At 36.3% G+C, this 271,397-nt stretch overlaps 1 protein-coding gene and 2 pseudogenes across 20 annotated transcripts; all 3 read right to left on the reverse strand.

The window, feature by feature from the left end:
- Nucleotides 1–31,003: 31,003 nt before the first annotated feature.
- On the reverse strand, nucleotides 31,004–31,401 carry LOC101136774 (NEDD8-like; annotated as a pseudogene).
- A 5,674-nt stretch (nucleotides 31,402–37,075) lies between these two features.
- Nucleotides 37,076–199,397, reverse strand: PRKACB (protein kinase cAMP-activated catalytic subunit beta). 20 transcript variants are annotated; one of them, XM_004026036.4, is made up of 12 exons: nucleotides 111,587–111,749; nucleotides 102,668–102,691; nucleotides 100,963–100,986; nucleotides 96,774–96,835; nucleotides 93,677–93,805; nucleotides 91,869–91,967; nucleotides 90,811–90,893; nucleotides 79,279–79,405; nucleotides 78,200–78,295; nucleotides 73,148–73,270; nucleotides 61,625–61,789; nucleotides 37,076–40,390 (listed from the first exon to the last, which is right to left on the reverse strand). In XM_004026036.4, the coding sequence occupies exons 1-12, from the start codon at nucleotides 111,594–111,596 to the stop codon at nucleotides 40,265–40,267; spliced, it is 1,068 nt and encodes a 355-aa protein (XP_004026085.1). In that variant the 5' UTR covers nucleotides 111,597–111,749; the 3' UTR covers nucleotides 37,076–40,264. The 20 variants fall into 20 exon arrangements, 19 of the variants coding, with proteins under 19 accessions (XP_004026085.1, XP_018877489.1, XP_018877613.1 ...); XM_019021944.3 differs by lacking the exon at nucleotides 111,587–111,749 and adding an exon at nucleotides 110,996–111,326; XM_055351317.2 differs by lacking the exons at nucleotides 37,076–40,390; nucleotides 61,625–61,789 and adding an exon at nucleotides 70,513–71,473 and having other exon boundaries at nucleotides 111,587–111,765.
- On the reverse strand, nucleotides 185,069–191,668 carry LOC129524714 (thioredoxin, mitochondrial-like; annotated as a pseudogene).
- Nucleotides 199,398–271,397: the final 72,000 nt, after the last annotated feature.

A 271,397-nucleotide genomic window follows, 5' to 3' on the forward strand; every position in this document is an offset into this window, starting at 1 on the left:
CAGATTGGGAGGGAAATAACAAAACTGTCTTTGTTTGCAGATGACATGATTGTCTATGAAGAAAACCTGAAAAAAATTGGCAGAAAAGTCTCCTGGAGCTAATAAGTAATTATGGGAAGGTTGAGGAATACTAGGTTAATATACAAAAGTCAATTGTTCTCCAATATACCAGTGTCTTAGTCTGTTTTATGCTTCTACAACAGAATACCCAAGACTAGGTAATTTATAAAGAACAGAAATTTATTTCTTACAGTTCTGGAGGCTGAGAAGTCCAAGGTTGAGGGGCTTACATCTGGTGAGGTCCTTCATGTTGTGTCATCCCATGGTTGAAGGCAGAAGGGCAAGAGAGCATGTATATAGAAGGAAAAGGAAGGAGAGGGCAGGGGGGAGGGAAGGAGGAGGAGGTGGGAGGGAAGGAGGAGGGAGGGGGAGGGAAAGGGAGGGGAGGGGAGCCAAATTCATTGTTTTATTAGGAACCCTCTCCCACAATAAGCATGAATCCATTCATTAGAACAGAGCCCTTCATGTCCTAATCACTTCTTATAGATCCCACCTCTCAGCACTGTTGCAATGGGGATTAAATTTCTCTTCATGATATATTCAATCCATGACAACCAGCAATGAACAAATGAAATTTGAAATAAAAAAAAGTATTTCCCCAAAATAAAATATGTATAAATCTACCAAAATATATACAAGATCCATGTGAGAAACACTGAAAAACTTTAATGAAAGATATCAAAGAGGAACTAAACAAATGGAAAAATACTACGTGTTCGTGGATGGGAAGATTCAATATTGTCAAGATGTCAGCTGTTGCCAACTTGATCTATAGATTCAATGTAATCAAAATTAAAATCCCAGCGAGCCATTTTGTGGAGATTAACAGGTTGATTCTAAAGTTCATCTGCAGAGACAAAAGACCCAGAAGTGCCAACACAACATTGAAGAAGAATTAAGTTGGAGGACTGACACTATCTGACTTCAATAATTAATATAAAGCTACAGTCATCTAGACAGTGTGGTATTGGTAAAAGAATAGACAAATAGATCAGTGGAACAGAATAGAGAGCTCAGAGATAAACCCTGCAGATAGTGTATGTCAAAGGAGCAAAGGCAATACAATGGAACAAGGAGTCTTCAACAAATGATCCCAGAACAACTGGACATCACATACACACAAAAAATGAGTAAGACACGACCCTTACTTTCTTCACAGAAATTAACTCAAAATGGATCGCAGACCTAAATGTAAAATGTAAAACTGTAACACTCCTAGAATGTAATAACACAGGAGAAAATCTAGATGAGTATGGGTATAGTGATGACTCTTTAGATACAACACCAAAGACATAATCCATGAAAGAAATAATCCATGAAAGAAATAATTGATAAACCAGACTTCACTAAAATTAAAAAACTTCTGCTTTACAAAAGACAATGTCAAGATAATGAGAAGATAATCCAAAGACTGGGAGAAAATATTTGCAAAAGACACTTCTGATAATGGACTGTTTTCCAAAATACAAAAAAAAAAAAAAAAACAAAAACAAAAGAAAACCTCTTAAAACTCAGCAATAAGAAAACAAACAACCCAATTAAAAAAATGGGCCAAAGATCTTAACAGACACCTTACTAAAGAAGATATGCACATGGCAAATAAGCATATGAAGAGATGTTCCATATCATATGTCATCAGGGAAATGCAAATTAAAGCAACAATGAAGTACCACTACATACATATTAGACTGGTCCAAATCTGGAACACTGACAACACCAATTGGTGGTAAGGATGTGGAGCAACAGCAACTCTCATTCATTGCTGGTGGGAATGCAAATTATACAGCCACTTTGGAAGACAGTTTTGTAGTTCCTTACAAAATAAACATTCTCTTACTATATAATCCAGCAATCATGCTCTTTTGGTATTATGTCCACACATAAACATGCATATGGATGTTTATGGCAGCTTTATTCAAAATTGCCAACACTTGGAAGCAACTGAGATGTCCTTCGGTAGGTGAATGGATAAATAAACTGTGGTACATCCAGACAAGGGAATATTATTCAGCACTAAAGAGAAATGAGCTATCACATCATGAAAAGACATGGAGGAAACTTACATGTATATTATGAAGTGAAAGAAGCCAGTCTGAAAAGGCTACATACTGTAGGGTTCCAAGTATCTGAGATCCCGAAAAAGGTATAACTACTGAGACAGTAAAATGATCAGTGGTTGCCAGGGCTAAAGAGGAAAAGGGAGATGAATAGGTGGAGCACAGAGGATTTTTAGAGCAGTAAAACTATTCTATATGATACTATAATGGTGGATACAGGTCATTATGAATTTGTTCAGACTCAGAGAATGTACAACACAAAGTGAACCCTAATGCAAACTATAGTCTTTGGGTGATAATACTGTGTCAATATAGTTTCGTCAATTGTAACAAATGTACCACTGTGGTGAAGATGTTAAAATTGGGGGATGTTGAAAATGCCTGTGTCAGCACTGGGAATATATGAGAAATCTCTACCTTCTGCTCAGTTTTGTTGCAAACCTAAAACTGCTCTAAAAAAATAAAATCTACTTTTTTTAAAAAAGCAGCACACCTGATTTTATAACTAACCAGGTTGGGAAGGGCAAACATATAAATCTTCTGGATAGTCCTCTTTGTTTAACTTCACTTTTCTAAAGAGCAGCAGCTGGGTAGGTGTTGGCTGCTTTTCCTGCTATGTAAATGACAGGCCCTGGCCAGGAATGCTTAACAGACAGGTGTGTCCCAGCCTCTCCCCTACTTTTACCCGTCAGTTGTTTTTATTCCTAGGCTAGGTCTAAGGTGGAAAGCTTTTCCTAAGTAGGGGGTTGTGTTGGTCTTAAGGCTTATCTAACTTGGACATAGCCTCTTTAAGGAAAAAAAAAATCAATGTATGAATATAAAATTAAGTACAAAGGCCCTCAGAAGAGGTCTGTAAAAATGAGGATTCTAAAGCTTAAGCTTTATTACTTTCACAGCAGATTTTCCTCTGTACAACTTTCTCATTTTGGAGCAAATCAAAAGACTCTGTTTTACAAATTGTCTATGTTTTCAATATATATTAGTTAAACTGAATTTTTGAAATAAAAAGAAGAAAAAACCCCCATAGAAATGGATCATTTTGGCTGAGAACTGCAAAAACTCTGGGCACAAACATGTTATTCACCCTCTCTTGAGAGACTTAGCCATACTTTAGCATGACTTTCAGCAGCCTGAGCCTTGTCTCTGGGAAGACTCAAAACACTTTTTGAGTTCCTCTCTGGAAGAGTTCAGTCCCTAACCTCCCTTTCTTGCAGCATTTACTAAAAAGGGCTGGCAATTGTGAATCTTTCCTCTGTCCCTTCCAGATGTGTATGCATCTCCTGCAACTCAGGAGTGTCTTTCTCAAGGACTTGAAAGCCATTCCTTTGAAATATAATCCTCAGGAAGGATAGGGCCTCTGTCTCAGTCTCTGTGGGAGGATAGCAGCCTAACTTCAATAACTGCCAGCAAGCATTCACAGTTGGCTTAACTGTATTTGCATTGACCAACCTTTTGTAATTTTTCACTTCCCTGATTCCACTGAGCCTCCGCTCACGCCTCTCCTACTCTCTCACTCTCCTTTAAAAACACCCAGTCACCTCTGTGCAAATCTGAACGGAGCTCAGCCTTTTCCCTTGTTGTCAGTAGCTACTGAACAAAATCAGTTTTCACTGTTTTAACTAACATCTGGGTTTGTTTATCTTTTACATGCCCCAGAAGAGTCTGAGGCTGAGTTCTTAACCACAGCCCAGTGGCACAGGCTTCTTTTGTGGGTGACTTTACTCATTATCCCCTGTATACTCTGAAATTGTAGAAAGAGCAACATAATCCCTTTATAAACACCTTCCCATCACCTTTCTGACCCTGTCTCCTACCACTTTCCTCCTTGCTTGCTCCTCTGCAACTATGCTGGCTTCCTTGTCCTTCCTGGAACAGACCTGGCACGTTCTTGCCTCTGCATTTTGCAGAGAAGTATATATGGGCTTGGAAAATTTAAATGTTGTGACCAAGTGATTAAAACTTGAGAAACGCTTCATAATGTTTTTTTCCCACTGGCTTCATTCTCAACACCCACTTCCTCTCATGATCTATTCAGTCAGTCAGGAGACCCTGTTGGCTCCACCTTTGAAATGTGTTCTGAGTTCCACCACTTGTCCCACCTCCACTGTTGCAATGAAGGTGGGACCACTACCACTTCTTGCCTGCATGACTACTGGAGCCTCCCATCTTGTCTCCCTGCTTCTTCCCTTGTCCCTGTAGTCTATCTCAACACAGCAACCAACGTGGTCCTTTTAAAATACAAGTTAGGGCCGGGCGCGGTGGCTCACGCCTGTAATCCCAGCACTTTGGGAGGCTGAGACGGGCGGATCACGAGGTCAGGAGATCGAGACCATCCTGGCTAACACGGTGAAACCCCGTCTCTACTAAAAATACAAAAAAATTAGCCGGGCGTGGTGGCTGGGACTCCTGAGTAGTCCCAGCTACTCAGGAGGCTGAGGCAGGAGAATGGCGTGAACCTGGGAGGCGGAGCTTGCAGTGAGCCGAGATCGCGCCACTGCACTCCAGCCTGGGCGACAGAGCGAGACTCCATCTCAAAAAAGAAACAAGTTAGATCATGTTGCTACTCTGCTCAAAACCCTCTGATTGCTTTGTGTTTCCTCCAAGGTAAAAAACTTTGAAAGGCCTTACAAAAGCCTATCAAGCTCTACAGTAATGCTGTCCAAGGCAGTCACAACAGGCCACATGTGGCTATAGAGCACATGAGATGGGGCCAGTTGGAACTGAGATGCAAAATACTCACCGGACTTTGAAAACTTAGTCTGAAATAATGTAAAATAAGTAAGAATGTAAAATATCTCATTAATAATTATCATAGTAATTATATATGGAAATTATAATATTTTTGATACATTGGATAAATAAAATATATTATTAAAATCAATTTTACTTGTTTCTTTTTACTTTTTTACTGTGGCTACTAGAAAATTAAAAGTTACATATCTGGTTCATGTTTGTGGCTTGAATTATATTTCCATTGGACAGAGCTGGTCTATAGTAACTGATCCCTCCCTAAAACCGCTCCTGATCTTATCTCCTGCTCACTTCTGTTGCTATTGGCCTCCTTGCCATTCCTTGAGCATCCAAGCACACGAGACATGCTCCTACCTCAGGGCCTTCACACTTGCTATTTCCACTCCTAGAAAACCTTCCTCTGTTATCTGGATATTTCTTCATCTTCCCTAGACTTTATTCAAACTTTACCTTCTCAGTGATACCTTCCTGAGAGCCTACTGAAAACTGAATTCCTCACCCACCTCCACTCTCATATCCACTACCCCTTTCCCTGTTTTACTTTTCTCCATAGCATTGTCACCATGTAACATACTGTATATCTTTCTTATTTATTTTATTTATTGTCTAACTTCCCCTGTAGAATCCACCAGGCAGGGAGTTTTGTTTAAAGTTGTGCTCCCGAAATCTAGAACTGTACCTGGTATGTAGTAGATGTTCAATAACTTTGTGGAATGAATTACTGAATGAATCTTAATCAACCACTTCATTATACAGGTGAAGGAACTGAGAATAAGTGGCTTTCCCAGGGTCTCACAGCTTTTTTAGGGGCAGAGTGGATGTACCCTCAGTAAGATCAGATGCCACCATCTAGAACCCAGCCCTTTACCTATATTTGAATTTCTTTACTGGACTCTGTGCACATTTTTATGTCTCTTTTAAACTTTGCACTCAAGGAAATAGACTTACTCTAGAAATAATCTACTCAGTCACACCCAGGGGATGACCTCCAACATTCTTTCTTGCTCCAAGGATATGCCTTTGGCATTTTTTTTCCCTAGGCAGGAATTCTGGGTCTGTCTGGATCACAGGAAACTAATTATTTCACCAGGGAAAAAAATTTGCTTGAAGGAAGCCATTACATTTGATTGTATAATAAATAAAATATTTAAACTATAGCCTGAAGGATTTAAATAGTTCATTTATTCGACAAAAAGACACATTTTTATTGAGCACTTTGGCATGTTGATATATGCCAGGCATTGCTTTAGGTGCTGGGAATAAACAGAGAGATGTGACAGTCTCTCAGGAGCGAACAGTCTAGTGTGTATGTGTGGGGAAGGAGGGTAAGCAAACAATTACAGGGTGCATTAGTTTCCTATTGCTGCTGTGACAAATTACCACAAGCTTAGTGGCTTAAAACAATGCATATCTATTCTCTTACAGTTCTGGAAGTTAGAAGTCCAAAATGGATCTTATTCTGCTGAAAATCAAGGTGTCAGGAGTCTGTCCCTTACGGAAGCATTATGGGAGCATCTGTTTTCTTGTCCTTTTCAGCTTCTAGAGGCCGCCTGTATTCTTGGCTCATAGCCCTTCCTCCATCATTAAAGGACATCTCTTCAATCTCTGCTTCCATCCTCACTGACCTTCCGCTCTCACTTTGACTCCTCCTGGGTCACTCAAGATCTTTGACTTAAATATATATAGCTATATATTTTTAAATATATTTATTTATATTTAATATATTTTCATGATCTATATTTTAATTGACAGAAAATAATTATCTATATTTCTGAGGTACAGTGTGATGTTTTGATATATGAATACATTGTGGAATGATTGTATCAAGCTAATTAACATATCCATCATTGCACACATAATCATGCATTGCTTAACAAGTGGGATACATTCTGAGAAATGGTATGGCCTATTGCTCCTAGGCTACAAACCTGTTCAGCTGGTTACTGTACTGAATATTGCAGGCAGTTGTAACACAAGCTAGGTATTTATATGTCTAAACATATGTAAACATAGGAAAGGTATAGTAAAAATACAGTACTATAATCTTATGGGACCACAGTCATCCATCGTGGGCTGAAACATTGTGTGTGTGGATGACTGTGCTTATTCTTTTTGTGTAATGAGAACATTTAAAATCTATTCTTTTAGCAATTTTGAAATATACAACTTATGATTATTAACCATAGCCACACTGCTGTGCAATAAATTCAAGATCCTTAACTTAATCACATCTACAAATTCCCTTTTGTCACTTAAAGGAACTTTACCATTCACAGGTTTGGGGATTAGCATGTGGATATTTTGGTGGGGGTAGGGGGGTGGGTGGGCGGCATTACTCCATCACAAGACAATGTGACAAGTGCTACAGTTGAGGTAAATATTAGATGCTATGTAAACAAAAATGACAGATCAGAGAGGATATTGAGGAGAAGCAAGGTAGTTTTGTAGAGCAAGTGGCTGCTCAGCTGAGGCTTGCATGGTGCAGTGAATGGTACCATTCTTAAAGGAATACACGAGAAAAATGAAGTGTAAATGAAGATGAGATTTGCATTCATTGTCTATTGCTAGGTCACAGATTACTGCCCAAACTTAGCAGCTTAAAACAATAAATGTTTAAGAGTTCATCATTTCTGAGGGTCATCAATCTTAACCATCTGATCCTGCCCTATGGTCAATCATGAGATTGCAGCCAAGTTGTTGGCTGGGGCTGCAGTCATCTGAAGGGGCTGAAGAAGCAGTATCTAAGCTCACTCATGTGACTGCTGCAGAAGGCTTCAGTGCCTCACCACATGGGCCTCTCCATAAAGTTGCTTATAGGACACAGCATGGCATTTGGCTTCCCAGAGAGTGAGTAATTGAAGAGAAAGAATCAAAGACAGAAGCTACAGTTATTTATAACCTAATCTCAGAACTGACATATCCTCACTTCTGCCATGCTGTTGGTCATACAGACCAACCCTGGTACAATATGGAGGTGGGAGAGGACCACAAAAAGGGTGAACTCCAGGAGCAGGGATCACTAGGGCCATCTTGGAGTCTGGCTACCACAGTATTCTTGGGATTACAAACAGTTTCCCATTATTGACATGTAGGCAACCAGGAAAGATTGGTGGGGGTGAGGTTGGTGGGGGTGAGGTTGGTAGGGGTGAGGTTGGCATGGGAAGGAAGGGCTAGAGCATGTGGAGCCTGTACACTTGCCCAAGAGTTTGTAGATAATTATTTTCTTGATAGGGAGGGATTGCAGGGGCTTAGTCACGGTAGTAACATGACCAAGTTGCTTTTTAGAATGATCACTGCAGTAAGAGTGTATGGAAGGAGGTGGTGCAGAAGGCAAAGAGATTAGAGAGAAAGAACCACTAAGAAGCTATTGCAATAGCGCAGGAGAGAGAAGAAGAGAGGCTTGATATAAGGCAGTAGTGGTCAAGGAGTGGTGAGGATGATGGCTTTAGGGTACGTTCAGGAGGTGGAATGGTTCACGGTTCAGGAGGGAGAGTTAGGGAGGCCATAGGGCGCTCTTAAGTTGCTTGTTTGCAGGAGGGATTGGTAACATTAAATGAATATAGAAAGAAGGGCAAGGTCCACATGAGGTGAACAAAAGTTAGGATGCCTAATTTGAATACATTGTGCCTATAGGGCATTCAGGAATAGAGATAAATAATGAGTAGTTTGAGTGGAATAAATTTAGTTTAGACTAATGACAGCAAGAGCTTCTCAGCATTTGTCAAGAGACTGTGCACTCGGGCCAGAGAAGAGCTCTTCTCGCTGTGTTAGTGTGATATTGGAGCCTAAGCTGAACAGCATTTTCTAGACACCATCTTTATGTTTTTATCATCCTTGTAACTACCATTGATTAAGTGTCTGCTGCATAGCACACTCTGTGCTTCACACATTGCATGCCCTTTCATTTCATTTCATCTTCCCACTAACCCAGTGAGTCGTGTAATGTTGTTTCTTTTTTACAGGGGAAGAAACTGAAGAAGGTTCTACTGCTAGCCCCATTTTACAGATGAGAAAGCAGGCTTACTTCATGTCAATAACATTGCTCAGGGCTATACAGGGAATCAGTATGTAGCTCTCAGGTCTAGATCTTCCTACTCTAGACCAAGCTTGTCCAACCTGCAGCCTGTGGGCCACATGCAGCCCAGGACAGCTTTGAATGTGGCCCAGCACACATTTGTAAACTTTCTTAAAATGTTATATTTTTTGCAATTTGTTTTCTTAGCTCATCAGCTATCGTTAGTGTTAGTGTATTTTACGTGTGGCCCAAGACAATTTTTCTTCCACTGTGGCCCAAGGAAGCCAAAAGATTGGAAACGCCTGCCTAGACCCTATTCCTTTAATTGAGCAGCCACCTATCGTATGCTTTATAGAATTAGAGACACTTTCCAGCATGGTTTGGGTGGAGTGATGGTTTATGATCTGATGTGTGAGAGATAGCAAATAGAAAGCAGGAACAAGGTCATGAATCCACATATGCAGTGGTGTGAAAAAAGGGTCAAACGCCCTCTTGCTGGTAGATATAGATGTCTACATATTGGCAATGTTTTCAATCTTTTTCCTAAAACTCTCTTCTTGTTTTTGCTATTTCTGAAGAAATGTGAGGAAATGCTTTCATTCACTTAAAAAAATAGCAAATTGTTCATTTTCTTGTCACAGAAAAATGCCAGCATCTTGCATTAGCAAGATGGCTTTTGAAGTTTAAGATTGATGCAAAGGGAGTTTCACCACAGCAGCATTTTTCATTAGAAGGGATAAAAGGGAGGGGAAAGATGAAAGATGTCGACAGATCCTGTCTTTTTTTTTAGGGAAGATTCCCACAACAGCAGATAGACTGGTCTAGAAATAGCTACCCGTCATTACTTTATATATATATATATATACACCTCTATTTCTTAAAAAAGTTCCCATATCCGAGGTTCTACTGTGGAATTTAAGAGATGATAAAGGGAATAATAGTCATGCACGCTTCATAAATGGCTCCCAGATTATTCACTGTCCTAAAGAAGATGCAGGCTCTGGACTGCAGACTTCCTGTAGGTCAGAGTATGAAAGCACAGGGTCCCACTGAGGCAAGAGCAGCTTTACAGCTTCTCTGCAGTTGTCTAGAATTTCCCAGAGAAAGCAAAAGATGAGGCTAAATGTAGACTTTCACCTTGAAAAGCTGTAAAGGTAATAAAAACAGGGCATAGTGGGTTGGTTTGCAAGACTCCCACTTCACATTTTATGTGCGTTTCCAAGCAACAGAGCTTCCTAAAACTAGAGAAGTGAGGACGTGAGTGATGAGCACAGTAGGCTCAGCCACTGGCTGCACCAGATAACTTTGGACACAAGAGAACTGCTTGCTTCATCTCTGTCCATTGTGGAGTCAGCTCCATCCCTGACTCACTCCTCCTGCCCACCATCCTTCCTCCTCGTCTCCACCCCACTATCCTCAGAGCCTTGGGAATCCCTGCACATATTAGCTGTCTAATCAGTACTCATTTTGTTTCTTTCTTTTATTTTTTTTAGACAGAGTCTCACTCTGTCGCCCAGGCTGGAGTGCAGTGGCGCGACCTCGGCTCACTTGAATCCAGGTTCAAGTGATTCTCCTCCTGAGTAGCTGGGATTACAAGCACGCACCACCATGCCCAGCTGTTTTTGTATTTTTAGTAGAGGCAGGGTTTCACCATGTTGGCCAGGCTGGTCTCGAACTCTTGACCTCGGGTGATCCACCCACCTCCGTCTCCCAAAGTGCTTTACAGGCGTGAGCCACCGCGCCTGGCCCAATCAGTATTCATTTTCTGGCTTTCACTGATATCTTTCTATGTTGATTTATCCAGGAACCATCTAATGTTTCCTTAGGTATTTGTTGGTTAGGTAAACGAAGCAGCTCAGTATTTGGGGGAGTCCTAAGTTTGGGATGAGGCGTTATTAAACTTTTGGGACACAACTCTTCCTATTGCATGTATCCTGCGGGCCATAACAGAATTTCTGGTTCTGGCTTTACGTTTCAAGGCATTAGCTCTTCATTAAAGTTAACTTAAAAAATGCATCGACTGAGTTTTCTTTCTCAACTAATTTTAACATATAATGTTTTTTTTTCTTTAACTTTTCCATTCAGTGAAATGCACATTAAATGAAATAAATAAAATTATGAAACTTCTGTAGTCTAGGCTCATAATTAATAAGATGCTTAGGTGCCTGTCAATATACTTGTTTGTAGTAACATCACAAAAACATACTATACAACTTCCTGCAAATGGGCTAAGGATAGCAAAGACTGTGGAAAAACTGCCTAACTGGAAATGAATCTTCGTCGCAGGAGGCCCACAATAATAAAGTCAAATGCTGAATATATGAAGATTTATATGACATGCCAACACATTATTACCACATATTCTATTAATTACTAGTTAGCCATAAGAAATCAGCTCAGGGGTAGGAGGAAGTCAGTTCGTGGACAAATTCAGCCTTCAGTCTGAAATTCTTCCACTGCCATAATCACTGAAACCTTCAAGGTTCTGAATGGCCAGCACTTACTAAACATTAGGATTAGCTCCTTAGCAAATATTGGTTTGACAAGACCTTCGGAATAATTTTCTATTTGCACAACTTGTCCAACTTTTCTGTAATTGTCTTTTTAATTCTACTATTTTTAACTTTGCTTGTGAAGAAGTCATTTTATGATATTAGTGAAATGGATATTGTCTGAGAGGTTTTCAGATAACTGAATTTCCTAAGTGTATTTCAGAGTGGAATCTGTGATGTGTCTGGAATTCGCCCCCTTGTTAGGGACATCTCTGGCCCAGGGAGAGGAAGCACCCCACACCCATGGATGGCAGGATACTCAGGCTGGTGCTCTGTGATTCTGAGGTCCACGTAGAAGCAGCCATAGGAACCCCAGCACCTCATTTGGACTCTACTTCCTCTAGTTTAACTCTTATCTTCTCCCTCCAATTTATCATTTCATTAGTTCTTCCCATTTAGTAACTCTATTCCAACTAATAGACTTCCTCCTTCTTCCTTATCCTTTTACCTTCTTCCATATCCCTTGACTGTTTGTCTCCTATTCTTTTATCTGATGCTTCTTTCAGACACCATTCTTGGTAACCGACGTGTCCTGCTTAGGCCAAGACCGCTCCTGCAATATGCCCCTGCGAGCACTGCTGCAGTGGGCTCCTGGCCCTGTTGCTGTGAGGCCCACCCCTGTGTTTCAGGGAGATCTCAGCCAGCTCCTGGGTTTCTTGTGCTGGTTGGAGGAATTTCTGGCTCTCCAGGTGACCTGGGTCCCAAGTGAGACATAGCAGGTATGATAAGTGGAGTTCTACCTGAGCAGCGAGGCCCAAACAAAGCACCCCCATGGAGGAGGGTGTTCCCTGCTAAGAAAATATGAGGTCTTACCTGTCTATATCTGTGTGCTATACCTGTGATCCAGATGTTATGATGTACCGCATGGATGCGAGGATATACAGTGTGGTCCAGATGTGCACCCGGCCAGTTACCAGTCCTCTGAGCCTTGGTGGGGAGCCCACATCCCCAGAAATAACATTGAAGTCTCAAGCTTTGTCATGTGTATTCCCCTTTACTGCACAGGTCTTTTCTTTTTCCTTTTTTTGGCAGAGTCTCACTCTGTCGCCCAGGCTGCAGTGCAGTGGCATGATCTCAGCTCACTGCAACCTCTGCCTCCCAGGTTCAAGTGATTCTCCCGCCTCAGCCTCCGGAGTAGCTGGGATTACAGGCGTGTGTCACAATACCCGGCTAATTTTTGTATTTTAGTAGAGATGGTGTTCTCCATGTTGAACTCCTGAGCTCAGGTGATCCACCCACATTGGTCTCCCAAAGTGCTGGGATTACAGGCATGAGCCACTGTCTCTGGCCTGCACAGGTCCTTTTAATCCTTCTGGGATTTGACTGCTTATGGGTGGAATCGTAATCTATTCTTGGATAACATAGTAATCTACTGCTTAGATGTGGGCTCATGTGAGCCCTTGTTCGTATGCCTCCTTTGTTGTCATGGACACAACATTGTCAAACCCAATGTCACTGCATAGTCCTATTCTATCTTTTTCAAGAAAAAAAAGGGAAAGTCAATTATTTATTTATTATTATAAAATATACGTCACATAAAATTTACCATTTTCACCATTTTTAAGTATACATTTCACATTATTGTGCAACCATCACCACCATCCACCTCCAGAACTTTTTCGTCTTCCCAAACTGAAACTCCGAGACCACTAAACAACAACTCTTCATGCTCCCCTCCTACCCCAGAGCAAACACCATTCCACTTTCTGTCTCTATGATTTTCACCTCATATAAGTGGAATCACATAAGATTTGCCTCTTATAATTGGCTCATTTCATTTGGTATAATGTCTTCAAGGTTCATGCACGATGTGACATGTATCAGAATTTTCTTCTTTTTTAAGGCTGGATAATATCCATTGTATGCATGTATCATATTTTGTCTATCCATTTATCTGTCAGTGGACACTTGTGTTGCTTACATCTTTTGGTTATTACGAATAATGCTGCTATGAGCCTGGGTGTATAAATACCTGCTTTCAATTATTTTGAGTATATACTCAGAAGTGAAATTGTTGCATCATATGTAATTATATTTTTAATTTTTTCATGGAAATATCATGCTGTTTTTCACAAGGGCTGCACCATTTTACATTCTCACCAGCAATGTACAAGGGTTCTAGTTTCTCCAGGTCCTCAGCAATACTTGTTATTTTCTGTTTGGTTTGTTTATTTTGTATAGTAGCCATCTTCATGGGTGTAAAGTGGTATCTCATTGTGGTTTTGATTAATATTTCCCTAATGATTAGTGATGTTGAGCATCTTTTCATGTGCTTGTCGGCATATCTTCTTTGGAGAAATGTCTATTCATGTCCTTTGCCCATTTTTTAAATCAGGTTGTTGTTTTGTTGTTAAATTGAGTAGAAAATCTGATTTTTTAATGATCTTTCCCAGATGTTAAATATTGACATTAAGATTTCCAAATGTTAAATGTTGGGGAAAAAAAAACAAAACAAAAAACCAACTGTGGAGATCAAACAAATCACATCAGCCAGGTGACTCTGGCCTAAGGGCTGCTGGTTGGTTCACCACCTCTTTCTCAGACAGGCACTGAGGAGTGTTGTCTAGAAAACAAAGAGCAGTGGGAAGGACTGAATGATGGGCACCTGCATTGTGGGCCTTCTGCTGAACACATTTAGTGCTTTCCAAAGTCCCATTTTCCCTCCTTTGTTACAAAAGCCAAAATCCATGTGCCTGACCTGTGTTTACCTTGGCAATGAAAGCAAATGATATATTTGGCTTTATTTAAGGGAGGGCCTCACCTGGTGGTGGGGCGGTCAGAGAAAATTTCCCATCATCTGAATGAGAGACAATGAGCCCTTTGCCCTACTCTACAACTTTTCACCAGCAAATATTCCTTTGTAAGGCATCTGTTGACTCACTCTGTTTACAGAAGGGGAAAATGGCACGTTGATATGGAAGTATATTAACTAGATAACTCAAGAAGACAGCAACTGACCTCCACACTGGTCTCTCCAGTTCTGCTGGGAAATGTGCTTTGAGTGGGCTCAGTGATAACGTCCTGAACTGGGAGTCCTAAGATTGATTTCTGTGGCTGCTACTAGATTGCTGTGTAAACTTACTGCTCTGAGCTCAGTTTCTGCTCCCATAAAATAGGCTTAATAATGCCTTTCCAGAGGGGCTTTTGCTAAGAGAAAATAAGATTTTTTAAAGGTATAAATTGTTTTTCAACGTCATATTTTTCTCAGCCCTGGTTAATTCTCATTTTTCCAGGTAGTCCTAGTCCTGGGGACAAGTAGAGGAGTGGGTAATGCTTGTAATGGTATTTGGTCTGAGCCTCTTGAGTGTTATACTAAAATTCTGAGACCTCTCAACCTTGCTTTTTTAGGGCCAATCATGGTTTTTTTTCTGCCGTAACCATGATTGTCCTTGACATTCTCCACTTGGCAGCCTGCATGCTTCTCCTGGCTCCCCAGCCTGCCCCTGGCAAAGGTATTGCTGCCATTAGCCAGGGTGGCCCCTGTCCTTTGTGATCCACACCACAGCAAGCTCAGCACTCATGCCTGAAGCTCCTGTGCACACCTGCTCAGGGCTGAGTGTGGGCATCTCCCCACAGGCAAGCACTGTTTTCCAGGATAAGGTCTCTGGAACTCAACTACAGACTCTTTTTTTTTTTTTTTTTTTTGAGACGGAGTCTCGCTCTGTCGCCCAGGCTGGAGTGCAGTGGCGCGATCTCGGCTCACTGCAAGCTCCACCTCCTGGGTTCACGCCATTCTCCTGCCTCAGCCTCCCAGTAGCTGGGATTACAGGCGCCCGCCACCACGCCCAGCTAATTTTTTGTGTTTTTAGTAGAGACGGGGTTTCACCGTGTTAGCCAGGATGGTCTTGATCTCCTGACCTCGTGATCCACCCGCCTCGGCCTCCCAAAGTGCTGGGATTACAGGCGTGAGCCACCGCGCCCGGCCTACAGACTCTTTAAAGGAGGAAAACATTCTCACAAACCTTGAAGATATTTTTGAGGACCTCCAGGAATATTTGGATCCCAATTTAGGGAATGCTGTTCATTCTAGAACACCGTTCTAGGATGTTCCAGTTATGGGAAGCAGGAGGGGAAGTGACAGACAAAGGCCTGTCTCTGCACACACCTCAGCCTCTCTCCTTGCTAGCTGTGTCACCTTGGGCAAGTTTATCAGCATCGTGGGCTTCAATGTCCTCTTCTGCAAAATTAGGCTAATAAGACCCATCTTATCAATGTGATGAGAGGGCTAAATGAGATGTCAAATTTAATGTGCCCTATATTCAGTAGGAACATCACAAAAGACAATTGACAGCTAACAGGGACAAAAGTACAAGGGACAGGGCCATGAAGCATTTGCCAGGCGCCAGCCAAAGGTGCAGCTTGCACAGTCGTCATCTCTAATGTGCCAGGGAACAGAATAGTCCAAGCACTGGGCACTGTGAGGCCACTCAATGAGTTTCCTGTCTATAGTGGGGGTTTCCTGAGATGTGGTGGGTCATGTCACCTCAACCCTGTGTCACAGAGCTCACCTGCTGTTCCTCTTCATCTTTTCTCTTGGGAGGCTTGAGAGCCCTTGTACAAATACAACTCCTGGGGATCTGCCTGATAGCCTAATTGCTCCAGAATGGGTAGGAAGATTGGGCTCCCCACTGTGCCCTTTCTACACAAATGGCCATAGCTATCATTATTCAGGACTGAGCCTGTGGAGAAAATTGTACAATTGCGCAGATTATGGCTATGACAAATTCATGGTTTTCAAAGTCAGTTAACTCGTAACAATCTTTTTGTAACTATCAGCTCCTTCTCCTATTCCCTCTGCTGCTCTTCTAAACCTTAACTCTTTCCCACCAGTCTCCCAACTGACCACCACTCCCACCCTCTCTGCACAGGCACCGGCCTCCACTTCTGTGGAGAAACCCAGTGTGCTAGGGCTCATTGTCATGCCTGCATCTTCAAAGTTGTCTACTTTGGCACCAGCTCTTCCCTCCTCCCCTCTAGCCTGAGGAGATAAGAGGCACTTCTTTCTGTTCAAGAGCAATCCTTCTTTAGTAGACTCATATTCTTTCTGCCTTTCTGGTGTCCCTTCTCTGGCCAAGAAGCCCAAACTGCCATTTGGAACCACCCTCTTCTGTTCTCAGCCCATGTGGTTGAGTTGGCATAGACCCCACTCCTCCTCCTGCCCCAGAGGTGGACATGTGACCATTCAGGGCCAATCAAGACACTGTTTCCCCCTGGGCAGAGTTTTTGGGTCAGAAGAGATATATACATAAGCCTGGGTCAACCAGAGTCCACCCAGTCTTGACAGAGCCATTGAAAGGCAGGCTACTTATTTTACTGAAACAGTGGGCCTTAAGGACCATATAATGATGGACATAGTGAGCACCATTTTTCTACCACATGGATGCAGACTGCCTGAGAATGAAGTCAATAGAGAGGAAAGTGAAGCCGAGAGAGAGGAAAGAAGCGGGAAGGGGAGGGGGAAGATGTAGAGAAGAGACAGAGGGAGAGAGAGAGTCCTGAGGACATTTTGCTGAGTCTTCAGAGGCAGCGCTTCCTGAGTTTTTTCACTTACATGGGTTAGTCAGTTCTCCTTTTCTCTTAAGCTGGTAGAGTTTCTTTTACTTGCAACTAAAGAGAACTGGAAATATACTTTATCTGGACTGTAAATGTCACTAGGAAAGGACTATGTCTGTCTGTGTTGTTTATTCCCAGACTTAAGACTGTGTCTGGCACACAGTAAGTGCTCAATAACTAGTTATTGACTAACCCCATCTACGACTAGTGTTGATCCCATCTCTTCACCTTACCTTCATCTTTGTTGCTTTCATTTTATTTCCTATGTTTAAGACTCTCCGTTCCTCAGATAATATATTTGCTCAAGTCTCTAATCCTAAAAATAAAAACCAAGTATTCAACTAAACAAACAAAACAGAAATCTTCCTTCCTTATGGCATTTCTTCCTAGCACCCTGACCTACTTTCCCATCTTGTCTGAGACTTTCTGAAGCATATTCTTAACCCACAGCCACCTGGTTTCTGTCTCAACTCTTTCACCATTGTTACAGTTTTCTCTGACATCACTGACATGAACGCATATAGCTCTCCCTTTCACCCACTCATTCAATCCACGCAGTCGTTGAGCCCCCCTTCCTCATAGAAGGCAGGATGTCCCTCATTTTCCCAGACTCTACCCTCTGGATCTCAGTTCATGGGGCTTCCTTTTGCTAAAAGTGTGGCTTGGAATTCTAACCTTCTATTCACAGACTATTTGGAATTCTTCTCTTGCAGTGGGACTGTGGCAGCACAGCACAGATTCTCCTTAGCCTTGGCAACTTGTCCCATGCGGCAAAGTAGATCAGGCTTTCATCATCTAGCATGTCCGGGGCCCACATGATGTCATGTTTTGACGTTTATAAGTAGGCCAAGCCTCCAAGGAGGATGGCTATTGTGCCTCAGCCTTCTCCCCTTGACCACAAGACTGCTTCTTTTAGCTCAGCAAGTATCAGAGGCCAGTCTCTAATGTTAGCTCTTTAGGTGTTGAACTGGGAATATGCTCTGCAACATCCAGGATTAGGATAGAGATGGATTTCACCTTATATGGGCTAGCATATTATTATTAAAGACCATTTCAGGAGTGGGACTGTGAAAGGAGGTGCTCTGTTATCTGGTCCAAGAGCTCCTCTGGGAATTAATCCTGGCTGGTTCTGATGAGCTGGCAAGGAGCAGAGGATTGCAGTCTTTAAGTAGAAAATTAGAACCCCATCCATATAACAAGTGAATGTGCATTAAATAGCTTGAATTATTTAATTTATAGGAGCTTACGAGAGAAATGATCTCTGCTCATTCTGCTAGCTTTAGAAAACAATAGAGTCCTTGAATGGTTACATTCATTTATCTATTCAACAAATATTTAGCAAGCGCCTACAACCTGCAAGTTTATTATCTACATAAGGACAAAAAGTTCAGATAAATGGCTTTAATAGAATGTGCTATTAAATTTTAAATGGGTTTTCTTCTGTTAAAAGGCCACAAGGAGCCTTACAAGTGGGCATTATTAAGTCAACAGTGTGAAGTGCTCATTTAGCTAATAAAACACCAGCCCATCTCACTGGCTGTATATCAGAGTCTAGAGCAGTAGCCTGCAGTGAACCTGGGAATTGGTCTTTCTGACAATGTCCTTGGGTGATTCTGATGTGCCTCTAGGTTTGATCATTGATACTGTTCATCATTTGCCATCATAACTGGACTTGACATCTCAGTGTCATTTGATGGTATCTCATTCTTGAAAATGGGCCATGTCTTGATTCTCTAACTGCATTCCTGGTTCTCTCCTCTCTTTCTGGTTTTTTGTCAATCTCTTCCCCTGGCTTCTGCTTTCCCACCAGCCATGCATTAGTTTTCTAGGGTTGCTAAACTACCTCAAACTTAGTGGCTTGAAGTAACACAAAGTTGCTATCTTATAATTTGGTAGGTTAGAAGTTCCACCCAGGGCTGACTGGGCTAAAACCTAGGTGTTGGCTGGGCTGCATTCCTTCTGGAGCCTCTAGAGGAGAATGTTTCCTTCCCTTTCCCAGCTTCTAGAGGCTGCCCACATTCTCAGTTCGTGGTCCTCTTCCATCTTCAAAACCCGTAATGGCTGGTCAAGTCTTTCTTGCATCGCACTGCTCTGACTGCGCTTCTGTACTCACAACTCTTTCTCTGCCTGCTCTTCTTCCTCCCTTCTTCATTTTTAAGGTTCTTCTATTCTTCCATCTTCAAAGCCAGCAACATCTGGGCCAAGTCCTCCTTAAAGATTTTTGTGATGATATTGGGCCTACTTGGGGAAGCCAGAATACTCTCCCTGTTTTAAGGTCAGCTGATGAACAGCCTTAATCTCATCTGCTGTCTTCATTTCCCCTTTGCCGTGCCTCATAAGCTATTCACAGATTCTGGGGATTTGGCCATGGACATTTTTGTGGGGGGCCTTCTATTGCTAAAGCCTCTTTATTATTGTTGTTCTGTAGCCCTCTCTTTGCAAACTCAGACCTACAGGGGCCAACAGGCAGTGTAAGTGAGTGAAGCTGGATAGGGAAACACAAGTGTTGAACTGGATGCTCATTTTTGCTATGTGAGAATGTGGGCCCAGCATTGCCAGATCTGATTTTTTTGGAAGAGCTAAAACTTTAGATTTTGTTTAATATGTCCCCCAACTTTTAAATGTTGGCAATGAATTTAAATATTTCAAGGCATTATGCAAGCCAAACCAAACATATCTGCTGCTGTATTTGGCCTTGGGTTGTCCATTTGTAACCTCTGCTCTTTTTGCTCCTCTTGGAAATGATCACATTATGTCTAAGGATAATGTAGTGTGCACAATGACTTGTAAGCCTATCAGTCCAGCCAGACCTCTATGATAAGCTGAGAACAACATCTCCAACTACATGCTGGACAGCCACACTGACTTATTATCTCCCTATACAAACCTGCTGCTCAAGCCTAAAACCTGAGAGTCTCTTGCTTGCTAATCCAATGGTCTCCAAGTCCTGCAATCCATTCCCTCCTTTGCACATTACCTAGGGCCTTGATTACCTCTTTACTGGATTATAACAACACTCTTTTAATTCATCTGTTAGGATCCATCCTTCTTTCTGATTCCAGCCTGCCTTAGTCAGTCAGCTTCAGCTGCTATAATAAGACACTGTAGACTGGGTGGCTTATAAACAAGACATTTATTTCTCACAGTTCTAGAGGCTGGACATCTGAGATCAGAGTGTCCTCACAGTCAGATTCTGGTGAGGGGTCTCTTCCAGGTTACAGACTTGAAGACATGACTATTACTATTTTCACATGGCAGAAGGAAAGCCAATTAGCTCTCAAGCCTCTTATTATAAGGGCAATGATCCCATTTATGAGGGCTCCACTCTCATGACCTAATCACCTCCCAAAGGACCCACCTCCAAATACCATCACATTGGGGATTCAATTTCAACCTATGAATTTTTGGGGAAGACATTCAGTTCATAACACAACCTAATCTCTAAAAGGCAGCTCAGATCACATCATGTCTCTCCTCTACTTAACATCCTTCAGTGGTTTCCAACAATGTATAGGATGAAGTCCAAAGTCCTTAGTATGGCATTCCACGCCTCTTATGATATGACTCTGCGTCACCCTCCAACCTAATTTCTGACCAGTTTCTCATTGCTATCTGGTGTTCCAGTATTACAGAACATTAGTTGCAGCTCCCTATACACATAAGGGTATAAGAGAACGCTTTCTGTTCTCTCTGACTGGTATGCCCTTCCTCATTGATATGCATGGAGACCTACTCATCCTTAAACCAAAGGCCAGCTCTTTGTGAACTGTTCCCCGACTCTTTCCTTGATGCAACTTCCACAGCCCTTTCTCCAGGCTATCACTGTGTTTCGATTATGAGTTTTTATTGCACCCATCTCATGTGACTTTAATTTTTTGTTCACATGCATGTCTCCCATCTTTGTGTCTTAGCGTCTTTGTATTATGAGTACTTAGCACAGGGCCCTCACAATGGACATGCCTAGTAATGTTTCTGAATGAACAAGTGAATGAATGAAGTCATACTAGACAGATGGCATCTGTCCTGTTTATGATCAAAATTACCCCCAAGGAGGTGTAATTCTTTGATGAGTTTCTCGTTCCTCTCTTTGAACAAGTTGCTATATTCCACCAGCCGCAGAAGTGCTTTGAGTGATTTCAAATGCAGAATTCAAAATTGGCTGCCAAGAGATGCCACTTCATTTCCTTTCTAGAATAACATGATTTTCCCCATAACCCAGACAAAATAACAACCCTTGGCTAATGTTTCATATAAGGGGATTTTTCAGAAGGGATAAAAGGGTTAACAGGAGTGGAATTTGGCTTTGCTTATTTCCTCCGTGTTTCCTTGGTGTTCCCAGGTGTTCCTTTCCAGGTATGAAGCCTCCTGTGTAGAGTGTACAGGGGAAGGCCACTCCAGGTCAGGCTTTTAATCCCATGGTGATGCCATCTCAGGAAGTGCCAGCACCCTGTGAACCTTGCAGGATTCTGCAATACAGTCATAGATCTGGGCAAGGACCATAGTTTACACAGCATTGCTCTCTCAGACGGAGACAGGATTAGTCATCCGTCTAAAAATGGAAGGAACAGGCACAAAGGGGCACATGTCTTCACAGGGAGCCCAGCCAGCAAAGCCTGTAGACCGACTAGAAGAGCTGGGCCGAAGATCAGCCTCAAGGGTGCTCCCCCAGTCACTCAGTCTGTCCAACTGTAGGGCAGATGCCAGGTGCAGAAAAGAAAAACCAGATCCTGGACGTACATAGTTACTAAACGCCATATTTCTGATTTTGAAGTTTTATCTTCCCTGTGTCCCTGAGCATATTATCTACCTGTCTTCCTTGAGGGAAAGAGAAAAGAATGAATGTCCACTGGATACCTACTATGAACCAAGACACGTTCTAGATGGTTTTCCTTTCTAAATGTATTTTAATTGTATTAGCATTTTAATCTCCATTTTACAAATGAGGAGAGTGGGGATCAGAGAGGCTAAGTCACTAGCTCAATTTTACACAACCAGTAGATGATAGAGCCAAGATATGGTTCTAGGGAGATGCTATCTTAAAGTCCATGGTTGTTCCATTTTTGCTACTGCTGATATAGTTGTAAAAATCAAATTTTGGGGTTTGTGTACCAGAATCAACAGCTAATATTACCCACCCACTTATAACCTTATTGGGCCAATGGGTTCAGAGTATTCTCAGCCCAACATCTGGGCAATCAGTCAATATATATTATGTGAAGAAACTGCAGGTTGATCCAAAGAGGCCTAAGACACAGCCCCTGCCTGCCAGGTTCACACTACCTGATGTGATACAGACAGTGAGGAAAAGGCAATGTGATAATACAGGAGCTGTCTCAAAAAAGCATGTCAGCAATTCCACACATATCTACAATCACGCACACAGTGATGGTGATCTCATGTGTGATACACTCCCCTGGGTATTTGTGGGGCCATAGCTATCACTCTTTTTTTGCCCATGCAGGAAAGTGTGTTATACTAGAATGCAAGTAACTAGGAAAATGCTGTTAAAGGGATTACTCAAATCTGCTTTAATGTTAAATCACAATAAATCAATGAGGATCTTTGGTGTTTTAGTTATTAGTAACTAAATACCAACTGCTATCTCACAACAGATGACAGTACATTCATGTGCTCAGAGCCATTGTACCTGAGAACAACTGCAGCGGTCAGCCAAATGTCTAGTCTGGACAAAACATGCTGTAAGCTGAGAGGAAGGGGAACTCAAGGGGCCTGAAGCAGACTGGGATAACTTATGGGAAAGTGCAATGACTTAGACCAGTGCCTAGCATAGTGCCTGGCATGTGGAAGAGCTTAACAAAGGAAATGAAAAATGCAGGGCATACATGGGTCTCATGCCAAACAGCTGCAGATGCTGGCCAGTCACTCCCAAAGTCCAGCACAAGGCAAGGCCCCTTTTTCCCCATGCAATGAGGATATACAGATAAACCCTGCCCTCTCCCTACCTGCAAACATGTCATCTTAGTTGAAGAGTCAGGTGGAAGAGGTGTTCTCTGAGAGACTATTTTCTAAGAAAATGCTTGATTTATCAGACTGGATTATGCTTGAAAATGAATAGTATAAACACTAATTATTTCCTCCCTTAGCCAGCTGGTGGGGGCTTGGGAGAAAAGCCAGACTGATAAGGGATAAAGTAAAGGAGCTACATTTTCTCTGCCCTGAGTGAAATGTGAAATAAACTTTGTGACTCAATTACATTTATATTGCTATTTGCTGATTTTTACTTTCTAGATATTATCTTATATCCCCATGTCCCCCTCTCCTTCTTCATCCTAATTATTTTTAATAGTTAACACCAATATCTTTAGTTCTTTTGTGGATACGTTTGTGTAACTTCACACCTACTTAAATATCTCTTTCTTGTTCTATTAATGTTCAGTGATGTCTCTGAGCTCTAATTTTGTAAGACAGAGGCACTCTTCCATCTGTTACCCCTTCCACCTTGTAATTTCTGTCATTTGGATCATTAATGTTTATCTTCTGTTCTGTAACCATATTTTAGTCTTATTTTACATTACATGTAGGTTGATTCTAAAAGGTTGGGAACCAAAAATAAATTTATGCAATTTTAAGTGTGGAAATATTTTTTTACGGCATGGCTACACGTCAATATCATAACTCCGCTTCTCTCAGACTGCAGGTAGTACACAGCTGCTACTATAAGAACTACTAGAGACTTAGTGGCCTAAAACAACACAGATCTACTATAGTTCTTAAGTCATAAATCTGCCATGGGTCTCATTGGGCTAAAAGCAAGGTGTCAGTAGGACTGGTTCTTTTTGGAGGCCCTAGGGAGGAATTCTTTTATTTGCCCTTTCCAGCTATTAGAGACCACCTGCTCTCTTTGTTTTATGGTCCCCTTCCACCATCTTGAAAACCAACAAACACCAAATTTCTCTATATCTTCTTCCAGCATCACATCTATCTCTGACCATAGCCTGGAAAGGTTCTCTGTTATTAAGAACTCATAGGATTCAACTGGGCCTACCTGGAAAATCCAGGATAATCTCCCCATCTAAAATTTCATAATCAGGCTATTATCCTAAGTGAATTAAGACAGGAGAAGAAAACCAAATATGGCATGTTCACACTTATAAGCGGGAGCTAAGCACTGGGTAAACGTGACATAAATATGGGAACAATAGACACTGGGGACTACTAGAGGGAGCAGAGGAGAAGAGCAAGGGATGAAAAACTACCTATTGGGTACTGTGCTCACTACCTGAGTGATGGGATCATTCACCCCTAAACCTCAGCATTACACAATATAGCCATGTAACAAACCTACGTGCATATTCCTTAATCTAAAATAAATGTTGAAATTATAAAATAAAATTTCCTAACTTTAATCACATATGCAAATTCCTTTTTGCCATGTAAAGCAATATATTCACAGATTTCAAGGATTAGGACATGGGCATATTTGAGGAACCATTGTTCTGCTTATAATACAAAACAAAATGTTTCTAGTGTTAAAAAAAAAAATGAGTTCTCCTTCTTATGTACCATCAATTCAACCCAAGGAAGAGTTCAGTGAGAGATGTTATAATCAAACTACCAAAATTCAAAGACAAAGAAAGAATTCTGAATGCAGCAAGAGAAAAGAAACATACTACATACAAGGGAGCCCTAGTTCAATTATTATGGGATTCCTCAGCAGAAATCTTGCAGGCCAGAAGAGAATAAGATGATATATTCAAAGTGTTGAGGAAAAAACCTGCCAACCAAGAATTCTTTACCTGGCAAACCTGTTCTTCAGAAATGACAGAAAAATAAAGGCTTTTGCAGATAAACAAAAGCTAAAAGCATTCATCACCACTAGATCTGTCTTAAACCATAAATTTAAAATTTATGAAGCAAAATGCTCCACTAACAAATTTTAAAAATAAATAATATTCTGGAAAAAATGTTGCAATATGTACTACAAAAGATTAATCTCTGGTATACATAAAATAGCTCTTGCGAAAGACAACCCAAACACAAATTAGAACAAAGAACATAAACAATTAGTAGAAAAAATGTAAATGGCAAATAAAACCATATTAGGAATCTGAATCAAGGAAAGGCAAGTGAATAGAAGGTGAAACAATGTAAAAAAAATGAGAGAGGTAACTTTTCACACAGTTGCTTGGAGATTTGAGGAAAACAACCAATATAAATATGTGAAAGATGTAGAATGTAAGAAATAGTGGGTTTGAAACAGGAGTTCAAGGACAAGAAATTCAGGTGAAAACATAACAGCAGGACTAGAAAGTATTTTATCCTACAAGTCTCTTAAACTATTATATTTTACACACTTTTAACCTCTCTATGCTGCATTTGAGTTGTTTATTCATTTCTTTCCAGTTTGCAAGATCTGTCTTCATTTGTGTATAGGTAGCTATGCAATAGTCTTCTGTTTTACTTCCCAATGGTTATGTTTTGTTTCTAGAATTTCCATTTGGTTCTTTTCCCAGTCTTCCATCCTTTAAAAATTTAGTAAGATAAATTACTTTGTTTTTTGTTTTATTACCTCAAAGTTTTGGAGTGCTGATTTCCTGTTTTTTTTAATATTTGCCAACTTTCCCTTATGATAGTTGATTTCCTTATGTGATTTGCAATTTTTTTAACATCAGTTTTTAGGTTTATTTTTTCAGGCGAAATATTGGGTTACGAAAGCATGACCATCATAAGAATTTGCATTTGTATCTGACAAAGGGGTTTAACTAGCCAGACAAGTGTCTATATCAATTGCTCTGCTTGAAGTCTCACATTGTACATTTGATCCCATATTTCTGTAAGTTCCAGGCTTGGAGATGTGATTTCTCGAACTTTTTTTTTTTTCCTACATTTACCACCAAATGACAAACTTCTTTTCTGCCATTGGCCAAGGATGAAGGTTGGATACTTCTAGTACCCTTTTCATTGATATTCAGTTTTTAGACTGCAAGTTTAATGCACAAGTATCCATCACCGTTACTCTTTTTGTGTGTGCCTAAGGCAACATCTTTTGACCTAGTGGGCAATAAAACTCCAATGGCCAGTTCCTAGAGCTTCTAGCCAGCTCACTATTTCCATGAACCACAAGAGTATCAGCTTTGGCTTGCACCATGGCTTTGAGCACCCCTTTCACTTATAGCACCTGGAAATTTTTTTTTTTTTTTTGAAAATTTCTGAGCATTTGAGCTGTTGTTCTGTTTTGCCCAGCATTTCTATGTTTTTATTTATTGATAGAAGCATTTCCACATTGTCTCAGTCCAGAAGTGTCATTTTTTAGATTTAATATGTACATTTGGTTAAGATTTTCCCAGAAATCTCATAGTCCTTGTTGTTTTCAATAATTATTATGAAATATTTAAGGCACACAGAAATGTACACAAATACAATTAACATCCTTATATGTGTCATCCGGGTTAAGAAAGGAAACACTAATAATAAAATAAAATAGAATAATACACAGGATAATTCCTGTGCCCCCAGCTCCTGAGTTTCATCTCCATTTCTTTTCTTTTCTCCACCCTATAGGTAACCATTACCCTTCATTTGGTGTTTATCATTTCCATGCACTTCTTTTAATTTTTCAATTTACAATATTAGCCAAAGGAGCACTTTAATGTTCCAGGCACTCTTGCAAGGGCTTTAAAAATGCTAACTTCTCGTATCTTCTATGAGATAGGTATAATTATTATTATTATTATTATTCCCTTTTTTTTTTCTTTTGAGACGGAGTTCACTCTCTTCGCCCAGGCTGGAGTGCAATGGTGCGATCTCGGCTCACTGCAACCTCCGCCTCCCGGGTTCAAGTGATTCTCCTGTCTCAGCCTCCTAAGTAGCTGGGATTACAGGCATCCATCCCCAGGCCCAGCTAATTTTTGTGGTTTTAGTAGAGACGGAGTTTCACCATGTTGGTTAGGCTGGTCCATTTTGCTGGTGAGAAGAGTCCATAGAGATTAAGTAACTCTTCCATAGACACACAGTTGGTGTTCGTGTACAATTTGAACCCAGTTAGTTTGGCTTCATAATCTTTGCAATTAATTAACCACTATGCAGCTACATATATGTATATCCTTAAATATTATAGTAATAATAATAGTCTTATTTCATAAGAAATTAAACTTTACATAAACTGTATATTTAGAAAATTTTCTGCAATTATCTTTCTTCCACTCAGCATTATACTTCTGAAGTTTATCCACATTGATGTTTGTAGGTCTAATTCATTATTTTCTCACCTGTATATAATTCAATCATGTAAATTTACCTCTACTTATTTATTCATTTTCATTTCCATGGCTACTTAGATTGCTTCCAATTTTTTGCTACTACAAATAATTTTGCAAAGAACATTTTAAATACCTATCTCCTAGTAGACAAATGAGTTTTCCTAGGCTATATTCCTATAAGTGAAACATGTGGTCACAGGACATGTGCTTAGGCAATGTTATTAATACTAGATTTTGCCAAGTTTTCCTTTTAAAATGGTTGACCAATTTATGTTTCCAATGCAGCGTATGAGAGCTTTTTTTGATTGCTCCACGTCTTTGCTATAGTTATATCATTAGGCTGTTCAGTTTTTGCCCAGCTGATGTGTACACAACAGAATTTTACTGGCATTTTACCCATTACATGCTTAACAGTTCGGCATATCTGTTCCACTTACTATTGCTGCCTAGCAAATTACTCTAAACTTTAGGCTCTTAAAACACTCAGTTTTTGATGTTTAGAAATTTCATGGATCGCAAATTTAAACAGGTAACAAAAGAAATGGCTTATCTCTGTCCCAGGATGCCTGAGGCCTCAGCTGGGATCACTGACCACTGGGGGTGACTCAATGGATGGGGCTGGTATCATCTGGAGGAATCTTTACATATGCTGGCCATTGGTTCAGATTTCACATGAAGATACTGCTGTGAATACTATGTACGGCTTCTACGTTTGGCCTGGGCTTTCTCACAGCATTGTGCTTCACGATAGTTGAACTTCTTTCAGTTTTAGTATATGTGCTGCTGACGTAAGCACGATAGTTGAACTTCTTGTATGGTGACTCAGATCTCCGAATTAGAGTATCTCAGTAAACAAGGTTGAAGCTGTATTATTCTTTTATGACCCAGCTTTTATAAGTCACACACTATTGCTTCTCCTGCACTATATGGGTTAGAAGTAAGTCAACAAGGTAAGCACACGTTCAAAGGGAGGGAAAATAGGAGAAATGTCCCCTCTTCTCAATAGGAGGAATGTCAAAGAATCTGCAAACAAGTTTAGAACTGCCATAATGTCCCACAAGTGTTTAGTCATTTTCCCTAAAATAACATTCACTTAACAAAGTATAGTTTGTTTTGAATAATATTTCACATTAATTACGTTATTGTTAAATGTCTTATTGTTAAAGTCTTCAAAATTTTTATTAAAAGATAAAAGTGGTGATGAATATAATGAAATTGATACTTTAACTCATAATAATTTTTAAATCCTAAATTGTGAAGCTGATTCTATTGAGAATATTAATTTTGAATCTATGTATTAGGAGAAACAAATCTTTGAGTTTCATGATTTCTCACAAGTGGTAGAAAAATAAAAGTGGGAGGAGGAGGAAAAAGTCATAAATATTTGAGAGCAAGATTTTGTAGGATTGGGCAATTATTTGCTTCTCATCCATCATGTTGTTTATTAGGATAATTTCTTAACAAGTGGTACGGTATCAGTGAAATGTTACATCTATCACCCTCATCAACCCATAAAGTTTTCCCAAAACAACAGGAAATAATTATTTTATTTTAAAATAATTATTTTCTATACAAAATTATTGGGTTTTATTTTTAAAGGTGAAGAAGAGATTTTAGTGAACATCGGCTATTTTCTTGTCTGACCAGCACATCTTTCTTTGGAGGACTACCCCTCTCCCAATGCACATAATTCTGATGAGGCTTTCAATCATGTATTTCTCCTTGTCCAGCCACAGAAGCAGGCTCTGACCCAGGCTGGACAATCAGAGTCCCTTTTCGGGCTTGATATAGTGCAGGAGACTTCCTTCTCCTTTAACTGGGACCAAAACTCTTTTGAAAGTGTGAGTCTGGAGTAGCTGGTGGTTTCATTTTCTGCCCCATGGAGAGTGCTTATTGAGGATGAAGTCAATTCTGAGGAAAGCGTGGCCCAGAGGTGGAGAGAGAAAGGCAGAGTTCTCATTATATCTTCTGATCTTTTAGATCTTATTGGACAGAAGTCCCTCCTCAGCCTTCCTGGTTATGAGAGTCAGCTGCTGTTCTGTTTTTGCAAAAAACGACTTTTCACTGTGTGGTCCGCCACTTGCTAGGGAGAGTGTGTTTGATCACTATCAATTCCAGAAGTACAAAAGCACGATTCAAAGTCTAACTCCTTAGCAAAAATCAGTACTGGACACACTATTATTAGGAAATCTGTAAAACCAGTCCCAAATAACTGACAAGTGATATCTATGGAGGGAAAGCAAAATTAGAAAAAGCTTATCAGTGGCATATGATCTAGAGCAATGTATTTTTACCTTAAAGCTAGGTAAGATGGCTGATGAGTAGATTCTGAATTGGATTTTAGGAGTTGGTGATATATGAAGGAAAAACACTCAGCAGCTTTTTATCACATGGAAAAAAACTTCTGTTTGGTTAGTGATTATTTTCTGAACCATGGTATAAACAGGAATAAGGTTATCAACAGATAAGTAAGTGACAAAGAAGGACATTGCTACTTGAATAAAAGAGGCTTTTTTTTTGGATGTCCAATTAACCACGATTTATTGACAGAAAACAGTCCAACTCAGCCATGTGCTTCCTGACTTTGACTCACTATTTAAAAAATAGTAAAAACTTTAAAAAAAAGTTGGTTGTGTTGATTACGTGTTTTTAGCATATTGTGGTGAAGAAATTGGCAGTGAAGATAAGAGGGTTTTTTTTCCCCTCACATGACGGTGGTCTGGCTGTTAAAAGAAAGGGTTCTCACGAGTTTGAGATATGAAGAATGAGAGGAAACATTTCTTCATGGCAATAATAATGCTAGAGAAGCCATTTTAGTGACATCTGGTGGCTTGCACAAAAGCATATTGATGATGTAGTATCACATTTTCCATCTTGAAATTAAAGGATCAGGCTGGGTGCGGTGGCTCACGCTTGCAACCTTAGCATTTAGGGACGCTGAGGAGGATGGATCACCTGAGGTCAGGAGTTCGAAACCAGCCTGGCCAACATGGTGAAACCCCATCTCTATTAAAAATACAAAAAAATTAGCCAGGAGTGTTGGCATATGCCTGTAATCCCAGCTACTTGGGAGGCTGAGGCAGGAGAATCAATTGATCCTGGGAGTACGAGGTTGCAGTGAGCCGAAATTGTACCACTGCACTCCAGCCTGGGTGACAGAGCGAGACTCTGTCTCAAAAAAAAAAAAAAAAAAAAAAAAAAGAAATTAAAGAATCAAGGTTTCTTAAGACTGAACTCTGGTAAAAATGGCTTGTTAAGAGTAGGACTCTTACAAGATTGATGATTTAAAAAAATGTATTAAGAAATCAATGCTCTGTTATTGGGCATGTTTATTTTTATCTTTGATTAATTACTTTATCATTACAAAGAATGCAAACAACTCAACAAGGTATAAGGGAAGAATTAGGAAATAACCTCAAATCTCATACCATTGATAACATTATTACACTATTCTCGGTGCACATATTGAGACAGAAGGGTAGAGAGGTAGAGAGGTACCTAACTAGATAGCACTAATTTTTTTTTTTCCAGGAGGCCAGGAAATATTTTATTGACAACCAGGGACACAGCCATAAGAGAGAGAAGCACACAGGACTGCAAACTAACATCCAATAGTCAGCAAGGGCCCTCTGGGCCAGGAATACTGAATCCTGGTGTCCTCACAGTCTCCCACCAGTAGACATACATTACTGGGCATCCAAGGGAGGGGGCGGTGGCTCTGGTGTCCCAGAGAGTGAGAGGATATATGATGCCTCATTATGAGCGACAGGGTAGGAAGGTAAAATGGAGGGTCCATCACTGCCTAAGACCACCTCCTCCTCTCAGAGCCAACACCAGGTGAAGGACTGAACCACCTAAAATCTTGTAATCAGCTGCTGTCTTCTCATCATTCATGTTTGCCACTGTAGATGAGCCTCTGCTGTTGTGGGGGGATTCCCTCTTTCTCCTCCACATGCTCCTTGATTCACTCCACCTTGTCTGTAGGTTCAATATCAATCTCAGTCTCCTTTCCAGTTAGCGTCTTCACTTTAATTAGCATCTTCTTTCCAGTTTGGGGCTGCACACGGATAAATTGCTGCTCCTACCGCTCCGGTCGCCGCTGCTGCTCTTCCAGATAGCACTGATTTTATAAAATTGTATTATACTTTTTTTTTTTGAGACAGAGTCTCACACTGTTGCCCAGGCTGGAGTGCAGTGGTGTGGTCTCAGCTCACTGCAACATCCACTTCCCAGGTACAAGTGATTCTCCTGCCTCAGCCTCTTGAGTAGCTGGGACTACAGGTGCACACCACCAAGCCCAGCTAATTTTTGTATTTTTAGTAGAGACAGGGTTTCACAGTGTTGGCCAGGATGGTCTCGATCTCTTGGCCTTGTGATCCACCCGCCTTGGCTTCCCAACCTGCTGGGATTACAGGCGTGAGCCACTGGCGCCTGGCTTATACTTTTTAATATAAAGTGTTCAGTTTAATTTTGTCTATATTACAAAATCTAATTCACTAGAAAAAACTGAAATGAAAATAAATTTAATGCAAGGAAAAGAAGTTGAAGGGAAAATGAAAACTGTTTATATATGTTTCTTCCTCACAAAAAATTATAAAACCATAAAGAAAAAATTGAGAGGTTAGAGTCATTATCTTATTTAACCAACTTCAATTTTAGACTCCATTAATTGACATCCTGCTATAAAATGTATGGACGTTAGAAGTTTTCTACCTTCTCTCACTTCTTTCTTTCTCTACCTTCCAACTTTGTTAGTTATATTATTCTAAGTTTGCCAAGGTTTAAAACATTTACATTCAGTTCTATGATTGTAATCATCATAGGTGCTTATAATTAGAACTACATTAAGACAGATTCAGAGTTTACCACAAGCTTTACATCACTGCTTCTATATTACTACATTCTTCATTTGGTTTTCTATAATTTTTCTTTTTGATATTTAAAGCTGTCTGCTTTGTGCCTTTAAATTAAATGCAACTTGGCTGGGTATAATATTCTTGGCTTATACTTTCTTTTCCCTAGAACTTTATAGCCATTATGTAATTATCTTTTGGCATGGAATATTATTGTGGAGACTTCTGAGGCCAGCCTGGTTCCCTCCCCACCCCCACCCCCAGTCTTGGGGGTTGATTTTTATGCATAATATTTTAATTGTTAAAATGCAAAACCTTCACCAGAATATGGTTTGGTGTTGAAAGCAGTATGTCAATTTTTCCTGAAAAACAGGTGTTCTTTCAGCATGTAAATTTAGTTCTTCTTTCATTTTGGAGATGAACTTTCTGTATGATATATTTGAATAATTTTTCTATTGTATTTATTAGCTTCTTATACTAACTGTGGATCATCTTTGTTTTCAATATCCATTACCATCTCTGAATTTTCTTTAATCTTTTTATTTTGCATTTGCTGAAATTATCTCACTATAATAAAAGCCTTTTCTGTATATTAGTGTCTGTGGCTTCAGCCACCACTTAACACCATTTCCATTCTGCGTCTGGTGTCTGGAGACGTTTATCTTGTTCTGAGTGCAATGTATGTCATTAAAGATATTTTAAAACATGCTCTATCATTGTATCAGCGTGTTTGGGGAGGGAGAGTGGAGGGAGGAAAGGATGGGTTTGTGTTTTTAAAGTTTTAACCTGACCACAATTCTCTTCTAAGTTTTACAAGCTATTCTGTAGCTAAATTCTTATTCCTAATGATGTTTATTTGGGGGGTTTGTTTCTCTTTTTTTATTTCTTTCCTTCAGATTTCCCTGAGGCTGTTTCTTCTTTGTGGGACCATTTTCCTAAAGTACAATTTTGGAATTCCTTAATGAGAATCTATTGGTAGTAAATATTCTCTTTCATTTGGAATGGTCTTCATTTTACCATTGTTGTTTCTTTTCATAGAGTGATGGCTAGGATTATTCAGTACAACGTAGAAGGGAGTGGTAACAATGGAAATGTCAATTGGTTGTCCAGTCAGGAAAATAAAAACCATTCTTGGTATTTCAACTGAGAAAATGTATTAATAGAATAATTTTGTTACAGAGGTAATGACGAATAGAGAGCCAAACAAATATACTTCAGATTAAAAAAAATCAGTACCAGTCATATTATTATTAAGAAGTTTATAAAACCAGTACCAACATGGTAGTGGTATAAAAATAAGCACATAGACCAAGGGAAGAGAATAGAGAACGCAGAAATAAAGCCAAGCATTTACACCCAACTGATCTTCGACAAAGCAAAACAAAAACATGAAGTGAGAGAAAGACACCCTATTTAACAAATGGTGCTGGGATAATTGACAAGCCACACGTAGAAGAATGAAACTGGATCCTCATCTCTCACCTTATACAAAAATCAATTCAAGATGGATCAAAAACTTAAATCTCAGACTTGAAACCATAAAGATTCCAGAAGATAACATCAGTAAAACTCTTCTAGACACTGGCGTAGGCAAAGACTTCATGACCAAGAACCCAAAAGCAAATGTAACAAAAACAAAGATAAGTAGATGGGACTTAATTAAACTAAAAAGCTTCTGCACAGCAAAGGAAATAATCAGCAGAGTTAACAGGCAGCCCACAGAGTGGGAGAAAATCTTCATAACCTATACATCCGACAAAGGACTAATATCCAGAATCTACAAAGAACTCAACTCAGCAAGTAAAAAACAAACAATCCCAGCCAGGCATGGTGGCTCACGCCTGTAATCCCAGCACTTTGGGAGGCTGAGGCAGGTGGATCACTTGAGGTCAGGAGTTCAAGACTAGCCTGGCCAATATGGTGAAATCCCATCTCTACTAAAAATACAAAAAATTAGCCGGGCGTGCTGGTGCATGCCTGTAATCCCAGCTACTTGGGAGGCTGAAGCAGAAAAATCACTTGAACCTAGAAGGCAGAGGTTGCAGTGAGCCAAGATCGTGCCATTGTACTCCAGCCTGGGAGACAGAGCGAGACTCTGTCTCAAAACAAAACAAAACAAAACAAAATCCCACCAAAAAGTAGCCTAAGGACACATTCAAAAGAATATGTACAAATGGCCAACAAGCATATGGAAAAATGCTCAACATCATTAATTATCAGGGAAATCAAATCAAAACCACAATGCAATGCCATCTCACTCCTGCAAGAATGGCCATAATGGAAAAAAAAAAAAAAATAGACGTTGGCGTGGATGCGGTGAAAAGGGAACACTTTTACACTGTTGGTGGGAATGTAAACTAGTACAACCACTATGAAAAACAGTGCGGAGATTCCTTAAAGAACTGAAAGTAGATCTACCATTTGATCCAGCAATCCCATTCCTGGGTATCTACCCAGAGGAAAAGAAGTCATATGAAAAAGATACTTGTACATGCATGTTTACAGCAGCACAATTCGCAATTGCAAAAACACAGAACCAGCCCAAATGCCCAACAATGAATGAGTAGATAAAGAAAATGTGGTTTATATACACCATGGAATACTGCTCAGTCATAAAAAAGAATGAATTAATGGCATTTGCAGCAACCTGTATGGGATTGGAGACTATTATTCTAAGTGAAGTAACTCAGGAATAGAAAACCAAACATCATATGTTCTCATTCACAATTGGGAGCTAAGCTATGAGGACACAAAGGCATAAGAGTGATACAATAGATTTTGGGGACTCGGGGAAAAGGGTGGGGGGGTGTGAAGGATAAAAGACTACACACTGGGTACAGTGTACACTGCTTGGGTGATGAGGGCACCAAAATCTCAGAAATCACCACTAAAGAACTTATTCGTGTAACTAAACACCACCTGTTCCCCAAAAACCTATTGAAATAAAAAATAAATTTTTTAAAATAATAAATAGATAAAATAGGGAGATTAACTTGGATTACTGAGGTGGGTCTAACATAATCACAAGGGTCTTTAAAAGTGAAACAGGGAGGCAGAAGAGAAAGTGAGAGTGATGCGGCATGAGAAGGACTTGGCCCAATGTTTCTGGCTTTGAAGATGGAGGAATGGCATCATGAGTCAAGGAAAGCAGGTGGCCTCTAGAAGGTGGAAGAGATGTGGAAATGGCTTCTTCCCTAGAGCCTCCAGAAAGAAATGCATGCTTGCCAACACCCTGATTTTAACCCAGTGTGGCTCATTTTGGTTGTTAGAACTCCTGAACTATAAGAAAATAAATTTATGTTGTTTTAAGCTACTAAGTTTGTGGAGACTTGTTAGAGCAGCAGTAGAAAACTAATACATTAAGGTCATCATTTGCTGTGAGCATTACTAACCTCTGATAATCAGGAGAGGAAGAACCAGCTGGGGTATTCTCATTAACCCTTTATTTGCACTCCCACTTTCCTTTTGGCCATTTCATTGTTAGTATCACCACTAAAAGATGAGCAGAGACTGTAAACTCAATGAATCTGGTGTGCTTAATTTTATGTTATATTAGCACTGATTTGAGAGAAGGGCTATCCTTCCATGGGTAAGTCTGGCCTGGAGTTAGTAGTGGTTTGAGTTACTCATGCTTTCCCTTACTCCCAGTATCTCAGTGGCTACTGTTTTCTACTTCCTGCTTGTATTCCAGGAAGAATAGAAACAAGATAGCAGGTGCACTGAGGTTTGTGACCACACTGATTTTTTTTTTTTTGCCTTTGGTAAATTCAGTTTTGCCCACGTATAAAGCATACGAAGGGAAATCAATGCAAGTCTTTCACCATGAGAATACTTAGCACAGAGGGTGTATTATAGTTTGTTATGGCTGCCATGATGAAGTATCACAGACTGGGCAGCTTAAACAACTGAAATTTATTTTTCACAATTCTTGAGTCTAGAAATCCCAAGTCAAGATGTTGGCAAAGTCAGTTTCTTCGGAGGCCTCTGTCCTTGCCCTATAGATGGTCATCTTCTTCCTATGTCTTTATGTGGTCCTCCCTTTGTCTGTGTGCTTCTTATGAGGACATCAATCATCTTGGATGAAGTCTTCCCATATGACCTCATTTTACTTTAATTACCTCTTCAAAGGCCTTACCTCCTAAAACAATCACATGCTGAGGTACTAGTGGTTAGAATTTCAGTATGAATTTTGTTCACAGTTCACAATCCAGGTCATAACAACGGCATAAAGGCTATTAAATAAGCATATGGAAAATCGTCAGGAAAGCTTAAATGAAAATAAGTACTTAACTTCATATCCAGTATTTGTGCACAAGAGAAAATTTACAGCTAAACAGATTTCAAATGATGATAGTTCTTCAGTAAAGACACACCTAGATTTTTGTAATTAGTTTTACAAGGAAATGAGAAAACTGAATTTATATTAAGCCCTGATAATGATAAAATGAAGTGAGCACTGGTATAAAAATAGTAAGCTCCATGTTATAAAATGCATAAATAGAAATGTTTGCAAGAACAATCATACAAAATGGCAAGCCATTAAAATAATTATCTAAAGAAATGACTATTTCTTGAGGTAAAAGACAACTATGGAAATACACACTAACTAACCTGTCTAAAATGAAAAGAGGTAATGTGAAGCTCAAAAACACTCCTGAAGAAAAAATTAGAAATTAATAGTTCATTGTTACAATAGAAGGATGAGTGCTCTTGAAGTATCAAATCCTTTAAATATGAATATTTAGAACACTATGTTAGCAGTAATCTGAACCAATATGAGAAATGAGAAGAAAGTAGAAACACTTTTGAGAAACTATTAAATGAATCTAGCAGTTTCTTAGTAAACATCCAGTGTGAGTAGACTGGTGGATATATTCCTCCCCAATGTGCTCTGCTCCCACCACCCAGAAATCAACCCAAACACATAAAAACTAGGAATCTATAAGCATCTCTTGTATCAGCGGAAAATAAATCAGGAGATGAGGGCACCAAGTAGAATTCACGACTCAATCAATTGTCTTATCCATTGAAGGTACTTTAATTTTGCAGTTATTGATTAATTAAAAAACACAGTTGTTTTCAGCATTTCCTAGCTACAGTAGTGCATAGGAAATTCCATTCTAAACAAAGAAGTAATTAATGAAATAACAACACACCTTAACATTTTACATTGATAGGTTACAGTTTACAAGGTGCTTTCACATACATTATTTCATTTGATTCTTACAACAAGCAGAAAAAACAGTGGGAAAGTTTTTTTTTTTCAGGCTTACAATGAGTATTTTCAGGCCAATGGGCAGTTAACACAAGAATATACCAAGAATGAGACAGCAATACCCATAAGCCACAATATTGTTTTTGGTAGGTTGACAGTTTGATTCAACTGGGTATTCAGCATCGGTGAGTGAGAAAGGAATTAGGACAGACACCAAGGCTCTTATGATATTCAAATAATTTTAAGAACACTGTCAGAGATAAGAAGATGCCCTAAAATATATCGCCTTATTGAGACTTACTTCAAAGCAATATACCCTTCAAAATATCAGATAAAAAGACAATCTTGTCATCGACTGTGAAAGTTAGGAGGAATCTTACAAACTGCCTAATCCAGTTCTTCCATTTTACAGACAAGAGAACTGAGACTGAGATCATACTGATAGTTTTCCAGCCTGAAATTCAGATGTCTTGACTTTCAGTCTAGGGCTCCTTCTTACACAATGCCATCTCTTCATTATTTACTGAGCATAACATAATATCTTCTGTTTCAAATATGTAATTTTAGGTTAAATACTGATTTATGCTACTTACTTCTTATTCAAGTTTTTATCTTATTCTTGGCTAAATTGTGGCTGAAACTGGGAATGTTACATACTTTAAAAATATTCTAATTTAGTGTACTTGATTGGTCAGAAATTGACTCCCTTGACATATTTGCTCATGACAAGCTTGCTCACGGCCTTTAAATAGAGAGTAAAATGGAATGGCTAAATAGCCCTCAAAACCAACGTATGTCTAGGGGTCATCTACCTAAGGTAGATTCTACAGCTGGGCACTAGTAATTTCATAGAAAAAAATATTTTTTAGAATTCATAGAAATCTTTTTGATTACTGAAAACTAAATTGTAATAATCAAATTGTCATCCCCATGACTTATTAAAATAATTTTACAATAATATACAACAAAGCTACCATAGAATTTGTAGTTTACATATAGAATACATTGGTCAGCATGTTCTTGGGTCTAAATGAAATACAAGAAAATCAAAATATTTTATATGAATGATGTTTTAAATTTATTAACATGACGATATGCCTTTGTTACATAAAACTTGCTAGAGCAGAGTATTTTATTTTTTTCTTGCACGTTTTAAATATAGATGGACCAGTGAAATCAATATCAGCATTTACATGACATTACCATGCAGAAACACTTGATAACCGAAAGACATATAGATTGGTAGAAAGAACATCTCAGACAGGATTTTTTTATGTCTTCAAAGGTTTCACCAGGGTGTGGTACAGATGTAAAGAAGTGGTGTTAATGACCTACCTGCACCAATAATAAAGCAAATAGAATGATTATATACATTAAGATCAGCTTGATTAAAAATAAATTTTATATGCAGGTAAACTGATCATTAAAATGAACCCAGTTTAACTCTTCTCGTGTGTTGTTTTAAGGTAGGTCACTGAAACGCAGAGATAAAATCAGATGGGGAAAATTAAAAGCAAAGAAAAAAATAGCAAAACAAGTGGGTTAAGCCATGGATTCTCAACAAACACTGAACTAAATGTGCAAAAGTGCTTGAAATTTCCACCTGACAGCAATGTTGTTAAGTCAGTTGGCAAAAAAAAGTGTAGGAAAAAAACTAACCTCTCAAATACCAACATTGTATCCGCACGATTGATCAGACATTCTGTTTACTGAGAGAAAAGAGGTTAGAAATTATGAAACATCTGAAAATATCATACCTCAAAATTAAAATACGATTGTGGCAGTTTTATACACTTTGTTCCCTTTCCTCATTGATGAGGCATGGGATGAAAGCAGAAGTTGCAGCAGTGCCCCTACCCTAGGCTCACAAATATAGTACACCAGGATAATTAGCTGGAAACAACTTCTTTTTAACGGTTACAAAACAAAGCAAACATAAACCCTCATTTAAATATGAATACCTCTATACTGTTTCCAAAAATCAAGCCATTTTTGACTTTGCAAAGTGTAAGTATTTATCTAAACCAATGTTCTTTTTAGTTTGCTTATTTTCCTTTAAAAAGTTTATGATCAGGACTATTAGAGAAACTTTAAAATTTGTCACTTTCATTAATCATGTTCTATTAAAATACTGGCTAAAATCCTTAAGGAACAGTTAAGGTTTAGAAAACTTAGAACTCTTCTCTAATACCTACAGAAATGCTGGTACCAAGTGAGAGAATCTGGGTGATGATCCATATCATTAGTTTTTCCTGCTGAATGAGACACGTTTGTCACACTACACAGGCTGGTCACTTCATTACTCAAGTAGAGGAGGATATAAAAGGAGGGAAAGGGAACTAGAACCTCTGATCTACAGCCTTCCAAATTTCTGGGTCTAGCTGTACTGTATTAGTCTACCAAAATTTATTGCCAGAATAGTGAATTCCAAGAAAGTTAGTCTTAATTTGTATAAATTTCCTTGGTGATAAGACAGTCTATCTTCAAAAATTACCAAGAGTTTTGGCAAAACCAAGTCTGAGCTACTCAAAGTAAAAATAATTGTTAGAAAGTTTATCTTCAAGCCATTGACCAACAACAATATTGGCAATAACTACTGAAAGCAACACTTATCCTTCCCTTCAAATATCACGTAGCCATAACACTGCCCATCTGAAACACCAACAAAATAAAATGGAGCACTGTTTAGAGAAAACCAATGAAATTGGAAAAGGAAGAAATGGATGTAGGAGAGGAGAAAGACAACCCAAAGAGAAGTAAGAAAGTGGTCTAGTACTGTGTTATGGCACAGACAATGCTTGCTTAGCGGTGCCTTGTTACATAGGTGGATGCAGAGTGCGCACACGGGATGATGGCAATAAAGACCTCACTCAGTCGTTGGAACGAAGGAACTAGGTAACTGCTTCAACAAGGACGGTCTCAGCTCTACCTTATCTCTCAACAGAGTGCAAACACTGAGTGTGAGCTCGGATGTCATCTTGTTCCTCTTTAAAATTCACCAAATTCTTTTGCACATTTTTCTGTTATAGAGACACGGATATCTTCTTCTTCATAGTCATCAAAGTTGCTGGTATCTCCAGAGCCTCTAAACTTTGGTATGAATGGAGCTTCAACCTATAATTGAGAGGGAGAGAAAAATAAGAAAAAGGAAAAAAAATTCCTGAGAGTTTCCAAACACCAAGAAAAATAAATTCCCACTGTTATTACACGGTGAAATCTTTAGATGCCACTAGGTTCCTAAAATATAATAGTGCTAGAAGAAGCAGCAAGCAGTAGGTTAGCTATTAACCTCAACATTTTGATTCAAGGAAGTATGCAGGTCAACAAAATACTTAAGAAATTTCTGGGATAAGAGAGGAGCCAAGATGGCCGAATAGGAACAGGTCCGGTCTACAGCTCCCAGCGTGAGAGACGCAGAAGATGGGTGATTTCTGCATTTCCATCTGAGGTACCGGGTTCATCTCACTAGGGAGTGCCAGACAGTGGGCGCAGGTCAGTGGGTGCGCGTACCGTGCGCAAGCTGAAGCAGGGCAAGGCATTGCCTCACTCGGGAAGCACAAGGGGTCAGGGAGTTCCCTTTCCTAGTCAAATAAAGGGGTGACAGATGGCACTTGGAAAATCAGGTCACTCCCACCCAAATACTGCACTTTTCCCATGGGCTTAAAAAACGGCGCACCAGGAGATTATATCCCGCACCTGGCTTGGAGGGTCCTACGCCCACAGAGTCTCGCTGATTGCTAGCACAGCAGTCTGAGATCAAACTGCAAGGCGGCAGTGAGGCTGGGGGAGGGGCGCCCGCCATTGCCCAGGCTTGCTTAGGTAAACAAAGCAGCTGGGAAGCTCGAACTAGGTGGACACGCCCACCACAGCTCAAGGAGGCCTGTCTGCCTCTGTAGGCTCCACCTCTGGGGGCAGGGCACAGACAAACAAAAAGACAGCAGTAACCTCTGCAGACTTAAATGTCCCTGTCTGGCAGCTTTGAAGAGAGCAGTGGTTCTCCCAGCACGCAGCTGGAGATCTGAGAACGGGCAGACTGCCTCCTCAAGTGGGTCCCTGACCCCTGACCCCCAAGCAGCCTAACTGGGAGGCACCCCCCAGCAGGGGCAGACTGACACCTCACAGGGCCAGGTACTCCAACAGACCTGCAGCTGAGGGTCCTGTCTGTTAGAAGGAAAACTAACAAACAGAAAGGACATCCACACCAAAAACTCATCTGTACATCACCATCATCAAAGACCAAAAGTAGATAAAACCACAAAGATGGGGAAAAAACAGAGCAGAAAAACTGGAAACTCTAAAAAGCAGAGCGCCTCTCCTCCTCCAAAGGAACGCAGTTCCTCACCAGCAACGGAACAAAGCTGGACGGAGAATGACTTTGATGAGCTGAGAGAAGAAGGCTTCAGACAATCAAATTACTCCGAGCTACGGGAGGACATTCAAACCAAAGGCAAAGAAGTTGAAAACTTTGAAAAAAATTTAGAAGACTGTATAACTAGAATAACCAATACAGAGAAGTGCTTAAAGGAGCTGATGGGGCTGAAAACCAAGGCTCGAGAACTACGTGAAGAATGCAGAAGCCTCAGGAGCCGATGCGATCAACTGGAAGAAAGGGTATCAGCGATGGAAGATGAAATGAATGAAATGAAGCGAGAAGGGAAGTTTAGAGAAAAAAGAATAAAAAGAAACAAGCAAAGCCTCCAAGAAATATGGGACTATGTGAAAAGACCAAATCTACATCTGATTGGTGTACCTGAAAGTGATGGGGAGAATGGAACCAAGTTGGAAAACACTCTGCAGGATATTATCCAGGAGAACTTCCCCAATCTAGCAAGGCAGGCCAACATTCAGATTCAGGAAATACAGAGAACGCCACAAAGATACTCCTCAAGAAGAGCAACTCCAAGACACATAATTGTCAGATTCACCAAAGTTGAAATGAAGGAAAAAATGTTAAGGGCAGCCAGAGAGAAAGGTCGGGTTACCCTCATAGGGAAGCCCATCAGACTAACAGCGGATCTCTCGGCAGAAACTCTACAAGCCAGAAGAGAGTGGGGGCCAATATTCAACATTCTTAAAGAAAAGAATTTTCAACCCAGAATCTCATATCCAGCCAAACTAAGCTTCATAAGTGAAGGAGAAATAAAATACTTTACAGAAAAGCAAATGTTGAGAGATTTTGTCACCACCAGGCCTGCCCTAAAAGAGCTCCTGAAGGAAGCGCTAAACATGGAAAGGAACAACTGGTACCAGCCGCTGAAAAATCATGCCAAAATGTAAAGACCATCGAGACTAGGAAGAAACTGCATCAACTAACGAGGAAAATAACCAGCTAACATCATAATGACAGGATCAAATTCACACATAACAATATTAACTTTAAATGTAAATGGACTAAATGCTCCAATTAAAAGACACAGACTGGCAAATTGGATAAAGAGTCAAGACCCATCAGTGTGCTCTATTCAGGAAACCCATCTCACATGCAGAGACACACATAGGCTCAAAATAAAAAGATGGAGGAAGATCTACCAAGCAAATGGAAAACAAAAAAGGCAGGGGTTGCAATCCTAGTCTCTGATAAAACAGACTTTAAACCAACAAAGATCAAAAGAGACAAAGAAGGCCATTACATAATGGTAAAGGGATCAATTCAACAAGAAGAGCTAACTATCCTAAATATATATGCACCCAATACAGGAGCACCCAGATTCATAAAGCAAGTCCTGAGTGACCTACAAAAAGACTTAGACTCCCACACAATAATAATGGGAGACTTTAACACCCCAATGTCAACATTAGACAGATCAATGAGACAGAAAGTCAACAAGGAATTGAACTCAGCTCTGCGCCAAGCGGACCTAATAGACATCTACAGAACTCTCTACCCCAAATCAACAGAATATACATTTTTTTCAGCACCACACCACACCTATTCCAATATTGACCACATAGTTGGAAGTAAAGCTCTCCTCAGCAAATGTAAAAGAACAGAAATTATAACAAACTATCTCTCAGACCACAGTGCAATCAAACTAGAACTCAGGATTAAGAATCTCACTCAAAACCGCTCAACTACATGGAAACTGAACAACCTGCTCCTGAATGACTACTGGGTACATAAGGAAATGAAGGCAGAAATAAAGATGTTCTTTGAAACCAACGAGAGCAAAGACACAACATACCAGAATCTCTGGGACGCATTCAAAGCAGTGTGTAGAGGGAAATTTATAGCACTAAATGCCCACAAGAGAAAGCAGGAAAGATCCAAAATTGACATCCTAACATCACAATTAAAAGAACTAGAAAAGCAAGAGCAAACACATTCAAAAGCTAGCAGAAGGCAAGAAATAACTAAAATCAGAGCAGAACTGAAAGAAATAGAGACACAAAAAACCCTTCAAAAAATTAATGAATCCAGGAGCTGGTTTTTTGAAAAGATCAACAAAATTGATAGACCATTAGCAAGACTAATAAAGAAAAAAAGAGAGAAGAATCAAATAGACGCAATAAAAAATGATAAAGGGGATATCACCACCGATCTCACAGAAATACAAACTACCATCAGAGAATACTACAAACACCTCTACACAAATAAACTAGAAAATCTAGAAGAAATGGATAAATTCCTTGACACATACACTCTCCCAAGACTAAACCAGGAAGAAGTTGAATCTCTGAATAGACCAATAACAGGATCTGAAATTGTGGCAATAATCAATAGCTTACCAACCAAAAAGAATCCAGGACCAGATGGATTCACAGCCGAATTCTACCAGAGGTACAAGGACGAATTGGTACCATTCCTTCTGAAACTATTCCAATCAATAGAAAAAGAGGGAATCCTCCCTAACTCATTTTATGAGGCCAGCATCATCCTGATACCAAAGCCGGGCAGAGACAACCAAAAAAGAGAATTTTAGACCAATATCCTTGATGAACATTGATGCAAAAATCCTCAATAAAATACTGGCAAAATGAATCCAGCAGCACATCAAAAAGCTTATCCACCATGATCCAGTGGGCTTCGTCCCTGGGATGCAAGGCTGGTTCAATATATGCAAATCAATAAATGTAATCCAGCATATAAACAGAACCAAAGACAAAAACCACATGATTATCTCAGTAGATGCAGAAAAGGCCTTTGACAAAATTCAACATGCTAAAAACTCTCAATAAATTAGGTATTGATGGGATGTATTTCAAAATAATAAGAGCTATCTATGACAAACCCACAGCCAATATCATACTGAATGGGCAAAAACTGGAAGCATTCCCTTTGAAAACTGGCACAAGACAGGGATGCCCTCTCTCACCTGTCCTATTCAACATAGTGTTGGAAGTTCTGGCCAGGGCAATTAGGCAGGAGAAGGAAATAAAGGGTATTCAATTAGGAAAACAGGAAGTCAAATTGTCCCTCTTTGCAGACGACATGATTGTATATCTAGAAAACCCCATTGTCTCAGCCCAAAATCTCCTTAAGCTGATAAGCAACTTCAGCAAAGTCTCAGGATACAAAATCAATGTACAAAAATCACAAGCATTCTTATACACCAACAACAGACAAACAGAGAGCCAAATCATGAGTGAACTCCCATTCACAATTGCTTCAAAGAGAATAAAATACCTAGGAATCCAACTTACAAGGGATGTGAAGGATCTCTTCAAGGAGAACTACAAACCACTGCTCAAGGAAATAAAAGAAGATACAAACAAATGGAAGAACATTCCATGCTCATGGGTAGGAAGAATCAATATCATGAAAATGGCCATACTGCCCAAGGTAATTTATAGATTCAATGCCATCCCCATCAAGCTACCAATGACTTTCTTCACAGAATTGGAAAAACTACTTTAAAGTTCCTATGGAATCAAAAAAGAGCCCGCATCACCAAGTCAATCCTAAACCAAAAGAACAAAGCTGGAGGCATCACGCTACCTGACTTCATTCAAACTATACTACAAGGCTACAGTAATCAAAACAGCATGGTACTGGTAGCAAAACAGAGATATAGATCAATGGAACAGAACAGAGCCCTCAGAAATAATGCCGCATATCTACAACTATCTGATCTTTGACAAACCTGAGAAAAACAAGCAATGGGGAAAGGATTCCCTATTTAATAAATGGTGCTGGGAAAACTGGCTAGCCATATGTAGAAAGCTGAAACTGGATCCCTTCCTTACACCTTATACAAAAATCAATTCAAGATGGATTAAAGACTTAAACGTTAGACCTAAAACCATAAAAACCCTAGAAGAAAACCTAGGCATTACCATTCAGGACATAGGCATGGGCAAGGACTTCATGTCTAAGACACCAAAAGCAATAGCAACAAAAGCCAAAATTGACAAATGGGATCTAATTAAACTAAAGAGCTTCTGCACAGCAAAAGAAACTACCATCAGAGTGAACAGGCAACCTACAAAATGGGAGAAAATTTTTGCAACCTACTCATCTGACAAAGGGCTAATATCCAGAATCTACAATGAACTCAAACAAATTTACAAGAAAAAAAACAAACAACCCCATCAAAAAGTGGGCAAAGGACATGAATAGACACTTCTCAAAAGAAGACATTTATGCAGCCAAAAAACACATGAAAAAATGCTCACCATCACTGGCCATCAGAGAAATGCAAATCAAAACCACAATGAGATATCATCTCACACCAGTTAGAATGGCAAACATTAAAAAGTCAGGAAACAACAGGTGCTGGAGAGGATGTGGAGAAATAGGAACGCTTTCACACTGTTGGTGGGACTGTAAACTAGTTCAACCATTGTGGAAGTCAGTGTGGCGATTCCTCAGGGATCTAGAACTAGAAATACCATTTGACCCAGCCATCCCATTACTGGGTATATACCCAAAGGACTATAAATCATGCTGCTATAAAGACACATGCACACATATGTTTATTGCGGCATTATTCACAATAGCAAAGACTTGGAACCAACCCAAATGTCCAACAATGATAGACTGGATTAAGAAAATGTGGCACATGTACACCATGGAATACTATGCAGCCATAAAAAATGATGAGTTCATGTCCTTCGTAGGGACATGGATGAAATTGGAAATCATCATTCTCAGTAAACTATCGCAAGAACAAAAAACCAAACACTGCATATTCTCACTCATAGGTGGGAATTGAACAATGAGAACACATGGACACAGGAAGGGGAACATCATACTCTGGGGACTGTTACGGGGTGGGGGGAGGGGGGAGGGATAGCATTGGGAGATATACCTAATGCTAGATGACGAGTTAGTGGGTGCAGCGCACCAGCATGGCACATGTATACATATGTAACTAACCTGCACATTGTGCACATGTACCCTAAAATGTAAAGTATAATAATAATAATAAAAAAAGAAATTTCTGGGATAATTAACTGTTGGCATCAAAATCCTGGCTCCTAAGGTTACAAAACTTCAGTCTTAATTTTTAGTTCCTTGTTTTTAAGACCTTATCTTTTCGTATACCTTTTGTAAAAATTCTTTTCTCCTCAAGTTACAGCTAAATCTCAGACTTACTTTTAATTGGTTTCCTTTTTTAATTCCCAAGTTTATTTTGTTTAAAATATCTGGCCATCAAAACTTTCTGAGAGGTTGGAAAGAAATATAACTCTTTTAGAATTAAAGAATTGTTAAACCTTAAACATTTTTCTCCTTTGATCCTAAAAGTAAAAATGTCTTCCCACTACTTCGAATATGGTCTTCTATAAAGATTAAATGTGGGTACTGAATACATTTGAGGAAAAGATTTTAAAAGCTAAAAAAAAAAATCATAATCTGCACAGCCTTTATAGAATTTACAAACAATTACAGTTGCTTTATTCTGTTCTCAGTACAACACTGTGAGGAAGGAAGGACTGGTGTTCTTACTCCCATTTTACAGATTATAAAAGAGTCGATTGACCAAATTCACATGACTGATAAGCGGCTAAAGCAGGTTTCATATTCATGATTCTCCACTTCTGGCCCAGAGCTCTCCAAGGGTTTTTAATTTATATCCCTTTCATTAAAACATTTTCTAGTACACATAATCAACATATATATAGTTATTTACTTACAAATTATGTAGATGTATGACTATTCTATTATAAGATATACACACAAATAAGGTATTGAAAAAGAATAAGGTAAAAATAAGTAGGAATGGGACTTTTAATATTATCTTTTTGTTTGAGAGCTGGTTGCCTTGCGCGCCCTGCTTTGGGGACTGCTGTTTTGCACTACCCAGAAGAATGAGCTAAGCAGACAGTTGCTTCACGTCTAGCCAGCCAGCAATTTAGAATAACAAACCTATTGGGGCAATCACGTGTAGAAAATGATTGTACAGTTTGAGTTGTTCAGGCCACTTCTTTCTTCTGCCTTTTTTTTTTCCTTGATCATTTGGAGATGCATCAGAGAATAAAGAAGACAATTAAAACTATTCATATTTACTATGATTTTTGCACTGCTGTGCATAGTTATAATACTTGAGAAGATATTAAAACAAATGGTTAAAGTACTCTACTATTTTTATTTGTAAATTGTCCATGGATCCTTACATCTGTTTCATTGATAATCAAGATTTGGCTGTCAATCAATTTGTCCATTACTACAACCTGTATGTTACAGTGTGCCACTTGTTGGTAGGTTACCTGTTTACTACCTGGGATAAGTCAAGCCCTCTGAAAAGCACATACACTTTAAATGAGTAGTGGCCATCCTGTTCTATCCCCTTTTAGGAATAATTATTAAAAATTAAACACATAATAGAAATAGATAAGTAAATGACTGCTATTTGGCAGAAGATTTTATTTCTAAATATAAATATGAAAAGATTCAAATACATCATAAATCTTTAGCATACTAATAAAGTTGACAAGCCTCAGGGCAATCTAAAGAATATACCTCGAAATAACATTAATTAACAATAAATACAACAATAAAGACAATATAAGCAATGATAATTAGAAAGGGAAATGGATGATTTTATTGGAAATATAAATTTCTTAAATTGACTCAAAAAGTAAAAACTTGAAGAGACCAATACCCAAGAATTAATCTGTTAAAATTTATAAGGAATAGATATAAGATGACTCTATGTTCCTAAATTTTCTGCAGAATAAAAGCCTGGAAACTTTCTAAACTCATTTTATGAATCCCATATAATCCCAACTTCAGAAAAACAGAAACTGTAGATTAATAAAACTTATGACTACAGAAGTAAAAACCCTAAATAAAATTTTGGCAAATAGATTTCAGGCAAATATTAAAATCTTAATACCCCATGATTAAATGGTATTCATTCCAGGAAAGTGAGGATGTCTCCCTCATATAATTCATCACACTAACATGTCAAAAAAGATAAAATACAGTGTATTAGAAATCAACAATGTTTTGTTAACGTCATAAAGAATACCTATCTCAGCCAAATGGCCAACTTTATATTTGGTGGTAAAACATGAAAGGCAACAAATTATAGAAATAATCCCTGAAAGTATATTCTTGGGCACTTCCATTCAAAGCAGGAACAAGACAAGAAAGCTCAAGGGCCCTACTGCATTAAAATATTGTTTTAGACATTCTAATATATATACTAAAACAAAAACGGAAATGAGATGGAAATACTGAAAAGGAACAGACAAAATGATATGCCAATCTCCTGTGATTGTCAATAAAAATCCAAAGGAATCACTGAAAAATGTGGAAATCAATAACAGAATTTAGTAACATGGTCAATTATAATATAAACATAAAAATGATGTTTTGCCCATATCCTACTATAACGGGAAAGCAAACACATTAATAATAGCAACCAAAATATAAATTTAAGCAATAATTTTAAGACATAAATTCCTTCCTATATGGAGGAAGGGGGGGTCTCTAAAACTTTACTGAATGACGAAAGATATTTGAGTAAATGCAGAAGCAACATGTTCATAATGGTAAATTCTCAAGATTCAGGTTCTCTCCTAATATGCAACTTTACTGTTAATCCCCAAATTCAATAAATCTTTAGAGAGACCAAAAAAAAAAAACAAACCCACAAACCATTGGCAAGTCTAATCAAAAAAGAAAGAGAAAACATACAGGAGATAAGGATGATTTTCTAGGAAATATAAATTACCTAACTTGACTCTAAAATAATGCATATGGGGCAAGAGAACAGAACATTTGGAAAGGGTAAACAAGGGTGAAGAAACTGGACCCATCTAATATTAAAATATTTTAAAGCTACATAAAGCAGTGATATATACAGTACAAGAACAGACAAAAAGAACTCCTAAAAAATAAAGGTCAGGGCTTCAAGATGGCTGACTCAGAACTCTCCTCCACAAAGAAGGACCAAAACAGTGAGTAGATAATCACATGTTGAATAAAGCCTCTAAGAGAGAACACTGAAATTTAGCAGGGAAGTGACAGGGAACATCTGAGGCAGATAAGCAAAAGGAAGTGAAGCAGCTGGCCTAGCTGGGACCAGCTGGCAGCCACAAGAGGTTCTCCAGTATGGGGAAAGGGTAACTGAGAGATCCCCAGTGGTCCACATTTCCACCACAGACTCTGCAATCCTAGCCATGTAAGATCCCCACAACCCTCGTGAATTCTGAGACAAGTATAGGGACCCGCCTGGAGTTCACACAATAGCATTGTTCCAGAGAGGGAGTTTGTTCCAGGTCCCACACCCACCCCCAGGACCCAAGAAGCTGAAGCACAGTGCCATTTTGAGAAGCCAACTACCATTAGAGAGTATGCATCTCTATACACCTGGAGCCCAACTGACAGTGCCCCATGTCTATCAAAGGGGCTCCAGTGGTACAGTGCTGGCTGGACCCAATGGTGCGGCTGGGTCCCCAGCACTCGAGCCCACACAGTGTCCTATACTCCAAAGAACAAGCAGGGCAGCACACTAGGGAAGGCTGTTTCTGGGGCCGGAAGCCAAAGCATACACTCCCCAGAGTCTGAGGACCTCCTGCCTGGGGCCACTGCCACTGACAGCAATGCCCAGACCCCACAACAGGACTGCCAGGTACTTGCAGCACCTTCAGTGGACCTGAGAACTGGCCCAACTGGATGCTATTTGGGGGCATGAGGACAGACTCACTCTGCCTACCACCTCTCGAGTATTTTATCCAGGGGCCTAGGAATAGTCCTTCCCTGCCTACCAGAGTCTGTATCTGTGTGCACCAATAGGGGCCTGAGGACAGGCCTGTCCCTTTAAGTGCCACCCCTCCTAGTGCCCTAGCACACCACCTGGGAGGCCTGGGGAGTGCCCCCCTCTGTCTATCACTCTGGGTACACATACATGTGATCAGGAAGCATGACGAAAGACTCAGGCTATCAGCCACTGGCATCAAAACATGCTGTCCAGTGGCCCAAAGACTGCCCTGTTCACCACAGCCTGCACCCACAGGTACAACAGAGGAGCCTGGGGACAGGCCTTCCCTGCCTGGTGGCACCTCCCACAGTGATTGAGTGCACTGTCTGGAGGCTTAGGGATCCGTCCACCCTGCTTGCTGCTTCTGGCATGCACATGCACCATCAGGGGGTCTAACAACAGACCCAAACCACTGACTGCCTGCACTCAAACACATTGTTTGAGGGCCTGGGGATTGCCTCACGTGGTCCAACACAGCCTGTGCCCATGTGCACCATTGAGGGGCCTGAGTAAATGCCTGCACTGCCTGGCACTGTAACCCCAATGCTCAAGCATGCCATCTGAGGGCCTGGGGATTGCCCTGCCCCACCCACTACTGGCCTGAGGCTGGGCCTGCCCAGTCTGCCACCACTACCACTGCTGGCGCTTACCCACATATGCCACCTGAGGGTTTAGGGCCTGGCTTGCCCAATCTGTTGCTACCATCACTAGCAGCAGTGTGTACTGCCTGGGAGCCTGAGGGTTGGCCTGCCATCACTATTACAATCGCTTATGCCACACATGCTGCACAGGAGACTAAGGTCTCATCCATATGCCCAGCCTACCACTGCCACTGCTGGTACCTGAGCAAGCCACATGGAGGCCTAAGAATTGGCCCTTGCAGACCTGCTAAAATTGATGCCAGTGCATGGCCACCAGGGGATCAAAGGCAGGTATGCTTGGCCTGCTGCTACCACCACTGGGGCCTGAGGTTCAGGATGCCTGGTGTCCCTGTCCCCAGCAAAGCCTCACCACAGGCTACACCAATAATGCGGCCTAAGCCACTGAGGAAATCGCAGACACCCACTGAGGCTAATTACAGCTGAAGAAATCATAGAGACTACACTACTGCATGCACCCAGAATAAAAGCTAAACTGCCCAACAAACCAACATGATGATACATCCACAGAAAAAAGTCTTACCCTACAAAAGCCAATCCTAAAAACTGGAGGAAATGACTGTTACACCAGATGTGGAGATGTCAACGTAAGTATACAAGAAACATGAAAAAGCAAAGAAACATGACACCTCCAAAAGAACATAATTCTCCACCAACAGATTCCAATTAAACAAAAAATGATGAAATGTCTGAAAAAGAATTCAAACTAATGATATTAAAGAAGCTCAGTGAGATATAAGAGAACACAGACAAACAATACAAAGACATCAGGAAAACATTCAGGATATGAGTAAGAAATTCAACAAAGAGAGATAGCATAAAAAAGAACCAAACAGGCCGGGCATGGTGGCTCACGCTTGTAATCCCAGCACTTTGGGAGGCCGAGGTGGGTGGATCATGAGGTCAGGAGATCGAGACCATCCTGGCTAACATGGTGAAACCCTGTCTCTACTAAAAATACAAAAACTTAGCCGGGGCATGGTGGCGGGTGCCTGTGGTCCCAGCTACTCAGGAGGCTGAGGCAGGAGAATGGCGTGAACCCAGGAGGTGGAGCTTACAGTGAGTCGAGATCACGCCACTGCACTCTAGCCTGGGCGACAGAGCGAGACACCATTTCAAAAAAAAAACAAAAAAACAAAAAAACAAAAAAAACACAACCAAACAGATCCATCCCAGAACTGAAGAATTCAATGAATGAAATGAAAAATACAACTGAGAGCTTTGACAATAGACTATATCAGGGAGAAGAATTGAGGACAGGTCTTCTGAAATAATTCAGACAGACCCACCAAAAAAAGAATAAAAAATAAAAATGAATGAACAAAGCATACATGACATAGGGGACACCTTAAAGCAACGAAATATTCAAATTTGGGGTTTTCCAGAAGGTAAAGTGATGGGTAATGACATAGAAAAATTCATTTAATTTAATAATAGTTGAAAACTTCCTAGTTCTTTTAAGAGATTTAGAAATCCAGATACAGGAAGCTCAAAGATCAAATAGATACAATCCAAAAAGGTCTTTTCCAAGACACACTTTACTGAAACTGTCAAAAGTCAAAGACAAGACAGAAATCTAAAAACAGCAAGAGAAAAGCATCAAGTCACATATAAGGGAACCTCCATCAGACTAACGTGGATTTCTCAGGGGAGACCCTGCAGTCCAGGAGAGAATGGGATGATATATTCAAAGTGCTAAAAGGAAAAAAACAAACCCTGCCACCAACGATAAACTACTAGACTAACCAAGAAACCTTTCCTCAAAAATGAAGGAGAAAAAAAGTCTTTCCCAGATAAGCAAAAACTGAGGGAATTATCACTCTTACAGCAGCCCTACAGGAAATGCTTAAGGTAGTCCTACATCTGGAAGTGAAACAATGATATTTACCATCATGAAAACAAGAAAGTGTAAAAGTCACTGGTAGGGAAGACACATAAATGAGAAAGAGAAAGGACTCAAATATTACCATTACAGAAAACCACCAAACTATAATGATAAACAATTAGAGAGAAAGAAAGGAATGAAGGATATACAAAGCAACCAGAAAACAATTTTTAAATGACAGGAATAAGTCCTCACCTATCAATAATAACTTTAAATGTAAATAAATCAGATATCTACTTAAAAGATATGGACTGTCTGAATATATAAACATAACATGATCTAACTATATGCTGCTTACAAAAAAACTCACTTCACCTGTAAACACACAGATAGACTGAAAGTGAAGAGACAGAAAAAGATTTCATACAAATGGAAAACAAAAACAAGCAGGAGTATCTAAATTTATATCAGATAAAGGAAACTTTAAGTCAAAACAGTAAAATGAGACAAAGAAGGTCATAACATAATGATAAAGGGATGAATTCAGCAAAAGGATATAACAGATATATATGCATCCAATACTAGAGCACACAGATATAGAAAGCAAATATTATTAGATCTAAAGAGAGAGACAGACTCCAATACAATAATAGTTGAGGACTTCAACACTCCATTCTCAGCATTGTACAGATTATTGAGAGAGAGAATCAACCAAAAAATTGGACATAAACTGCACTGTAGACAAAATGTACCTAGGAGACATTTACACAACATTTTATCCAATAGTTGCAGAATACACATTCTTCTAATAAGCACATGGAACATTCTCCAGGATAGACCATTTATGTTAGGCCACAAAACAAGCCTCAACAAATTTTAAAAACTTGAAATCATATCAAGATTTTCTCAGATCCTGATGGGAAAAACTAGAAATCAGTAACAAGAAGCACTTTGGAAACTGTACAAATAGATGGAAATGAAACAATATGCTCCCGAATGACTATTGGGCTAATGAAGAAATTAAGAAAGAAATAAAAAAAATCTTAAAGCAAAGAAAAATGAAAACACAATATACCAAAACCTATGGAATATAAGAAAAGCAGTGCTAAGGGGAGGTTTATTGCAATAAACACCAAAAAGTATAAAGATTTCAAATAACCTAATAACGTACCTCAAGGAACTAGAAAAGCAAGAACAAACCAAACAAAATTAGTAGAAGGAAAAAAATAATAAAAATCAGAGTACAACTAAATGAAATAGAGAAAATTCATACAAAGGATCCTCAAAATGAAAGGTTTTTTTTTTTAAAAAATAACCAAAATTGATAAACTGCTAGCTAGACTGACGAAGAAAAAAAGAGAGAAGACCCAAGTTAACAAAATCAGAAACGAAAAATATTTTACAACTGACACCACAGAAATACAGGAGATCACTGGACACTATCATGAACAACTATATGCTAACTAACTGGAAAACCTAGAGGAAATAGATAAATTCTTGGACACATACAACCTACAAAGACTGAACCAGATAGAAATAGAAAATCTGAACAGACCAATAATGGGGAACAGATTGAATATGTAATAAAAAGATTCCCATCAAACATTAAAGAAAAGCCCAGGGCTGCATGGCTTTACTGCTCAATTCTATCAACCTTATAAAGAAGAACTAGCATCAATTCATCTCAAACTATTCCACAAAATTAAAGAAGAGAGAATTCTTCCTAACTTATTCTATGAGGCCAGCAGTACTCTGATACAAAACCAGACAAGCACACAACAAAAAAAGAACACTACAGACCAACATCTCTGAGAAATACAGACACAAAAATTTTTAACAAAACACTAGCTAACAAAAATCCAATAACACAACAAATATATAATACAACATGATCAAGTGGGATTTATCCCAGGGATGCAAGGATGGGTCAATATATGCAAATCAATTAACACGATACATCACTTTAGTAGAATGAACAACAAAAATCATATGATCATCTCAATAGATGCAGAAAAAAGCATTAGATAAAAGCCAACATCCCCTCCTGACAAAAACTCTCAACAAATTAGGCATAGAAGAGGCATTACTCAACATAATAAAGGTCATATATGACAAACTCACAGCTAACATACTGAATGAGGAAAAGTTGAAAGCCTTTCCTCTAAGAATTGGACCAAGACAAGGATGTCCACTTTCACCACTCCTATTCAACATAGTAATGGAAGTCCTAGCCAGATTAATCAGCGAAGAGAAAGAAATACAAGGCATCTAAATGCAAGGCATCTAAATACAATGCCCCTCCTTTCAGATGACATAATCTTACATATAGACTCCACCAGAATATTCTTAGAACTCATCAAAAATTAAGTAAAGGTGCAGAATACAAAATGAACATAAAAAATCAGTGACATTTCGATACACCAATAATGATCTAGCTAAGAAAGAAATCAGTAATATAATTCCATTTATAATAGCTACAAAAAAATAATAAATAAAATACCTAGGAATAAATTTGACCAAGAAGGTGAAAGACCTCTACAAGAAAAACTACAAAACACTGATGAAAGAAATTAAAAAGGACAGAAACAAATGGAAAGACATCCCATGATCATGGTCATGAATCAGAAAAATAAATATATTAAAATGATCAACTAGGCAAAGAAATTTACAGATTCAATGCAATTCCTATCAAAATACCAATGATAGTCTTCACAGAAATAGAAAAAAAAAATCCTAAAATTTGTATGGAACCACAAAAGAGCCTGAATAGCCAAAGGAATCCAGAGCAAAAAGAGCAATGCTGGAGGCATCACACTACCTGACTTCAAAATATACTATAAAGCTATAGCAACTAAAACAGCATGGTAGTGGTATAAAAACAGACACAGAGGTCCGGGCGCGGTGGCTCACACCTGTAATCCCAGCACTTTGGGAGGCCGAGGCGGGCGGATCACGAGGTCAGGAGATCGAGACCATCCTGGCTAACACAGTGAAACCCCGTCTCTACTAAAAATATAAAAAAATTAGCCGGGCATGGTAGTGGGCGCCTGTAGTCCCAGCTACTCGGGAGGCTGAGGCAGGAGAATGGCGTGAACCCGGGAGGTGGAGCTTGCAGTGAGCCAAGATCGCGCCACTGCACTCCAGCCTGGGCGACAAAGCAAGACTCCGTCTCAAAAAAAAAAAAAAAAAAAAGACACAGAGACCCATGGAACAGAATAGAGAACCCATAAATAAATCCACATATTACACCTAAGTGATTTTTGACAAAGGCATCAAGAACATACAGTGGGGAAAGGACACTCTCTTCAATACATGGTGCGGAAAAACTGGATATCCATATGCAGAAGACTGAAACTAGATCCCTCTCTCTCACCATATCCCCAAATCACTCAAAATGAATTAAGTACTTAAAAATAAGGCCCCAAACCATAACAATACTAGAAGAAAACATACGGGAAATTCTCTAGAACATTGGTCTAGTCAAAGATTTTATGGGTGGGGCATGGTGGCTCATGCCTGTAATCCCAGCATTTTGGGAGGCTGAGGCAGGTCAGGAGTTCGAGACCAGTCTGACCAACATGGTGAAACTCTGTCTCTACTAAAAATACAAAAATTAGCTGGGCGTGGTTGTGGTCACCTGTAATCCCAGCTACTCGGGAGGCTGAGGCAGAAGAATCACTTGAACCTGGGAGGTGTAGGGTGCAGCGAGCCGAGATTGTACCGTTGCACTCTAGCCTGGGCAACAAGAGCGAAACTCCAACTCAAAAAAAAAAAAACCTAATAAACAAACAAAAAAGATTTTATGGCTAAGTCCTGAAAAGTACAAGCAACAAAAACAAAAAAAGGCACATTGGGCTATATTAAATTAAAAGCTTTTGCAGAGCAAAGGAGACATTCAAAAGTGTAAAGAGACAACCTGTTGAATGGGAGAAAAAAATATTTGCAAACTATTCATCCAAGAAGGGACTAATATCCAGAATATACAAGGAACTCCAATAATTCAGTAGCCAAAAATAAACAATCTAATTAAAATGGGTAAAGGATATGTGTACACATTTCTCAAAACCAGACTTACAATGGCCAACAGGTACATGAAAAAATGCTCAACACCATTAATCATCAGGGAAATGCAAATCAAAACCACAGTGAGATATCATCGTACCCAGGTGGAATGGCTATTATCAAAAAGGCAAAAAACACCAAGTGCTGGAGGGGATGTGGAGAAAAGGGAATTCTTATACACTGTTGGTAAAAATGTAAGTTAGTACAGCTACTATGGAAAACAGTACAGAGATTTTTCAAAAATCTAAAAATAGAACTATCATACAATTTAGCAATTCCATTAATCCAAAGGAAATCAGTATATCAATGCAATACCTGAATCCTCATGTTTATTGCAGCACTATGCATAATAGCAAAGATATGGAATCAACCTAAGTGTCCTTCAACAGATGAATGGGTACAGAAAATGTAATATATATAGGAATACTATTTGGCTGTAAAAAAAGAATGAAATCTTGTCATTTGTGGCAACATGGATAGAAACAGATCATTCTGTAAAGTGAAATCAGCCAGGCACAGAAAGACAATATCACATGTTCTTACTTACATGTGGAACCTAAAAAAGTTGATCTCTTAGAGGTAACGTATAGAATGACAGCTACCAGAGGCTGAGAAGGATGTGTGTGTGTGGGGGGGAAGGGATGAAGAGAACTAAGGTACTGAGAACAAACATACAGTTAGACAGAAGGAATAAGTTCTAGCATTTCATAGCACAGCAGGCTGGTTATATTGTATATTTCACAACAATATATTATATATTTCAAAGTAACTGGAACAGAAAATTTGAAATGTTCCCAACACAAAGAAACGATAAACGATCAAGGTAGTGGATATGCTAAATACCCAGCTTTGATCACTACACATACTACGCATGTATTAAAATATAACATGTACTTCATGAATATATAAAAATAGTATGCAGCAATAAAAATTTAAAAAGTTCAGAAATAGACAGATGTATATATTAATTTAATATTAGTAAAGGTAGAATTTCAAATAAGAGGCCAAATAAGAATTATTCAATAAATATGGAGGGGACAACTGGTTAATTATTATACAACAACAAAAAATAAGTTAGAGTTCAGAAAGCACTAAAAGAAAATAGAAGTTCAATAGATACACTTATTGTGGAGTAGGATTTTTTTTCTTCTTTCAGAGACAGGGTCTCAGCTCTGTAGCCCAGGCTGGAGTGCAGTGGCATGATCATGGCTCACTGCAGCCTTGACCTCTTGGGCTTAAGTGATCCTCCTGCCTCAGCCTCCAGGGTAGCTGGGACCAAGTGTGTGTTACCACACCTGGCTAATTCTTTTTTATTTTCTGAAGAGATGATGTCTCACTATGTTGCCCATCTAGTCTTGAACTCTTGGCTCAAGTGATCCTCCCACTGTGGACTCCTAAATTGATGGGATTACAGGTGTGAGCCACTGCACCTGGCCTGTTTTAAAACAATTGTATAATATGGCAGTAAGTCACTCAGATGTAATTATGTAGTATGTAGCAACTGTGAGATAAGAGACTGAAGGAAATGGTAAAGTGCAAGGTTGGAGGAGGTAGATCTTAACTGGCTACTGAGATCATAGGACTGAACTGCAGTGATGAAGAGCACAGGGAAAAAAAAAGTAAAAAGACATATATCAAATACTAGGTTCTATTTGGATGGTGGAATTATGATAATTTCAAATTCATTTGCTTAATAAATTACCTGGTTATAAGTATATGAAACATATCTCAACCAGAAAGGAAAATGGAGCCTGGGCCAATCCATCTAATCTTTCTCACCAAACTGCTCTTCCTTTTGTATTCTCTATTCAAATTCAAATTTTAAGGGTGATAAAACTGATGCTTTAGAGAGGTTAAATCGTTTGTTCACGATCATACTGCTAATGATTGGTTGATCAGGGATTCAGATCAATGTCTACCTAACACCACAGTTCATTCTCTTTTTTTGCTGCCTTTTGAGACAGAGGCTTCCTACTCCCAAAATGCTCAAAGCATACAAGTTAAGAAGATGATACACGTAAAATTCATGAAAATCTTGTGAAACAATTTATTGTTTAGTGGTTTGGAGTTTCATTTTAAGAATCATGTCAAAAGGACTTTAAAGGGATAATGTGACCTGGAATTGAGAATCTGAAGAACCTGGGATCAAATATAGGTATTATTTAGCAGCTGCATGATTATGTTTAAATTAATTAACCTCTCTGAGCTGATTTCCACATCAGTAAAATGGGGAAAATGGTATCACTTATTTCACAGGATTATTTTGAAGACTGAAAAGAGAAGTTATAGGGAGTTGCTTTTATTAATTATACAGTATTGCATTGGTGTTAGCAAATTTAGAAAAAATATAAAAAATAAAGTTTTTTATGAGATCTAAATCTATTTTAAAGTGCTATCAATCTTGTTATTGACTATATAACATATCTATTTGCGATAATAATGCTAACAGCCATGATTCATGAACTTAACAGAGAGTTTCTGGATCCCTCTAGTGAGATAGGCTGTATTGCATTCACATTGTTTTGGTCTGGCTATATTTTCTTTTTGCTGCATTTTAAAATTCTTTAATTGTTTTGTTTTTGTAATCTTTATTTATTTATTTCTTTCTTTGAGACAGGGTCTTGTTCTGTCACCCAGGCTGGAGTGCAGTGGCATAATCACAGCTCACTGTAGCCCCAATCTCCTAGGCTCAAGTGATCCTCCTGCCTCAGCCTCCCAAGTAGCTCGGATTACAGGGATGAACCATCATACCCAGATAATTTTTGTATTTTTTGTAGAGACGGGGTTTTGCCATGTTGGCCAGGCTGGTCTCAAACTCTTGAGTGAGACTCAAGCAATCCACCCACCTTGGCCTCCCAAAGTGTTAGGATTTCAGGTGTGAGCCAGGGCACCCAGCTTGTTACTGTAATCGTTTGTAAAATATATAAATTAGAAAAACTGTGCTTTTAATACTTAATTAGAGCATTAATTTTTTTTTCCTTAAGGAAACTCAATCATGTAGTTGCACAGCATTATTAAAGATGACATGTCTCTAAAACATTAGAAGTTTTGGTTTTATGAAAAAAAAGAAGAAAAAAATTAAATATATTCAAAATGAAAACACTTTATTCATGCAAATTATCTTTAAGCATGTAAGAAGCAAAATGAGAGATAAAGGTAATTCAGTGCAGCAAAATCTTTTCTTAAATGTCTCAAATTATTACAAAAGTGAAATGATAACTGCTATCAATTAATATACTACTGTTACCACAACTGTCATACTGGCAACTTGTGTAGCAAAAAACAAAACAAAACAAAATACTAGTTTCTTTTAAATATGCTATAGTTTAGCTGGAGTTTCTTCTCTATTTTATTATGGTGGTATAATAATGCCAGCGATTAACTTGATCTATACTTATATTCAAGTCTTCAAGTTGCCTGAATTTCTAACACTAAGAATCCCTTTAGCGAGCAAAGAGTCAAACAAAAGACCAAACAAAACAAATCTCAAAAACTCAGGTGCAAAGTTATTCTGAATTTCCACATTTCTCACAGTATATACTTTTACATTTATTTATACGACCATCTGACTAATCTCCCTGTCCCCTGGAAGTATAAGCTTCATATGGGCAGGAATAAAGGTTGGTTTTGCTCATCATTGTGTTCTCAGCACCTTGCAGAATACCTAACATACAAGCAGGGACCTGATAACTATTTGGAAAAAATCTTACATGAATAAATAATTGTTAAAAGGAAAAAAGTAGTAACTTCAGATAATTTGCTTTGACCTTCCAAAAAAGCATGAATTAAAACCCCTAATTTGTATGAATTATGTTCAAATTAGCTTTGAACATAAATGGATAAATCCTTTATCAAATGGATAAAGGAAAGCTGTATCTCTAAAGAGAGACCAATATGCCACCAGAAGGTGAAAATGAAGACTAACAAGGGATGAAACTAGCAATTTAATGTTATTATATATCTGGCACATGCCAATTCTGGATGGGCAACTACATTTATTTATATATCTTCCTAATGTGGCTTCACATCAGTTTTGAAAACCCTTAGGACATTGTCTAATATATAATTTCCACAGTTTTGTGAAGCGTAACAAGCATAGATAGGAAAAATTTAACAAAGGAAACATTTCAGGTTGATGGTCAAAATAGCATATATGCTTTCTTTTTAAGCTAGGTAAGGCCAGGTGTGGTGACTCATGCCTGTAATCCCAGCTCTTTGGGAGGCCGAGGTGGGCAGATCACTTGAGGTCAGGAGTTCAAGACCAGCCTAGCCAACATAGTGAAACCCTGTCTCTACTAAAAATACAAAAAAAATCATCCAGATGTGATGGCATGCACCCGTAGTCCCAGCTACTCGAGAGGCTGAAGCAGGAGAATCACTTGAACTGAGGTGGCGGAGGTTGCAGTGAGCCGAGATTGTGCCACTGCACTCCAGCGTGGACTACAGAGTGAGACTCCACCTCAAAAAAAAAAAAAAAAATTCTAGGGGGAAACTCATTTTTAAGTTATGGGCTGTAAAGTACTTTAGATCCTGCACAAGATTAATTCAAAAGGTAAAAAAATTAAAACTATGTGTTAAGTTGAAAATATCTCCACCACATATAATTTAAACACCAACTTTAAAAAAGCTTTTAAATTAAAAAAGAAAGTCTCACCTTCCTCTGGTAAATAGCAATCCAATCTGTCGTGGCAAACCACTTGTGAGTTTTTATATCACTGACACCATTCTTTAGATTTCCAAATCTCTTGGTCAAATCCACCTGCAGCAGGTTCCGTAGAAGGTCCTTGAGATCTGAACTGAAGTGGGATGGGAATCGGACCTACACAAACACACCATTTGGTAAAACACACATTCTAAGACTCATGATATTTCTGTTTTGATTTCATAAAGTTTTTTTTTCAAGGCAACAAGCCATTATATAAACAAAAATATGGAGCGATGACCTTCACATACTTTTAACTACATGTTACAGTCCCCACAGTAGCCATAAAGAAGTGAATTACTTGGGTGAATGAACTAAACCTGTTCTCTTAGGGCCTTGCTTTGGTTATGATGTCTTTAAGAACATGGAGCAGTCTCCAGAAAAATGTGCACACCTACAGAACTTTTGCAAAATATCAGAAAGTTCACCTATCTTTAAGAGCAATCTCTTTGGATCATACATTACAAACCTGTGTCCCAAAGATATATAAATTTAACTTTGTAATATAAATAGAAGAACCAGCATATGAAGGAAATCAGTATGTACATTTTGAAGAGAGATCTATCAAAAAGGAAGTCTAAAAATGGTTGTAAAAACCCACACTGCCTTTCACAGTATAGGAAAACATTTTTCATTTATCAGAAGTTGGCTTTTAAAAATAATTCTCCTATTATGCAACAGTATAAAAATGATTTAGACTGGTTTAAAAGCATTTTTCTACCTACTAAATTGTGAAGACTTTACAATTACTAGACTGGCCTCTGGCCTTAAAAACAAATGGAAAACCCCCAAATAAGTGAAGATTTTTGGCACTCGATAAGGTTAAAGTAACATTTATAGGAGACCTAAGTCTATTTTTCATTTTGTTTTGTTTAAACACATTCTTCTCCTCTATACCAATCTAACTTCTGGTTATTACTGTTTCATTGATATGGGTACCTAAAAAATTAAAATGGGTACCACCAAAGGATGAAGGAATAGCTGCATCTATGCCTCCTTATTCTTTTTTGTCATCACTACCACCTCTCCACTATCCTTTCCAGCTTGTGTTCAATCCCTTTCATTACCCTCTTCCCTGTCATACATACATATGTATGCACACATGTATGTGTATACATATCTGGATTATTACAGCCTCAACTACAAATTGATCATAGCACTTTGTAGAAAACACTTTAAAGGGTTAAGAGGCGCATCCCTAAACTCTCTGCATTCTTATTTTGTTTCTCTACAAGTGCTACCACTACAAGTACTACCACCACTTCATAACTTACATAGTGCATCATTACATTACCTCAGTTGCTCTTTATAATACATTTATTTATTCAACTATGCTATAGTATTTGTGCATATTTCTGTCTCCCCCAGGCTCTGAGCTTCTGAGGGAAGGTATTGTGCCATTTTTATTCTCAGTATTTATTAGACTATTTCAAATACTGTAGTTCATCCATTTTACAATTATTTATTGAATACCTACTATATGCCAGGCACTATTTTAGGTGCTGCATATATAGCAGTGAGCAAAACCAGGCAAGTCTCTGATTTCATGTAACTTACATTCTAGTTGGATAGGACAAATTCAGTGAATATGGTATTAACTCCATTTTAAAGATGGAGAAACTAAGATTCAGCAATGTTACTGGGTATAGCTTCCCCAGTCATCAGGCCATAAAGTGGCAGAGTTGGGACCAGAAATCTACTCATGATTTATAGCTTCATGAATTTTGCTCTTTATTACGCTGTCTTCAAATATATAGACTCCTTAATTTATATTCTAACTTTCTAAAAGCTCAACCTAGACATACATTCTCATGTTCTCAAAGTAGAAGTTAAATCATCAGCATGCAAAGACAGGTTTTATAGTAAAGTTAAATTCATAACCATAGCTTTTGACTGCCACTTTTGTGCTAGTCTATAAGTAAATTTTTTCAAAATCTGGTCCTAGGACCCATGCACATCAGAATAAACTGGGAAAAGGATAAAAATGTAGATTCCTGTGGCTTGCCTCAGATGATGGGGGCATTGGGCCTGAAAATCTGAGCTTTTATCTCCAAGGGATTCATATGTACATAAAAGCTTGAAAAGCACTATTCTCAACTCTGTTCACTACTTTATGCAGAGGTTTTATTTTCTATGCTAGTAAAAGATCATAACATTTTAAATGTAAATAATACAGTACTGTAAATTGAAATCATTATCATACCAGAGGAAAACTAATATTCTATCAACAACTAAAGACTATTTAAAGGGTTAATAGTTAATAAATGACCAGGATTTAGGCTCAACTCATATAAATTAGCAACTCAAAATCTCATTTTTGCAAGGCCCTTTATTATCCTAGATTATGAGCAGTTTTATGTTCTAAAATAATAAGATATGTGAACTTCTACCTTCTCTAGTTTTATTCTTGACACAATGGTTTACTAGAAGCTAGGCATTATGCTAAACACTTTCTGTAATGGCTCATAAAATCCAAAACATAGGTATGATTATTATCCAAATTTCATAGGTAGGGGTGAAGCAATTGAGACCTACAGAAATTATTTTGCCTAAGATTACAGAGCTAATAAATAGTAAAGGTGTAATTCCAAACTGGGTACACTGACTTCAGGGTACTTATTTTTAATTATCTATTCTCCTTCCATGATTCAATAACCTAAAAATAGTCATTATCAGGAACCTTCTAAAAGACTGAAATTTTCATCTTAAAAATATTTTGCTGCACATTTCCTCATTTACCTAGATGAAGTAATAACTAGAGAATAAGGGGTTTTCAAAAGGCACACTGTCTACTTTAAAAATAACATGACATTTTTCCAGTGGGTATGTTAGCTCAGATTTTTCCAGTGATAAATCTAAACTTTATTTAGATTCCAAAGAAATAATTTATTTGAAGTACATCTATATTTGTTTAAGATTAAATTTGTGTGAACTGTTCCATGGTAATGTACCAGTTATCTCTTTCATTACGTTCAGATGGCAGACAGTAATGTACTACATATAAATTATCTTTGGAATTCAGGTAATATGCAGTGGAATGCATGAAAAATAAAATCATCTAAATAATGTAATTTTTTATTTTGGAATGCAAATAAAGTGATGGTCTTGAATGTGTGTGTGTGTGTGTGTGTGTGTGTGTGTGTGTGACAGTGGAGTGGTGGTGGGTTGTGACAGCAGATATCAGAACGATTTGGGAACCTTTTCAAATCATAAACATATCCTCCTCACCTCCATATCACACCCTCTTCCCCAGAGATTCTCATAGGTAGCCCACACTCTCATAGTGGTTCATGTTAATAATGGGAATCCATCACATATTTAAAGTATTTTGGGGGAGAAATAATGAAAGTCATTGTGAAAGTATTTTTTCCCATGATTATTCTGAAATTTAACCTGAAATGTAATTTCCTTGTTGACTGAACTTTTCAAAGAGCCATGTTGATTTATCAAACTGGAATTAGTGAAAAACAGAAAATAACTTCAACAAAATTGTTTTAAGTGTACAACCTTTATTTGTAATACATCAACCTGGAGACACTAAAGATTTCTATGATGGGAAGAGTGACTATCTAATTTTTCCTTTAAAACTACACCAAAGGGTATTACTTTTATCATTATCAATTATAACTACTATAGAAAGTGAAATCAGAATCTTCTAATATTGGAGCTACAGGGAGCTTAGTTTAATTGAGTCTAAACTCTCATTTTAAAGATAAGGAATCTGAGCTCCTGTGAGGCTACCAACTCCGTTAGTAGAATTATTGGGAAAATAACCTAATCTTCCTGACATATACCTATGAGCTTTCTGCCAGTCCAAGATAGGCAAATAATGTGAAAGTAAATGTAAAGAGTCAGATATTGAAAAGAGAAAGTCTAAAATCATTAAGCCATTAGGTCTGAGAGATAAGGTTATGGGAAACTGGCATCATTTAACATGGAAGAGGTGTTTGTACAACATAAAAGAGGTGTTTGTGATATATACACTTCCCAACGTGTTTTCTTTAATATTTTTTCTTCAATATTATTTATTGTTTAGGATTGTTTTCCAACCATTAGAGACCATATTACTTCTGATTTTTCTAATTATATTTTCTTGAGAATAAATCTAATTCCCCAGTGAGGTACAGATACACAAAACAAGCTCTCAAAACACGGTGTTTATCAGAATCACTTGTGATACTTAAAAAAAGTTTTGAATCCACAGAAGGCCTCTTGAGTCAGTATGTCTCTGGAGAGATACCAAAGATAGAGTACACTTCATGAAAGCTTCATGAAGGCAGAGACCACAACTGACTTGCTGTATCCAGCATGTAGAACTGGTCTGGCACATACTATAAGCTTCATAAATATTTAATGAATTCATGAATTGAAATTCAACAAATATTGACTGAACCTCTACTATGTGTTATGCTTGAATTAAGCAAGTACTATGTGCTTACTAATATATCTCAGGAATTTGTGCTTGGATTATATAAGTAAACAAAATAAGACGAAGATTTCTGCCTTCATGGAGTTTACATTCTAGTGAGGAAGACAATTAAAACTTAGCAACCGAGTGATCCTTTAACAATGTTATCCTATCTTTTTCATGAAACTTTGCATAGTAAGGTCTTTGACTTTTACTCTGAAGAAAATGGGGAATCCTTGCAAGGTTTTGAAAAGAATAATAGGATATGATTTAACATTTTTAAGGAACCACTCTAGTGACTCACTTAAGAGTGACAGCAGTGGATGTGGTAAGAAGTGGCTGAATTCTGTAAATTCTAAAGACAAAGCAAAAATGGTTTCCCTGTGCATTAGATATGAAGTGAGGACTCCAAGGTGTCTTGGCCTGACCAACTGAAAGGGTGGAGTTGCCATCAGTTTAGATGGGGAAGGCTTCGTGGAGGGGGGTGGGTGGAGTGTAGGAAAGAGGACAAAAACTTGTCAGTTTTAGATAAGTTGAATTTGAGGTATCAGATATCCAAGTGAAGATTTCAAGTTAGAAACTAGATACAAGAGTATGGAATTTGGGAATCAGGTATGGACTAGAAAAATGAGTTTGGGAATTGTCCTGAGTCATGAGACTGGATGAAACCACCCATTGAGGAAGTGCATAGAAAGAAGAGAAGGGGATCAAGCCAAGGAGATTGAGAGGGAATGATTAGTGATACAAAGTCACTGAAGCCAAGTGAAGGAATAACAAATGAATCACTGAACTAGATTCTTTTATTTCCTGCTTTGCCACAAACTACCTTTTGTCTTTGGGTAATTCTGAGTTTTGATTTACCTACATATAGGACTAGAGAGTTAAACGAAATAAAAGTGAACATCCTTGCCACCTAAAAAATTCTACCAAGCTATTTCTTTAGTAGAAAGAATTCCTGGGTTCCAATCCCAACTCTACTTACACACATGCTCTGCAATCTAGGGAAAACTTTTCTGAGTCTCAGTTTCCTCATTTATAAAACAATGAGAGTATATCTCATCTGGCAGGTATGAAAAGAAATTATGTGACTTAACATGAAACTGCCTTGTATTATGCCTAGTATTCTGTAGACATTAATTCAACACAGTTTTTATTTTTTAAGTCTTCCCATTAGAATACTATTTTAATGATCTGAAACTGAATTTTTGAATTAAAGAAAGAACGTAGAAGACAGCCATATCTATCATTATTTTTACAGATGCGCCAAGGACAGTCTGTGCTAGAAAAGTCATCGGGAAAGTATAGGAAGTTCCTCCTTTCATCTTGTCTCAGGCTCCACCTGTTAATTTATAGAATAAACACTTTCATCTTTTCTTAAGGTCCTAAGTTTGATAAAGTGAGGGAGAAAATGTCTTACTATAAATTTGTTTTATAAAGACACCATTGTCAATATGGCTGATATCCTAAACTACTGTCAAATTACATTATGTAATATGTTAAACGAACTATAAAATTCACTCTGAATTGAGCAAACTCAACAGAATATTTTTTCTGCTTTCAGCACTGATTATAAAGTCTTCTACATTTGAGTTTTAGGAATAACTATTATCTTCTAAAAGTTCAAGATGAAGTTACAACCAAAAAGTAAATCCATTCATGTTGTTCATGGTATCCATATTGAGTGATTTAAACTCACTATCTAGTTTGCTGACTTCAAATTACTACTCCCAGTAATTTGAGAGGCCAAGACAGGTGGATCACTTGAGGTCAGGATTTCAAAACCAGCCTGGCCAACATGGTGAAACCTTGTCCCTACTAAAAACACAAAAATTAGCCGGGCGTGGTGGCACATGCCTGTAGTCCCAGCTACTCAGGAGGCTGAGGCAGGAGAATCACTTGAACCCAGGAGGCAGAGGCTGCAGCGGGCCAAGATTGTGCCACTGCACTTCAGCCTGGGCAACAGAGCAAGATTCCATCTCAAAAAAATAAAAAATAAAAATAATAAGAAGAAAATGAAATAAAATAAGGCCAAATCAAATTTGTTTACACTAAGCTTAATCACAGAAATTACAAAGTTGATATTCGAAAGAAGGGAAAAATCTTACTGCTATTCTGCAATTATTGGCAGGAGAAATGATCATTTAACTAATAACATTATCTTTTATGAATCAGGATAAAATTATTAGGCTTACATGACTCAAAAGAGTTTGTATACATCCAAGAAGCAATAATCTACTAACTACTGGCTACGAGCATGCTGAGATAAATTTTAACAAATTATTTATAAATTAGGTACAGTAAGTTCTCAAAATATCTGCAATCCCAGTAAAGAATTGATTGATCAAAAATGAACATACACATTAGACAATTTTTCAACAGGCATAATAACTTTTCATACACTAGGCATGTTATAGATATGGTGCCGAGTTCCACACTACCTCATAAGACCTGGGCATCTTTAATCAGCCTGGATTCTATATGTGAAAAGAAAGAGCTAAGACATTAAAAATATTTATAAATATTGGTACTGCATCTGTGGGCTCTCTAATCTGTTCCCTTACCTATGCAGAAACAGTGGTAGATATAATGAGTCTACAAGGTTGCAGAGGATTATGATCCACCCCATTCTCCCTCCCCCTGCTCTCACATAAGAAGCCAGTTTTGCAATTATTTGCTCATAGGACCACAAGAGCTGTCACAACGAAGGTATTAATAAGAATTTTAAATAGCCACAGTGAAGTGTTTAAAACTGGCCCTGGGTTTTATGAAAAGAGTAAAACTGCTTTTGTGTTTTATGAAAATGATTTCTGAATACTTCTAAGTCTCTTTAACTATGGCCATAGCAAAATAGTAAATGACATTGTAATTTCCCCAAAAGCATTAACAATAGTATCTTAGAAAAAGTATAGTGGAATATCTGCATATGTGTATGTTATTTAGGAAACTGAATGTGTGCAGAAAAGAGTTAACATAGTAGGCCTGAGACTGCTACCCTTAGAAAGAACTGCTTACAAGTTTGGCCCTTGAGAGATGTCTGGCAACTTGAATAGTACCAGTGCCCTTATACCAACATGAAACTTTCCCTAAAGGATTAGAGTGGCTCACTGTGCCTAGACTGTTGGTACAAACAACATAGTTTATTCTGAACATCTACTTTTGTTCTGGGAGGCTGGGATTTTGGCATGTGCTAGGCAGAGGGTGCATATGTGACCAACCCCCAGTGAAAACTTTGGGCATTGAGTATTTAATGAGTATTGCTGGTAGATAAAATTTCACGCTTGTCACAGCTTGTTGCTGAAGGAATTATGTGCATCCCTTGTGAATGCCCTGGGAGAGGACTCTCGAAAGCTTGTGCCTGGTGTCTTCTGGACTTTTGCTATCTTCACTTTGTACCCTTTTGTTGTAATAAATCTTAGCCTCAAGTACCACTGTATGCTGAATCTTGTTGAGTCCTCCTGGTGAATCATCAAACCTGGAGACAGTCTTGGGGACTCCTGAGACAGAAAGGAATAGCAATTGGGCTGATAATCAATTACACTTCATGTAAATATTGAATTTCCCTTCAGGAAAAATTAACCAACTCTTTGATCATTCAGCATATACTTATGTTTATACTTCTCTATGTTGCATGTCTCCTTACATATTGTTACTCATTAGGAGTGGAACAATATTTACATTAGATATGTTGAAGCTAAGAATTTTTTTTAAATTACATAAGCCAAGGGCTCTAAAGTTATGGTTTCCATAGTAGCTGTTACTTGAGTACCTTATTTGCAAGTATAATTTTTGACTGCAATATAAACTTTCTATATTTCCATGGGTAATGCAGCCAGACAAAGGTGCTATAGAGACCATAACTGATTCTTGTCATGGAGTACATGACACTGAGACATGAAATTTAAAGACTACATACAGAAACTCAGCATATGTATTGTTAGGATGAGGCATAGTTAATGCAGGAATCATAAATCTTTTCTTTCAACTATGAATTTGTAGACTCAAACCTTAACATTGCATGAATAATGTGACATTTAAATACCACCTCCTCTGTTTTTTTAAAGGCAAAATATGTGTAGGAGAGAATCTAACAAGTTGATTGATCATCTTTGTGTGCATTTAAAAATACCAGCTTGAGTTAAAATATTGTAATAGAGAAAGTATTTTACAATCTAATATTCATATATATGTACTTTAGTGAATTTATCACTTAATTAATAAATTTAACTTTAACTTTGATAAGTAATTGATACCTATAATCTTTATAACGTGACTTCAGAATGGTGGATATAATCAATATAAGATGCTGTTGCATAAAACAATATGCTTCTAAAATCAACAAAAACAATTCTGAATGAAAAGCATATTCTTAAATGATATATCATTAAAACCATTAAAAGTTCAAATGCAAATATAAATATAAGGATCCACAAATATAAGACCAAATTGGATTTTTAATAATTTGCACAACTTAAAAAATTTAAAAAACTAGTTAGTTTCCAATTTGGCTTTTAGCCACTTACCAGAGAGACAATAATATTTTTGCAATGTGAATAGAGACACATTCTAGTTTGAATTTGAGTTTTGAAACAGATGATTTATTGGGAAATGGTTAATACAATCTAACTTCACATAATACAGAGCCTTTTAATGGCAAAAATTCCACTTTCATGACTTCTACTTTAGATGAGTAAAGTGAGTAAGAGATGGGGATAATTTTATATCCCACATGGGGAGAGATAATCTGGTACTTTTAGTTAAAAAACAAAAGTACACCAAATATCCTGTCATATTTCTAAATAAATGAAGGAGAAAACAGAATATTGTGATATAATAAGGTTTTATGGTGTCATTCTTCTAAGGTGCCCAGGATTTAGACTGTTATGATTTTAGAATATATGCTGATTATTAGATACAAAATTTTAAAGTTTGATATAAAATGAATATATATTCATAAACAGCTGAATATAAATTTTAACCAATAGAGAATGATTGGCAAATCGAGGCCAATGCATAAAAATGAAGACACATTAATTTTAACTAAAGCAGTTTTTCTTAATAAATGTAAATTTAATTATGACAGTATCCTTGTTAGAAAATTGGATTTCTTATATGAAGCATAAATAAAAGTAATATAGTAAAGATTCAAGAACTTTATAATTACTGTCAATTAAATGATTTGAAACAATTATTATAATATTTACATTCTTAGTTTTTGTATTAGTAAAATATTCTTCTTCCATTTGTGATTTTAATGTATTTTGGTTCTCTCATCATTCTTCATATGACCTTTAGTCCTCTTGAGAGTCTACACTTCTCAAATTCTTCAAAAATAAATCACTGCCTTGTCTGTTAATTTTTCTCAAAGTTTTGTTTTGTTCATATCAAAAGTTCTGCTGGGGGAAAACAATTACAAAGATAAGAAGTCTGAAGCCAGACATCTACAAATGTAAGAAGAACAGCAGTGATACTGATACTTGTTTAAATAAGTACTGCATTCTGCTTTTCTGTATTGCCTTTATCAGTGCACAGCATTCAACACCTAGCTAGGTTTATTTATCTGTAAGAGGTATTTATTTTTTTACCTTTGACATAGTTGGGGTATAAATTCTTTAGTCAGTCTCCTAATTTGTGAATACTGATAATACATAAAACTTTCTACATAAAACGTGGCAAAATACAAGGGAAAATCTCGTGACCCAGGTAGAGTGCATAGGTACTATGAGATAGGGAACAATACTGTGCTGAAATGTATGTTCTAGGTGATTGGATAGACTAATTCTATTGGCAAATGTCTTGTTGCTACAGCCCAGCTGTGCAGCATCTATGATTTAAATTTGAGTGTTGGCAAAAAAAAATAAATTACCACATTAGAGACATTCAGGGTACCTTGTGAATAGTTAACAATGGAAATTGTAAGTTGATAGATGCCAAGGGTAAGCTTTCACACTAAATGTAAAGCTTGAATATGGCTGAGATACAAAGAAATAAAGACTTTCCCTCTACTATCTCCTTCCAGCTTATCTCTGCCTAAGAAGGTCATAAAATACAAAGCAAACAAATAAAAAATAAAACAAAAAAACCTCAACTCTATAACATCTCAGGCTAATGTGATAAAGATTGATGCTCTATTTCCTGATCATATTCTAAATGGGACTATGTGGGAAAGAAAAGAAAAGACAAAGCAGTACCACATGTAGAAATAGAAAGAAGGGAAAATAAGCAAAATATCCCTTCCCATATATTTTGTCATTAATGTATAGAAGGTCTCCTTCTGGGAATGTTTAAAAGCCTATTCTTTCATTGCTGCATGGTAGGAAATTCAAGCTCATTTCTGTTGAATTGACTATGGTCTTTTAAAAAAAGATCTGAGGTCTGAGCTAAGGCAACAGCAAATGACTGACCCTAAACAAAACACTCTTGAAAGCAAATTAGAGGTTATAAGTGAAAAAGAAGGAAGGTTTATGAAGAAATTTACAAAATGTAAAATACTACAACACAGTAAGTCTACTCATGTTGAAGAAAAATTAATGTTATTTCCATGTTTGCTAAAAACCAATGACAAGTATAATCACAATCTATATGAACAATTCTGTTAAAATCAATTCTATAAATTTCCATCTTAAAAAGGCTTATTCATTTTATATTTACTTTTACTTCCAATGTTATAGTATTGGACATAATTAAAACAAGAAGTCTCTCCTGAAAATGGAAGGGCATATAAAACAGCCCCTAAAACTTTTCTCCATGAAGATAGACACATGAAATAATAAACTATTTTTATTTATTTGAAGGAATATCAAGAATTATGGCTATGATCCTGTTCTTTGTGATAAAAATACTGAATACAGAAATTGCTTTACTGTTTTGTTAATTTCTTTATAAAACTGCCCTTTTTTTCTTAAGAGACTGAAATGATTCAATTCTTATGCTAGTAAGAGCAGCAACTATAGATTTTTCTATATTTTTCCCAATGTAGAATAATAATTATGACACAATATAGTTTCAATTCATGAAGCTTAAAATTCGTATACAGTAATAAGAGAGGAATAATAAAATGTTTTACTTACCTTTCCAGAAACAATCTTTTCATAAATCTGAATTGGTTGGTCTGCAAAGAATGGGGGATAGCCAGCTGCCATTTCATAGATTAGCACTCCTAATGCCCACCAATCCACTGCCTTATTGTAGCCCTGAGATAAACCAACACCAATGTCAATTGTTACTTAACTTACTCAAAAGAGAACGAAGTCAAAGGTAATTTCAAAATGATCTGGAAGCATATAAAAAATTTTTTAAAGCAATTGCTGAGCAGCTATTCAGGACAGAATTTAAAAATGAACCAAATGTATCAGGTCAGATTTAAATTAAACAAAGGAGAGGATTTCCAGATACTGAAATCGGATATTAGGAAAGAGTATTAAATCTTCTTCCTAAAATTATTAAGAATATTATAGACAATGAAATTTGCTTTATTTCACTGGTATAATTTAGTTCTTGCTCAATAACAGGAAGGCAGTTAGACCACATTACTAGGCCCACTCTAGGTCCATAATCTTATGAAACAGATTTTCCACAGCATGCCTAGAAAGATCAAAAGTTTTCAAAGAAAATAATAGAAACTGGACTACATAGTAAATAATGAAGCTGACTTCAAAATACTCTATATTTTTGGAGTTAGGAGGGTGAATGTGCTAGGGATAATCCCATCTGCTTCATAGGATTTTGTGAAAGCAAAAAGTTTAATGTAGAATTCAATTAATGTAAATATTTAAGTATACTTTACTTCTGCTATCTACTGTCTTGCTTCCTATATCTAAAAGATATGCAGGAAAAAAATGAATTCACAGAGTTTTGTGAGGACTGTATCAAATGAAAGGGAGTAACGTGTGTAAAAAGTGCTTTGCAAACCAAATGTAAAAATCAAAGGTTATGTTTTTTTTCATATTAAGCTTACTAAAATTAAAATCTGTAAGTATTCATAAGAAAATAAATAAGAATAACATCTTCATATTAACATGCTAATACAGTTTATTAACTATGGTCAGTATCAACTGACACAAGAGATTTTTTAACAACCCCAACAACCTGTCATGAAGAGAAATAAGCTGAATTCTACCCAGATCTATTGTTCTGCCCTCAGAGGTACCCTCTACCATCACGACTCACCACATTCCACCCTTTTGTCAAAATTTTAGCTTTACAAACTACTTAGTTTTCAAAATTCTAGCAAAAATATAATACTTTAGCGCTATAGAGATTTTCTTTTTCTCTTTTTTTTCCTGATACTGTGTATATCTTTTTAAGGGAAGGAGTGGTATAATAGGAATAGCACTTTGTTTTCTAATAGAAATAGGCATTAACTCTCTTTAACTTTTTGATTCATATGTTTAAATTGTGTGCTAATGTTTATAGTAAATATGTCAGACACAAGTTAATACCCAAGGTATAGAAATCAAAACACATCAATAAGAAAAATGTTAAATTACAATAGATAAATGGGCAAAGGAAATGAACTAATAATTTACAGACACACAAAGAAATACCAAATGGCTATTAACCATTTGAAAAGTAAATAAAAAACATGAGAATTAAAACAATGAGATACAATTTATTGCCTATGAAATCAGTAAATATTTTAAAAATGAGTATACCCAGTGATAGTGTTATGAAATAGGCACTATAATACACTAATGGTAGAAGTGTAAAATGGCATAATAACTTTGGAAAGCAATTTGGCAATATGTATCAAAAGCCTTAAAAATGTTCCTACTCCTTGACCCAGTAATTCTACTTCTGGGAATATATGCTAAGGAAATAATGTAAAATAAGGAAAAAACTTTTATGTATAAGGATGTTTATCATAGTTATTTATAATGATAAAAAAATCAAAAATAAAACCTGAACACTCAACGATAGAAGAGTGGCTACATATTTTATGGTACATTTACAAACAAGCCATTAGAATGATGTTTGCATGCTTGTTATTATAAAAGTGAAAAAAGTCAGAGACAAGACTATATATATTTACTATGATTTCAACTATGACAACCCAGAAATAAGGCCACACACCTACAACCACCTGATCTTTGACAAAGCTGACAAAACCAAGCAATGGTGAAAAGTTTCCCTACTCAATAAATGGTGCTGGGATAACTGGCTAGCCACATGCAAAAGACTGAAGATAGATCCCTTCCTTATACCATGTACAAAAATCAACTCAAGATGGATTAAAGACTTAAATGCAAAACTCCGAAGTATAAAAACCTTGGAAGACAACCTAGGCAATGCCACCCTGGACATAAGAATGGACAAAGGTTTCATGACAAAGACACCAAAAGCAATTCCAACAAAAGCAAACACTGTCAAGTGGGATCTAATTAAACTGAAGAGATTCTGCACAGCAAAAGAAACTATCAACGGTAAACAGACAACGTACAGAATGGGAGAAAATATTTGCAAACCATATGCATCTGCCAAAGGTCTAATATCCAGCATCTATGAGAAACTTAAACAAATTTACAAGAAACAAACAACCCCATGAAAAGGTGGGCAAAGGACATGAACTGACAGTTTCTAAAAGAAGACATACATGCGGCCAACAAAGATATGAAAAAATGCTCAATATCACCGATCATTAGAGAAATGCAAGCAAGTCAAAACCACAATGAGATACCATTCCACACCAGTCAGAATGGCTATTACTAAAAAGTAAAAAAATGGAAGGGCATAGTGGCTCACCCCTGTAATCCCAGCACTTTGAGAGGCCAAGGAGGGTGGACCACTTGAGGTCGGGAGTTCAAGACCAGCCTGACCAATACGGTGAAACCCTGTCTCTACTAAAAAATACAAAAATTAGCCAGGTGTTGTAGTGCATGCCTGTAGTCCCAGCTACTTGGGAGCCTGAAGCACAAGAATCGCTTGAACTCAGGAGGCAGAGGTTGCAGTGAACCGAGATCACGCCACTGCACTGCAGCCTGGGCGACAGAGCAAGACTCCATCTCCAGAAAATAAATAAATAAATAAATAGATAGATAAATAAATAAATAAATAGTCAAAAAATAACAGATGCTGGCAAGGTTGCAGAGAAAAGTGAACACTTAGATGCTGTTGGTAGGAGTGTAAATTAGTTCAACCATTGTGGAAAGCAGTATGGAGATTCCTCAAAGAGCTAAAAGCAGAACTACCATTCGACCCAGCAATCCCACTACTGGGTATACACCCAGAGGATTATAAATCATTTCATCATAAAGACACATGCATTTGTTTATTCACTGTGGCATTATTCACAAAAGCAAAGACACGGAATCAACCTACATGTCCACCAATTGTAGACTAGACAAAGAAAATGTGGTACATATACACTACGGAATACTATGCAGCTATAAAAAGGAATGAGATCATGTCTTTTGCATGAACATGGATGGAGCTGGAGGCTATCATCCTCAGCAAACTAATGCAGAACAGAAAACCAAATACCACGTTTTCACTTGTAAGTGGGAGCTAAATGATGAGAATTTATGAAGACAAAGAAGGAAAAAACAGATACTGGATTCTACTTGAGGGTGGAGGTAGGGAGGAGGGAGAGGATAAGAAAAGATAACTATGGGTACTGGGCTTAATTCCTGAGTGATGAAATAATCTGTATAACAAACCCCCATGACATGAGTTTACGTCTGTAACCAACCTTCACACGTATCCCTGAACCTAAAATGAAAGCTAAAATAAAGCTAAAATGTGTGTGTGTATATATATATATACGTATATATATATATACGCGTATATACGTATATACGCGTATATATGCATATATACGTATATATGTATATATATACGCATATATACGTATATACGCGTATATACGTATATATACGCGTATATATGTATATATACGCGTATATATGTATATGTACACATATACATATATACATATATGCGTATACACATATATATGCATATATATGTGTATATACACATATACATATATATACACACACCACATATATGTGTATATATATACACACACCACATATATGTATATATATACACATATATATACATATATGTGGTGTGTGTATATATATACACATATACACATATATACATATATGTACATATATATATATATGAATGTTTTTAAAAAGGCTGCCTCTAGGTTGATGGGATTACATATAGGTTTTTTTTTGGTTGTTTGTTTATGTTTTTCTGTATTTTCTAAATTTTGTATAATGAGTATTACTTTTACAATATATACACATTTGTAAAAGTTTTAGTGCTCATTTTGTTGTCCCATTATTTGTTAACTGTATTTAAAGAAATGTGTTAACTACAATGATATTTAGATTATAAAATATCAAGAAGTTACATATTATTTGAATTATGAAAGATAATGAGAGAAAAGTTGAAAGAAATCTTTTATTTTAACACTTCTATAAGTTAGCCATATTTCAATGATTCCATTTGGGAACAAATGAGGCATGTGTCTTATCCCCTTCCTTTTCCTCTCTCCTATTTGTGCCTGGTTATTGTTAGGTTCTCCTTTCTAGATTTCTCCACCAAGTGATGGCAGAGGAAAAGTTAACCATTCTTTTGGATATAGGTACAGTTTCTCTCACCACATTTCACTATTTAGAAAAGTAGAGCTGTCTTCAATAAGACTAAAACTATTCAATTGCTGTTAATAGTCCTATTTAAAATTTAAAAACACTTCTCATACATTCCTTTTATTTAACTGGTAAATCTGAAACAAAGAAAGAATGGACAACTAGTACATATCATCTCTAGATTTACCTCTTGGTATAATCCAGAGCAAGTCTTCTCTACCCTTCCGTTACTAGGAATAATTAAGAAAAGACTATGTTTTTGGTTGCAAAACATGGATCTACAGGTCATATTTATTCATATTATATCTCTAAGACCCAGAGTTAAAATTGACAGAGGTTACAGGATTGGTGGTAGATGCTAAATAATAATTCTTTAGTAATCATGCACAAATAGATTTAAATTCATAACTTAGATCAAATTAAAAATGTAAAATTAGATCAATAAACTGTTTTTACAAAAGTCCATAGGGATGCATGTCTCATATTTCTACTTCTTATGTGTTGATATTATGAATATACCTTGCTGAGAATTATTTCTGGAGCCAAATACTCTGGAGTTCCACATAATGTCCAAGTTCTGCCTTTAACTCTTTTGGCAAACCCAAAGTCTGTGACCTATAAAAGAAAAAAAGAATACTAGTGAAAATGTATTACCTCACAATAAATGTATTTATTGCACCTACATTGAAAGTTTAAAATTCAAATTGAAACTATGAAAGAAATGGAAAAAAAATTAAGTCCACGTAATTGAAATTAATTCATGAATATTTAGTGAATGAAAGTTTAAACAATCCAAGTTGGAAATCCTTCCTCAACTCAAAGAAAAGGAACAAATTAATAACAACAAAACTCTTTTCAGTCATTATTATAAGATCCTAGACCCAAGGAATAAAAAAGTGAAAATAAAAGGTAAAAATAAATAGCATTAATAAATGAAACAATGCTAAATGTCTGCCTTACCCCAATGTGTCCTCTGTCATTAGTTGCACCATCAGAAGTGTAAAAACGTCAATGGGAGAATCTATCAATAATTGTGTAAAAAGAAATGCTCCCACTTTATTAGTAGTAGAAGTGGAAAGAAAATGTTGCTACGAGTTCAGTATTGGTAGTCAGGGATTCTTTGGCAGTTATATTGTAGTCGTAAAGGGCATGGACTCTGGGATCAGACTGCCTAGATTCAAATTCTGACTCTACCATTTATTGGCTAAATGACCTTGCTATGTCTTAGTTTTGTTAATCTTAAAATGAAGATAACAATGGTATTTCCACTTCATAGGTTTATCAGGATTAAAGAAATAATACATGTAAAACACGTGGAATATGCCTGGCACTAATAACTGCTCACAGATTTAGCTATTAATATCTCCTTATGCAAGAGGCTATACTCAGTTCACAACTATAGATTAATGGAGATATAAACAAGTTCCTTTCATAACAGGATTTTTGCTTCTCTGTAATAGCAGCAAAACTCTGAGCTCTACTTAAACTATTAGGAGAAAGTGTCTTCTTAAAAAAAATTCCAAGTAGGGGTTATATACATACAATGTCTTGCCTAGTATTTTCTCATATACAGTACACATAATGTGTTAAAGTCATACCTGGATATAGCCTTGATGGTCAATTAAGAGATTTTCAGGTTTTAGATCTCTGTAGATGAGGTCTAGTGAATGGAGGTACTCGAATGTTAGCACTATCTGAGCTGCATAGAACCGTGCATGGGGCTCACTGCAAAGAAATAAAACCATTGATTTTCTGTAAAAATGAGTTAATACATTCTAATTAGTAGATTATGCATAAAAACTAATATGAAGTAGAGGTACTTTGGGAACAAAAAGTATTTTTAAAAAAAGTATGTAAAGAACCTTGTTACTTTTCAAATATTTATTAAATCTCTATATTTTGTTCAAATAACGCTCTGGTAAATTTATGGGGAAGCATATGTTGAGGAAAAATATAAACCTAAAATAGTTAGCTCATTGTGAATCATTATTGCTCATATTTAAATATATTGATGTCTTTCTAATTATGTCTGATCTTGAGAATAATTGGAAAGCAAATGTGCCAAATGGAGTGTCTATCGGGGCCACTGCTATAGTTAACAGGCTCCATCTACTTTTCTCACAAATTTCAAGTGTTTATAGAATTTCCCTACGTAGAAGCTCTTTAGCTGCATTTATCTGCAGATTAATGCCATTTTACCCATTTTGTAATAGTTCCTGTTACAAAAATGACATGCTCGTTATGGAAAAATATCATAAAATATTGATGAAGAATAATGAATACTCATAATCCTATTCAGAAACCATAGATACAATCTTGGCATCAGAATTTCCAAATCTTCTACTATGCTTGTTTACATAGATTCACAGACATAAGTATAATCTCTATGTTAGTGTAAATACGTACAGTTCTTTTTTTTTTTTTGAGACACAGTCTTGCTCTGTTGCCCAGGCTGGAGTGCAGTGGCACAATCTTGGCTCACTGCAAACTCCGCCTCCTGGGTTCAAGCGATTCTTCTGCCTCAGCTTCCTGAGTAGCTGGGATTACAAGCGCCCACCACCATGCCCGGCTAATTTTTGTATTTTCAGTAGAGACGGGGTTTCACCATGTTGGCCAGGCTGGTCTCGAATACCTGACCTCAAATGATCCACCCGCCTCAGCCTCCCAAAGTGCTGGGATTACAGGAGTCAGCCACCACACCCAGCTAGTTCTTTTATGTATATATTAGATTAATAGATCAGTGTAATTTTGATGTCAGAATCTGAAAAATCCAAAAGGATGTACCAATTTTCTGAGTTTCTAATTTATCTTCTAATGTATTACTTGAATTCTACTAATCTGCCTGATAAATTGCAATGACTTTCAGATTTGTTTCCTCAGTGAACAACCTTAACTATGAATAGGATTTCCCTCACGATGGTTGGTATGAATTTGATCTGGTAGCAAGAGGAATACAAATTCCAACAAAAGATTTTATGTGCTGCCTTTTTTTGCTTGTCACTGCATTTCCCAAGTGCTCAGTAAATATTTGTTGAAAGAATGCATATGTAAAGAAAAATGCTTTTGGGGAGCAAAATTTTATAATACCCTTCCAGTTTCAGCTTCATCCCAACACTGTCAATCCACATTGTATGCCAAATGACAAGGAATGAGGAGAACATTGTAAGCAGAGATTAAAATAATCATTCTGGTCATTGCAACATTTATGCTTAAACTGGGAAACATCTGACCTGGGAGGTCCCCTCTTACTTTATCCATGCATCTGTAAACATAAAATGCACGTTTACATGCATCTGTAAATGTAAAATGTCATTAATATTATTACTTTTTACTTATAAAATATTAATTTCCATATGCTGGTGTTTAATTGGAGGAACACATACATTACATAGATCTATAATAAAATTCTTTTTTTTTCTTACTCTGTCACCAGGCTGGAGTGCTGTAGCATGATCACTGCAGCCTCAAACTCTTGGGCTCATGCAATCTTCCCACCTCAGTCTACCGAGTAGCTGGGACTACAGTTGCACACCACAATGCCCAGCTAATTTTTTGTATTTGTATGTGTGTGTGTGGAGGGTTTGGTTTGCCATGTTGCCCAGGCTGGTTTTGAATTCCTGAGCTCAAGTGATCCACCTGCCTGAGCCTCCCAAAGTCCTGGGATTACAGGCTTACATGAGCCACTGTGCTCAACCTATAATCGAATTCTTGAAAGGTGAAAGTAAAATGTTCCAAGTGCAAAGTGTTATTGGGTATTTCTACTTAATATTTAATTGAATGTAGGAAGACAATGGTAAGGGCTAATGCTGTAGCAGTTTTAAGTCCAGACAGCTTTAAGTAGAGAATTATAATGCCTCATTTGATTCTGATTAAAGCCATGCTAAACAATAACTCATATTCCTATTGCCTCAAAACTTCTAAGATGGACACTGGCAATCGTTCAAGTGTATATGTAGTACTTGTGAAAGATGAGATAAGGCAAGTGTCTCAGTGTGAATTCCTTCAATCAACTTGCTATCCTTTTAGTACCAAGTCAAGTATTAAAGAGTCAATATCAAAGAGTACTAAGACTGTGAGGAGTTGCAAAGAAAAGAAGTTACCAATTATATAAAGTTAACAAAAACTTTTTTGAGAACAGGTTCAGGTGTGGTACTTTAGTGTAAACTTTAAATAACCATAAGGCAATATGAGGATTCTGCTTGAACAAGGGGCAGTAGGAGAGAGAGGACGATAGGAGAGGAAAGAAAATTCTCAAAGATAAGCAGAAGCTACTTTGCACAGTGCCTGACACTATATTAATTATATTAGTTGTCCTGTACATAGTAAGTCAATAAATGAATCTTGGCTTAGGCCTCGGGTAATTAAAATGACCCCAATGTTTGCTCATTACTTGATATCATCTTGTGATATTCTGAGTCTGCCACCATCATTTTATGAATCAAATGACCATCATCAGTCCTGTTTCAGTTAATACTTGTGTTTTAGTTATGCCAGTATTTAATTATGAAAGTTAATTGTGTAAGTTGGGTCATTTCTGTCATACCCAACTAAATCAGAGTTGATGGGCCAGGGCAATAAAGCACTCAGAACACCCAGCACCTGCTCCAAGAATTAAATTTTCCATATGCCTAGCTGCTAAAGCTTCCTGCTGTAACCTGAAGCCAGTTTTATCTAATAGCTACTGAAACAATCTGCTGTGACTCTAAGACTAGTTTGAACCCACCACCACCACTCACCAATCACAGCTTGCCAGCTCCCCAAAACTTTGCTAGTGCCGATGAACTTTGTCCCAAAACGTAAAACTTCTCCTTTTTATAAAACTTTCAACCTTCTTTTTATTCTTCAGTCACACCAAAGACCACCTAGTCTGTGTGGATGTCTTGCATTGTAATTCTTGCTTCCCAAATAAAATATCAAATCTAGAGATTCATCTCTATATTTTTATTTTGACTTTGATATACTTGGTGTCAGAAGTGGGATCCTAAAGCTGACATACTTCAGGGAGAATCACTGGCCCTGGGAACTACAGCATGAAGTACCCCCACTGGAGCCCTTTCAGTCCCACTGCTTCTGGGGAGTCCCCTCTTTTCCCCTTAGTGAGTCTCTTTTGGACTAAACTCTTAATTTTGGTTGAGTTCTGTTTTAATTGGGATTTGGCTGGGAAGGGGTCTTTCTCTTTCCCACTCCTGTTTGAGAGGGGTCTTTTGCCTCCCGGTTAACTGATCTCCTGTTGGGGAGGGTTATTTTCCCCCTGTTGACTTCAAGTGTAAGGTTTAGACCTCAGTTTTGAGGTTTGGATGAGGAGACTTTCCCCTTCATTTGGAGAAGGCTTATTGTTCTTCCTGGTAAGGACATACTTTATTTTCTGTTGGCACTTGTGTTTATTTGGCCTTGTGTATTCAGCACTTGTGTTTAATTGGCTCTTACGTATTTGGCATTAAACCGAATCACCTAAATACATTTAGTTAAAAATAGGCTCTCAAAGTTTGAAGGCATGCCAAGATATTTTCTGAGACTCCAGCTGGTAACATGTTCAAATGTTATAGGAATCATTCAAACAGTCTGTTGTTCTTACAACAAAACTAAAAGACCATGGTGACAAAATCATATACTCCAAATAAGACTCATATCTCAACTGATATCTTAAGGCTAATAAAAATTTCAGGACTCAGAGATTGCCTTGCTACAAAATACTGTCTCAAAGCTAGCGGAGACAAGTTCCCTTCTGGAGCTTTTCCCTCCACGTTTACAATTCCTCTTCTTTATCCTAATCTAGACTAAACTCTTTTTTCCCAAAAATCCTCAGCTATTTTGGCATATTATTTAAGTAAAAACACTTGAAAATCATCAGATAAAAAAGAAAATCATTGTGATTTTCATGCTGTTTTGTTTTTAAGATAAAATTGCAATGTAAAGGACACTGTCCCTATACTAAAAGAAATGGCAACAATCTTACCTTCAGGGACAAAGAATTGAGACAAGAAAATATTGTACAGACCTAGTTAGAATAACTCCTATCATTTGGGTCTCCTCACATAATTCATTCACATTTTCTCAGTTAACAATTCTTTGTCTATTCCAGTATATTGCTAACTGACTCAAACTACTCTACCTATAATTTAGTTCACATACTTCATAACAGTACCTATTAAAAGAAGCTTAAAGTTTAGCCTCATCCCATTTTGTTAGAAAAATAATTTGGATCTAATTCTTTTTATAAACTGATGGGCTTATTGTTTTACTATCTCATGATTAAAGTTCTAAAATAAAAGCTGTAATATTTTTATTTATACATTAGTATAGGTGTTTAGATGCTTTTATGCAAATGTACATATATTGTATGCTGTGTCTATATAATAAAATCTGACATAGTTGTCTAGAAATCCCTTAAAGAATTCTATTTGGATAAATGGGTGCTTATATAAAATATTTTAGTTCACATGACTTAAGTACATCTTTGATAAATTAATTGGTTTTTAAATTATTTATTTTTTAAAATTTATATTTTAGATTCAGAGAGTACATGTGCAGGTTTGTTACATGGGCATATTGGATGATCCTGAGGTTTGGGGTATGAATGTTCCTATCATCCAGGTGGTGAGCATAGCACCCACTGGGTAATTTTTCAGCCCATATTCTCCTCCCTTCCTCTCCTCTCTAGTAGTCCCTAGTGTCTACTGTTTCCATCTTTATGTCCACGTACACTCAACGTTTAGCTCCCACTTAAAAGTAAAAACATGAAGTATTTGGATTTTTGTTCCTGTGTTAATTCACTTAGGATAATGACCTCCAGCAGCTTCTATGTTGCTGCAAAGGACATGATTTCATTCTTTTTATGGATGCATACTATTCCATGGTGTATATATACCACATTTAACTTGAAGGCAGCTGCAGAGAAATGTCAGGTCACTTACAGAGGGAATTCCATCAGGTGCATCAGCAGGGGACCTCTCAGCTTATACCTTACAATCCAAAAGAGATTGGGGTCTATTTTCAGCATCCTCAAAGAAAAAAAATTCCATCTAAGAATTTAATATCCCACTAAATTAAGCTGCACAAGTGAAGGAGAAATAAAATCTTTCTCAGACACCAAGCAAACACTAAGGGAATTTCATTATCACCAGATCAGCCTTAGAAGTGGTCCTTAAGGGAGTCCTAAACATGGAAATGAAAGATCAATATCTGCTACCACAAAAACACACTTAAGCTCATAGCCCACAGACAATATAAAGCAATTACACAATCAAGTCTGCAAAGCAATCAGCTGGTAACATAATAACAGGATCAAAATCTCACATATCACTACTAACCCTGAATGTAAATGGTCTAAATGACCCACTTAAAAGGCAGCTGGATAAAAAGAAAAGTCCCAACTGTCTGCTATCTTCAAGAGACCCATCTCACCTATAAAGACATTCACAAGCTCAAAGTAAAGGGATGGAGAAAGAACTACCATGGAAATGGAAAACAAAAAAGAATAGGAGTCTATTCTTACATACAATAAAACAGAACTTAAATGATCAGGAAAGACAAAGAAGGGCATTACATAAAGATCAAGGGTTCAATTCAACAAGACTTAACTATACTAAAAAGTTATTAACAAAATAAAATGAGAAATGTCTTCAAAATTGTCAACACAGATTTTTGCCTAGATTTCCTGGTCAGAGAGTTTTATATTTGCCTCTGATAAATTTCTTAAGGTCATGAAGCTATAAACCCAGACTAAAACAAAATGATCTTTGTATATGCAATTATTTGATAAATAAGATTAATTTAATATTACTGATTTAATAAACATGTGTATTTTCTGAGTTATTGACAGAATATTCATGTATCTAACTTTAAGTTCTTATTTAGGTAAACATTTGATATTAACAGGCTATAAAATAGGCTAATAAAAGTAACTTAAAATAACGACTCTGCCTAATATCTCAATTTTCATAAGTAATCCAGGGATAATTAATAAAAATGAATAAATTAGGTGAATGTTAAATAAACATTTATAAATCAGTCTCATGTAATTTAAAGTCTTACAGTTATGTTATATTAAATTAAATAATAAGATACTTATTAGATGTCTGGGCCATAACAAAATAAGTTTAAAAACTAAAACAAATTGCTAAATAAATATAAATCCCTTATTGGGTTTTTAAGTTCTATAAAAAGTTTAAGTATATTGAGGTCTAGTAGTCAAAATATGAATGTAAGAAAAAAATATGTTGTATGAAAAGTATATTAGGTGGTAAATATTTTTCCTAAAGTAAAATGATTGGCTGTTCCAAAAACGGAGGAAGAAGAAAAGAAAAATTATAAGATTAAGACTGGGGGTTTGGAAAAATGAAAGGATGGACCTTATGAAAAAAGTTTTATGTGTAAATAGTTAGGGAAAGAAATTGGAAAGGAAAATTGTTTACATATTTTTCTAAAAATTAATGATTGGTGTCAAGGGTGCACTGACACAGGACCAGAATCTTGCTCTCTATATTTAAACAAAACTTTCTTGAAGTATTGATCTGCTCTCAATAATACTGCAAAAGGTTGTGATTTTTAATTATAAAATCTGTTTCTTTGACAGCCATCTTCCAAAGTGCAGTTTCTATTTCTGCCACATTTCTTCCTGAGATCTAATTAATTTCCCTAGTTTTAGGTTTGAAATGCTGTCCTCGTCATTAAAAATAGTAATTCCATTTCTTGAGGTAAAGTTTTCCTTTTGACATTTATATTTCAGAAGTTCGACTTTTGCTGTGTCACACTACACATGATTTGAAGGTCATACATCCCCTTCTTTTTCTTGAAAGGTATATCTTTTTGCTTGGCTGGGTTGATAACTCCCTCCTTCAACCTTTTTCCTCAACTCCTAGAACTTTTTTTTTTTTTTTTCAGTTTGAACTTTGTTATGGCCTGATGCAGAAATGTTTATCTTAAAGGCCTAGAAAAACGATGTTTTCTTCCAGTATAATTTGAATCTGTATTCTTGGCTCTTCTTGATATGTCTGTATTATTTCATGTAACCAGGAAATTTCTCATGCTGTTACTGAGAGCCATGTATTTCCCTGCTCAAGATAGTCCTCTTCTTGTTCATATTTTTCTATAACACAGTGTACACTCAATAACCCTGGACACATTCTTCCTGTGTCTGATTAAATTCAAGTACTCAGTCAACTTTCAGGTGACTGGTAATTTTTTTAATGGAAAGCTCTAAATGGGAAAAAGAAATAATGAGCATACTGCAGAAGATTTTTCTTTACCAATTTGGTGATTTGTCTAAAAAACTAGATTTTATATTTTATCAAGATAATATCCTATGTTGTCTTTATCAGGTTTTTCATTACTCAGAAAAACTGAGCTTTAAAAATAATAAAAGTTTTCACATTCATATAACTTTCTGTATTACATCTGATGTCTTTTGATTATCACTCTGGTTAAATAAATGACTATTATTTTACAGTGACCTGTTACTCCGTTTTGACCAAGGGTTTTAAGTCTTTTAAGATGTTTAACAAACTTCCCAAAAATCAAATCCTAAATTAAATGTTCTTAATCTAGAATTAGCTTTGGGATTTTCCAGCTGGGCCCTTGGAAAACATTTGAAGACACAGATCTCATCTTGTAGACATATTAAATAATTAGATTTATTTTTAAATTATATAAGAGATTGTATAAATGATGTGATACTAGATCTTTTAGTTGCATTTATGGCTATGTTGTTCATACGAATGTTTCAAAAATTATATAAATTCATAGAAATTAACGTTATTCATAATTCTGGTTATTGTCTTAAAATGCTAGATAAAATAGAAATAACTAATTTTACTTGTTAATTGTAAACTTTCATCAGATTTTTACCCATGGCTATTCTAGATTTTTGTCATCCAGAGTTATTATTTTGAATTCTCAAAATTATTTACAATCAGATTCATAGAAAAGACCCCAACAAGTACCCTTAAATACAGGTTTTTAATAACTTTAAGATCAATAGACTAAATAAAAATTTCCAGAACCCTAATAAAAAAAGATGAGTATATGAAAATAATAATTAAGATCAAGCAGAACAAAAATTACATGAAATTAAATAATTGATAAAAATAATGTTTTCATAACTTTCATTTAAAACACTGTTAGTTCTTAAATATTTTGGTTTCCAGATTTAAAAAAACTTATCTCTTAAGCTATTTATAATTTATAGCAATTTGGTAAAGTATATTTTTGTAAAAAAAAGATAAAAGCATTTGCTTTTTTTCTCCTTAATTCAAAAATTAGTTGTAAGTACTTTTATGGGAATATGACTATTTGCATAGGTCCAGTAAAAATCTGCTCTCTCTTTATAGCAGAATATGAAAACACTGATTATATTACTAAGGCTCTAACTGAACTGTCATATCTAAAAAGTGCATAAAATGCCTGACTTCAAGGGTTTCTCAGCATTACAATGAGTAAATAAAAACTGTTACTTCCTGGGAGGACCAGGAACCTCAAGACTGTAAGGAAAATCTAAGACTGCCTTGGTTCGGCTTCCTTGCCTCAAGAGGTTTTTAAATCCAAGATTCGTATGTAATCAATGCAGAGAAAAAAGTTGTTTCTAAAGAATAACTATAATATACCTGTTATTAGACTGTAAGTCTGTATATTATTTTTGAGTCTTGTTATCTACCTATAGACTAGATAAGGTCCTAAATTCTTCTAGGTTCCTCCAATTGAACTTTCTTCCATAAAATTACTAAAATGAGAACTGCTCTGTTCCTGAAGTCCTGTTAGCTGAAACTATATAAATTTTAAGAAACAAGTCTCATGCCTGATGTATGGGCCACACAGAAAGTTCATCAAACTGCCCAAAGCCATAGCCAGAGACATTTACACTGTAAACAAAGCCAAGAAAGTTGATGTTTTCCATGGTGTGAACAGCTTTTCTCAAAACACTAGAACAAGACTCCATATTGTAATGAAACTCTTACCCCTCTTAATGCCTGCTTTTTCGCTTAACCAAATAATATTGTAATTTAAAATTCACAATCAGTAACTGCTATAGGTACTGGTGAGACCTGCTATAGCCATTGACAAAGCCTGACTTAAGAAATTCTTTCAGTTCATCTAGTCACAACATCGACAATATCCTTAACACAATTTTTTGTTTAATTTGTGCTGGTGGTCCCTCTTGCAAAGTTTGGCATTCTCTGCTTTAGTTCAAGCCAGTCATAAAATGTTAGTCAATGGCTATAGCAGGTCTCACCAGTTTCCCCTGGTCCTTTGATTTCTTTAGTTTTTTGCCCTTAGGCCTGGGCTTTAGTTCAAAAGCACTGCACAAATACATTTTACTATATTGTTAATTTTTTTGTACTATCATTTGTAAGCTTTGTTCTTAGTGCCTATCTAATCTTTGTAAAGGCAGCTGTCCCAACAGAATAACGTTAGCCCAACACTTAAAGATGACTGCTAATACCTATGGAAGTGATAAGTGGGAACTCGATGCTGGCTGGACTCCAGACAAAAATCTACTTTGAGAAATATTTTCCTTCTGGCCTCTTCGTTACTTGAATGTGGCCCAGGTCCCTACATAGACACCTCCCAACAGATAACTTCTCTCATATGTGGGACAGAGACAACCAGAACAAGTCCATCCGAGCACCAAGGAATAATTAAGCCTAACTTCAAGATGCTTTCAGAGAAAGATCTTGATCAAAAGGGAAAAATGTGAAAGCTGATTATACAAATTAGTCATTCTCATCATACCTAACTAAATCAGAGTCGAGGGGCCAGGGAATAACGCACTCAGGGCATACAGCACCTGCTCCAAGAATTAAGGCCAGGTGTGGTAGCTCACACCTGTAATCCCAGCACTTTGGGAGGCCAAGGAGGGTGGATCACTTGAGATCAGGAGTTCGAGACCAGCCGGGCCAACACGGTGAAAACCCGTGTCTACCAAAAATAGAAAAATTAGCCGGATGTGGTGGCGGACACCTCTAGTCCCAGCTACTCGGGTGGCTGAGGCAAGAGAATCACTGGAACCCAGGAGGCAGAGGTTGCAGTTAAGTCGAAATGGTGCCGCTGTACTCCAGCCTGGGCAACAGAGGGAGACTCAGTCTCAAAAAAAACCAAAAACAAACAAAAAAATTATATTTTCCACAAGCCTAGTTGCTGAAACTGCCTATTGTAACCTGAAACCAGTTTTCTCTAACAGCTACTGAGACAACCTACTGCAACTCTTAGATGAGTTTGACCCACCACCATCACTCACCAATCAGAGCTTGCCAGCTCCCCAAAACTTAACTAGTGCTAGTAAACTTTGTTTCAAAACAAATAAACATAAAATTTCTTTTTATAAAACTTACAACCTTTTCTTTGTTTTCTAGACACATTGAAGACCACCTAGTCTGTGTATATGCCTCAAACTGCAATTCTTGCTTCCTCAATAAAATGTTGAATTTAGAGATTTGTCTCTACATTTTTATTTTGTCTTCAACATACTATACTGAATGAAGCTGTACCTGTTTTTTATTTTAGCTTTATTCTATTAGTGATTATTAATGAACAGTAGAAGCTTATAAACTATCAAGTACAGGTAAAACCATCAGATTCTATAACCTATTTTAATAACTCTGAGATCTTATTAGTCATAACCTGATGAGGTACAAACTCCCGTTAAATTATGTATATATTTTAAAAACTAAACTTAGCAAGAACTTTAAGGAGAATTAAATTTGTGAAAAACAAACTTTTATAATCTTATTACCATAATACTATTATTATTTCTCTATATATTTATTTTCCATCTTCATCCTTAAAACAACCCTCTGTCCTGGAGTTGTATTATTAATATTTGTTTAATAAATATTGATATTTTAAAATTCAATTAATTTTTCCATTTTCTGAAAACTCTTCAAGTAGTGGACCCTCACAATATCTAGCAGTAGTATAACATTTAAATTGGCTTCGAAGTCCTTTTTTTATATTAAATTTTTATATTCTTTATATTAAAACTTGTGTATGATGTGGCCTCTTTGTTTCCACCTAATGCTTCATATGGCCAAAATATTAATCAAACAAAATAAGTTTTTGGCATTGGCATCAACTTAAAAATCTGGTTAAACAACACAAGCATATAAAGATTTGAAGAAAGCAAAAGCATTAGTTACCTGAACCTTCCAATTCGTCTTAGATGTGAAAACATTTCACCCCCAGGGACATATTCCATAACCATGTATAAATTAGAATTATCCTATGAACAAATAAAAAGGAAATACAATTATTCAACTTAGGTCAAAATTATTTTAATGTTATATAATGCTGAATTAGAAAAATTTAAAATCTCTCTGACAGATTAATAACCTTGAGAAATAAAGAATAAATGGAACATGCTCTAGCTTTTCTATACAGAGACACTCATATTTTTCCCCTCCTAGTTATTTTTGCCACAAACTAGTCTGGAACTTTTGCTCTTCCTTTTCTTGCAGAGAACATCTAGTTCTCAAACAATTAAATACTCAGGCAATGAAGTAACGTTATAATATATGCAAAAGAATAACAAAGGTAAAAAACAATTTGAAAAAGTTAATAAGAATATTTACATTTTATGTATAAAAGATTAATGGTTTTAATATTTTAAATACATAGGTCTTCATTTAATTTAAAGAATAAAGGAGAAAAAAGATTAAAATGTTTCATATGATTCAATATTGCAGAGAGATGCCAGTATCATTCCAAAGAGCTGAAAAGTGACCAATTTAAATAATAAATGTTGTACAATTTTTCAGACATTTGAATAGTGGAACAAAAATTTTGCTTTGTATAAGTGAAAAGACTAGAACTCAAATTACTAAGTAAAAGAAGATGAGATAGTGGCAAAAAGGGCTTAATCAAAGTAGAAAATGTGTTGGGTGTATGAATTTGCATAAGAATTGTTATTAAGGTATCCCTATGGTTTTTGATAAATTGAAATATTTCTTTTTGTAATACCATCTCATGAAGAATTGCATGTATCACCTTTAAACAATTTCCCCAGGGAGAATCAAAACCTTTTCAAACGTTACCTAAGTTATAAGCACAATAGGACTTAATTACACAAACTCTAGAGGTATTTGTTTTGTTTATTCATATTCTTCAGGCTTATCATCTGGTTTAGAATCCATTTATAGTTTCATCTTAAAAAAAATTTAGGTTGAAAATATCTTATTTAGATATTACTAAAATTTACCTTAAAAGCATACTCCAGTCGAACAAGGAAAGGAAAATTCACTGCCTGTAATATTCTTTTCTCATTCAAAGTATGCTCTATTTGCTTCAGTTTAACAACCTGTAATTGAGAGATAAATATTTCTTAATGTATTTAAGCAAAATTAAAAAGTTATCATTTAAAAAAATGTTTTCCATATAGTAATAAACTTGGATAAGCAAAATTGTTAGAATTGGATAAGGAAGATAATAACAATTACCAACTTTTAGGCTGGTGCATAAGTAATTGCGGTTTTTGCCATTACTTTTAATAATAGGATTCAAATGAAAACCTAATAGAGGATTTAAAACTTGGTCTTAGGAAGGTCAATTATGGTTTCAATTAAGAAGTGAGAGCTAAGTAGGAATAAGAAACAAACTCATAAGAAATTACTTTAAAAATTAGTTATGTCAATTATGCTTAAATAAACAAATATATAATTACTTAAGGTAATTTAAAAATGAATGTGAAAATACTAAGGTCCTAATGACTTAAAGTCCTCTATAAAAGCTCGCTCAAATCTCTGCAATAAGTAGATAGTGATTTTAAATACTTCAGAAGATGAATAAGAAAATTAAAAACGAAGAGAAAGTCCATAATTGAAAAATAGTGAGTAAAAATGAACAATTTTCATTTTATAATATCTAAATAAATATAGGTATAAATTCTAAAAATTTATTTTATATTGCCATAGAAGAGGACACACAAAATATTGGGGAAAAAACTATCTTTATAACAAAAACTATCTTTGTATCCTAGGTCATTTAGACTTAAGCTTCCTCTAGATTTTCTACTTAATAGAAGGGGAAAGTAATTTATCTTGACTTCACGAAGACTGTGATTCTATTCCATATGTGATTCTATTTTGAATTTAAGAAGTGGTGACTTTAGCAAGACATATAAATAATTTTCTTGTATATGTGTAAATCATTAGAAGGTGGCATTCTTTCTTGCTGGAGTCTAATGGTCAATGTGAGGATAGTCACAGAAGTCAAGAAGTTAAATATAAATAACAAAAGTAATTAAAGATACCAGCCAGGTATTAATATATAAAATTAGGAGTATACTGATATTGAGCAAATAAATTGAGTAGGAGTCAGATTTGTGTTTTAATCTAGGCCTTTTATTTAACTAACTTTCTGACTTGAGATGATTTCAAATCTTTGGGCCTCAGGTTTTCAAAATTTGTAACATGAAGTGGTTGGGTCACTACTGTACACATTTTAACTTCTGTAATAGTTACAAAACAAATTAGTCCATAATTGTCACGATAAATTATAGTTGTCCATCAGTATCCCTGAGGGTTGGTTCCAGGACCTACAGCAGAAACCAAAATGCCCAGGTGCTCAAGTCCCTTATATAAAATGACAGAGGCTTTGCATAAAACCTATACACACTGTCCATATACTTTAAATCATCTCTAGATTACTTATAATACCTGATATATTGTAAATGCTATGTAAATAGTTGTTACACTGTATTGTTTAGGGAATAATAACAAGAAACAGAAGTCTGTACATGTTAGGTATAGATGTAATTTTTTTCCCAAATATCTTCAATCTGTGATTGGTTAAATCCATGGACGTGGAACCCATAGATATGGAAGGGCTGACTGTATATTAACTATGTATAATATAGTTACAATAAAAATTTAGTTACAATAAAAATTAAATTTAATAATAAAATTATTTGAAGCTGTCAATGGTAAGTCATTATACTGAATCTGTTTAATAGTCTAGCTGATAAAACTAAAGTTTACCCTGAAGGTAAATAACAACAAATACACTCACCTTCTGCTTATCTAAGATCTTCATGGCATAATACTGTTCAGTGGCTTTGTGTTTTACCAACATGACTCTTCCAAATGAACCTGTTCCAAGGGTTTTTTTCCTTTCAAAATCTTCAAGTCCGGCATTATTCTATATGTAAATACATAAATAAAATTTAAAATTCTCGTAAAAACACTATGGGAATTATAAATGCTTTAATAATACATAATCATAATGGATAATCCCATTTATAACTATCCATTTAAATGCAATACAAAAAAGCTATTGAGATTCCAGTTTATTGGTTCTATTTTTCCCTTTGAATAAGAAAGTATTTAATATCTGAGGAGAGAATGTATTGGAAAACAGAGCATAATAGTAATAGGAGGAAATAAGAGCCTCAGCTGAAATATTAAAGATTATATTCCAGTATGCATTCCTAGTATTGGACTTTAATCTTAGTACTGAACTTCCAATAAATTAGTTTCATATTTTAATAATTACAAACTGACCAGAGGCATACTGACAAAGAGTCATAGAAGCCATACAGACTTAATGCACTTGCAAATAACTGTAATGAATAGATAAACTGAGGGATCAGAGCTCTTTCACTAAAGTTACCTGTGAAGAAATCAGTCTTGCTTCATTTCTGTCTTTATATAAGCTTACAGAACTAGATAGTAGCAGCATGAGAGAGCCTAGTGGCTTTCTCTCTTTATATTATAAAAACACAGTATTATCTAAAACAACAACAATAAGGAAAGAAGAGTTCCTCATTCTACAAAGAACCAAAAGCCAGAATCCCAGAACAATAATCAGACTCTTTTTTTCTTGAATAGATGTTTTGTTATAAGGAAACATCTTTGTTTGGCTTTGACTACAGCACAGAAGCAAATAATTGGAGGCATCAATCTATTAAATTTGTTCCTGCCACAACAAAATGAAAATTATTAGGAACAAATTATGTGTTAAACGGCAACAAGTAGTAATTGCTGACCCACTTGTTTAATAGGTTTCATTGCAAAGAACTCCATGAAAATATCAGAAAAATATTCTGAAGGCCCAGTATGTAGTGTTTAGCTTGAAAAAAATGTCATGCAGTATGATTCTTTGTCCAGTGAGGAATCTGTATAGGTATTACAGTTCACTGTAGTTGGATTTTATCTGTATTGCAAATCAAACCTTGCCTTTTGAGACCCATTTTAGCTTTCTGTTGGATCATTACAGACAGCAGGCAATTCTGTTTTACTTATAGCTTGTTTTCATCATAGTTTGATTTCACAGCTTAAAATTTAAAATAATTTTAAGTAGTCATAAGATTTTTTTATCAACACAAAAAGCTCTTATAATTCTGACTGAATTAATTTAATTAATACTTAATCTTAGGTTTTATCAACATGGATGGATTAAAATGTTTACCACAGTCCCAACCAAATAATGAAAACAAACTTTATTAATAGACAACAGAATATGTGTTTCTGCTCTTTATGCTTTTTTCATTGCTTTTCTTTGTATTATAAAAATATGTTATCTTCCTTACCTCTCTTATTGTTTCATGTTACACAATGTCTAACATTTTGTAATCACAATGTTTAATCTTTGTGGCTATGTTTTAACTTGTAGGTCATACTCTAAATCTTGGTAGTAATGGCATCTTTAAGAAACATTTACTTAGAATTCTTTAGTGAGAAAATACTTGAAATAAAAACTTTTGAGCTAGGCAGAAAAGACTTTCAAAATTTAATTTTTTTGGTTATAATATCTTTTATTTTTCTTTTATTTTCCATAAGTTATTGGGGTACAGGTGGTATTTGGTTACATGAGTAAGCTCTTTAATGATGATTTGTGAAATTTTGGTGCATCCATTACTTGAGTAGTATACACTGCACCATATTTGTAGTCTTTTATCCCTTGCCTCCCTCCCATTCTCCCCCACCAAGTGCCAAAAGTCCATTATATCATTCTTATGCCTTTGTGTCCTCAGAGCTTAGCTCCCACATATCAGTGAGAACATATGATGTTTGGTTTTCCATTCCTGAGTTACTTTCACTTCACTTTGAATAATAGTCTCCAATCTCATCTAGGTCACTGCAAATGTGTTAATTCATTCTTTTTTATGGCTGCATAGTACTCCATCATATATATATATATATATATATATATATATATATATCACAGTTTCTTTATCCATTCGTTGATTGATGGGCATTTGCATTGGTTCCACGATTTTGCAATTGTGAATTGTGCTACTATAAGCATGCGTGTGCAAGTATCTTTTTCAAATAACGACCTCTTTTTTTTTTTTTTGGTCTTTATGTTCTCACTCATAAGTGGGAGTTGAACAATGAGAACACATGGACACAGGGAAGGGAACATCACACACCAGGGCCTGTTGCGGGGTTGGGGGCTAGGGGAGGGATAGCATTAGGAGAAATACCTAATGTAGATGACGGGTTGATGGATGCAGCAACCACCATGGCACGTTTATACCTATGTAACAAACCTGCACGTTCTGCACATGCAACCCAGAACTTGAAGTATAACAAAATTTAATTTACTATTAAAATTCATTCATTATTTATAACTCCAAAAATATTATTTTTGTAAAGTATAGATGGTTTTTTATATACAGTTTTTAGATCCTAGTTAAGATCTAAAATACTTTAATTATATAGAACATAACCCATCAAAATGATGATAAAAAAGATGCCTGTGTATCAGGAATGTTGTTGATAGCCAAATGCTCTATGACTGAGAATTTTAAACTGTACATAAGGACTCTTATTTTTGTAATTAATAAAAATTATAAGTATGCTATCAAAGGCATAATTCAAAATTAATATATTTGAAAATATTAAGATTTTATAGCAACTGGAATCAGTATCAAATTTATAATTAGGTATTATACTGGAAATTATTTCCTTCTGCAATTTAGGCATACATTAAGATTATTAATTAATACATCAAAGTATAACTATGGCAAAATTCCCATTTTAAGCTTCTGTTTACTAACACCACATGAAAATTAAAATTTCTAAAGTAATAAATTTCTTAGGCAAGAATCCTGATTTTATTAACACAAGATTTTTAATTGTAGAAAAATCTAAATATTCCTTACCTGAGTTGGATTCTCCCATTTTTTCAAAAAGTCTTCTTTGGCTTTGGCTAGAAACTCTTTCACTGAAAATATACATATAAAAACAAATTTATCTTGTAAGAATATTTATATTATGAATAAGAATATTTATATTGCATATGGTTTTCTCACTTAAAAAAAGACATGTCATCTATTGTGATAAAATGTATATTTATCACCATGATACATTAAAGAGCTATTTAGTATCTCTAAGAACCTTCTCAAATCTCTAAGATTCTCTAATATTGTTCTATAAAGAAACCACTTTGATAATTTCAAATGTCATAACAAAAATTCTGTTCCTGAAAACATACCAGAAAGTAATGTAAGAAAGTCAGAAATTAATTTAGGACAAAATAGTGACTGTAAAAAGGCCATCAGTAATATTAACGGAGCCTTTAGATACAAGAATTGAAAACATCTGGAGAACATTAACCTACTGATTCGTGGAATTTCAAAAATAGTTGATCTTGATAAAGAGCTGTTTTCAGGTGTAAGGATTTATGTTATGTATTAGATTTGTGTTCTCTTTACTAATGGCAAAGGGAAAAAATAAAAGCACAGACTAGCACATAAAGGACACCAACAAAGACTTAAAAACAGAACAAAACATCGACAACAAAAAATCCAGTTTAACAATCTCATTCTAAATTTGCAGCATAAACTAAATGTCTGAATACCCAATTTAAAATGCACACTAAAGTAAAGCAATTCAAAACCAAGTGTTTGTATATTGATTAATAATGTGGGTATAAAATAGCCACATTATTTTATAGAGCTATGGTTTGAAGTTTTAAATTTGTAAATTAAATGATGAACCAGTTAAAACTTTCCCCATTTTCAAAAGCTATCTTAGAAAACAACTTCAGATGTTTAAAAACAAATAGGAAAAATATTCCAAAGAGATAAAATAGCATTAACAAAATGTATTGTTGTTCATATCTTTAGGTATAAGAACAAAACCTGACTATACTAGTGAAGGGCTCACAAATTCTTTAAGATTCTCAATGATACAGTAGTATTGAAGTGAGATAGGTACCTATTTTAAAACATACTTTATTTTTCCTCCTTTATAAATGTCATACCAATGTCATACCTTTGGGAAAATACTGTTACTAACCAAAAAGGCTTTTGGCATTTTAAATGTTATGAGATTTCAAAATGATGATGACAGGCACCAAGAGCAGACATTAGTTTTTAAGTAACATTAGAGTATGAATCTCTGAAGACATTATTTTAGTACTTTCTATAAACTGTCCTTTGTATTTTACTGTAAAATACTCTCAGAATGCCTTTTTTAGAAAAACTGAGAAAAAGAATTTTTAAACTTAGAATTTTCCCATTGTAGGAAAATCTCATGCACTAAAACAATGAATCAAACAATTTTACCTAATCATCCAAATATAATCTAATTCTTCCTGAGGGGTGGATTAAGGGTGGCAAATTCTTACATTTTCTCTTTTCTTTCTATTACTTTTTTTAAGACTGGGTCTTGCTCTGTCACTCAGGCCGGAGTGCAGTGTCATGATCACAGTCCACTAGAGCCTCAGACTACTAGGCTCAAGCAATCCTTCTGCCTCAGCCTCCAGAGCAGCTGGGACTACAGATGTGCACCACCATGTCTGGCTAATTTTCTTACTTTGTGTAGAGATGAGGGTCTAACTGTGCTGCCCAGGCTTGTCCTGAACTTTTGAGCTCAAGTGAACTTTCTGGCTCAGCCTCCCAAAGTGCTAGGATTAGAGGTGTGAGCCACTGTGTCCGGCCAAATTGTTATTTTTTCTTGGAATTTAGGATGGTTCAAGTCATCCTTGCTTCTAAAAATGAATGTGCCAGTTACAACAGAAAAAGAGTAATTTTATAGGTAAGATTTTCTTTTTTTACATAGAGCAGACATATCTGCACATGGCATTCACTTGGACATGATGGCTATAAATTAAATTAAAAACATAATTTATTGCAACATGCACTGTGGCGTTTAAGAAAAAACAACTTGTGATTCCCAAAATATACCCCTTGTTTCTTCTGAAAAATATTTTTAGTTATCTTTTATTTATAGAACTTGCACATCAAGTTGCAATATAAACTCTCCAGATGCCTATATGAGTATAAATAATTTAGAGACAAAGAAAAGAGTAAGGGAAGGTAAAAAAAAACAACCTTAACATCCTGTTTCAGCTTCTCCTGTCACTTTATGCTAAGTGGATCTGGAGTTAAGAAAAAAGTAACTGATCAAAGGAAGGACTGACAGTATTTGTCAAAGATGGTAAGTTGAAAAAAATTCCTTTTCCCTGCCTGGTGATAAGCTAAAAGAAAAATTTCCGGCATTACTTAATTTTATTCACTAATAGAATATGCAAGAAATTCTTTAAAATACTCTCTGTACTCATCAATATTCCTGAGTTTACTGTCAAATAATACTGTAGAAAGTAGGGAAAAGTTTTTATAAAGGTCTTATGTGAAAATTATCAGAAATGAGTATTAATCAAATATATCATTACATTTTGTGAATTACTTCAAAATATGAAGGGATTTTCTTTTCGAGTACATTAAAGGATGGGCACTAAGTATGATGTTATTAAATAGTTCTATAAGGAAAACCTGTTCCTGAAACATTTTTTTCATATAAAAATATCTACACATATGAAATCTCTAGTTTTTATGTGTACTATGTAGATGCAAAGATAAACATAGTTAATTATTTGTAAAAATATCAGTTAATCAAAATATACATCTTTTAATAACAAATCTACCAAAAATAAAATATTTCACAATATATTGGATTATGTGTAACCCTAAAACAATAAGCAATCTAGAACCACATGCATTTGCTTTGAATTTTATTATGTTTAGATATTGGTGGATGTAACTTCTAAATGCCTTTCTCTTCTCTGGTTATTTAAAAAATTTCTATCCACTGAAATAAAGTGTTGGCAGATAATTAATAAAATAAGATGTGACAGAGACAGCCAGATTCAAATACTGCTCCACATTCAACCCAGAATTCCCTATAAAGCATATAGTTTGAAGTTCTCAATTATTTAGTTTACTTATTGTGTTCTAATATATAAGCCATATCTACATTTAACCACTTAAATTATTATGATGGTTTCAGAGCTTGGAACATCTGAGTTAGAATATTAGCTCTAATACTTCCCAGCTGTGTGACCATAGGTACCTATCTCCAAAGCATCTAACAGTGATTAGTAACTCTTCTTAAGAAAAAAATCCTTCGAAGAATGATTTTTCTGCAACACATTTTATTCTCTATTGGTAAATAATTGAACAAAGTAGATACTACAAAAAAGAGGACACACAAAAAATTAATTTATTCCCAAAAGTATACATTTTCAATTATATATTTTTTCTGTTTGTATGATTTAAATAGTCTATCACATTGCATTCTAAAGGAAATGAGCATACCAAAGGAATCTACATGTTCACCCAAGATTTGTTTGCAGGAACATTCACCCACATTCAAGAGATGAAAAAAAAAAGAGAGACAATTTTTATGCATTTTCACAAGTTCATAAAAACACAACTTACTTCTTATCCCCCCTCAAATTTTTCAATGTATTTATACATAGAACATAGTTTAAAAATCAGATTTTAAAGTTTATTTTAAACATTAGGAAAACTGACTGAAAATTCAGGCACAGCATAACTTCATCCCATATAATTCAGGTAATTCCACTATAAGAATGTTTCACTATTAACATTTAACAAATGTATTTATTAGATATTTTTGACTGCTGTGTAAGATAAACTAGGTTACTGCTTATGATAAAAAGAGTATGTTGTTAGTCATAGTATACCATTATCCAATTCTTAAAAGAATATCATTCATATTTTGTATTAAGAGTTTATAAATCTTTCTTCTACTTATTTATCTTTCTTTTACTGTATTAATCTTTCTTCTACTACTTTGTACATCTACTGTTTCATGGTGCTACAGTTATTCTTTCTAAAATACCACACAAGAAATTGCAATATAAATCATTTATATAGATAAAACCCAACAAAACTAAACAAACTATTTCCTTCATCAATGAAAATATTTCATTAACTTGATATACTTAAAAATATATAACTTTATAAGGAAAATAAAAACTTGCAAACAATAAATAAAAAATTTTAAAGGTAATATTTGTTTTATTAAAAAGTAATTGCCTACCAGATATTTCTGAAGAGGAGCAAGCTTGTGTCCAAAAAATAAATTAGACAATGATTAAATTATATGAATAACATATTAGCATGAAGTCACCAATACGCATTTTTTTCAGAATACTATATACAGAAATAAAATGTTAATGTAGAAATTCAATTATTTGATTGTATGTATTCAAATAAGTTATCTTCAAATTAAATGGTAAAGAAATAAGTAACTATTGTTTAGTGCCAAAATCAATAACCTTCTTATTTTCCTTAAAACAACAACTAACAAAAACTTTAAGTTCTCACAACAATAGTCCTCATAACAATATTAAGAAGCAAATATTGACATACATATCCTGTAACTATTGCAATACCATCTCTGGAGTTCTGTTATTCAGTCAAAATCTACTGTAGGAAAGACATTACGCATTATAACACCTGGTTTCTTCCTTTTGAAAAACTTTAGTATTTTTCAGTCATTCCACTTCCTCAGTGCTGGTTTAACAATCTTTTCAACAATATTTATTGAGTACCATTTAGTGGTGTCAGATTCTGAGCTAGACTTTGAATACTACAAAGAATAAACATATTTCCACTGTTAAGGAAATGAGAAGCTTACATGAATCATCATAATGGAATGGGACAAAGACTACAACAAAGGCAATTATAAGGTGCTGTGAGAGCTGGGAGGGGGAGATTCTTGGACAGTAAGGTAAGGCATAATAGAGAATACAGCATTTGTGCTGAATCTTGAAAGATAAGAATTCCTCTGGCAGATAAAGTTGGGGAAAAAGACCTCCTAGGCTGAGGTGATCTTACATAAATGGCATGGAAGAAGAGCATGGTTTATCCAGGAAACAGCAACTGACTTGTAATAACCGCAGCATCGGGGACATGTAAAACATCAGTGGGAGATGAAGTGCACAGGCAAGCAGATGCCGAATCAGGGAGGCATTTTTTGGCATAGTGATGCTTTTCAATGCATGGGTAGAAACAGAAGTAAACTGAGTTAGTTCACAGTTGCTAGATTCTATTTCTTCCGGGAAACAGAAGGCCAGATCTTTTGCTAAGGGAGAGGGGAATAGGATAAAATAATGAGGGATGATGAGGATTAGACGTCTCAGTATGTTAGACCTTGATGGCTATTTTTGTAGGGAATAAGGAACAGGGCTATTAAAAATTTTCTATTAGAGAAAGATAAAATATTAGGAACCACAAGCAATAATGTTTTTAATAGTGTCATTTTTGTAATAACAGTTTAAAAATTTGTTACTGAAAAGATAATAATTCATGTTCCTTCTACTTTGTCATTAGTTTCATCTCCCTCTTTTACCTTAATAACAGCATTATTCTATTTAAGAATTATTTAGTGCATGCCAGAAAGAACAAAAGAGGATGGAAACTAAGGTAAGTTACCTATGAAAATACCAAGTTCTATCATTAAATAACAGCAGAAAAATCTCTGGAAAGTGTAAATCTAGGGGAATGCATTAGTCCGTCTTCTTCCACCCCTATTCAAATATCTACCTCTTTAGAGCTTTATTTGGTATTTCTAAAAATACTCTCCCCCTCCCCACATACACACACACTAAAAATATTTTCAGTAAACAGAATTGTAAAAACTCAACACAAAATACTCTAATTGCCACAAAATATCTCATAAAAATTTAGCTTACGATAATCAAAGTAACAGAATTATTCTGTAAAAAAAGGGGTTTTCCTACCAGATGCATCTGATGATTTGCGTGCTTGATCAAAAAGAATAAACAGAGATTAAATAACATACAAAATAACATACCTACAAGAAGTTACCCATCTATACATGTTCACTACTGTACTGCACATAGAAACAGAATGATAAAACAATTGAACATACATACCAAAAATGTATTATATAAGGATTACAAGAAATTCTTTGGATATCCTTTTTTTTTAACCAACCAAAACTCTTCTCTGGAAATATGTTAATAAATTATCATCTTCTGTCCTTCGAAACTGAAGAATAATTGTGTTCACTTTGCTGAAGGGGCACTTGCCTCATCATATTAAACATACTGATTCAAACTAAATTCACTATAACCTTAAAAATGATAGCGAGTATAAAAAACAACTTTAATACTTCAGTTGTAATTGTACAGTTTATTGGATTGGACTATGCCTACTTTTGATTTCTAAGATGATTAATTAGTCTTTCTATAAAGACTAAAGTCACATATATATGAGTATTTGGAAGTTTAATAGGCAATGAAAGTTACACTTCCTATTACAAAATTTATTTTACTCTTCTTTCCTCTCTGTGTTTTATTACTTGTTAATTTTTCATCAAGTCTTAGTTACAAGTGAACAGCGTAATTGACTGACTCACTGAACTGTGAAAAATAAAAATTTTTACTATAGTTTTATATGGAAAAATATAAACACTTTTAATGAGACATATATTTAAATAATCATTGTAGAAAGAAATACATTAACTTATTTGACTAGCGTCTACATGGATAGATGGATACACTATGAATTCACACAGTGTATTCATTCACAACTAATCATATGTACATGCTTTCTCTCCCAACAGCTCTCCATCTGGGGATGCTGTGGATTTTGTAGGCCATCCATGCCATGTTTGACTCGTGATGTTTCCTACATAATTTTGTAATGAAAACTCAAAGTAAATTTATAGTCATAAAACTAATGACCCAGGCAATCTTTGAAATGCTCCTTGAAGTATATTTTACTTCCTTAATTGTTCAATGAGGCTTTTTCCTGTAGCAGTATTATATCTACTACAATCATATGTCAAGGATTTTCCAGAAAGGCCTGAATTCAAATATTTTGTCTTGTTTCCCGACAATATGGAGTTAAGAATGGATTCCTAGATGATAAGGAATGCACAGTATCAACTTCGGCAGTAACAAATGACTCAGTAAATGGTAGCATCAATTTATTGTCCCACCATATCCTTGATGCTCTATATCCTCAACAAAATTTGTTAATGTTGGACTTTCCATTTTTTGCTAATCTAATGAGTATAAAAAATCATGTCTGATTGTTAAAGATTAGGTAAATATCCCTCGGTAGAATTTTATACTTTTTCCCTTAAAGGTCTTATTACACTTTTATTAGATTTATACCTAGGTTCTTTAGCACTTTGGTTGCTATTGTAAAAGGGAGATTTTAAAAAATTATCTTTTTTGTTTGTTGCTGATGTATAGAACACAGTCGATGTTTATATATTGATTTTTTTAATATCTGGCAATCTTGCCAGATTCTGTTATCAATTCTGAAGTCACACTGGTAGATTCACTTCAGTCTTCTATGTAACCAATCACAAATCATTTGTGAATAATGACAATTTGGTTCTCTCCACGTTTTTCTTGTTTTACTGCTCAGGTTATGACTAACAGTACAATGATGTACAGAAACAATGGCAGTGGACATCCTTTTCCTATTCCCAACTTCAGAGAAAATGTATCTAATTTTCTTTTCCTATAATTGACTTGTAAAACTATCCTAGAATCAGTAAATGCATTTAAGAGTATTTTCTCTTTTTCAATGCTCTGGAAAATTCCATACAAGATTGAAGTTTTTGTTCTTTGAAGGTTTCCTAAAACTTGTATATAAAACTCTCCAGTCCTAATTTTGTTAAGTTCTGCATAAAGATTCTGTGATTCAATTTTTAAAACAGGTATAGTTCTATTTAGTACTTTAAAATATTTTTCCATAAACTAACCTTTGATTCTCATGTAACTTTATTTTCTATTCCATCCACTGATCTTTGCTTGTCTTTATCAGTTTCTTTCTTCTTTTCATTAACCATGTGGCTTTTTAAACTTGTTTTCTTATATCATGAATGTCTTTCTTTTTCCTAATTTGAGCACTTAAAATTTAACTCTATATCCACTTTTGCTGCACCCCACAAGTTCTGATACATAGTTACACCTTAAATTTACGAGTTAATTCTTTGGTAAGTTATTTAAAATTTTTAAATCTCCAAATGTATACATTTGTGATTTTTTTTAAGCTTTTTATTACTGATTGAACTTAATTGCCTTGTGGTAATTAAGTAATTAAGAATTGATATACTGTAGCCTGTATATCAATCATTTGAAATTTGTTGAATACGTTTAGTCATATGATTAATTTTGTAAGTGTTCTACATATTCCTATGTATTCTTCAATTACTGGGTAAGAATTCTCTATCTATATCTATAAAATTTCTCCTACATAGGTCAATTTTGTTTTGTATATTTTAAGGCTCTGTTAGAATTACATACATTTTTTCCTCATATTTATTTTTATGTCACTAATTTAATATAGTAGTCATATGTGATAATTTTACTATGTCTACTGACATTATTGGCAGGTTCTAATCCTGTTGTATCTAAATATCATTTGCAGTATGTGTGTAAGTGTGTGTGTATTTTGTTTTTGGATTGTGAACACAAAGTTCATTGGGGCTTTATCTGCGAGAAACCTGCAGGTCTTGGTCTGAGAATATGTCCCAGTATAGGATTTTGTATTAGCTGGTGTAGAGTATATGTTACAAGCCTACAACTCTTCTGATAATGTATTTTATTGGTTGTTCCTAGACCACACAATTAATACAGATTAAAAACTGAAACCTGCTTGAGAGGAGGCACTTGATTAAAAATTCTCAGGAGAGGCATCCTACACATGCACACACATCCCTCCCCTGTTCCCAGGAACCCAAGCCAAGAAACACAAGCTTCCTTATTTTCTCTTTTTGTCAGTGGAGAGGTTTTATTTTCTCATCTATGCTTTCACTGAGGTTATGATCCTTGCAGGATCCTGGCTTTATACAGGGGGCTAAGAAATCCTAAACTGTATGCATTAAACAACCTATCATCCATCTCTGTGAGGCCATTTTAAAAGAAAGCCCCACCAAGGTCTAAAAATGTCCTCAGGGCAGTTGAAGTATGCTTCCCCTTACAGCTCTGGTTCTCATTTACCACTTCAATTTTTGCACTTTGGGAATTTATTTAATTTTAATTAAATTATAATTCACTTAAAGGGTAAATTCGGGTATTCATTTAAAGGGACACTTGTTACAGTTTATTCAGCATTTCAAGGTGCTGTTGATCTTAAATAATTTCTGCCCTCAAAAGATTTTTAAGTTATCTAGTCTCCAATTTTGCATTTTTTTCTTTATAGGACAAGCTTCATGTTAGATTGTAAGATGCAAAGACATCAGAATGTTTATGGATTTCATTTTTTTATGCTGGAAATTCCAAATGCTCACCAGGATATATTTAGGTATTGGCATCTTTGTTAATCTTGTCAAAACAAAATGAGGTCTTTCAATTTAAAGATTCAAGTTTTTCTTCAACTGACAAGTTTTCCTGAATCATATTTTTGATTACTGCTTCTGTTCTATAAATCATATCTGCTCTGTTCTGTGGAATGCTATCCATTCAACTTGTAAAATGTCCTTTTATTTTCTTTTATAATTTTTGTCCTGCTTTTATTTAACATACTTTCCATCTTATAATTTTTATCTTGTCCATTTCCTCTACATTCTATTAGGGTCTATCTGGAGAGATCTTCACATTATTAATTTACTTTTCTGCAATGATTATTCTGGTTTTTATTGCCTCTAATGCAACTTTATATTCTAAAAATGCCAGGTTTATTTCTTACAACTTTTCCTATCACAACATTATGCTTCTTTTCCATTCCTGCCTCTCAGCCATTAATCTTTTCATTCTAGGTTCTTGTTTTATCTTTGTTTCATGTCTTAGTTCACTAACTCCAAGTTCACTTGAAATTTTAAGAATTAACACAGATGGCATCTATAATTTTTTGTGTTTATACTCTCCTGCACAAATATTTTCTAAATATAAGTTCATTCTCTACCTCTTGGAGACTGTAACTTTATCGTTTTATGGTGTATAACCTCTTTTATAGGTTCCACATTGTTGCTTTTCTTTTTTATTCATTCAAGAACAATTACAAGTTTTTCAAAACTTTACAAATGCCCCAAATAAGGTAAGTGGTTTTTCTTTGGCCCTTCTCATTTCCTGTTTAGATGCTGTTAGACTAAACTCTTCACATCATTTAGCATACACATATTTACATTATCAGTTAAGTAATCCAGTGACCTTCATAAATGGGAATGTGGCCAGGACTATAGGATTCCTTGCTGGTAGTGATGCCTTCTATGTCAGGAAAGAGCCTTCTATATTTAAAGAGATGCCACTTTTCAACTTGAAAAGGCCTAATACATTCTTGGTTGTCCCACTATAGCTGTTTTAGAATGAAAGTAATGAGCAGTGTTGGATCTTCCACTTATTTTCCTCATCCCTCCCAGTTAGTGAGGGTGAAACTATTATTTCTTTCTTTTCCATAAAGAAAAGCTACTCAAGTTAAAACTGTTAATTAGACTTTGGAGTCTGATCATCAAAATCCTGTACATATTTGGGCAAATAACCATCTTTAATTTCAGAAATGATGTACTGCTTTCCCAATTTTTTTTCTCACAGTATTTTCAGTCAGAATCTAGAAAGGGAAATTAATGAAGTGTTGGTATTCAAGTCTGTATGGTGCTGTAATTCATAGCAGATTCATGCCTTCTTCTTCAGAGATTTGCCCTCAACTACAGCTGGGCCAGGGTTCTCACCCAGGATTTTGATATAATGATGCTAGTTACATCAAAAAGCACATGAACTAGGAGAGCATATAAACTTTGAAACTTTCAGATGACTAAGCTCCATTTTGCACAAGCATCAGAGAAACCTATTCACTACACAGTGAGGATAATAAAGCAAATACAAGGAAAAAAGTAAAGATGTCATGTGATCTCAGAGAGAAAAACTGAGAAGGGTACTGTTATGATTCCAGTCAGCTTTCCAAATCAATTCTACTCTTTGGGACAGCTCAACTCTACTTTTGCCTTTGAGCTCCATGACATCCTCTGCATCCCAATAATACCTGTATCTTCTTCTGCTTAAGCTTATTTGAGTAAGTTGCTACAACCTCTAAACATAAGGGCCTTACAATAGTTTGACTGATTTTCAGAGAAGTTCCTTTAGTATTTCTTTATAGACCTTGTTTGCTTAACAAGGGCAAAAACTTCACAAAAAGAGTTATGAGTAAGAAAAACATTTAGAAAGTGAAGGCTCTTTTCACACATAACCAATTTTTTAAATACTAGAAAGATAAAGGTACTGACTGGTACAATTTAGTTTCTTAAGCATTTTATATGACTTCGTCCTACAAAGTTGATAAAGGAACAAGTAAATACTATGGTTATTGTATTTTTCTGAACCAAAAAAAGTCAAAACCCACACTGATATTTTTCACTGGCAATGTAAGGAAACTGTTCAAGTATGTAAAAATGAATTATATTTAGTTTATCATTAATTCTATAAGTATTTATTGGGTACCTTGCTGTGTTTGGGGTACTGGGGTGACTACTAGAAACATACAATGAATAAGGCACTGTCCTTGACTTGAGTTCAACATTTAGAGATTAGAAAGTGACACACAAATTTATAATTTCAATATAATACAATAATTGTTGTAGTTTGTAAGTGTGCTTTGGGAGTACAGAGAAATCACCTAATTCCACAGGGTCAGTGTCGGAGGTAATGACTAGTTCTCTAAATTTTTATGATAAAGACTATAAATATGGAAAGGTAGCAAGGAATTATATGTAATATAGTATGGCTAGATCAAAATTTGTGAGAGAGATTTTGCAAACAAAACCAAAAAGGTAAGTCATTGATTGCATGTGACCTAATAAGGAGTTTAACTTTTATTTTAAAGGCAATAGGGAGTAACTGAAAGTTTTCATGTTAGTTTAAAAAATGGTCATATTTGCATTTTAAAATTTTCAGTGTGGAAAATGGCCTGGAAGGATATAAAACTGGAAGCTGGGAGACCAGTAATGCAGTTATTGTAATAGGATTGAGAAGAGATCTAGAAGCCATCCCAGTGTCAGTAAGACTGGAGAATATTGAGTGATTTTTGATGTAGAATCAATAGAACTTAATGACTGAGTACATGTCTGAGGGTAAGAAACAAGTTAGAAATGACCAAGGTTTCTGTTTTCACTTCCTGCATGGGCAGTGAGATCATTAACAGATATCAGAGTCAGTGAAAATGGAGCAGATTTAGGGATGATAAAAGAAAATCCACTTTTGAACTGAACGTTCAGGTAATGACTGAAGATGTAGGCATGGATGAGATTTTTTGGAGAAAATGAAGCATCAAAAGAAGGCCAAAAGATAGATTCTCAGAGAAAACCAACATTTAATTGGCAAAGGATAAAAGGAATAGTCTTATAACGAGAAAAGTACCACGTACACATAAATATCACATGTGTAGTTACAGACTTAGATTAAAAGGCCTAGCATTTGCTTATTTTTACAAATAAAACCACACTTCTCTTGTAATTTTCCAAGTTGAAATGGCTAGGACACTTAACCATTTATGACATGATTAAAATCAGTTGAAATTGGGCATTCTCGACAAAGTCAGAACACCTAGTTGTGATTACTATGATTATTTGTGGTATAAAATGGCTAGAAGGGAAAGCCAATATGATCAAATATATCAAATGCTATCTACAATGCATAGCTTTTTAAAGAAAAATAAAGCAATAGTGAAGCAATAACATTTTCCTTCAGCTAAATCCAATCCATCCTGTTGTAAAACCTCCAGAACACCATGGTGGTTACCTAAAGATTCTAGATTATATGCCAAATTTTCAAAGAGAAAATATGCATTGGCCTGATTCAAATAAATATATGTATGACAACCAGGTATATTCAGTTTGATATCCATAGAAATCCTAAGGAATGTTAAGTTGTTTTTGTAATATTCGTTCAAATTTAAAACAGCAGACTAGAAAGATCTATTTCAGTAACAGGAAAATAACAATCCAGTTAATTCTTAGTATTTTGCATGTTAAAATGTCCTTTTAATATCTAATATTATTCTATAAACAAATATATAACAGTGTTTAAGAGGTTTATATTGTACTGTAGCAGGATAAAGAATATTTATTGGTTATAATGAGGTGATCTCCAGTTATGAAAGAAAAGGTTCGTCAATTTTGAATTCTATCATTATACAGCAAAAATCCACCTTTCAGTTTCTAAATTCCAATTCCAAATCTTATAAATGCAAATTATAGGACTGTTATGTTATCAGAGAAACCATATTCTACTTCTCTTAAAAATATCTGAATCAAAGTTTAACTTCCAAGCATCTTATTTAAGCAAAAGATGCTAATGAATTATGCTCTAAGCAAATGTTTTTCACTCTAACAACAGGATATCTATTTTTAGCTGCAGGTTTGGCTTGAAGTGACAGCTTTTACCCTATGATAAACTGCAGTACATACTGTAGTATATTTTTTCAAAAAAACAGTTTTGGAAATATTTAGAAAAAATAAATCACATTATAACAAAAAAGACTAGTTGTCACAAGTGTACTTATTCTAAAAAATTATTTCCCCCAAAAACTGTTTATTAAAAATTTTAACAAACCCTTCAAAACCAAAATGCTCTAATTATTTCATCATTAAATCCTTATTTCTCAATAAATTGTAGGTAAAAGCAACCAAGACATCAACAAAATTCTGGCAGCATCTTATTTTCAAAATTACTATTTAAAAAATCTAATAAAAATAATCTAATAAAAATTAGCATTAGGAATGACAAAGCTAATCAAAGGAAAGTTAAACTAATTATCTTCAGGATCAGATACTAAAAGAAAATCCTCTCTTATGGTTAGTCTATTTACTAATTTATAACACAATTAATAACAGTGCCCAACAAATACAATAAATCGAACCATAAAGAAAATTAGAAACTGATTATTGGTATTGATTATTAATAGTGCCATTAATTGTTTACAGTTCTTACTGGTTTTTGAAGGCAATTTACTATAATGCCTAAGTACAAAAGCGTCACCACAAAATATAATTCACAGTAGCTGTGGCTTTATAACTGTCCCTTTAAAAATATTTTTTCCTCTTATAAATATATTTTTTAAATAAACAGCTGCAGAGTCTCAGAGAGCATACTTACCACTCATGATGAAAACCAACCTTTCCAAAACATATTGCTCAAAACAACAATCCAACAGCAAAGGGAGTTATGCTAATCTCTAGAGGGAGAAGAACCGATGGTGTAAACACACACACTGGAGCATGCAGCACACAGAAAACGAAAAGAGCTTTCTTTTGTTTTAAAAAGAGAAGCCCCTAGAAGCAAAGCATAACTGCCTAGCATGAGATATCACTAGTAAACATCAGATTAATGCCAAAGATGTCTATAACTAGACTGAATTTCTTTCAAGCTAGTTATCCCAGCCTCCTTCATATACCACTAGAACAACTCAAAATGGCAGGGAGAAAATGTTCGAACCAGGATGTATAAGATGTTCTCAATTATATCAGCATGAGTTGTTACCACGGCAACATTAGACCAGAATTATCGGTTCACTTGTATCCGAGGCGTAGCTTTTCTAAAGCTTTAATCAACCAGACAAATAAAATACCTTTTTATTTTAGAGCCACATGATTATAAATTACCAGATTTCTTAAATTTAAGCACTAATCTACGCTTTTTACATCTTTCAAAGATATGAAAAAATTGCTGTTTTCTTCAAATACTCACACAATCCCATGTTGAACCTGGCAAGGAGCAAACAGCAGAATGATTGCACCTAAACGTCTTTCAATTACACCAGCTCTTACTGCTAGCTGTGGACCTCACTGATATTAAAATGCTGTGTGCTGTTGCTAGTGACTATTGGCGATGAATCTTATTGCCCAGATCGCTGATAGCTTTCATTTTTCATGAGCCAGAAAGCTATACTGCAGCACAAATGTTAACCATTTAAACATTCTGTGTTATGGAAGAGAATAATATTATATACATATATGTATATCTGCATTTTTAAAGGAGAATCATAGAATAACTTATTTGTAAACTTCCATTAAATTCAGCATTACAAACAGTGTCAGATGCCATCTATGTGGTATTCAAAAGAAAATAATACACAAAAAAGTTACTGGCAATTATTGCAGAAATGTAAAATTCCTCACATGAAACAGGACTAAGATGACAGATTGTATAGCAAGGTGGGCTGACTGGGTAGCATGGTGAACAGCTTGTTCTGATTACCAGAGATCCAAAATTTGTACCAAAATGGTACAAAGAATCTATAGAATGGTTCCTTGTTAAGTAGAACTTCAGCACGTGAACTTGCCATTTTAACAGTTGTCATGTGAGGCAGGACTTTTGGTGATGTGGAAGTAAGTCAGGAAATCTTCCTAAGAAACAACTATGAAGCTGAACAGAATTATCAAAAACAATGATTTCATGGCTCTGGAAATCGAGCAGTCATAAACAACAAATTGAGAAACATTTATTTGTGACGAACCACTGAACTCTGCCTAAAAACAGTGGGAGTCAGAGATGTTCTTGCCTGGGGCTGCTCCCACTCCTTTATAGCTCAGTCAGGAGAGTACTTCTACCAGGGTAGGGCTGGTCATGAAAACTAGCAGCTTCACTTCTGGAAGGGGCTGACATGAGAGGGGGCTGATTTGATTTGAAGTGGAGGCCAAAAAACTCATTAGTGATATTGTCAACGAAAAAAGCAAGCTGAAAGAAATTAACAGTCTAAGGCTATGGCCTTGGTAGGGCTAAGAAACACATTGGTGGTATAGCAAGAAACATAGCATGGGGTAAATGAAGATGAGACAGGCAGAGGCTACGTAAGTTCACCAGGCCACCCAGTCTGCCCACCTTGCTATGCAATCTGACTAGGAGGTAATGACAAGCACAAAGGAGACGAAAGAGGGCCCAGTGGAAAGTTAAAGCTGGTACAGACTTCCGAACTGCCTAAATACTGCATGTGCTCCTCAATTTGCACACAGTTCCATCAGCACTGGCTGGTCCCAGTGTTTGAGTACAACCTCTGATCAATCATTAAATAACAATTAAGCTACAGAGACACAGGGCAATCCCTAGGAAACCAGGTTAAAAAATAAAAATTAAAATAACAAAAAAAAACTAAGCAGAGAAATCAGTAGTCACATATCATGAGGGATACAGATTCCATAGATTAAGACAAAGGAAGTTTTTAATAAAAAAATAAACAAAACCAACCCTCAGGGAAAAAATAATCAAAACCCAGAGCTACTACCACATGTTATTTTAAAAAACACATTTTTGACAAAAACTTGTGTGATCCACAATGAGGAAAAAAAGCAGTCAATAAAAAATGTCCCTGAATGGGCCCAGGTGTAGAATTTAGCAGACAAAGCCTTTAAAGACTTTAAAATAGCTATTATACATATATGAAAATAATTAAAAGAAAATTGTGTTAAATACCTAAAGGAAAACATGACAGTAATGAACAACATATAGAAACTTTCAATATAGAAAGAAAAACTATTTAAAAATAAAAAGTGCAGATTTGAAAAGTATAATAACCAAAATTTTAAAACTCAGTATAGTAAACCCAACAGCAGATTTAAAAGAGCAAAAGATCAAATCAGTGAACTGGAAGATAGATCAATGGAAATCATCCAGTCGGAAGAACACAGAAAAAGACAGGAGAAAAGTGGACAGAGCCTGAGAAACTTATGGGATATCAAGGGAACCAACATACATCTCATGGGAATTAGAAAAAAAGGAGAGAGACAAAGGGTGATGAAAAAACATTTGAAGGAATAATGGCTGAAAATGTCCCAATTTGATGGAAAACAGTAACCTATGGATCCAAGAAGCTCAGCCAATGCCAACTAGAATAAAACCCAAAAGATCCACATTGAGACATATCATAGTCAAATTGTTGAAAGGTAAGGAGAAAAGTCATGAAAGCAGCAAGAGAAAAATGACGAATCACGTCCAGGGGAAAAATAGGATTAATGACTTCTCATTAGAAATAAGTAGGGCCAGAAGGCAGAGAAATGAAGTGCTAAAAGAAACAAGAAAGCAAACCCGTCCACCAACATTTCTCTATCCAGGAAAATTATCCTCCAAAAATAAAGGTGAAATGAAACATTCCCAGAGAAACAACGGAGGATATTTGTTGTAAGCAGAAATACCTAAGTCCTTAAAGCTGAGAGGAAATAATGCTAGACAAAAGCTCAAATTGACAGAAAGAAATGAAGAGCACTAAAAATGGTAAATATATAAATAAAAGGCTATATAAATAAACATTTTTTCTGTTCTCTCTTAATTTCTTTAAGAGACTTAAAGTTGTATGAGGCAATAATTACAACATTATGTTGCTGGGTTTATAAAATATATAAATATATGTGAAAAAACACAAATTTGGAAAAGAAATGAAGCTATATTGGATCAAAGCAGTTCTATTCCACTAGAATTAAGTCAGTACTATCCTGAAGTAAACTATGATAAGATAAATTATAATCTTGTGTATTATAATCGCTAAAGAAATATTAAGAAAATGCCTTTTAAATTTTATTTTTAAAAATCAAAACCAAATAATTAAAACATATGTAATAGAAAAGAAGGTGGTAGAAAGGGAAAAGAGGAACAACAAAAACTATGAGACAGAAAACAGTAAAATGGAAGCTACAAATCCAACCATATCAATAATGACATTAACTATGAATGGAAGAAACACAAATCAAAAGGCAGAAATTATCAGATTGGATAAAAATCAAGATCAAACTATATAACATCTATAAGAGACACATTTTAGATTCATAGATATAAATAGGCTAAAGTAAAAACAGAAAAACAAGATTCATCATGCAAACAGTAACCATAAGACAGCTGGAATGCCTATATCAATATTAGACAAAATAGACTTTAAGTCTAGAAAAATTATGAGACAAAAGGGACATTCATAATGATAAAAGGCCAATACATCTGAAAAATGTGACAATTAGAAATGCATATGCATTGAACAGAAGAGCCCCCACAGTACTAAAATAAAAACGGACAGAATTGAAAGGAGAAAAATATTTAATACTAATAGTTGGAAATTTCCATACTTCTCTCAATAATTGATGGAAAAACTAGACAGGAAATTGGAAAAGAGACAAACAACTTAAATAACACCATCAAAAAAATCTTGACATTTATAAAATACAGAATTTAACATCAGCAGAATACACATTCTTATCAAGCACACATGGATATTCTACATATTAAGCAAATGCTAGAAAATATAATGTCTCAATTAATTTGAAGGGTTTGCTAAAGCTTTCAAAATATATTCTATAATCACAGCAGAATTAAGTTATAAATAAAAACAGAAAGAAATTTTAGAAATCTCTAAATATTTAGATGTTAAATCACAAACAAATTCCAAGGGAAATTAGAAAATATTTTGAGGTAAATGAAAATAAACTACAGCATATCTACATTTATTGGATGTAGATAAAGCAGGTTTAGAAAAAAAATTCATAGCTTTAACCATTTAGAGTAAAATAGAAGAAAAGTTCCAAATCAGTAACTTAAGCTTTGTATATATTATTATATATTATAGTATTATATTATATATAATATATTCAGTAAAATATATAGAAAAACAGTAGAGAAAAATGAATTAAACCAAAAGTCTTATGATAAAACTTTCACTAGACTGACCAAATATCAAAACAAAATGAACAAAAAGAAAACAGAGAAGATATTAATTATAGAATCAGTAATGAAACTATGATATCACCACTGATGCTAGATAAATTAAAAGGATTATAAAGGAATACTATAAACAACCTTATCCCAATCATATAAGACAACAGGTGAAATGGAAAAGCTCTTAGGCACAAATTACAACACTAACTAAAAAAGAAATAGAAAATGTAAATAAACCTGTAACACAAATATTGAATTAGTAATTAAAATTTTTCCCACAAAGAAAAGCTCAAGTCGAGATGGCTTCACTGGTTAATTATATGAAACATTCAAAGATAATACCAACCCTACACAAACTCTTTCAGAATTCAGAAGTGGCGGGAACACTTCCCAACTCATTCTAAGAGGCCTAATACCAAAGTTAGGCAAAGATCAAAAGAAAACCACAGACCAATATCCATTGCAAACATTGATGCAAAAACCTTTTATCAAAATGCCAGCAAACTTAATCTAGCAGTATATACAGAGGATCATACACAATGACCATGTGGGATTTATTCCATGAAAGGTAAGGTTGGTTCAACATTGAAAATCAATTAACGAACTATGTTATATTAATAAAGTATAAAACCAAATAATCATCTCAATATATGCAGAAGAAGCACTCCACAAAATCCAACAGCCATGAGAAAACCTCTCAACAATGAGGACTAGAAAGGAACTTCCTCAAACTGATAAAGGACATGTGGGGCAGGGGAAACTCTATACTTATGTCATATTTAATGATGAAAGATGGAATGCTTTCCCCTTAAGACAGGGCATAAGGCATTCACCACTTCTACGCGTCTTTGTACTGGGAAATCTAGCCAGTGCGATGAGGCAAGAAAATAGATATTAAAGGATAAAGAAGAAATAAAACTGTCTTTATTTGCAGATGAAATTATTCTATATGTAGAAAATTATAAGGAATCCATAAAGAAACTACTAGAACTAAAAAATGAGTTTAGCAACATCATAGGATGATATAAGGTCAATATAAAAATCAATAACATTTGTATATACTAGCAACAAACAATCCAAATGTGAAATTAAGACACAGCTCCATTCACAATAATATCAACAGAAATAAAACACTTATAAATCATTTTTACAAGACTGGAACGCTAAAAAAATTAAAGAATATGTAAATAAATGGAGAGACATTTCAGGTTCATGGATTCCAAGACTCAATATTGTTAAAATAACAATTCTCTACAAGTTAATCTATGAACTCAATATATAATCTCTATGAAAATCTAATAAAGCTTTTCTTTAGAAACTGACAAATTGATCCAGAAATTTATATGAAAATGCAAAGGACCCCAAAATAGACAAAACAATTTTGATAAAAGAAGAACAAAGTTGGAGGACTTACATTATGTGATTTCAAAACTTACCTTAAAGTTTTAGTAATCAAGCCAGTGTAGTATAGGAATAAGGACAGACATGTAGTTCACTGGGACAGAATTGAGAATTCAGAAGTGAACCCTTTCATTTATGGTCAACTGATTTTTGAGAAAGATGCCAAGATAATTAAATAGAGACAGGAAATTCTTTTTAACAAGTAGTGCAGTAAAAAATGGATCTACATGTTGAAAAAAGAACTTCAATTCATACTTCACAACATATATAAAAATTAACTCAAAAAATAGACTTTTAGAAGGAAGTACAGATTGAAAATCTTCATTACCTTGCGTTAGATACAAATTTCTTAAGATCTGGTACCAAAAGTACAATCCAAAAAGGAAAAAATGATAAATTGGACTTCACTAAAATTACAAATTTTGCTCTTCAAATACATCATTTTTAAAAATGACAACATAAGACGGACTAGAAGGAAATATTTGATATTTATATTTTTGGAAAAGAACTTAGTTCAGAATATACAAAGAATTATTGAGAATTGATAAGAAGAAGAAAAACGACTCAATTTTGAAAGTGGGCAAAAGATTTGAAAATACATTTCTCCAAAGTACATACACAAATGGGTTATAAAAACTTGAAAATATGCTCAACATCATAAAGTTATTAGGAAAATACAAAGTGAAACAACTGTGAACAACGGATTCACACTCACATAATGGCCATAATCAAAATGACCGATAAGCTGGGTGCAGTGGCTCATGCCTGTAATCTCAGCACTTGGAAGGCTGAGGCGGGCGGATCACTTGAGGTCAGGAGCTCAAGCCCAGCCTGGCCAACATAGTAAAACCCCATGTCTACTAAAAACACAAAGATTAGCCGGGAGTGATGGCGCATGCCTGTAATGCCAGCTACTCAAGACTGAGATAGGAGAATCACTTGCGCCACTGCACTCCAGCCTGGGTGACAGAGTGAGACTTTGTTTCAGGAGGGGGAAAAAAAAAAAAAAGAAAGACTGATGATACCAAGCGTTGATGAGCATGTGAAAAAACTGGAACCCTCTTACATTACTGGTGAAAACATAAAATGGTACCACCACTTTGGGAAACAATTTGGCAATTTCTTTACAACATAAATTTACCATATGACCTAGAAATTCTACTTCTAGATATCTACCCAAGAGAAATAAAAACATATGTCCACACAGACTTGTTTTCAAATATTTATAGCAACATTATCCAAATGTCCAAAAACAAACCAATTCTCATGTGCATCAACTGCAGAATGGATAAACAAAATGTATTGTATCCATACAACATAGTATAATTCAACAATAAATCGGAACCAATTATTAATATATTCTATAACATGGATGAACCTCAAAATATTATTCTAGTGAAAGAAGCCAAAAGTAAAAGATTACATATTATATAATTCAATTTATATAAAACATCCAGAAATGAAAATCTATAGAGACAGAAAGCAGATCAGTGTTTATCTGAGATTGAGGTGAGAGTGGGGATTGACTGGATATGGGTAGCAAATGAACTTTGTGGGTGATTAAATGTTCTAAAACTGATTTGTGCTGATGGTTGCGCAAATACTTAAATTTACTAATTAATACTGAATTATACACTTATAATGAGTGATTTATATGGTTAGGAAAACATACCTCAATTAAAAAAAAAGTTGTCAAATGCTTCTCTACCGAGGAGGAAACAGTTGGCTTGAAATAGATCTTTGCTGTGGGGAGAATCATTTCAGTGGACAATTTAATTATGCAAATGTAAGGCTGGTAGGCATCCATTACCTCGGGGGAATGATCTAACAAAATCTTTTGAGGCTTCATAAGCGCCATGCCTTCTCAATACTCTGTGGTAAACAGAGATAATTAAAGTAAAGAAGGTAAATAGATCTGCATAAAAAAATGAAACAAGAATTCTGAAAGGGATCAACTCCTAGACTCCATCCTCCTCAAGGTTCAGAATTACAAAAATCTCTTTCATAGATTTTAGTGATAGGTCTGTGGCTTACAAGTAGGAATATATGCTTAAGGAGGCTTTATCAAAGGGGAAATGATAATCTGGGTTGGTGATTCAGGCTGAAAAGTAGAGACATTGTAGGCTAAATCCAAGTGCCTACAGAGGCCAGGCAGGTAAAGCAACAGAAATAGTGAATGCTGGAGCAAATCAGATAGTGTATATCTGATTAAAGAGGACAATTATTCAGTGCAACCCATTTTTTCTCATGAGAGAATAAGAGGTCACTGAAATCAGTTTCTCTAATGGTTCAAGAATATGAAAGTCCAGATATTTATATGAATCTCTTGATTTAAAATCACGGTATTTTATATTTTTATATAATGATATAAAATTCAACTATTTTTAAAAATACCATGAGAACTAAACAAAACATATCTGCAAGTTGCATCTGGCTCACAGACCACTGGTTTTCTATCCCTGGACTAGATTTCAAGAAAGAAAGGCTAATTTTGGTACAGTGTGGGGATGGGCTGAAAGTACCTTCTCACACATCCAACTTGGCAAGGAAGCCAAGATGACTAAGCATATGAGTATAAATTAAGGAAATGAAATCCTTTGACATAACCTTTGAATGAACATAATACTGAAGAGTGAATCATCCTGTCATTAAGACCCACTGAGGTCTCCGCAAGGATCAGTGGCATCACATCAACAAGACAAGGTACATAAAATTTGTTGGGGCCACTTTTAAATCACGAAACAATGTAGCAGTGGTAAAATCAACGGTGGCTAAAAATGATATCACTAGCTTATATGTTCATGCGTGTAATCCCAGCACTTTAGGAGGCCAATACAGGAGATTGCTTGACCCCAGGAGTTCAAGAACAGCCCGGGCAACACAGCAAGATCTCATCTCTACAAAAAATAAACTTAAAAAAAATTAGCCTGGCACAGTGGCATGCATCTATATTCCCAGCTACTTGGGAGGCTGAGGTGGGAAAATAGCTTGAGCCCAGCAGAACAAGGCTGCAGTGAGCCATGATCACACCACTACTCTCCAGCCTGGGCAACATAGCAAGACCCTGTCTCCAAAAAATAAAAATCTCCATCTCTTTCTTCAACTAACTTTTGGAGAGCAAATTAGTCTCCTTGGAATGAGTAAATTCCTAGGAGTATAGCAATACTTGAAGCAGCTGAACAAAGACTCTAAGAAAAGACCTCCTTGGGATTCTTGCTAATTTGAATAGATAAGTGTGTCAGTGATTAAACTGAATATTTAAAAGATGACAACTTACTTGTCTCTCAAGTGAGCCATACTTGTTAAATAACAATAATGAAACACCAAAGGTGAAAGCAACCATGGTTTCAGGACATGAAAGTAATATTCAATCTCTCAGACACATATCATTCTTCCTGTTCAACTTATTACTTCTTTCTGAATGACATCTTATTTTCAAAGTTCTTTGTCTCTCAGATCATCTGCTATTACTCACTGACCAATTTTTAAAAGTGGAAAAAGTTTTCGTTCAAGATTGCTTAGGCTATTAGGGTCTTTTGTGTTTCTATACAAGTTTTAGGATTGTTTTTCCTATTTTTGTGAAACTTGTCATTGAAACTTTGGAAGAGATGGCATTTAATCTGTAGATCGCTTTGGATACTAGAAGCATTTTAACAACATTTATTCGTCAGATCCATGAACATTAGATATCTCCATTCACTGTGTTTTCTTCACTTTTTCATAAATGCTTTACAGTTTCCAGTGTACAAATCTTTCACTTCTTTGGTTAAAGTTATTCCTATGCATTTTTTGTGATATTGTAAAAAGAAGTGCTTTCTTGATTTCTTTTTTCCATAGTTCATTGTTAGTATGCAGAAACACTATTGATTTATGCATTTTAATTTTGTATGCTGCATCTTTATTGAATTTGTTAGTTTTAACAGGTTTTTTGGTAGAGTCTCCAGGGTCTTTAATATATAAGATAATATCATTTGCACATGTAAAAGATTTTACTTCTTCCTTTCCAATTTAGATGCTATTTATTTATTTATTTATTGCCTAAATGCTCTGGATAGGACTTCCAGTATCATATTGAGTAGAAGTTTTAACAGTGGGCATCCTTTCCCTTGTTCATGATCTTACAGGAAAAGCTTTCATCTTTTCACCGCTATTAAGATGTTAGCTTAGGGCTTATCCTATGTAGCCTTTATTATGTTGAAGTACAGCACTTCCATAACTAAAAAGTTTCCATCATAAAAGAATGTTAAAGTTTCTCAGATGCTTTCTCTGCATCTACTGAGATGATTATATATAACTTTTACCCTTCATTCTGTTAATAGTGTATCACATATGTTGATTTGTTATGTTGAACCATCCTCGATTGTGGTGTATCATCCTTTAATGTGCTGTTGAATTTAATTTGCTAGTATTTTGTTGAGAATTTTTGCATTTATGTTCATCAGGGATATTGGCCTATAATTTTCTTTTGCAGTATCCTTGTCTGGCTTTGGTATCAGAGCAATGCTGCCCTGGTAAATGAGCTTGGAAGTATTTCCCCTTCTTCAGTTATTTTGGGAGAGTTTGAGAAGGACTGACATTAATTCTTTGTTAAATGATAGAAATTCACCAGTGAAGCCATGAAATACTACTAGGTTTTATTTTTTGGGGGGTTTTTTTGATTACTGATTAAGAGTCTTCATATTCCTTATTGGTTTGTTCATTGCATCAAACTAAAAGCTTTTGTGCAAAAAGAATTCGACAGAGTGAAGAGACAACCTACAGAATGAGAGAAAATACTTGCAAACCACATATCTAATAAGGAGTTAATATTGAAAATATATAAGGAACTCAAACAACTCAATAGCAAGAAAACAAATACCCAATTTAAAAAATGGGCAGGTGACTTGAATAGGCATTTCTCAAAAGCAGACATAAAAATGGTCAACGGGTATATGAAAAATGCTCAACATCACTACTCATGAGGGTAATGAAAATTAAAATCACAATGAGCTACTACCTCACATCTGTTAGAATGGCTATTATAAAAAAGACAAAAGATAACAAGCACTGGTTAAGACCTGGAGAAAACAGAACCCTTGCACACTGTTGGTGAGAATATACATTAGTACAGCCATTATGGAAAATGATATGAAGGATCCTCAAAAAATTAAAAATGAACTATCATATGATCCAGCTTCTAAGTATGTATCAAAAGAAAGAAATCAGTATGTCTAAGAGATATCTAGATATCTGTACTCCCATGTTCATTACAGCATTATTCACAAGATATGGCATTGACGTATGGTATTCTATACACTGGAATACACTATCAACCTTAAGAAAGAAGGAAATTCTTTCATTTGTGATAGCGTGAATGAACCTGGAAGACATTCTATTAAGTGAAATAAGGAGACACAGAAACACAAACATTGCATAATGTCACACATGTGGAACCTAAAAACATCAAAATCGCAGAAGTAGAGAATAGAATGCTGGTTGTCAGGGGCTGAAGGATGGGAGGGTTCAGGGAAGGAAGATTTAGGAGATGTTGGCTAAAGGGTACAAAATTTCACTTAGGATGAATAAGTCCTGGAGATTCACCGTATAGCATGGTAACTGCAGTTAATAATAATGCATTAATACAGGCACACCCCTCATTTTATTGTGTGTTGCTTTATTGCACTCAGCAGATATTGCACTTTTCACAAATTGAGGGTTGGGGCAACCTTGTGTCAAGCAAATCTATTGGTGCCATTTTTCTTACAGCATGTGCTCACTTCATGTCTCTGTGTCACATTTTAATAATTTTCACAATATTTCCTTTTTCATTATTATTATATCTGTTATGGCGATCTGTGTTCAGATGTTACTATTTTAACTGTTTTAGGGCACCACAAACTGCACCCAAATAAAATGGTGAGCTTAACTGATAAGGGTTGTGTGTGCTCTGACTGCTCCACTCACCAGCTAGTCCCACATTTCTCTCCCTTTCCTTGGGCCCTCCTATTCCCTAAGACACAGCAATACTGAAATTACGCCGATTAATAACCTTACAATGGCCTCTTAGTGTTCAGACGAAAGGAAGAATTGCACATCTCTCACTTCAAATCAAAAGCTAGAAATGATTAAGCTTAGTAAGGATGGTATGTTGAAAGCTGAGACAGGCCAAAAGCTAGGCCTCTTGCACCAAACAGCCAAGCTGAGAATGCAAAAGAAAAAAGTTACTGAAGGAAACTAAAAGTGCTGCTCCAGTGAACACACTAATGATAAGAAGGCAAAACAGCCTTATTGTTGATATAGAGAAAGTTGTGTGGTCTGGAAAGATCAAACCAGTCATAGCATTTCCTTAAGCCAAAGCCTAATCAAGAACAAGGCCTTGATGCTCTTCAATTCTATAAAGGCTAAGAGTGGTGAGGAAGTTGCAGAAGTCTGAAGCTAGCAGAGGTTGGTTCATGAGGTTTAAAGGAAGGAAGCCCTTTCTATAACATAAAAGTACAAGGTGAAGCAGCAAGTGCTAATGGACAAGCTGCACCAGGTTATCCAGAAGATCTAGCTAAAATAATTGATGAAGGTGGCTAGACTAAACAACAGATTTTCAATGCAGACTTAACAGTGCTCTATTGGAAGAAGATGCCATCTAGAACTTTCCTAGCTAGAGAGAAGGCAATGCCTGGCTTCAAAGCTTCAAAGGACAGGCTGACTCTCACTAGGGGCTAATACATCTGGTGACTTCAAATTGAAGCCAATATTCATTTACCATTTAGAAAGTCTTAGTGCCCTCAAAAACTATGCTAAATCTACTCTACCTGTACTCTATAAATGGAATGTGAAAGGCTAGATGACACCATATCTGTTTGCAGCATGGTTTACTATTTTAAGCCCACCATTGGGAACCACTCAGAAAAAGATTCCTTCTAAAATATTAGTGCTAATTGACAATGCACCTGATCACCCAAGAGCTCTGATGGAGATGTACAAGGAGATGAATGTTGTTTTCATGCCTGATAACACAACATCCATTCTACAGGCATGGATCAGGTCTTATTATTTAAGAAATATATTTTATAAGGCTAAAGGTGTCACAGATAGTGATACCTCTGATGGATCTGGGCAAAGTAAATTGAAAACCTTCTGAAAAGGAGTTACCATTCCAGATGCCATAAGAACACTGTGATTTATGGGAGGAGGTCAGAATATCAACATTAACAGGAGTTTGGAAGAAGTTGTTTCCAACTCTCATAGATGCGTTTGAGTGGTTTAAAATTTCAGTGGAGAAAGTCACTGCAGATGTGGTAAAAAATTACAAGATAATTAGAATTAAAAATGGAGCCTGGAGATGTGACTGTATTGCTGCAATCTCCTGATAAAACTATAACGAGTGAGGACTTGCTTCTTGCAGATGAGCAAAGAAAGTAGTTTCTTGAGATGGAATCTATTTCTGGTGAAGATGCTGTGAAGATTATTGAAATGACACCTGAGAATTTAGAATATTACATCAACTTAGTTGGTAAAGCAGTAACAAGGTTTGAGAGAACTGACTCCAATTTTAAAAGAAGTTCTACTGTGGGTAAAATGCTACCAAAAACATCACATGCTACAGAGAAATCTTTTATGAAAAGAAGAGTCAGTCAAGTGTGTCACTTTGTTGTCTTATTTTAAGAAATTGCCACTGCCATCCCAACCTTCAGCGACCAACACCTTTATCAATCAGCAGGCAAACATCAATGCAAGACCCTCCGCCAGCAAAAAAATTGGGAAATGCTGAAAGCTGAGATGATCATTAGTATTTTTTTAGCAATAAAATAATTTCAAATTAAGATATGTACTTTTAAAAAGATATAATGTTATTGCACACTGAATAGACTATAGAGTAAACATAACTTAAATGCACTGGGAAACCAAAAAATGTGTGACTTGCTTTACTGTGACTTTAGTTGTATTGTGGTGGTCTGGAACTGGACCTGCAGTATCTCTGAGGCATGACTACATGAAAATTGCTAAGAGATTCAATCTTAAATTTTTTGCCATGAAAAAGTAACTATGTGAGGTGGATATTCATTTGTTTTAGTCATTTCACAATGTATACTTATATTGAACCATCATGTTGTACATTATAAATATATGCAATTTTATTTGTCAAGTATACCTTAATAAAGCTGAGGGGGAGGGAGGAAGAAATAAACTTTCCAGTGTCAACTTATTAAGAATGGAGTTAAATTCTCAAATCCATATTTTCCACATTCAGATTTTTGTTATGGACTGGTCTATTTTGGCATTACTATAAAGAAATACCTAAGGCAGAATAATTTATAAAGAGATTTATTTTGGCTCATGGTTCTGCAGACTGTAGAAGAAGCATACTGCCAACATCCACTTCTGATGAGGGCCTCAGGAAGCTTTCAATGATGGCAGAAGGCAAAGAGGGAGCAGGCATGTCACAGGCAAAGAGAGGGAGCAAGAGAGAGGGGGAGGTGCCATGTTTGTTTTAAAAAAACAACCAGTTATTGCATGAACTAATAAAGCAAGAACCAGCTCATTACCCATTGGGAGGACACCAAGCCATTCATGAGAGATCCTCCCCCATGACCCAAACGCCTCCCATTAGGCCCCACCTCCAACACTGGGGATCACATTCCAACATGAGATTTGGAGGGGACAAACATATAATGTTCTTACCATGACCCTGGTAGTTGTAACAGAAGGAAGTATAATGGGCCATTATATTTTTAATTTTTAAAAATATCAATATACTGTTTTGAGAATAAATTTTACAATGTTAAATGTGTTTTCTTTATTTTATTTTATTTTAATTTATTTTGAGATAGAGTCTCACTCTGTCACCCAGGCTGGACTGCAGTGGTGCAATCTCACCTCACTGCAGCCTCTGCTTCCTGGGGTCTAGTGATTCTCCTGCCTCAGCCTCCCAAGTAGCTGGGATTACAGGTGTGCGCCACCACACCTGTAGATGGAGCCTGGCTAATTTTTGCATTTTTAGTAGAGACAGGGTTTCACCATGTTGGCCAGGCTGTTGTTGAACTCCTGACTGCAAGTGATCTGCCCACCTCAGCCTCCCAAAGTGCTGGGATTACAGGCATGAGCCACCACACCTGGCCTTAAATTTGTTTTTAAAAATATCATTAAGGATAGTAGCTATATAATTATTTTCACACATTCTCAAGTGCTATAATCTATGAAAAAATAATTATTATAATAATTAACTCCAAAAAGATATGCATGTTTATCTGGGATTCAATTAATTTAATGCAAAAGCCTTAAAATGGTCATAACTTCTTCAAATTAATCCTATAAAATATAAAAATAATCCTAAATATGTACAAATATTTAGTTATAAAGATGTTTATCATGGCATTTTTTAATAGCAAAACATTAAAAACAGCCTAGATGGCCAATGATTGGTTAAATAAATTATAGTATATCCTTATGATTTAATACAAAATAGTATTGTAGAACAACTCTTTATAAAGAAAAATGTTAACTAAACATTATGTTTTGAAAGATCCAAATTTTGGAGCTGGGCTGGGTGCAGTGGCTCAGGCCTGTATTCCCAGCACTTTGGGAGGCCAAGGCAGGCAGATCACTTGAGTTCAGGAGTTCAAGATCGGCCTGGGCAACATGGTGAAACTCCACCTCTACCAAAAATACAAAAAATTAGCCGGGTATGGTGGCACATGCCTATAGTCCCAGCTACTTGGGAAACTGAGATGGGAGGATCACTTGAGCCTGGGAGGCAGAGGCTGCAGTGAGTCGAAATCCCACCACTGCACTCCAGCCTGGGTGACACGGTAAGACTCTGTTGAAAAAAAAAAAATTGGAGCTGGTAGAAATTTGTGTGTCTATACCCAAAATAGAGTACATATACAAAAATTAACAGTCATTACCTTTTGGCAGAATTATGTATACTTTTTTTTACCTTTTTGTTTTTTCCTGTAGTTTCAAAATTTTCTCCAGTGAAGATATACATTTGGAAATCATATTAAAATGTTATTAGGGAAAAAGTGCTTCTCACACCTTAATGTGCATATAAATCAGCTGGGAAATCTTGTTAAAATGCTGATTCTGACTAAGTAGGTCTAGGTGGGACCTGGGATTCTTCCTCCTAACAAGTTCCCAGGAGATGCTAATAATGCTGGACAGGGACCACACTTTGAGTAGCAAGCTGTCTTCTAACTCTGTCATATGGCTATTTTTGCAAAGCACAAGCAAGTAAAAGCTTCTCGTTATGTTAGTACAGTTGATATAGTACTTGCATTGCTAAATGGCTCATGGAATGATTTCCTGATTTCAACATCATTTAATATCCCAACTATTTTAGTTTTACTATAAAGTCTGCTTGTTACTTAAATTTTTATTAAAAATCATGATAAAAATACACAGGTAACACTGAAAATTGGTATTTACTAGAGCCAGGTCAGCATTTGACTGCTTTTGGTTAATGGCCACGGGCTTTTAAAATAAATTGCAAAGATCACAACAGCACAAATTAGTAAGAAGCTCATTTGTGTAATACTGCAGTGATGTTTAACGTTAATTTAACAAATAACTCAAGATTTATTGAAAATTATGCTAGTAATACTGAAATAAACTGACAAGTTATTTGCCTTCAAGGAGTTCAAAATCAAACATGAGAGACAGATACATAAGGATTAATAGTAATACATTTTAAATACTATAAACTATAATATATATAGTATACAAACTATACCATATAAATACTATAAATAAACCACAATAAAAGTTAAGTATAAGATGATATAAGAACATAAGGAAAAGCACAGACTCTAATAAGGATGAAGGATAGATGAATAGGATGCATTGGTGGTTTTGTTACAGAGATGATACCTGAGAGGATGCCTAAAGTATGGGCAAATCTCACCACTGGTAGAAGTGAAGAAAGAGAATTCGAGACAGAAGCAGCAACTTGAACAAGCACTGTTGTAAAAGGAATCCATTATCTGACTATTCATTGCCATGCTGACTGTCACGTCAAAAGCGTTAGTTCTAATTAAATGCCCAGCAAAAACGGAAGATGTATAGTAGCTATACACATTTCCCTGTAGTAAAGTAAGTTAACTTATCCTGTATTATGCTAGTTAAAATCTTTAGGCTCCTTTAACAAAGGTTGCATTATATTATTTTCCACTTTAAAAAACTGCATTGGCTCCCCACTAATGCAGCATAGTACAAAATTCTGGATGTCTAATAGAAAACTTTTTAAGTTTAAATCCAGAAACTAATTTTCTAGACAGTATCTTACTAAACCTTTTAAGTAAGTTCTAAATGTTCATATTTTCACATACTTGTGTATGTTATTTTCTTAAAATAACCTTCTTCTCTAGGTCTCAAAATTCTATTCATTCTTTAATATTTTTGAAGTCCCCCATTTTCTCTTTAGTAACAACTTTTTTCTTAAACTTAGCTTCCACAGTAAGCTTAGACATCTTAAAGCAACTATTTCATTATGCCTTGAATATTATGTTTGCTCTTCTTTTTGGGGGTAAGAACTAGATCTTATTTTTCCTGGAAACTTGCTTACTTACTATGATATAGTAAATACTCAAAAAAGTTTTACCAAATGAGTAGAAAATGACTATTATCATGAAGCTTATGGAATAGTTTCAAGTGGAAAAAGCTGATAAAAAGACAAAGGTGGAAAGTCTTTTAGCTGAGAAGTTAAAATGATACAGATTCAATGGGCTAACAAATAGGAGGTAAACTGTCTGAGAGATTGTATAAAATTTGCAAAGGTAAAACTGACTGAAGTGGTCTACTGTAACCACTTTATGATTTTGCTAGAGGACATCCATAATCAAAACTGCTCATTTGTTTAATATATTTAAATCTAAGATTTACTAAAATGGATTTGTATTTACAAGAGAAATAGCCTGTCAATTCATAGGAAAAGAGAAAGAAAAAGTATTTGATGGTATTGACCTATTTGCTTCTTAAAATACTGTAGTTAGACCTTCATTAAGTCAGCATTGTATAACTCTACACATTTATGATCAAAGGAAGATTAAAAAGCTAACTATAATAAATTTGCTAGAAAGAGAACTTGACCCATGTCAATGCTCTCATTCATTCTGAGTTGGAACAAAAAGCAGAATTCCTCCATGCTTTTCTTTGAACTTCATGTATTTATATGTGCATGCAATTAGCTGTTACATATTTATTTAATCAAACAGGAATTTCTGTTACTTAGTTTAATAGTAAAAGATGAAACACCTGGAGACCACTATGTGGCCTTTGTTCTATGTTTCTTCCTATACGTAATGTCACTGGACACGAAAGAAACTTGGATTGAAGCATGCTGCATTTCATGTCTCCTAAATTGGTAACTGATCTTTATACAAAGGTTTATGAATTTTTTTTGTAAATTGATGTAGTTTCTATGCTTAGTTTATTTCATTATAAAAACACTTTAGGAACAAACATATTCAGTGTTTATCATCAGGAGACATCACATTCCCTTGTCAAATGAGTCATGCAAGTAAACTGCTTTAAGTAGCTTTGAAGAATGTGGTTCATATGAAACTTTGTACAGTCAGAATTCCTTCTATAACTCATTCACCAAATAAATAAAAATTGTGTTTTCACCACAAAAATAAACCTTGGAATTTTGAAATGATAGGATTCCTCTATTTCAGCTCTATCAGTGTTTTCTCCTCTACAATAATACATTTCATAATAGGAAATTATAGCTTCATGCTTCCATACTCATCCTTAGACATAAAATTATTATCTCTATTATGGTATTCGGGGATATAAAAAGGAGAGTCAAGTAGAGGAATGCTTAATTAATGAACATTCAGTTACTCTTTAAGTATTTCTTACATCATGCATATTATTTGCAGCGCTACATGGTTTGCTCCTAATTTTATTTGTGTACAAAAATCCTATTTGTTTTGACTTCACAATAAAAAAAACCCAGCATTTTATCCAATAGAAATCATGGCTCATGATACTATTTTCCATTACTAGATTTTAAAATATGTTTTAGAAAGCATCACAGGTCCCATACATTTAAAAAGTGGTGAAAGTCTAGTTCAAACATAACTTTTAATTATTAAAAACCCCTAACATTCATTTATTTGAGACACTTTTACTAAACACCCACTATATGAGGAGCAGGTATTAATGAAACAGAAATTAATTCAATTCTGTCTTAATTCCTCATTTAACTTTAAATTAAAACATACTTGAAATGCATAAAAATAATTTCCAAAAGGATTTAGAAGACTGCAACTTAAAAGAATAGGGCAAGGACAATAATTAACAAGCTTTTGTTACATGATAAAGTTTAATATTATACCACTATTTTAATATTCAACAGTTCATTAACTTGAAGATATATATTCATATTCCTCATCCATCAACTTGCTATACAGTAAAGACTATAAATAACCCAAAACCTTTTAAGTGGAAAAAATGCACAAATACATGTTCTTCCTCAATCTCCCAAAAATAGTTTGAAGAATGTAAAAAAATTTCTGATTCAGTAAAAAATTAATTCAAATAAGCTTCTATAACACTGTCAAGGTGCTGTATAAACCTAGGAGTAAATTTTGTAAGCCATTCTTGATTTTGCTCTTGTGGTTGTTAAACTGAGTTTTTTTCCTTAACTGCTACCAAATACATAAACAGAAAGAGTCAAACCCTAGTGCTATTTGATGATCAAACAAACACACCAAAGAGGGCAAAAGTTTCAAGGGTAATTCTATTGTTCCTCTAATTGGAGTCACAGAAATACCTTGAGGAGGGTCCAAGGTGAGATGTAGAATGGCGGCACTAGTATTGTTTATATGTGCAATTTATCTTTTAGAGTGTATGGCACCAAAAATGGTTCCCCAGCACCATTTTAGCAAAGCTGCAAGTTCAAACATTTTAACATGCCTGGAAAGAATGTGATTCATGCATAACAAACTTTTTCCTGCATTTGAGTCATATGTATAAATAACATAAAATATAATTATAAAGTTTTTGATATCCATAATGTTATAAGTGTAAGAATTTAGATAGAATAATTATGTTTTATTTTAGAAATTCCTGTTTGTAAAACTGAAATAACTTTCTCACATGCCTTTAAAAATAAAACCATGGCAAACACAATAGAAATGTAATTATAAATTCAAGAGTCTTGTTGCCCCTTTCAAAGTTTAAAGCTTATAAATACAAGACATTTTAAGAAGTAAACAGATGGTTGTTTCTGAAACTTAAGTATTTCATTTTTATGTAAGAACAACAAAAAAAGTACATTAGAAATGATGTAAGAATTTTATAGAAAATCTTGTCACTGATATTGAACTTAGTCAAAAATAAAACCATACAATGATGAAAGCTGAATGATTCAGCTCAACTTATAATCAAGTTTTTATGGAATTCTTTCAACTTCATCTTGCAAAATGTCCTTGTGAAAATCAGAAAACAACAAACAAAAGAGGGTTCTTTATGTTTGATTGTAAAACTCCAATTACCATTTTAGTTGCTAGTTATAATGTATCATTTAAAAAACAAAACTTACTTGATCTGTCCCATAAGGCAGTATGTTCAGAGAAATGAAGGCTGTCATTTTCCAGAGCTGTTTTCTGATCATGTGCAGTACCTTTAGAGTGTCTATGAAATAACCGGCTAGCAAAACCTTCCAATTTCTGAAGAGCTGTAGTTGTACCTGTATACTGATTACAAGGTGGTTCTCTATAAGCTGCCATTCATGTGCATTTACACTTTACTTAATGTAACTGCAAATGTTTCCAGAAGGAGCTCACAACTTCTTACACAGAAGCTAAGAGCTATGCATGTGTCAAACTTCCTGTTTGCAGGGTATTCAAACCACTACTGCTGTTCTGTTTCCTGTTAATATAAAACAGCACATTACTGAGCTTTTCTTAGCAAAACACTTTTCAGCTAGAGATGAGGATTTTAAAAACTTGCAATATCTGCCTAAAAGGCTTTATGTTTGGGTGTTTTAATATTAATATATAGGCTAATGAGAGCATTAAATATAAAGCTTTATATATATAGTAGGCTAAACATTTTTTAAAAAGAAAACTAAACATGTATGACAAGTCTATGCAAACAACTGAAGGCCAAGCTGTCCTCCAAACACAACATGCTAAAGACAGGTTGTATTTTTTCTAGGAAATCAACTAATATACAGATTTTATGAATCCTTATAAGCAGCTAACTTTTCATTAAAAAAACTAGTATGAAATGAGTATGAAAAAACTCTTGCAAAACAAATTTATAACACGTATAAATAAAACAATGTGAAATAGCACTTTAAAAAATTGAATGTTTCTAATTCATTGATTTAGGCCTAATACATACAGGAACTACATACACTTAGTATGTCAGTATTGCTTATCAAACTTATAATCTGCTGACATATGTCTATTACCAGGGGTACATTTTAAAACATTCTAAAATTTGAAAAGAATAAAATACAAGATTTAAATTATATAAAATCCACCATAGCAAGAAATTTCAATTGAGAGAAAAAAGTTCCTTCTAGTTGGCTGAGACATGTTGATTTTAAAACCTTACCACTGAAGACTACTACTTACCTAAACCCCTGATTTAGTGATCTCACTTAGAAACACCTCTCTATTTTTTTTTAAACGTTGTTTCACTCTGTCCCCCAGATTGGAGTGCAGTGGTGCGACCTCCACTCACTGCGACCTCCACTCACTGCGACCTCCGCTCCTAGGTTCAAGCGATTCTCGCCCCTCAGACATCCGAGTAGCTGGGATTATAGGCGCGCACCACCATGCCCGGCTAATTTTTGTATTTTCAGTAGAGATGGGGTTTCTCCATGTAGACCAGGCCAGGAGTTGTCTCAAACTCCTGGCCTCAAGCGATACGCCCACCTTGGCCTCCCAAAGTGCTGGGATTACAAGTGTGAGCCACCGCGCCTGGCCAAAACATCTCTTTTGATTAAAAGTAAGTAAAACTTGCCTTGTCAATTTTCAGGAAAGAAAGTAACCTGTGGCATTTAACAAAAATTTTGAGTACCTGTTTTTTGACACTAAAGGATAAGAAATTTCCGTGGTTCTCTTTGGAAGCAGAGGGGAGGGGAGGGAAGCGAAGGAAAGGAAAGAAAGAAAAAGGTCTATCTAAAACAATCTATCTAAAAAAATCTTACTTCAGATTTACTGCCAACTGTTTGACAAACATAAAAAATAGAAACAATACTGATAAGTAAAATAAATAGGAACAATAATGTAATCAAATTAGGACTACATAAAAGGCCAATAAGAAAACACTGATTAATGAATTTTGCCATTTAACAGTTCATTTGTGTATACTTTGTGTAATGGAATTCATATCAATCTAAACAAGTATGTAACAGTATCTATAAGATAAACTTAAATTTATAGCTTTATGTATAAATATTATGTGTGAATAACAGTTAACAAAACACTGACCAATGAATTTTGCCATGTAACAGCTCATTTCTGTATACTTTGTTTTGTGTAATAAAATTTATATCAATCTAAACAAATATGCAACAGCATCTATATGACAAAATTCTTAAATTTGTAGCTTTATGTATAAATATTATGTGTGCATAACAATAATTTGTTTCTTAACATCTGGTAGTGCCTTACACAAAACAAACACTTATTAAATGTCTGTAGTCTTCAATAAATATCTACAGAGCATGGACTGATTCTGTAAGGGAAGAAGTGGATAAAATTACTGAATTCCCTTGATTTGCTCTACTGAAGGAAATCCTAATCATCTTCAAGGGTTAGTTCAAGTGTCACCTCTTCAGTGAAGTCTGCCACATACTTCCTAGGAAAACAAACTTTGCTGCTTTGTTTTCACTGACCTCATAATATTATGTTAAAAGGTACTGTTTATGAATTTATATGACCCTAAATTGTGAGTTACTTGAATTCATAAATGAAATTCATGTATTACATACTCAATAAACATATGTTAAAAGAAAAAAGTATTCACTCATTTTTAACAATTTAAAGGTCTAAGTAGAATCACCGAATACTTGAAAATGATTGAATTTTATTTATGATGGGACCATATTTATAGATAATCCAAGAAACACCAAGTTGCTCATATATAGAGACAAGAGTAATAGAACTGTTATCATTGAACTTCTCCTTTTTTCTCTATTTGTTACTAAATTTTATTCATTCTTTGAATTACATTTTTACTCAGTGCCAATGTGGACTTCTTAACTTCTTGTTTTCCCCGCTTCCAATTACCCCCTTTAATCATTCACCTCTCTGACATATTAACCTCCCCAAAATATTACACTCATGGTATTCCATTGCCAAATACACAAACTAATCCTAACATTTCAGCTGGACCGTATTCATTTTTAACACATCTAGCCAGATTTTTTATTTATATTCAATGTTGCTCAAGTAAAGAAGTTGCAGATTCCTAACTAGAACACTAAGATTACTTTATTTAAAACAATGCATAAGCTTTAAAACAAAATTACTAAAGCAAAAAGAGTAAACTTCACTAGATGAGTATCTTGAAAACACTGTATTTTAAATCTGCACTGTTTTAAAAATAAAATTGTTTCAATTTGTTATCAAGTCCTTCCAGAAAATAGAATATTTAGTATTTAAAGCAATGTTTCTATATGTGGTAAGGTGACCAGGAAGCTATTGCTATAGAAGTGCTTCGGATATTTGATTTTTGATTAAAAAATAAAAATAAAAAGAAGAGCTCTACTGGCATCTACTGCTAGAAAGAAACAACTGCAGTTTTAACTAAAACTATGAATTCCTTCATAACTGCAATTAACTTTAAGAAGTATATTGCTTGTTATTCTTCCTAGCGGTGCTTCCACAACTTTAATTTGCACTAAATGTCTCGCCATGCACCCAGAATTTACCAGAATAGCTTATCTTGTAGTTAAATAAGATTTTAAAACTAGAGAGTAATCAACTTCACCAGGTTGATTTTATTCCTCCTTCATTCTGCACTAATTTTTAAAATTATAGAAATTTTCAGAGTTGAACCAGCTTTAATTGCCACAAAATACCACAAAATATTGGTTTCTTTTATTTAATAATAGTGATGACACATTTACCAAACACTTTACAACATATAAAGTGATTTACTCTGTAAAACCATTGTGAAATTACTGTAATGCACATGAGATCCTTACAAATAAAGTAAGCAGCACAGGTATTATTATCCTTATTTTAAGATGCAAAAAATAAACATTAAGTGACTTGCCCAAAGTCACCTAGGTCTTCAAACTCCTAGATCAGGGTTTCTTGTACTGCAAGACACTGATTACCACATGAAGTAAACATTTTATTTTTAAATGCAGTTATTTTCCAAATAAGGGTGAAGAAGTTGGGGTGAAAAAATAGTGGTGGGTAAGATTCATTCTTGGATATATTGTCCCAGGTCTGAAAATCTGCTATGAGAAGGTTTTAATTAAGATGGTCACCTACAGCCATACAATTTCATTGTCCATGTTTCTTACAATCATCTTGGGGCCAAGCAGAACTATGTACTTTAGAGTTTAAAGGTTAAATAAAAGAAAAACATGAAAACATATTTAATGTGTAAATGATGTATTTGCTCCATGTAGAGGACAAATGACATGACTATAACTCCTGCTATTTGAATAAAGGTTTTAGGGTAATAGTGTTGCTTTTTCCAGAATGTTATATATAAGTGGAGTTATAGACTATGCAACCTTTTCAGATTGGCTTCTTTCATTTAGTATAGTATGGCAATTGTGATTTATCTATGTTGTGTATCTTAATATTCACTCATTTATATGGCTAAATTCTATTGTATGGAATTACCACAATTTATATATTCATTTACTGTTGAATTGCATTTGCACCTTTGTCAAAAATCAATTGACCATATTTGTGTGAGTCTATTTCTGGACTCTCTATTCTCTTTCACTGACCTATATATGTGTCAGTTCTTTCACCAATACTATACTGTCTTGATTACCATAGCTTTCTAGTAAGTCTGAAATCTGATAGTGTAAATCTTCTATTTTTTTTTTCCTTTTTTTCTTGAGATGGAGTCTCAGTCTGTCGCCCAGGCTGGAGTGCAGTGATGTCATCTCGACTCACTGCAACCTCCGCCTCCTGGGTTCAAGCTATTCTCCTGCCTCAGCCTCCCGAGTAGCTGGGACTACAGATGCATGCCACCACACCCAACTAATTTTTAAATTATTTTGAGTAGAGACAAAGTTTCACCGTGTTAGCCAGGATGGTCTCAATCTCCTGACCTCGTGATCCGCCCGCCTCAGCCTCCCAAAGTGTTGGGATTACAGGCGTAAGCCACAGTGCCCGGCCCTTTTTCCTTTTTTTCGAAGTTGTTTTGGCTACTACAGTTTCTTCACCTTTCCATATAAATTTTAAGATCAGTTTACCTACGTCTACAAATATAATCTTGCTGGGATTTTATTTGGATTATGTTTACTGGAAGAAATGACATCTTAACTATGTTGAGTCTTTCAATCCATAATTATAGCATGTCTCTTCATTTACTTGGGTCTTCTGAATTTCTTTCATCAGTGTTTTACAGTTTTCAACATACAGATCTTGCACATAATTTTGTTAGATTTATACCTAAGTATTTTAAAAATTGGAGCTATTGTAAACAGTTCTTTAAAAATGTTTTATTAGATAGGTACACAAGTAATTGTGGTTTTCACCATTACTTTCAATGGCAAAAACCTCTATTACTTTTGTACCAAACTAATACATTGTGCATTGCTACTATATATTATTTTTATATATTATTGTTGCTAAACTCAGTTTTAGGAGACTTTCTTTTTATAGATTTCTTGGAATTTTCTATGTAGGCAGTCATGTCATCTTTCAACAGGAACTATTTATTTCTAATCTGTATGCCTTTTATTTATTTGTCTTGCCTTATTGCATTGGTCAAGAATTACAGTACAATGTTGAACAAGGTGGTGACAATGAACATTCTTGCCTTATTCCAAGTCTTAGGAAGAAAACATTCAGTTTTTCATCATTAACTACTAAAATGTTAGCTGTAGACACTGTTTTGTAGATGCCCCTTATTGAGATAACAAAGTTTCCTTTTTTTTTCCTGGGTTAGTGAAGAGTTATCTTAGGAGGATGCTGAATTTTACCTAATGTGTTTTCAGCATTTGTTGATAAAATCATGTGGTTTTTACCTTTTAGTCTACTAATATGGTGGGTTGCACAGATTAATTTTCAAATATTGAACCAGCTTTGAATTATCAGAATGAACACCTTTTGGTCTTGGTGTAATATTCCTTGTATATATTGCTGGATTCAACTTACTAATATTTTACTGAGGATTTTTCTGTTTGTGTTCATAAAGATACATTGTTTGGTAGTTTTATTTTCATGTGCCATCTTTGCATGATTTTGGTAGCAGGTTAAGATTGGCTTCACAAAATAAGTTGAGAAGTATTCTGTCTTATATTTTTCCAGAAGAAACTGTGAGAATTGGTATCATTTCTTCTTTAAATGTTTTGTAGAATTTCCCAGAACTATCTGGGACAGTGTTTTGTTTTTCGTTTTTGTTTTTGATTTTTTTTGAAGATTACAAATACTAATACAATGTCTTCAATAAACAGAGTATTACTGAGTTATCAATTTCATCTTGAATGAATATTAGTAGTTTGCGTCTTTCAAGAAATGGTCTATTTCAACTAAGTTGTCAACTTTGTGTAATAAAGTTGTTTCTAATGTACACTTATTACTCTTTTAATGCCTCTAGCATTTATACAACATTACATTATTCATTTTGTTGGTCAAATTATTCCATTTTGACCATGGGAAGCTCCATCAACTTCCTCCTATGTCCCTTTGATATACCTCCATCATTGTGTATGTGTGCATGTGTGTACACATGTGTATGTGTTTGAGCACATCCTTACTTTCTAGCACTGCAAGATGCCCCATGCTCACTTTGTGTATTTCCCGCCCCAGCCCTTTTAGAATCATCCATTTCTCCAAGGAGCCTTAGTTCCTTTTACTGGAGAATGGTCTTAGAAATCAAGATCTGGCAAGTGGACATTCGTCTACTGGGGTGTTGTTGCTTCTAGGCCCTCTTTTCTGAGAGCAAGGAAATATACGTGTATACTAACATTTGCCTATTCCCTTATCTATAAGTATTTCCATATGTAACTGTGTCTATAAGCAAAGCATGAGTTCATTCTGGTTTCCAGCTCTAATGCATTACTACATGATTTCTTCTAGCTGCCTCCCCTTGCTTATCTGTAAATCCTACTCCGATAGAGAGAAACCTGGCTCCCACCATCCACCATCAACTTATTTACTTGTTCAATTTCAGTATATACATATAGAAATGTCAGAATTGTTAACCTGGTAGGTAGGTTAACAACTTTATTCCCATGGAAAATAACTTTATCAACTAGACTACAGTACTCTTTTGCCTCCAGTCTTACGGACTCCACTTATTTTCAAGGTAACTTAAGTCAACACATTTCAACTCCATTTGCTTCAGTAGGTTGTTTCATACATTTGTACTACAGTTATATTATTTTTTCACCTCCTGCATTCCATCCTCAGAGCCATCAACCTTCTAAATGAGTTTTTTTAAAGTTTGTGTACATTAAGACTTGCACTTTGTGCTGTAAGTGCTGTGGATTTGGACAAATGCATAATGCTATGTATCCAATAATTTTACAACCCTAATTAATCCCTTGTGTTTCCCTGAACCTTGGCACCTAATGATATTTTTTACCACTGGTGAGTTTTGCCTTTTCCAGAATGTCATATAATTGCAATCATAAAGTATACAGACTTTTCAGTGTTTTTATCACCTAGTAATATGTATTTAAAATTTATCCATGTCTTTTTACGGCTTTATAGCTCTTTTATATAATTCAATAATATTTGATCATATGGATGTATTAGTCTGTTTTCATGCTGCTATAAGGAACTGTTTGAGGCTGGGTAATTTATAAAGGAAAGGGGTTTGATTGACTCACAGGTCAGCATGGCTGGGAAGGCCTCAGGAAACTTACAATCACCCCAGAAGGTGAAGAGGAACCAAGGCACCTTCTTCACAACGTGGCAGGAAGGAGAAGTGCCAAGCAAAAAGGGGAAGAGCCCCTTATAAAAAGATCAGATTTTGTGAAAACTCACTATCATGAGTACAGCATGGAGGAAAACACCTCCATGATTCAATTACCTCCACCTGGTTTCTTCCTTGACACATGGCAATTATGGGGATTACAATTCATGATGAGATTTGGGTGGTGACACAAAGCCTAGCCATGTCAATGGATATATCACAGTTTATCCATTCACCTACTGAAGGACATTTTGGTTGCTCCCAGTTTTTGGCAATTATGAAGGAAGCTATAATGTGCAGTTTTCATGTGCAGGTTTTTGTGTGGATATTGTTTTTAAATCGGTTAAATACCTACAAGTGTGATTGCTGGATTGTGTGGTAAAACTATATTTAATTTTTCAAGAAATTGCCAAACTGTCTTCCAAAGTGGTTGTGCCATTTTCATTACCACCAGCAATGAAAAAGAGTTTATGTTGCTCTGCATCTTTGTCACCAATCGGCAGTCAGAGTGAGTGTGTGTGTGTGTGTGTGTGTGTGTGTGTGGTTTTAGCCATTTTAGTAAGTGTACAGTGGTATCTCATTGTTTTTAATTTGTAATTTGACAAATAATATTGAATATCTTTTCATATACTTATTTGACATCTATATCTTTAATAAGATGGCTATTCAGATTTTTGCCTACTTTTTAATAGGGTTGTTTGTTATCTTAGAACTGATTTTTATTTTGTATATTTCACCAGTGAATTCATCTAGTCCTGATTCTTTCTTTTTCTGAAAATTATTAATTATAATTTTTAAATAATCGATTCAATTTTTAAAAGCTATAGAAGCATTCAGATTTATTTACACTTGTGTAAGTTTTGATAGTTTGTAGGAATTGGTCCATTTCATTTATCAAATTTTGGGGCATAAAGTTTTTCATAGTATTCCTTTATTATCTTTTTAATGCCCATGGATGCTTCAGTGAAGAAGATCCATCTTTCATTTCTGATATTGGTAATTTCTATCTTCTTTTATTCTTCCTTATCCTGGCTAGAATTTTATCAATTTTATTTATTTTTTGAAATAACTTTTAGTTTTGTTGAATTTATTGTTTTCCATTTCAATGATTTCTGCTCTAATTTTTATTATTTCTTTTCTTTTGCTTGCATTGGGCTTAAATTGCTCTTCTTTCTCTAGTTTTCTAAGGTAGAACTTTTTATTACTGATTTTAGATCTTTCTTCTTTTCTAGAACCTGCATTTAAGGCTATAAATTTCCCCTAAGCACTGCCTTTACTAAATTGCAAAAAAAAAATTGATAAACTGTACTCTGATTATTATTTAGCTTAAAATATTTTAAAATTTCTCTGGAGGCTTCTTTGACCCATGTGTTATTTAGAAATATGTTCTTTAACTAATTTCCAGCTTTCTTCCTGTTACTGATTTCTAGTTTAATTCCACTGTAGTCTAAGAACATACTTTGCATGATTACTATCTTAAAAGATTTGTTAAATGTGGTTTATGGCCAAGAATGTGGTCTATCTTGGTAAATGCTCCTATAAGCTGAAGAAAAAAATGTATATTTTGCTCTTGTTAAATGGAGCATTTAATGAATGCTAATTACATCAAATTGATAGTACTGTTCAGGTCAATTACCTACTTACACTGATTTTCTGCCTGCTTAATCTATATCAATTATTGAAAGAGGAGTGTTGAAGTCTTCAACTATAATAGTGGAGTTGGCTGTTTTTCATTTCACTTCTGTCAGCTTTTGCTTCACGTATTTTGATACTTTGTTGTTAAGTTCATATATTTAGGATTGATAAGACTTTTTGGAGAATTGACTGCCAAATATGTATGTAATGCTCCCCCAACCTTTTTAAATCCCTGATGTTTATTGCTCTGAAGTTTGTTTTCTCTGAAATGTATATAGCTACTTCAGCTTCCTTTTGGTTAGTGATTATATGGTATATCTTTCTCCATCTCGCTCCTTTTTACCTTACCTATTCTTTATATTTAAAGTGGGTTTCTTACAGACAATGCATAGCTTGCCTTAAAAAATCGTAAAAGAAAAAATGAAAGTAAAATAAGGATCTTTTATTTTTCATATTCCCCACTGATCTAAAGGAAACTGTTTAAAGTAACAATAGTAACAACATACTGGGTGATAATTTCAATATGGACAAGGAAAATGAATAACTGCCATGTCATAAGAGATGGGAGAAAGTCTTGCTTTTCTAAACTAAGTTTCGTTTTTTATCCACTCTGAACTGTCTTTTAATGGATGTTTACACCATTCACATTTAAAGTGACTACTGACATAGTTATATTCCACCTTGTTTGTAACTGTTTCTAACTGTTGACTTTATTCTTTCTTCCCCGTCCTATTTTTCTTCCTCTTCTGGTTTTAAATGAACATTTTATATGATTCTATTTAATCTTATCTCTTAACATTTCACTTATACCTCTTTTTAGAATCCTTTTTAGTTGTCCCGCAGTTTGCAGTATTCATTTTTAACTAATCCAAGTCCACCTTCAAATAACACTACACTGTTTTCTTTGCAGTACAGGTACTTTGTAATAGAGTTTTCCCAAATACTTTCTCCTATCTCTTTTAACATTGCAGTCATTCATTTCCCTTGTCCATATGGTATTATTGGTAGGAACAGGAGGCAGAAAAATTCTAGGCAGAAAAGGGCAGGGTCCCCAGCGAAGGCCCCATCCTCAAGCCTGGAAGCGCGGCCCAAAGTGAGAACATACATTCCTGTTTTCCCACTTGAATGTTGCCTTTTCCAAAACCACCCATGGCCTGCCATGCCTCAAATCCTATACCCATAAAAACCCCTGATCCAGCTGGCAGAGAAGGAGAAGCAGCCAAACATGGAGAGGAGAAACAGCAGCTGAACGTTGGAGAGAAGCAGCTTGACTTCAGAGGAATGGCTTGACAGTGGGACTCTGGAGAAGAGTCTGGCCAGAGAGACTTCAAGGGGAGACTACTTTCCCACTCCATCCTCCTTCCAGCTCCCTTTCCCACTGAGAGCCACTTCCATCAGCAATAAAATCCCCCACACTTACTGTCCTTCAGTTCATTCATGCACCCTAATCTTTCCTGTACGCAGGACAAGAGCTCAGGATACACAAGGCTATCACACTCTCTGAACTTGTGAACAGGCAAAGGGTCCACTGAACTGTTAAACACTTAAGCCATCCGTGGATGGCAAAGCTAAAAGAGTACTGACTGTAATATTACTTCTGGGGCTTTGAGGGGTTGCAGGTACTCCCTCACTAGGTGTTGCCATGGCCCGCATGGAGTTTGGCTCCTGGCAGTGCCCAGAAGCACTCGTCTTGGCTCCTGCACTGGCTCAGCTGTGCTCCCCCTCCCGCAAGGGGTAGAGGGCAGCAGATCTGAGCGAGTGAAGCCGAGTAAAGCCAAGTGAAGCAGAGTAAAGCCAAGTGAAGCTGGCCAAAGCCGCCAACTAGCTCCAGCACCAGCACTCCAATTCCCCCACCACCACGAAGGCATCAGGGAACACTTCCTGTTTCATTATCACCCAGCATGTTGTTCCTACTGTTACTTTATACAGTTTCTTTTAGATCAATGAGGAATAAGAAAAATAAAAGATCCTTATTTTACCTTCATTTTTTTTTCCTTTTATCATTATTTTCCTTTCTTTATGTAGATCTGAGTTTCAGGTCTGTTGGCAATGAATAACCTTAGTATTTGTTTGAGAAGGTATTTATTTTATTTGTCCTTCAGTTTTGAAGGTTAATTTCACAGATATATAATTATAGGTCAGTTGGTATTTTTTTCTTTCAACTTTTAAAATATTTTACTCTACTCTTTTCTTGCTTGCATGGTGATGAGAAGTCTGCCATAATTCTTATTCTGTTCTTCTATAGGTAAGTTTTTATTTTCCCCTCCAAGCTCTTGCTTCTTCCAAGATTTTCTCTTAGTTTTTGGTTTTCTGCAGTTTTTAAATATAATGTGCATGGTTTACTTACTTTATCATTCATTCTGCTTGATATTTTCTGAGGTTCCTGGATCTATATTTTAAAGTCTGTCATTGATTTTGTAACATTCTTGGCCATTATTACTTCACATATTTCTTCTTTTTTCTTCCTTCTTCTTCTGGTATTCCAATAATAGATAAATCATATACCTTTTTAAAATGTCCCACCATTCTTGGATGCTCTGTTTTTGTTTTCTCATTATTTTTTCTCTTTATATTTCACTTTAGGGAGTTCCTATTGACCTATTTTTGCCTCACTGATTCTTTCCCCAGCAGTGCCCATTCTATTGATAAGCCTATCAATGGCATTCTTCATTTCTGTTATAGTGTTTTTTATGCCTAGCATTTCCTTTTGATCTTTTCTCAGTGTCTCTCTGCTTTATGTATCTCCTGTGCTCTTACATGATGTCTATTTTTTCCATTATGGCCCTTAACATATTAATCATGGTTTTTTATATTCCTTAGCTGATAATTCGCATATCTGTAACATCTGAGTCTGGTTCTGATTCCTGCTTTATCTCTACAGACTGTTTTTTCTTGCCTTTAGGTGTGCCTTCCAATTTTTTTTGTTGAAAGTTCACCATGTTGCATTGAGTAATAAGAACAAAGGTAAACATATGATGTGGATTTGTTAATCTGGCCAGGAGGTAAGCTGTGTTTAATGATTGCTATAGATGTCAGAAACTTCAAGTTCCTCTAGTATCCTTATGTTTGTCTCATCCATTGACTTTGAGCTATGTACTCAGTACTATTTCTCAGTACTATAGCTCAGTACTGAGCTATGTACTCAGTATTTTCAGTACTATTCCTCAGAAGAGTCCATTCTTGCAGCTCTTCCAGCTGAAATGCATTGTTATTATACCAGAGCTCTGTTGGTACGGTAGTAAGGTATGGGGAATGAAAAACAGTCTATAATTTTAGGATTAAACCTTTATTTTTTACTTTGCCTATTTTCTCTGAGCTGTGACCTTCATGGGCATTTCTCTAGTGGTATACATTTTCCCCCACTGAAACCGACACAGGAAGGCTAGAGTGAGCTGAAGTGGGAGAAATGCCCTCCCCAAGCCAGGATAGGGGTCTAATAATATATTTTCCCCTACAGAGTAGACCTTTGTTGGAGAATACTCTGGGTATATTTCATAATGATTACCCTCCCTCCCTCTGCAAGAACTACGAGGGGACCTTTTCCAGGATCTTCATGAGAATATGAAGTACCTGATAAAATACATAGAAGCAAAATCCATGAAAGTGTGGGGGCCTCCCTAAGACTGCTGCTCCCAGAGGTGTCACACTCCCATGTTAGTCCACACTCAGCCTCCAGCAGTTTGTCAAAACTATCATTTAAATGTTCCCACCAATTTATGGCTCCAGTGGCTTTGGCTCTAGGTAAGCAGATCTCGGCCATGAGTCTCTGGATTTGCTTTTCTCTCCAGATTTCAGGCTAGTGGTTGCCCTGCAATCTCAGTTCTCTGATGGGGGGAAAAAAACAACAAAACACTGATTCTCAATTTTTTAGCTTTATCTTGTAAGATTCTAGGTTCTTTACATGTCAGTGCTGAAAATGGAGTCTCTTCTCTCTGTTTTTCACTTCCATTTCTCATTCTCTGCCTTCTTTTGAATTACTTGAACATCTGCATATTTGCAGAGTTGCTTTTTTCCCTTTTTTTGATGTTGTTCTAGAGATTTCAGTATATGTACTTCATTTTTCAAAGTCTACTTAGAATTAATTTTTTTTTTTTTTGAGACGGAGTTTTGCTCTTATTGCCCAGGCTGGAGTGCAGTGGTGCCATCTCGGCTCATTGCAACCTCTGCCTCCCGGGTTCAACCGATTCTCCTGAGTAGCTGGGATTTCAGGCACGCGCCACCACGTCTAGCTAATTTTGTATTTTTAGTAGAGAGGAGGGTCTCTCCATGTTGGTGAGGCTGTTCTCAAACTCCTGACCTCAGGTGATCCCCCTGCCTTGGCCTCCCAAAATGCTGGGTTTACAGGCGTGAGTCACCGCACCCGGCTAGAATTAAAATTTTATCACTTCATGGGTAACTTATAAACCTTACAGACATTTGGTTCTCTTTAAAGTCTTCTCCTTCATATTATTAGTTGTTTCCGACCTATACACATTGGAAACCCCAACAGACAATATTGTTAACTTTTTATTTCTACCATTATACATATCTTAATGAACTTAAGAGGAGAAAAAACAATCTATTATATTTATCCAGATATTTATTATTTTTGTTGCTTTCCTTTCCTTCATGAAGTTCCAAGTTTCTCTCTGGTATCACTTCTTTTCTGTTTAAATAACTTTCCTTAGCATTTCTTTTAAAGCAGCACTGCTGTTGATGAATTATCTCTTTGGTTTCCAGTAATTTGGTTATATCTTTGGATGTTGTTTTCTTGGCATTCACTAAGCTTCTTCAATCTGTAAATTTATGTCAGTTGCCAAATTTGAGAAGTTTTCAGCCATTACATATTCAATTTTTTAGAAATTTCTGCAGCAATCTCTTTCCTCTTCTGTGATTTCAAAGACCTGTAGGGTTAGACATTTTTATATTGTTTTACAGATTCTTAAGGCTCTTTTCCCTTTATTAAACAAATGTTTTCATGCTGTTTACAATAGACAATTTCTCCTGATCTTCTGTTCTAATTCACTGACTCTTTTCTGGGTTGTCTCCATTCTTTCTCATAATTTGAGGTACTTGTTTGGTCATTGTTGCTACTGCCACTGACACAGGAGTGCAGTTTTAGGAGTATATCTTGTCTCAAAGCAGGACCAGAAAACAAACAAACGAATGGAATTTCATTCATTTTTTTCCTTGTCACCAGGGATTTCCTTACAGGGTCTCTCATTAGAGAAAGAGAGTTTCTCTTTTTTTTTTTTTTTTTTTTTGAGACGGAGTCTCGCTCTGTTGCCTAGGCTGGAGTGCAATGGCACGATCTTGGCTCACTGCAAGCTCCGCCTCCCGGGTTCATGCCATCAGCCTCCCCAGCACCTGGGACTACAGGTGCCCGCCACCACACCCAGCTAATTGTTTGTATTTTTAGTAGAGATGGGATTTCACCCTGTTAGCCAGGATGGTCTCCATCTCCTGACCTCGTGATCTGCCTGCCTGGGCCTCCCAAAGTGCTGGGATTACAGGCGTGAGCCACAGCATTTTCTGTCTGAATCCACTGTACAGTTCTGGAATTCTGACTGCCTTGAGTCTAAGCTGGAGGATGTAGGAAGAAATTGCTAAAAGCAGGAAATTCACTACTGTATTTGTCTCTTTTCAAGTTTTGATTTCCCTTTCCAATCTTCCTGCTATATTTACTTTTCAAAGTCTTTCTACAGCTACTTTATGTATTCTGTTCAGAATCTTTTTTTAGGCATAATCAGTGGGAGGAATAGAGTGATGTGCATTTACTTACTCCATCTTAACTGGAACTAGAAGCTAATCTCATCACTTCCGATTTTAATAATTTAATAATAGATTTAGAAATAAAAAATGTAAAAGATAAGTTTTACTTTCAACATGCTTCACCTTAATCTCAGTGTGAAATTGACATACATTTTTCTGAGTAAATCCACAGTAAAGTTGTAGTACTTTTGTCACAGTACTTTATGAGACAAAAAGTTACATGCATACATTTCTTTAAAAAATGTAATTTTTATACAAAATTTCATGATTACTACTATCAAGTATGGTGTCATTATTAATATGAAATTGATTCACTCTTGGCAAACTGATATATTTTCAAATACATAAACAAATTTTCACAATTACACTCCATGTTTTTTATCCTTGAACTCACCAGAATACCTAAAATTATAATAGTAATATATATCTCAAAGTATAGTAAACTAAAAAAGTTTATAATTGTGCTGAATATTAAGCAGTAAGTTAATACAATATGCAAAAACAATGATCTTACTATTCAACATAAAAAGAGATATGGAAATTTATTTAATCTCACAATTCTAATGTAAGAATATTCAATTGCTCAAAACATATGCTGTACATTGAAAGGTAAGTATTCTCTAATTTTTCTTCCAGGAATTCAAATTGCTTTTATTCATATGTTTGAGTCTAGGGTACATTGTCCAATATTATAGTCACTAGTGACACATGGTTATGTAAATTAAAATTAAATAAAATTAAAAATTTAGTTCCTCAGTCACATGAGCCATGATTTCAAGTGCTCAACAGCCACATGTAGCTAAATGGCTACATGTGTAGACAGTGCCAACATCAAACATTTCTATAATCACAGAAAATTACATGGGCAAAACTGGGCAATAGGAACACACATAATGCTGACAGATACGCCACTTTTTAAACTAATCAGTTACCTCTATAATCTTTGGTTTCCTCTTCTGCTGAACAAGATCATTAATAACTTCCCTGACTATATCACTAGTTTTGTGTATGGCTCAACTAAGAGAATATACATGAAATTTCTTTGTAAACTGTATTACATTAATACATCTGATTAATAAATATATGACTATTATTTATTTAAATTAAAGAAAATCAAAGTACACTTCAATATCATATTTTTTCAAATCATTTTTTAAAAGTCTAAACACTGAAAGCATGCAAACAACCAAACTGTTCAAACAAGATTTTTAAAAACTATTCTGTTATAACATATGAGCATGAAAATGGTGGGTATGCCATAATAATCAATTTCTGCAATTTGGACAGAATGCTATAGACCCAAATGAACAATTCCAGTGAAATCAAGACAATATTGTTCTTCAACATGAAAGCTGTCAGTTCTATGTGTCCTATACTGTCTAAAAATCTTGTATGCTAAAACATCTTTTTTTTTTTAATTTGCTTTTTTGCAGCTAAGGTACATACATTACAGAAATAATTCTAACCAACATGGTGGAACCCAGTCTCCACTAAAAATACAAAAATTAGCTGGGCGTTGTGGTGGGCGCCTGTAATTCCAGCTTCTGCCTCAGCAGAAGAATTGCTTGGACCTGGGAGGTGAAGGTTGCAGTGAGCCAAGATCACACCATTGCACTCCAGCCTGGGTGATAAGAGTGAAACTCTGTCTCAAAAAAAAAAAAAAAAAAAAAAAAAAAAAAGAAAAGAAATAATTCTAACAAAGAATAGACTGGAATCTGAGGAATCCTGAGCAAAGCTTCTTTATTTTTTACACAATGTAAAATTTGGCAAATTGGCTTACTTTAAACAAAAAATTCCCACTAAGTACATATTTATCCTTAAAATAATTTTATGATTTAAATATAGGAAATATTATATTTTCTTCAAAACATAAAATATATTCACTAGAAGTAAAATAAAGTAGTAATCAAGTTAGGAAAACAGTAAATATAGTCAATTGAATGTGTTAGCAAAATAACTTTTCAAAAGTCAGAGTCCAACAGAAAATAAGAACTAAATTTATTGTCTATAGCTATCAAATATAAGAAAAAGAAAAAAACCCCACAAAATTCATATTTATCTCACAGACACAGTAAAAATAGCTCAGTAATGTGCCAGGAATAATTAGACTTTTATGGCAGATGATTAATTGTTTTGAGCTCATGCTGTTTACCTAATTAAACTATTAGTAATACCAGCAGGTAAATTAACTTCATACTTCTTTTCTGGAAAGATAGATTTTTAATACTGATACAGTTGAATATCCCTCCTGCAGAGCTGAATACACAAGCATTTTTGTTTTCAATTTTTTTTCTTTCCAACAAAGAAATGCTTTAGCTCAATGTCGTATAGGTAATTTTAAGGAGCAAAGGAAAATTAGGATGCTTATTAATGATAAGCTTAAATTACATACAGCTATTTTAAGATTTTATTTGATAGATTACTATTTTGTAATTGTTCAACTTAGCAGATAATTCTACTCTTTGGTCTTCCTATTTATCTTCATCTCATGTACAAATGTACATTTTCTATAATGTGTTTCAGGTAACATACACAGCTGTCAAGACCTGAAGTATATAAAGAAAAGAGGAACTTACAGAAAGATGGAAGAAGAGTATGCCATGCAGATGAAGCTGGGAATTAAAGACCCAGATAGAGGAATAAGGCAAAAAGAGTATGACTACTAGGAAGAGAATGGATTCAGGAATCTTCTGTGTAGGTGGAAGGTAAGAATGGAAACATGAAAAATAGTTAAGGACTACTGCAAAAGTCCAGGCAAGAGATGATGGATACCTGAACTGAGGTTGTGGTGGGAAAGAAAAACAGACAGATTTCATATATATTTTTGAAAAACAGGGAGATTTGATGATTCATTGAACCCAGAAAATTAATAAAAGTAATAAAAGATAATTCCTACTTTTTTTGGCTTGAGCATGTGGATAAGTAGTGATGCCAGTTATTATTAAGCTGGGGAAGGGTGAGGAAGTGATATAGACAGGAGGCAGGGAAATACTGGGTAGAAGAGGGCAGACCCCAACGAGGGCCACACTCTCAAGCCTGGACCTGCAGTCCAAAGTGAGAACATGCATTCCTGTTTTCCTGCCCAAATTTGCCTTTTCCAAAACCATGTTGGCTGTCCCCACCTCCCCATCCTGTACCCATAAAAACCCCAAGCCCCACCAGCAGAGTGGCAGAGTGGCAGAGGAGAGAAGAGAGGCAGCAGAAGGACATCAAAGAGAAGCAGCTTGACTTCAGAGGAACAGCTTGGCAGCGGGACTTCGCAGAAGAGTTCCACAGGGGATGGCTGAACTCCAGGAGAAGACCACCTTCCCACTCCATCCGCTTTCCAGCTCCCCATCCTGCTGAGAGCCACTTCTACTGCTCAGTAAAATCCTCCACATTCACCACCCTTCAATTCATTCATGTGACCTTATTCTTCCTGGATGCCAGACAAGTACTCGGGTACCAAGAGGGCGGGTGCAAAAGGCTGTCACCCTGACCCTCCACTGATCTGTTAAACACTTAAGTTGTCTGTGGATGGCAAAGCTAAATGAGCACACTGTAACACATGCCCTCTAGGACTCCGGAGGTCACAGGTTCCCCTCCCCTCCCCCCCACCCCCCAGGAAGCTTCCACTGGACTGCACAGGATTCTACTCCTGCGGATGCCCAGAAGCACTTGTCCCAGTCCCTGTACCCACTCACCTGCATGCTCCCCGTCCCGTGAGGGGTTGAGAGCTGCGAGCTGAATAAACAAGTCAATCCCTTTGTGAGTCCCGTGAAGGGGTCAAGGGAACTATCCCATTTCTGAAGGAAGGGGCTGGAGGGGTGTTGTAATAAAAAATTCTATTGGACATATTAAATTTGAGATGCTTACTAGACATATAAATGGAGATTTCAAAAAGATAGCTGAATATGAGTCTGAAACACATCACTGCTTTCTAAATTTTATTTTAATCATACGCATATCTGTTAACAACTAGTTTATACTTCTGGTTGTATTAGGGAAGAAAGATGGTTTAAATTTTCTTTAACTATTAAGTAGATCCTCCTCTTAATTGTGACTGAGTCTTGAAATGCATACCAAAGGTCGTAGGCTCTCTGTACTTCCTCTTCTTTCTAAACTCCCGATGGATTTCTGATAAGCAGAATGCTCCCCCTATTAATTCCATCTACTGCCTGGAAACTGTGGATATGTTTCAATATATGCCTAACTGGACTCTGCGGATGTAATTAAGGCTACTAATTAGTGACTAAATAGATTCCTCTGGATTACTTAGGTGGGCCCGATCTAAAAAAATTTGCTCTTGAAAGCAGAGAACCTTGTCCAGCTAGGAGCAGAAGAGAGCCATGGCAAGATGTCATGAAATTCCATGTGTGAGAATGATCAACACACCATTACTGGCTCTGAGATATTACAGCCTATGTAGAAGCACCAGAGAGAGGGCTCTAAGAGCTAAGGGAGCCCCCTAGATGACAGTCAACCAAGAAACAGAGACCCTAGTCCTATAACCATAAGGTACTGGATTCTGCCAGAAGTATGGATCAGCTTGGAAGTAAATTCTTCCCCAGAAACTCCAGATAAGAGCCTGCCAGAATTCTGACCTACAGAACAGTGAGATAATAAATGGGTGTTATTTTAAGCCACTATTTAAGCCACTATTTAGTTATAGCAATAATAGAAAATTAACACAAGACTTATATGTAATAAGGTGATGGGGATGAGGAAAGTGGGATTCTATTTCCAGAGTACTAAAATGTATGAAATATGGACATGTGAAACTCCTAGTCATGGTTGATGTGGGCACTGTCTCCCTTTAACACTTAGAGCCCTTTGTGTTGATGAGAAAATTTCATTGATCTACTAACGCCCTACCCAAGACTATAGCCAGGTAGTCCCATAACTAAATCTCCAGATGGGCTTTCTAAATACCTGAAATGTGAAGATGAAACTTCTCCCCTCAACCACCACTACCACCACAGAAATGGTGCAGGGCATGGGATAGTCATTCCTTTCACTCACATGAGAACCCTCAAGAGCAATGATAGGTCAAACTGCGAACCTCAGACATTTGACTGCTAGTGTAGTTGCCCTGACTCCACAGCATAGAGAGGTGAAGGTAGGGGGCTATAGGCTCAGACAGCAACATTACAAATGTCCAGTTTTAAAAAACACATATTTCCCCTTCACCCATAATTACTACGATAGAAACCCAATTTTCACCATTCAGATAATAACCTGAAAACCTCACTCTTCAGATAATGTGTGAAAAAGCATTCTGGATATGAAAGGCTGTAAAGTTATACTAATACAAAATGTAAGAAACTTCAGGTAAACCAGTAGTCAAAAATCATGCATAGAAGTTCCATTTATGTAAGACGACTTTCTCCTAGCTAATTCCTACTTGTTAATCAAAGTGTAGTTCAATGTTATTTCTTCTCTTCTAGTTCCTAAAATATATTAACACCCACGTTACTGTACTGACCACATTGTAGTAATTGCATGTTTATACTTCTCTTTCTGTGAGTTTCTCATATCATTTCTTACCAGAATCTAACACACTGATGATCACACAGTATACACTCAATAAATGTCTTTAAATTGATTAATTTCTTCAAGATACCATAGCTTTTTTATGAGATAGCTTTAGGTATCTAAAAGATGAGTCACAGACAGAAATAGAGGCCCTTTATTAGGCCCCAATATATCACATATATTTCTACACTACTTTAGGGAGCTATGCATTTCCAGTCTTCAATTTCTCTCTTTTAATTTAATATTATTGAGTGTAAAAATGTTAAGAAAATACAAAGCTTACTGCCTAGAATATTTTGGAATCCATTTATATTAGACTATGTAACATATTCTAAATGTTGTAAGATTGACAATGCTAACTTATTATATGTCAGATATCATTCTAAGTGTTTCACATGAAGTAAATAAAGCATTTATTCCTCACAACAATCTACCTTTATATTGGATATTATTATCCCATTTTCCGAGTGACAAAGAGGTTAAGTGTGTTGCAAAAGGTCACAAATTGCAACATTTTATAGCGTTCTACTTTATTTTCTCTATCCCTCTCCAAGAAGTTTATCAAACCAATTTTAAATGAATTACATTTCCAAAAGTTTTAAGCCTTCCCAAATTCTTTTTTTTAATAAATGGCAATATATAGAAGTGTCACAAAACTAGAGGTTTAAATTACTAAGATTTTGTTAGTACTTTGTTGTTGTACATATGGTTTCTCCTTTTATTTTAGAACTCTAGTAAGTGATTACTGAACCCATTAGTTTCTCTATAAGGAATTGGTGCTGATTTCAGTAACTTTCATTTCTATATCACTCTCCAAGTCACTTTCTTATGGTGATTCTGATAAATAGCTTACCATGTTGATACAGTTTTAATTATCAAGTAATATCTGAAGAAACTTTAGTATTGCAGAAAAGTCAAAATTAACTACAACTCCATACCCTGGGAGAAACAATCTCATACATCACTATGTGGTATCCTATTCCAATAAATTCTAACACATTTTAGAACTATGAAATAAAGGTGAGCCTGAGGCACTAGAACTACATTATTGCTTAAACTGACCCTGTTTTAAATCACCCAGGCCCCAAATGTATGGTCTGCTGCCAACCATGGCAGAACGGTTAGATGACACTTACCTCACAGTAGTATAAGCTATGGAGTCAGCCAGAAGGTGGCAGAATGGGGCCATTTAGGCTTCACATACATACCAGAAAAATCTTTTATTGTCACTACCTTAAATTTTAGCAATATAAGATAAACACAATTTTAGGTTATTATACAAATAAAAGTGTAATGTACCAGAAATATGCAATAACATTATTTTATTTATACAAATCAAACTATAAAATTCTCACATAAACTACCATATCAGAAACTAATATCCATTTTCCCTCTCTCATAAATCTATTTATACAATCCATGAAAAAATTAAGTCTTCCAAAGATCCCCCATATAATTCCAAAACATCCTTTTAATTCACTAACAATTTAATGGAAAAATACTAGTAAACGTCACATTACATTTAATTTGGTAAGTTCAATCATAATTACTATATAATGGCAAGGTAAAATCTTTTATAAAATCTCATATAACTTTTAAGAAAACAGTTGTTCTTATATTGAGTTGGTTTAATGTAGTTTAGACACTATGACTTAATATATGGCAGATTAGCCATATGATTTTTCTATTACATTTGACTGTTTACAATGGATCTGTTTATCTCTGCATTCCTGGTACCTATCACAGGACTTAGAACACATAAACCCTCAACTGAGAAACATTTGCTCAATTGAGTATAAGATTTCAAAGAGAAAACTGAAGGCCAAAAGCAATTAAGCAGACAGCTAAAACACCAATTTGTCTTAACATGGTTATTTTTATTTTTCTATCAGGTGACCAGCCTTCCCAAATGAAAAATAAAACCACCCACAGAAACTAGATTTTAAAGCCAGATCTGCCAACATTAGCCAATTTACATCAGAGAGAGAGGCTGAAGAGTGCTGGAGAGAATTGTTTTGGAGCAGTTATGAGGTATGCAACACATTCAGGGCAGGAGGTCACCCTTACCTCAAATCAACTGAGGGGCTTCAAGGAAACCACTCAGAGACTTAACATGTACCCTATCTGCTAGGGTTTATAAGAGTTAGGGACTGTTTTGGGGGGACTCACCAAATGTACAAAATGTAAAGGTACTAAGTGGTAGATAAAACCACCTCTGCTCAGTGGCAGAGTGAAAAGAATTATGTTGAGAGGGGGCTCAACTTGGAATAGCAGGGAAAATACATTTATGTCCTATAGACCCCAGAAAAGAGAGTATGTGCAAGGGAATCATAAATTGCCAGCCAGAGGAGAGGCCTTCTCTCACAAAGAGAACTGAAATCTGAGGGCCACAGCAGGTTTACTGTGAAGCTAACAGAGATTAAATTTCAGGACCTCTCAAGTGCAGGCAACCCTTCTAATACCCTGGGAGAGATTCTAGCATTGTGTTCACAAGGACACATGCTTTTGTAAGACTTGCAAAAGTAAGATATTTTAATAGCAATTGGTTGAGATTGCTGTCTCTTTTCTCTCCAACTTCCCCTTCTTCACACTTTCCACTATGTCAGGTGCTAATGGAGTGGCACCAGGCATTTTAGAGATCTGGATAAGGGAAAGTTGAGGGGTAATGTACAGTTTTAGCTACGATTGGCAAGAAGTTTGGGGATTTTTCAATTAAAAAGTAAAAAATGACAGACTTGTGATTTGAATGTGTACACATATATGTATATGAATATATATGTATAATATATGAATGTATATGAGGAGTACCTCCTTTTTCATCTTCAAATTTATGTATAAAAAAAGATAAATTTAGAAGAAACATAATGAAATATGAAACATATTATAAAGAGGAGACATAAAATCAATAAAAATGTTCCTATATAGAAAAGTGAATTCAAGTTATTTTTTGTAACAAATACACTAAATCATGAAAAAAGGAAAAATTCCAAATAAAAATAATGAATAGGCATGTTGTTTCATAATGTAATTAATCAAGAGAATATGAACATGTTAGAAAAGATGTTTAAGTCTCTTGGCAATTGACACAAAATAGTAACAATAACAAAGATACATAAAACTCGTGATAGCTAGTACAAGAACATTAAAGATAAACTATTAGTGATTATTGTTACTTCAAAAATTACCTAAGATCAAGATTTGAAAAGTCTTGAAATCTTGTAGCTCATACACAAAAGAAACTTCTCAGGGACCATTACCTGGTGTTTCTTCAACCATAAAAAACAAGTATCTGGGAACCAGAGGTGGAGGTGGGAGTGGTAGATATCACCACCCTATTTCACTGAATCTATGACTATCAATTATAAAAATCACCATTATATCATGTACCACTAAGAAAAAAAAAGAAAAATGTACAGCAATTAAACTATGAGATACTTTGTCAGTTATAAATTTTTTCCCTATTAAGAGAGAACTATTTTTGATTTATTTAGACATAACTTTTTAATATCATTCTTGTACACATATGAAGTGAAAAAAATTTTAAACTTGTTAAGAAATTCCTAAAATGCTTTCATATTCATAGTCTGATGACTCTTCCAGACTATTTTTTGATGCACAGTCATTATTGTGTGTTTTTACACAATTATTGTTCTTTATGATATCAAAAATATTGATACAGTATTTTTTGAGGCGCTCTACCATCTCCTATATTTTCTTCAAACCTGCTGATACGCATTTTCATGTTTGTGCATGTATAGACAATAACAAGCACATCACAAGAATTGCCTGACTGATGTCATCATTTTAGGAAGCATCCTAATTTCGAATACACCAAAATGTGAGACAAAAGTATGTATGTCAAAATTAATGAACTATAGTATGATAAGTTACCCATTTGAAAATTTTCTACTTCTTGTCTCTGTAACTTTGGACTCTTTAACAGTTGAGAAATTTTAATACCCTTGGAAGTACTCTTCAAGAAATATGAATTTAGAAGTACTCTTCAAGTATGGGGAGTACCTGTAACAATTAATCCCTTGAACCAGAAGTTTAGAGTGCCAGCTGGGCATTCTGGTCACATTTCACTGAAAAATACAGGCCAAAAAGGAAAGTTACTTCTGTTTGAGTGATTAATCCTGGTTATTACTGAGACATAAAGTTGTGTTATAGATGGAGGTGGGGTACTTTCTTGTAATTTGCATATTGAGTATAAAAACAGAGAAGACTTCAGTATTCCAATATAGGAAACACTACCAAGGTCTCAATGATTCAAGAATGATGGTCTAAACTACTACCCTGAAAAAGAATCCCTTCTACACTTATATGCTGCAGTGGGAAATTTATAGCAACTTTCAAACAGAACAAGGACTATAGCAGCTACTCATAAATGCCACCTTGCTATGCTATATGTGTGCCTATGTATGTGTGTATATATAAACACATCAATTTCCTTCTTGCCTTTCCCCAGGAATTTTACATAAGGCGTGGTCATTAACTTCATAATTTAGTACCAGGGCTGTGGAAAGTCAAGGTGATATTATGGCTAAATGATATAAGTGAATATCATCTAGAAATTGATACAGGGGCTGATGGATTTTTAGATCTCTCTTTTTGGGTACAAGTTGAGTGTTTTCATTTATATGAAGGACAGTAGCATTAAGTTAGCTGTAGCATAGTGTAATTGCCATTCTTTGAAAGCATCAGTAGAAGGGTATAAATAGGTGATGAACAGCCAAAAGAGTGGACCATGCTGGATATTGCAAATTGGTTCATTCAATGTCCCTTCCATTCTCCTTCTTTAATAGTTGGATAGGTTGGAAAGCTATAAAATATATTTCCTGGACTCCTTGTTCTTAAAGTTTTGGATAAAAATAAAGTTCTCCCCACTAGATGCTCTTCTATGATATTTGAATATGTATTTCTGATGACAAGCATGGTCATGGAAATAAGGTTTCTCAGAAGTATTTCAGTCACTTCCAGCTCCAGCTTCTGAACAATGAAAAAAATCATATTCATACTGTAAGACAGAGAAAGACATGGCAGAGGCAGAGAGACAAACACAGAAAGAGGGAGAAAAATATATAAATCTAATGACATCATTTGAGGTCCTGGATACTGCAATGCCTAAATGCTGTTTCACCACTTGAACTTTGAAGTTACCTTAAAAAATTATTTCCTTTCTGTTTCAATCAGTTTGAATAGGGTCTCTGCTTCTTGCAACTGAAACTCATTAAATACATATTCCAAAAACAAGAGTATTTCTTAGATTATCCTACTTTTGACACATATGTCAACTACTTTTGGTATATAAACTCATCTCTAAGAGCTGCTAGGTAACAACAGAAATGACTTCCCACCTTCCTCAACTGAAGAAGTAAATATTATTATAAGTGATCCTTAAGTCCCCTCTGTTTCCAAGCAGAGTCCTAGGTTTTCCTACTGTAGTCACTGATGCTGTGTTTCAAAGGTCAGTGTCCTTGGTGGGGAGCTGTTGTTTCACTCTTTCTGCTGTTCTCAGGTCTGCAATGCCATTTTCCAGGCTTTCTTCTTCACTTTAAGCTTTACATTAGGTAACCAAAGAGAATGATGGCTGTTTTATATTTGTTTCTTAGATTTTTTCTTTTGTCAGTCTTATTCCCAGCACCCAGAAATACTATTATTGATATTTTGGAATATTTGCTTCAAGTCCATATTTCTGTCTGTAATGTTAAAATGTATACATTTTGAATATATTATCTATTATCTATTTAGAAAATTACAAATAATGGGATTTTGGTACAAGATGGCTGACTAGAGATGTGAGACACCTGCTCTCTCCAGAAAGAAGAACCACAATTATGAATAGATAATCATACTATAAATAGAACATCTAGGAAAGAACACTAGAGTACAATGGAGAACACACAGGGAACATTTGAGGCACAGAAGGAAAAGGAAGCAAGTGGCCCGCTTGGTCAAGATTGGGTGGGAGCCTAGAAGGGCTCCATATTACAGGGAGAGCATAAGTGACAGAACTTTAGCAGTTCACATCTCTACCATGGACTGCTGTGAACTAAACCTCAGTAGAACTCCTTTACCAACAGGAATGCTGAAACTAGCATGGTTGGTGACTTGGAGATTGTGTGAAGGCATTGCATCAGACAAGGAATTCATGCTGGCTCACTCACTCCACCTAAGCATGAACAGCTGCAGCAAGGTGCCATTTTGGGAGCACAGTCATCATGGGAAGTTTTGCAGCAATAAATGCCCATTATCAAAAAAGTAGAAAGATTACAAATTAACATATAACAATATACTTCCAGAAAATAGAAAAGCAAGAACAAATTAAACTCCAAATTAGCTGAAGAAAAGAAACAAAGTCAGAGCAGAATTAAATGAAATAGAGGCTTTAAAAACAACATAAACGATCAACAAAAGTTTAGTTCTTTGAAAAGACAAACAAAATTGATAAACTGCTAGCTATACTAACCAAGAAAAGAGAAAATGCAAATAAAATCGGAAATGAAAAAGCAGACATTACAACTGATATCACAAAAACACAAAAGATCATCAGAGACTATTATGAACAACTAAATGCTGACAAACTGGAAAAGCTAGAGAAAATGGATAAATTCCTGGAAACATACAACTTACTAACATGAAATCAGGAAGAAACAGAAAATCTGAATAGTTCAATAACAAGCAGAGAGATTGAATCAGTAATAAAAAGTATCTCAATAAAGAAAAGACAAAGGCTGGATGGATTTACAGCCGAATTCTACCAAATGTACTAAGGATAACTAATACCAATCTTCCTGAAGCTATTCCAAAAGATCAAAGAGGAAGGAATTCTCCCTAACTCATTCTACAAGGTCAGCACCAATCTGATACCAAAACCTGACAAAGAACAAAAAAAGAAAACTACAGGTCAACATCCCTGCTGAACAGACACAAAAATCCTCAACAAAATACTATTAAACCAAATCCAATAGCACATCAAAAAGATAATAAGCTACAATCAAGTGGGATTCATTCCGGGAATGCAAGAATGGTTCAACATATGCAAATCAATAAATGGGATGCACCACATCAACAGAAAAAATCATTATTATCTCAATGGATGCAGAAAAGACATCTGAAAAAAAAAACCTCAACATCCCTTCATAACAAAACTCAACAAACTAGGCATAAAAGGAACATATCTCAAAATAATAAAGGCCATACATGCCAAACCCACAGCTAACATCATACTAAATGGGGAAAAGTTGAAAACCTTTCCTCTAAGAAACAGAACAAGACCAGGATGCCCACTTTAACTACTATTATTCGACACAGTGCAGGAAGTCCTAGCCAGAGGAAACAGGCAAGAGAAAGAAATAAAAGGCATCGAAATTGGTCAAATTGTCCCCCTTTGCTGATGATATGATCTTATACCTAGAAAAACCAAAGACTTCACCAAAAACTCCCTGATTTGATGGATGAATTCAGTAGAGTTGCAGGAGACAAAATCAACATACAGAAATCAGTAGCATTTCTATACACCAATAATGATCTAGCTGAGAAAGAAATAAAGCCAATCATATTTAAAATAGCTATAAAAAGAATACCTAGGAATAAATTTATCCAAGAAGGTGAAAGAGCTCTGCATTTAAAACTATAAAACACAAATAAAAGAAATTGAAGATGAAAAAAGTCCATGCTCATGAATTAGAATAATTAGTACTGTTAAAAATGACCATACTTCCCAAAGCAATCTACAGACTCAACATAATCATATCAAAATACTAACATCATTCTTCACAGAATTAGAAAAAATAATTCTAAAATTCATGTGCAACCTAAAAGGAGCCCAAATAGCCAAAGCAACTCTGAGCAAAAAGAACGAAGCTGGAGGCATCACATTACCTGATTTCAAAGTATATTAGAAGGCTATAGTAACCCAAACAGCACAGTATTGGTATAAAAAAAGACACATAATGGAACTAAACAGAGAACCTAGAAATAAAGCCACATATTTACAGCCAATTGATCTTTGACAAACCTGACAAGAGCTTCCACTGGGGAAAAGACACTCTCTTCAATAAATGGTCCTGGGAAAACTGAATAGCCACATGCAGAAGAATGAAACTAGAACCCTATTTCTCCCCACATAGAAACATCAACTCAAAATGGATTACAGACTATGTAAGACCACAAATTATAAAAATACTAGAAGAAAACCTAGGAAAAACTCTCCTGGACATTGCTCTAGGCAATGAATTTTTTTTTTTTTTTTTTTTGAGACAAGAGTTTTTTCTCTCTTGTTGCCCAGGCTGGAGTGCAATGGCACGATCTCAGCTCACCGCAACCTCCACCTCCTGGGTTCAAGAGATTGCCCTGCCTCAGCCTCTCAAGTAGCTGGGATTACAGGCATGCACCACCACGCCCAGCTAATTTTATATTTTTAGTAGAGACAGGGTTTCTCCATGTTGGTCAGGCTGGTCTCGAACTCCCAACCTCAGGTGATCTGCCCACCTTGGCCTCCCAAAGTGCTGAGATTATAGGCGTGAGCCACCGCACCCGGCCTAGGCAAAGAATTTACAACTAAGACCTCAAAAATACAGGCAACAAAAACACCAATAGACAAATGAAACTTAATTAAACTAAAAAGCTTCTGCACAGAAAAAAAAAAAATAATCAACAGGGTGAAGAGACAACCTTTTGAACAGGAGAAAATACCTGCATGCTACTCATGCAACAGGGGACTAATATCCAGCATATACAAGAAACTCAAAAAACTTAATAGGAAAAACATAATCCCATTAAAAAGCAGGTAAATGACATGAGTAGACATTTTGCAAAAGAAGACAGCCAACAGGTTTATGAAAAATGCTCAACATCACTAATCATCAGAGAAATTCAAATCAAAACCTTAACTAGATAACACCTTACTCCAGTCAGAATGGCTATTATTAAAAAAAAAAAAAAAGTAGCAGATATTGGCAAGGATGTGGAGAAAAGGGAATTCTTATACATTTTTGTAAGAATGTAAATTAGTACTGCCACTATGGAAAATGGTATGGAGATTTCTCGAAAACCTAAAATCAGAACTATCATATGATCCAGCAATCCCACTACTGAGTATCTACCCAAAGGAAAAGAAGACAGTGTATCAAAGAATATCTGCACTTGTGTGTTTACTGCAGCACTATTCACAATAGCAAAGATATGGAATCAAACTAAATGTTCACCAGTTTATAAATGGATAAAGAATATGTGGTATATATGCAGAATGCAATATTACTTGGCCATAAAAAAATGAAATCTTGTCATTTGCAGCAATATGGCTAGAACTGGAGGTCATTATTTAAACTGAAATAAGCCAGACACAAAAAGACAAATATCACATGTTCTCATTTATATGTGGGAGCTAAAATATTTGATCCCATGAAGGAAGAGAATGGAAAGATAGATAGCAGAGACTGGGAAGGCTGACTAGGACGGAGTAGGGAGGGGGACGGTGAGGCTGAAGAGAAGTGAATTAAAGGGTACAACCATACAGTAAAATGGAATATATTCAATGTTTGATAGCAGAGTAGGGTAAGTAAGCAAAAGTATATTGTACTTGGGTGACTGACACTCTAAATACCCTAACTTGATCACTATAAATTACATACATGTAATAAAATTCATGTTACACCATACATTTGTAAAAACAACAAAAAAAGAACACTACAAATAACACTAAAGGCCCTCCTGATTACTATCCACATCCTGATTCTCCTTCTCTGCCCTTAGAAACAACCACTGTTCTGAAATTGCTTATAACCTTCAAATGTCTTTTTTATACTTTTACATACATGTTTATGTGGAAAACATATACTGCTTTACTTTTCTAATTTGCCTGGATGGTATCATGCTCTACATATTTTGAAAATTACTTTTTTCAAATGTACTATATTTTACCTGTTTCTTTATTGATGGGCTTTTAGGTTATTTCTAGTTTCCAATATTACAAATAATTCAATAATGGACATCATGTTCATGTCTGTTTCTTTCTGTTTCCATTTTGTTTCTCCTAACATGACATGCCTGATTTCTTCCAGCTATCCTTCCTACAAGTGTTGGTCTACCATCCCAGGTTACAGTAATGTTTATAAAGTCCCTAGCTATTAATCATTTTAACAGTTTTATTGAGATAACTTATGTACCACAAATTTCGCCAGTTTTAAATGTAAAATTCGGTGATTTTTAATAAGTTGTGAAATAGTTGCCATAATTTAATACTGTATCATTTTTCTTATCATCCCAAAAAAGGAGCCTCAGTCCCATTTGTGGTCATTTTCCATTCTCACCCCTATCCCTGAGCAAGCATCAGTCTACTTTCTGTATCTACAGATTTGCCTTTCCTTTTCATATAAATGAAATCACACAATGTGTGGTCTTTTGTGTCTCACCTCTTTCATTAGCATGTTTTTGCGGTTTATCATGTTGCAGCATGTATTGATTCCTTGTTCTTTTTTATTGTTGAATAGTATTGAATTGTATGGATAAACAATATTCTCTTTACTCACCAATTGTTGCCACTGTATAGCAACTAAGAATAATGATGCTATGAATATTCAAGTACAAATTATTGTGTGGAGGAGTGTTTTTAGCTCTCTTGGCTATTTTTCTAGAAGTGCACATTGCTGGATATGGCAATCTGATGCTTAACATTTTAAGAAACTGCAAAACTGTTTCCAAAGCACCTGTACCATTTTATATTTCCACCAGCAATGTCTGAGGGCTCCCATGCCTTTGCATCCTCACCAGTATGTCTTTTTTTGATACATACTTCCTTTTGAACATGTATAAGTGTTTCTACTCAGAAGATACTTAACAGTGGAATTCCTGGGTCACAGTTTATGCCCATTTTCATTTTAACTGATACAACCAAATTGTCTCAGGAATGGCTATCCCAATTTACATTTGACATGCTTGTCATATGTGATACTACGTGACTTGTTCATCTTTGCTAATCTGGTGAATTAAAAAAGGTACCTCATTTTAAATCATATTTCACTGATAACTAGTGAAATAAAATATTTTCATATGCTAATTGATCATCTAAATTTCATATTTAGTAATTTATCCATTTATATCCTTTGCTATGTTTTTCTATTTCATTTTTAGTCTCTTTATGTTGACTTATAAAATGCTCTTTATTCTGGATATTAATCCTCTGTCAGTTTTATTCTTGGAAAATATTTCCTACTAACCTCCTTAGGGAATTTCTAACACTGTATCTCAGAGTTCTCCCATGTAAAAACATTCCTCTGTCACTCGGTCTTAGGTTCCTTGATTACTGTGCCTAAGACTTTAACTATCAATCCTAAGAGTACCTTCCACTGGTTTCTTGGGAGCCCTATCAGACACATACAAATAAGATATCTTGCTACCTGCCTTTCTTGGGAGGACATGTGAATTAGAGTCCCCTTTAGGACCTGTACTAGTCTGGGTTGTCAGTTGCAAAAATGTAAATTAAAAATTGATGCTAGTCAATTTAAGCAGAAAATGAATTTATTAGATTGAGTACATATGGAATGGATGAGAAAACTGAAAAGCCAGATTTAGCCAGGAACCAAATGAGGCAAGACATAGCTAAAAAGTACGGCCAGGTATGTTGGCTCACGCCTGTAATCCTAGCACTTTGGGAGGCTGAGACAGGTGGATCACTTGTGGTCAGGAGTTCGAGACCAGCCTGGCCAACATGGTGAAATCCCATCTCTACTGAAAACAAATATAAAAATCAGCCAGGTGTTGTGGCGCATGCCTGTAATCCTAGCTACTTGGGAGGCTGAGGCAGCAGAATTGCTTGAACCCAGGAAGTGGAGGTTGCAGTGAGCTGAGATCGCACCACTGCACTCCGGCCTGGGAGACAGAGTGAGATTCCGTATCAAAAAAAAAAAAAAAAAAAAAAAAAAAAAAAGAAGCAGTCCAACTTAGGACACCATCTATTATGAAATGGACACTTGCCTCCAATGCTAATGGCAATGTCACCAATGGATATACATTACTGCATCACTATATTCTCATTCTGTAAAACTAATCATTTAACCTTGTGTCTTTGAGTTAGGCTCACAAGACTCAATTGCAGTATTGGTTTCTTATTAATATAATAAGTAAACTCTGGCCTGAAGGTGAAGTACACAGTTGTAATTATTTCCAGGGACATAATTAGTCTTCTTGACTACTAAGCAGCTGTATTTTGATGCTATTTTCCCAATCTTATATTAGAAATAAATACTAAATAAAAATTGTAAACAATAGTTGCCACACCATTCTCTGGGGTCAGTAGAGATGCTTTTGCAGTCATATATATATATATATATATCAGGTCTTGCATTTAGTTGTTATGTCTTTTACTCTGCCTTTAACCTAGAAAATTTCTACGGTGTTTCTTTGTCTTCTATGGCATGGACATATACTTTTTTTTTTAACTTTTAAGTTCAGGGATACATGTGCAGGTTTGTAATATAGGTAAACTTGTGTCACAGGGGTTTGTTGCACAGATTATAGGAATTATAGCTTAAAATATATATATATACTTACCCAGTAGAATCTGATCAAAATGTTGGAAATTATGTATGGGTAGTATTTTACCCTTGGGTTAATTCCTTTGAGATGTTTCTATAAAATCAAATAATGGAAGGATTATGTACAGTAAATCTTTAATAATCCATACTAATGTAAGGTATTACTATAGATTATCTTAAGCAGAAAAGAGAGGAACAATTTTGATTTAGCATTGAACTAACCCCATATTTTTTCCAAACTAATAAAAGAACTAATTTGTAAGATCTTAGTAAACATTAGCTAGCAGTACAGAAAGACTCATTTTGTGTTTGGGGCACATTTCTGTATACAAAAATTTTGGGTGTTGAAGTCAGTAGCAATGTTGGTGCAATCATAGTAATAACAAAGTCTTATTGTGCCTTAAAAAGTACTTTAAGAAGTGATAGGGAAAAAATGAAACAAGATAAAGGGGCCAAATCATCTTATATGTCAGACTAAGAATAGATTTTATCTTATATGCAATGGAGCACCATAAAGATAATTTTAAGCAGGGAGTTAGATTAGATTTGGAAGATCAACTAGGGAAATTGAAGGCAGGGAGAATGGCTAAGAAACTGTTGTAGATATCCTCAAAAAGGTTGATAAAGACCTGAACTAAGCTAGAATCAGTGAAATTAGAAATGAAGGGACAAATTCCTAAGACTTAGTCAACAAGGAGAGGTAGAAGACAAGGAAAATTAAAGAATCTAAGATGACACCCAAAATTCTGGCTTATATGACTAAAGAGGTGCACCATTTTCACCAAAATAGGAAGTGTAGATTCAGGAAACGATAATTTCCCCAATTTGACTTTGCAGGGTTCATATCCAGCAAAAATTACGCTCAGAGCACAGAAGAGATATATGTTGTCACAAAGATAGAAAGTAATTGGAACTGACAGAACATGAAGTAATTAGTGAATAAGTCACTTGGGGAAAACACTATAGATTGGGGAAACTCTACTATAGAGTAAGGGAAAAAACTCACAACAAATTATTGATGACTTTTGCCATGGCAGGAAGGAATAGATCAGCCTCAGAGGATTTGAGGCGTAAACACAAAGTAAGAAAATGGAAGCAGTGTGTTACCCTACTAATTAAAAAGTTTGGTTTTGAAGGGAATTTGAGAATAAGATGATGATACAGCATAGAGGAAGCAAGTTTACATTTTCTTTCCAGAGGAAATTGAACATTATGGGAAAAACTCAAGTATATATATATACTTACATATATATACTTATATATATAAGTAAACATACATACACTGTCACACATATAGCCTATGCACATCTTACCATATACTTTAAATCATCTCTAGATTATTTATAATACCTAATACACTGTAAATGCTATGTAAATAGTTGTTATACTGTATTGTTTTTTATTTGTATTATTTCGTATTGTTGTATTGTTATCTTTTACTGTTTTGTTGTTTTAATATTTTTGATACATGGCTGGTTGAATTCTCTTGGTTGTTTGAATCCAAGGATATGGAGGGCTATCTGTATCATGTTTTTATGGGAAAATCTGAATAGACATACATGTATATATGTACACATACACATACACATGCACTTTGGGGAAGAACAGAGCAGAATGAAAAAGCTGAAAGTATGAGTAGGCCTTTTAAAGCATGATACCAAAGGCAAAAGCCATAAAACATATACTTGACTACATAAAAAGTTAATTTTTTATAAAATTGAAAGACAAATAAGGAAAGTTTATAACATATATAATCAGAAAAGGGTTAATAAAAGGGCCTAAGATATTCACATATACTTCAATAGAAATATGAGCATAAAATGAGACTAGGTGATTTATTAAATATATACAAATTACCAATATAAAAATTAGCAATAAACATAATGCTCAACTTTCTCTGGAAATAAAAAAAATTTAAAGTAAAAATATGAGAGGCTATCTTTTGCTTAGTAACTGGATGAAGTTGCAAAAATTGTAACTCATTTTCATAATGTTTCAAGGAAACACACTTGTTATTTTTCAATCGTGTATGGGAACATGTATCACAAGACTTAAAGTATGTCTACAAACCTATTAGTGTAAATACTGTTTGTATTTTTTCAAAGAAAGACTGGAAACAATCTAAATGCACAACAATAGGGACTCCTGTCTATAAAAGATAGTACATATGCATATAATAGAACACTATATAGTCATAAAAATGCTACTCTAACATTCATCAGAATGGCTAAAGCAAAAGTGAAAGGAAAAACCAAAAGTTGATGAGAATGTGAAATAATGAGAACCCTCATGCAATGCTAGTAGTGCAAATTCATACAACCATTTTAGAAAAATATTTGACAGTATCTACTAAAGCTGAATGCCTACTCCTAGATATATATACTCAATAGAAATGCATACATATGTTCGCCAAAATGTGTGTACTGGAATGTTTATAGTAGCATCATTTACAGTAGGCCCAAAAAGGAAACATCACATCCCATCAATAGTAGAACATTTAAACTGTGACATATTCACACAATGGAACATTATACAGCAAAGAAAATGAACAATTTCCAACTATACCTAACAAGAGGAATGAATCCCACAAACAAACTGTCAGGCAAAAAGAAACCAGGGACAAAAGAGTACTTATTGAGTACATGCTGTGTGATTACATTTATAAAAGAGGCAAATGTAATCAATCCTGTCAAAGTAGAGAGAATGGTTACCCTTGAATTGGGGAAATAAAAAATTAGTTCCATACACTTATTTTGTAATACATTTAACATACTGACTGTACCACAAATTCCTTACAGAAGATTATCCGAATGCAAAGAAAAATTCAAAAATGAAAAAAGCAAATTTTGTCAGAATATATAATATGGATAGCAGGTTAGAATAATGGTTACTAGGGCAGGTTCTTAAATCAAGACTATCTGAATGTGAATCCCAGTTATGGGATCTTGGGCACATTACTTAACAACTATGGGCATCAGTTTCTCATCTGCAAATGAGGTTAATAAAAGTACACTCCTTATTGGAGGGTCTTCGGGTGGATTAAATAAACAGATTAAAGCACTTATAATGGTGTCTGGTATATAATAAGCACTATATTATTATTATTATAATCTCAATTTGTTAAAACTCACTTTTTTTTAGTATTTTAATTTTTATTTTAGGTTCAGGGGTACATGTGCAAGTTGGTTATATAGGGAAACTTGTGACTCAGGGGTTTGGCATACAGATTTTTTCATCACCCAGGTATACCCAATAGTTTTTCTTTTTCTTTTCTTCTTTTTCTTCTGAACCTGTCCCTCCTCCCGCCTTCCACCCTCAAGTATATCCTAGTGTCTATTGTTCCCATCTTTCTGTCCATGTGTTTTCATTATTTAGCTCCCACTTATAAGTGAGAACATGTGATAGTTGGTTTTCTGCTCCTTTGTTAGTTTACTAGAGTTAATGGCCTCCAGTTCCACCCATGTTCCCGCAAAGGACAGGATCTCACTCTTTTTCATGACTGCATAGTATTCCATGGTGTATATGTACATTTTCTTTATCCAGTCTACCATTGATGGACATTTAGGTTGACTCCATGTCTGTGCTATTGTGAATAGTGCTGCAATGAATAAACAAGTGAATGTGTCTTTATGGTAGAATGATTTCTATTCCTCAGGATATATACCTGGTGGGATTGCTGGGTCCAATGGTAGGTCTGTTTTTAGATCTTTGAGGAATTTCCACACTGCTTTCCACAATGGTTGAACTAATTTACACTCCACCAGCTGTGTAAGTGTTCCCTTTTCTCTGCAAGCTTGTCAGCATGTTATTTTTTTACTCTTTAATAATAGCCATTCTGACTGGTGTGAGATGGTATCTTGTGGTTTTGATTTGCATTTCTCTAATGATTAGTCATATTGAGCATTTTTTCATGTTTGTTGGCCACATGTATGTCTTCTTTTGAAAAGTGTCTGCTCATGTCCATTGTCCACATTTTAATAGGGCTGTTTGCTTTTTGTTTGTACATTTGTTTAAGTTCCCTGTAGATTCTGGATATTAGACCCAGACTAACTATACATTAGTCAGATGCATAGTTTGCAAATATTTTTGTAGGTTGTTTGTTTATTCTGTTGATAGTTTCTTTTGCTATGCAAAAGCTCTTTAAACAGGTCCCATTTGTCAACTTTTGCTATTGTTGAAATTGCTTGTGCCATTTTCGTTATGAAATTTTTGCCCGTTCTTATGTCCAAAATGGTATTTCCTAGGTTATCTTCCACGGGCTTTACAGTTTTAGGTTCTCCATTTAGGTCTTTAATTCATTTTGGGTTGATTTTTGCATACGGTATAAGAAAGGGGTCCAGTTTCAGTCTTCTGCATACAGCTAGCCAATTATCCCAGAACCATTTATTGAACAGGGAGTCCTTTCTCCATTGCTTGTTTAATCAGCCTTGTCAAACATCAGTTTGTTAAAACTGACACATATATCCATTTTATATATGTTTTAAAATATATTTTAACTTTTATTTTAGGTTCAGGGGCATATCTGTAGGTTTGTTATATAGGTAAACTTGTGACTTGGGGGTGTGGTGTACAGATTATTTTGTCACTCAGGTACTAAGCATACTACTCAACAGGTTTGGTTTTTTTGTTTGTTCATTTGTTTTCCTTTTTATCTTTCTCTTCTGAACCTCTCCCTCCTCCTGGGTGTGTGGCTTCATTTCTGGGCTCTCTATTCTGTTCCATTGGTCTATGTGTCTGTTTTTATACCAGTACTATGCTGTTTTGGTTACTGTAGCCTTATAGTACAGTTTGAAGTCAGGCAATGTGATTCTTCCAGCTTTGTTCTTTTTGCTTAGGATTGCCTTGGCTATTTGGGCTCTTTTTTGGTTTCATATGAATGGTAGAATAGTATTTTCTAGTTCTGTGAATAATGTAATTGGTAGTTTGATAGAAATAGCATTGAATCTGTAAATTGCTTTAGGCAGTATGGCCATTTTAACCCTATTGATTCTTCCTATCTAAGAGCATGGAGTGCTCTTCCACTTGTCTGTGTCATCTCTGATTTCTTTCAGCAGTGTTTTGTAATTTTCATTGTAGAGCTCTTTGACCTTGGTTAGCTGTATTCCTAGCTATTTTAACCTTTTTTGTGAGAATTGGGAATGAGATTATATTCCTGATTCGGCTCTCAGCTTGGGTGCTGTTAGTGTATAGCAATGCTACTGACTTTTGTATATTTATTTGTATCCTGAAACTTCGTTGAAGTTGTGTATCAGATCAGGGAGCTTCTGGGCAGACTATGGAGTTTTCTAGATATAGAATCATGTCATCTGCAAACAGGGATAATGTGACTTCCCCTCTTCCTATTTGAATGCCTTTTATCTTTCTCTTGCCTGATTGTTCTGGCCAGGACTTCCAACACTATATTGACTAGGAGGAAACTCACCCATATACTTTTAAACAGGATATACAATCACCCCTTGGTATCCATGGGAGATTGGTTCCAGGGCCCCTCTGGATATCAAAATACATGAATGCTCAAGTCCCTTATGTCAAATGGCATAGTATTTGCATATAGCCTATGCACATCTTCCTGTATACTTTAAATAATCTCTAGATTACTTATAATACCTATTATACTGTAATGTAAATAGTTATTGTTATTATTTCTACTTTATTTTTTATTATTGTTTTGTTGATTCAACATTTTTGATTCATGGCTGGTTGAATCCTTGATTGTTTGAATCTGTGGATATAGAAAGCCAACAGTATTCAAAAAATGCTAACAAGCTGGGTGTAGTGGCTTACGCCTATAATCCCAGCACTTTGGGAGGCCCAGGCAGGTGGATCTCCCGAGGTCAGGAGTTCGAGATCAGCCTGACCAATACGTCAAAATCCCATCTCTCCTAAAAAGAACAAAAATTAGCTGGGCTGTAGTGGCGTGCACCTGTAATCCCAGCTACTCAAGAGGCTGAGGCCGGAGAATCGCTTGAATCCGGGAGGTGGAGGTTGCAGTGAGCCGTGATCGTACCACTGCACTCCAGCCTGGGTGACAGAGGGAGACCCTGTCTCAGTAAATAAATAAATAAATAAATAAATAAATAAATAAATAAATAAATGCTAACAGTGGTTATCTGTAAATGCTGGGATTCTGGTAGAGATTTTTCTTCTTTTCTTTTTTTCTTACATGTACGTAATGATGAATGGAAAATTTTCACCTTCTTAATATTTTTTCTGTAAATTATTGAGTTGAGAAAAATAGTTTGATATGCTTACTCTAGGTCAAAAGTCATGGTGCCTCGATGTCAGAATGACTTTTCCATGAAAGAGGAAAGTTTCTCTGCATAACAAGGGGGTGGAAATAAATTGGATGGTCCAGAAAAAAACATCCAGAAGAGAGGAGTGACCGCAGTTGTATTCTGTTCTAGAGAATGGTCAAGAAAGAAGACTTCCAATTAACAGTGCAGTGAGAGATTCAGTTGAAAAAAAACTTTAATGTCTCATGAGGACTACATTGGTTATTTACCTTTTGGTTATTTATACAAACTATCCTGAATTGTATTTAAGAAATTTTCAGTCAGCTGTGCTCTGCTAACTAAATGCCTTTAAGAAAACGATTTTTTTTGTTTTGTTTTTAGAGAACACTCCAAGGAGAGTCCCACTTGAGACTTTTTAAGTAAAGAATGGTTCTCAGCTTTATCTCCGATTATATAATTACTCTAGAATTAAGTCAAAAAGATATGCTCACCATAACTGCCCAACTAGTAGATGCAAGGTACTGAGGAATAAACTTCTATTCCATGGAAAACCTGTAGGTTTAAATAAATTTGTTTACAATAGAAAAAGGGTTCCAGAGGGCTCTCTGGAAAGGACTGGGACATAGGCAGTTTGACATGTGATTAAAAGCATTGGTTCTACATACAAATGGCCACAGGTATATGAAAAAACGCTCAACATCACTGATCATGAGGGAGATGCAAATGAAAGCCATCTCACCTCGGTTTGAATGACTATTGTTAAAAAGACAATAGTCTTTTTGGATGCAGAGAAAGGGAACTCTCATATACTTTTGGTGAGAATGTAAATTAGTACAGCCATTATGGAACAGTATGGAAGCTTCCTCAAAAAACTAAAGATAGAAGATATGATCCAGCAATCCCAATGCTGGCTATTAATGCAAACGGAAGGAAATCAGTATATTGAAGAGATATCTCCACCCCATGTTTATTGCAGCACTATTCACAATAATCAAGATATGGAATCAACCTAAACATCTATCAACAGATTAACAGAAAAAGAAAGTGTATACATATGTATATAAACAATGACCTACTATTTAGACATAACAAAGAATGAAATCCTGTTATTTGTGGCAACATGGATGAGCCTAGAGGATGTTATGTTATGTTATGTTAAGTGAAATCAGTCAGGTACAGAAAGAAAAATACCATATGAGGGAGCTTTTAAAAGTGGAGCTCATACAAGTAGATAGGAGAATTGTGGTTATTAAAAGTTGGGAAGAGAATTAGATAATTGTGGGTTACTACAGATTAGAGAGAGGTTAACTGATAAAAAATCACAGCTAGATAGGAAAAGTAAGGTCTAGTGCTCCATAGCACTGTATGGTGACTATAATTTACAATAATTTACTGTACATTTTCAGCTACAAGAGAGGATTTAAATGTTCCTAACACAAAGAAATGATAAATGTTTATGGTAAGGATATACTAATTACCCTGATTTGATCATTACACATTACATATGTATCAAAATATTACTCTGTATCCTATAAATATGTACAATTATTAAGTGTCAACTAAAAATAAAAGGGAAGGGGAGAGCACTAGTTCTTACTGGCTCTGTGAGGTTGGGCAGGTGATAGAATTTTTATATTTGTGTTTCAGTTGTCTGTGTTATGTAACAAACTTAGTTTTCAAACAATCACCATATTTTGCTCACAATTTTCTGGGTCAAGAATTTGGGCAACACACAGTAGGAACTGTTCATCTCTATACCACAATGTCTGGGGTCTAAGCTGGGTGGCTCAACAGCTGCGAGAAGCTGGAACAGCCCAAATGAGGTCATAGGTCTGCTGGCTCACTTCACACTGTTTGCTGAGTCACTCTCTCATCTGTCTTCAGCTGAAGGCTGGGCTGACTAAAAGGCCTATGAAATAATTCACCTTATCTAGTGCTACCAATCTCTCTCTTTCTTTCTCTACCCCCCACCCCCACACCCCATCTCTCTGTCTCTTTCTCTCTAAGTGGCTAGTTGGGCTTTGAACAGCATGTTGGTCTCAGAATAGTCAGACTTCTTGCATAGCAGTTCGCTTAAAAGAGGACAGAGCCTCAACCCTGTAACGGATCTAGCATCACATCCACCATATTATACTGGTTAAAGCAATGAGAAGCCCAGCCCAGATTCAGTGGAATGAAGAAATATGCTATGCTTCTAGATGAAAAGGGTGGTTAAGAATTTGTAGCCATCTTCACTTTGTCACAGAATACTCCTCCATTTTCAAAATATACTTTACTCCTTCCAAGACCCCAAGAAGCCTTATCCTAAGGTCCAGGATGTAATCTAAATCAAATGCAGGTATAGATGAGGCCCCTCAGATCCAGTTTCCTGAGTGCAACTCCTCATACTTAGTTTCTCTTAATCTAAAGACTTGTGAACTAAAGAGACAAGTTATCTGCCCAATACACGATGGTGAGATAGGAATAGAAATTGCAATGGATACTCCCATTCAAAAAGAGGGAAAACAAGAGGTATAAACACTCCCTCATCAATAGCAATTCTAAAGTCCAGTTGGGCACATGTCACTCATTCCTTGATTAGTCCTGAGAGTGGTTCTCTTTGTCTCTTAGCTGTACTCTCTGGCTTCTTGGCTGCCCTCTCTGAATCATTCTTTCACATGAAATGGCCTATGTGAAGAGGTGAGTAGCTTTTCAGCCTGCTTCCTTTCCACAGTAGGTGAGGGCCCGTACACTTTTTTCCTTATTAATTATCTCTGACCCTTTCAATCAACATTAATACAATTTCTTTAAAAGCTCTGTGGGTTTCTCATATTATCAAATTCTAATATATTCCAATAGACAAAAAGCCACATCCACATTCCCTTTGGAGAGGGCTTTCTCTACCTTGGGCCTCACATAAGACTGCTATGGGACAAGTCCTTAAGATTTCTAAAAACCCCAACTGTCTAATTTAGAGTAACGTGAGCCACACACGAGATTCTCTTTTTGCGTTTTTGTTTTCATTTTTTATTTTTTTTGAGATGGAGTCTCGCTCTGTCGCCTAGGCTGGAGTGCAGTGGCGCAATCTCGGTTGACTACAACCTCCGCCTCCCAGATTCAAGCGATTCTCCTACCTTAGCCTCCCAAGCAGCTGGGACTACAGGTGCCCATCAACACGCCCAGCTAATTTTTGTATTTTTGTATTTTTTTTTTTTTAGTAGAGATGGGGTTTCACCACATTGGCCAGGCTGGTCTTGAACTCCTGACCTCGTGATCTGCCCACCTTGGCCTCCCAAAGTGCCGGGATTACAGGCACACACAAAATTTTTATAAGCCTTTCAGTCTAAATAAAGGTCTGTGAGACGTCACTTTAAATTATCTGAGGTCATAGCAAAGGGTCTTACAGTATTTTTTAAAAGGTAGTTATTTTATTTGTTAAGAAAATTTTTAATAGGAGAAAGGATTCCCTATTTAATAAATGGTGCTGGGAAAACTGGCTAGCCATATGGAGAAAGCTGAAACTGGATCCCTTCCTTACACCTTATACAAAAATCAATTCAAGATGGATTAAAGATTTAAACGTTAGACCTAAAACCATAAAAACCCTAGAAGAAAACCTAGGCATTACCATTCAGGACATAGGCATGGGCAAGGACTTCATGTCTAAAACACCAAAAGCAATGGCAACAAAAGCCAAAATTGACAAATGGGATCTAATTAAACTAAAGAGCTTCTGCACAGCAAAAGAAACTACCATCACAGTGAACAGGCAACCTACAAAATGGGAGAAAATTTTTGCAACCTACTCATCTGACAAAGGGCTAATATCCAGAATCTACAATGAACTCAAACAAATTTACAAGAAAAAAAACAAACAACCCCATCAAAAAGTGGGCAAAGGATATGAACAGACACTTCTCAAAAGAAGACATTTATGCAGCCAAAAAACACATGAAAAAATGCTCATCATCACTGGCCATCAGAGAAATGCAAATCAAAACAACTATGAGATACCATCTCACACCAGTTAGAATGGCAATCATTAAAAAGTCAGGAAACAACAGGTGCTGGAGAGGATGTGGAGAAATAGGAACACTTTTACACTGTTGATGGGACTGTAAACTAGTTCAACCATTGTGGAAGTCAGTGTGGCGATTCCTCAGGGATCCAGAACTAGAAATACCATTTGACCCAGCCATCCCATTACTGGGTATATACCCAAAGGACTATAAATCATGCTGCTATAAAGACACATGCACACGTATGTTTATTGAGGCATTATTCACAATAGCAAAGACTTGGAACCAACCCAAATGTCCAACAATGATAGACTGGATTAAGAAAATGTGGCACATATACACCATGGAATACTATGCAGCCATAAAAAATGATGAGTTCATGTCTTTTGTAGGTACATAGATGAAATTGGAAATCATCATTCTCAGTAAACTATTGCAAGAACAAAAAACCAAACGCCACATATTCTCACTCATAGGTGGGAATTGAACAATGAGATCACATGGACACAGGAAGGGGAATATCACACTCTGGGGACTGTGGTGGGGTGGGGGGAGGGGGGAGGGATAGCATTGGGAGATATACCTAATGCTAGATGACGAGTTAGTGGGTGCAGCGCACCAGCATGGCACACGTATACATATGTAACTAACCTGCACAATGTGCACATGTACCCTAAAACTTAAAGTATAATAAAAAAATAATAATAATAAAAAAATAAATAAAAAATAAAAAAAAGAAAATTTTTAAGTCATGAGATAGTAATAAATAATTATCATAAAAATATAACTGCAGGCAGCTTTGAGGCCCTCCTTCTTGAACACAGGAATCTAGAGAATTCCCTAAATCTTTATTAAATAATAATTATCTCATTTATTATGTAAATCACTGCTCCCTGTATTTAGATATATTAAATTCCTGTTACAATTTGGCACTAGGAAAGTGGCTTTATACTGTACCCTCACCATATAGTGCTAAATTTTATGCTCAAATACAGTAACTAGCTTCAACATTGGTTTATTGGTTCAACCATCTTCTTGCCTTTGATTTCAAGGCTCTTGTATTTATAATTTTGCTTTAAAGGTTATATATGCCTTCTATTGAAAAACACCTGAAATCTTTTTTGGCTGTGGTAATGGGAGACGAGGAGGTGACAACAATGAGTAATAAATGTAAGTTAAAAAGAAAGTAAGAAGTTCCATTTCTGGCTTGGGAAAATGAACCACCAACCCCCAAACCTGTCAGGGTTTAAGGAAAAAATATGCCTACAGGACATTTTTATGTGTCAACTTGGCTAGGGTATAGTCGTTAGTTATTCAACACTGATCTAGGTGTTGCTGTGAAGGTATTTGTAGATGTGACTGAAGTCCACGGTCAGTTTACTTCAAGTAAAGGATATTACCATAGATAATTTGGGTGGGTCTGACTCAATCAGTTGAAAGCCCTTAAGAGCAGAACTGAAGCTTCCCAGAAGAAGAAACTCAGCCTGTAAAGTACAGCTTCAGCCTGTGATTGAGAGGTCCAGCTTGCCCTTCATTGCAGATTGCCCTATAGATTTTAGACTTACCTAGCCAGCCACCACAATCAATAAGTCAATTTCTTGCAATATATCTCTTCAGATATATCCTACTGGTTCTGTTTCTCTGGTGTAACTCTGACTGGCACATAGCCTTACAGCGTAATGAGTTTCTTATCATTGAAAAGATTATAATAAGGAGAAAACTAAATGAAGTAAAAACTTTACAAATTTTTAGAAAGGCAGTCAATATGGCATGGTTAACAACACTCTAGAGTCACTGTTTGGGTTCAAGTCCTAGCTTGCCTACTTTTTAACTGTGTGGCTTTGGACAAGTTACTTAATCTATGCCTCAGTTACCTCTTGTATAAAATAAGAACAATCATGGTTCCCACCTCAAAGAGTTGTAAAGATTAAATGAGTTGTTATAGGATTGATAACAGTGCCTGACACATAGAAAAAGCTATGTAATACTCTAAAAACTTGATAGGTAGGTAGATAGATCTTCTAAGGTCCTTCAGATTTGATGAGTTTTAAATACATAATTTTTAAAAGAAAATTTTCCTCACTGTGTTAGGGAAATGGTATAATACGGTGCTTATGAGCAGAGGGCCTAGAATCAGACTGATGGAGTTTGCATCATTCAAAATTCTGCCATTAAATGTGTGATCTTATCTTCTCTAAGCCTCAGTATTCTTACTACATAGGGTTATTCTGAGATATAAGCCACTTTTTATAATTATTAAAGTTTTGGTGAATAACTTTCTAAAATGTCCCCATTCACTTTTATATCTTTTTATTCTTGATGATCCTGAGGATATGAATATAAATATATTTGATATGGTCTGGCTGTGTCCCCACTCAAATCTTGTCTTGAATTGTATTGCCATAATCCCCACGTGTTGAGGGAGGGACCCAGTGGGAAGTGATTGGATCATGGGAGAGGTTTTCCCCATGCTGTTCTCATAACAGTGACTGAGTTCTCACGAGATCTGACAGTTTTATAAGTGTTTGACAGTTCTTCCTTCATGTGCTCACACTCTCTCCTGTCACCTTGTGAAGAAGATGTCTGCTTTCCCTTCTACCATGAATGTAAGTTTCCTGAGGCCTCTCTGGCCATGTGGAACTGTGAGTCAATAAAACCTCTTTCCTTTATTAATTACCCAGTCTCGTATCTTTACAGCAGTGTAAAAATGGACAAATATAAAGTTCCCTACAATCTAATATAAAATTACTCCCAGTGGATGAATTTGTTGTTTCTAGTTGTCCACAGACTGACAATTCAAATAACTTGTTAAAATGAGCCTAATCTATATAGACCATGCTTAAGGATTTCCCTTAAAAACAATAGCTACTATTTATTGAGCATCTTCTGGGTACCAAGAGTAATACATTACATAGGATTTCTAAACCTCACAACTAGAAACTATTTCTATTTTGCAAAAGAGAAAAATCTGAAAGTAACTGCGTGAATTATGATACAAATCCTCTGTTATGTCTATTATTGCTTCTTTGAGAATATTTTTTACTTTCTGGATGTCAATGTGATCCATATACCAGGTTAATAATATTAAGTGCCCAGGTAAGTAGCTTCTGGTCCCCTAAGTAGCTAGCTCCTAAATTCTCAAAGGATATTCATTTAATTAAAAAAGGGGGGGGAACAATTCAATTACTTTCTCAATTAGATATATTTATATTTGCTGTTAATAAAAGCTATATTTCCACAGAAATAAGGGTACATTCTCATTTAACTATTCAAACGTGAATATTTTAAATTCAAAAATACATACTTAAACTGAAATATGTTATTCTAGAAAATATATAAACTAACATACTACTATGTCTTCGACTATACAACATTAATTAAAAACTCATGCCATTAAAATGCACTGAATATATTATCCTTTAACCTGAAAATTACATTAAGTTAAAAATTAAAGTTTTAAAAAGTACTTTGCTAAAATATTTTGTAAAATTTTAAAACAGCTATTGTACTTATATTTCTTACTATACTTAACACTACAAATAAAATTGGATTATTTGTAGTTAATTGAAGATATATACATTCATCGAATATGTATATCCTCTAACCTTTCTAATACAATATCTAAATTCATTTAATATGTACATTCCCACCCTACCCTGTCTTAGCCATTGACTCCAAAGATCATACCCTTAGCCCATTTCATTCTACCCTTTCTCTCTAACCACGTTCTATCTTTTTAGCTCACTCTCTTTTAAGATCTCAACTTCAACAATCTTTAAACCTTACCAGGATCTCTAATCCTTTTCAGGATCCTTGATACCCCAAATATTATCTTTTTTCCTCCTTAAAATGCACAAATTCCAAAGCCGAGCATTATAATCACTTCCTGCATACATTTTTCAGCCACTTGCCTCTCTCTCGTTTTGTCTATACTTGCTTCGCAAAACCAGAACCCTGGTGAAATCTCTATACCTACACTGTGCCTGCACTTGTGCAGCTGGGTAAGACTGGAGAAAAACAAACTACTCTTAACTTTTTATGATTTGAAGTTCATAACCAGAAACCTCAAGAGTATATTTACTGTTGTCTGGCAATCATATTGTACTTCCCTAGTCCATCCAATCTCCCACTCTTCTAGATGACTTTTATACCTTCTCCTCTTTACCAAACTTCCAACACTTTTCCCATAATTCTTCCTCACAACTGATAATATTGCTTTCTACTGCTCTGAGACATGCAAGCAGACCTAAATGTGACAAAGATAATAGTCTTTTAGAAGAACAAAAGAAACTATCTTCACGAACTTGGAGTAGGCAAAGATTTGTTAAAAGGGAAACAAAATGGGCTATGTAAAAAGTTAGTACTCTCAGTATATTGAGATTAAAAGCTGTGTTCATCAAAATATATAATTAAGAGAATAAAATGCAACCCATAGACTTGGAGAAAATATTTTTATTTATATTCATAAACTATGTGTATGTATAACATTTCTGCAAAATAATAACTCCTATTTTCTTTTCCCAGTAGAAAAATAGGCAAAAGATTTAATTTAATGTAATAGGCATTACATCTAAAAAAGGATATCTGAATAACCCAATAAGCATATAAAAACGTGTTCAACATGATTAATCATCAGGGAAACAAAAATTAAAAGCATAATTATATCCTGATATACACCCACTATGGTGGTTAATTTTATGTGTCAACTTGACTAGACTAAGGGATGCCCAGATAGCTGGTAAACATTATTTCTGGGTGTGTTTGTGAGGATGTTTCTGTAAGAGATTAGCATTTGAATCAGTAGGCTGAATAAAGAAGACCGACCTTAATAATATGGATGAGCATTATCCAATGTATTGAGGGCCTGAATATAACAAAAAGGTGGAGAAAGGGCAAATTCGCTCGTTTTGTTTTTGTTTTTGTTTTTTCTTTTCTTTTAAGACTGGAATATCTACCTTCTCCTGCTATTGGACGTCAGTGCTCCTGGTTCTTAGGTCTTCAGACTCAGCCCAGGACTTATACCATCTTCTCTCCCCTTTCCTCAGGTCTTTGGACTTAGACTAAGTTACAGCACCAGGTTTCCTGGTTCCCCAACTTGATTATATGACTTATCAGCCTCCATAATCATGAGTCAATTTCCATAATAAGTATATATGTATGTAAGAGGAGATTTATTATAGAAATAATCTTTCTCCCCACACACACCCCTCCTATTGGTTCTGTTTCTCTGGAGAACCCTTATTAATACACACACCAAAATGGCTAAAACAAAACAATACCTGTCACTACCAAGGATGGTGAAGATGTGGGGCAATGGAAACTCTTCTACACTGCTACTGTGAGTGCAAATTGGTACAACCTCTTTCGAAAACAGTTTGATAGTATCTACTAATGTAGATATTATCTACTAATGTATCTACAGATACATATACTTGATGACAGTATTCCATTTATAGGTATATACCTAACAGAAATGAGTATAGATGTGTATGAAAATGCACAAAAATGGTCAACAATGTTCACAGAAGTTCTAGTCATAATAGTTCCAAACTGGAAAACAACCCAATTACCATCAAATGTAGAAAGAAAAAATAAATTGTGTATTCACACCATGGAACACTATACATTAACAAAAAGTAAAGAACCTTACCTTCAGCAACAGGACTAAATTTTGCAAACAATGTTGAAATTAAAATCCCAGATATAAAACAGTATAATTGTTATTCTACTTAAGTAAAGCTCAAAAACAGGCGAAACTAATCTATGGTGACAGAAATGAGAATAGTGGTTACATCTGAGGGAAGCATGCTTATTGACTCTGGAGGGACAAAGGAACCTTCTAGAATGCTGTTAATTTGCATATATTGATCTAGTCACGATTATATGAGGAATTCATTTGTAAACCCTCTTCAATCTATAAGCTTAAAAATGTGCACACTTTATACTATGATTCATTGCACAGATTTACAAAAAGAAAAAATACTATCAAGGGATTTCTGCTTCAATAAAGTGATATATAAAAAAACTCTTGTTAAAATAACATAAATATTGGTAGGAATGGGGTAAGAGTTGTTTGAAAGTATTAGCAAAGGAGTCAGCAGGTTTTGAGGAACACCAAGGTCCTGAAAAGATTGGAAATGATTAGAGATCAATACTCTTTACTGCTTTTGCCCTCAGGGCATTTCCCCAATTGGTAGAAAGGACATGCAAAAAGCTAAGGCTCAGATATTCAACATTACACTTGGCTGACAAGGGAAAAAAATGGAATTCAGAGGCTTTAGGGCCAAGAAACCAGAAATAAAAACCCCAACATTCTGTACTACTTTTTCTTCTTGAAGCATTCGGATGTTTAAGATACCTAAGGCATGACACTAAAGAACAGATAGTGAGAAGCACCTTTTTAGGAGATTAGAAAACTAAGCAAATATTTCAGTAATCTCACAGTGAGGAAAGAAAAATTGAAGTTCAGGGCTAGCATGAGGTAGGGCCCTGATAAACACCACCAGGCTTTCAGTCAAAACCACTGAAAGGCTCCATAGATAGGAGTAAGAATAGGAAATAGACCAAGCCTCACAAAGACTAAGAACAGCCAACAAGTCATCTTAATTGTTGATGGATCAACACAATCTGACCCAACTCTAACCATCAGCCAAAATAAGTCCTCTCTTAAATATAACATGATACAAAATACATTCAATTAAAGATTCCTAGGCATGCCAAACGATAAGACCAAATAACCAAAAATAAGAGAACAAACATACCATAGAAAAACACACTGGTAATAAAAATTGTAAATTCAGACATGAACTTTAATATAGCTATGATTAATTTGTACAAAAATATAAATGAGTAGAAAAATTTACGAGTAGAAACTCAAAAATCAACTGGAAAATCTAGAGATTAAAAATATAATAATTGAAATTATATATCAGAAATTTTACATATACATGTAATTGGTATCTCAGAAGAATAGGAAAGAAAAGACGGGATAGAGGCAACATATTAAGATATGCTTATTGAAAACTGTCTTAAATAAATGAAACATTTTGAGCCATGATTCTAAAAAGTTGCAAACAGAAAGTAGGGGGAATAAAATCACCTAGGCATATTGTGAAACTGCTGAAAACCAAAGGCAAAGAGAAAATCTCAAAGCAACCAAAGAAAAAAAAAGATATACTACCTTCATAAAGCAACACTGAGACTAACAGCTGATTTCTCAACAAAACAATGGAAAACAAAACATGATGAAACATCTTCAAAGTGTTCAAAGAAAGTAATTCTCAACCTAAAATTCTGTACTTATAAAATATATCCTGAAAAAGTGAAGGTAAAAAATACACAAATCCAGATAAATAAAAACTGACATAATTCATCACTAGGACACCTTTACATAAGACTTATTTATGGCACAAGTAACTTAGACCAGCGAATGCATGAAGGAATAAGTGCAAAAAAAAAAAAAAACAGCAAATATGGGATAAATATAAATAAATATTGAGGGCCCTGAACAATAATAATAATGCATGATGGAGTGTTAAATACAGTCATGTGTCACTTAATGCCAGGGATACATTCTGAGAAATGTGTCATTAGGCAATCTCGTCACTGTACGAACATCATAGAGTGCACTTACATAAACCTAGATCGTATAGCTTACTACATATCTAAGCTATATGGATAGCCTATTGCTCCTAGGCTACAATCTTATACTGCATGTTACTATACTGAATTCTGTAGGCAGTTGTAATACAATGGTATTTGTGTATCTAAACATATAAAAAGTACATTAAAAATAAAGTAGTATAATTTTTGGAACCATGATTGTATATTCAGTATGTTTTTGACTGAAATGTTGTTACATACCACATGACTGTAATTAGTAAAAATAATATTGAATCACACCAGAAGTAAAATAAGTCCTCTCTAAAGAAATATAACATGATACAGAATACCTTGAATTCAGTGTGAATTAATTGTCTTAGTGTGTGTATGTGTGTGTGTGTGTGAGAGAGAGTACATGTAGGCAACGAAAGCAGAATAGACAGTCTCTTCAAAAGTCATTGGAACATTTACAAATGACTACTGTATATGGCTATAAAGGTGACCCATTAGGCAAGTATCAACAAACTTCAAAGAACTGAAATCATTCCAAACATGTTCTCTGAACACAGTGAAACTAAGCTAAAAACCCCCAAATATTTGAAAACTAACCAATGTAGCCATTAGTCAAAGAAAAAACAATGGAATAATGATAAAAAGAAAACACACTGAGACATTTTAGCAAACCAAATTCACTATTACATTAAAAAAGGATATGAAATGGACAATATATTGCAACCAGAATGGGTTTATTCCAGGTATGCAATATTAATTTAACATTCAAAACTCATAGATGCAGAAATAACATTTGATAAAATTAAATACCCATTCTCAAAGGAAAAATAATTAGCAAACCAGGAATAGAAGAAACCTTCCTTAAACAGATAACAGCATATCTTAAAAATTTTCTGCCTGGTTCCAAAATATTGAAAGCTTTCCAGTGACACCAGGAATATGACAAGTGTGGCTGTTATCATGATTTCTATGTACTACTGTATTGCAAGTCCTAATCAGTGCAATAAGGCAAAAAAAAATGTATAAGGACTAAAAGGAAAAAATTTACACTGTCAAAATTAAGCAAAAAAGTGATTTGTGTATATGTAAAATCTAAATGTATCTATAAATAACTTACAGTTAATAAAATTAGCAAGATCACTAGATAGGTCAGCATAAAATTTCTAACCCTATGCTTATATACTCACAATGAAAAATTAGAAGATAAAACTTTGACACTGATACCCTTTATAGTAACATAAAAAAGCATGTGAAACTAAGAATAAATGTAATTTTTAAAATTATATTTAAAATTTAAACAGCATATTACAAAGCACTACTAAAAGAAGTTACAGAATATTACAAAGATTACTAAAAGAAGTTAAAGTAGATCTAAATAAATGGACTTAAAAATTCAATATCATAAAGATGAAAATTCTTCTCAAACTACTATATATTCAATGCAATCTCAAGATTCCTATAAGGTTCATGTATATAATTATGTATGTGAAAATTGACAAGCTGATTTAAAAATAAAGAATATTCAAAATTTTTGTAAAATATGAAGTTTTAGGATTTATACTACTGATTATGATGACTTCTATTATAAAGTTATATGAATTCATGCAGTTTTGTACTGACACTAAAATAGACAAAACCAATGGAACAGAAAAGAAGGAAACCAAATATATTCAGCCTTTGATAACAAAGATGTCATTACAGTGCTTTGGGGAAGGGACAATTTCTTTTTCCTTTTAAATGGTGATGTGTCAAATAAATACTGATATTAACAAATGACTCCTACCTCACCACACACACACAGAAGCGCATACACAGAGAGAGAGAGAGAGAGAGAGAGAGAGAGAGACAGAGATGCACACACTTGATTCCAGACAGACTGTAGTTCTAAATATGAAAGGCAAAAGAAAGCTTCTAAACCTAACATAGGAAAATATCTATGATCCTAGGGTAGTGAGAACTTCTTAAAGAAGACCGAGGAAGGCCAAACAAAACACAAATCATAAAGGAAATGATTTGTAAATTATTTGTACGTTTGAAAATTATTAAACAGTATGAAGGAGACATCGTTAAGAAAGTGAAAAGGCAAGCTATGAAACGGAAGAAGACATTTGTAGTACATATGTCTGGGGGGAAAATCCTGTACCCATGTTAAATAACTCTACAAATCAATTTTTTTGAAAAGACAACAGAATACCACAAAAAAGGGATGGGGAAATACCTGAAAAAAAAAAACATTTTATAAAAAGAGGATATCCAAATGACCAATACCAACATGAAAAAGTGATCAACACTATCAGTCATAAGGGATGTACAAATTATAACCAGGAAATGTTTACCAGAATACGTATAATTAGAAATATGAAAAACATCAAGTTTGGGAAGGATGTGGAGCGACTAAAACCCCAAGCACTGCTGGTTAGAAACAGGTTCAACCAATCTGAAAATTTATTTGGTTGTATTTACCAGAACCACATGATCTGTGACCCAGAAATCCAGCAATTAATTCAAGATCATTCTCTCTCACACACACACAAAGACACATATGCATGTATATATGCATGTATGTATGAGTGTATACATAACACATATTCATCAAATACATATTCACCAAAACATACATATATTTACCAAAAATCATGTACAAGTGTGTTCAAAGCATTATTTATAAGAGCTCCAAACTGGAAACAACCCAAATTTACATCAACCATAGAAAAAATATGCTTTGCTATACTTATACAATGATATATATCTGTGAAAATTAATAAATCACTGCTATGACAAAAAACATGGATAAGTGTCACAAATACATAAGTGAAAGAAGGCAGTCACAAAGGAAAACATGATGCAGTATTCCACATTTTAAATCTAGCAATGATTGGGTACAGGCAGGAGGGAAGTTTCTGGGGTTTCAGTAATATTCTATTTCTTGGTATGGGTGAAAATTCACATGGGTGTTCACTTTATCAAATTCATTAGCCTATAAATTAGGATTTGAATACTTTTGAAATGTATGGTATACTTTAATTAAATTTTTACTTGAAAATAGTACTACTGTAACATAGTTTCTCAATTCTACTACACAGAATATTATAAAGTAGATTACAACAAAAACCAATCATAACAAAAACCAAAAAAGTTTCCTTCTGCCCACTCTACCTCCACTATGGCTCCCACTGTTATTGTTACAGCTATCACTGCAAAAAAACATTTGAAGATTTTTGGGTCACTGATGCCCCTGAGTACAATAAAGATTAAAGATAAGAAGTCATTAACGTGTTTATTTCTCATGCTAAACTTGTGTGAGTAATAGAACAAGAAGGTTGTGGTGGGTTACGCCTGTAATCCCAGCACTTTGGAAGGCTGAGGTGGGTGGATCGCTTGAACCCAGGAGTTCAAGACCAGGCCAGGCAACATGGCAAAACCCCGTCTCTACCAAAAATACGAAAATTAGCCAGGCAGGGCGGCACACACCTGTAGTCCCAGCTACTCAGGAGGCTAAGGTGGGAGGGATCACCTGAAATCAGGAGGCAGCAGTTGCAGGGACTCATGATCACACCACTGCACTCCAGCCTGGGCAACACAGCGAGACCCTGTCTCAAAACAACAACAACAAAAACCAAAAAAACAAGAAAGTTAAATCTAATCATAAAGAACCAAGAAATTGTTAGGTCAAAGATTCTAAAGGTATTTAGAGAATAGGTTCTTATATATTAAACCAGGTTGTGCATGTAACCCAGTTTGACATTTTTTATGTTGCTACATACTTCACATAACTTCAAGTTAATACTTAAATATTAATATGCAGACCACAACATTCAAACATGTTATATTCTAAAAGCTGAACTACATTAATTTTAAGTTCTCTGTATCTTGATTGTAAGTAACTATAATACAGCAAGAGCAGAAAAAGAACATTTTTCTCTTTCTTCTTTCTTCTCGTCTCAGGTTTTACCCAAGACACATTAAAATTATCTGCCTGGGCACCAAAGTCAACTGATTTGATCACACATACTGTAAATCACAGGCCAATTCACTTTAGTAGGTGAGCGATGAGAAAGGGAAAGAGAAAGTAGGGTCAAAGAGAAAACTGAAAGTGAAGGGAAAAGGGGTACATGTTTTTTAAATAAATGAGAAGACATATTATTATGCATATAAAAGATAAGAATACAAAGACTCCTGGGAAAGCAGGAGGGGCTGGGATCCAAAGTAATAGTGGAGTGATCGGGCTTGCAGAGAAAGATGTACAATGTGATTTCTACATGTCCCCAAATTTTTCTAACTCCTTCCATCAAAGTGCAGAATCTAATTCAACTTCCCTTGATACAGACTCATTTAAGTGACTCTCTTAACAAAGAGAATGCAGCTGAAGTGACACTGCTTGACTTTGGAGGCTAGGTCATAAAAGGTGATACAGCTTATACCTGGCTCTCTTCCTCCTTCTTGGAACTTAGCCACATGATATGGGGCCCAAGCCACATGTAGAGGTCATGTGTAGGTGCTTCAGCTGACAGTCCCAGGTAAGGTTTAAATTACCTGTACAGCCAGCATCAACAGGGAAACATGTAAATGAGCATGGCTTCATGTGTTTCTAGTCCCCATAAACCATAGCAGTGATTTATTAGCAGAGCTAAGATAGCTGATGTCATATAGAGTGCATAGCTGAGCTCTGCCCAAATTACTTACTTTCATAAGTAAAATAAATGTTGTCACTCTTTAAGCTGCTAAATTTAGGAGTCCTGCATGATGTAACAATAGATAAATATAACAGACAACTCCTCTATTATAACAGAATAAGATGGTCAAGTTAAAATACAGTAGGTGTGAACATTTAATAGGAAGAAGTTAAAGGGGTTCCTGTCTGATAGCTTTTATTTTCCTTGTAAAATATGATGTAATATCATGACTTAGAATGAGAGAGATAATGGAGAAGTCAGAGGTATAAAGAGAGAGAAATGAAATAGAACTTGTGAAGAATGAGAGACAGAGTTGATCAGAGAAATGTGGTAAAACTGTAAAGTCATGTTGACAGCTCATTTGAGGTTGATGATAGTAAATTTCTAGTGTTCTTCTGTGTGGCTTTCTCTAGCAGTGCTTAGCTCTTGACTGAAAGCACTGAGAAAGCACATAGCTGAGTTTATCATGAGTTACTTTTTTGTTAGAGAGATTTGATAAAGAGGCAGATGTGCAAAGGAATTTTGGGACCAAGTAATCTAGAATGGTTAAGAAGAAAAAATGAAAGTGAGAGGACTGATGGATAAATGGATGAGAGGTTCTGATGAAGAATGATCATAATGGGAATATTTAAAAAGCAAGCAAAAAGGAGAGGAAATTGTGATCAAAGAATCACACACATTGGTGATTCTTGAGCAGTTAATGAATATTACAAGGTCCTTGGCAAGACTAGACATCTGAATGAACAAAAGGGGAATAGGAGATAACATGGTCAGAGAACAGAGGTGCAGTGATGATAGATGAGTCATTAACATAGAATTTGAAACCATCCAGGATGAATGCAGAGCTTAAGAGTATAGAGAAACATTGTGGGCCAGATGCCAAAATATCTGACGAATAAGAAGCAAGAGACTGGTAAATGACAGCAACAAGGATGAGAAACACAGTGGCACAGTTGAATGATACATGCCTCGAATAACAAATTTTTCAAAAGGTTGGGAGCATAATACTCTAGTTTTTCCTAGTCCAGTGTCTTCTTCCTACCTGCCTGAGACCAATCTCCCCATACCAACTGTGATATAATTTTGATATATAAATGTCAAAGAAGTTACTATACACCATAAAAAGGGGGGAAAGAGGTACCCTCTTATCACATTAATCAACTATTATCCCCAAATAGTCAATACATTACTGACAAAGTTCCTGCCAATGGAGGAAAGGGAGGAGGATGTACGCTTCTACAAGAGGTTTGAATTTTTGATCCATTTAACTATCCATGATTTTAGATTCCACCATGACATGAGCCAAGAACTGTGCCACATTCCAGAGATTAAAACACTAAACAACATAGACGCTGCTTTGCCAGATCACACTGTAGTGGGGATAAGAGTTGAAAAAGCAATGTAGTACAAGTGCTACAATTATAGATGTAAATATTTCCAAAATGGACTCAAAGGAAGTTTCCATTTCAGTCAGTTTCAGTCTATTTCCCAAGATGATCTCAGAAATTCTATACTACTCCTATATAAACTCCTATGCTACATTTTCACCCTAGTATTAATCTCAGGCACCTATGTATCATTGTATGCCTTACTATAAATATCTGTATCTGTCTCCCAATTTAAGGACAGGAACCAAGTCTTATTTTTATTTGCATCTACAGACTAGCATAGTGCCTGGTTTAAAGTAGGTGCTCAATAAGTACTGATTAAGAATGAATGAAAGACAAATAAGTGAATGTTTTGCCTGTCATTCTGTGAATTGAACTATGGCTTATTCATGACCTAAAGACTACAGCCTAAAGTGAGGCTCATATTCTTCCACAGTTTAACCTGTCATGGCTCCTACTCAGAGGGAGCTGAGCTAAGATTGAAAGAGCTAAGTTACCAGTACAGCTAGCCCCTGTAAAAGAAGTAATATCTATACCAACATGTTCTCTCAAGTTTGTGGCTCACATATAACAATGGCCTGCTGATGCTATATGGTCATCCACTTAAGAAGAATACAGTATAGAAATGGAATATTCATTTTACTAAACAAGACTCTAAACTAATATGATCACAAGAATAGTCTCTTTAATTTTCTAAGGACAAAGTCCAGATCGAGAAAACAGTCTTGTCACAGACCTAAAGGTTTAGATTCCACAGCTGTCTTACAACAAAACAAGTTTCAGATGTCCCTGAAAAGTTAACATATGAATAGAAGACAACAGTGAATATAACATTAAACTATGGCCATAGAGCCTGGGACTTTATACCTTGTTACATCAGGCCAGATAAAAAATATGGCATCTACATTGGATTTTCGAAGGCAGAACTAATACCAATTATGCTAGTGTATCAATTTAACTTATAAGAATCCCGAATTTGATTCGGAAAATTTTCTGCATAGATACATAGCATTATTGAATCTAATTCACATTACAAAAAAACACGTCCTGTAATCCACTTCCTACAACATTCTCATAATTGTGCTTTTACTTGTCTAAATCTTTTACCAGACTATAAGCTACATGAAGACAACTCTTTACTCCCTATTTCACTGGTTAGGGAATAAAAATGAACTAAATGAATAAATTAATTATAGCCAATTAAAATAAAGAAATCCACTAAAAGCAATTTAAGCTATACCACCATATAGGGGAAACAATTTATTTGCATAATAGTAGTAAACCTTAGTATTAGCAAGAAGAAGACTTATCTTATAAATACTGATGATTCTTTTGGAAAGTGCTGGGGGCTAGAGAGATTATAAAACCTATCAAGAGTAAAAAAACAAGCCTCGATGGTACACACCTGCAGTCCCAGCTACACAGGAGGACTGCCTGAGCCCAGGAGTTTGAGTCCAGCCTGGGCAACACAGTAAAACTCTGTTTCAAAATAAATAAATAAAAATAAAAAATTATTTTAAAGAGTAAAAAAGCATTATCTAGCTTTTGAAATTGCTAAAAATACTACCTGAATTTGTAAACACGTTTCACCTTTAAACACAAATGACTAATCAGTTAAATACATTTATTGTCTAAGCCCAGTCTATATCAAGGTTTTACGATAATTCATTTTACTTGTTCTACAACTAGCTTTTATAAGTTTGGAAGAATAGTCCATGAGTTCTAGTGTTTCAAGTTTAGGCGAGCAATCCCAGATTTTCTGTCTATGCCACTTGATTTTATACACTTTAATCATGTAACTTTAATTTTTCTAGATTAAATGAAATATATATATATATACAGTTTATTCACACACAATAGACTTCCCATGCTCTTACTCCTGTTAGCTGCCCTGATCTAAACTTTCTCTGGTTCTGCTATACACAAAACACCACAACTACACATAGTACACTAATGGTTTCACATAAGAATAGAATGTTTCATGTTTTATTTCCAAGACTCTGCCCTGATGGCGAACATTTTGATGGCTCCTTTACTTGTAGTAGAACATGAAAATATCTTCAAAGATCAGTACAGTGATTCATAAATTTGTCTTTTTAGGTGCAGACCCTTGCTTTATTGTCTGATTTGTTCACAGTTAAGCCCCCTGCTCAGAGGACCAACAGGCCAGCTAAGAAGCAAAGGAGGTGCCTCGAGCCTTCCAGAGTCAGGGCTCTCCAGGGCTCCCCAGCCCACCACTCATTTTCTGTGCCCCCTGCCCGGGAGGCTAGCTGGGAGGGGGCTCCCTGAGGGGTGGGGATGGGCAACTACAGGGGATTTGAGTGTGGGACCCAGGGTCTGCTCTTCACAGTAGGAGGTGGGATGACTAAGTTCTTTATTACAGACCTACAAAAAATAAGAGAGTTATAAATTATTCTCACTAGTTCGGGCTTCTTTTTTCTTTTTCTTTTTACAAAACAGCAGCAAGAAAGAGAAATGCAGGTGGCAGATGAGCCAGGCACGAGGCTTCAGATCGGAAGGGACCAGAGATGAGGACCAAGGTGTGGCTGCCTGACCAGGAGTGCTGTGGGCTGGCCTGGGCTCTCTCTATGCATCTTGAGAGAACTGCCACAGGCCCTAGAGGGAGGGGATGAAAGGCATGTGGGAGGGAAGAAGGCAGTCCCCGGATCAGCAGCAGCACCATCCTCTGATGGCCCCTGGGCAGTCCACCAGCTCAGAAGCACTCATGGCTGGAGCCTGGGCCCCAGGGGCCAGACAGGAGGGAGGCAGCAGGAAGGGCCAAGTTCTACTGGGGTCCCATGGGGGCAAGGGAACCAGGACTTGTCCTTGCTTGTCAGCCAATCAGCTTCTTCAGGAAGGCCTCCAGCTGATCCTCATCTTTGATGCCCACAAACTTGTCCACCACATCCCCATTCTTCATGGCCAGCACAGTGGGCACCACCAACACCTCATACTCAATGGCGAGGTCTGTGTGGTCATCAATATCCACCTTGGCCATCAGCACTTTCCTATGCTGCTTGACCACCATCTTCTCTAACCTCAGCCCCAGGATCTTGCAGGGTCCACACCACTGTGCGTGGAAATCCACAAGCACTGGCGTCTCACTGTTGGTCTTGAAAGTCAGGTCCATCCTGGATATTAATGGTCACTGAGGAGATGCTGGTGGTGTATATGGTCTGGGCTGAGTTGGGTGTTAAAGCCAGGCCACCAGGACTGCACTGTGGGGTTTGCAGGGCTCCGGAAGTGAGAGGTGGCCACCGATCCTGAGAGGGCTTCCTGGAGATGACTGAGGCCAGGAACCTCCTCAGGAAAAGTCACTGAGACATTTCCCTGCAGCGCAAGCAGAGGGATGCACAGCCCAGCCCTCCCTGCCTGACAAGGGCACTCCTGTCCTTTACTATGATTTCTTAAATGTATATCAAAAGTTTTCCCTAAATACATTACCATGTATTTATTTGCTCAATTGAGGATCATTTGCCACTTCTCTGCCCACACATTTTGTGAGCACTTTTTATGATTTATTCCCTCATCTTGCTGCTTCCTAAGTGTGTATTTTTTCTTTTAATAAATATAATAGAAGCACTGGATTATAAAGCTGGAAGAAGAGATCACAGTGTCATTATCCAGTCCATCCCTCTTGATTTTATACCATCACTTGGAGATTTTAAAACATTTGTCCAAAGTGAGATATTAGAATGTATTAGAAAAAAGACAATTTAGATTTTTCTTACTCTCAAGTTTATGATTTTACTACTAAATTACATCTGAACTTTTAAACATCTATGTTAAAGGACTCTAGGGGAATAAAACTGACATTTACTCAGTACATGATAGATGTTGGTGCTATATTTTACATGTTCTTTCCACTATCCTGTATAACTACAAAACTGAATAGCTTAGACGATGCACACTTAAATTATAAAAGTAATATTTTATGATTTTAAATTACTTTGTTTCTTTAAAAGTTACATTGTTCTCATCAGTATCAGTACTTTGGCTTTCCTCTTTTCAAAACAAAAAGGCTAAACTTTTAGCATATAGAATTCTTAATTTATGTAAGTTATGCCAGATGTTATAGTTTCTATAGTTTCTAAACAGTTGTCTTTGAAAAGAGTAAAATGAGGATAAAATGTGGAAAAGGTCCCTTGACCATCCAAGGGCATTTTCCCCCATGGCTGGGAGATAGAAGACAATCCACACATACAATAACCAATCAGCTATCATTTATCAGAAATGCCATGGGTATCATGAGTTCAGTAAGTTCCCACCCCAACCCCCAATGTACTCCTGCCCTCTGTATTCATTTCCTGACTCTATTACTGGCGTTACAACCCATCTACCACAGCATTGAAGCTAAAACTTAACGTGTCATCCCCAATCCTCCTTTTCCTCATTTCCCGCATGCAATCAGTACAATACATTCTGCTCAATTTTTCAAATTTCTCCCATTTCAGATCCTTTTCTCCATCCCAACCTCTACCACCTTGGTTCAGACCCTCAAAATCCCTCACCCAAATTATCATAGGAGTCTTATAATTGATCTTGCCTCTATTCCACTTGCTCCATAATGATTTATCTTCACATCACCACCAAAGTAACCTCTTTTAAACCCAAATTGTATCATGTTTCTCTCTTATTTCCAAGTGCACGATGGCTCCCTAGTGTCTAAAAGATAAAATTCAAACTCTCTCCATTATGTGGCCCTCTGTCCATTTCTTCAGTTTCATCTATCATTATACAATGTCCCCTCTTCCTATCACCAACCCCACATTCCATCATTTAATCATAATGGGCAACTTACTTCCTTATCCTGAATATGTTACATGGTTTCACTCTTCTGCATCTTCACTTATCAATGCTCTGTCTACTCAGAACACCCTTCCTCCTATAATCCATCTGATGAACATTTATCATTTTCAATGCTCAAGTCATGGTTCAACGCCTCTTTGAAGTCCTTTTTGAACCTCTTCCTCCCCATCCCAGTGGAAATGACCATTCTTTCCCTTGGTTCCCCAGCTGAACTTTAATGAAAGGATTTGTAGCAGGTTTCATGTGTTTGCTGACATGTCTATCTTCCCCCTTCTGGAATATGGGCACCCTGAGCAGGTACTGTGTCCTATTCAATCTTTATTCCCATAATCTTGTGTAGAGTCTGTCACATTTTAGGAGCTTAATTATGTGTACTGAATAAAGGAATGAATGAAGCAATGAACAAAGAACTATACAGGACATTCTTGAAGGAATACATTTAAAAGTAAGATTAAATACCCAAAATGATAGTGACCTAAGCATATTTACCTTTCATAAATTTCACACTTTTCTATTTAACACAATGTTATTCACTAAGAATTTAGGATTTATTAATCTGAGGAAATCTGATCACCCACATATACAAACATTTATCACCTAGATATAGAACTTCATAAGTTGTACTAATTTTTAAAAATTAATTTAACGGAATGTCAAAATGAATTATGGTCAACTATTAATTATCTGACAGGATCTTAATAGCTATCCTGGCTTATCTAGGACCTTCTCACGTGCTGCTTCTGTCACTCAGCCATGGCTTACTTTTCTAAGCTGGCTTTCATGCCTCTAATTATCCTGCTGCTGGCAATGAAAAAGCAACAATCTGTCTACAGCCTAAGTGAAGGACACTGAGGAGGAGAATAAGAAAAATGGTTCCTGAACATGAGATAATTGGATACAGTACACAATCTGCACAAACAGAATCACAGAATCATGGAACTCGATGAGATCATATGTATTTATCATCAAAATTGCATAACTGATTGCTTTGATTTTTTTGTCTTACACCCAAGAAAGACTTCCCCAGTACCTCTGCATTCTACAGAATTGGAACAAATATCTGCTACTGATTTTCCTTTGATAATTGAAAGGTGTAAAGACCTAAGTAAGGTATTAGAAATCACTATATTGCATTTAAATCTACAAAAATTTTTCAATAGAATATTCACTGAGATTACTAAAAATCACAAAATTTTAATTCTAGTACAGCCCCCAAAATAATTTAACTTTGCAGTTAATAAATTAAAAACAAATTATTGAACTATAATAATTTGCTCACTAAGTTTATAAATGCTTATTCTGAGGAAATAAGTTAATTCTTAAATGAGAAAAAATAAATCCAGCATTCCATTCATCTACACTCACTTGTAAGGATCCACAAATAACCAAGATGACAGAAAGATGGGCTGGCATTTCTATTAAATGCAAAAACAACTATGTTCTAAACCTGTGTTGTCCAATATACCAAACACTAATTAGCCACATGTAAGTTAAAGATTCAGTTTCTCAGTGGTACTAGTCACATTTCCAGTGCTCAACAGACATGTGGCTAGTAGCTACTACAGTGGACAGCACAGGTGGAGATCACTTCCATTATCACAGAATGTTTGACTGGACAGTGCTACTCTAATCATGGTGAAATGAGAATTTGCCAATACTTTTAAAATGGTAATACAAGTTCAAATAATAATTTTTTTATCAACTATTGGGCAAGAAGGGAAAAGTATACATTTACAAATGGGAAAAAATAAATATAAGTACTGTAGTAATTAAGGCTTTAAGTACATAAAATTAGTTTTATGTGGTTTAATTTGAAATTCTACTATATTGAATCTGAAAAGATAATGATGATAAAAATCCAGAGAATGGTACAAGAAAAAAATAATCTTTTTCACTTAAGATTTTAATATACCAAATAAAGTCATGTTTGAAAACTGAAATGTGCTATAATCGTCTAAGCTATTCTGTGTGTCTTAGCATCGGCTATTCTATTGGATATAGAGGCTGTTCAGCAAAGTGGTTAGAATTTCAGGTTCTGGGGTTACAGTTGCCTCAACTTAAATGTTGCTTCTTGACTTACTAGATATGCAACCTTAAGCAAGTCACTTAGGCTCTCTGAGCCTTCATTTCCTCATCCATAAATGAAGGAATAACTCAAGTGCTTTACAGTTTAAAAGATTAAGTAAAAGTTTATACACGGAAAGCATTAGAGAACCTGGCACGTATTAGTCCTCAAAAAATGTTAGTTGTTAAGAAACTTGCATTTTTGTTAAACCTAGTCTACTGGTGGCTTTCTTTGATTGATTCCTATTGACTTTCAAATCCACAGGACGGAGAGATACTCTGGAAAACATTCAAAGATCATATGCGAACACTAGGTCACATGGTAACTTTACGACTTGCAGTCACGAAAGAATCTACATTCAAATCTCTACCAACACTTTTCACCCATGGGCCTCAACATTTTTGCAATGAATGTATAACACAAAGCCCCATAGGCAACCTGGAGGTATAGTATTTTTTTTAAATGAAATAAATAAAAACCCCTCCCAGATTAAAAGAAGTAGCGTGTTTTTTTGGTGTGTTGGTGACTGGGGCTGGTGTAAAAGTAAGAGACTGGATAAGTAAAACAAACTTAACTGACAAGAGTTTAAAACTTCTCTGAGAATTTTATCATATTTCTAAAAGTTTATGTTTCTCTGGATTAGCTGACGTTTAAATAACTACGCCCAAATCTTAAAAGGAATATATCTTCAAGAGTAATTTTAAAAACACACACAGAGCAGTTAGATATGTAATAGTACCAGTTATTCTTTCACTAAGTTTTGAGATACATCAATACAATTTCCTAATTCACTACAGCAGAACAACAGGTACCTAAGTTAATGTTATCTCCAAAACCTGTGGAGATGAAGATGGAATCTCACCTAGCTTTTAGGTCTTACCCCAGAAAATGTTAATTCTAATAGAGGGAAAAGGTTCAGTAGAGTACAATACAGGCACCAGATAGTTAAAGTTAACCAAGACCCTTCTAAATTACCTTTATGCCTAACTTCATTCTTCTGGAATATTTTTAGAAATAAGCTCTGGAATCACCTGCCTTTCTGAAGCTTGGTGCTAACTGAACCTGAAATCTTAACTGACTTGATATTTTTAATCAACTTTTCAAATCAAACATTTTCATACAGCAATTTTCAGAGTTCTAATTCCACTTTCCATAATGTTAGCACTTGTATTTTTGCCTTTCAGGTAACTCTTACATATACATATTTTCTTTCCCATTAGACAGTAACATTTTTTAGCTTTTACTTATAGTCTTTAAGCGAAACTAAAACATTTGGTGAATATTTTGAAAATAAACATATTAACTGATTATTTATTGATGCTGAATGGAGTCCAGGCATCAGACTCTATTCCTTACTCTGTTATTACTAACAGTATGATCTCAACTCCAGCTTCTTCGGAGGTCAGGATCTTTGAAACGGAATGATTGTACAGGCTGATCTCTAACATCGTATATTTCTAAAAGTTTTGAAAAACAAATTTTCAAGAATAATTCTTTAAAAAAATACACAGAACAGTTAGGTATGTAATGATAAGAGTTCTTTCATTAAGTTTAAAATACAATTTCTTTGTTCACTACAGAACAGCAACATATACCTGATAATATTGCTCCAAATGAAATTACAAACATTAATCAACACGTGACATTTCAAATAATTTTCCCTATGACACATAACATGCTATTTTTTTTGGTCACTTCACAACAGCTTTTTAAACTATTATAATGACCTTCAGTTTCCATAAATAAAGTTACACAAAAAGCTGACATACTTAAGAACTAGATTGTCATTAACACTTAAAACATAGAAAAGAATTTATCCATAGAAATAATTTAAATATGTTCAGATAAACATTTAAAGTTTCCATTCTGTTTTCAGTAAATATTCCAAGGTAATTTCACAGCTATGAGTTGCAAATTAATACTAAGGGAGAATTGTTTTGGTAACTTAATAAAAAATATACAGGTCACAGAAAAGTCTATTATCGTTATCCAAAATATAAACATTATACAGGTCAGCACTTGCTAATGAAAACTACTAATATAATCATTCTCCAAGCACACTCTTTTGTAACACAATTAACACGTTTTAAGTTAATAGAGCTTTAAATTAACACGAAAAATGACAACGTATCAGGTAAAAATAATTCTTTATACTTTTTGCATTCTTTATACTTCCTGCACAGTTAGTTACTATATTTGTGCAATTTTAAAAAGACAACATAGGTCATGCACGGTAGCTCACGCCTGTAATCCCAGCACTTTGGGAGGCCGAGGTGGGTGGATTACCTGAGGTCAGGAGTTCGAGACCGGCCTGGCCAACATGGTGAAACCCCGTCTCTACTAAAAATACAAAAATTAGCCGGGTGTGGTGGTGGGCACCTGTAATCCCAGCTACTCAGGAGGCTGAGGCAGGAGAATCCCTTGAACCTGGGAGGCAGAGGTTGCAGTGAGCCAAGATTGCACCATTGCACTCCAGCCTGGGCGACAAGAACGAAAACTCCATCTCAAAAAATAATAATAAAATAACATACATTCTACCTCTACATTGGCTTCTTTAAATCTCCGTATGACAGACATGCTGTGTGTTCTTGGCTTATATAATAGCTCATCAAACTTTTCTGAAGCTCCTGAAAATTAATACCAAAACCTTACTGATGAAACATAAACCACATAATCTGATATATGTATGTTAAACAAGATGAATGACTAAATCCTTCTAAATGAATTCTACTTTAATACAGAAAAAAGCTATTTTCTTCATGCAAAGTTATAAAATTAGCCTAATTCTTATGTTACAACCATGAAAACATTACAAGTAATATTTACACAAACTAAAATCACCAGGCCCACTTTAAGTGCTAACATGTCATTCACTCCTGGTGATATAACAAATACCATCTGTTATTTGGCCATTCTGAATTATAAAAATATATGAACTTTACAAAGGCAAACCAACTTTTATTTCACAACCATTCTGACACATATATACACACATATATATGCATGTGTATACATGCACACACAAACACACAGACACACACACACCTTATCGCCATACAGAAATTCCATTTTCATGATTTTTTACTGTTTGATGTAAAGTGTGGAGTACCCCCACCTTCAGCTCTCAGAAGAAATTAACCGTGTTCTGGAAGCACTTCAACTCCGAATGACCTTTAAGTTTTACAGGCATTGGTAGCAGATCCTTGAACGTCTAGAGAAAAGGCAAACCTGCCTGGCTTTTTTCTCTAATGGATAAAGTTGCTGTTGGGTCTCATTATGTTTTCCATTCCTAATCTGAAGAGATGAAGGATCTCTAAGGCAGGGTTGTCCACTCAGGATTAGCCTCACTTGCGTAGAGCCAGACTAGCAGCCCCCGCCTTGTGATAAGGTTGGGTCGGACCCAAGTGATGGAGGGAGAAGAGCCAACCTTACCCACAGCACTACCTGTAGCTCCCAAAGAGTCGGCGAGGGGTGGAAAGCAGGGGTGGGATGGCACTAGGGACTTCTTTCCTCGGACCATATTTGGGGAAATGTTCCAGAACGTGTGCAAGTCCTCCTCGCTAGAGTGAGAAAGGGAATCCCAGGGAACGCTCTTCCCAGGATCCCCACATCCGGCCCTTCGCGTTCAGCTCTCAACGCGGAGCTGGGGGGTCGGAATGGAGGAGAAAGGCAGCTGGTCTCCCGGCCCCCCAGAACGACTCCCGGCGGCCGCTGCTAGGCCTGGCCCGTGCCCGCGGCCTCAGAAGCTGCGACCCGGGGGGCGCTCGGTGCCCCGCGCCGGCCCGCCCAGCGGATACCCAGACCCGGCCTTCAACTCACCGCTCTCCACCTCGCTGCCTTTCTTGGCGGTCGCCGCGTTCCCCATGTCTGGGGCGATGGCAAGAAGGGGTCAGGGAAGGGAAGGGGGGCTGGGGCCGTGCCCGCCACTCCACAGTCTGGGACAACTCCCGCGTCTGCACCCGTCAGAGCGGTGAGTGCGCCTAGCGCTGGCGCCAGGAGTCCGGGCGCGAAGACCGGGCCGGGTCTGAGGAAAGGGCTCCAGCGAACTCCTTAGCACCGGCAGCAGCAGCGGCGGCGGCGACGACGGCGGCGGCAGCAGCAGTGGCGGCGGCGGGCAGACACTCCCCCTTCGCGCGGTCCGCCCTCTCTGCGCGCCCCCGGGCAGCCGCGCGCCCGGGCCTGGCCCTGGCCCGACTGTATCTTCGCAGGCGGGCGTGCGCGCCGGAAGTGACGTCCAGGCCCGGGACCCCGGGGGCGGGAGGTGGACCCCCAGCTGGCAGAGCCTGGGGCGGGGGCCTGAGGTGGCGTGGATCGCTTCCTCCCCCGCGGTCGCCCGGGCTGGCGCTCGGGTGCCCATCGCTGAGATAGTGGGAGGTGGAGTGGGAACCGCTAGCTTTGCAGAACGCAGAGTCCCTCCTCACCCTGGCGGTCCCGGTGCCCTGGAGTGGAGTCGCGGAATACTGTTGAGCGGCTCGGGTGGTTTTCCTTGCGTCCCGCCACGCGGCGGCTCCTCATTAAAAGGCTGCCTTCTCCCCACAGCTCCAGGTCCGAGAGGAGCCGCACCGTCGGGTTGGAGATCGCGCGCAAGGGTGGCCTCTGGGTCTGCATCTGCCCGGCATCGGCCACAGGAAAAGCCTGGTCCCTAGGCACGGTCGTGGTTCGAGCTTTTCGTTCTCTCGCACATTGAGGTATTCGCTCAGCCCACCACGTTGTCCTCGGGGTTATTAGGCCCCAGTCACAAGCCCTATGATGTTTTCAGACTTCCCAGGTGGAGATAAAGGAAAATTTTACTATTTCTGCAGAACTTCTGTTGATGTACAGCATTGTATTTAGCAACTTCTGTGTAGATCTGAAAATAAATACATTACCAATTGTTAGTTGCGTTTTTATTATAAATCTTAGAGTACTTGATTTTGCTGTTAGCTTTACTTAGGTAAATTATGTGGCACTCTAGCATTTTTGTTGTTGCATGTTCCATTGAACTTTGCTCTGTGTTTTCCATTTATTCCAAATTCAAAATAGACTGTAACTTCCCAATTTATTCTATGTTCCCAAGGCACCAGGCATAGTAGGTGTTTTATGGATACCTGTTGACTTGAAATTTCTCAGACTTAAAAAATTTTTCACTACTGACAAAAGATGGAGCGATAAAAGATACTTAGTAAACTTCCTATTATTGCCAATTCTATTAGTAATGTATACTGCATTACAACCTCTATACAAGCAGTAACTCATTTGCTCCTCATAAGAACCCTATGAGAGATGTGGTTTTACTGTCATCATTTTAGGAGCAAATTAAGGCACAAAGAAGTGACTTACCCAAGGTTACACAGCTATTATCTGGTGGAAGCAGGATTTGAACCCTGGCAATTGGGCTCCAAAGTCTGATCCTTTGTCTATAATGTGGACAAAAACTTGTGGATGTTGTGGTAAATTGCTTTCTCTCCATTTGAAATCCCACTGAGTTGAAGAGATAGATGCATAGTGAGTATACGTCCCAAGGAAATGTATTACATTGTTTTCTGGGTTTCGATTAATTCAAATAAAATAAAAATAGTGAAGCAGGGATTTGGACTAGATGCTGTGAGGTTTTGTGTCAGCATGCAACAGTGTCACAACAGTGTCATCTCCACGTTTGGTTCTGTGTTGTGGATGTAATATTTTGCCCCACATACATAGAAAGTTCAATGAATAGCACTGAACCACATATATACCAAATTAAAGACAGCTTTTGATATTATGCATTCTAGAGGGAATCTTTCCAGTATCAGAATATTCATACTACTGTCATTGGGATGAGTTTTAAATGTATACCTTTTTAAATAAATCCGCTTTAATAATAAAAGTGGTTGTGTGCATAATTTGGCACTTTAACATAATTTTGAATTCTAGGTCTCTAATAAGAGGGCAGCCATCTACTTAGTAAATCATTAATTTACAAAGGAGACAATTGAGAGCTATTACAAAAATGGATACAATATAACTATACCTGAAAAACTAATAAGTAAAGCAAAAAATCAGCTTTACAAATTGTCTCCCCTTCTTTCTCAATTTAACTTTATTATTGGTTAAGGAAATAAGTTGTTAATGATAGAGAAAAAGTGATCAGCAATTTAAATTTCTTGCTATTTTTCTTTTTTCTTTATACCACTTTTTTCTGCTTTTTATATTAGCTTGCTGTTGCTCTGCTTTAAGGAAGATTATACTTTAAAAGTACAGTTTGGTAAATAGTTTTTAATTAGTTAACATGCACAATCATTTATTTGTAATTACAAACAAGTTGTTTTTCATTATTAGAAGAGTTTTCTATAGGAATTCATTGTTTATGTAGCATCTAGAAGACTATGTTTTATGAACTGGTTTTTTAACATTCTGGAGGGGGCAGAAATTTCAGCTGTCCAGTTATTCATGAATAATTGGAGGTTTCATGGGGCAATTTCTATCCTTTGCCACGAATGACTGCTGTACCCTAGACACAAACAGAGATGGAACTATGTAATTTTGTTTCCCTAGGAAAGCAGATGCAGTAAGAAGGGACTCATTCAGAGAAAAGATTTTGAGTCCCCTTCCATATAATATTTTTGCTAATCTGAGAACATGTAGCGCTGTGTAAAAGGGAAAATTATACCAGTGGTAGTCGCAAACCTACATAAGCCAGATAACTATGTTAGCCCCATTTTACAAATGAGTAGAACAAAAGTTCAAAGACATGAAGTAAGTTGGCCAAGGTCACTCAAGTGGTAAGAGGCAGAGCTCTGGATTATATGCTGTCACTCTGAAAAACATAATCTAATCCTCATTAAGATTAGGTTTTTAAATCCGTATTCTGCAGATAAGAAAACTAAGGTTTATGAACAAAGAACCTTGGCACTCTTCTGTCTAGAGCCACCTCTTTACTCAGGAGTGAGAAAAGGGGAGAAAGTAAATTTTTATTCGAATTTATTTTGTAGTTTTTACTTATATTGCCAACTTGATTCCAAGTCCTTTTAAAGTAAAGCACCCTCAAACACAATGTATGTCAGAAGTACTTGTTTATCTTAGAGTGACCAATAATGAAAAACAACTTGTATGTAATTACAAATAAATGATAGTGGATGTTAACTAATTAAAAACTATTTAGCAAACTATACTTTTAAAGTATAATCTTCCTTAAACCAGAGCAGGGGTAAGCTAATTTTGTTTTTATATCATATTTTACATGAAATAAATGCAAGTGAGAATTTAACCATCATAGAATTACAATTTTTTTGAATGATAATTAATCATCCATGTTGTCTAATATTTTATTATCGTATGGTATATACCAAACCAAAAGATACCACATTAAATACCAGGCAAAGGGCAAAGTAATATTTCCAAAATGAGGAAGTAATTTTATGGCCAATAAATTACAAATATGATAATTGTTTTAAATCATTCTAATACAGTACAAAGTTTTCTTGTTGGGCATAATTCTAATCCTTTTGTTCAATGATGAATTTTTTTTATCTGAGTTTCAGTATTCATCTTTTTGGATATTCCTTTACAGATAGGGAAACTAAAACAATTGACTCTGGTTGAGTAACCAAAATATTAACAGAAATGACCTAGTGCCAAAGTGGAATTATAGCTTCTGTCTTTCACAGAGGGACTGGGATACAAACTGAAAGCTTTAAGGAAAAAAAAAAAAAAAAAAAAAAAAAAAAAAAAATATATATATATATATATATGGTAGGATGAGGGGCCACAAAACCAACTTTTTTTCTTAATATGAAATTCTCTCTTTCAGAAAAGTTTATGTTTGGGATATTCTAATTATACTAGTGTATTTATCAAAACTATGCCTAAATCTCTGTTATTTCAGTGTTGTGTTATACATTTTTTGACATGTACCTGTAAGACAAAAATAACACCCAAATTTACAAAATATTTGCTGATTTTTGAAATCAAACATGGCACAAAAGCTTTCACAAAATCTCAGCCTTTATAATCAGATTATTTTTGATCAAGGTGAAAAGGGGAAAATCTGGTCCACAAAATTAAAATTATTAATACATCTATAGGATTGATAGTGACAAAATAGAATGTTATGTAGTGAGGTAGAAAAGCTTTGAGCATTTTAGTCAGAAATATCTGGGTTCATATTCTGGTTTGGCCAGTATCTACAATGAAATATCTACGAAATATCTAAATTATTTCATTTCCCTTGACTTAGTGATGTGAAGTTATATGAATTAAATCATATAGTCTATGAAAAACACCTAGGATAACTTTTGTTATATGATAGGCACTCAGTAACTATAACTCTGTCCCCCAATCCTCAATAACATTCTATTTCCTCATGTTTATGTTTCAACAACAATCATTCAACAAATTTGATTACAACAAATAGAATAATAATGAGTTTGTATTATATGCAAAGTATTATGAAAGGGACAAAAATGAACAAAATCAATTCCTTGTCCTCAAGAAGTTTTTGTGTAAGGCAAGATGAATAAATAAATCAGTAATTATATAAGATAAATTTGTCCTATAGCATAAATGTAAACAATTACTCAGGAGACATAAAAGTAAGTGCCATTAAATCATAGATAATTTAGCATTGAATTTTGATGTTTGACAGATGGGGAAGATCATTGAGAACTAAGAACAGCTTGAGCAGAGGCTTCCATGGACATTATCCCCAGGTCATACTAGACCAGATGTTATGGAAAGATGTAGTAAGAGTTGCAACTTTCCCACTGGAATGTAAGCTATGTATGGAGGAATTTTGATTTTGTCATCACTGTATCTACTATATCTAGTATTATGCCTCGTATATAGTAGGTACTCAATAAATATTTGCTGAATGAGTGAATAAATGAATAAATAGTAGGTTCAGATCAGATTGTATTTATTTGGGGAAATCTTAAATGCCACTTAAGAAATATAGGCTTTGTTTATTATGCAATAGAGAACTTGAAGATATTTAAAGAGAGAAGTAATATAATCCCACATTTTATTAATAAGGTATCTTTAATAGTAATGTGATGGATATGTTGGAGAAACAATAGATTGGCAGCAAGATGACTATTGTAGTAGAAGAATGACAGAAAGTCATTCAATAGTATATCAGCAGTGGAAGAAAAAATAAAGTATCCATGTCAGATACTTGAATGTTAAGATCTATAGAATTTGGTAAGTGTTAAGACTCCTTAGCATAATACAAGTGATAGAAGCCCAATTCAAACTAGCATAAGAAAAAATAAGCAGAACTTACTAGGTCACAGAACTAGAAAATTTAGGTTGGACATGGTTTTAGGATTAGATAGATCCAAGGATGGATATCTCTACATATTAATCCTTATTCTGTTCATATATTTGACTGTATTCTGCCAAACAGGCTCTCTCCACATGACAAGTTTACATCCTCCCAGCTTAACAATCTAAACAATAATGCCTTTCCTTTCCCAGCATCTGTATAGTATAAAGTTAAGTGAATATCCCTTATCCAAAATGCTTAAGACCAAAAATGTTTCCAGATTTTGGATTCTGGATTATTTGCATATACATAATGAGAGACATCTTGAGGATGGGATCCAAGTGCAAACACAAAATTCATTTACATTTCATGTATTCCTTATACACATCCTGAAGGTAATTTTACACAATATTTTAAATCATTTTGTGCATGAAACAAAGTTTTTAACTGCATTTTGACTTCAACCTGTCACATGAGGTCAGGTATGGGATTTTCCACTCATGGCATCATGTTGGTGCTCAAAAAGTTTGGCTTTTGGAGCATTTTTGATTTTTGGATTAGGGATCCAACCTGTATATTACACATATTGGTTCTGTATGGGTAACATTCACATTCCTATGAAGAGAGGACCCCATGGTTGACATGAAATAAGTATAATTTTCTAGAAGAAACCATCATATGGAGTAGACAAAAACGGCAGATGCCCAATATAGTGAAAAGAAAAACTTAGCGCTCTCAATCAATTTTCTATCCTGAGTGAGTGGATAATGAGATCAGGAATAAAAGGGAAAAAAAACCTGTTTTTTAAATTAGTGAGAGACGTGTAACGTGGGTCATACTGAGTTTGAGTTGGTAGTGGGACTTCTATATGGGGATGATGAACAGCAGGAAAATATAAAGTTAGAAAAATACATGAGTTGTGGGTCATATGTTCTCAGGGCCTCCTGAGGGCTGTGTCATGGGCCATGGTCACTCATATTTGGCTCAGAATAAATCTCTTCAAAATATTGTACAGTTTGACTATTTTCGTTAACAATATTTTGGCACCCAAACATGTTGGGCCTCAGAGAAGACTCAAGACCCCACAGGAGTTGCCCAAACTCAGTGCTAAGGTACCAACAGGGGCTCACTGAAGCCTCCCTGACTTTGAGCTTCTCCTCTGGTGGAGCTCATGTGTCCTCCTGAGCCCGCACCTCCCTTTGGTTGAGGGTCCTTGATTTATTCTGAGCTGGTTTTTTTTTTTCTCCTAGGAAGTTGCTGTTTAAGGATCCTAATTCTAGCTCAGATCCTAATTTAATTCTAGCATTCAAAGAGTCTTCTCCATTGCTTTTCTCCCCAAATTAATCTCAGTTTGGCTTGTTGGTGCACATTTGAGTGAGGAACTGAATTGTTGTTTTCATAGGTAAATGAGAGACTGCGTTTCTTCAGCTCTAAAGAGAAAGGGTATTTGCTCCTCCCACCTGAAAGGCATCCCTGGGTGGCCAGGGGCCTCATGGGAGTGTCTGGGGTGTGGCAGCCCTACAGGGAACCCCCAACAAAATTAGTTTTAAAAAGGCTTCTCCAGGAAGCACATATAGGAGCTGATCACTCCATACTTTGAGCCCATCTGGAGGGGCTTAGATCTCCAGAGAGAAGAACTGAGACACATAAGACAGTGGCAACGACTCAGTGGTGACCCACTGTAGAGTCCCGCCCACAAGCAGCAAACACTTCAATCCACTCCACAAAAGCCCTAGGCCACGGCTCAATTCCTCCTTTAAAATAAAATAAAATAAAATAAAATAAAATAAAAAGTGTGGGAAACAAATAATCTAAGAATGAGGAGAAAACAAGGAGAATAGCCTCCCTTCAAGCACTCTAGGTTTTGTGGTGCCTCTACTTGCCAGAGTTTGTGTAAAATGGAAGTAATATGGTCTTTGTGCACATTTACATTAAGGAAAAAAAGCCTTAAGGTCGACCTGCAAACGACAGAGTTCCTAAGTTCTCTTTTTTCTCTATTTTCGTTTTTTCCTACTTTAAATCTGCTGTTACTTTTCCACTGAGATAAAAACCACTGTTTGGGTCTAACAGGTGTTTTTTGTTTTTTGTTTTTTTTTTTTTTTTTTTTTTTTGCAACCCAAGGAATTTGTATTTATCTCATGGCTAAAGTTCTGAAGTAAAAGCTATAGGGTCTTTGTGTGTGTGTGTGTGTGTGTGTGTGTGTGTGTGTGTGTGTGTGTGTGTGTGTGTATTTAAAAGGTCCTTATAATTTCTATAATTTTTTGTTTAATTGGCAATTAAATCTGTTTTAACTTCTCTCTAGCACACCACACTTTCTCTCTCAGTACCTTGAGATGTAAATTTTGCTATCTGATTTTCCCCTAAGAGTTGTTTCCTTTAATATGCAAATTTAAGGCCACTTAGCTGACAACTGCCTGAATAGTGAAACAGGTTATCAAGAATTTAAAAGCCTAAGTTAGGAAAAAAAAAAAAAAAGAAAAAAGGTCTTATGAATCTATGAGATGTATTTCTATTAGCATGCACAAATATGTCTATGTATTTATGTGTTGTGTACACAATGTTTCAGTACTAAAAATATATAAAACAGCTCTAGCTAATTGGCTAAAATACAAAAGCACTTAAATTGGATAATCAAAAGAAAAGACTAGTCAAATGCTTTTTCAAGTTAATGTGATTTAAGTAAAATTTTTAATAAAATAATCTGGCTTTAAAATTATTGGTAAAATAATATTAGAGATGTCTTAAAAATTGTTAGCATTTTTGATCTACTGGTTTTGTGTTCACTCCTGCAGAATACTATAAGCCATAAGGGTTATAAAACTATAGCATTTTTGATCAAGTGGTTTTGTGCTTACTTTGGCAGAATACTATAAGCCATAAGGGTTATAAAACTATAAAATCCAGCTCAAGACAAAATGATCTTTGCTTGTATAATTTTTGACAAGTAAGACATGGAATATTCTTGGTTTAATGAAAACAGCTAAATCCCAAGTTATTGCTAAAAATACCCTTATATTTAACCTTAAGTTTCTTACTTAAGTAAACACCTAAAATTCACAGCTATAAAAATAGTTAACAGGGAAATAAAGAATGACTATCACAGTTTTTGTAAATAATCTAGGTAAATTATTTAATAAATCAATCGACAGGTAAATGTAATGGAATAAACAAATGCCTGTAAACAAACATGTTATATAATTTAGGATCTAATGTTATTAATAAATATTAAGTATCTGGGTAATTTCCAATTAAAAATTATAGGAAAAATTTTTTTAATGTTCTTATGAAAAGGTAAATGTATTTGTCTAACTGAAAGCTTATTTAAGGGTTATGTATAAAACAAGATAAAAGGAACCAAAAAATAAGAAATGTAAAAAGGTTAAAAATATAAAGAGGTGCTTTTGATAGAAAGGTAAAAAGGAAAGTCATTTTATACTAGAAAGAATCCTGTTTGGTAAATTTTTGTCCTACAATAAAATGGGTTGTTCAAGAAAAAGGGATATTTAGGACAAAACAGAAAGTCTAAGCATGTTGTAAATGTTCTATGTAAGTCATAATAAGGTTAGTAAAAAGGATTTTTTTAAAAGGGGTTGTATAATTCAGTTGGCTCAGCAAAAGAAATAATCGGCATAGTTAACAGACAACCCACAGTGTGGGAAAAAGTCTTCACAATCTATACATCCAACAAAGGACTAATACCCAGAATCTATGAAGAACTCTAACAAATCAGCAAGAAAAAACAACCCCATCAAAAAGTGGGCAAAGGACATGAATAGACAATTCTCAAAAGAATAGATACAAATGGCCAACAAGCATATGTAAAAATGCTCAACATCACTAATTACCAGGGAAATGCAAATCAAAACCACAGTGCAATACCACCTTACCCCTCCTGCAAGAATGGCCATAATCAAAAAATAAAAAGAAATAGATGTTGGCATGGGTACGGTGAAAGGGAACACTTTTACACTATTGGTGGGAATGTAAACTAAAACAACCACTATGGAAAACAGTGTGGAGATTCCTTCAAGAACTAAAAGTAGATCTACTGTTTGATCCAGCAATTCCACTACTAGGTATCTACCCAGAGGAAAAGAAGTCATTATATGAAAAAGATACTTGCACTAGCATGTTTATAGCAGCACAATTTACAATTGCAAAAATATGGAATCATCCCAGATGCGCATCAATCAACAAGTGGATAAAGAAAATGTGGGATATATATACCATGAAATACTACTCAGCCATAAAAAGGAATGAAATAATGGCATTTGCAGCAACCTGGATGGAATTGGAGACTATTATTCCAAGTGAAGTAACTCAGGAATAGAAAACCAAACATCATTTGTTCTCACTCATAAGTGGGAGCTAAGCCATGAGGACACAAATGCATAAGAATGATACATTGGACTTTGGGGAGTAGGGGGAAAGGGTGGGAGCGGGTGAGGGATAAAAGACTACACATTGGGGGCTGGGCATGGTGGCTCATGCCTGTCATCCCAGCAGTTTGGGAGGCCAAGGTGGGCAGATCACGAGGTCAGGAGATCAAGACCATCCTGGCCAACATAGTGAAACTCCGTCTCTACTAAAAATACAAAAATTTGCCGGGCATGGTGGCATGTGCCTGTAATCCCAGCTACTCAGGAAGCTGAAGCAGGAGAATAGCTTGAACCAGGGAGTCGGAGGTTTCAGTGAGCCAAGATCGTGCCACAGCATTCCAGCCTGGCAACAGAGTGAGACTCCGTCTCAAAAAACAAAAAACAAAAAACAAAACAAAACAAAAAAAAAACACTACACATTTCGTATAGTGTACACTGCTCGGGTGATGGATGCACCAAAATCTCAGAAATCACCACTAAAGAACTTATTCATGCAACCAAACACCACCTGCTCCCTGCAAACTTATTGAAATAAAAAATAAATTTAAAAATATACATGAGTTGTGAATTTAGTATAAAGATGAGAGTCAAAACCACAACTATGAACGAAATAGAAAAATATAGAGAAAAAAGGCAGCTAAGAATAGATAGCTATGGAACAGAGAAGAAATGGAGTCTGGTATAGTAGGAGCCTGTAGTGGTCAGACAAGTTCGGAGAGAACAAGGAAACACAGTCATAAAAGTCAAGAAAGAAAGAGGAATATTAATTTGACTGACTGAATGCTAGAAATGGACTCTAACTAATATAAGCAAAACAAATTTATTGGACGAATATATAGCTGCATATAGAAGGGAATGCAAAAACTAAAGAACCAGGCTTGGCACACTCAGGAACTAGGCAGCTCCAAAGAGTTGAAATAGCAGTTGCTGCCTGACATTTTCCCCTAATGTAGCCAATGGAATGCAAACAAAAACAAAGGCTATTCAGTTTTGTTCCTTTTCCCACAATTCACTTTTTAAGGAAACAGTTCAATTGGCCTACCTTCGTTTACATTTCTGCTTCTTACCCAGAGCAAGGCAAATGATTAGCAGTCCCATGGGACTCATCAGTGGTAGAGCAGAAATTTTTCATTACCAAAGAAGATGGAATAGAAGTTGAACACTTAGGGAAAAAAAAAACCATAAACATAAACAAAAAATACACACAACAATGTCCACTACAGAGGATTTATTTAACAGCGTTAGTAAAGACAAATATTTCTTCTCAGTAGAGCTGTTTGGAGTATCCCTTTCCCCCTAAAAAATATGTGGTGAACTTTATTATGAAGTCGTAGACATTTTGGATTAAACATACTAGAAATATTCTGTCAACCTGATGTGGTAGGCAGAATTATGCCTCTCCCAAAGATGTCCATGTCCTAATTCCTACAGTTTGTGAATATGGTACCTTGCATGAAAAAGGAAAATTAAATTTTTCTAATTAGTTCATGTGAAAATAGGGAGATTATCCTGGACTATCCCTGTGCACCCACTGTAATCACAAAGGTCCTTAAAAGTGGAAGAGAGAGGCTGAAGAGGAGGTAAGAGTGATGAGCTGTAAGAAGCACTCAATGCCATTGCTGGCTTTGAAGATGGAGGAAGGGGGCCGATAATTGTGGAATATGGGCAGCCTCTAGGAGGTAGAAAGAACAGGGAAACCAATTCTCCTCTAGTCTCCAGAAAGGAACACAACCCTTCTCACATCTTGATTTTAGCCCAGTGAGACCTGTGTTAGGCTTCTAACCTTCTGAACTATAAGATGATTTTGTGTTGTTTTAAGCCACAAACTTTATAGTAATTTGTTACAGCAGCAGTAGAAAATGAATGCTCTCCACTCCATTTTGAAAATAGAGAAAACAGAGAGTTAGGTTAAGTGGATTTGTTAAATCGTCTGAGAAAAAAACAGGACTGAAACCAAGGCTCTAGATTCCCAAGCCAGTGTTTCACTGAACTTCAGACAGATGTGTTAGAGGGTCTTACCTCTATAACTCATGATTATTTGGAAACACAGAAAGGATAAAGAAGGAAACTCAAGTTTAATTTCTTTGAAAAATTATGTTAAATAATTATTCAGGATCTAATTAAAGAGAATGAATTCAAATATAATTTCTTAGTTTTTCTGACCTATAAGTTGAAGTTGCTATTTAAATACTATCTGTTGGATATGGCAGAACCACTGCAGAACATTAAGGTGATTTTTACTTTTTTATTTCCAAACATTTTATTATATACTACTTATAACCACATTTATTCTCTAAGAAACAATGACTCTTGCTAAATAAAAGCCATTTGTTTTATCAGTAACTATGCAAGTGTAGGAGTCGCTAGAGAGCTGAAATGCTCTGTTTAATTAAAGGAGAATTCAAAATTAAGAGTAATCTGGAAAGAAGGGAGATAGAAAGGGAAAATTAGTAAGACTGAAGGAGTCAGGAGCAGCTATTGCAGATAAAGGATCTAACAAGTGATTCTGAGTTGTTTCCTATGTATCGCTTAAGGTAGCCCCCAAATCTTCAATTAAAGTTTTGCTACAAGCAACAGCCCATCTTTGTGGTTACTCTGAAGGAAATGATAAAGTATAAAGGGCATTTTCACCTTTGACTTAAAATTATGACAGAGAAATGAATAGCCATAAGATATTATCGAACAAAGACCAAAAACTCTTGACAGACAGGAAATCAGAAAACCAGAGAGTCTCAGAAAATATATGACCTGTATATGTAAATATAAACCTATAAGAGGAGTGTATAAAATCATGGGGAAGGTTTTGGATATAAAATCCATGTAATTGGGATTTGAATCAACTTTTTGTAGAGTTAAGTAGCTGAATGGCCCCAGCTGACCTCTGGGCTACAAAATCACAACCATCACCACCAACAATTGTAATTGTAACTAAAATTTACAAAAGCTTATCTTATCTACCAGGCTCTGAACTAAAACCCTTTAAATATATTACTTCACATAATTCGCACAACAATTGACTGTTTTGTGAATTATATGAAGTAATATATTTAAAGACCTGTTATATTCCCATTTCACAAAATGAAGATCAGACAGATACAGGTAATATAACTTGCCCAAATTTTTATACCTAGGAAATCAAGAACCATATATACTTCATTTCAATCCAGATCTGTCTCATTCTAGAACCATAACCAGTAAAACCAGTGTTTCCAAAAGTCTAGTTTAACCAATCTGAAAAGTGGTTTTAATTTGTGTGCTGAAAAAAATTTGTATAAAATTTTATATGTTTGAGAGCCACTTATGTGACATTTCTCTCCATTACTTTTATCCACTTCTGTATTGAGTTGTTAACATTTTTCTTACTGATTCCTAGGGGCTCTGCATATTTGCTAAATCCTAACTTTTTCTAGCCTATATATGTGGCAATTATCTTCTCCCCATTCATGGTGTATTAATCAGTGTTCTCTAAGAGAAACAGAACCAGTAGGATATATGGAAAGGGATTTATTAAGGGAAATTGGCTCATGGTATCACCAAGGAGAAGAGAATCCAGTAGAGGCTCAGTCCATGTTCAGGAACCCCAGAACCAGGGAAGCTGACAGTCCAGCTCCCCAGTCAGGCACCAGAGCCCTGGGAAACCTCTGGTGCAAGTTGCTGAGTCCAAAAGCTGAAAAACTTGGAGTCTTGTGTCCAAAGGCAGAAGGAGAACAAGTATCCTGCTCCAGGAAAGGAGTGTCGGGGGAGGAGAAAGGGATGGCGGGAAAGAGAGAAGAGGGAGGGAGATAGAGAGAATCACCAATCACCTCTTTTTTCCCCTGTTTTTTCTCATCCCTAGGCCCCCAGCTGATCGTACGGTGCCTGTCCACATTGAGAGTGGGTCTTCTTCTGTCAGTCCACTGACTCACAGGTTAATCTCTTCTGGAAACACCCTCACAGGCACATCCAGAAGCATCCCCCAGTTCAGTCGAGTTGACACCTGAAATTAACCATCACATATGGTTAGACTTTTTATTTCCTTTCTAGTATTTCTGAAGTATTTAATATTTTATCAGCTTTATTAAAGATAATTGACATATTTAAGTGTGCAATAATTTTTAAAATTTATGTACACACAAAGCCATCAGTACAATTACAATAATGAATATATTCATCACCTTAAAAAGCTTCCTCTTGCTCCTTTGTAATCTTTCCCTCATGCCCCTCCTTGCCCACCAAGTCCTAGTCAATGATGTGCCTGCTTTCTGTCACTATAGTTTAGCTTGCATTTCATTGAATTTAAATGATGGGCTCAAGCAGTATGTATTCTTATTTGGTATGGCTTCTTTCACTCTGCATAATTATTTTTAGATTAATCCATGTTGTTTCACGTATCAAGAGTTCACTGGTTTTTATTGTTGAGTAGTATTTCATTGTATGGCTATGTGTACACATTCACCTGCTGATCAATATTTACAATATTTCCAATTTTGGCTATTACAGTAAAGCTACTGTGAATATTCGTGTACAGGTCTTTGTATGATTTTATGCTTTCATTTAACTTGGGTGAATCCTAGGAGTAGAATGGCTGGATCATATGCGACATATATGTTTAATTTTTAAAGAAATTGCCAAGCTGTTTTTCTAAGGTAGTCTAACATTTTACATTCCCAACAGTATGAGGGTTCCAATTGTTCCACACTCTCACCAGTACTTTAGTATGATCAATCCTTTTAATTTTTAATCTTAGATATTCTAACAAATGCGTAATAGTATTCTATTATGGTAATAATTTACATTTAGCTAATGATAGTAGTATTGAGCATCTTTTTCTGTGCCTACTTGCCATCCATGCATCTTTTTTTGGTGAAATATCTATTCAAACATTTTGCCCACTTTTATTGGGTTCTCTATTTTTATTATTGCATTTTGAGAGTTCTTTATTCTGAATACAGTTGTTTTATCAGATGTTATTTGCAAACATATTCATTCAATCTGTGGTTTGTCTTTCATTCTACTAATACTGTCCGTCAAAGAACAGAAGTTCTTAATTTTAATGAAATTCAATTTATCATTTTTTTTCTTTTTTGGATCATGATTTTGCTGTCATATCTAACAAATTTTTGCTTAGCACTGGGGCACAAACTCCAAGTACAGATGGCTTCACTAGTGAATTCTACCAAATATTTAAGAATAAAATAATACCAATTCTACACAAAGTCTTCCCCAAAATTAAAGATGGGGATATACATCTTAACTTATGCTATGGCACCAGCATTACTCTGTTACCAACACCAGACAAAGATGTTACAAGAAAGAAATCTACAGGCTGGGCACAGTGGCTGACGCCTGTAATCCCAGCACTTTGGGAGGAGAAGGCAGGTGGATCACCTGAGGTCAGGAGTTCAAGACCAGCCTGGCCAACATGGCGAAACCCCATCTCTACTAAAATACAAAAAAAAAAAAAAAAAATTAGCCAGGCATGGTGGCAGGCACCTGTAATCCCAACTACTCAGGAGGCTGAGGCAGGAGAATCACTTGAACCCGGGAGGCGGAGGTTGCAGTGAGCCAAGATCGTGCCATTGGACTCCAGTCTGGGCACAAGAGTGAGACTCTGTCACAAAAAAAAAAAAAAAAGAAAGAAATCTACAAACCAGTATCAATTACTAGCATACATGCAAAAATTCTAAATGAAATGGTAATACATTAAATCCAATAACATATAAAAGGGATAATACATAATTGCCAAGTGGGGCTTATATCAGAAATGCCAGATTATCTTAACATTTGAAAAGCAATCAGTGTATTATAATTTACCATATTAACAGAGTAAAATGTTGAAATCATAATCATCCCAATAGATGCAGAAAATCATTTCACAAAATCCAATTTCATTTCTGATTTTAAAACAACTTTCATCTAGGAATAGAAGGGAACTTCTTCATCCAAATGTATGACATCTACCTAAACCCTTAGGCTAACAAGTGTTGAAACATCAAATTCTTTCTTCCTGAGATCAGAAACATGATAAGAGTGATTGCTTTCACCACTTCTATTTAACATTTTACTGAAAGTTCTAGTCTGTGCGTTAAAATTTTTAAAGTTCAACTTACAGTAGCATCAAGTATATTAAATACTTAGGAATAAATGTGACAAAAGAGGTTCAAGACCTGTAAACATAAAACTATAAAATATTGCTGTGAGAAGTTAACACGGTGGCGTGGTGCCTCATGCCTGTAATCCCAGAACTTTGAGAGGCCAAGGTGGGTGGATCACCTGAGGTCAGGAGTTCGAGGCCAGCCTGGCCAACATGGTGAAACCCCATCTCTACTAAAAATACAAAAATTAGTTGGGCATGGTGGCACATGCCTGTAATCGCAGTTACTCAGGAGGCTGAGGCAGGAGAATTGCTTGAACCCTGGAGGGGGAGGTTGCAGTGAGCCGAGATCGCACCATTGCACTCCAGCCTGGCGACAGAGTAAGACTCCGTCTCAAAAAAAAAAAAAAAAAAGTTAAGGAAGAGCTAAGTTAATGAAGTGATAAGCCATGTTCATGCATCAGAAGACTCAATTTTGTTATGATGTCACTTCCTCCTAAAATTTATCTACAGATTCAATGGATTCCCAAGCAAAATTACATCACCTTTTTTTTTCATTGACAAGCTGATTCTAAAATTCACATGGAAGTGCAAAGGATTTAGAAAGAATAGCTAACACAACTCTGAAAAAGAAAAAGCAAGTTGGAACATATACACTGCCTGATTTAAAGACTTATGATAAAGCTTCACTAATTAAGATAGTATGATTTTGGTGTAAAGACAGACATGTAGTCAGAAATAGACCCATACGTATACTTTCAGTTGATTCTTGACAAAGGTGCAAAAGGTTCAAAGGTATATTCTGAGTGAAGAAAGGAATATCTTTGAAACAAACTGCTGTAACAGTGGATATCCATCTTTTAAAAAGAACTTTGATCCATGCCTCATGCAAAATACAAAAGTTAACTCAAAATGTATCATATTCCTAATGAAAACCTACAGCTGTAAGATATTTTTTAGTTAGATTTTGTTATTAATTTCTACTATTGTTGCACTGTTGTCAGAGTACATTTCCTGTGTTATCTCATTCTTCCAATTTGTTTAGACATGCTCTATGACCAAGTAAATGGTCAAATCTTATACCTGTCACAAGTCAGCATGAATGAAAAGAATGTGTGTTCTGCAGTTATTTCGTTGTGTTTCATATATGTCTATTAAGTTAAATTTGTTAATCATGTTCAAGTGTTGTATAAGCTTACTGATTTTTGGATACTTAATTTAGCAAATACTGATGGAGGGTAATAAAATCTCCCACTACAGGATGATGGATTTGTTGATTTTTCTTTGTAATTTTCCCAATATTTGCTTTCTATATTTTAAGATAATGTTACTAGAAGCATCATGTGATAGAGTTGACCTCATTCATTCATTTAGCTACATTTCCTGAGCTTGTGTGATCTGCCAGTTCAGTCTAAGAGAAGAGGCAGATAAGCAAACTCTATCTAATGCAGTGTGTGTTTCTAATGCACAGTGTTATAAGTACACAATGATTTTTGTGAAATCACTGAGAAGGAGGGTATTTAACTCTGACTTTGGGAAAAACTGCTCAGAAAAAGGATTGCTACACTTGAGCATTGAAGTGGAAGTGGAAGTTGGCCAGAGGGCTTGAGAGGTGGGGACAAACATGTGAAGCAGAACATGCATTTGAGCCTATACAGAGGCAGTGAAATGTGAGTGTGGTCACATCAATCAGGGAAATGTAAATACTCCAATATGGGAGGATCGTTGTGGGGAAATGGGAAAAGATGTAGATGCTGAAGTAGAAAATAACTGGATTAAAGGGGGCTTGTACCTATCCTAATGTGTTTTTATTTTATCCTGATGGTGAAAGGGAGCTATTGAAGGATTCTACAGAGGAATGAGTGATTTGTGTTCTAAAAATAACTCAGTACCAGGGTAAACAATGAATTTTAAAAGCTCAAGACTAAAGACACTGCCAGTTGCCTTCCCAAAGTCCATTTTTTCTCTTCCTCCTTACCAACAAAAGCACAATTTTGTTTGGGTTTATATTGTTTTTAAAAAGTGTTGCTTCCATGGCTCCCTTACAGCTCAGGGTGAATATGTGATCAATTTGAGCAAGAAGATGTAAGCTAAGGATTTATTTAAAAATTTTCAATTTTCTGGTGTAGGTACTTCTCCTTCCTACCTATCTTTCCACTTTTTTTTTTTTTTTTTTTTTTTTTGTCTGGATACAAGGACAAAACCACTTTCTCCACATAGGAGATCAGAAAGATAGAGAAGCCTAGTTTTTGATGACATCGTTGAATCTCTGAAATACATAATCCCCTTTTAAGCTTCTGTTGGTTAGGTTTCATGTTATTTTCAGCTACTGAACACAATCCTAAATAATACACAGTAAACATTTGTCTTCCATATTTCAAATTCTACATTGATGATAGCATAGAATGTCACATGCTTCCTTAGAAAATCACCCTTCCTTAGATATCCTTAGATATTTTCCCCCATGTTGCCCTTTCCATCATCCAGTCTTATCAATCCTGTCTCCTTAACAATAGTGTCTATTCTTTGTGGACAACATAGAGCCTTACATGTTTTATAACACAAAGTAGGTACTCTAAATGTGAACTGTACTATTGCTCCTTTCCCCTCTATTTGTATAATACGTTTGGATAACAATTTGGCAACCTGTATAAAGCAATTGTTTTTTCTTCCTGTAAATAAGAAAATAAGTATGTGATAAAATTAGAAGAAAAAAATTCAACTGGAAAAACTGAAAATAGATCAGCTAATTCAAAAAATGTGGTATTCTTTTATTTAATTTTTAAGTAAATTATCAGTTTTTCTGAGATTAAAGGTTCATCTCTAAGAGCCTTCTTGTTTCCAAAACAAGTCTGCTTCACTATACAGCCAAAAGAATAAAAAAGCAGCTATAGTCTCCCTGTTGATTAGACTATTAGATTTAACTAGTCTTGTTACTAATATTCATAAGGCCTGTGAAATACATATTATACTAGCTAACCAGTAAGAAAAAAGTTAGATGATTGTTTCATTTCTTGTACCAAAATTAATTCCAAAAGTATTATAGATATACATGCAATAAGTAAAGTCCTGGAAGTGTTGTAAGAAAACATAAGTAAATTTTTTATAATGATAGAGAAAAATTTTCTAAAAGTGTAACACAAAACTGGAAACCATAAAATAAAAAAGCATATATATGCCTATGTGGCAAAAAGAAAAAAAAAAGAAAGGAAAAAGAAAAGCCAGCCAAAAAATTACAAAAGATTAGTCAAAGATTTAATATTATTTAAATATAAATAACACCTACAAATCTTATTTACAAGTAAGATGAAAAGTGGTAAAGAAAATTAGTAGTCCACCCCAAAACAGCCAAAAAATACTTGAAAAGAAATTCAGATTTATACATGCAAAATAAAATAATAATAGGATAAGATTCTCTACATATCTGATTCATAACTGCCATAAGGAATGATAACACTTTATCTAAGACTTGTTAATATATGTGTTAAAAGGTATTTTTATATTGTATGGAAGAGAGGATTAATTTGTGTGATTCACTTGGAGAACAATTTGACATCCTATCAACGTATTATAAAAAGTTGGAAAGCAAAAATAATGAGTTAATAAATATAACATAGAAAAACAAATCAACAAATTAGAAAAAAAAATGACTATATAAACAAATCCAACCCTTGTAACTTCAAAATGAGATACACAATAATTTAGGCAAAGACTTTACCAGCCTAGTCATGATCCAAAAAAGGATGAGACTATCACTAGATCCCTAAAAATGCCAAAATGTTAAGGTCCCAAAGAACTGCATTTTGACAGAATAGAAAAATTAACATAGTTTGGGGTTGCTATGGTTTGAATATTTGTATTTCCTTAAAAATTCATGTGGATATTTAATCCCCAGTGTAACAGTATTAAGAGATAGGGCCTTCAGGAGGAGATCTAGTGCCTTATAACAGGGCTGGAGGGAACTAGCTAGGCCCTTTTTTGCCCTTCCCCCTTTCATCATGTGAGGACACAGCAACAAGGTGCCATTTAAAAGCAGAGAGTGGTTTTTACCAGCCACAGAGCCTGTCAGTACCTTGACCTTGGACTTCCCACCCTCCAGAATTATGAAAAATAAATTTCTATTATTTAAAAATTACCCAGTCTGTGGTATTTTATTATAGCATCAGACACAGACAAAGACATGGGCCAAGACAGTGAGTGCATAATGCTGTCCTTACCATGTAAATGCTGTTTTTGTTCCTCATCACTTTTATGGATAGAAAAGTTCCCATTCACCAGTTCAGTAGCTACAGAGGCTGTGTTGATTACAGTACAGCATCTGGGACTAGGGCTACCATGTAGTTAAATTTATAGTAGTCCACAGCATATGTTAAAATCCATCTCATTTTTACAGAGGTGAAATAGGCATACTGAATGGGGGTGTGATGAAAAGTACCACCTCTGTGCCCTGTATCCTTTAAATCTCTGATGGTGGTACTATTCTCTGCAATTCCTCCTGGGGTATAGATGCTCTGATTTAATATCTTGAATGCCATATGCAAGGGAAGACATTTTTAAGGGCTTCTGCCCAGTCTTTCCTATTACAACAGCTTTTACTCCACAAATTAGAGAACCCATGTGAGGCTTCTGCCTCCTATTGAGTATATCTATCCCTAGTAGATATGTGAGGAATAGAGAACTAACCACAGGGAAAGTCATTGACCCATTGAACACAGTTTAGGCCAGACTTGGACCAGAACTCCATTTATTACCTAGTTTTTATAAGCCTACCATTCTAAAGAGGACTATAATGTAATTTTTGGTTCCCTTAACCAGAAATCAACTCACATCCCATGTCTAAGAGTTCTAAAAAAATCTGGGTATTACTTCTTTCCTATCGCACAGTTGCCTTGATAAATGGCCAGACTCTATGAGGAACAATCAAAGGAATGTTTATCATATATACTTGTGGTTTTGTTGCAGGATATTTCCTTAAGGGGGCTTCTCTTCTCTTCAATCAATGGACTCAGTGTGTGAACTGACATAAATATAAAATAGCTGAAGGACTACTATTTTGCATTGTAGCAGCTATGTTGGATATAGTCCAAGTCAAGTAACAACTTTAGTTGGCTATCGATCTGCCTGACTTCTTGGGACACAGTAATCTACTAGCCATTGCAAATGGTCCCCATGAGTTAGAGCACCCCTACTGTTATTCTGGCCTTGCTATCCATTATTTACATCCAAGTTGTCTCTGATGTATAAGTGCCACCACCTGGCCTCTGGCATTCAGAAACTCTTCTACCAACAAGTAGTAAAATTAGTTCCATGGCAGCATCTCCTACCATCAACTGTAAACTATTGAGTTCCCTCACTCATGGATTCCTCATTGCCTTAGTAAAGAAAATGTCCTCTGGCCCTCCCAGGAAATAGAATCAGGTGATGGGTTCTCCAGTCTCACATTAAAAATCTAGCAAAATTTCCACATGCAGAGCCTTCTGACTCTTTAATACTATTCCAAAGCATTTCTAGTATTCCCATCTCATTTATGTAGGCATCATCATGTCTAAGCTTCAAGATGTTTTCTTAAAACCGTAGTAGGACTGGCTTTGACAGTCCTTGCTGGAATATTAAATCATAAGGCATGGGAGAATGTTCCTACATCAGTAAAATTTCCCCTGTTGGTCCCCTTCCCACTAACACCACCAGTCTACTCCCACAAGTGTTCCCTAGTTCCTACAAGCACTTCATAGTCAGCTCCTAAAATTCCTTTTAAGTAGAAGGTGCATTTGACTCATTATTTGCAGTAGTTATGTTCTATAAAGTCATTAAATTAATAAATAATGGACCATTGCTCCTAGGGTAAATAACAGTGTTAGGTTTCTGTGAGCCTCTGGTCACAACATCTTTCTCAAGTGATCAACATATAACAATGTTTTATGTATATTTTTGTTTAAAGACACCTTATTTAATATACACTGTGGATGCATTAACATTGAACTCACAGCCAATAGTACTATTCATATGGCTGTACATTCATACGGCTGAATGAAGCTTACCTAACACATATGATGCTTTTCTCCATAAGGCACATCACATCCTTCTTGTGCTTAGGAGCATTAGAAAACATTTCATAAGTTTGTCTGGGGGCCATTTTAAAAAGCAAAATTTTGGACACTTATTTTTCAAAAACCAAAATTGCTGACAAAAGGCAGAAAAATGAGAAAAATATGGCATTAAATGGACCAGAAAAAACACATGTTTACAGTATGAGGGCTGAAACAAGTAAGCAGAGTGTAGTCTCGTTCAGCCTCAGCTGGGAATGTGCATGATGGTGACTTGAGTTTTTTGCACCTCTATGTATAACCTTGAATGACCACAAAAGTGCTGTGAATATTGATTTTGGGGCTACCAATAAATTCTAGTGAGTAGGTGGATTTGCAAATACAGAGACCACAAATAATGAAGAGCAGTTGTATTTCCTCCTAAAGAAGGTACTACATTTCCCCATTCAAGGTAATTGGGGTGAAAAAGGTAGATCTTAAAGACAACAAACATTATCTTTGAAGCGTGTGCCTCATGTCAGCCTCTTGTAAAGATTTTTAGCTAAAGGGAGGCTACTCTCTTCTAATAAGAGGCAGGGATCTGGTCTGCTGTTCAGGGTATTCTAGTGATATTAGTTTCAGTCTTTCCTACAGGTCTAAGGATTCCTTCCTTTTTCTACTAGGGCCTCCTTTGACACTGGAGACCTAGAACGGTTTGGGAATTCTGTCTTTGTCATAACATGGGGAACTCTTATAAAAAGATTCTGAGTCTAATTTTCGTACAACCTACAGGAGATAAGAATCATTTAATAACACTATTGCTGAGTCACAAAAATGTGGAGTTAATAGTTAAAAGACTTGAGCTTGTCTTTTTCCACTTTAAGACTAAGAGTATGCAAAAACCTGCATCCGTATAAAAAAAACTCTACAATCCTTATAATTACTCTTGTTCCCATACCTTTCAAATGCCACAGCTATCATATAGTTCAGTGATTTACCTGTCACCTTTACCCCACCCCAATCCTAATGCATAGATAAGAGAGAATAGCCAGGGAAATTCTAAAAGAGAAAAACATAATGAAAGAGCACTAGTTTTATCTGATATTAAACTATATTTTAAAACCAAAACTATTATAACAGAGTGAAATAACAAGAATTAAATAGCAAATCAATGGAATTGAGTAAAAAAGTATATAGGGAAATGTAATATATGTTTAAATGTTGCTTTTCAGAGTCATTAAATTTTGGACATACAGTTACATGCTGCATCATGATATTTTGGTCAATGATGGACTGTGTACACACAATGGTGGTCCCATAAGATTATAGTGGAGCTGAAAAATTCCTATCACCTAGTGACGTCTTGATGATCCTGACCCTGTGCAGGCCTAGGCTAATGTGTGTGTTGTGTATCAATTATTAACAAAAATGTTTAAAAAGTAAAAAAAAAAAAACATTTAAAATACGAAAAGCTTATAGAATAAGAAATAAAGAAAATATTTTGTACAGCTGTACAATGTGTCTGTGTTTTAAGCTACTTTACAGTAGAAGAGTCAAAAAGTTAAAAAAATTTAAAAGTTTATAAAGTAAAAAGTTTATAATGTAAAAAGTTACAGTAAGCTAAAATGCTAATTTATTATTGAAGAAAGAAAAACATTTTCAATAAATTTAGTGTAGCCTGTGTACAGAGTTTATAAAATCTACAGTAGCGTGCAATGTCTAGGCCTTCACGTTCATTTACTGCTTACCCACTGACTTACTCAGAGCAAATTCCAGTCCTGTAAGCTCTATTCATAAGTACCTTATATGAGTGTACCATTTTTTATCTTTTATGCTGTATATATTTTGACTGTACCTTTTCTACATTTACATATGTTTAAATACACAAATACTAACTATTATAATTGTGTGCAGTATTCAGTACAGTAACTTGCTGTATGGGTTTGGAGCCTAGGAGCAATAGGGTATACCATACAGCCTATGTGTGCAGCAGGCTATACCACCTAGGTTTGTGTAAGTATATTCTATGATGTTTGCACAATGACAAAAATCACCTAACGACACACACTTCTCAGAACATATCTTGCCATTAAGCAATTCATGACTATGTTTGATGGTAGAGGTGAAAGTATTTTCCTGATGGTTCATATGTGGAATATGAAAGTAACAGAAGAGTCAAGGATGATTCCTAAGTGAATGAATAAATGAATGATACCAGTGTGAAAGAGTAGGTAAGGGAGGGTTTGAATGAGATCCAAAAGGTATTTGTGTGGAGACAGTGCAGATTATGTAGAGTGTTGTGAAGGATGGCAAGAATTTGAATTTTATTCTAAGTGAAATAAGAAGATTTGGCAGAAGATAAACATGATCTTTTGCATATTTTAAAAAATATCTCTGGCCACTAGATGTAGAAGATTCTGTAGGAAGATCAGAATGGAAGCATGGAACACAATCAAGATTTTGTAATCATCCAGGGAGATATAATTGTATATTACAACAGGGAAGTAAGAGTGGAAATGGTGAAAAGGGGTGGAATTTGAGATAACTTATGAAAATAGAGTTTGCAGGATTTGCTCATGAATTGGTTGTCCAATCTGAAAGAAAGAGAAGAACACATAGTCTTTTACCTAAAGCAACTTAAAGAAGGAAATTTGACATTTACTAAGGTAGAAATGCATGAGGGAGCAAGTTTAGTGGGAATTGAGGACAGTGGAAATCAAGAGTTTGGTTTTGGACACATTAAGTTTGGAGGTGACTATTAAAGGTCCAAGTATTGATATCAAGGAGACAACTAGATATATGAGTCTGAAGCTCAGGTGAGAGGTTAGACATATAATTGCCTGTAGCGTACAGGCCAGGTCTTTTAGGGGCTTTGTTCCTTACACCCAAAAACCTGGCACAAGTTCCCTGAAACATTTGTCTAGAAGAAATTTGAAGAGATATCTCAGTACCTGCTCCACTTCAAATTAATGTCTCACTCTCAAACTGTCCCCAGACTAAAGTTCCTCTCTTTCTATTTCTTTCACACACACATACATTCATCTCTCTCTCTCTCTATCGTCTCTCTCCTTCCTTCTCTCTGTTCCTCCTTTCCTCCCTTTTCTCTCTCTCTTTCTTTCATTCCCATCTGGTGCACTCCTTAGATAATACAGAGTTTTCACTCTGCTTTCTGATTGCTTTAAAGGAGGCAACACTAGTTCTAACAACTGAAGTCATGTCTTTTCCATTGACTAATATTTCCTCAGTGGGGGACTGGATCCAAACTAATATGACACCCAACAAATAGAACAGAACCAAGAAACAGTAAACAGTAATTTTTTAGAAGACTATAAGCCTACCAAAGACCTATACTTAACCTCTGATATATATTATTTATCCAGTAAAATTAAGTTCTCATGCCTATAGAATTCTACTGACTCCTTTCTCACTAATTGTATTGTGATCCCATTAAAACTTCACTTTGCCACTTTGGGAGGCCAAGGCAGGTGGATCACAAGGTCAGGAGTTCAAAACCAGCCTGACCAACATGGTGAAACCCTGTCTCTACTAAAAATACAAAAATTAGCCAGGCATGGTGGCGCGTGCCTATAATCCCAGCTACACAGGAGGCTGAGGCAGGAGAATCGCTTGAGCATGGGAAGGGGAGGTTGCAGTGAGCCGAGATCATGCCACTGCACTCCAGAATGAGACTCCATCTCAAAAAAAAAAAAAAAACACTTCACTTTGCTTTGATAAATACTGTCAGAATGTTAGTAGATATTATATCAAGAAATAACCTGTCATAATCAGCAAGAGAAAAAAATCTCATCAAAAATTGGGCAAAGGACATGAATGGACAATTTGCAAAAGAAGTCATACAAACAGCCAACAAACATATGGGAAATTGCTCAACATCACTAATCATCAGGGAAATGCAAATTAAAACCACAATGAGATACCACTTTACTCCTGCAAGAATGGCTATAATCAAAAAGTAAAAAAAAAAATAGATATTTGCAAGGATGTGGTGAAAAAGGAACACTTTGACACAACTGGTGGGAGTATAAATTAGTATAACACTGTGGAAAATAGTATGAGATTCCTTAAAGATAAAAAATGTGTAAGCATATTATGTCACTCCTTTACTTCATTACCTCATTAGTTTTTTTCTCACTAACTGTAAAATAAACTTCAAAGTCCACAGCCTTCATTTCAGCTGCACATTCAGCTGAAATTGAATTTGGCCTTTGGTGCCCCATAGAGAAGAAGATTGAAGAATGATATTCTGGGTTGGACACGGTGGCTCATACATGTAATCCCAGAACTTTGGTAGGCCAAGGCAGGAGGATCACCTGAGACCGGAAGTTTGAGACCAGCCTGGGCAACAGAGGAAGACCCTGTCTCTACAAAAAAAAAAAATGTTTAAAAAATAACCGGGCATCACAGCACACGCCTATGTTCCCGACTACTTGGGAGACTGAGGTGGGAGGATTGCTTGAGCTCAGGAAGTTGAAGCTGCAGTGAGCCATGATCGTGCCACTGCATTCCAGCCTGGGACACAGAATGAGACAGAGTCTTGGTCTGTCGCCAGGGTGGAGTGCAGTGGCACGATCTTGGCTCACTGCAACCTCCACCTCCTGGGTTCAAGCAATTCTCCTGCCTCAGCCTCTGGAGTAGCTGGGACTACAGTTGCATGCCACCACGTCCAGCTAATTTTTGTATTTCTAGTAGAGATGAGGTTTTACTATGTTGGCCAGGATGATCTCGATCTCTTGACCTCATGATCTGCCTGCCTCAGCCTCCCAAAGTGCTGGGACTACAGGAGTGAGCCACTGCGCCTGCTGAAACTAGGTTCTGAGAATAATTAAAAGGTCAAAACAGTTTTCTTTTTTTGGTTTTAGTTAGACTGGAGAGATACTGGTTAAAGGCAACTAGGACAAATGCATTTGAAACTCTCACTACACTATCACATTAGCTAATTTATGACAACTTGCATTTTCATAATACTGTCAAAATTGTTGATATAATCATGAAAAATAAAGTTTCTAAAAGGAACTAAAATTTATATATTCCTTGGGCTCAACAAGGTCAAGAGTCTTCTTCAATTAAAAACATTCAATATTTATAAGAAAAATCTGGTGGGAGGGAAATTTTGTGATTGCTTTGAAACGCTAGGTCTAATTTCTGATTTCTAATTCTATTTTTATTTCTAGTTTTAGAGAAATAAACTGACAGAGCAAGTGAGTGACTTACATATATAGTTTGTCATGTTCTTCTAAAGGCATCAAGAAATTCAATTTTTATTTTTAGAGAATAAAAATTTGGCCCAAATAATTGCAAAAAAATAGAAAAATAATCCCTGAGCTTCAAATAAGAAGATCTGAATAAATTCAAAATTCATCATTTTTCTCTAGAAATATCAAGGCAAGGAAAAGTATGAAATGCCAACATATCTGAAATGTTATAATTCAATAAAAGGGACGTGCTATGTTTTTAGGAAGGGCACCTTTAGAAAAAGCATGGGGATATTCCTGGGGGACCTGATTAAATAAGGACATGATTATTATGCATAATTTTCTCAGTATAGAATCAGTAACAGCATAAAACATAAAGATAGTTAGGTTTGGTTCATGTGATTTTAGTTCATATATACTCTTTTTTTTTTTTTTTTTGAGACAGAGTTTCGCTCCTGTTGCCCAGGATGGAGTGCAATGGTGTGATCTTGGCTCACCGCAACCTCCGCCTCCCGGGCTGAAGTGATTCTCCTGCCTCAGCCTCCCAAGTAGCTGGGATTACAGGCATGCACCACCATGCCCAGCTAATTTTGTATTTTCAGCAGAGATGAAAATACAAAATTTGATCATCTTGATCAGGCTTGTCTTGAACTCCTGACCTCAGGTGATCCCCTGCCTCGGCATCCCAAAGTGTTAGGATTACAGACATGGGCCACTGGTCCCGGCCTATAACCTTAAACATATATTTTGCTAAGACTAGATTTTTGTCTACATCTAACAGACATATTACAATGGAGTAGCACATGAGCCATGACCAAAAGAAGCTTAGTAATGGTACCTGAAAGGCTAGCTAGGTTGAGTATTCTATGACAAAGTAAGCCTTCTAAAACACATAATCATGGACTGCATCTAGTTGTAAGTTTCAGAAGTAGTTGGAATCTACTAACAGGCGAAAATGAAGAGAGAAATGCGCAGATGGGTAAAGCACAGGAACGGAGCTGGAGTGCTGGAGACAAAGGTACAGACACTGCTTTCAGGGTCGGTCCTTATGCTGGATAAGACGCTCTGCATTTTGTTTCCAAAACTTTCTAACCCTCATTTCCCTCATCAGTAAAATGGGGGAAAATAGTGCTTACCTTGTGATATTTCTGCAGAGATTAAAATGGGGTTAGTCATTCAAAATACTTAGCATAGTGTAAGATGTAAAATGAATACTAGATTAAAATGTTGGTTACCTCTTGCCAGCATTGTTGCCTAGCTTCTGTATCAAATGTTCATTCAGAGAATAAAAGTCACTATGAGTTATATAGAATAAAGTGTTTATTATAGGGATTAGACCTTACACAAGTGTGGGAGCTAGTCTTAAAGTCTGTGTGGCCTTGCACCTGGAGCTGAGCCTAAAGTTGCTGTAGGTTAGCTAGGCTGGCAGGTGAAGAGTGCTGGATGAGAACTGAGAGAGAACAAGGGCAAACTCAAACTGCAGTGATGGAATCCATCAAAATAAAGTGGAGCCTACGAGGACAACTGGAACCTCAATGGTGTGACAAACCTGCTGGAGAATCTAGTGCTCATTGCCATGGAACTTTACATATACCTGTCCTAGGACACTGAGATCTGGAGTGAGCTGGAAAAGCTATAGGCCCTGGTGGCACTCCACACCAAGTTTAACTAGAAGATCAGTAACAAGTGTGAGCTGTCACAGTGTCTGGCACCCTACACCCTACACCAAATTTTAAAACACAAAAATGTCAGCTTAAAAAAATTCTGCTGCCCAAATTTTGCACAAATTTTTCTTCTGGCCAAGCCTAACCTGGGACAACATAGGAAAAAGAATTATGTGAATCACAGATCCAATTTAGCTAAGCTCAAACAGTAAAAAGCCACCACTGCTCATCCCCTTTCAACTTGGCATCATATACACTTCTTAATACTTAGTGGCCAAGTAAAGAAAACTGCAAAATCAAGCTTCCATCTGGCATGGTACTAGCATCCCTTATGTAGTCCAAACCACACAGCTACTCTCTCTAAAAAGATACAAATTCCTTTTATACATTTTGGAATATATTTATTCTCTTCTAGGTGAATTACATGCACCTTTGATATCCTATAACTTAAATTCTGAGATATCTACCTAGCTATTATTAATATATCTTATGTTAGACAATAGGGAATTGGGAGAGGGGAAAGACTGGTTAATATATACACAAAGATATTCACATCAATATAATGAAGAAATATTCATAAGTATTATTGTGTTCATTTCTACGACTGCTCACATAGTTGTAGCTGCTATCTACAATTATCTTCTTCTGCTACACATTTGCCCTCTACAAACCCTGCAACTGTTTCGTTCTTTGATGGTTCACTCGAACTTTAGAACACAAAACTGGCAGCTTAAAAAAAATCCTGCTGTCCAAATTTTGGACAGTAGCAGCCCTGCCTACCTTGAGTTGTTGCAGTTTTCCATTGGCTTATTTAAAACAGCTTTGTTGAGATATAATTCACATGTCATAACATTCATTCATTTTAAGTGTACAATTCAATAATTTTTAGTAAATTTGCAGAATTGTTTAACTATCATTGGAATTCAGTTATAGAAAATTTCCATCATCCCAAAAAGACTTCTTTATGTCCCTATGGAAACAATCCCCATTCCTACCTTTAGAGCTAGGCAACTATTAATTTACTTCCTGACTCTGTAGATTTGCCTTCTGTGGACATTTCATATAAATGAAATTATACAATATATGATATTTTGTGTTTGACTTATTTTAATTAGCATAATGTTGAGGGTCATCCAAGTTGTAGCATAACAATAGTTCTTTCCTGTGACTTTTATCACAGTACATGAAAGTGTTATGAGTTGCTTCCAGTGATCGCCTGAATTTCAGACATCCTCCTCCTTATCCCATTGTATAGGAGCAATAGGAGCAACCACATGTCCCCTTGGTAGTTAGAATCAATACCTCAGAATACATTAGCTATTTTCTTTGTTGATTCACAGGCATAGGATCCCCGAGTAGACATGCAGCAATTTCAATTTCTAGTTTAATGGAACTACTGCTGTGTCCCCTGATAGAAATATACCACACTTGGGAACTAAAAACTCCAGAATAGCAGAGCCCAAAGCCATGGAGATGGAGACAGGAAGTAAAAATTTTCGTAATGGATCACAAAGGACAGTGCCTGCAGAAAAAGGAAAAATATGCACCCGTATTATATACTTGTCAAAATATTACCCATATTTTGAAACAAATAAACTAAAGCTATACAACGAAAAAGCATGACTATATACGTAGCCCTGATTTACCTAATCTGTTTGCATGGCATTGTCAGCTCTCATAGATGCCTGGAGTGAGATGTGATGGCTGCATGGGCCTAGAAACCGGCTGATTGGAAGTGACTTTTTCCCTTGCAAAATAACAGAGTCATAGGCAAACATACGACAGCCTGCTATTATTTAAAATTTTTGTATATTTTCATCATGATTTTTGTGTTAGTTTTGATTTTTAAAAATATTCCATTAAAATATAATTTGTCTTGATTATTAACTTTTTTGATACTCTCTTAAATTTTGCACCCCAGATGAGTGCCTCATTTATCCAAATCCTAGCCCAAATTAGAGGTAATATTAAAAAGAAACATTCACATTTCAATCCATTGATTCCCAGACCTGTAAATTCTTGAAAACGGGAAAAAGAGCACATATTGGTCACATTCATTTGTGTGTTTACAATGTACACTGCATCCTATAGGACATAACCCCAACTTGTCAAGATGTTGCCATCTAGCTGGAACTTTAAGGCTAACTCCAAAAGGCTAATCCATCATTTTATCAGGCCAGATAACTTCAAGTGATGGAGTACATGGTAACACTAGTGAATCCTTGTACTCTATTTACTTCACTCTATTTGCTATAAAATGAGCTCTTTGCTGAGATGCAATGCTGTGTGGAAAATGATCACGGTGAATAAGACATTTTATAAGTTCATATATAGTAGCTTTGGCAGAACCACTGTAGGGAGGGAAGGCAAATCTGTATTTAGAATAAGTGTCTATTATTGTGAGAACAAAATGCTCCATCTTCCATAATGAAAGTAGGCAATATTATCAACCAGGAGTCTCTTGGACTCCTATGAGTAATGGTACCTTGTTGGGGGCTCAGTGTTAGTCTTTGCTTTTGGTAGGTTGGGCACTGAGTTTTTGTGATTAGAAGTTTGTGTTGCCAAGTAAATACATAACCTCCATTCTTGCTGCCTTGGACATTTCGTCATGATTGCATTAAGCAAGGATGAGATGGCTAGCTAGGGAGAAAGGGCAACTGATAGACACATAATTTGTCATCATGTCCACTTGATTGTGAAGAACTTTTTCTTCTGAGTTTGTTCCTTGATGAATATTCACCTGGGACACAAATATCTTCACTTTTAGAGAAGCTATCCGAATACCTTTTCTCTAGACTTCTTTGTCACCAGTTTTCCAATTGTGTTCTTAGCAATTCTCTGACCGTCTGGCTAAACCATTAGTCACTGCCCATGACTTACTGTACATTTGTACCTCTGACCATCTCTTATTCCAGGCAAAATGAGTAACCAGATATATTTGTTAAAGTTCTTCTCATTGGAAGGATTTTCCTTCAAGGCCAGTCCCGAGTGAGACTATAATGCTGCAGCTGTCCATTTTGGTGTAGTATCAGTGCAGCATGGAGTACCATATATAAATCAAACTTTTTCCTTCTATTTTAACTGGCTATAGGGAATGCCCCATAAGAGGAAGGAGGAACTGTAGCAAGAATAGGAGTCATGGTTATCTGGAATATTTGCTCATGCAACTTACTTATATCCTCAGGACCTTTTCAAGGCCAGTCTCATATATACCATTTCTATTTTGTGATGGGATGATATTGTGCACATCAAATGCTATGACCTGTAGATTAGAAAACAATCCATTCATGATGAGCACTCAGGTTGCATGTTACTTTATGGCCCATGCAAAATGAGTGTTCAGTTTATACTAGGACCTAGCAGCAAACCAGAAGCTGTGTTTTGAAAGAAGCATAGTTACATGCAGAGAGTGGCATAGCTGTACTCCAAATCATAATTATTGCATTTTCATTCACTTATAGGCACCTATCAAAGGCTCCATACAGCATCCCTGTCTGTTACATGCACTATAAACACCATCATATCTTCTGGGTAACATGACCTAAGTGGTAGAGCAGTTTGCATGGCAACCTAGTCATTTCCAGGGCTTTCATTTGATCTGCACCCTACTCAAAATTGGCAACTTTTACATTTACTCAGTAAATGGGCTGCAATAGCACAGTCAAATGAGAATATCTATTACCTCCCAAATCCAAAGAGGTCTACAAATTTTTATGCTTCTTTCCTTGTAGTGAGAGTGGCCATGTACAACTTGTCCTTAACCTTGGAAGAAATAGCTTAACATGTCCCAGATAATTGGAAAATTAGAAATTTCACTAAGACGTCAGCTCTCTGAATTTGTATGGATTTATTTCCTAAGGCCCGACAGTCATTTATGTAACAAATTTCTAATTGTTGCTTACTAGGCCAATCAGCATGGTGTCATCAATGAAATAGAACATAGTAATGCCCTACGGAATTCAGAAGCAATCTAAGTCCCTGAGGAATAGATTTTGGCCTGGGCTAAAAAACCTGAGGGGAAAATGGAGGCAGGACTAAACTGCAGCTCCAACTCAGACAGACAGAGCAGTGTATGGAGACTCACATTGTGAACTTTTGCTTCGGAACTACTGCAGGAATATACCTGGAAAGCTGAGAAAATCCACAGACGTTCTGAAGGAAGTGGATTGCTCCTGCATGATCTGAAGACAGCCCAAATACCGAGTGCCCAAGATATGAATATGAGAAAAGAGGAATTGTCCATTCCCAAACACACACCCTCACTGGAAAACCTGAAGGTCTAGATCACAGTAGAAGGATTTGACCTTACCTGGAGCTGAGTCAATTTAGAGAGCCTAGCAAAACACAGAGTTAGAGGAAGCAGCGGGAAAAGCCCTGTTGGTTCTCTGGGTCCCCAGCAAAGCCATTTCTGACTTTTCTCACAGGAGTCCTTGGGGAGGGCTGCCAGAGGCACTGGCAAAAGACCACAGGGAGAAAGAAACTTCCAGGTGGACTTTGTAACAATTACAACTGAACGTGAAGTTTCACAGCCAGAATTTGGGGGAGGGTGTGAATCTGGTGTCCAGACTCAACAGGCAAGGAGGTGCAAAAGCCCTGCTTGCTTTCTCAGCTGGGAGGCTGGTAGCCTGGGGCAAGTTCTCAGCCCTGCTCACTCACTGCCTGGAAACACTCAGTGCTGTTTGAGGGGGACGGTGGGAGTGAGACTGGCCTTCCTGGTTGTGTGGGAGCTGGGTGAGACCTTTCCCCCACTTCTATGACAACCTGCATGACACAGTAGAGGCAGCCATAATCCTCCTGGGAACATAACTCCATTGCCTGGAAACCACATCCCCATCCCTACCAGCAGCCACAGCGAGCTCTGCCCAAGGAGAATCTGAGCTCAGACATGCCTAACCCTTCTGCCACTTGATGGCCCTTTTCTACTCACCCTGGTAGCTGAAGACAAAGGGCATATTCTCTTGGAGGTTCTAGGGCTCCACTCACCACCTGATCCCTCGTGTACTGCCACAGCTAATGCTCTCTTGAAAGTGCCACCTCCTGGCTGGAGGCCAAACAGCACAAAAATAGTGCATTAAACAACCAAAACTAAGGACCCTCACAGAGTCCATTTCACCCCCTGCCACCTCCACCAGAACAGGTGCTGCTATCCATTGCTGAGAGACCTGAAGACGGTTTATATCACATCACTGGTGCAGACAATCCTCAGTACCAGCCTGTAGCCTGGTAGCCCTGCTGGGTGGCTAGATCCAGAAAAGAAATAACAATCGCTACAGCTCAGCTTTCAGGAAGGCACATCCCTAGGAAAAGGGGGAGAGTGCTACATCAAGAGAACACCCTGTGGGACAAAAGAATCTAAACAGCAGCCTTGAGCTCCAGATCTTTCTTCTGACATAGCCTACCCAAATGAGAAGGAACCAGAAAAACAATTCTGGTAATATGAAAAAACAAGGACAGACCATATGATAGGCAACAAAACAAGTCTAAGTAATTTAAGAAAATTGAAATTATATTAAGTACTATCTCAGACCACGTGGAATAAAACTTGGAATACACTTTTATTCCAGGGGATTAAATGGAATCCATTTAATTATATTGCTTAGTCTTGCTTTGGCTATGCAGGCTCTTTTTTGGTTCCATATGAATATTAGGATAGTTTTTTCTAGCTCTGTGAAAAATGATGGTGGTATTTTGATGGGAATTGCATTGAATATGTAGACTGTTTTTGGCAGCATGATCATTTTCACAATATTAATTCTACCCATCCATGAGCATGGGATGTGTTTCCATTTGTTCGTGTTGCCTATGATTTCTTTCAAAAATCATAGGAATCTTCAAAAGGAACCTTCAAAACCATGCAAATACATGGAAATTAAATAACCTAATCCTGAATGATCTTTGGTTTAACAATGAAATCAAGAGGGAAATTTAAAAATTCTTTGAACTGAATGATAATAGTGACAAAACCTATCAAAACCTCTGGGATACAGCAAAGGCAGTGCTAAGAGGAAAGTTCATAGCCTTAAATGCCTACATCAAAAAGTCTGAAAGAGCACAAATGGACAATCTAAGATCACACCTCAAGCAACTAGAGAAACAAGAACAAACCAAACCCAGACCCAGCAGAAGAAAGGAAATAACCAAGATTAGAGCAGAACTAAATGAAATTAAAATAAAATATAGAAAAGATAAATGAAACAAAATGCTAGTTCTTCGAAAAGATAAATAAAATCAATAGACCATTAGCAAGATTAACCAGAAAAGAAGATCCAAATAAGCTCAATTAGAAACAAAACAGGAGATATTACAATTGACACCACAGAAATACAAAAGATCATTCAAGGCTATTATGAACACCTTTACATGCACAAACCAGAAAACCTAGAGGAGACTGATAAATTCCTGGAAAGATAGACCCCTCCTAACTTAAATCAGGAAGAATTAGAAACCCTGAACAGACCAACAACAAGCAGCGAAATTAAAATGGTAAAAAAAAATACCAACAAAAGAAGTCCAGGACCAGATGGAATCACAGCCGAATTCTGCCAGATATTCAAAGAAGAATTGCTACCAATCCTATTGACACTATTACACAAGACAGAAAAAGAGGGAATCCTCCTCTAAATCAGTCTACGAAGCCAGTATCACCCTAATATCACCCAGGAAAGGACATAACAAAAAAAAGAAAACTACAGACCAATATCCCTGATGAACACAGATGCAAAAATCCTCAACAAAATACTAGCTAACTGAATCCAACAGCATATCAAAAAGATAATCCATCATGATCAAGTGGGTTTCATACCAGGATGCAAGGATGGTTTAACATCCAGAAGTCAATAAATGTGATACACCACATAAACAGAATTAAAAACAAAATCACATGATGCAGAAAAAGCATTTTTAAAAAAATCCTGCATCCCTTTATGATTAAAACCCACAGCAAAATCAACAGACAAGGAACATACCTCAATGTAATAAAAGCCATCTATGATAAACACACAGCCAACATAATACTGAATGGGGAAAAGTTGAAAGCATTCCCTCTGAGAACTGGAACAAGATAAGGATGCCTAATCTCACCACTTCTATTCAACATAGAACTAGAAATCCTAGCCAGCAGGCATCACAGCATGAAACTAAAGAGTTTTTGATTTGCAAAGCCTAGGGCTTGAGAGAAAAGTTGTGTTGTTTTAATTTCTAAAAAGATTTGGTTTGGACCACTAAAACCAGAGGCATTAGGACTTAGAGCATAGATAGTATAAAAGATAAATGTTGAATAGGGCAGAATAAGAAGGTGATATTAGCCCCTCTGGAAAAATAATACAGAAAATAGATGATAATTAAAAGTCAGTGTATTTACCGAGGAATCACTATAGGAGGAGGCAAGGAAACCCTGTAATCAAAGTTACAGGTAGAAGACCTGAAACAGGGAACCAGACGAAGGATTCAACTAAGCCTCAAATCATCAGCCAGCCCATGAGAGCCAAGGTGATGCCTGGAGCAATCACCCAGTCCCACTTACTCCCAGACACCAAAGAACAAGCTGCATCCTCAGTGGGAGAAGCAAGTAAGGACCAGCATTGTTTTTAAAAGCCAGAAGCCCCCTGGGCCTCCTCACTTTATGGAGGCTGAGAAGTCTCATGACCTACTGTTTGCAAGCCTCTCTTCTACTATGACGATGATGGCTAATATATATTGAGCATTTATTATATGCTAGAACATGATCTAAGCATTCACATGCTTTATGTCATTTAATTCTGCTAGCAACCTATAAAGTTGGTAGTATTATTATCTTTATTTTAAAGATGAGACAATGAGGTACAGAAAATTTAAGGTCACGTAGCTATAATTTGGTAGATTCAGGATTTTTCTGCTGTGCCCAGACACTATTGAAGGGAGAAAAATGAGAAGAAAATCCTTGAGAGGGATGGAGAGACTGAGGGGGTTTGAACATGAAAATGAGTCAATTCATATCCTGAAGTGAATGAGAAATTACCCCCAATTTTTGTATTAGTCACAGTTCTCCAGAGATACAAAACCAATGGTGGGTGTGTGTGTGTGTGTGTGTCTATGTGTGTGTGTGTATGTAATGTGTTCATGTGATTATTGAGGCCAAGTCCCATGATCTGCTGTTTGCAAGTTAGGAACCCCAGAAAGTCAGTACAGCTCTAGTCTGAAGGCCCGAGAACTAGGAAAGCTAATGGTATAAGTCCAAGTCTAAAGGCAGAAGACCAATGTTCCAGCTCAAGCAGAAAGGCAGTGAGAGCAAATTCTCCCTTACTCCTCCTTTTGTTCTATATAGACCTCCAATGGATTACATGAGGTCCACCCAAATTGGGGAGGGCAATCTGCTTTACTCAGTCTATTGATTTAAATGCTAATCTCACCCAGAAACATCCTTTCACAGATACACTCAGAACGATGTTTAACCAAATACCTGGGCACCCTGAGTCCAAGCCAAGTTGACTTTAAAATTAATCACCACAATCCACCAGTTGTCAATTTGGCACCCATACACATCTCCTTAAATCATACTTTATCTCCAAATAAAGTCAATAACAAGGCCAGAATACCACCTAGCATGATGCAACTATCCTGAGTGCAATGGAAAATGCACTGACCCCTTCCCCAGAAGGGGAGGTAAAATCCTTCAGTGGTGTTTGCTCTTCTCCTTGGTATCCCATAACTTAAACACTATGATGTAAAATTAAGAATACTGAAATATTAAGACAGTAAGTTAATACATCTGTATTACATGAGAAAGGAACAAGTGGTAGAGGAAAACAGATACACACACATATTCATACAAAAATGAGGAATACTCATGACAATTATATGTGGTCATAGTTTTGACATATATAACTATCTTCCTCCACTACTCATTCTGTATTCCCTTTGCCAGCACCTCAGGCAGTTGTGGTTCTTTACCTGTAGTGATCCAAATCTTCATTCCTGAAGGGTCCAGGCCATTCATAGTTCTGCCTGAATTGGGCTGTGGTAATTTTCAATTGACATGAATCACAGGACATAATAATACTAAGAGATGCTCTAAGATACCTCCTGTGTCCCAGACATAGTCTTCCTTACCTTCTTTGTGGATTAGCAGTACAATTTCCCCTTGGTAGTTAGAATCAATCATCCCAGACAGCAGAGATAATCCCTTCTTTGCTTGTTGATTCAGAGGCATGAGGAGTCCAAAATATCCAGGTGGCAGTCTTACCTTCCAGCTCAGTGGAATCATTGTTTTGTCTCTTGGTAAAAGCATTTCTGCCTTAGGAACTAAGACCACCAGGCTAGCAGAGCATAAGATTACAAGAACAGAACTAAAATTCTGCTAATGAGTCATTAGGAGTAATAGAGATTGATGCTACTTCCATTTCCACTCCTTGATTCCTGGACCTTAAATCCTGGCTGCAGGAGAAGCAGCACCATGTATTGGACACTGATTCAGAGCATATACAACCTTCTGGAGAACCTTGATCCATCCCTGCAAGGCATTGCCACCTAGCTGGTGCTGTAACTGTGTCTTCAAAAGGTCATCTCACAGTTCTGTCAAACCGGCTGTTGAGGATGTTGGGGAATATGGTTAAGACCAGTGAATTCTGTGAGCATGGACCCATTATTGTACTACTTTTGCCATGAAGTGGGTTCTTTGATGAGAAGAAATTCTGTGTGCAATACCATGATGGTTGATAGGTCATTCTATAAGTACATAGATGAATGAATGGATGGATGGTAGTCTTGAGAGAAGCACTGCATCCAGGAAAGGCAAAACTGTATCCAGAGTACATGTCGATTTCAGTAAGAACAAACTACTGCCTCTTCTATGATGAAAGTGGTCCAATTGAATAAACTTGCCACCAGGTAGCTGGCTGATTACCATGGGAGAATGGTGCCATATCAGTGACTCAGTGTTGGTACCTGATGCTGGCATATTGGGCACTCAGCAGTGGCTGCAGCCAAGTAGTCTTCGTGGGTGGAAGCCCATGTTGCTGAGTCCATGCATGACCTCCATCTGTGCCACAATAGCTATTTTGTTCATGAATCCATTGGGCAATGACAGTAGTGGCTGGAGAAAGAGGCTGACATGTCATCTTCTCCACTCCATCTTCTCCACTGCTGAGTAACACTTGGATTAGCACTCACATGGACACAAATATTGATATGGTTTGGCTTTTAGTCCCCACCAAAATCCCACCTTGAATTGTAATAATCCCCGTTTGTCATGGGATGGACCCAGTGGGAGTTAATTGAATCATGGGGGTGGGTTTTTCCTGTGCTGTTCTTATGATAGTAAGTAAGTTTCACAAGATCTCATGGTTTTATAAAGGTGAGTTCCCCTGCAAATGCTCTCTTGCCTGCTGCCATGTAAGATGTGACTTTGCTCCTCATTCGCCTTCCACCATGATTGTGAGGCCTCCCCATTCATGTGGAACTGTGAGTCCATTAACCTCTTTCTTTTATAAATTACCCAGTCTTGGGTATATCTTTATTAGCAGCATATGAAGAGACTAATATAGTAAGTTGGTATAGGTAAAGTGGGATGCTGCTGTAAAGATACCCAAAAATGTGGAAGCAACTTTAGAACTGGGTAACAAGCAGATGTTGGAACAGTTTGGAGGGCTCCAAAGGTGACAGAAAAATGTGGAAAAGTTTAGATCTTCCTAGAGATCTGTGGAACTTTGAACTTGAGAGATATGATTTAGGGTATCTGGTGGAAGAAATTTCTAAGTGGCAAAACATTCAAGAGGAAGCAGAGCATAAAAGTTTGAAAAATTTGCAGCCTGATGATGCAATAGAAAGGAAAAACTCATTTTCTGAGAAGAAATTCAAGCCAGCTGCAAACATTTGTATGTTAATTTCCAAGATAATGTGGAAGATATCTCCAGGGCATGCCAGAGGTCTTCATGGTAGCCCCTCCCATTACAGGCCCAAAGGCCTAGGAAGGAAAAGTGGTTTTTTTGGGCCCAGCTCAGGGCTGCCCTGCCCTATGCAGCCTCAGGACATGGTGCCCTGCGTCCCAGCTGCTTTAGCTACAGCCTTGAACAAAAGGGAGCAAGGTACAGCTCAGGCTGTGGCTTCAGAGGGTGCAAGCCCCAACCCTTGTCAGCTTCCACCTGGTGTTGAGCCTGTGGGTACACAGAAGTCAAGAACTGAGGTTTGGGAACCTCTGCCTAGATATCAGAGGATGTGTGGAAATACCTGGATGTCCATCCAAGCAGAAAGGGTAGGGCCCTCATGGAGAACCTCCGCTAGGGCAATGCAGAAGGGAAATGCAGGGTTGGAGCCCCTACTCAGAATCCCCACTGGGGTACTACCTAGTGGAGCTGTGAGAAAAGGGTCACTGTCCTTCAGACCCCAGAGTGGTACATCCATTGACAGCTTGCACAGTGCACCAGGAAAAGCCACAGGCACTTAATGCCAGTCTGTGAAAGCAGCCAGAAGCTGGGGTGTACCTTGCAGAGCCACAGGAGTAGAGCTGCTTAAGGCCATGGGAATCCACCTCTTGTATCAGCATGACCTGAATGTGAGACATGGAGTCAAAAGGAGATAATTTTGGAACTTCAAGGTTTAATGACTGCCCTGTTGGATTACAGGCTTGCATGAGACCTGCAGCCCCTTTGTTTTGGCCAATTTCTCCCATTTGGAACAGATATATTTACCCAATGCCTGTATCCCCATTGTATCTGGGAAGTAACTAACTTGCTTTTGATTTTACAGGCTCATAGGCAGAAAGAACTTGCCTTGTCTCAGATGAGACTTTGGACTGTGGACTTTTGAGTTAATATTGAAATGAGTTAAGACTTTAGAGGACTGTTAGGAAGGCATGATTGTATTTTGAAATGTGAAAGGGACATGAGATTTGGGAGGGGCCGAATGATATGGCTTCGCTTTCTGTCCCAACTGAAATCTCACCTCGAATTGTAATAATCCCCAACTGCCGTGGGAGGGACCTGGTGGGATGTAATTGAATCATGGGGGTGGGTTTCTCCCATGCTGTTCTTGTAATAGTGAATAAGTTTCACAAGATCTGATGGTTTTATAAAGGGGTGCTCCCCTGCACACGCTCTCTTACCTGCTGCCATGTAAGACGTGACTTTGCTCCTCATTAGTCTTCTGCCATGATTGTGAGGACTTCCCAGTCATGTGGAATTGTGAGTCAATTAAACCTCTTTCATTTATAAATTACCCAGTCTCAAGTATGTCTTTATTAGCAGCGTGAGAGAAGACTAATGCAAATATCTTCATGTTTTTTGCCCATTCAGAGAAGTCTGCCCATATACTTCTTTCTCAAGTTTTCTTGTCAATAACTTTCCAGTTATGTTTCTTCAAAGTTTCGGCCTATTCAACCAACCATTGGCAAAAGCCCATGAATCAGTATATAATCACATGTCTGGCCATTTCTTCTTCCAAGCAAAGTGAAAACAAGGTACATTGCTTGATATTCTGCCCAAGAGTTCCTTTCACCACTGCCCTTCAGGTATGTACCAGAAAGGAGCTGTAGTGCTGTCACTGTCCACTTTGGGGTGGTGCCTGCATATCCCGAAGAACCATCTCTAAACCAGGTTTGCACCTTTTCTGTGTCATCTAGTCATAAGGACCTCCCTGTGAGGTTGTAGTGCAGGTTGGGAGAGAGAAGACAATGTAGCAGGAGTGGAGACAATGGGTATTTAGGACTCTTCTTCATATAATTTACTTGTGCCTTCAGGGCAATCTTGGGCTTCATCACATATACGTAACTTCCATTTGATGATGGAGTACTACTGTGTATGCCCAAATACGGCTTGGTGTTAACTCAGTTCATGATGGACAGCTCAGGCTGCACAGTAATTTGGTGACCCATAGTTAAGTATTCAGTCTCTACTAAGGCCTAGTAACAGGCCAAGAGCTGTTTCTCAAAAGTAAATTAGTTATTTGTGAAGGATGGCAGGAATTTTTCCAAAATCCTAAGGGTCTGCATTGAAATTTACCTGTAGTGATCTACTGAATGCTCCAAACTGCATCACTATCTGACACTTTAAGCACCATTGGATCTGCTGGATCATACAGCCTAAGTTTCCCTGAGGCTTGCACAGTGACCTTGACCTATTTTGATCTTCTGTGTTGGGGCCCACTCAAAATGAGCAGCTTTTCAAGTCACATGGTAAATGGGCCAGAGTAACACACCGAAATGAGGAACATGTTTGTATTAGTCAGGGTTCTCTAGGGGGACAGAACAAATGGAATAGACATATATATAAAGGGGAATTTATTAAGTGTTAACTCACATGATCACAAGGTCCCATGTATGCAGGCTGAGGAGCAAGGATAACCAGTCCAAGTTCCAAAATTGAAGAACTTGGAGTCCAATGTTCAAGGGCAGGAAGCATCCAGCACAGGAGAAAGGTGTAGGCTGGGAGGCTAGGCCAGTCTCTCTTTTCACATTTTTCTGCCTGCTTATATTCTAGCTGTGCTGGCAGCTGATTAGATTGTGCCCACCCAGATTAAGGGCTTTCCCAGCCCACTGACTCAAATGTTAATCTCCTTTGGCAACACCCTCACAGACATATACAAGATCAGTACTTCGTATCCTTCAATCCAATCACGTTGACACTCAGTATTAACCATCACAATGTTGTCTCTAAAATCCAAAGAGTCCCACTAGGCATTGTGCCCCTTTTTTGGGTTGTAGGAGGGGCTAGATACAAGAACTTATTCTTCATCTTAGAAGAGATGTCTTGACATGCCCCACACCACTGGAGCTCCCCAAATTAGAAGATCTCTGAATATTTGTCAGATTATTCCCCACTTGCTAGCAAATAACTATCTTACCAATAAGTCTAGAGGAGTTGCTACTTCTTGCTCACTAAGTCCAATCAGCATAATGCCATCAATGTAATGGACCAATGTGATATCTTTTGGAAGGGAAGGGCAATCAACATCCCTGCAAAGTAAATAATGCATAGGGCTGGAGAGTTGAGAAATCCCTGAGGTAGGACAGTGAAGGTGTGTTACTGGCCTTGCCAGCTGAAAGAAAACTGCTTCTAGTGGATGTTCATGACAAGAATAGAGAAAAAGGCATTTGCCAGATGAATAGCTGCATACCAGGTACTACCAGGTACCAGGGTATGTGTTAATTCATTCATGCTGTAAAACCACACCTGGTATTCAGTTGGTGCAAAAGTAACTGTGGTTTTCCCCATTACTTTTAATTGTGGTTTTTGCCATTAGTTTTATTTATTTTATTTTATTTTATTTTATTTTATTTTATTTTATTTTTGGGATAGAGTCTTGTTCTGTCTCCCAGGCTGGAGTGCACAGTCTCTGCTCACTGCCACCTCTGCCTCCCAGGTTCAAGTGACTCTCCTGCCTCAGCATCCTGGTAGCTGGGATTACAGGTGCCCACGACCATGCCCAGCTAATTTTTGTATTTTTAGTAGAGACAGGGTTTCACCATGTTGGCCAGGCTGGTCTTGAACTCCTGACATCAGGTGATCCTCCCACCTCAGCCTCCGAAAATGCTGGGATTACAGGTGTCAGCCACCGCGCCCAGCCTAATTTTTGTATTTTTAGTAGAGACGGGGTTTCACCATGTTGGCCAGGCTGGTCTCCAACGCCTGACTGCAGGTGATCTGCCCGCCTCAGCCTCCCAAAGTGCTGGGATTACAGGTGTGAGCCACCACTCCTGACTGCCATTACTTTTAATGGCAAAAGCCACAATTACTTTTGCACCAACTTAATACAACAGTTGCAACTGCAGTCACCATCTGGTTAACCTTACAATTCACTGTCATTCTCCATGTTCCAATTATCTTCTGCACAGGCCAAATAAGTTAGTTGAATGAATACGTGGGAGGAATTACCATCCCTGCATCCTTCAACTGCTTGATCATGGCACTAATCTCTGCAATCCCTCCAGGGATATGGTGTTGCTTTTGGTTTACTATTTCCCCTGGTAGAGACAGTTCTAGTTGCTTCCATCTGGCCTTTCCCACTGTAATAGCCCACACTTCACATGGCAGGGAACCTATGTGTTATAATACTGGACATGCTTTTCTCTGCAGAGCGTAAATGGGGAAATGATGAGCAAGTTAAGTTCACTTACATAGAAATAATGACGACTTTACTGCTTGTCTGTATTGTGACTATAAATTTCAGACTGCTCTACATTAAGTCTCTGGCATGTAAAAAGTAGTCTATAAATGTTTACAATTAAGTAAAGCCCCCACTCCCTGTACTTAAATTGTTTGGTTCCTTAAGCTCCCACTCCCTGTATGTAAATTGCTTTGGTTCCCTATCCCTTTGGAACAAGGAGGCTTGTTTCCCTATCCCTTTGGAATAAGAGGCTTGGTTCCCTAAGCTGCCACTCCCTGTATGTAAATTGCTTTAGTTCCCTAAGCCCCCACTCCCTGTATGTAAATTGCTTTGGCTCCCTAAGCCCCTACTCCCTGTATGTAAATTGCTTTGGTTCCCTAAGCCCCTACTCCCTGTATGTAAATTGCTTTGGCTCCCTAAGCCCCTACTCCCTGTATGTAAATTGCTTTGGTTCCCTAAGCCCCCACTCCCTGTATGTAAATTGCTTTGATTCCCTATCCCTTTGGAATAAAGAGTCTTATTCCAAAATTTTAGGTTTCCGTTTTTTTTCCAGTGGTCTCTACTGACCCTGGAGTTTTCCGGTGAGGCTGGAGTTTTGTGTTACTGATTGCTTGCCTTAGGATGCACATGTTTGGTCCTTGCTACTACCTGTTGACGTTCTCTAGGTCCTTGTATTAGTCTGCTGGGCTGCCATAACAAAGTACCATAGACTGCATGGCTAAAGCAACAGAAATTTATTTTCTCACATTTCTGGAGTCTAGAAGTCCAAGATAAAGGTTCAAGCCAGAACCTTGAACTTGGACATCTACCAATTTGGCTTCTAGTAAGTGTTCTCTTCTTGGCTTGCAAGAAGGTTTCCCTTGTCACTTTCTCACTATGTCCTTACATGGTCTTTCCTCCAGTATGTGCACACAGAGAGGCTATCTATCTATCTCTCTATCTATCTGGCTATCTATCTAGCTATCTATAATGTATATATGTATATACACATACCACATATATATGTGAACGGAAAATTATTTTCCTTTAATAAAATGTGAAAGGAAAATAACTTTTGGGGCCCCAAAAGCACTAAGCTAAAGGGAAAGTCAAGCCGGGAACTGCTTAGGGCCAACCTGCCTCCCATTCTATTCAATGTCACCCCTCTGCTTGTTGAGATAAATGCATATCTGGCTGCTTCATTTGGAGAGGCTAATCAGAAACTCAAAAAGAATGCAACCATTTGTCTTTTATCTGCCTATGACCTGGAAGCCTTCTCTCCAACTTCCAGTTGTCCTGCCTTTGCCTGAAGTTGTTCCACCTTTCTGGACTGAACCGATGTACATCTTACACATACTATTGATGTCTCATGTCTCCCAAAAACGTATAAAACCAAGCTGCACTCCTACCACCTTGGGCACATGTCATCAGGACCTCCTGAGGCTAAGTCACTGGCACGTGTCTTCAACCTTGGCAAAATAAGCTTTCTAAATTAACTGAGACATGTCTCATATATTCAGATAGATATAGATATAGATATATCCATCTATATCTATCTATCTATCTATCTATCTATCTATCTATCTATCTATCTATCTATCTATCATCTATGTATCTAGAGAGAGTACACATAAGACCTCTGGTGTCTCTTATAAGGACACTAATCCTATTGGATCTGGGGCCTACCTGTGTGGCCTCATTTAATTTTACTTACCTCCTTAGAGACCCCACAACAACACTAAGGATTGGGGTTTCAACATATTAATTTGGGGGGAGACACAAACATTCATTCTGCAACAGTTCTAATCCCTGCCTGTTGCTCTATTGTCTCTTGGGTTAATCCCTTTGCCTTGGGGAGTTCCTAAATAAATTTGCTTGGCTATGGCCACTTATTTTCTATGCTAACCATTTAAGTCATTCAAAATATTCCTCTCCATCTTTTCCTACTTTTCAGTGTATATAAAGCTATTAACCCAATAAACAATAAATGGTAAGTTCTATTTAATTCCACTTAATATTTTGTCAGCTGCTATCAGAACATGGCATATTTCTGTGGAAAGACATAAAATAAAAATTTAATTCATTAGCATAGATTTTAAAAACACATTTTTTTCAAAGTTACTCTAACAAAATATTAGGGGAGCAGGGGTGGGTGCTTGCCTAGCCTTTTTACCTTCTTCCAGAAACTGAGTAATAGGGAAGTAATTGGTAGTCCTACTTATTTTAATTTATGTGCCCTTACTCCTCCTTTCTTTCCCATCCCCAACACTCCCCATCCTCCCTGCACTGTCTACACACACACACACACACACACACACACACACACACACACACACTCACTTTGAGGTAAATATCACGGATATGAGAACTGAGTCTTAAAAGAAATATTTTGAACAGATCGACTTGCTTATACCATAAGAGGAGGAACCAACAAAATTGGAAACAGGACAATGACAGTGTTGGAGGCAGAAGCAGCTGATCTAGGCCCCGAAGAGGTGAAGCAGAGATTGGCAGCAGCAGCAGCAGCAGCAGCAACAGCAACAGCAACAACAACAATAGTGGAAAATCAGGGTACAGTAATCATCAGCACCCTGCCAAGGGATGCACAGGACTTGGGGGTAGGGCCTTAGCTTGTTTGAGAGCAATAACCACTGAAGAATATTATCCTTCAGTGGATGACACTAGTGAGCAAGCTATTTTTGTTATATTCATGACTTGAGAGTTTTAAGAAATCGATATTTTGACCTAAACCATAAATCTTTACTAAGTGTTTGCTATACACAAACTGGAGGCTGAGAGATCTAGGTTTGAATTCCAACTCTTCCTCTTATTGTCTGTGCCACCTTGGGAAAGGTGTAAGCCCCATTTGCTCATATATAAAATGAGGACAGAGGCTGGGTGCAGTGTCTCATGCCTGTAAATCCCAGCACTTTGGGAGGCCAAGGTGGGCAGATCGCTAGAGCCCAGGAGTTTGAGACCAGCCTGGGCAACATAGAAAAATCCTGTCTCTACAAGAAATAGGAAAATTAGCTAGGCATGGTGGTGTGAGCCTGTACTCCCAGCTACTGGGAGGCTAGGGTGAGAGAATCAATTAAGCCTGGGAGGTTGAGGGTGCAGTTAGCCATGATCATGTCACTGCACTCCAGCATGGGTGACAGGGTGAGACCCTGTCCCATAAAAAGAAAAAATGAGGACAATAATGGTACCTAGTTCATATGTTGTGTAAGCATTAAACTGGATGGTGTATGTACAGTGATTAGTAGAGTGGCATGTAGCAAGAACTCAATAAGTGTTAGCCATATCTTTTTTTAAGTGCAGGGAAAAAAATTTTAAATTTGACACTATCCTTAATGGTGATATATATATATATATATATATGCTTTGTTGTAAATTGCTTTAGTTCCCTAAGCCCCCACTCCCTGTATGTAAATTGCTTTGGCTCCCTAAGCCCCCACTCCCTGTATGTAAATTGCTTTGGCTCCCTAAGCCCCCACTCCCTGTATGTAAATTGCTTTGATTCCCTATCCCTTTGGAATAAGGAGTCTTATTCCAAAATTTTAGGTTTCTGTTTTTTTTCCAGTGGTCTCTACTGACCCTGGAGTTTTCCGGTGAGGCTGGAGTTTTGTGTTACTGATTGCTTGCCTTAGGGTGCACATGTTTGGTCCTTGCTACTACTTCTTGACATTCTCTAGGTCCTCGTATTAGTCTGCTGGGCTGCCATAACAAAATACCATAGACTGCATGGCTAAAGCAACAGAAATTTATTTTCTCACATTTCTGGAGTCTAGAAGTCCAAGATAAAGGTGACTTTATATATACATATATACATATATGTAAATAACTACGATACAGTGTGGTAAGTGGGTTTAATAGATGTATCTAAAAGTGCTATAGGAAAACAAAAAAAGAAAAAAGTAATTATGTAGGGAAATTAGGAAATACCATAGAAAGTAGATGTTTTTTAGTTAGAATGCAAGGAGGTGTATACCTCTCTAAGGAGAATATGTTGATGAAGGTTATTTAGAAAAAGAAGTAAAAGGTGAGAAGTCCTAAGAATAGTTGAGATTATGAAATGATCATTTAATGTTAGCAAAAGCCATTGAAGTGGTTTTATGGCATAATGCAAATATTCTCATCCATATCCAGTATTATAGTCTCATTAATATTTACAACTCTGTTTTCTGTTTCTATTTCCCTTTCTAAAATTTAAATTTTACTTTAGGAAAGAACCCTCTCTCCCATAATGTGATGTAATTGTCAAAGAAGTTGATATGGTTTTAGTTTGAATTAACAGAAATATAGAGTCCAGAAAAAGGGAAATGATAGGCTGTCTATACTCTCCACCAGGTATCAAAGCATACTTCTATTACTCTGATTGGTCCTGAATACACACATTAAGAGGGACGATGCGAACTGCAATTGCTTTTGGATGAAAGCAACCATTATGGTGATGAGGAATTTAAATCATGACGTATGACAAACATTCAAATTCTCCAGAAATGATTATCCCAGAGGCGAGCAAACAAAGGGAGAGGAGACAGAAGCATATGGCCACAGAGTTAGAACTGACTATATGAAATTAAGGGAAAAACAAATTTATCTCTTTAGAAAGAGAAGTAAAAGGTGAGAAGTCCTAAGAATGGTTGAGATTATGAAATGATCATTTAATGCTGGCAAAAGCCATTGAAGTGGTTTTGTGGCATCATACAAATATTCTCATCCATATCCAGCAATGGCCATATGCTTCTCTCCCCCCTCCCTTTGTCTGCTTGCCTCTGGGCTAAATGTAAGGATGAGTTTTCTAACAAGTCAAGCTGCCTCAAATGATATGACTTTTCCTGGGAAGGGAGTGAGTTTCTCACTACCAGAGTTGTTTAAGCAGAAGTTCGTCATGGAAATCATGTAGAATATGCAAGTGCTATATAGGGAACTGGGAAAATGCCATTACGGTCCCCTTCAAACCTGAGACTTCGGAGAGTCAATGTTCCCCCTTTGAATTTTGAAGATATGTGCTAAGACTTCATTATAGTGCATTTGAAAGCCAACCAAAGATGCTTAAATGATTATAGATGAGAATGTGTGAATAAATAATCTACATAGTGGAATATGGAGCAGGGAAATACCGAAGCCCCAATTCCATCAGTCTGTTTTTGCTAGATATACTGGAGTTACAAACAATTCCAAAATCTTTGTGGCCTAACAAGAAAGAAGCAAAGGTTTCTTTCATACTCTCATTCCATGTTAGTTTCAAATTGAGTAAAATTCTGGACCATATCTCATTCTCTTGTAGTCAGAGTGAAAAGGAAGCCTGTATGTAGCCATTGCTGCAACTGTGAAATTGTTAAGATCATATGAGGGCTCATAAAACTTCTGCTGAAAGTTGGCATCATCCCTTCTACTCTATTTCTGGTCACAGCAAGTCATGTAGCTAAGCCTGCCATCAATAGGGCACAAAGGATGGCCCTAAAAGGGAGGGACAGCAACTATTTTGATTACGTTTAATGTATTATATCAAGTCACACAGTCATGGTTTGACATTTGACAATTCCACACAGTGAAGTAAATGACTTCCAAGGAGCAAGAAAAAACTTTTTGTATAGCGCTTATTTTGGAAATGCTTTGTCCTACCAAAAGTCAGGGCAATCTAAAAAACCACTACCCACTTCACGCAGAAAGACAAAATAGAACTCCCAGTCACTCATAGCAGGGTATATTTGGAGAGTTACAGAAAAAAGTCATCTCTATATATTTCATCATTGCCTTTGAAAAAACTTACAGAAACACAAATATTCACGGCTACCTAAATGTAGTTGAGAAAGACTTTGTACTTTAAAAGTAAATTTTCAGATAATTAATCACAGAGATAGAGAATTCTTTGGAAGTCCATGACCAGAGCTGCTTGGTGATGGGAGATGTGACCCTTTTCCAAATGGGGGCTATACATTGGGTAGAGGAGCTGGTGGTGAGATTGATGAGACTAAGAGCTAAGCAAGAGCAAATTTTCAAGGGTCTGTTATATCAAACAAAGAGTCTAAAATCAATCTAGAGGCCATGGAGAGCCAGTGAAGGCTTTAAGCATCAAAGAGGTAAGATCAGATTTGTGTTATTAAAACAAAACCACTTGGACAATAATATAGAGGATGGAATAGAAGTGGGACCAAATCTAAGGCAAGATTAGGTAATTATTAGAGTAATCTTGGAAAAAAATGAAAAGCTCTTGAACTAACTTATGAGCAATAGTAATACAGAAGTGAGAACAAATGGAAAACTATTATAGAGATAAAAAGGATATAGAGATAAAAAGATATCCTCCGAGGCAGGCGGATCACGAAGTCAGGAGTTCAAGACCAGTCTGACCAATATGGTGAAACCCTGTCTCCACTAAAAATACAAAAAATTAGCTAGGCTGGTGGCATGCACCAGTAATCCCAGCTACTCAGGAGGCTGAGGCAGGAGAATCGCTTGAATTCGGGAGGTGGAGGTTGCAGCGAGCCGAGATCATGGCCACTGCACTCCAGCCTGGGGGACAGAGAGACTGAGCAAGTATAGTTCAGTGTTTTAGAGATGCAGCCTTAAGTTTAAGCCTTGGTTGCTACTTCCTAGATTTGTGCCCTTGGACAAGTTATTTTTTCTTGTTGAGCCTCTATTTCCACATCTGCAAAATTGAGCTGATAATAATACTCCCAACATAGGACTGGTAGGGAAGTTACACACTGTCATCAGGGACAAATTTTAGAGACCCTCTAAGGTACTTACAAGACTTGGGGATATATTAAAGATAGGCCAGTATGCCATCCACTGTGATTTGTTAATGTTGTATTTCTGGGATGGATAGGCCTTATGAGGAAGAGAGCATGGATGGCTATAGTGTTTCTTCAAAATGGATATTCTGAAAAATGTTTCTATAAGAAAGTTAAAAACCTTTTATTTCATCTTGTCATAGTGCCAGTTCTGGTTTGCAACATTGGGTAGCTCTTATTCTGTCTTTATTTCCTTACTAGATATCTTTGAGTTTGAGCCTTCATCCAACTCCAGGTTCAGTAGCCCAAGTACTCAGAATTAGTCTAGATTTTGCACATCCACTCAGAAGGAATGAGGACACATTTTGGGATTAAACATCAACAGTGATTTTGTTAATAGACAAGAAAATTGCATAGAAAGTTGGTAGTAAAATTTTAAAATTTTGGATTGGCTATGACTATAAGCTCTGATGTGATACTTTAGTTGGGAATCACAGAATGCTTAAGAAATTCCATTAACAACATCCTAATACTAATTGCCCACATTACTATAAGCAGTGAATAAGTGGTAGCTATTATTTTTGTTATTAGCTATTATTATTATGGATTGATGGCCAACTGAGGTATTGCCAGACTATTAAGATGCATTGAGCTGTATAAAAATCAAAAGGGAAAAGTCAAACTGGAAAATATGTTTCCATGCATACTGGATACATAAAATGAGAGATATACATTTATATAAATGTATGACTAATATGTGTTCCAAAATTGTGTGAGAGTCCTGTGATTCTGATATGTCTTAAGATAATATTAGTAGTAATTATAATTATTATGTAATATTGCTGTATGCCACAGATGTAAACAAATTTCCTTGTAAATTGTGTCTTTAGCCATGGCTGTTGTAAAATGTTTTTTATCCACAATTGTTATTTTACTTTGGTCCTTTTATAGGGTGGTTTATAATCAGCTACAGAATTCTGAGGACTCTTAAATACAGGTTTCCATTAATTTTAGAGATTGTGTCATTGGAATAGAGACAAAAACTTCCAGGACTCTCATGGAGAGCTGATGTATTTGTGAGGATTGTTGATCCAACACAGAACAAAACAGGAGATAATTTCATGAACTGAACTAACAGAAGACTGAAATAATATTCCATAATTTTTTGGTTGAAAACATTTGCTGATTGTTTTTGTTTTGTTTTCCATAGTCAAGAAAACTTTCTCTTTTTAAAGCTTTACAGCTTTTAACGATTGAGTAAAGTCTACCCTTATGAGAAAAATTTGAAATATAATTTTTTCCCTCAGTTTAATTCCTCCCAAATTTGGAAACTGTTTTGTGAGTATTTGCCATTTATGACAATATACTTCTTTGCATAAAATCAATAGGAATCTTTTTATATATATACAATAGGGCAAAATTGGAGACACTGGTTATTTTGCCACACTTTTACTGGAGTGACATTTTCAGATTGTGTTGAAAAAATGAGGCTGACCTGTAGAGCTGATAAAAAAATACTTTAGAAAAACTGGTCCCATACCTTGTCCTTTACAGGGTCCTGATCCTCATTAAGTAAAGAATGTCATATTCTGACAGGCCTAGGAACTCCAGGTTTTCTTGGGAGCTCAAAAAGAAGGGAATTCACCCAATTCATAAGTATCTGCAGACACAGATAAATCCTTGGCTGGGCTTGAGGCTTTTAAAAAGGTCTCATATAAAGTTTCTTATGAAAAAGTTTCCAGCAAAGCCAATTTGAAAAGGGAGAGAGAGAGAGAGAGAGACTATGTGGCAAATGATGGTTCTTGCTGCATTTTATGCAAATAATCAAGCCAAGTATAATAGGACTAAAATTTATTTTACAAATAAATTGGTCCTACTATGATTTTGTCATTAATAAAATTGGGGAATTGGAGAGAGAAAATGTATGTTTCAAAATAAACCATAGTACACCTGTGATATGGTTTGACTCTGTGTCCCCACCCAAATCTCATGTTGAATTGTACTCCCATAATTCCCACAAGTTATGGGAGGGACCCGGTGGGAGGTAATTTGAATCATGGGGGCAGTTTCCCCTGTACTGCTCTCATGGTAGTGAACAAGTCTCACCAGATCTGATGGTTTTATCAGGGGTTTCTGTTTTTGCGTCTTCATCATTTTTTCTTGCCGCCACCATGTAAGAAGTGCCTTTCTCCTCCCACCATGATTCTGAGGCCTCCCCAGCCATGTGGAACTGTAAATTCAATTAAACCTCTTTTTCTTCCCAGTCTTGGGTATCTTTTTATCAGCAGCATGAAAATGGACTAATACAACCTGTTATTAGATTCTAACTTTGTCCAATCTTTTTTAATTTTTATTATTTTGTACAATTTGGACCGAATCCTTAAATTTTTCCTGGCCACAAGTCTCCAAAATAATGTTTTCAATTTTTTCTTTCTTTCTTTCTTTTTCTTTCCACCCATTTTTCCTGATTTGAAACACAGAAGCTAGGCAACTTAAACTTCAGAAGAAAAGAACAGTAACCTATTCATATATGTAAGCCACTTTCATATCTACCTACAGATGTATGGACTTTAGAGTAATATGGCCTATATCTGTTTTCCAGGACTTTTTGTTGTTGTTGTTTGTTTTCTTTCTGTTTTCCTTTCCTGTTTTTTTCTTTGTGGGATGTGAGACTTCACAATCTGCTAAAAATGAGATTTACTAACAACGTGAGACTTATCTGTCTGGAATTAAACTGTCCTAGCCACAAGAGATCAGACAGAACCCAAGACCAGAGACTCATTTTCTTCTAAATTTTTTTCTCCAAAAGATTTTTAAAAGAAAAGGGGGAAGAAATGTGAAAGGAAAATAAAACTTGGGAATCTAATTCACTATGTCAAAAGGAAAAAATTAAGCTAAAAGGTGAGTCAAGCAAGGAGCTGCCTTTCTTTTTTGTTCCTAATCAGATAGCTACAGATAAGAGGTTAAATATCTCCACAGGTAGCTACCTTATGTTCACCTTGTATGTTCATCTTATGTAAAGTGCCAATTTACTGAGCACCGCATGAATACATGATTGACTACTCCCCTACCTGCTCCTGCTCTCTTGCAATATGTGGATTTCCACACCCTTCCTCTTTCCCCTCCAGCCAACCTTTCCTCATTAAATATTGAATCCCTCAAAATCATCTTCAGAGAAAGGCACAGACCTATCTCCCAGGCACATCCTTAACCTTGACAAAATAAACTTTTAAATTGATTGAGGCCTGTCTCAGATGCTTTTTGGTTTACACTCCAGACAGTTACATGAGAGAGCACAAATTTCTTTTTTTTTTAAGCACTGAATTTTTGAGTCTCTTCATCATAGCAGATCAGCCTAATGCATGAAATAAAATGCCTGGTACAATGCCAATCAACTGTGTTAACAAAAGACTATGAGATCTACAGAGGAAAAAAGGACAGCTTTATTTCCTATATATTAAAAAAAATCTTCAGATTGGGGAGGCACAGCCTCCTGTACAAGTTAGAGTGTACTTTCTGAGGAACAAAGGGAGGGTCTGGCTTAAATAGGAAAATTCTTGCCTGGGTTCTCAATCAGGTTTGCTTACACAAATGAAGGATTCAAACTTGTTCAATTCTGATTGATCGAAATAGCCAAGCCCTGACTGAATGGTTTCCAAGCCCCAAACCAGGAGTCTCTGTCAAATGTTTCTTTCAACTGCTGGGGGCAGGAGAGGTCCTGTGGCAATTTATCTTGGCAGTGACAAGAACTGGTTTGGCTCGATCGTAGATAAACATGTCCTCTGACACTTTTACAACGTGTTTCCCAGAACATAGATTTTGTGACCACTCCTTGACCCAGCCATGGCCACCTGATTCTATTTTAACTTTTAGCAAATTAGCCACAGGGAGCCCATTTTGTCTGTTAGCCTGGGGCATACTTTAGTAACTGCAAGAGTAAATAATAACAAAATTTTAAAAGATATAAAAATGATAAAACATATCCTTAAAGATAGATTTTAAAATGTGATTATAATTAAGTTTGAATTATCTGGATACAGAAACCATTACAATTCTATAACATACATGTCTTGTTTTGAGTTTCATACATTCAGACACTTTTCGCTTTTTGAGGGAATGCATTGTGAGTAAAAGTGGGGGATTCTCAAATACATTTTTTAAAATGCACACTCTCTGTGAGTGTTGTGGCTTTCTCTGCCCTTGGAACACAGGCAGTGGAGTGTTTGTGTTGGTAGAAGTACCAATGAGGCTCCTATTTAGTTGCCGGACAAACCAGGGAGTCTGTTCCCACATCATGTGTCCTGGTTGTGTATGAAAGACTTCAAAGTATATAACATAATGAAAGGATGGTCACACTGCTAAAGAAACAGGGAAGGTAAATACAAAACAATTGGCAGAAAAAGAAATTGTCTATTTACAGAGAAAGCCATGTTTCCTTTGTTGATTTATTCTTAACACTCCCACCAAGCACCTGGTCCTTTCTACACTATCCTTTGATGTTGGATATATTATATGCACCTAATGACTCAGCCAATATTATTCTGGTATTTTTTTAGTCTCCCAAGTTCTCTAAATGTACACACTATATTAATTTTCCTGAACCTCTACTGCTCACAATCACAAAAACATTGAATTTATATGTCTAGAAATAGAAAGCTGTCAACTAATTAAATGACAGGTGGACTTCAGAAGTTCACTAACCTAGAAGTCAGGCTTTTGATTTCAGCTCTGTTATGCTTAACTATGTGACTTTGTTTTAGCTACATAATTGTTTGAGCCCCAGCCTGTAAAATGAGAGAATTGAACTCGATAGGTTCCTAATGGTCATATTCTGTGACTCTACAAATGTACGTGTTATAAGAAGGATTTTATGCATAGGGAGTCCAATTTCTTGTTTTCTCATATTCAAGTCATGAAGAGTGTACCTTTTAAAATACAGAATTCATTACAGAAGGTGTAAGCATCAAATGTTTTCCTGTATGTTAAAGTGGAAATTCTGAAATTATGAGAATTTTGAAATATTTTTAAAACTTCTATTAACTGACTACTAACCACTAGGCCTGAGAGATAGAATGGGGAGCAAGGCAGACATGGTCCTGTCCCCCTCAGAGCTGAGGGGAGGCAAATATCAAAATGTGTGATGGGTGTTTTGAGAGAGAAGTACAGAAGGCTCTGGCAGTGTACAATTAGGATAGTTGGTATAAGCTAGAGTGTAGGCATAAAGAGGGGGAGGTAAATTTTGTGGATGACTTTTAGGAAATACAGGACCATTTTCCTTGTGCAGAGGTAGAGTATAGAGGCTACGTAGACCTTGGTTTGAATCTGAGCCCTGCCACACACTGTGTCATTTTGGGTCATCCCTCTCAACCAGTTTTTTAAATCTGTAAAATGGGGAAGATAATAGTACTTACCTCATAAGGTTGTTAGGAGAACTGAATGAGATAGTGCTGTGCCTAGAGCAATAATAATACCAACTATCATTATTATTGCTGTTACTAAGTGGTGCTGTGTGTCTCTGGACCTAGTCAGGCAATGATCCTGTAATCCCAGCACTTTCGGAATGCTGCAATTGGTGGTGAAGTCCTGATTTGCAGCAGAAAATTTTAAATGTGCAAACTAGCAAGCAAACTGTAGTTTATCTGTGTGGGCTTCATAAAACCTTCCTAGGCTCTTGCTTCTGTGCCACCCTGCCCCCTCCACCAGGCGGGAGGTGGAGAAGGGAAACAGGAAAGGAAGGAGAAAGTGGAAGGAGTGTGATCTCTCCTGGGGTGCTGCAGCACATGTTCAAGAGTCCAGTGTAATGCACTTGGGCCCATGGCAACCCAGTTACCATTCCAGCGGAATGTGGACTTGATTGACAGACTTTGTAGGCAAGATATAACCTTTACACTAATATGATATGTTTAATTTCAGACAGTGATAGAAACATAAGCTGGCGAAAGAGGACAAACTTAAAAAGGAATCACAAAAACAACTCCTCGAGGGCCAAGCAACAATTAGATGAAAAGAAGGATTTAATCCCCCAAGTCAACAAGCTCAGACTACTCTCCCAGCTGATTCTACACCTCTATAGGCAGATATCCCAGTTTGTAAGACTGGAGTGTCTGCAGCCATGCTTCCATTGTTCATTCATGATGTTTGTGCCTCCTCAACAACCTATTCTTGCTTACTCTTAATCTGGTTCAGCCACCTGAAATTTCTGTTTTTCAGTATTGGTTCATAGAGCATAACATGATATCATATGATAATAATACTCATACAGCAGAGGGAGGAGCTATGATCCATTCCATAATTACTGTCTTAATATCCAAAATGACAAACTTGTTGAGACCACCGCTGTTCCAAGTCCCGAATCTGAACTGGTTAGAAACGGATGACAATTATCATTTCTACAAAATCAATCTCTTCATTGGAAAAAGAAGTAGGTAATTGTAATATACATTTTCTTAATGCTCCAAAGAGTCATTAGATAGCATCCTCCCCACCGAACACCTCAACCATGTGGCAGAAAATTCTTAAAATAATACATTTTATTTTAATGTAATTCATTAAATGCATACAATTTAAAATTTTAAGTATTAATACATTTGAATTTATTATAAAAATAATAGTAAAATATTAGGTTCATGCAAAAGTAATCTCGGTTTTTGTCATTAAAAGTAATGCAAAAATTGCACTTACTTTTGCACCAACTTAATAAAATAAAAATGAATGTGATAAATTTTATTCTGCTTTCATAGGAGAGCCCAGTATAAATAATAGCACACACTCCTTGGCTAACTTCAGTTAATCTCTTTCTAAACTTCTAAATGATATGAACATTGATATTATTATTAATATTGATTAATGTTAATTATGAGCTATCACTTTGTAAAGCTCTCAACCAAAACCACCCTGAAAAACAGCACAGTTTCTTAATTCTGACTCCTCACGGAATGGCATCCCAAAAACACTCAGGGACATCCCCAGCTATGGAAAGGTACTGCATGGCTTTAGTGACTTTGAAATGGAAAAGATATGGACAGAGCCCTGGAAGGCTATACCAGACTGGTCCTATGTCCTTTGGGGGGATTTGGAGTATCTTTTCTAACAACCTTGCGGCAAAGTGCTCTTGCGAGTAATGCCAGAATGCAAACACATGAAAGAAAGAATTGCCTGTACGTCCTGTCACCACACACAAAAAATCCCCACTTATTAGCTGGGTGCAGTGGTTCACACCTGTAATCCCAGCACTTTCAGAGGCTGAGGCAGGTGGATTACCTGAGGTTGGGAGTTCAAGACAAGCCTCACCAACATGGAGAAACCACGTCTCTACTAAAAATACAAAATTAGCCGGGTGTGGTGGTGCGTGCCTGTAATCTCAGCTACTTGGGAGGCTGAGGCAGGAGAATCGCTTGAACCCAGGAGACGGAGTTTGCGGTGAGCCGAGATAGCACCATTGCACTCCAGCCTGGGCAACAAGAGCGAAACACCATCTCAAAAATAAAACAAACAAAACAACAACAAAAAAACATTTATAAAAGCCAAAAATTTAAGCTGCCTGTAATCTCATCTCACAAGAGATGAGCTAAGGGCAAAAGCTCTCTTTATTCCATTCTCTGAAGAAAAATATCATTAATCTCCCCGTTAATGACTTCAGTAAAATGATGTCAGAGGAGCAATTCAATAATGTCTCAATTTGCATTAATTTGAGAGAGATATATATATAAATATATATGTATATATAGGAGGGGTAAAAATAAAATGGCTTCTTAGAATTGTCAGAAAAGAAATACTAGAAAATACAGTAGAACTAGAGTAGATCTGAATCATCTCCAAGATGAATTAAAAAATTATTTAGAGGCCAGGCGCAGTGGCTCATGCCTGTAATCCCAGCACTTTGGGAGGCTGAGGCGGGTGGATTATGAGGTCAGGAGATCAAGACCATCCTGGCCAACATGGTGAAACCCTGTCTCTACTAAAAATACAAAAATGAGCAGGGTGTGGTGGTGTGCGCCTGCAGTCCCAGATACTCGGGAGGCTGAGGCAGGAGAATCGCTTGAATCTGGGAGGTGGAGGCTTCAGTGAGCAGAGATCGCCCACTGCACTCCAGCCTCGGCAACAGAGCGAGACTCTGTCTTAAAAAAAAAAAAAAAGTTCAGAAAAAAAGGGAAAAACATTTGTGTCCTTAAACCTTAAATCTTTAGGCCTTCAGTTATGGTACATGGTGAAAATGGAAGGCTTTATTCTCCTAATTAGTGCTCCCTACAGCAAATCAGAGACGACTGTATCATTTGTTCATTAAAGAAAGAAGCCAGACAGACAGTAAGAAAAACTTGAATTGGGGGATTTTTGCCATTTCTGAGCTGGACATTTAAAAAAATTGGTATTGTTCTAGTAAAACCTCCTACTGTGAGGTGACATTCACAGTATTTTAGTCAGGTACCCAGGATTTATTTTAATCAATGGTAAGACACAAAGACACAGAAATCAGGTACTCAGGATTTATTTTAATCAGGTATGGTAAGACACAAAGACACAGAAATGATGGTCATGAAGGAAGAAGTTTACACTCACAGGTCCCTAGACATAGGAGGAATGGCTGTCTCACCACACAGGGCTATATGGGGAAGTACCATGGTTTGTTAGTAAGTTTAGGATTGGCTAGTTTAAATTGTTTCCACAGTCTCTGGGGCATAGCGCTGTACTTAGTTGTCTGTTACTTGAATCTGGGTTGACTAGGGTAGGTGAATATTGGTACTGGGCATAAGATGCTGTTACAGGAGGTAGGTGAGGATTGCCTGGTTCCTACATGAGAGATGTGCAGGCAGGTGAGCTGCGTGCCATCTAGGAATTAGCTATCCCTGGGAGAGGCTGCCCTTCTAGGGTCAGCAAGGCCCCAGATGTCAAAACATCAAATACAAAAGTTAGAAAACATGATTATTACATGAAGGCATCTCATACTTCACAAATTACTCTATGAAAAGATGCAGTCATAATTTGTATTGAAAATATACAAAACTTTGAAGAACATTAAAGTCCTCACCAGTATGCAGAATTTATAGTTTCATTATAACTGCAAATTTATTTTCTTTAGAACCATTTGGCAGTAGCTCCTATACAAGTGTAAATACTGCAAAACTTGTTATTTATACTCTTTTCATCTCACTTGCTACATTCATAGATTTATATAATGGTATGTTTGGCTCAAGGCAAATTATTTTAAAAACTAACCACTATATACATTTAACAATACTCTACTAACAGAAAATGACATAATTCTCATATTAAATTTTCAGTTTGGCAAAAAAAAAAAAATTAGCTCAAAAACCTGGCACAAATAAAGCAATATTATGATTGCTCATTATTTTTAAAAGTCTATATTTCCAGGTTTTTAAGATGACCCATCAAATAAGACTCATTGACAGCTGCCAGTCTGTCAGGACTATATGACCACTCTATAATCAGGTGTGTCTAGTCTAGGGATAGCAGATGGGTCTCCTTTGTTGGGTTCTCTTCTTCTTCCCAACCTCTTAAGTTTGGAATTCCCTGAGGCTTAGTCTTTGAACCTTTTCTGTTTCTATATACATCCATTCTTATAGTGCCCTCAGCTAGATTCATGGCTTCAAATCCATCTGTATGTTTTTAATTCCCAATTTCATTTCTCCAGCCCAGATATCTCTCTGAAATTCCAGACTCATACATTCAACTTTATACTTGACAGCTCTACTTGGATGTCCAATAAACAACTTAAGCTTAACATGTCTAAAATGGAACTGTTTATTTCTCCCACTCCCAACAACCTTCTCCAGTAGGCTTCTACAGTTCAGTTAATAAAATTGGATACTTCCAATTAGGATGAATTAGAAGCTTAACTCCTCTCTTTTCATATCCCAGATCTAACCCATTAGCAAATCCTTCTGGAAAGACCCTGCCCAGTGTTCACAGCTCAGTCTTTTCTTTCCTTTTTTAATTTTTATTTTAGGTTCAGGGGTACATGTGCAGGTTTGTCATATAGGTAAACGTATGTCACAGAGGTTTGTTGTACAGATTATTTCATCACCCAGGTACTAAGCCTACTATTCAGCAGTTATTTTTTCTGATCATCTCCCTCCTCCCACCTTCCACCCTCAAGTAGGCCCCAGTGTCTGTTTTTTCCTCTTTGTCCATGAGTTTTCGTCATTTAGCTTCCACTTCACGAGAACATATGGTATTTGGTTTTCTGTTCCTATGTTAGTTTGCTAAGGATAATGGCCTCCGGCTCCATCCATGTTCTTGTAAAAGACATGATCTCACTCTTTTTCATGGCTGCATAGTATTCCATGCCGTATAGGTACATTTTCTTTACCCAGTCTGTCATTGTTGGACATTCAAGTTGCGGAGAAAAGGGAACACTTATACACTGTTGGTGGGAGTGTATATTAACTCAACCCTTGTAGAAAGCAGTGTGGTGATTTCTTAAATAGCTAGAAACAGAACTACCATTCAACTCAGCAACCCCATTACTGGGTATATACCCAAAGGTATATGGATCATTCTACCATACAGACACATGCATGTGAGTGTTCATTGCAGCACTATTGAAAATAGCAATGCCCATTTCTTTCTGGTGCAAATTTGGGGCCTTACAGTTTGATTTAAATCTCAAATGGTTAAATGCTGTTTTAGTTAGAGCTCACAGTTTGTTTAGCAATATAATTTCCTCAAAAATGTAGAAGGCTCTTGATTTATTTCTCTGATGAAATTCCTCATTGATTCTTGCATGTTGTATACTTTACATGTTTGGTCTTTTAGTGCATGAATCATAATTATTTTAAAGATTTCATCTGGTAGTTACAATATCTGGGTCATCTCTAAACTTGTTTCTGTGAATTGCTTTATGTCTTCACAGTAGGTTGTTTTTTCTTTCTTTTTAGTTTTGTAATTTTTTTTTTTTGAGACAGCATCTTGCTCTGTCACTTGGGCTGGAGTGCAGTGGCATGGTCATGGCTCACTGCAGTCCCAACCTCCCAGGCTCAAGTGATCCTCCCACTTCAGCTTTCAGAGTAGCTGGGACCACAGGCATGTGCTACCACACCTGGCTAATTTTAAAAATTTTTTTTAGAGACAAGGTCTCCCTATGTTGCCCAGGCTGGTCTCTAACTACTGGGTTCAGGCGGTCTTCCCGCCTTGACCTCCCAAAGTGCTGGGATTATACGTATGAGTCATGGTGCCCAGCCTCAGTGTTGTAACTTTTGATTGAATGTTGGACCATTATGTGTACAACAGTAAAGAGGAAGGTAAACAGTATTAACTCCTGCATATGTTCATGCCTCTTCTTCTGTCAGGCCATTAGTGTGGAGTTGGGTCAATCTAGTTAGGTGTTGAGTTGGATTTGGGTATTGTCTTTCATTTGTTGCTTTCCGTGCACCACAGGCTTCAAATTCCTTTAGTAGTTGGGCTACTACTACCTTGTACTCTTTGGGATAGAAAACAGGGTGTTGAAGGGTTTCTTTCATTGTTTTTGCTCCTCTCTCAGCTTTCAGTCATTTCTGTACACCTGTGCTGCAGAGGGAATCACTCCCTACACTCTTGCTTCCCCTTCCTCAATGGTATAATGCTGTTCCAGGGAGGGGCTCCCTGTTGTCCTGTTCCAGCTTCATTCTTAGTCAGGCCTTGTGCAGCTGGGCCTCCAGGGTGGCATTTTCTCACTATTCTTGCACAGCCTCCAAGTGGCAATGAAACTGTCTTGTTCTGGGATTGGTTTTGTGCAGGAGTATCCTGCCTCTCCCCCACTGCCAGCAGACTTCTGATTAGTAGGGGTGTAAGACACAGGGCCCAAGATGGTTTCTTGCCTCTCCCTAAGAGGGAAATGCATTTTGGTTCTATTCTTTCCCCGTGAAATGGGCCTTTGGTTGTAGGAAAGAAGATTTGCTGCTCCTTTCCCAGTTATTTAAGGTATTTGCTTCACAGACGGAAAGGAACCAAAAGCAAGTCAGGGCTTGTGCCCATCCCCTAACAGTCACCAATCACTTCCTTCACACTGGAGCCAGTGAGATGAGCCTTTCAGACCTCAGTCTTTTTGTGAGCTGCGGTGGGCTGTGAAAAAAAGTCCAAGTGCGAGTGAAGTCTCTCTTTGCTTCTGAGAAGCTCAATTATCGCAAACTCACATGCTGTCCTATATATGGCTTAATTTTATTTTATATTTATTTTAGACAATTTTTTGGTTACCTACTTACATGATGACCACCGGTGTTTCCCATACTTTGCCAGAGGTCTAAAGGTTCATGTGCTCTGTCTCTTTTTGAAGGAATCTGTCTCACTTTGGAATTCAGGTTAATCAATTCAGCTTCCTAGTGATTGCAGCTTTCTAAAATGCTTGGGGCAGGTTATGCTTTTATAGATTAATCATCTTTTTCCTTGTTTTTAGGATTAGTGTGATAATCCTTATCACACTAACTTTGTATCAAATATCTTAAAAGGAAACTGAAATTTTTCATTCTTCGGTTTTAAGTGATAGAAATCAGTTCTGGATAATGTAAGCAAAAAAGACCCTTATGTTGATATTGGGGCACTAACTGAACCCACAGGTAAGCGAAAGAAAGAGGTTCAGGCCAGGAGCTGTGGCTCACACTTGTAATCTCTGCATTATGAGAGGCTGAGATGGGAGCATCCCTTGAGGCTGGGAGTTTGAGAACATCCTGGTCAACATAGCAAGATCCCATCTCTGTAAAAACATTAAAAAACAATTAGCTAGACACGGTGGCATGTGCCTATAGTCTTAGATACTGGGGAAGCTGAGGTGGGAGGATCGCTTGCGCCTAGGGGTTTGAGGTTACCCTGAACTGTGATTGTGCCATTGCACTCCAGTCTGAGCAATACAGTGAGACCCTGTCTCTAAAAAAGAAACAAACAATAAACAGAAAAAGGTTAAAAATTACACAAGAACCAGGGTACTTTCAAGGGTCTAGTCAACAAGGATTACTTAACTATCTTGTTAGGGTATCTGGACTAAAAGGAATGAATTCCAGCTGTCCCAGATACTCCAGATTTAAAGTCTTGGGAGTATTTCTGATAACCAGCTTAGTCCTCACGCTTATCCCTTGGTTTCAGGAAGACAGTATGTTTCAGGAGGACACAATGGAGAGTAGGCAACACACCAAGATAGTTGTTATATAACTGGAGTCATCTGAATGGATTCTGGGTCGGTAAGACAAAATAATTTTGCAGTAGGCCTACAGATTTCAATCTGTTGTAATCCAGATTTCATTCATTCATTCATTCATTCATTCACTCAACAAATATTTATTTGGTATTTGTTATATGAAAGGCAATGTTATTGTTGGAATTACAGACAAATAAACACCAAATAAAGAACACTTATTAATTAAATTATTAATTTTTATGCTTTATTTCTTGGTTTTATTCTTGAATATTTAGGTAATAATGAATGTGTAAAATGCTAATCTTTTGTTTTGGCAGTGAGTAATAAGAGAAGATAGCGAATAATACTAGGGTAACTATTTTACACACTGAAAATGCAAAATTATCATGTGGACTATTATATGATACTTTAAGGAAAAGAGACAGCTTAGATTTTGGAAAACAAATGCTCTGTATATTGTAAAAATACTTCTTTTTCTTTTCATAATTAGATGAATTTCAATGATTGTTCTCTATGCCCTGAGAATATTATGAGATCTATATTAGTATTGGCAGTGACTTAAGGCAAAAGAGCAAGGTCAAAAGTAGTACAGAATTACATTTGATAGGATTATTTATTGTGAGTCAGGATTTCATTCCCTATGCTTCTAAGGAAATTATCTTGGAATCTGAGAGCGAACCAAAATGTTAGCAAGTTTAATGTTGTATTGTTTTCTTGGCAAATGGAATGATTTTCCTAAGAAATTGGCCTGAGGATGAAATATTGTATGTCTGGGATACTTGAGTCCACAAATGTGATGAACTATACTGGTTTCTCTTCCTTAACAAGGAAGACAGACCAGAAATCAGAAACAACTGGATTTAGACAAATTGAGTTTTGAATCTCACTTTGCTTTGTAACCTGAGGAAGTTGTTTGATAAATTGAAAATTTCACTTCCCTTATCTATAAGATGGATGTAATATGATCTTCTAATGAGAATTAAATGAAGTATTTTGTACAGAGTATTGTGCTTACTGAAAGCTCAGTAAAAAAAGTAACTATCATTCTTAGCTATTTTACTATAATAATCTACCAAGCCCGTGGCTCCTGTGGGTGATTTAGGTTTAATTGCTTACTTTTTTTTATGAAGATAAATTTGATGTACTGAGTCCTGTTATTAACACACATTGACTTACTGTAATTATCAACCAGAAATTTTAGTCTCACTCTTAAAATAATCAGACTTGCAAATTACAGTTATAAAAAGAAGGTATCCATTGCTGGGAGCAACAAACAGAAAGCTTTAAGCCACATCACTGAAAGACTGAAGAAGTGAAGATTGCAATGGATAAGAAGAGCCATGTTCCTTCTTCAGATCATATCAGCTGAGTATGGGAGCCATGCAGAAGACCAAAGATCACTCTTTCCTGAGGGGCTAACAAGTGTGTAGTCCTTACATTGTACCATAAAAATCATAGAGCCGTAATCAGTAGAACAAATATTTAAGGGTTTGCCTTTTTCATGTGCTTTGTTTGTGATTTGAGTCTTTCCTTCCGTAAATAACATTATGGGTTATGAGCTAGATGAATTAGTTTAATCCTTGGTCCAATTATTGATTTGTTATGGAACCCAGTTTCCTTCATGGTCAGATTTTGATTATAAAATTATGTTTCCTCAAACTTCAGCTGTTGGAGGTAAATGGAGACACAGTAACAACAAGTAGTTAACCTTGGTTCTTTCTGTACCTTCTGAGATTCCTTGAGTTCCACTTAGCATGTTCTCTAGTTATTTCAGGGAGAGGAATGGGGCTGGTGAGGAGTTGCTCAACTCAGGACGCTCGGTCACCATGGAGGATGATAAGTTTCCCCTCTGCTTGAGATTCCAGGAAATCAGAGTCTGCTGCTGCCTCCTGTGCCACTTCTCCCCTAGTTTGCGGGTACTGCTAATGTCAATGATAAGTTACTGCTCACAGAAATGGGAACAGCTGAAATTAGAACAAATAAACAGCAACAACCCAAAAATTAAACAAAAAGGCTCACCCATCTTTGTCATGGAGTTCCCAGGTGTTTTGTGCTTTCCGTGTCTTACTGAGTTTCCAATAAAACAGGCTCTTTAGTGTTGCCGGACTAACGTCTTCCCAGGACTTAAGCCTGGGAGCTGGGTTGGAGGACATTGTGAGCAATAGATATCCAGCTCTATTCGAATCATCCCTCCCTTCTGGTGCAAAGTCATGGTTATTGAAACAAATTTGTGTGCCTGCCCTTTTCTCCCTTAGAATGAATTCTTTTTTACTGGGAAACTCCTCAGACTCTTATTCAGATATATTCTTGGCAGACATTAATCTTCCAGACAAGCCCAAACTTATCTTCAAAGCATGGACTACCTGGAACTCTGTAAATGCTAGCTTCATTGTTCTTTATGTATCTTTTTTATAAGATGAAAATAGGTGTTAGAGCATACAACATGCAATAATAACTAATACAGACAGCCTGGCTCTATGTAGGTAGTAAAATAGATGACGCAGATTAGATGTCTACTTCTGCCTCTACCTCTCAGCATCCATCATGTAAGAACCATAGGAACCACGATCCGGGGTAAATATGGGAAGATTTTGAATTGACTGAGACTAAATCTTCATGGCCTGGCGGAGTGGGAGATTCAAAAAAAAGTTAATTTGAGTTATAGAAAAACACAGTTAGACCTAAGGGAGATTGGGTCATATGTTAACACAAACACAGCTCCCTTCATCCTCAGCTCTAAGGTGTCTGTCTCTCAGAAGTCTAGTGGCAGCTGGCTTCCATGTGCAACTGGGTAGAAGTGAGTTCTCAGGTTCTGTTGGGATTCTAGCAGAGGAAACCTAGTCCAGTGCTTTGTCTCCCAAAGGATGGGCAAAGAACAATATCAGGGACTTAGTGAGGACAAAGAGCACTGGAGCCTAGGGAATGCTCGGTGGTTAGAGATCTGTAGATCTTTGGATAGAAGACAATATTGGCTCAGATCTCCATACCTTCTACACAAGGCCAAGAAAGAACTGTGCAGGAAGACTGGATCTTCCTGTTTCTGAGGCTCTGAGAGTACCAGGACACTTGAGAGTAGGAGAGTTTCCTTCCATACCTGGAGCAGGGTCTGGTGGCCTCTCTGCTTTCAACTGTAGGTGGAGAGGGCTTTATCTTTCACTGTCGGTGAGATTCTTGTCATTAAGCATCTGAGCTCCAATGAACTGATGTAGAAAAATAACCTGTCCAATGGCTCAGAGGCAGTAATCAGAGCAAACAAAGAATGGTTAGAGTTAAAGGGGATAGTGACAACTCGAATTGTGATTAAAGAGTAGCATAAATAATTCTTTCTGAAACTGAAAGCATGGCTTCCCAAATAAAAAATTCACAAAAAGAACTGAAGGACAAGATAGTCTCTATAGAAATCTCAACTAAAGGTCTGAAAGATCAAGGTCTGAGAAATACTTCAAAGCATAAGGCAAAAGAGCATGAACCTCAAAAAGAAATGATAGCATGTTTTAAATTTCAAAAGACAATAATTTAAAATAACCAGAAGAAAATTCCCTAGTTTAAGACCTAAGTGTGGTGAAATTCTTCTCTGTCTCTCCCTCTCTCTCTTTTTAGAGACAGGGTCTCACTATGTTGCCCAGGCTAGTCTTGAACTCCTGGCCTCAAGTGATCTTCCCACCTAGGCCTCCCAAAATGTTGAGTGTACAGGTGTTAGCTATCACACTGGGCCCTTGTGGTAAAATTCTTGAATGTTAAAGATATAGGGAAAAACTCACAAGTTTCAAGCAGTAAGAACAAATTATCTATAATGAGAAAGTATTAGACTTGATCAGATTTCACATTTGTAATAATGGAAGCTAGAAACAAAAATTAACTAGAATCTATAGTTTAAGAATGGGACCCTAACCAAAGGATTCAGTACCTGGACAGGATATCATTCACCTCTCAACATAAAATAAAAATATTCATAGATACACAAGAAAGAGTTTATTACTTAGTACTTCATCACAGGAAAATCCATAAGAAAAGGCCTGAACTAAACAGTAAATAGACCAGAATAGAAATCTTTAGAGATGGAACATGATGAAGACAGAAGTAGAGCTGAAGGATAGGAGAGAAAGAATGCTGAAAAAGGAAGAAAGTGAAAATATTCTACAAGACTTGTCTTATTCAAAAGGAGGAAAGAGGGGAAATATAGGACCCGTAATATGGTTTGGCTTTGTGTCCCCACCCAGATCTCATCTTGTAGTTCCCATAATTTCCATGAGTCATGGGAGGTAACTGAATCATCGGGGCGGTTACCTCCACGCTCTTCTCATGATAGTGGGTGAGTTCTCATGAGATCTGATGGTTTTCCCCCCACCTTCCCTCAGCACTTTTCCTTGCTGCTGCCATGTGAAGAAGTACATTTTTGCTTCCCCCTCTGCAATGATTGTAAGCTTCCTGAGGCCTCCCCAGCCATGCTGAACTGTGCGTCAATTAAAACTCTTTCCTTTGTAAATTACCCAGTCTTGGGCAGTTCTCTATAGCAGTATGAAAACTGTATAGCAGTATAAAAATGGACTAATACAACTATTAGGAAAATAATATCTTTCTTTCATATGATGGTCTGGTAATACTATCTTATTATAAGAGCAAGGGAAGGGAAGATAACAATTTATGAAAAGGAAAAATCCCAGCAAGCTTGCAGATAAATGAGTAGAAAGGGGAATTAATGAAACTTGATCAGACTGGCAATCATAAAAAAATGTAAAAGGGAAAACAACATGATAAGATAAATAAGTACAAAGTAAGATGGGAAGAATAAAGTTACACATATCAGGCATTTCACAAAATGTGATTGGACTGACATTCTCTTATTAAAAAAAGATTTTATTTAAAAAAGTAGATTTATGTTTTTTGAAAAATGCATACCTAAAATACAGTAATAAAAGAGCCTGAAGATAAAAGAAGAACCAAACCAGACAATGAAAAAGCACAGAAAAGTATGAACAGAGGCAATTTTAACAGCAAACAATGCAGAATAGAAGGTTAAAGCACTAAGAAATATAAGGAAAGATATTATCAAATTGATTATATGTTCTGTTTTTAGCAAACAAAATAAAAAAACTAAATAAACAAGCCAAACTTTTAGGACTGCAAGGGGACATTTTATTTAAATCAAAAAAAGGAAATTAAAGAACATGATAAAAATAATTGTTCTGGATTTTTCAGTGTATCTCTCCCAGACATGAAATGATTTTGACAAAAAAGAAAAGCTATGGAGACAACATAGAGTAAGTGAGTAATACAATTATTAAACTTAACATGTTAAACATTGTCATAGTCCATTCAGGCTGCTATAACAAAATACCATAGACACAGTTCTGGGGCTGTAAAGTTCAAGATCAAGGTGCCAGCAGATTTAGTGTCTGGTGAAGGCCTACTTTCTGGTTCATATATGATGCTTTCTCCCTGGTGTCCTCACATGATGGGCAGGGCAGGGTAGCTGGCTGGGGCCTCTTTTATAAGGCATTAATTTCATTCATGAGGGCTCTGCCCTCATGACCTAATTGTCTTCCAATGGCCCCACCTTCTAATAAAATCACATTGATAATTAGGTTTCAACATATGAATTTTTTGGGAACATAAACTTTCAGACTATGGCACTTTCTTTTTGAGATAGGGTCTCACTCTTTCACCTGGATTGAATGCAGTGGTGCAATCATCGTTCACTGTAACCTCGAACTTCTGGGCTCAAGTGATCCTTCCACCTCAGCCTCCCTAGTAGCTGGGACTACAGGTGTGCCAATTTTTTTGTCGAAACAGGGTCTCACTTTGTTGCTTAGGTTAGTTTTGAACTCCTGGCCTTAAGGGATGCTCCTGCCTTGGCCTCTCAAAGTGTTGGGATTACAGGCATGAGCACATATTAATATAGTACATTGTAGTCCTTGAATACACACATACACACGCACACATGTATATATACACACCCCCACCCACATACACACACACACACACATACACATATATTTCATAGTTCCCTAAAACTTTTACAAAACAAATCATGTGCTTAGCTGAAAGGAAAACCAAATTCAAAGAAGTAGAAAGCTTACAGGTTACATCCTCTCACCACAGTCCAGTAAAATAAATTGGAAATAAAGAAGCACATAATAAGACAAACCTTGTATGACAGAGGAAATTAAAGAATATAGAAATGTCCAGAAACATTGACAAATCAAACACTCTAAAAATAATGGGACACAGCAAAAACTGAACTCAGAGGAAAATGTGTTGCCTTTAATTATGGAAGCAGAAAGGTGAGTACAAAGGCATTAAGTAAATAATGAGTCCATGTAAGAACAACAACAATAGCAAAAAGAAAACAAAAGAAACTCTGAAGAGGGTATCAACAATGAAATTATTAAAATAGATAAAATGGTAGAAAAGAACGATAAATTCAAAGATTGCTTCTTTAAAAAGACAAAATAAACATCATGTGAACGTGCTAAGGAAAAGATAATAAGATCAAAATTAGACATGATCAATTGTGTGAAAGTAGGAAAGAGATTAAAAGAATTCTAAGTAAATACTAAAGATGATTCTAGCAACACATTAGAAAAATAAAACCTAGAAGAAGTGAATACTTTCCTAGGAAAATATACATGATCACAACTGACACAGAAGAAGTGAAAAACTTGAATAGACCAATTATTACAGAAGAGACTGGAGAAGTGATTAATGATCTGCTATTGAAGAAGGCCACAGGCAGTTGAATTCACAGCTGAATTTTTAATCTAACTATTAAAGAACGGATAATTCCAATATTATTTAAACTATTGTAAGTCTTAGAAAAAAATGGAAAGTTCTCCAGTTAATTTCATGAAGCCAGACTAACTTGAGTACCAAAGCCTAAGAAGGAGTAAAACAACAATTAAAAGTACAGGCTGATTTCATTTCTGAATATAGCTGCCAAATGTTTAAATAACAGAGAATACAATAGAGGAATGAATCACAAGAATAACATGGTGTGAAAAAATAGGCTTTATTAGAGGAATGAAAAGGCGGTTCAATATCAGGAAGTCTAGCTACATATTGATTACGTTAAAAATTAAAGGGAAAAAGCCCAACCATTATCAATAAGTTGTGGAAAGGCATCAGATAAAAGTCAAGTGACTTTAAGCAAAATAGAATCAGAAAAAATTTCTTCTATAATAAAGGAAAACCCAATAGCGAACATCATCCTAAATCACAAAAATTAAATCTTTCACTTAAAATCTGGAATCAGGCATCACCACAATCACTTACATCAGTGATTCTAACAAATATAAATAAAACAACTGGTATAAATTATAACAAATATACATTTTTATATATTTTATAAACAGTCTCACTCTGTTGCTCGGAGTGGAGCCAGTGGCGTGATCAAGGCTCACTGCAGCCTTGAACTCCTGGACTAAGGGATCTTCCCACATTGGCCTCCTGAGTAGCTGGGACTGTAGGCTGGTGCCACCACGCACAGCTAATTTTTTATTTTTTATAGAGACAGATCTCCTTATGTTGCCCAGGCTGGTCTCAAATTCCTGGGGTCAAGTGTTCCTTTCACGCTGGCCTTCCGAATTGTTGGGATTACTGGCATAAGCCATTGTGCCCAGCCAGAAACAAAGTTCTTGATATTGCTGATATGCCTGTTTTCTTGGAAAATCCAAGGGACTCATGAAAAAACAAGTAATAAGATAATTTGGTGCACTGAATGAATACAAAATAAATTACAGAAAGCATCATCTCTCTGTTCTGGTAAAAGCCCCTACAAAAGGAAATGGAAAGAACATTTCATTCAGAATACAAGTGCTGTAAAAAATTTGGTACAAATTTGGTAAGAAAGTTACAGAACATATATAAGCAAAATTATAAAAATATGATTGGGAAATGAAAAAACATAAACTAGAAAAGCTTATTATCTTCTTGGATGAAATGACTTACTGTCATGTAAATTCTCCAAAAATTAAAACAAAAGTCTAATGCAATATGACTTTTTGTCTTATATAAAATGCCGTATAATAATTAAAAAGGGCTTAAAGTCCAATATCTATATATAAAAGTAATTTTGAATGAGTATCATTTTAAATTTGGGGCTTTTTGAAGATTTGTTGAGAATGACAGAAACAACACTGAGAAAAAATTCTAAACCCTTTAATAAATACATTTTATATGATAAATGTAAAATTACATAACGTAGGTTTTTAAATACCAGCCTCTTATTTCCTTCTTAATAAAAGTGGGATTAAGGGGTTAAGTCTAGAAGCCTGAATGTTATTTTTTGTAGGCCCCATATTGTTTTTGTCCAGTATGGTCTGGTCAAACTTGGCTGTACATTAGAACCACCTACAGAACTTCATAGGAATCTAGTTTCCAGAGTCTCATGCAGGAGTTCCCGCAATCATAATTTTGCAGCAAGAATTTTAGGCATCACTGGTCAAGTTTATGTTACAAGGTTCACTTCTTATTCTTAAATTCAGGGTCTCTTTTCTGAGCACAGAAACCTAGAAAAGGGTATCCAATGTTTAAATCTTCTGTGGGAAATGACTCATTTCCTCTTAGAAATGAGAGTTGAAAACAGGTTTTTAAAAATAAATAAAAAACAGATTTTCTACTGCAGAGAAACATGCAATGTACATGTTCTCTATAGCAGGAGACAGTAAAAGTATGCTGATATTCACATCATGTATTGGTTAGTGTTTGA

The sequence above is a fragment of the Gorilla gorilla genome, chromosome 1 (genome assembly GCF_029281585.2).
Source record: "Gorilla gorilla gorilla isolate KB3781 chromosome 1, NHGRI_mGorGor1-v2.1_pri, whole genome shotgun sequence".
Lineage (NCBI taxonomy): Eukaryota > Metazoa > Chordata > Mammalia > Primates > Hominidae > Gorilla > Gorilla gorilla.

What these genes read in the sequence shown, in the direction of transcription:
- PRKACB (XM_004026034.4), bottom strand. Translation starts at nt 131,637, where the DNA reads ATGGCAGCTTATAGAGAACCACCTTGTAATCAGTATACAGGTACAACT. An exon ending in AGACGAATTGGAAGGTTCAG is followed by an intron (nt 79,406 to 90,810) that starts GTAACTAATGCT and finishes ATTTCTTTGCAG; the next exon opens with TGAGCCCCATGCACGGTTCT. An exon ending in AAAAGATTGTTTCTGGAAAG is followed by an intron (nt 61,790 to 73,147) that starts GTAAGTAAAACA and finishes GTGTTTGTGTAG; the next exon opens with GTCCGATTCCCATCCCACTT.